The 288,358-nt window shown below is 38.9% G+C and overlaps 1 protein-coding gene across 6 annotated transcripts; it reads right to left on the bottom strand.

The window, feature by feature from the left end:
* Nucleotides 1-98,233: 98,233 nt before the first annotated feature.
* Nucleotides 98,234-284,934, bottom strand: TBC1D4 (TBC1 domain family member 4). Of its 6 annotated transcripts, none has more exons than XM_032864248.1 (21): nt 283,737-284,934; nt 166,179-166,766; nt 164,666-164,755; nt 160,264-160,368; nt 153,958-154,090; nt 150,255-150,346; nt 149,862-149,972; nt 144,617-144,736; nt 139,113-139,187; nt 137,311-137,537; nt 135,207-135,371; nt 130,395-130,418; nt 123,341-123,498; nt 121,192-121,401; nt 118,321-118,479; nt 114,143-114,301; nt 111,339-111,583; nt 107,238-107,397; nt 104,701-104,870; nt 101,470-101,646; nt 98,234-99,448 (listed from the first exon to the last, which is right to left on the bottom strand). In XM_032864248.1, the coding sequence occupies exons 1-21, from the start codon at nt 284,232-284,234 to the stop codon at nt 99,215-99,217; spliced, it is 3,900 nt and encodes a 1,299-aa protein (XP_032720139.1). In that variant the 5' UTR covers nt 284,235-284,934; the 3' UTR covers nt 98,234-99,214. The 6 variants fall into 6 exon arrangements, with proteins under 6 accessions (XP_032720139.1, XP_032720142.1, XP_032720140.1 ...); XM_032864251.1 differs by lacking the exon at nt 283,737-284,934 and adding an exon at nt 172,756-172,774; XM_032864249.1 differs by lacking the exon at nt 130,395-130,418.
* Nucleotides 284,935-288,358: the final 3,424 nt, after the last annotated feature.

Raw genomic sequence — 288,358 nt, 5'->3', positions numbered from 1 at the left:
ATAGCCAAAGAACAGAATGAAGGAGTCAATGGGTGGAAAATTACATAGGAGACATCAAGGGTAGTGGGACGTTTTACTATATCAACTTAATAGGATTCTTACTGATTTCAGGCCAGAGTGATCAGAATGATTAGGGGTGGAGACTAAGAAGTTTCATTAGATATGAGGGTGATTAGAATCAAGGATGAGAGGATTTTCTCTAAAATGATTCTGCAGGATTCCTCCTAAGACTAGACTTGGTAAAAACAGACACAGAAGCCCAAGGTCAAGACCCAGTCAAAAGAAGGCTTAGGGGAGCCTAAGAAAAGTTTGATCAAGGAAAGAGTCTGAGTCACCGAGAATGTAACCGATATAGGGAAGCAACATGGAAAACCCTTCTCTCCATATGCTATACTAGGTCCTAGTATCAGCTCTCACTGACTGGGTGACCCTATCTTTATTAATATCTTTCTGTCTTTAAATTTGTTCTTTTAAAGGCCACATGCCTTGTACATATTTATAGGCAGCTATTTCTGGTATGATTTCAGAATGAGTACAAATCCTTTTTAAGGAAAAGAAGAATGGGCTATGCTGGAGTGCTAATGGATTTCAGCAGGAAGCCTATCACCCAGCATTCTGCCTGAACAGTCCTCAGCTGGACAGCACTCACAAGCCCAGATGCCAAGCTGTGGACAACTGTCTCCAGGCAGCACCATCTGCTTCCATGGGAATCTCCCCAGGCATTTGGTTGGCAGCTCCAGGTTGGCCTTGAGGTCGGCCATGTGGGAAGGAGGCTGCTGGGAGGCTGTCTGGCTTTTCTTAACACTTGGGAACTCATTTCCTACCATTTAGTCAGAGTTAGCATTTGATTCAATTTCCTTTCTTTGAGGACAATAGTAGACAGTTGAGTTCTCCTTAGTAGGAATTTAGCAGAAAGTAAAACTGAGTTCAATTATCTCTCCTTGCTGTTGAGTAAATCGTGTTTTTTCCTGAGAACAGCCAAGCACAGTGCATCTCCCAGAGTGTGTTGCAAACCTCAATTTTGCACAAATTGCTCCAAGAACAAAGGGTCTCAGAGTCAAATAAGTTTGAAAATACTTCACATCACACATCTTTAGAGATGTACCATGCACATTAAGTAGTGATACCCTGAGAAGTACAGTGAAAAGCAATCACTTTAACATGGCTTAACTCAGTATTTCCCAAACTTAGGAGAACACAGAATTTCAACTCAGTTCAGCTACTTTTCAATCTGTAAATTGTGTAATTTGCACCCAGAAGAGGGATCATCAGAACACAGCAAGTCACTATCAATCATCAAAAGGGCTTGGTGGCCTTGTGGCAGCCAGCCTGGGCTGCACAAGAAGGAACAAACGTCTTCCATTTCTTTTATATTCTGTGGTTGTTAGAATACAGCATGCATTTTATGAGATGGGCAGAATTCATTTATTCTTTTCCTCCATTCAACAAACATTAACCATGTCCCCACTCGCCCCAGCATAGTGCCCGGTACTAGGGATATAGAAGCAATCCAAGTAACATGGCCACAGCTTATACTTAAATCATTAAGAGGCACATTTGAAAAGTAATTATAATGAAATGCTGTGAGCTCTTACCTAAAATCAGGATTTGCCTCTGGATGTTTTCTTTAGGTTCATTGATTAGCGAGAGTTTTTCTAATCTGGAGAATAGGTAAGGCCTCCCAGGAAGCCTCTTCCAGCCCACTCAGGCAGCTAACGAGTCCATCTGATGATAGCACAAGACATGCAAGGAGCCCTGAGAACAAAGATTAAAAAGACAAGGAACAGATCATTAGTGGTCTTTTAGAGTCAAAACAGAAAACTCCTGACAGCCTACCACTGCATTTAACAACTCAACAAAATTCTGCACAACACTAGAGTAGATTTATCTTAAGGAAAGAGACCATTTCAAATAACTTTTATACCCTCTTAATTACACAATAGTTTCAGGCACATAGTAGACACATTATGAATTTTAAACAGAATAATACTGCATAATGTATACCTTCATATAAGTACTAGTAATAATGTCATATTCACACAACAGGTATTCAACAACTATTTAGTGGATGAATAAAAGAAACATTTGACACATTAAGGATCATTCAGAATTTCACCATTTTCAAAACTTTTTTCTTTTAAAAAGACAGCCCAGAGTATAAAAACTAGGAGGATAAAGGAAAATAGTATTTGTTGAGTCCCTGATATGCAAAGTAATCTGCTAGGATCTAGATTTTCTTTTAATCTGTATACTCCTTGAGGGTACTGGCAAAGTTTACACCAATCACTACCCATAACCGTGGTACATGGTACCATGCTGGTACTATTAAAGGCAGGGTAAAAAAAATTGTTGAATGGAGAAAAAAGAGAACAAATGAATTCTGCCCATCACATAATTTAATCCTCAGGATAGATCCATGAGGAAGATACCATACTCTCAAATATTTTCAGGAAAATATTGCTCTGAACTCTTCTCAAGATTGTCCAGTCTTTGAGAGATAGGTACTCAGCAATCGATTAAATGTTTGTAACTTCTTCTAAACAACTCTTAGGTAATGGTTTATTTCACATTTCTGTTCTACATGAAGGGAGCACTAATAAGCACATCTGCCTCATCTTGTCAGCTGTAGTTTCAAATTTCTAGGTATCCATTTGATTTCTTGGCAGGTAGAATCTAAGTTAAATGCATGCACCATGCTATACTCCATAGTTAATCATGAAAATTTATCTCCTCTTTCCCCAGACCTTGGCTAATATCTCTCATCTTCTTACCTTGAACTGAACTTGCTCAAGGAACTGTTTTTGGACAGGCTCTATGCCTAGGTTAATGGCTCCTCCTCCTAGGCTGGCCATGTCCACTCTTTGCCCCTTCCCTGCCCTGACTCTCTTTATATGCACAAACACATACCAGCACACACAAATATGCTTCCTAAATCTTAAAATTGACTATGGGGAATCGTAAAGCACAAAAACAAAAGCAATCCAGCAAATGAGTAAGGTAGATAGCGTGCCATACTGCTAGTTAATTCCATCTGGTTTTTCTTTAAAGATCACTTCATTTATACTTTACAGGTTATCTCCTTCATACTACATCCATAATGAGGCTATTTATCCTGAATATCCAATGGGATTGTCTCTTAAGTAACACATCCTCTATTCTAAGAGATGCCTGAGAGGGCAACCACTTCACCCATTAGAAGATGCATACTTTCAGCTAAGAAAGTGGGACTTTTGTTCCTCAAAACCAAAGATGGCTCCTCAAGCTTTAAAGTTTTCTGACTGTCACAATTACAGATGTATTATTTAGCAGGTACACTAGAATTCATGCAAATAATGTACACCAATTAATTATGCTAAGTGCTTAATCAAAGAAACTTGGTATGACTTTCTTGAAAATCTCCATGCAAACAATGATGTGTGAGAGATAGAGATTAAATGGACATCTCATATCTGTATATACATCACCTATCTCCAATCAGAGTCAAATCACCTATTTAAGTAACATCTCCTATTTTCTCTGCTCTGTATAAAAGAACAGCGTTAATGAGTACTGGAATGTCTCAAAGTCTAGCAGCAAAAAGAAGGAGAAAAAAAAAATGAAAGCATCAGCATAATTCTTTTTTTTTCTTCTTTTTTCAGGATAATTTTTATCAAGATTTTTTTGCTCCCTGAAAAATCAAGGGTTGATGTTCAGTATGAAAGGCAGGCTTTGAAAAGAAAAGATTTTTTTTTTTTTTCTCACACATCTTTATATGACTGCTCAAGATTATCAAGAGCAGGTCTTTCCTCGCTCTCCTTTATATGGAGAGACAAAGGCACAGGACTAGGAGTCTCCCCAACTCCCCTTTCAGGTTAAGCAGTGATTCCCCTCTTTGAAAGAGATTTAGTTCTGTGAAATCTCTATTTCAAGGAGGACATGGCAAAAATCCAGGTTATTTCCCACAAATTCAAAGTGTTCTGTGTCTTTTGTTAAAAGATACTACTGGGTAGAGGTTGCAGTCATCAGCAGTTGCCTCCCGTTGGGTGATTGATGTCACGGTGGTGTGTGAGGCCTGGTGGGCTGGAAGACAGGCATGCTGCTGGGGAGAAGCCCAAAGCTCCACCCCACAGAGCCTCAGAGCAGGATGGATTCACGGGTAGAAGAAATCGACAGCTATAGAAAACAGACTGATGGTTGAGACAAATCAATAATGATTTTAAGAAAATTAAATGCTGGCTGAAAAGGAGTGAAAAGCACCTTTGAAAGCTCGAAGGCTTTAAGTAGCAATGGAAGATCTAAATTTAGGACCTCTTGGGTGATTTCCCAGACCTGAGCGTTTTGATTCTGTGTGACCATTCTCTAACTCCTTATCAGCTCATTATCTCAGATGACAGGGCTCCGGGCCTTCACTGTATAAACAATTGCTTAGAGAAGAGAAGCAAACCCAGTGGACCCAGCTATCTTTTATTTGTATCTGTGGGCCCTGAAAGGATTACTAAATGGAAGTCCCGGGGTTCTGTCAGGGCCCTAACGCAGGCACACACAAAGCAGCCCAGAGACATTTTTACAAAAGAAGGAATAACACAAATACCACGTAATCACCATCAGGGACTTCCCCCCTCCACTCTGTTACTCTCCTGTTATCTCACATATCTCCATCAGTCCCCAAATGCTTATTTGCAAGACATACACATAAGTGAATAAAAAAAAATTCTGAGGAATATTCAACACTTAACTCCCTTCCCAAGTGGCATACAAAAGCCCCTTAATAACATTTAACTTGATTAACATGCTATTTAAACCCAGCCTCACAAATTAAAGTCTTTGTGTTTATTAGAGTATGGAAGATCCTAAAAAACATAACTATCTTTTGATCAGAAACTCTCTCCAGTGTTCCACCTAGCTCCACATAGTAAGAAATGATGTAATTCCCCAAAGCATGGGATAAAATAATACTCCCTTCACAGTCCTTCCCACTCATAGAGACCCTCAGAATGTCTAAGTTTGTCCTTATCTGTGTTCATAGCTATGCTGGCTCCATCTGTGGGGGGCTTGGAAACTCACTAGCAGTAAGGAGAGTATGGGGCCAGGTCAAGGAGGGCAAAGAGGCTGGCACTGTGAGAAGGTCTCTTTTAAAAAGACTATATTAGCCTTACTATGTCTGCTCTACTCCCAGTGTTCTATATTAACCTAAACCCCTCGAACAGCTACATTGATAACCAATAGGATTTTATATCTGTTTGGCTCCTTGCCTCTTACAAGGCATGGCTTTTCATATTATTCAACTGATGAACATAGCAATCCTGTAAGCTACACAGACAAGTATTTTTTTTCAACACATACTTTAAATATTTTTTCAAATGCTAAACAATTTTCCCAAGGCACCAGAGCTAGAAAGAGGAAGAGTTCTGTGCAAGAATTCAGCCTCTTTAAAATCATCCCCAAAAAAGAGAGGCAAATAGATTTAATTTCCACTCTGTAGTGTAGGAGAGTTCAGTGGTATAATAAAAGCTTTGATTCAAATAAAAACTTAGCACTCATCATGTAGTAGGTTGAATAATGGCTGCCCAAATATGTTGATATCCTAATCCTTGGAACCTGTGAATGATATTTTACCTGACAAAGGAGACTCTAGAGATGTGACTAAGAATCTTAAGATGAGGAGAGTGTCCTGAATTGTCCAGATGGACCCAATCTGATCACAACAATCTTTTTAAGAGGGAGGCACAAAGGTCAGAAAGGAGAGTCTGTGATATGACCATAGAGGCAGAGGCTGGGAAGATGTAAGAAAAACAAAGATTGGAAGATCCTACACTACTGACTTCAAAGATGGAGGATAGGGGCCATGAGCCAAGGAATTCGGGTGGCCTCAAGTAGCTGGAAAAGGCAAGAAAATGTATTCTCCCCTATAGCCTCTAGAACGAATATACCACTACCAACATCTTGACTTGAGTCCAGTAAGACTGTATCAAATTTCTCACCTGCAGAATTGTACTACACTAAATCAGTGATGCATTAAACCACTAAATTTGTGGTAATTCATCCAGCAACGATTGGAAACCAATATACATCACATGACAGCTTTCCTTATGTTAAAATGGATTCACAAAAAATCATAAAATGTGATTCCATAAAATGGAAACTGAACCTACAACTTGCCATCTAGACCCACTCAAATTTGAAAATAAGTACCAAAGGCAATTACTGTGGCTTACAGAGAAAATAACAGCTAATATTTATTGCTTCATATGTGCCATATAATGTATCTCATTTAATCTTTATCATAACCCAAATTATTTAATCTTTCTGTGCCTCACTTCCCCCAACTAAAAAAGGAGGAAGCACCTATTTCATATACTCTGTTGTGGTCATCATCAGTCCCCAAGATTACCCCCAATGCTCAACTGTGAATATTGTGATTTATAAATATATGAAATATATATTGGGGTTTTGTCCACTTTCCTGGCACATAGCTCCCAAAACACATGGACTTTCCTAAATGACTGGAAGAATAAGGGTTCTTTTTTAAATAATATTTGGGTTTTGTCAGTGATCAAGATGACTACGGTATGTTTAGTTATTTATAACAAGTCTGTTTCAACCATATCTGAGTTTATGTTAAACAAGTGATTTTTGGGACATTCTCAAGGATGGGAGCTGGTTCCCAAGGAAACCAAACTTGATTAGAGGGTTGGAAATTTCAGGTTTCCCACCCTCTGACCTCCAGGGAAGGGAGGGGATATGCTGGAGGTTGAACAGATCACCAATGGTCGATTATTTAATCAATCCTGCCTACATAATAAAGCCTCCATAAAAATCCAGAGGTCTTCCAGTTTAGGGAACATGTGGAAGTGTTGGGATTGTGGTGCCAGAGAAGGCCTGGATGCTCTGGACCCCTTGCTACATTTCTTGCCCTGTATCTCTTCCACCTGACCACTCCTGACTTATGTCCTTTCATAATAAATTGGTAATCTGATAAATAAATTGTTTTCCTAAGTTTTGTGAGTAACTTTAGCAAATTAGTGGAACTCGGGAAGGGGGTGGTGGGAACCTCCAATTTATAGCCAGTTGGTCAGAAGCACAGGAAATCACCTGAACTTTTCCAACAGTATGGTAAGAACTGAGGCATCCTGCCAACAATCAGCACTAACTTATCAAGCACGGGAATGAATGACCTTGGAAGCTGATCCTCTAGCCCTGGCTAGGTCTTCAGATAACTGTAGCCCCAACAAACATTTTGACTATAACCTCATGAGAGATCCTACAACCAGAACCACCCAGCGAAGCTGCTCCCAAATTCCTCATGTTCAGAAACTATGTTGGATAATATCTTTTGTTGCTTCAAGTTCCTAAGTTTTGGGATCATTTGTTATGCATCAATGGATAACTAACACAGTTTTATGAGAATAGAATTAAGTTCATATTTTATTAATACAGAAGGTGCTTAAAATAGCACGTGCCACAAGCTACATACTATTTAAGTGTTTATAAAATTAATTCCTTCATTAAAAGTATGTATACTATGAACTGCATCCTGGTGTGTGATGGGATTACACAGATAACAAATACATAATCCCTGTCCTAAAGTAGCCCACAATGAAGGAGAGGGAGGAGTAGGGGATGAACATAGACAAAACTGACATGTTTCATACAGCAGAGCTACAAGTGCATAGAGCAACAGTCACAGGTGCAGAAGTCCAGCCATGAAAATTAATATATTTCAGTAAATTTGTATCAACATAAAATGTTTCAACAATTATAATGAACGTTTCAGTGGTTTGATTTTTCTGCAATTGTTATTCTCCCTTCCACTTATTTGTTCCCTTAAGTTTTTAAAAAGGTTGGTGTCTTCATGTAATAATAACTTGGTATTTTCAAGGAATTCTGAATACTAAAATTGCCCACATTAATTTATGCTATTAATTTTCACATTATTTTTAAGCCATGTGCCTTTAAGAAAACATCTTAACTCAAAAATAACGAATATCTTTTAAATACTTAAAATAATTTTTTGAAATAAAGAACATTTAAAATAAGGTAAAATAAGGAATATTTTTAAAGGAACTTAAGTTTGTTCTTTATTTACTCCTTTCGAGTCATTCAAAAGCAAACCTGCCATACCAGTCTTTACCAAAATAATGTTAGAAAACAGGGACAGTATTTTTCTGTGAAAAATGAATCAAAATTATCTGAATGAGTCTAAACAAGATGTCTGTATATCTCTGCTCTTCTTGTGCCAAGATATCCAGCAATTTAGAACGCTGCTCAGTTCAGCAATGTTTCCGCAGGTTATTGTTTTTTACCTTGCCACTAAGGTTCTTACTCCTTTTTTGCAAATTCTGCACTTGATTGAGCCAAAACCAAGATATCCTTTTAGCGGCTAAAGAGTATGTATTGAACATCTATTTTAGCTTGTAGAAATGCTCAAAGAAAAAGAAGGAATAAAAAAATTAAAAAAAAACTGTGACTTTACAAGGACAATCTCTGGTTTCATGGAACACTGAGGATGTCAGAACTGTCAGCTCTTATAATACCTACCTGCAGTTAATTTGATTTCTCTATTCGAGTCAAAATGAATTGCATAACTGAGCAACCACATACTTTCCATCTTATTAAACCAATGAGTACTTTATACACTGTACCCTTCGAGTCGTCCTGAGCTCTTCACTCACAGCTGAAAGGTTTTAATTGCATAACCAGCTGTTATTGTCACTTGAGGCTCTATGTGTAGTAATTAGTGAGAAGACACTAAGTCAACCCAAGAGAACTCTGATAGAATTACGTTCTGCCCACAGATGTGCAAATCATCGGGAGTGTGTGTGTAGATAGTGACTGAGATACAGCATTAGTCCCCCAAATCCCCTAGATACCATCACAGCTGTATATTTAGGACCGGGAACAATTTCTGGGCAATAAAAGTTGATCCACCCAAATGGGAGCTCCAAAGGACAGAGCAATTCACATGGAAGAGTATAACGAGAACACAGAATTGTGAAAATTATATTTGAGAACATATTGGTTGGAGAGAGGCAGAGCTAAATCTACAGAGTAGTTCCAGCATGTGAAGGGCTTACATGTGAAGCTAAGGAGGCTAGGTCCTAACTGAGCAAGGCATAAATGTTCAAGCACGTGTGTGTGTTTGTGTGTGTGTGTGTGTTGGTGCGCAGATCAGATTTGATCCTTGGGAAGATAATATTGGCAGTGAATGTACTGGGAAGAAGAAAGATAGGAATGTACTATGAGAACTAATGAAATCTTGAGCCAAATAAGAAACTGGGAATGTTATTTAAGTAAACAGAAATGACTTAAACTCACTTTTGAATAATGAAAATAAAAATAGCTCTTATTAAAGCTAAATAAACTGGAACAATAAAGAAGGAAGGAAGGGAGAGACAAATATTAGTAGTGAAAAAGAAAAGAAAATGGAGAAATTTTAAAATTTTAAATTTTAAGATTTTAAATTTTAAATCAAATCTATTTGCTAGCCTTCTGTGTATGAGAATGAATGAAAAGCCAAGAGAATGATATCTTGATAATCTAGGACTCAGTCTAGAAGAATGGTGAAGTTGTCTTAAGGAGATACAGTTAGATATTTACAGTCTACAGTTGGAAATGTGTCTCTAGAGCTTAGAAGAGGTCATGGTTTCAGAGAAAAAACTCAATGGTCATTATAATATAGAAAACTACATTTATTAAGCACTCATCCCCTTTCTAGAGATTCTACTATATATTTTAGATATATGGTCTCATTTAATTTTTTTTTAAAACCCTATTAATAAAAAAAAATGCCTTCTACAAATGAAAGACCAAGATTCAGGAGGATAACTAATTTGCTCAAAATCATAAGGTTAGCAAGTGATTAAACTGGAATTCAAAATCAGTAGATACTCAGTTTAATTTCTGCTGAATCCAAGTATTTTAGAAGACTTCTTATTTTTTAAGATGAATACTTGTTGGTTAAAGCAGGGAATCATTAAAAAATGGTTGCCTATAAACTTTAAATACTTCATTTTAACTTGAAAAAATATATACATACCAATGGTTAGATGTTGAGCCAAGAGCTCTTCTTTCAGTATGGGCCGCTAATGGAGATCTGTGCCTTCATAAATCACACATATAAATCATACCCATCATCCATTGTCTGTGATTTCTACTTTGTATTTATTTTTTTTCAGTGTTCTAAAATTCATTGTTTATGCACCACACCCAGTGCTCTATGCAATAAGTGCCCTCCTAATACCCACCATTAAGCTTACCTACCTCCGTCCCCTCCAAAATCCTCAGTTTGTTTCTCAGAGTCCACAGTCTCTCATGGTTTGTCTCCCCCTCCGATTTCCCCCAACTCACCTCTACTCTCCATCTAGTTTGTATTTCTTAAAGAGGAAAGAGAGCCTAAATCCATTTGTAAGGCAATGTGAGTGCAGAGGGTTTTCCCAGTATATTTCTGTTGCATTGCCCACGCCTAACTTGACAGAAATTTTTAGGAAGTCAATTTTGTCAACTCCTTCCAAAGTATTCAACTTAATTTTCATAAGATATACTTTTTCTTTTTATACTCAAAGTGTAGCAGTTTATCCAATATTTAAATAAATATGTCACTACAGTACATAACAACTGGAATTACTGGTTTGTAAATAAACACAAGTTCCTTGCTAAGAAAACAACTCAACTGTTAGGAACAGAAATATGCTGACACACATGGAATAGTGGCCTGCAGTGTACAAGGAATGTTCACTGTCCTCTGGGCATCAGCACTTATGAGCCGTAAGTGAACGAGAGCATCAATCAACCTGTTGAGACAGTTCAGGGAAGATCTGTTAAGAAAGCTCCTACTCTAGCCTTATGTCATGGGAATTAATATTTGGGATGATAATCCTGAATTATAAATATTTTTGAGCACATGAATCATTGTGTATTTAAAAACTGTGCAAGACTGGTTCCTACCCTATGGGAGTTTAAAATCTAGTCACTGAAGTGAAAGATCTTTAATCATAATGGTATTTGTTGAGTACTTGTGAATACTCCCAGGCAGTGTTCCAAGTGTTGAACATAGATTATTTCATAATAACCTTTGAGTAGGTACCTTTAAGACCTGATACGTAAGGAAAATAAAACACAGAAAGGTTAAATGATTAGCAGAATGTGACCCATTTAGTAAGTGATAGGTTAATTTCAAGCCCAGACTCTCCCTGAACTATTAACAACAATCATATATGAATAAGTTATCATATGCCAGGAACTGGACTGTACCACTCATTTATTTTATCTAATTTTGATCTCCAGATAACACAAGATATATACTAATAGTTTCACTTTCAACATATTTCATGTCACAGAGCTGTGAAGTGGCAGAGCTAGAATTCAAATACAAATAATTTAACTTTAGTTTTCACATTCTTCACTCTATGCATCACTGTCTCACAATATTATTTATAAATAACTACATGCTCATCTGTATGAAAGAGCCCTGAAGATAGCAGAGAAGCAAATAAATCGCATTTATCTAACTAAAAAAAACAGTTGGGATGCTTCACACTGTTATATACCACTGTAACACTCAGATTAATTACCCCTGTTCTAACTAATAGAAAATTACTTTCACACACACACACACACACACAAATAGAATATATTTAGACTACTTTTTCTGATATGCTTATTGTAGAGAAAATTTAAAATTTAGCAAAGTGAAATGAAGAAAGTAAAAACTATTCACAATTCCATCATTAGATATAATGTCTGTTAACATTTTCTTATATTATCTTCCAAATTTTTGAGTGCTTGTATGTATACAGAAATTTCTTCTGCAGGTAATTTTTTAATATTAATTGGAATTTAACTGAATAATTAGGGAACTTCATTATATTATGTGGAGGAGTGTTTTGTGACTGTTCTTTGTTTATCATCATTATGAGTGATTAATGTGCTGGGAATTTGAAATAAAGTCTTATAGAGATGAGGAATATATCTTGGCTTTCTCCCTATCTCTTTCTGGCTGCTGCTTTTTATTTTCTTTGGCACATTTTTATCCTCCTCTAACAACTACATGCTGGCTTGCCTCATGACTCTGAACTCAGCACTTAACTCTTCTTGCTCTGTATTTTCCTTAAGTGATGTGATCCACTTCTACAACTTCCAAATCACCTATGATCTGATACCTCCCTCATTTGTATTTCTAGTCCATTCCACTTTTCTGATATTTATAGCTATCTCCTAGACATCTCCATTTAGCTATGTAAAATCCATCTCAAAGTCAACCCTAGCTACACCTCTCACACCTATTCCCTATCTTGTATTTCCTTACCCACACAGTTCACTAAGCCAAGACTTTGAGAAACTTTTGTGGCATGTCCCTTTCATTTATATTCCGTAGTCAATCCATTACAAAATCTACAGGTTGATACTTCCAAATTTATCTCTAATCTGTCTACTTCTCCCTAGCTCCATCTTTGCTCAAGTAATCTTCACGTGTCTTTGTTCAAGTAACTACGTATGACCAGGCAATAGTTGTATGTCCCACTTTTTCCACTCTTGAGCCCTAACATCTCTTTTCCACATAGAAACTGAAACAATCTTTCTAAAATTTAAAAAAAAAAACAGATTAAGCCATTCCACTGTTTAAACTCTTAACATGGTTTCCCACTGCACATAGAATAAAATCCAAACTCCTTAACATGATCTATAATGTTTTACATGATTAGCCCCTCCTACTTCCCTGACCTCACTTCATACTCCATTCATTCCACTTCAAATATCTTCTTCCAGTTCTTCAAATACACTAGATCCTCTCCAAGGGAAGGAGAAAAACAATTTGGTATTATCAGAAGTTTAATGGTGACTCCTGGTCTGGACAAAAAGGCACAGATCCATTTTCCCTCTTCCCACTAGACTCTATAAACCCTGGAAATAATGCAGTGGACAAGGAAAGAAGAACCCTGAAAGATGGCAAAAAGGCAAACTTGCACAGAACCCCAGGGCTGGAGGAACAATACAGTGCTGTGTGCCTCTCTCCTCCACAACAGAATTTGTAAGTCACTCAGACTCCACATTTTCAGGCCCCCAACCCAGCAACAAAAGCCTAGCCAGGCTTCTTCCTTGCCCTGAATCAATGGGAGCCCTTCTGACAACAACAGGCATACCTGAAAGAACTGGTAAGAGAGATCCTTCAGGAGCCCCACTAATAATTAGTGGCCTGTGGAACTGTGCTTCTTGCTTAGTGGCCCAAAGACTCCCTTTTCTCACAGAAAGATACTAGAGATGCCAGGGGGCTGGAAGAGGGACCTAGACCCGTAAGCAGCACAGTCCAGAAAGCCCCTCTAACCATGCAGACATAATACTTTTCTTCCTTACTGGGAAACACCTGGCAGCTGAGCCCAAGAAAACCCCTCATTCTCCTCAGCCAGTACCAGCAAGTACTCATGGGAGCCCCAGCAACAAAAGATAAATCAAGCAGTCTGAAACAATACAGCAAAGGCTCTAAAAATTAATCTGTCATTGTAACAATAACCCAGGAAAGGAGGCTAGGATCTGCATGCTAAATAGGATGACCTACTAAACAGCCTACTAAAATTAAAAGTTTAATTTTTTTTTTTTGAAAAATTTAATTAGAACCCAAAGACTCCCAACATAATAAACGAAACTCCTAAGACACAACCACATTCCTTGGCTTGTGGGCCCTTCTCCAAATTCAAAGCAAGAAGCATAGCATCTTTAAAGCTCTCTCTGATTCTCTTACTTCTGCTCCCCTCAGCATATCACTTTTTATGACTCTCTGCCTACCTCTGGTAATAACCCTTGTAATTATATTGGGCCCACCCAGACAACACACAATGATCTTCCCATCTCAAAATCCTTCATTTAATTATTATCTCTAAAGCCCCTTTTGTCATGTAAGGTAATATATTCATAAGTTTTGAAGTTTAAGACATGGACATCTTGGAGAGCAGTTGAAGGAGGGACCATTCTGTTTTCTATACTAATAGATTGTGATAAGTCATATTTGTATATTGTAATAACCAAAATAACCACTATGAAAACTATGCAGGGATACACTATCTAAAGAAAAGATGATATCTAAAAAAGAAAAAAAAATCAAGTAATTTACAAGAAGGCAAAAAGAGAAATAGAAGAACAAGAACAAGAGAGAGAGAAAACATTAGAATGGTGGACTTACGGGCTAAAGTATCAAGATTACCTTATATGTAAATGATATAAATGCACGAATCAAAAGATAGTGATTGACAGTGTGGCTTTAAAAGAAATATGACCCAACACATGCTTGTTTTAAGAAACTTATTTCAAATTCAATGGCATAAGCATACATAAAGTAAAAGGATGAAAAAGTTATACCATGCAAAGGTTAAATTTAAAAATCAGGAGGGTATTTGATAAAGTAGAATTCAGAGCAAAGGAAATAACCAGAGACAAAGAAAGATATTACATAATGATACAAGTATCAGTGTACCAGGAAGTCATAGCAAGTGTGTACTCACCAAATAACTCGTCAAAATGCATGAAGCAAAAGCTAATACAGCTGAATGGAGAAACAGACTATAATATAGTTGGGACCTTAAACATCCTCCTTCCAGAAACCAATACACTTACTAGGGAGAAAATCAGCAAAAATATAGGTGATCTGAACAATACAACCAATAAGAAAATTTAATGGACGTATGTAGAACATTCCACCTAACAATTCGCAGAATACATTTTTTTTTTTCAAGTACCTATGGATTAGTCACCAACTTAGACCATATCCTAGGTCACAAAACAAACTCAAGGTAAAGAAGTAGTAAAAGAAAGAACTGAAATTAAATAAAACACTTCTTTTTTGTATTTAAATTCAATTTAGTTAATATGTAGTCTATTATTAGTTTCAGGAGTAGAATTTAGTGATTCATCACTAAATGAGCCATAAATCAAAGAGGAGTCTCAAAAGAAATTTTTTAAAAATATGTAGAGAATCAAATGAAAACAAAAATATAACATATTGTTTCTAAAGCAATGATGAGAGGGACATCTATGGTATTGCTTACATTAGAAATGAAAAAAGTTTTCAAATTAATAATCTAAGTTCCTACCTAAAAAGGGAGAGGGTGGTTGGGTTATGGACATTGGGGAAGGTGTGTGCTATGGTGAGTGCTGTGAAGTGTGTAAACCTGGTGATTCACAGACCTGTACCCCTGGGGCTAATAATATATTATATGTTAATAAAAAATATAAAAATCTAAAAAAAAATTAAGCAAATATAAAGAAAATCTAAAACAACTAGAAGGAAGAAAATAATAAAGAGAACACAAAGAAAATAACAAAATTAAAAATAGAAAAACAATAAAGTACATCAATGAAACAAAAAGCCAGCTGCTCTTAAAATATGAAGACAATCAATAAGTCCTTCATAGGACTGAACAAAATAAGAAGAGAAATGACACAAATCGCCAATATAAAAATATCATTACAGATCCTGCAATCACTTAAAAGACAATCAGGGTGTATTATGAGTAACTTTATGCCATAAATTCAGTAATTCTGAAGAAGTAGACCAATATCTTAAAAACAAAAACTACAAAAACTCAACCAAGATGAAATAGATACCAAAAACAAAAGCAATAAGAAAGAAGAGAACTATAGACTAGAATATAGATGCAAAAATCTTTGACAAAATAATAGCAGCCTAAGTCCAACAATGGAAGACGGTATAGAGATTCCTCAAAAAATTAAATAGAGAACTACCCTAGGACCCAGTAATTGCACTACTGGGTATTTACCCAAAGAATATGGAAACACTAATTTGAAAAGATATATGCACCCCTATGTTTATTGAACATTATTTACAATAGCTAAACTACAGAAGCAGCCCAGGTGTCCATTGAGAGATGAATGGATAAAGATGGGACATATATGTGTACACACACACACACAAACACACACACACACACACACACACACACTAGAATATTATTCAGCCATAAAAAGGAACGAAATCTTGCCATCAACAACAACACGGATGAAGCTAGAGAGTATAAGGCTAAGCTAAATATGTCAAAGAAAGACAAATACCATATGGTTTCATTTATATGTGGAATTTAAGAAACAAATAAACAAAGGAGAAAAAAAGAGAGGGACAAACAACAAGAAAGTGCTCTTAACTATAGGGAACAAGCTGACGGTTACCAGATGGGAAGTGGATAGGGAGATGGGTGAAATCAGTGATAGAGATTAAGAGTACACTCATTGTGAGGAGTGCTGGGTGATATATGGAATTGTTGAATCACTATATTGTACACCTGAAACTAATATTTAAGCACTGTACATTAACTATACTGGAATAAAAGTAAAAATGTTTAAATTTTTAAAAAATGTATATAGCAAGTTAGTAATTCAGTGATATTACTTCAGTTTAATAAAACCATCTATAAAAATTAAAAAAAACCTAGAAGTTACATCATATTTAATGATTTTTAAAAAGTTGAATGATTTCTCAATAAGATTGGGAGCAAAGCAAGAATGTCCATTCTCACCACTCTTACACCATGTAGTATTGGAAGGTCTAATCACTGCAATAAGAGAAGAAAAGGAAATAAAAGGCATACAGATAAGAAGGAAAGAGATTAAACTGTCTCCATTTGAAGATAACATGACTATTTATGTAGAAAGTTTGAAAGAAGGGTGCCTGGGTGGTGCAGTCAGTTAAGCATTCGACTCCTGGTTTCAGCTCAGGTCATGATCTCATGGTTGTAAGATCAAGCCCCATGTGGGGCTCCATGCTCAGTGCAGGGTCTGCTTGGGGTTTCTCTCTTCCTCCCCACTCCCTCCCCCAACACTTAGTCTAATATAAATAATAAATAAATCTTTGAAAAATACAAAAAAATTCCAAAGAAACTATAAAAAGTCTCCTAGAACTAATAAATGATTACAAGTTTACAGCATACAAAGTCAATCCAATTTCTATGTACTATCAATGAACATAAAGAATACAATGTCTGTGAAAATCCCAGCAAGGATTTCTGCAGCCATAGACAAACTTATTCTAAAATTTATATAAAAAGGTATAAACCCAGGCCACCTGAGTGACTCAGTCAGGTAAGCCTCCAACTCTTGATTTTGGCTCAGGTCCTGATCTCAGGGTTGTGAGATCTCTGAGCCCTGCATCAAGCTCTGTGCTGAGTGTGGTGCCTGCTTGGGATTCTCTCTCTCTCCTGCCCCACTACTGATACACATGTGTTCTCTCGTTCTCTTTAAAAAAAAAAAAAAAAAAAAAGTGTAAGCCCAAAAAAGCTAAAACAATCTGCAATCTTGATTTAAAAAATAATAAATTGAGAGGAATTACACTACTGAATTATAGTGAGCTGAATATTAGCCCCCCAAAATATATGTCACATTCTGGAACCTACAAATATTATCTCTATGACAAAAGAGTGAATATTACCTTATATGGCAAAAGATGTGATTAAGGAAAAAATCTTGAGAAGAGGAACTTATCCTGGATTATCTGAATGGATGCTAATTATAATCACATATATCCTTACAAGACAGGGGAAAGGTATACAGACAGTCCATACACAGAGGGAAAGAAGAGGTAAAGACAGAGGCAGAGATTGAAGTAAAGCAGCCATAGTTCAAAGAAGCCAAGGATTGCCAATAGTTACCAGAAGCTGAAAGAGGCAAGGAAGAATTCTCCCCTAGAGCCTCCAGAGGAAGCACAACCCTGACTACACCATGATTTCAGACTTTTGGCCTCCAGAACTGTGAGAGAATACATTTCTCTTGTTTTCAATCAAGTTTGTGGTAATGTGTTACAGTGGTCCTATGAAATAAACATATAATATCAAAATGTATACATTTGGTATTTAATACAATGTGATACTGGCAGAAAGATATAAATTAATGGAACATAGAAAACCCAGAAACAGATCTATACAAATAGGCTTAACTGATTTTTGACAAAGGTGCAAAACCAATTCAATGGAGGAAAGATAGTCATTTAAAGAAATGGTGCTAGATCAATTAGACATCTATAGACAAAACAAAAACAAAAGCAAAAACCTTGACTTAAACTTTATAACATAGACAAAATGAATTCAAATTGGATCATGGGCTTAAATATAAAGGGCAAACTATAAAACTTTCAGAAAGATGAATAAGAGGAAATCTGGGATTTAGGGTTAGACAAGGAATTTTTAGACTTGACACCAAAAACACAATCCATAAAAGGATAAATTGATAAATCTCACCAAAATTTAAACATTTCATTGTGACAGCCTACATAAAGAGGATGAAAACATAAGCTACAGACTCAGACAATACATTTGCAAACCACATATCCAAAAAGAATTATATTTAGAATGTTTAAGGAAATCTGAAAGTTCAATAATTTTTAAAAATCCAATTAGAAAATAGGCAAAAGTCATAACAGACATTTAACTGAAGAGGATATACAGATGACAAAAAAGCACATGAGGATATTTCAACATCACTAGCAATCAGATAAATACAAATTCAAACAAATAAGATATCACTACACATGTATCAGAAGGACCAAAAGAAAAAACCCCAAACGCTGTGGAGGATGAGGAGAAACTAGATCACTCATACATTGCTGGAGGAAATGTAAAATGATACAGCCACTCTTGAAAATGGCAGTTTCTTATTCATCTAAACATAAAATTACCATATGACCAAGCAACTGAAGTCTTGGACTCTTATTTCTCAAAAAAATAAAAACCTATGTTACACAAACACCATGACATGCATGCTCATAGAAGCTTCATTCAAAATAGCCAAAAGCTGAAGTAGCCCAGGTGGCCACCAGCAGGCGAATGCTTAAACAAAATATAATACAGATTCCATGTAATACGTTCATCCAAAAAAAAAAAAAAAAAAAAAAGAGGAACAAACACTTGGTATACACAACAACTGTGGTGAATCTCTAAGGCATTATGCTGAGGTAAAAAGCCAATTCCCAAAAGTTATATACTATATGATTCCACTTACATAGCATTTTGCAATGATAAATTTAGAAATGAAGAACAGATGGTGATTTCCAAAGGTTAGGGAAGGGAGGGTGAGACCCAGGCGGCAAGAGGGAGATAAATATGGTACAAGGGCAAAATTTGGAAATTCTCAAGTGAAAAGATTTCAAAATAGAAGAAAATTTTGTTGTTGTTTTTATTGTTGTTGTTGTTTAAAAAAAGAATGCCGGGGGCACCTGGGTGGCTCAGTTGGTTAAATGTCTGGCTCTTGGTTTTCGCTCAGGTCATGATCTCATGGGTCCTGAGATAGGTCCCCACCTTGGGTTCCATGCCTGGCAGGGAGTTCACTTTAGATTCTCTCCCTCTGCCCCATCCGCACCCATCCTCATTCTCTCTCAAACTAACAAATAAAACTAAAAAAAAAAAAAAAAAAAAAAAAAAAAGCATGCCGAATAATTTAACTCTCTAATGAATATTTTGATTTGGCAATCTACATAGATAAATTTTACTAGATTGTGAGAGTAAGCCATTTTACAGCAGTTAATTTCCTTCTAATATATGTGAGAAAATCTAAAATAAACATTGTGAAGATATTCTTCTGAAACTCTCATAGCATTTACGATGTGAATATTAATACTGTATATTCATTCTATGTGATTTTTTTAAAAAATTTATTTAGAATCATATTCAATAAATTGTTCTTCATTTTTGTTCCTCCAGCCTATGCAATTGTTCTTGCAGATCTGAGAACACATACAGCTGTAAGGAATCTATTTCTCCTCACACTTGACCTGGGGAATACTTGTTCACATATCCCTTACATACTTCTGAAATTATTAAATGAACAATGATTACATCTGTGTCTTGAATTATTTCAGTCAGAAAAAGCATGTACTGTCTTTATTGACATGATTACTACAGATTTGTTAAACTACCATTACTGTCACAATTCTATATATAGATGAGTGCCAGTTTAGAAATTTAACCATGAATTCCTCTAAAATGGTAGCATTTTAAGTCTTTTATTAAATGAAGTTTTTTTTTTTTCTCTAATACAAAAGCAAGAAATTTTCATTACAGAAAACACAGATAAAAAATTAAACTGCTGGGGCGCCTGGGTGGCTCAGCCATTAAGTGTCTGCCTTCGGCTCAGGTCATGATCCCAGGGTGCTGGGATCGAGCCCCACATCGGGCTCCCTGCTCAGCAAGAAGCCTGTTTCTCCTTCTTCCATTCCCCCTGCTTGTGTTCCCTCTCTCGCTGTGTCTCTCTCTGTCAAATAAATAAATAAAATCTTTAAAAAAAAAAATAAACTGCTGATTTCTGGAGAAGATGGCAGAGTAGGAGGATACTAAGCTCACTTCATTTCATAGATACAACTACATAACATCCATATCAGCATAAATAACCCAGAAAACAACTCAAAGACTGGCAGAACAGACTCTCTACAGCTAAATGTACAGAAGAGGCCACATGAAAGAGGGTAGGAAAGGCAGAGACACAGGAGCCAAACAGAGACATGGAACTACATGCAGCAGAGAATGATACAGTGGGTGCAATCAAAGAAGAGGAACAGATCCCATGCCAGACATGGCACGTATGGGGGATCCCACTGGGAGAACAAATTTTTGTAACATTTGGCTTTGAAAACTATAGGGGCCTAATTTTGCAAGTTCTTACAATCAGCAAGGCTTAACAGGTAGAACTTTAAAAATCAGTGGGCTCAACTCTGGAAAAGCAAGGAGGGTGAGAGGAATCTGAAGCCCCACCTTAAAGAGACAACACAACAAACAACCTTGCTGAGATACAGTGTAGAAGCCGTAGTTTTAAAAATACCTGGGGTATATGGGAAGGAGATTTGTTTATGAATCTCAGACCTTGTGCTCTAGGGGCAGGGATCATTGGGAGACTTCTCCAAGAACAAAGCTGCTAGCAGGCATATTTTCCTCCCTCACCCCCAGCCTAGATACACAGACACCTGCAGGAACCAGTGCAGCTTAGACATGCTCCACCTACTTTGTCAAAAGCATGCCCCACCCCATGTTCTCCTTTGGACATGCCCCCCACCCCACCATTCCAGCCTAGGCAGGAGTTTCCTGGATGGCCAAAACTTCCCTCCCACAGCAGACCAGCAGACCTTGATGGCAGCATATGCCCCGCACCACAACCCTCAGTGGGAGTCTGTATAAAATGGTGTGACATGCCTGGCAGCATGAGAATAGTCCCAAAAAGGGACAGCACTTCCAAAGTGCCTCCTGCCCCAGGGAGAGGGGAAGATAACTACACAACCAACTGTGACACCAGCAGTGGCAGGAAGCAGACAGCTGGTCTGACTGCAGTCCCCAATAACCAACAAAAGCTTCTCAGGTGACAACACAGAGAAAATGCCCTGAAGTTTGGTGCTACCACGGCTGTGGCAAACACTTGGTCTGACTCAACTAAAGGCCAAGGTGGCCCCAAACTGGCCCAATAACAATATAAGAACCAAACCCTGCCCATAATAGGTAAAGAAAGCCACTACAGATGACTGGACTAAAAGCAAACATGTTTTAGCCACAACAGTAGGCACACACAACACACGTAAGAGACACCCCAAAAATGCCAGGTTCTGGTGAACAGAGGACATTGCACTACAGGGTGTTATAGAACCTCTTCTTCATAATGCCACTGCTCCCAAGAGCAGGAGACATAGTTGACTTTCCTCATATAGAGAAAGAGACCGAAAATTAGTCAAAAAGAGAAGTCAGAGGAATATGTGCCAAATGAAAGAAGAGGGGGAAAAAATCAAGCAAAAGAACAAAGTGAAATGGAGATAAGTAAAATGCCTGACAGAAAATTTAAAGTAATGGTCATAAAATACTCACGGGACTTGAGAAAAGAGTGGAGGACCTCAGTGAGACTTTCAACAAAGAGAGAGAAAACATAAAAAGGGACCAATCAGAGATGAAGAATCCAGTAATTGAAATTAAAAATGTACTGGAAGGAATAAATTGTAGACTAGAGGAAGCAGAAGAATGGGTCAGTGACCTGGAGGACAGACCAAAGGAAAGCAACTAAACTAAACAGGAGAGAGAAAAAAAGAATAATAATAATACTTGAAAATAGATTAAAGGATCTCAACAACACTACCAACCACAATAACATTTGCATTATAGGGATCCCAGAAGGAAAGGAGAAAGAAAAGGGGGCAGAAAATATATTTGAAGAAATAACAGCTGAAAACTTCCTGAATTTGGAAAAGGAAACAGAAATCTAGATCCAGGAGGCACAGAGAAGCCCCAACAAAATCAACACAAGAAAGTCCACACCAAGAAACACAGTAATTAAAGTGGCAAAAAGTAGTGATAGAGAATTTTAAAGGAAGCAATAGAAAGGAAAGCAGTTACATATAAGGGAACCCTTATATAAGGGAAACTTTCGGAGTTTCTCTGGAAAAATCTGCTGATAGCATTAGGCTATCAGCAGATTTTTCCAGAGAAACTCTGAAAGCCAGAAAAGAGTAGCACAATATATTCGAAGTGCCGAAAGGAAAAAAAAAAAAAAAATCCTCAATCAAGAATCATGAATACTCTACCTAGCAGGCTATTATTCAAAAAAGAAGGAAAAGAAATTCTTAGACAAATAAAAGTTAAAGGAACTCATTACCACTAAACTATCCCTACAAGAAATGTTAAAAGGGGACTCTGAGTGGAAAAGGACTGTAAGCAAGAGAAAAAAAAAAGTAGGAAGCACAAAAGCAGTAAAAATAAGTATATCTGTAAAAATCAGTCAAGGGACTCACAAAATAAAAGGATGTAAAGTGTGACACTATATACATAAAATGTGGCAGGGGAGAGGAGTAAAGAATGGGTTCATATTAAGTGACCATCAACTTAATATAGACTATTATATGCTAAGATGTTATGTACAAATCTAATACTAACTACAAATTGAAAACCAGCGATAAATTTTCAAAAAATAAAGACAAAGGAATCCAAATATATCACTAAAGAAAGCCAACTAACCATGATAGAAGAGAGCAAGCAAAGAAAAGAACAGAGAAGAAATACAAAAACAATCATAAAACAAAGTAACAAAATGAGAGTAAGTACATAGCTATCAATAATTACTGTGAATGTAAGTCGACTAAACACTCTGGTCAAAAGATATGGGGAGATGGAATGGATTAAAAAAGAAAGATCCATCTATATGCTACTTACAGGAGACTTATTTTAGACCTAAAGACACCTGCAGATTGAAAGTGAAGGAATGGAAAAGCATTTATTATGCAAATGGAAGTGAAAAGAAAGCCAGGGTAGGAATATTGATATTGGACAAAATAGGCTTCAAAACAAAGACTGTAACAAGAACGAAAGAAAGGAACAATTTAATGATAAAGGGAAGACTCCAACAAGAAGATATAGCAGTCATAAATATTTATGTACCCAACATGGGCGCATCCAAATACATAATGCAGGTATTAACAAACATAAGGGAAGTAATTAATACTAATATAATAATAGTAGGGGACTTTAACATCCCACATACTTCAATGGATAGATTATCCAAGCAGAAAATCAACAAGGAAAACAGTGCCTTGGAATGACACATTGGATCAGATGGATCTAAACAAATATATTCAGAAATTCTATCCTAAAACAGCAGATTAAACATTCTTTTCAAGTGTACATGAGACATTCTCCAGAACAGATTCCATGTTAAGCCACAAAACAATTTTCAACAAATTCAAAAAGATCAAAGTCATACATGCATCTTTTCTAACCACAACACTTAAATCATTCACAAGAAAGAAATCTGGAAAGAACACAAATACATGTTTGTTAAATTAAATAACATGCTACTCATGAAAGAAATTGAAGAAAACACAAAAAGATGGAAGACCATTCCATACTCATGGATCAGAAGAATAAACATTGTTAAAATGTTTATACTGCCTAGAGCAATCTATACTTTCAATGCCATTCTGATCAAAATTCCACCAGCATTTTTCAAAGAGCTGGAACAAACAATCCTAAAATTTGTATGGAACCAGAAGAGACCCTGAACTGCTAAGGAAATGTTGAAAAAGAAAAGCAAAACTGGGGGCATCATGTTGCCTGATTTTAAGCTTTACTATAAAGCTGTGATCACCAAGACAGCATGGTACTGGCACAAAAACAGACACATAGACCAGTGGAACAGAGTAGAGAGCCCAGATATGGACCCACAACTTTATGGTCAAATAATCTTTGACAAAGCAGGAAAAAATATACAGTGGAAAAAAGGCAGTCTCTTCAATGAACGGTGCTGGGAAAATTGGACAGATATGTGTAAAAGCATGAAACTCGACTATTCTCTTATACCATACACAAAGATAAACTCGAAATGGATAAAAGACCTCAAGATGAGGCAGGAATCCATCAGAATCCTAGAGGAGAACATAGGCAGTAACCTCTTCAATATCAGCCACAGCAACTTCTTTCAAGATATGTCTCCAAAGGCAAAAGAAACAAATGGAAAAAAGACAAAATGAACTTTTGGGACTTCATCAAGATCAAAAGCTTCTGCACAGCAAAGGAAACAGTCAACCAAACAAAGAGGCAACCCATGGAATAGGAGAAGATATTTGCAAATGGCACTACAGACAAATGGCTGATACCCAAGATCTATAAAGAACTCCTCAAACTCAACACACACAAAACAGATAATCACATCAAAAAATGGGCAGAAGACATGAACAGACACTTCTCCAAAGAAGACATACAAATGGTTAACAGACACATGAGAAAATGTTCATCATCATTAGCCATCAGGGAGATTCAAATCAAAACCACACTGAGATACCACCTTACACCTAGTTAGAATGGCCAAAATTAACAAGATGGTAAACAACATGTGCTGGAGAGGATGTGGAGAAAGGCAAACCCTCTTACACTGTTGGTGGGAATGCAAGTTGGTGCAGCCACTTTGGAAAACAGTGTGGAGATTCCTTAAGAAGTTAAAAATAGAGTTTCCCTATGACCCTGCAATTGCACTACTCAGTATTTACCCCAAAGATACAGATGGAGTGAAAAGAAGGGCCGTCTGTACCCCAATGTTCATAGCAGCAATGACCACAGTCGCCAAAATATGGAAAGAACCAAGATGTTTTTCAACAGATGAATGGATAAAGAAGATATGGTCCATATATACAATGGAGTATTATGTCTCCATCAGAAAGGATGAATACCCAACATTTGTATCAACATGGACAGGAATGGAAGAGATTACGCTGAGTGAAATAAGTCAATCAGAGAGAGTCAATTATCATATGGTTTCACTTACTAGTGGAGCATAAGGAATAACACAGAGGACATAGGGAGATGGAGAGAAGGGAGTTGGGGGAAATTGGAGGGCGAGATGAACCATAGGACAATGTGGATTTTGAGAAACAAACTGAGGGTTTTGGAGGTAAGGGGGTGGGGATGGGTGAGACTGGTGGTGGGTACTGTGGAGGGCATGTATTACATGGAGCACTGGGTGTGGTGCATAAACAATGAATTCTGGAACACTGAGAAGAAATTTTTTTTTAAAAATGCTACTAGGGGCGCCTGGGTGGCTCAGTGGGTTAAAGCCTCTGCCTTCGGCTCAGGTCATGATCCTAGAGTCCTGGGATCGAGCCCCACGTTGGGCTCTCTGCTCAGTGGAGAGCCTGTTTCCCCCTCTCTCTCTGCCTGCCTCTCTGCCTACTTGTGATTTCTGTCTGTCAAATAAATTTAAAAAAATCTTTAAAAAAAAAAAAAAGTTAAAAAAAATAAAAAATAAAAAATGCTACTAAACAATGAATGGGTCAAACAAGAAATCAAAGAGGAATAAAAAAATACATAGAGACAAGTGAAAATGAAACCACAACAGCCCAAAATTTGGGGGATGCAGCAAAAACTTTTCTAAGAGCAGATTTTATAGCAATACAGGTCTAAAAGGGGAGTTTATAGCAATACAGGTCTATTGCAAGAAGAAAAAAAAAATTAAATAAACAAGCTAACCTTACAACAAAAGGAGCTAGAAAAAGAAAAATAAACAAAACCCCAAACCAGTAGAGGGAAGGAAATAATAAAGATTAAAGCAGAAATAAACAAAATAGAAACTAAATAAAACAAGAGAACAGATCAGTGAAACCAGGAGCTGGTTCTTTGAAAAGATTAACAAAATTGATAAATCTTTAGCTAGCCTCATAAAAAAAAAGAAAAGACTTTAATGAGCAAAATCAGAAATGAAAGAGGAGATAATAACAACAAACGCCACAGAAATACAAAGAACTGTAAGAGAGTATTATGAAAAATTATATGCCATCAAATTGGACAAACTGGAAGAAATGGAGAAATTCCCAGAAACACATAACCTACCAAAACTGAAATTAGAAGAAATAGAAAACTTGAAAACACCAATTAACAGCAATAAAACTGAATCAGTAATTAAAAGAAAAAAAGGAAAGAAAAAGAAATCTTTCAACAAATGAAAGTACAGGAACAGATGGTTTCACAGGTGAATTCTACCAAACTTGTAAAGAAGAATTAATACTTATTCTTCTCATACTATTCCAAAAAATAGAAAAGGAAGGAAACTTAAATTCATTCTATGAGACCAGCATTACCCTGATACCAAAACCAGATAAAGATACCACATAAAAAAGAGAGCTACATAGGGCAGCTGAGTTACTCAGTTACTTGAGGATCCAACTCTTTTTTTCAGCTGTGGTCATGATCTTGAGGTACTGGGATTAAGCCTTTCATTGGGGTCTGCATTCAGTGGGGAGCCTTCTTGAGGATTCTCTCTCTCCCTCTGCCCCTCCCACCATTTGTGCATGTGTAGTCTCTCTCTCTCTCTCTCTCTCTCTCTCTCTCTAATAAATGCAAAAAATCTTTTTTTAAGAAAGAGTACTAAAGGTCAATATCTGTGATGAAAATAGAAGTAAAAATCCTCAGCAAAATATTAGCAAACCAAATCCAACAACACATTAAAAAAAATCATTCTCCGTGATCAAGTGGGATTTATTCCAGAGATGTAAGGGTGATTCAATATTCACAAATCAATCAATGTGATACATTATATCAATAAGAGAAAGGATGAGAACCATATGATCAATTCACTGGATGCAGAAAAAGCATTTGACAAAGCATAATATCCATTCATGACAAAACCCTCAAAAAAGTGGGTTTAGAGGGAACATACCTCAACATAATAAAGACCAAATACAAAAATCCACAGCTAACATCATACTCAATTTCTCCCTTAAGTTTAGGAACAAGACAATGCCCACACTCACTACTTTTATTTGTTACAGTACTGGAAGTCCTAGCCACAGCAATCAGACAAGAAAAATAAATTAAGGACATCCAAGTAGGTAAGGCAGAAATAAAATTTTCACTATTTCCAGATGACACGATACTATATGTAAAAAAAAATCTAACAAGTGCATGAAAAAACTACTAGAAGAGCACCTCAGTGGCTCGGTCAGTTGGGTGTCTGACTCTTGGTTTCAGCTCAGGTCATAATCTTGGGGTTGTAGGACTGAGCCCCATATTGGACTTTACACTCAGCAGGGAGTCTGCTTGAGACTCTCTCCTTCTGCCCCTTTCTGCCCCCCTAAATAAATAAATAAACAAATATTTAAAAAGAACTACTAGAACTGATTAGTGATTTCAGTAAGGTTGCAGGATACAAAATCAGTATACAGAAATCTATTGCATTTCAATACACCAATAATGAAGTAGTAGAAAGAGATGAAGTAGCAAAAAAGAAAATTAAGAAAGCAATCCCATTTACAATTGAACCAAAAATAATAAAATACCTCAGAATAAACCTAACCAAATAAGGGAAAGACCTGTATTCTGAAAACTATAAAACACTGATGAAAGAAACTCAAGACAATCAAACTGAAAAATATTCCATGCTAACGGATTGGGAAAACAAATATTGTTAAAATATCTATACATCCCAAAGCAATCTACAAACTTAATGCAATCCCTATCAAAATACCAACAGCACATTTTTCACTGAACTAGAACAAATAATCCTAAAATTTTGTATGGAACCACAAAAGACCTTGAATATCCAAAGCAAACTTGAAAAAGAACAAAACTAGAAGTATCACAATCCCAGATTTCAATATATATTATAAAGCTATAATCAAAACAGTATGGTACTGGCACAAAACAGTATGGTACTGGCACAAAAAATAGACTCATAGATCCATGAAACAGAATAGAGAGACCAGAAATAAACCCATGATTAAGCTTCAACAAAGAAGATAAAAATATGCAATGGGAAAAAGTCTCTTCAACAAATGGTATTGGGAAAATTGGACAGCGACATGCAAAAGAATGAAACTGGATCACCTTCTTACAGTATATACAGCAATAAATTCAAAATGGATTAAGGACATAAATGTGAAACCTGAAACCATAAAAATCCTGGAAGAGAGCATAGGCAGTAATTTCTCTTATATCAGCCATAGTAACATTTTTCTAGATGTCTCCTGAAGTGAAGGAAACAAAAGCAAAAAACAGGAACAAAAATAAAACAACAACAACAACAACAACAACAACAAAAAAAACCTATTGGGATTTCATCAAAATAAAAAGCTTCTGTACACTGAAGGAAACAATCAACAAAATTAAAGACAACCTAAAGAATGGGAAAAGTTACCTGGGTTTTTTTTTTTTTTTTCAATTTTATTTATTTGAGAGAGAGGGAGGAAGGACACAAGTATGACAGTGGGAGGGGGGTAGAGGGAGAGGGAGAAAAATACTCCCTACTGAGCAGGGAGCCTGATATGGGGCTCAGTTCTAGAACTCTACGATCATGACCTGAACTGAAGGCAGATAATTAGCCAACTAAGACACCCAGGCACCACTGGGAGAAGTTATTTGTAAATGACATATCTGATAAAGGGTTAATATCCAAAATCTATAAAGAACTTATACAACTCAACACCCAAAAAACAAATAATCCAATTAAAAAAAATAGGCAGAAGACATAAGCAGACAAAGAAGACATATAGATGGCCAACAAACACATGCAAAAATGCTCAGTATCACTCATCATCAGGGAAATGCAAATCAAAGCCACAAAGAGAAATCACCAGACACCTGTCAGAATGGCTAAATCAAAAACACAAGAAAGAAACAAGTGTTGGCAAGGATGTGGAGAAAAAGGAACCCTCATGTACTACTGGTAGGAATGCAAAATTGTACAGCCACTGTGGAAAACAGTATGGAAGTTCCTAAAAAATGAAAAATAGAATTATATGATCCAGTAATCACACTACTGGGTATTTACCCAAAGAATACAAGAACACTAATTCAAAAAGATATATGCATCCCTATGCTTATTGCAAAATTATTTATAATAACCAAATAATGGAAGCAACCCAGTGTCCACTGATAAGATGAATGGATAAAGAAGAGGATATATATAAATATATAGATATATATGGAATATTGTTCTGCCATAAAAAGGAATGAAATATTTCCATTTGCAACAACATGGATGGATCTGAAGCATATAATGCTAAATGAAATATGTCAGTCAGGGGTTCATGGGTGACTTAGTCAGGTAAGTGTACAACTCTTGATTTTGGCTCAGGTCATGTTCTCAGGGTTGTGAGATCAAGCCCTGTGTTAAGCTTTGTGCTCAGTGCAGAATCTGCTTGGGATTCTCTCTCTCTCTCTTTCTCTCTTCCTCTGCCCCTCCCCCTGCTTTCTCTCTCTCTCTTTCTTGCTAAAATAATAAATAAAATATTAAAAAAAAATAAAAGTCAGAGAAAGACAAATATCACATAATTTCACTTATATGTGGAATTTAAGAAAAGAACTGAACAAAGATAAAAGATTCAAACAAACAAACAAAAAAAAACCAGTCTCTTAACTATATAGAACAAACTGATAGTTACCAGTATTCCATTATGTTAATGCCTCTTAATTTACTTAACCAATCCCCAATGGTTGGACGTTTAGATTTTTTCAATAGTTTGTTATGATTAATAGAACTAGAGCTAAATATTTTACATACCAATATTTATTTCCTTAGGATAAATTCCTGAAAGTGGCATTGCTTTAGAACATTTACAAAATAATTAGCAGAAAGAATATAGCAATTTATAGTATCACCAATGATTTTTCAAAAGCCTAGGGTTGGGGGAATAACTCTGCCCTTACCTTCACTGTATCCTTACCATCACTAAATACATCTTTTTATGTGTACCGATCTGCAGGCTAAAAGTGGTATATTGTTGTTTTTATTTTCTTTAATTATTGAAGTTGAACATTCCTTTCACCAATGTACTAGATTTATTAATACTTCTATGATTTGTCCCCCCTGTGTCCTTAAACTACTTTTTCTTAATGACTTAAAGTGTTTTATGTAAGAGACCTTAATTTTTGTCACATGTTATGAATACTTAACTTTATTTAATCTTTATTATTTAATAATTATATTTAATATTTAATCATTATTTAAGTTTTATTTATTATTTAATATTTTATTAAGTTCAATTAGCCAATATATAGTACATCATTAGTTTTTGATGTAGTGCTGAATGATTCATTTGTTGTATATAGCAATATTTATTGGGTATAGAGATATTTTTCTATTTTGTGCTATCAAGTTTCTCAAACCTCTCTCTTGATTTCTAGATGAGGAAAGTTCTTCTTCATTTTTAGGTTATATAAATAGCCTCCTATATAAAATCAGAAATTGGAAACTGCACTGAGATATCATATAGTCCATCATTTTGCAGTTAAAAGTTAGATTCTTAGGAGATTTTATTAATTTCTTATGACCACACCATTATTATCTAGTATTGCCAGCACCTGAATCCAAGACTTTTATTCCCCCAGCTATTAGAAAATTAAACAGGTCTCTTTTCCTCCTGGAAGAATATTAATGAGATAACTGAAAGTCTCCATGCTCATTTCCCATATTCTCTACCCCAATTCAGGCTATGCTTTCCAATTCTCTGGATGGTACCTGATTCTAATAGACCTGAGCATGCCATTAAACATCACATGATAAAGAAAGATACACTCTTTTGGTGGCTATTGAGTTGTGAGGGTAGCTACAAATGTGTGGATGTGAAATTTTGTGAATGAGCAACATATCTTCCTCAAGATAGGAAAAAAAAAAAGGACAGCTTCACTGGCAGACGATCACCAATATTTACCTTAATGTCTAACGGATTAAGGCAATAAAGGTAGAAAAAGCAAAGGATTGTTCAATAGAGAGAAGGGGAATTATAATGGAAGAATCACAGTAGTTCTTAGCAATCGGCAAAATGCTGATGTGTTTGCGTGGCCAACACATGCTCATTGGTCTGACAGCTACTTCTCTCAGATGCCAAATCACTTCACTTCCTTAAATTTGGCCTACAGGGAAATGTTTCCAAGTCTTCATCCCTTCCATGAGGTTGACAATATTAAACATGCAGTTCTTTTCTTGGAATGCAGGGATTAACAGAAGCCAACCTTCCTCTGTTGCTCTTGCTAACAAGCTACATGATGAGTGCCAAGTAAAGACCACATGATATTTTAAAGGCAAGACAGACATTAAAACCAAGAACAGTTCCTGTTTTTCAAACTATACCTTTCCACCTAGTCAGGCAGCATTGGTGATTAAGATCTATTTGATCTATATTGGAGCAACACCTTCAGCAAATGCGAAGGAATGTGAAGAGAAAGGCAGCATGGCCAGTTACTGCTGAATCTTTTGCTCACTGAAAACATCTAATGAGGACCATATCGCTGTTTCGGTGCTCTGCTGAGAAGGCAGCGCAAAGGTCAGGGCAGAGCCACTTCCCGTTTATCAAAATTAGCGACCATTGTCCAAGAACTTGACTTGAAAGTGCTCGATTATCCAACCAGAGAGGGAAATTCTCCAAGAGATTATAGAGAGGGGAAGTGTATTTATGTGACCTGGTTAAAAACTAAGGCAGAATGAAAGGCAGACACAAGGAAGCAAAAGGGCTGATCTTGCAATGAGTTATGGGAAGGAAAGAAGGGGCCACATAACAAATAATATTTTTAAATGAAACAGAATAAATCAGAAACTTTCTTATTCATTCTCTTTATTTGCTATATATGGGGTATTTTTAAACAGCTTAATCTCTGAGCCAAACTAAAATTATTTCCCTCTACCCATCCCCCCACAAATACGTTGTGGGGGGGGACCTTCTCCGAACCATGGTTGCACATCTAATTATAGCATATACTACTTAGTGCTGTGATAGTAACCATTTTAAGGAGATGAAGATTCTCTTTGCTCAGTAGGGGAGGGATGAAAAGGTCTGGTTTTTCAGGAAAATATAGATTGCCAAATGAATGTGACTTGAAATAAAATCAGCTTTAACTCTGCTGGAAACCAGCCCTATGACCTCTTGCTTCCCAGCCCTCCACCACCACACCCACAGGCCTCCATTTCATGTTTCACCCTGGCGGGTCCCCAGGATACCAAGGCTACAGATCTCCCTCCCATTAGCTGCTGGAATCCAGAATATCCATGGCAACCGGTCTCTAACCCCAGGGAGAAGGCAGCAGAATTGAAAGGCTCCATTCTGTTTCTACATCTACAGCTCAGTGAATTGACAGCTTGGTGGTTCCCTTCGTTCCATTAGATTAGGATGCACTTTCTCCCTTCCTTTGTGTCATCTTTTTACCTGTGTAGGTCTCAGCCAAGGTTAAGGAATTTTTCAAATGAGTATTTCCCCTCTCTCCAGCTACTTGTGCACATACCCAGAAGCATATTCCTTAAACGTCCAGGCATTGCAGCATTTTTCTAAACAAAACATAACATAGTTCTGCTATTGGTCTTTTTACCTTCCTACAAAAACATCCCACATTTGTTGTGCATGTTGTGCAAATTACAATGGTATCTGATTTCAAACAAACCAAGTCCTTTGTGCGACAAGATCTTATAAAAACCGGCAGAGAGATAATAAATACATAGAATTTTATCATGAAATTAAGTTGTAGCATCAAATAACTATAATCATGTTTAAGTGATTGTTTGTGCCACAGATATTTAGACGGGGTAACAGATTGCACAGTATTCTCGCTGTTTGCTGATGGAGCCTGAATAACTAATTTGCACTCTATGCCCTGTGGAATGGCAGCTGAGTCCCCAGTGGATATGGGGAGAACTTAACAGAAGCAGACCATGTGGTCTGCAGAATCAGAATAGGCAGAAATGTTATGTACGGTACATAATTTAGAGTCATATGTTGCATCTATGGTTGCCTAATAACAGGATTGTAAAAGGAGGTCAATCTGCCAGTTAGTGCTGTTTAACCCTTTTGAGTAAAATGGACCCTTTAATAAAGCCAGTAAGAGCTAGAGATTTTCCTCCCAGGGGAATGTATATATATTTGTAAAATGGGAAGTTACACGTGGCATCCCCTCTTGCTCAGTTTTGGCAGAACACTCAAGGATGAGTATATAGTCGGCATCAAGGACCCCCTCACAGCCTAACTGGAGAGGACATTCCCTAAAACAGTACACCAAGACTTCTAAAGGGGTACAAGAAATTAATTTAAGAAATTAATTTCTGAGGTATGTAATACTTTTTCCCCCACAGAATCCCTCTTTCGTTTTTTCACAAAATGACAAATGTCTCATTCATCCCTATCTCAGCTCTGGTGTACTGTTTCGGTTGTGAGCAACTCTATGATCCCAAAGAGACAACATACATATCCATATCTATTAAGGTGCTGCTCATCAAATACCAGGTTTGAGTCTCATGGCATATTTTATAGGATTCAAGAATAAAATGATGACAATTCCAAGTTTACTGATAACAGATTAATATTATATTATATATATTATATTTATATTAATATTTCTATTTATATTATATTATTATATATTATATATTGATATTATAATTTATATATTTTTGAGTGCAAGGAATATACAGATTATTACATTTTCCTGAGCACTTATTCAGATTAAGAGAATTTTTTTTAACTTCTGTCCCAAAATTATTGTGTACTCTAATTACCTATTTGATTTTTGTGCTTACTGTCATTCATTAACTTCTTCTCTGTTAACTCCCTGCTACCATGTAATTCTTTTATTTGGATTTACTTAATGGGAAGGCATTATAGATTTCCCTGCAAATACTGCCATTAAAGGCTGTAATGAATCTTTTGTAACTACACACTTACTCATGGCCCACTACTTTCTTTTATGGCCATTGCTGATTTTCACCAAACCCTTATTCTTCCTCAAAACTGGAAGAAGGAAGAGGAGGAAGAGAAGAAAGGTCTCATCTCTCTTTAGACAGCACATTTCTGATAAAAGTTGACTTTCATGGTTAGGATATATTTATCAAAATGCATAATACTTTTTATGCTTTGATCAACTGAGCATTAATAATTATTATGATAATGTAATTCAGAAGAAAAACCTAAACATTACCTTATGATCACAGGAAATGAAAAACGTTGTATTTTTATTGAAGAAAAGTATGATGGGAATAAGACTGGAAAGTCCAAAACTTACTTATATGGAAAAATTCTTTGGGTGAAGTAAAATGAAAAAAAAAAAGAAAAGAGTTCAAAGGGGAAAAAGAACAATGCAATATTTCCTAATATTAAAAGAAGCTATTTATTTTCTTGTGCAGGTAGTGGTAGGACATATGATTTATTTAAAAGATGGTAGTAGGAATCAAGTTACTATGGCATTTAAGTTCCATTAGGTATGTTTAAAAAAATAATGTAACACTTTTATTTTAAAATATTGATATTTAAAATAAGCAAAAAAACCCCGGATCCTTTGGTACTATTTAAATTTATGATTAAAAATTTGAGATATGGGGTATCTGGGTGGCTCAGTGGGTTAAAGCCTCTGCCTTCAGCTCAGGTCATGATCCCAGGGTCCTAGGATCGAGCCCCGCATCGGGCTCCCTGCTCAGCATGGAGCCTGCTTCCTCCTCTCTCTGCCTGCCTCTCTAACTACTTGTGATCTCTGTCTGTCAAATAAATAAATAAAATCTCTAAAAAAATTTTTTTGAGATATCAACATAAAAATGTTTAAGGGGGACATAGTTCAACTTTCAAAATAAGTTTAAGTGGTCTGCAAATGAGAGAGTTGGAAGATCAGTGCCCTAAAAGATGGTGAACAGTTGCACCAGTTTTTTCCCCCAAGCAACTGCCAGACTACCTAAGAGAAAGTAGAGAGAGTGAGTTTGGGTTTCTTTGGAGAAATTTCAATATGAAGCATTTCCTTCCCCTAACTCCTCATGCGGGAAAGGAGATTTTCTTTTACTTGACCAATAAGACATCGTGGCTCCAACTGCAACAGAGAGAAGAGAAAAGGCAGTGTGGGTAAAACCGATCACACTTCCAGAATTTGGCAAGGCAAATGCTGGGCAAATTCTCTACCAGCCAGATGTGCACCTCATAGGAGAAGGTTGCACCGGATCATTCTGGGAGAAACTTTTTCCAAAAACCCTGAAAGAGCAACACAGGGCAGCAGATTGCAAGAACCAGGGGTTGTGGGGCATGGGGCTGAGGATGATGGTCAGATGTGGCCACCACAGCAGGTAAGCCTGAAGTAAAGGGAAATGCAACTTGACAATTCCCAGCCATGAGAAGGTCTCCAAAAACACACTAAAGATCCCTATGAGAAAGGATCAACTTTGGTATCTCTCATAGCCAGAGACCACCAATGCTAATAAAAAATGAACAAGAGTTAAAAAAAAAAAAAAAAAAGAACCAAAATAAAGTCTCTTTTCTTTTTGTCTTACCTGTTTCCTTCCCTGGAGGGCCTTCAAAACAGCCAGCCAATGAATGAAAAATAGAGAATAAACTATTCCATCCTTTCATTGGACGATTCTAACAGTAATTAAAAGATTCAATAGAGATACTCAATGAAATATTCCAATCTTTTATTCCCATACTTTTCTTCAATGAAAATACAGATTTAAATTTAAGTTTTTTATGTCTTGTGATCATAAGTTACTATGTCTTTAGAGGATTTCTTCTGAAGTGTGTTATCATAAAACTATTAAAACTGATGTGATCAAAGCAAAGCCAACAATTACAGGTGGAGAAAAATAAACTGGAGTTTATAAACTGTCCAATAAACTGGACTGAACTTTTCATCTAAATATGACCAAGAAACTCTTGAGTCCTACCCAAAGTTTCTTCTAATGAGTGGAGAATAATAAGAAGAGAGAGTAGAATCGAATGGGATAGTGGTGAGAAGCTTTTAGCTCCTACCTTACTGAGTCCAGTTTGTTCAATAAACTATCACAAACTTCCATCAGCAGAAAAAGACTACAGATATATGTAAATTCCCTCTTGAGAAGCTGGCAATGATAAGGAAGCTTCCTTGAGGGGGAAGAGATAGCACTAAAAGAAAGAATGAGCTGATATAATATTATCTGAAAAAGATGTTAGAGCTTGAAGAGAATGAGTTAATTTAATTGGCTAGTTTTTCCCCCACCAATACCAAGACCAGGGGAAAGAAAAGTGAGCACAAGCGCATCAATTAAAAATAAGGAAAGCTGGGGCACCTGGGTGGCTCAGTGGGTTAAGTCTCTGCCTTCAGCCCAGGTCATGATCTCAGGGTCCTCAGATCAAGCCCCGCATCGGGCTCTCTGCTCAGCAGGGAGCCTGCTTCTGCCTCTCTCTCTCTCTCTCTGCCTGCCTCTCTGCCTACTTGGGATCTCTCTCTCTCTGTCAAATAAATAAAATCTTTTAAAAAAAATAAATAAATAAGGAAAGCTAGAGACACCTGGGGGGCATCTGCCTTAGGCTCAGGTTGATCCCAGGGTTCTGGGATCCAGCCCTGCATTGGACTCCTTGCTCAGTGGGGAGTCCACTTCTCCCTCTGCCTGCCACTCCCCCTGCTTGTGTGCATGCTCTCTCTCTCTCTCCCCTCTCTCTGATAAATAAATAAATAAATCTTTAAAAAAATAAGGAATGCTATACTTTTGTATATGTGGGTTTTACTTCTAACTTACTGCAACATGTAGAGCATGACTGGGAAATTGGAAATAGGCAAGATCATTGAGAGATGTGTAAAGTGAGAAAGGGATGCAGAGGAGACAAATAGGACCAATGTCTAAGGGACTGCCCAAGGGAAAGAGCCCACAAGGGACAATGAGAATAAGCAATCAGAGGTAGAGGAGAAAAACAGGAGAGTAAAATCATGAGTGCCAAGGAAATAATTTCTATAAGGGAATGGTCTATGTTCTCAAATGCTGGCAAAAGTCAAGTACTGTATGAACTGAAACACCCTTTGGGTTAGCAACAAGAAAACAGTCAGTGGCCTTGGCAAGAGCAATTTGACTGGAGTGGCAGAGGCAGAAACTAGATTGAGGAGATTGTTTAAGGGGAAAAAAAAGTCTAGCAATAGAGATGCTTGAATGTAGGCAACTCTTTCAAAAAGCCTGGCAAAAAAAGAGCATGTGGTAGATTGCATTTTAAATTATTCACTTCCCTTATTAATCCCTGACACTGAGCCTAGTCATGTGGTTGGCTTTGGGTAGTGGAATAGTGAATAGAATGGGGAGACAATGGTTGGAATAGGAAATTTTGCACAGGAAGATTTTTGTTCTTAAGATGGGGAAAAGTAAGGCATATTTAAAAGCTTATAAGAAAGAGCCAGTATGAAGAGGATCATCAAAGAGAAGGAAGAAAGGTATTGACCTCTAAAACAAATGAAGACAACTTGCCTTTTGGATGAAGGCCACCTCTCCCATTAACTAGAATTAAGGAGGAGAGGATGGATATGAAAAAAGTTAAGTTTGAAGGTAGAGATGGCAGAGAGCCAAGAGGGCATTTAATTGCTCTTCAAAATGGGAAGTGAAGTCACTCAGGAAGGGCCAGGGGAAGGAAACACAGGGATGGAAGGGGAGAAGGAAGTGGTGTTGGGGAGCATGGAGGACATTTTTTTGTTTAAGATACTCTAGATAACCACAGAGAACGAGTCATTGAAAAGACAAGAAGCAGTATTGAGAACCAAATTGAAGTTGCCAACTATAAAATTTTATGGTAACAGTATTCACAATTGTGTGATTTTTTTTTTTTCTCCAGCTCCACTGAGGACATAGATCTGGATGTGAAGGCCAAGTTGGGGCTCCATTAGGCACGTGGGATAAAAGGTTAATGGTGGGGGGTGTTTGAGACTGAGGATATTGGCAAGAAGTACTAAATCCAGTTTAGCTTAAATGTCAGATCTTTGCACTCGCTCTGTAGTTTTTCTACTATACTGTCTGCCTCAGTGTGCATTATACATGTCATCTTTCCACCTCCCTTTCTGGTTTCCTCTTGCTTTATTTTTCCCTCTCTTCCCCTATGATCCCCTATTTTGTTTCTTAAATTCCATATATGCGTGAGACGATATGATAATTGTCTTTCTCTGACTAAATCCACTCATATATTATATGTAAATGGTGTTCTCTGGAAGTACGTAGCATGCAACAGCAATACCAATCTCCCTTAGCATGAACTTGTCACATTGTCAATGTTCAGTTGTCCACACTGTAGATGAGAGACTTCCCAGATTGCTCAATTTGAAAATATTTTAATGCTCAAACTCTGGAATGTATGTCTTTTTTCCTTCTTACTCCACAAATTTTCTTCTAATAACATTTAATTATGGCACAAAATCCCTTACCTCTATCCTGCTTTGCTAGCCATGGAATTTGGGACATATTTCCCTTAATTAGGTTATCCCAAATGGGGTAGAGACAGCTGGTTACTTTCAAATATTGTCTTTCTTCCTTAATAATAAGTTTTGGCTCTACCTTATAAATAATAGAATGCTTATATTTTTGCTGAGAACAAAGCTTTCCAGAAAACAACAAAAAAAAAAATAGATCTCCTAGTTTTCCTTGCAGATAAGTATATGGTCATTAACTAAGTCTGGTCAATGACACAAAAGTGTAAGTACTGCAGGCAACTCTTAAGAAGTATACTTAAAGGACATGGACTCAATGTATCCTAATTTTTCCTCCTGCCTGGAATGTGGAGGTGATGTCCAGATCTCCAGCAGCCAACTTGGACTCCAAGGTAAACTCAAGGGTTAAAGCCATCTTCTGTGTATGGCTGTACCAAAGAAGTCAGTCCCCAGGGCTTCCAAAACTACCTGCTTCAGAATTCTTTTATGCAAGAGAAAAAACCTTTGTATTTTGAACCCACTGTATTTCAAGTCTCTATTTCTTGCAGTTGAACACAATTCTTCAGTGGTTAAGGAAGACAGATGAATTCAACAGTAGATTTCCATTTCATTAATACTAAACAGATCTCATTTACAGCCAAGATATTTAATGAATGATTCAAATTTAAAAAATAAATACAGAGCGAAAACCAAGCAAGTCATATCCAGAGGAGAAAGTACTTTCTGTTCATTTTACCCAATTCTATGTTCTCCACACAAATACAAATACTGCTTTGGCTATTTGTCCTTCCTACCCCTCCTCTCAGCCTCCAAATGGCTAACATCAAAGTTTCTAAAGCTCTTAATGAAATTTGATCATCTCCTCATTTATTGTAATTTCAGATGTACAATTCAATACCCAAAATAAATTGGAATGGAAAATACTTCTCCACAAAGATTGATCATCCTTTGATTCTGAACTTTTGTTTCATTTTTTTAAAGACTTTTTTTTAATTTTTAAGTAATCTCTACACTCAACGTGGAGCTTGAATTCACAACCCCAAGGTCAAGAGTGGCATGCTCTACCGACTGAGCCAGCCAGGTGCCCCTTGTTTCATTTTTGAATAAGGCACTCAAACCCGTTGTTTGTCCTCAGCACAATGGACAAAGAAATTATATTTTCAGGTACAAATTTCCAGTTATAAGAGAAATAAATCCTGGGGATATATTGTACAGCATGGTGACTACAGTGCATGTTTTATTTGAAAGTTGTTAAGAGAGTAGATCTTAAAAGTTCTTACCATAAGGAAAAAAATGTAACCATCTATGGTAATGGACATTAACTAAACTCATTGTGGTGATTATTTCACATTATATACATATATCAAATCATTATGTTCTACACCTAAAACTAACACAATGTTATATGTCAATTATATTGCAATTAAAAAGAAGAAATATGTTTTCCAAGGTATAGCTCGTTCTGCCATGGATATCAGCATTTTTAAAAAATTCACTAAGTTCAAGAGATTTTTCTCTAGGCTACCTAGTTATTTACTGTTGGAATAATAAGTACAGGTGTTAAATGTTGGAGTTTCCACAGCATAACTGTGTCAGGGCTCTCCCAGACATAATGCCCAAGTAATGAAAAAGCATAGCATAACATTTCCATAATCTGATCCCAATACAAATCACACTAGCCTCTCACTTTCCCTGCACACCCAGGATGATACAGAGTGCCCTCTTAAGATCACTCTACTTTTTCCCCTCTAGCCAAGGATAGCCACACTAGAGGAGAGAAAAGCACTGTAGGTTGTGGCAGCCCATACAATGCTGAACGGTCCTCACCAAAGACATACACTTCCTCCCCTATGGAGTGTACCAGATTCTACACTCAAGAATAGCACAGCCAGTCACTGGTAGGTACCAGAGCTACTCTCCAACTCTAACCATCCTAAGAGACTCACATCAGCCACTTACCTCCCACCTCCCTTACTTATATCATCAACATTCCAGTCTTCAAAGCTGGATGTCTCCAGCCCCCTGCCTCTCCATCTAATTGCTAAAATACCAGGCTCATAAGCCATTCCTCTGGGTGTTGATATGAAAAAGGGCCCCATTGTCTAAGTCCAAACACCTTTATCTGCCATTAAAGTTTCTTTATGGTGTGATACCCATGTCTCCAAATTTACCTTCTCCCATTCTCCTAAATTTAGCTAGGTTTGGTCAAATTAATCACTTTCCTCCAAAACTATTTTTACCTCTGTGATTCAAGTCATGATATCCCCTCCCCGGAAATCCCCTGATTTTAATTTTTACTTACTATGTTGAAAACATTTGCTATACTGGGAAGTACTACATAAATGAAAGAAAGATTTTACTTTGTTTTGTTTGAGATGAAATACAGTCTAGTGGGAAAAGTATGAAGCTTCCCAAACTACCACAGTAGAGTATATCTGCTCTCTCTAATTGCTTATTTAATTGCCTGGTTGCTCAACTAGACTGCAATCTCCAGCCTAGTTAAGGGTAGGAATTGTGATTACCTATTTATTGTTGAATTCCTACTACTTGACAGACTGCTTCACATATTTGGTGACTGAATAAATGTTGAATGTCTATAACAGCTTAGTAAGTTGCAGAAGTAAAATTCAACCTGAATCTTTGACATAGTTGCCTTGGATCTGTTTCTTTATCTGTAAAATAGCAAATTGTTTTCATACAAGAAAAAGAACTTCTGCATCCAACCTGTACTTTTTCTCTCTGAGATTTCCTCATAATATAGCAAGGTATCTTTGTTCTCCAAATGAGTGGTGGCAATACAAAATAAAATACTGAGGCTATAAAACATTTAATACAGCCCATGGTGTACACTAGGCACTAAATAATATTAGAGGAGGGAATGAAGGAGAGGAAGGAACAAATGAAAATAGGAAGACAAGATAAATTAAGACAGAAAGGGAAGAAGATGTAGCAGAAACTACAGGTTGCTCCTGATACCTATTCTTCCATGATTATAAAATTTTTAGCAGGTACGTGGCTGGCCATGGTAAGACTAGTTTTCTAGCTTCCTTGGAGCTAGATATAACAATGCATTTAAGTTATGGCTGATACGTAAAACAAGTTTTGTGAGCCAGCTCTCTGTAACATTCCCCCAAGAAAGAACTGGGTTATACCATTTGCTAATCCTTCTTTATCCCTGCCTTCATCCTGCTGCATGGGAGCTGGTGTCACCATCTCAGACTACATCCTATGGATGACAGAGAGGGGAACTGGAAAGAGACCATGTCCCTGGAAACTTTGTGAAGCAAAGCCATCATCATATTAGAACTAGATTACTTACTATCAGCCTTTTTGCATGAGAGCCAATAAACTTTTACCTTATTTGAGAGTCATACTTAAACCTACATCCTAACACACAGAATCAAGAAAGGGCTAGGAGCAGACATGATTGAAAATAATAGGCAGGAAGGAAAACACAATTCCTGCCTTCATGATGCCTTCCCTCTAGACACGAAATCAATCTAAAGGGAGAAACCACAATTCCTATTTTAGGAGAACATTATGTCAAAAAAAAGAAAGTAACTACAGAGTGCTTGCTTCCTTACTTCCCTCCTCAAAATCAGCCATAGCAAAACTCTTCTAGAGGAAGGCAATTATTGAACTGTCATTATCAAAAACTACAAGAAGTAAGGGGGGAACTGAAAATTGACTTGAAATAGTAAAGGAGGTGTTTGCTCAAGGATACTCTTTGCCTGGTACTTTACTAATGCGGTCCCAAACCTAGCCTAATGGGTTAACATTAGATTAAGGCCACGTTTTATGTGCCTAGAATGTTAATAAAGTTAACGAGGGACTAACCAGCTGCTCTGGAGTCTTCATTCCTCAATCTTCCCCCATCTAGTGCACCAAACTGTTTTCTCCCAGTGTTACTCCTCCCTGATATTTACCAATGAAAACTGAGCCCAAGTGTTAAGTAAATGCCATCAATGGTAGCGAGATAGAATCTATAAGGGCCTAAGCTCAAAAGGCAAAATATTTAGACACCTAAGGAGCACAATTACTATAAAGACAACAAAAGGAACCATACTTGAAGTAGAATTGTTAGAATGACAAAAGATTTAAAATAAGCAAGGCTTTAAATATCTTTGAAGTTACTAATAACATGGAACATCAATAGAAAATCTCAAGAAAAGGAGCCCATTAAAATATTATAAATGGCAAATATAAGACTTGGAATTTTTAAATAGAGCAATGGGATAAACAGTAGGATGCAAACAGAGTAGAAATTTGTGAGCTGGAAGATTAAACTGAAACAGTCTCAGAAAGCAACAGGAAAAGATTGGAAAATATGTACCAAAAGAAAGCTGAATCAACACCTTAACATCTTAAGGGAATGTTTGTCTAATGTTATACAGAAAATGCCACCAAAAAAACCAGGACACAGATCAATCAGACCACCAAATCCAATCTCTGAACTTCTCTGTTACAAGCTCCTTTGCATAAAATTTCCAAAAGTAGGCAAAGATGAGAGAACAATAAATATAGCTCTTACAGGGGTGTCCCATTACTTCTATACAACCAGGCAAAATCTCAAGGTAGAGTTAGACATGAGGACACTTACGCAGAGGCAGGTTGCCAATATGAATTCCTAGTAATTTTTAGATCATGCAACCTAAAAGTCCACTTTGGCAAGGTCTCAGATTAGGCAATGGTCTCTTGACTTTCTGTCGAATGAGAATAAAAAAGGGTGAGAGAGTCCCTCTGTAGCGCTTGTGCATACAGATATCCCTGGGGAATGCGATACACTACAATTTATGCAAGATTGGACAGTGGGCTATCCAAGGACCAGGACAATGCCTGGCTCATAACAGTTGTCAATATTGTGAATTAGGTTCAACCACAGTACATACGAAGAGGTCGTTATATCACAAAGCATTGTTGGAATGTGAAATACGCCTCTCAATAGAAAAAGAAATTTAAGTATAAAAAAAGATCAATTGACTCTAATATTAAAAAACAAAAACTGTTGGGGCACCTGGGTGGTGCAGTCAGTTAAGCATCTGACTCAGGTTTCGGCTCAGGTCATGATCTTGGTGTCATGAGATTAAACCCCACGTCAGGCTCTCTCTCTTGCTCTCAAATAAATAAATAAATCTTTAAAAAAATAAAATGAGAACAATTTTTTTAAAGAGAACAAAAACTATAGCAGTAATATGATAAAGAAATGTATCTGACTTATCACTATGAACACAGAAGATACAATTTGATTAAAAGTATAATTGTAGACTACTACATGGTTTTCTCCACAATTCATCTGAGGCATTTTTTAAATTGAACCAAAAATTAAACTTAGCTGTAAAGAAATCAGCAAACATTGTTGGAACTTCAACTTTCAAATACACTATAATTTTTAGGCCTCAGAAACCTGACAAACTATTTTTGCTTACTTTCCAAACATTAGTCAAATAGTAGCTGAGGAAAATCTATTTTTAAAAGATCATTACTTAAAATATCTGATATCCACAAAAGTTTCAATGGCTGGACATCTGTTTTCAAAAATATCAAAGGTTGACTCAGATCTTCCAAATATACCTGCAACTTGGGCACAGTTAATAGAAACATTTGTATGACAAGTTTGGGGGTCTTTTCCTACATTGGCAATAATTTTCTGTATTTTCCCCTTCTGTCATCAAAGCAATTGTGTCTGAAAAAGAGCTTCTCCTGCATAGAACTCGGTTTCTCCTTCTGTCTGATCCTGCAGTGAAGTCACCATAGTCTTGTTTTTACAATGCCACAGTCTGTTGCTATGAAAATTATTGTAATGTCATAAATTCGGCATTTCAACTTTACAGCAGGATCAAGGAGGAAAAGATGACGAGGTTGTTCGAAAGGAATGGTACAAGTGCTTCTGGTAATTAGCTGAAAGAACATGGAAATAGTAAAATGCACAGGGAGATTAAAAAAAAAATGGTTATATGGGTCCAAGCCCTTTCATTTAAACCACAAAACTGCCTCATATGCTACCCATGAAGGTTTTAACATATGGCCCCTTTTACCATTAATTACTTTGTGTCCATGATAAAACCTGTGGACTGTCATGCCAAGCATCTGTTCTTTGAATTAACACCAACACTCTGGACAAGAGTTTGAATTTGTGAGACACAGTCACTAAACTTTTGAGAAGAGAAGCACTTGAAATATTACATTTACAGTCTTTCCCTACCTAATGAGAATATTTTTTAACCTCAGTTTTAGCGTGTGTTTTATATTACTTTCAGGAAGTAAATGGAAGATAATTTGTAATTCAATTTAAAAATGAAATTTTGAAGATCAAAAGAAAAACATTACTTCCAGATTCATGAATCCACAAAAGCAATCATTCCGCATTTAGCTCTCTCTGGTGTATGACACGAGGTCCTCCTTATTTGATACTATCATTTTGATTCTTATCTTCTCATATCTGTGCAAGAACAATAGAATGTTCTTCACAGGGATAATTGGAGTGACAAGAGTTAACCTTGGTACTTGGCACGTAATACATGTTCAAGAACTGTAAGTGCCTTACTGACACCTGATCTTCAGTCTAGTGCTTTTTCAATTGTATGACATGTTCTACTTTTGGAAGTGCTTTGTTAACAGCTTCATTCATTGTCTGTTCCGGTCTGGCCTTCAATCTTGATTAAGTAACATCTTGAACTTCTATGACTACACTTCTTAGTTTTCCTCCTTTGTCTCTGTCCATGTCTTCTCTTTTCAGGTTCATCCTTTCCTACTTGACCATTAAATACTGGGGTTCCTAAAAGTTCTTCGGTGTTTATCAAGGTCTTCGTCTCTTCTCTAGACAACCTCCCCACCCCAGTCTCATTCAGATCCACAGCTTCAGGTACCATCTCTCTATATATAATTGCTTATTCACACATGTATTTCCTCCCCCAGACCTCTCCTTTGAGCTCATGCCTCATCTTGTATGACATGCGCAACAGCATCCTTCCAATGTACCACAAACTCGATTTTTCAAAACTAAGTTTGGCTTCTTCCCCCCCTAAACTTGGCCCTATTCTAGAGGTCTGCATGTCAGCAAATGGCACTGTCGTACAAGCTGAAAACCTTGAGCCCTTTTGCACTGCATGGCGTATCTTACCTATCTTTAATACCTGTCAATTTTATCTCCCCAACAGCTCTCAAATCCATCTATTTGCAATATCTGGCACAACACCTAAGCTCATGCTGGCACCACTGAAGGAGCCTCCTATCTGGTCTTGCACATCCATTCTAAAGCCCCCTGTACTCTTCGTACTGCAGCCAGAGTGATCTTTTCAAAATCCCAATCAGAGCATATGACCTTCCTGCTTAAAACACTTTTGCATTCTCTTGAAATAAAGGTCCAGTCATGAATAAGACTGCCCTGGACCTGCATTATCTGATTCCTACCTCCTTCTACTCCAGCCACCTGGACTTTTTCAGATCCTCAAATGTACCTGTTTTCCTTTAACTCAGAGCCTTTGCACATGATGCTCCCTCTTTCTTTTTTATAAAGTTGTATGTATGTATGTATGTATGTATGTATGTATTTATTTATTTGAGAGACAGAGACAGAGACAGAGCTTGAGCAGGGGGCAGAAGGCAGAGGGAGAAGCAGATTCCCCACTGAGCAGGAAGCCCGGTGCTGGGCTCATTCCCAGAACCCTGAGTTCATGACCTGAGCTGAAAGCAGATGCTTAACCGACTAAGCCACTCAGGTGCCCTGATCCTCCCTCTTTCTGAAATGTTCTTCCACCTTCCATATCCTTCAGCTCTTTGCCTAGTTTGTCGACATTCATCCATAATTATCACTTCCCCCTAGAGTCATGTGATACCTGAAATTATCACTTCCAGGTATAGGAGTCAGTTTACTGTATTGTAGTGTTTCAGAGAATCACTTTCTGTCCTTCAAAGCGTATGTGTCATTGTACAATTACACAATTATTAGAATGGTTATTGAATTAACTATAGTTATTTAATGTAACTATAAGCCACATGAAAATAGGCAAGACGTCTATTTTTATTTCTGTTTTATCCTCAGCTCCTGGCATAGTACCCAGCATGATCACAATCCATTAAGATGTTATCACAAGTGACACTGCAAAATTTTTTTAAAAAAATGGTAAATATACACCCACCAGACTATCCAACTATTCTACTTACTGCTAGGTATATTTTCCATAGCATCTTCATTCACAATAGCCAAAAATAAAAGCAAAATATAAACTAGGAAAAAACCATCGCACAGCAACAGTGAATAGACAAACTATCCATATAATAAAATACTACTCGACAATAATATATGCTCAAAAATACCTTTTATGCTCAAAAGAGGTTTTCAAAAGGAAGGAACTATTATTATACCCCACAACATTGAGAATCTCAAAATCTTTATGCTGAATGAAGAAGCTAAACATAAAAAAGTATGCACTCCATGATTTCATTTTTATAAAGTTCTAGAAATGCAAACCAAACTATAGGGACAGAAAATAAGTTAGTGATTGCCTGGGGACAGGGGAGAGAAAGATATTGCAAAGGGATACAAGAAAACTTTGGGGGGAGGGGGGCTTATAGGAGATGCTTATTAATTGTGGTGACCAATTCATACATGTTCGCAAATATCAAAAACCATCAATTATACTCTTTAACCATATACAATTTGTCAATTATACATACCTTAATAAAGTTGCAAAAATGGTATAAATTTAACAGGAATCTTTAAGTGCTAACTACAACTGGTTCTGACTTAACATAATCATATTATGTACTAAGGACAACAGAGGAAAGGTATGAAAGATATAAATTTCAGCTGTTTGCTAACAAAGCTAACAAAATAACTTTGTTATTGAGTCATTAGACAAATATGTATTATTTCTAACAGAAACCAGCAAAATAAAACAACTAAGAAATCCCTGAATTTATAGTTAGAAAATAACTCTAAAAATAACATTCCCTCTCATGAGCTTTTGGGTAAATTAAAGATACCAAACAAAATATTTCTACTTACATATTTATTTGCTGGAGGTTACTAGAGACTCTCATGACTTGAGTCCCAGAATCTTTGAGAATATATTATAAATAATGGGCTTGGAAAATGGTATGACCAGAAATTGAAATAAATTAGGAGAAGCACAACTTTTAAAAGGCATTATTTCTAACACTAACAGTAGTAAACAAGTCTCCTACCCTTTAACTTTCTTTCCTGTTAGTTTTCATTGGAGTCTCACAATCTGTGTTTAAATAAAAGCTCTGAGCATTTTTGCTACAGGCAAAATTTTATATTCTCTTAGTTCTGTGATACAGAGGAGTCAGCCATTTCAAATTTTTGCAGACTAAATAGAATATTAATGGCCCTAATGATTTTTAAATACTATTTGCAAGGTTGTTTAAAATGACTGTGTCATAGTAATGATCAATAAGATAATAAATGTGAAAATACTCTGTACATGGCAAAGGGCTACGCATAAGCCCTTATGCATAAGCATAAATGAAAAAATTCCCCCAAATTATTTTTCGTTGGAAAGAATAGAAGGGATGGAAAACAATCATAACTTATTCAAATACAGCAAGTATTAAAAACAAAAACCAAACAAGCATAGGTCGCTTGAGAAAACAGAAGCCCACAGTCTATTTTAAAAGAGGGAGAAATGATTTCTTAAATAAGAAAATAAACCGTTCTGAAATTATATGACTTTCTTGTGGCCCAGAACAAAATGTTCCTTCATTATTTTCATTGTAAGAACAAAATCTAGAACAATATTTGCCAATTTTTTTTCCTAGAATGGTCCCACAGAAACAAAGAGTTTCAGAGTCAAGGAAGCCTAGGTCTTTCTGAGCTAAACAGGGTTTAAAGGGCTATTAGAGTAATTTTCACAGACCCTAAGATGATTATAATAATGTGAAAGAGAAGATAATATGAAGAGAGAAGTATATTATGCAGTCTTTTCCAAACTTCCTTAACAAGAGAACTATTTTTTTTTCTCTAAGACCGTAATGGGAGTGCGAAAGGATTTTAATCTAAATGGAACCAGAGGATATGGAATGAAGAATCTCACCCATGTGCCCTCAGAAAAGCAAAACTTAAAGACTGAGAGACTGATTTCCTGTAAATGTCTGATTTATGGAAAACAGAAACTTATCTTTAGACCAATGAGCATCTGCCAAGAATCTCTTCCCATCTTCTAGCCAACGAACTCACTGCATGGACCCTGACTGGACTCCCTCCCCTTCGGCACTCCTTGCCCATAAAAGCAACCTACCCCAAATCCTGTTGGAATAGCCTATAACTTGCTGCGACTTGTGGGTCCTAAACTGCAATTTCTCTGCTATTCCCAAATAAACTTGATTTCTGGAAACTCAAGCTTCCCCTAGTTCACATCCTTTATTTTCATGTGACAGATCTGACATGGTCAATCTTTAACCAGAAACACTCTGAGCTAATCAGTATAGATGATTTAGGAATTCAGGGAACCCCATGAAGATCAGAACATAGGAATTTTACAAGAACACAGTCATAGTATGACTTTGACTACATTGGTGTGAGTACATGAGATTACTGATTACTAAAGCACTGCATAAAAGTAACATTGCAGAAAGACTTTGGTTACAGAGAAGCTTGCATCCAAATGTGGGAATAAAAGTTGCTACCATGTTGGCCAAATAACTCCTATTTACTGAAACCCTTGTGTGAAAATTTATAGCACCAAAGCAAATTCTAAAACTCAAGGTACAATGAGAACCCAAGAAACTAGTGATAGCTATAGATAATTGTTTCCCAAAATGGTAATCTTGGAACCCTGGCCAGATGTGTAACTTCTCTATAAAATCTGTCCTTCCTAGTCTCTGGGTACCTTGTGCAAAGTGGCACATTCCAACACTCCTCACCCTCTTCAATTTGAGATTTTCCAGGAAATCTCAGTCACTTTCAAAACCCTACCTTGGAACATGGAAGCTGTGGAAAGTGATTTTCATGTACACAGCTTCTGTGTACAATTGAGTCACAAGTACACTGCACAAAGACCTCTAACCAGGAGAGCAAATGGGACCCAAAATCCAAACTGTGTTATAGTCACCAAGCCACGTATCCTAGCGTTGTGCTGCCTCCATCAGGAGAAAAAGGGTCTCTGACTTTTGCAACAAGGCACTGGTTAATTGGCCAGGTTTCTATCTACTATCTCCATCCATGCAAAGAGGGTGTCTTTTTCTAATTCTCATAAAGCCACCCTCTCAGCTTATAACACCCTGCTCACAACCATTGGCCCTGACCCCTTGATCAGATATCTCTACCTTCCTGCACAAGAAGTGCCCTGTGGCTCTGGCGACGTGAATGAAGGGCTCCTCTACAGGCAGAAAACATACACCCAAACCTGAATCTGTTAGCCAGGAAAATCTAGAAGCTTTTCCCTTCTCCCTGCCCTTTCCTGGGCAAAAATAGCAGAAGGATTTGAGAAAAAGAAGCAGAACCACTGGAAGGTAGAAACACAGGAGGGTGTACTTCACAAATAAAACCCCTGTTACAGAACCTATTGGCCTAACCCAGTGTCTGGATGGAACATTTTTGAGCCAAGTGTCCATTCCTTTGGTCACTAAGTATCGCCAAGAAGGAGAGGTGGGTAAGATTCTATGATGCAAAACAGGGCTGGGCTGTTGGTGGTGGGTAGAGGGGTATCTGTTCTTAGAAAAAGTGAATATGGCCTGGGCAGGTACACCACCAGAAATATGCTACTATCTCTCTCTAGACTTGAGAGTGATAAATTTTTATATAGATTAAATAATCCTGCTTCTTTAACTTTCCACATTGGATTTTACATCTAACTCCGTGAACTATAACTTCCTTTTTCAAGTTAAGGGCCTCATTTTAGGTGTAAAACTGAGAGTTTTGTAAGTACTTTGAGAACAATATATGTGGGAGAATGATAAGGTGATTCTGCATGGTTTAGGCCTGTTTCCAGTTCCTAATAGCCAGCATACTTTTTCAAACCTTTTCACACTGATACCTGCATGGCTCTCCAATAGGAGTCCAAAAAGGGAAAAAGAAGCAAACTTTTCAACAAGGAGGCTAGCTTTGTGGAGGAATGATTCCCTCTTGACCCCTTCCCAAATACCTCTATAAGTTCTTATTCCCTCCTACATCAAGGAATGATCTGGCCAAAACTGTGACTCCCAGAATAATATTCAGGGAAAGAAAAGCAAAAAAGAAAACAAAAGATTCAGTTAGACACTGACAAAGGAATGAACTTACTCTTTCCCAAGAAAATTCAGGGACTGAGGAGCTTTATGTCCCCATTTTATGACATATCCCTAATAGACCTACTCGAGGTAGTTCAGAAAGCTCGGGCTGAAGAAGTCAGAGATCTGAAGGGCTAAAAGGAAAGAAGGGAAAAACACATCTCCTGTGCTCACCAAGAACCCCACGCACCAGGGCCAGCAGTGAATTCCTCCAGCTTTGTAAAAATGCGATTTCGTAACAGACACAGAAGGAAAATGAGACATCACAAGGTGTGACAGTGAAGCTCTGACAGCACAAATGAAATGAGAAAGGCAGTCAGCCCAGGCTGGGTCCTTTGGAATTCTAAAGAATTCCCAGTGCTTATTTCGTTCATGTTCGAATTAGTTTAACACTGGCTTCCAATGACCTCTCTGTGTGCCAGGACGTTTTTCACTCATCTCCAGGGCGTCCCGCTATTCGGGGAAGGCTTCCCTGAAGGAAAGAAAGCACACCCAGTGACCCACGTAGGAGCCAGATACCGCTGTCCTCCTTCTGGCGGAAGCCTTCGTAGCTTTCTTCCCACCAGCTCTGTGCAAACCATTTGCAGCTGGGTATTTCCCTACTTGTGAAACCAGATTGTCTTCCCAGCAGAGCAGGACCTATTTGATGAATGGTGGCAGAGGGCTAAGGTGGAAGCAGATTTTGATTGCCTTGATTGCAAGAACCCAGGCGTTTAAAAGTGACCTAGATGGCTTAACCCCTTCTTATCTGTGCTACAGTAAATGACAGAACAACAATTGTGTGTATATGCTGACACAAAGCCAAAGATAAAATAGGTGTTTTGCTCAGTGTGTTTGAAAAGCACTGTGATCACATTTCTAATTAGTCTCTGAAAACTATATTACATAAATAATTCATTAATGTATTTCAGCAAAAAAGAGCCAGTATATATGCATACAGAGTAAAATGTAGAAGTCCATTTTTTTACCCCTCACCCACTCCCATTTTTCTCCCCGAAGGTATCCAAATTTACAGTTTTGTGTGTATGACTTTAGTCAGTTTTCTATATATTGAGGTAAATAACAGATTTTTCATGAACATATTTTCCTTTCTGTTGCTCTTTTCACTAACAGTACATCTTTTAGGTCCTTCCAGGTTAGTATATAAAAGTCTGCTTCATCCTCTTTAATGGCTGCATAGTTGTTGTGGTTTGATATAGTGGAAAATTATCATTGTGTTGTCATGGCTAAAAAGAACTTCTAAAAGGAAGTATACGATTTGCCTGGTTTTGTAGTGACATCTTGAAAAATTAAATGGTAGCTTCCAGAGGCATACTTAAACTCTAGTCACTGAAAAAAAAAAAAAAAAGCTCAGCAAAATGAGCCACAGAGCTCAATGCTCACAGAGGCAGCCTGGTATGGACTCTGCCTTGTAATCTGGCTTTGAGGGAGCTCTTTGGGTGGCGACTCTTTGCAGTAACTCCTTGAAACTGATCAAGTGCAAATATAATTTCCAATCCTGACAATCCTTTACATATAAATTGTATTAAACTTCGACCTAGTGGTTCCTTAATAGAAAGAGAAGGTTGTTTGGGGAACAAAATGACAACAAGAAATAGAAGAGCAACATTGATTTGTTAGGTTGATTTTCCTAACAGTGGTACCTTGCTTTCCATAAATTCTGGAATGCTTAAGCAATCTTTCTTTAAATTATATTGGGTTGATTGGGTTACTCACCTTATTACAACACTGGTCTCTATTTTCCATTGTGAATTACTACCTAGCTTACTCTAAGCAAGTTAAAGATTCCGTAACCTCTTTGATAACTAAATTTCAGGCACTGCAGCAGAAATGGGTCATGAGAGTTCCCTACTAGTTTCCTTTTAAGAAAGTAAAATGAGCCTAAAGTTTAAGGAAAAAACAACCAACTGCATTCTATATAACTGCATTCGATAACACCTAGGCATCCTACACTTTAAAGTTACAGTGTATTTTAGTTTCTCCCCAGGAGAAAAGAAGATAATCATTTCATGTCAGCTTGTAATGAATTAGCACAACTCTTTGATCAATGGAATCAAAGGCTATTGATAGCACCAACAATATAGATGTTAGAAAATTTTGCACTGGTTTAATGCCTGAAATCAATCAGCCTTTCACCATTCTGTTTCCCTTCCATTGCTCTTGCAGACTTGGATAACATTCAGATCCTGAATCATCAGAACCTCTTCTAAAGAGGGGAGTAGGCTCTACTGGAGAGTCTAGTACTCTATAGCTACTGGATTTGAAGCCATCGAAAGCAAGAATGGATAACTTAATCATCAAAAGAAAATCCTTCCTGCAAGGAAATGTCAAAAATCAAGGGGTCATTGCACCTTAAAATGGCTTTGTTTGTAGAACTTCCCAGTTTCACATCTCTTACAATCTACTGTGGTTATTCAAGGACAAGGGTCCATGGTGGCAGCAAGGCTTGCAGCCAGGATTTGAGTCTGAATGCAGCTCATGGTCTCCTCCACATTCCATTTGTTCAAGTAACTTTTCCAGGGCTATGCAGTCAGACCAATTATCTTAGAAACAAGCAATTATAACCACATTCACAGCTCCCTAAAAGGGTGAGTCCATTCCAGTAACAATTTATCATGAAAGAAAACAGTAATTGAAGGATTGGCAAGGCTATTGCAATAAACCAAGACCTCTGGAAAGACATTTAATAGCACAAGTGCATGTCTACGCGCGCGCATGCACACACACACACACATACATACATGTCCACTTGCTTTCCTACCAGAGAAACTTATCCTTTCCATCTAAATCAACTAGATACTGGGGGTGGGGGAGGGCGGACTATTGACAATAGGAAACAAAATAGATGAAGCTATGGTTGGCATTCTGAGTTCTGGTCCTGCACTGTTCTTTATTATCTGTTCTTTATTATCCGTTCACCTCATGCTGACACGTTGTTGAAGGGAAGTCACAACATAAAATTTATAAAGTCTTATTCCTGAGATAATACCTGTGCAAGTACTTTAGAAAAGGTAAATTATTCTAATCAACCTAAGGTAAATTTAGTCCTTTTTGGAGTCTAATTCACAATTTCAGCCATAGAGTACAGTACCAACTGAACCCAGGTGTGGCACTTTGAGACAACCAAACCACCTCACTTATCTAGAAATATTGCTCTAAACTGATAACAGCCCCAGATCTCAATCTGAACTGGATACACACAAACACTAACGTGCACATATAGCCTAGAGGCACATATCCAAATCCACCTACACAATGCTTTGGATCTAAGTGTCCAAAGGCTATTTTTCTAGGATTAGGTAATATATTATTTGAGGGTAAGAACTTATTTATCTGGGCCTTCTCCACAACACAGACTGTAAGAATTTGTACATCATCTCAGTCAGTAACTAGCTGTTGAATTGATTAACAATCAGACTTTCATGATAGGTTTTCAGATACTGGACCTTTGAGATGACATGTAAACATATGCTTTGAGTAGACTGGTGAAAATATTGTCCATAAACATTTTCTTTTGCCCAAAGGAAAGAAATATGTGTTTGTTATTATTTATTTATATGTATTTATATATTTCTTTCCTTCGGGCAAGAGTAAAATGTCTGTGGTACACACACACACACACACACACACACGTGTGCGCGCGCACACACAAACATACACATATATTTAGGCAGCAAAGCAGCTCATTCCATTTGGTTCAGAAAACAAGAAAGACAAACCCTTATGGGAGAGAAGTGGATGTCTGACCTTGCTGCTTTGTTTTTCATGCATTCAACCAGAGTATTAGGACCAAAGGGAGACAAAGGTAATTGAGCTGGGATTCTGGGGAAGCATTTTGTAAGTGAATGAAAGGCCACAGTGATGAGTTTGGTGGCAGAGAGGGTTTCCAAACACATCTCCAGAGAATCTGGAATAAACCTAAATAGAAAGGTTTTTTTGTCAAAATGCATAAAATGCTAGGTTTAATATTTGTCTCTTGCCTGTGCGCGGGTTAACACGGGTTTTTGGTTGGTGGTTTGAACAGAAGAAACCCAGCCCAGTTACCTTCCTGGGCTCCCTGGCCGGCTGAGCGTGGAAGGAGCGCCATCTACTGACCACACGTGCAAGGAGCGCCTCGTACGTCTTCCAGAGTCGAGTCTCGCAACAAAACATGCATCATTTTGTTAATAGAGCTTTTTGGAACCTCGCTGCTCCAAAGTCAGGATCCAAAAAAAACAAAAACAAAGTACATGAGCTTTCCGTTCTCTCTCTAATTCTCTCTCCCCAAATATCCCTGGAAAGTAAACACAGAGGAAGAAAAAGAAATAGAAACTTGCCTTAGGAAAGCAAGGAGTGATGGAATTTGGTTTGTCTGGGGGAGGGGAGAAAATGGAGCTGTTCTGACTCTGCAAACCAGCCTTTAAAACAGACTTAAACCCATGCTGCCCACCCCCATTTCCTTTACCCCTGGGGCTCAGCTAGCTAATGAAGATGCTGGTTAGCTGGGGGGCTAGGGGTGACATGGAACAAAAGAACAGTAGAACTGGGCTGCAGGCAGGTCGGCCTGGGGCTGCATTATGAGCCCTGTCAAATCCTGGACTAGTGGTGCTTTCAGTCCAAAACAGAGCAAAAGCTCCCACCTTCCTCTGTCCCAGATGCTGAAGGACAGCCCTAATCTTCCAGAACTACCCCATGAATGTCTCTCTATAGAGAGGCAACCCCAGAACAGTTTGATCTTCACCACCTGCATTTCGAACCCAGGGAAATTTTCCATCACAGGCAAACACAACTTTCCTGCTGCGAACTGCAGCTCACTTATTAAGTACCCACTTCCAACAAATCCAAAGGACCACCAAATTCTCTATTTCTAAGGATTGGCATTAAAAAGCCAAAATTAATTATAAGACCCAAATCAGGAACAGTTTCTTAGCTCTCATATTAAATGAACAGTACAACAGATCCCAACGGATCCCTCCTGTGAGGTTTCTGATGTGGGTCTATCAAAATGAGGAGCCATTGGTTCACACACACAAAACACAGTGGCATCAGATTAGCAAGTACGGAGTAAGACAGTTTATACCATGCAGTTTATACTGCAGTCTGCTCTTCTCCAACACTCCTGCCTCCTGGCGATCCAAAGCCAGCCCCCATCACCCACCCTGCTTTTCAGAGAGTAAATCTCAGATGTTGGTACTTCTTTAACTCCACAGACAGGATAAGTATCTCAAAAAGATGAGAATCTTTTAAAGAGAACCAAAACCACATGTTTTTGAAAGATGTGATGACTGTTTCTCTAAAAATGAGACAAAAGACTCTATATTAGGTTGTCTTCATTTTGCCAAATATTCTTAAAATAAAAATAATCCCAAGAAATAAAGTAAAGAAGCACACTGCTGATGCATTTTTGAACCTTAACAAAACTTAGGAGAGAGAGCCATACAATCTAATTGCTTGGGTTTGGGTTTTAAATTACTCACCACGCAGTAACAAACTCTATTTAAAGCAGGGATGATTCTTACAATGGTGGTTACAATAGACAGTTCTAGCACACTTTTGACATTAAGAAAATGAAAAACACCTATTCTTTTTTGGTTGCTGCTGCTTTGTTTGTTTGTTTAAAGAGAGTGTGCATGAGCAGGGAGGAGGGGCAGAGGGAGAGGGAGAAGGAATCTCAAACAGATTTCACACTGAGCACAGAGCCGGACCTGAGCCTGAGTTGGATGCCAGAGATGTTCATGACCTGAGTGGAAACCATGAGCAGGATTCTCAACCAACTGAGCAACCCAGGCACCCCGAAAAACACTTCTTTGTATGACACCATGTCCCCTCTTGCTTTCAAAAACTGCAATATTTAAGACGCTCTTTTTTTAGGAAACTGAATCATAGCTATCTCCAGCCAAGTCACTTAATGAAGCAACACCCAAATACTGATGTGTGTACAGTGATGTTGATAAAACGGGGAGGTGGGTCAGCAGGAAGGAGAGAGATGGGCCCTGATGTATACGTTCATATGTGTTGTTTTGTGTTGACCACACCTCTCCTATTGAAGCATCAGTTCCTCCTAGAGAGAAAGACTTGGTTTCTCTTCCAACTCCCTGGTTTAGGTTCCCCAAATTGTGCTGTATGGAGGACAGGTGCTCACCAATGCCTTATTTTAGCCAGCTCAACCTGCCCAATTTCTAAACAAATCCATACTCAAGGGAAAAGCATAAAAATGACCCTGTTGGTTCAGTGAGTCACTGAAATGGCCATCTCAGACTCAGAATAAGATAGCTCAAGGGGAAGAGCAGAACAACTGCTCCCATTTAGGACCTGGATTCCCAGGAAGTTCTTCCCTGTGGCCCCAGAATCCCCTTACCGACATCACTTCCCTATGTTGGCCTTGTCATAGATGGGATTCTGCTCCAGGCCTTGGACTCAAAATTCTGGCCAGTAACTCCCAGCTATATCCCCATCTCTCCTGCGCATCAGGTGTCCTCTTGTCCTCTTGGATCACAGTTTTGTCCTTGAATGATGACCAGCTCTCTGGTTGCTGGGACTGCCAAACGCCGTATTCTCTTGTCTGACTCAGACTGCTGGCCACCTTCATCTCACCTTGATCTCCAGTGTGTAAACGATTTGCTCATGTTCAGTGATAATGCTGTGTTCTTTGTACATCTTTGTATGCCCCCATGTCTAGCACATAAAAGAGATACCTGCATAATTAATGTGGGAAAACAAAGGAACAAATTAATAAGCAGATGATGTTAGTATTATCTAATTGACATCACCTCTTGGGTGGCTCTCCAGAAGCTATTCATCCCTAGTAAGTACACTGTATGCCTGGTCCCAGGCTCTCCTGTCCCTCTTCTTCTTGTAGATAAAATCTAGAAATGAGTTAGCACTCCATGTCTTCCTTCCCAGAGCCCATGTGCAGGTGTTGAACCAGCTTGTGGGTCCTTCAGAAGGGCCATCCAAGTCATGAGAAGACAGGCCTACATCTGATGAGTTCCCAAGGTATGGCAGGTGTGATGAGAGACAGGTTCAGACCTAGCATCCCCTAAAACCTACCATTTTATTTTGCCAACACTTACAGAGTACTTACTATTCTGTGCAAGACATCCATTTAATCCTTATAATAACCCTATGATTATCATCTCATTTGACATAAAACAGACACAACAATGTTAAGTCACCTGCCCAAGGTCACACTGTGGCAGAGCTGGGCAGGTTGAGTCCAGAGCCCACCTTCTTATGCTCTACACTACGCTGACTCTCCATTCTCTGATCACCCAGTGGCTATTATAGTCTCCCTATCAAGAAAGAAGTCAAAGATAATTTGACGCAAGCCAAATTATGAGGAAACTCAAATTTACACCAAACATGAAACTAGCCTGTCTCTTCCCTGCACCAATGAAATACTATTTAATTCAGAAACCAGAGTGGGCCATGACAATCTTTCGGCTGAGAGGTGAGATTAAGGCAGTAGGGATCCGGAATAAGTGCAGACTGGCTTTAAGAACTCGAATTGAAAGGTTGCACTGTTTTGGTGGGGGGAGGAGTTAAGAAAGCAAGCAGGGCCTAGGATGGCTCCAGTATTCTTTCTGCTGTTGACTGGGTGAGGATGGCACCTTTAATGGGGGTTAGGAATATAGAAATAAGAGAGAGTTTTGACAGGAAAGGAGTGGAGACAATGACTTACTTTTATATGGGCTAAAAAACACATAGATCTTAAGACATGATTCACCGGAAAAGTACAAACAGTTAAGACATGATTCTCCCAAAAAGTACAAACACTGTAAAGATAGCACCTTTACAAAACTGCAAAATAATTTGAAAGCATTTTAGATTCATAGAGATTTCCATTTACTTAAACTTTGATTTTGTTCTGCTCACAGCATCTCCCCAATATGTCAGGAAATGCACTGGACTCCACATACTTTCATGATTTCACAATTTCAAACTTACACCTGGATATGATTATCCCCCCAGTGTTGGCGCCATACTTCTGGCCAGAACAGTTCAGGAGGCAGAGGCCCATCTGCACTCCAGGCTCCTGCTTCTCTCCCCCGTAGGATCCAGAGACCAGGCTGTGGCAAGGGAATGCCTGCCAGACAGGCCCCAGGTGTGGGAGGCACACTCAGATGTGGTCTGTACTTCACCCAGGATGGTCTGGGCCAGCTGGGCCCTGCTCAGTGAGACTCACAACTGAGACCAAAAAATTGATTTAAAGCAGGAATAAGGAATCTAGAGTAAAGGAATCCCAGGGCCTAATATTAAATGCACAGGATATTCCCTTAAGACTTCAGTTGGCAGTCCGTGGAAGTGATAAATTGTTACAGAAACATTAGAGAAATTCTGGGGAGGAACAATTCAGATAATCCCTTTCTTAGAGGAGACATATCAGGCCAATGCAGTATAGCACAGACCCACTTCCATGTTCAGTATCATGCTTCACATGCAGCCCGTTGTCTGCGGACCAGCACCCAATTCTGTAGGCCTTCCCTCTCCTGCCTTCCCGACTCCCGCCTCGCGGGAAGTTCATGTGCAGGGATGACCTACACATGTCCTTATCACAGACAGCCTGTGACCACTACAATACGTTGTCAGTAGGACCTACACTGCATTTATTCTCGGTTTAGCATAGCTGACCAACAGTGACTCCCTCATAAGTATTTAGGAAGCTAGGACTAAATCTGAATTTCAAATACACTGTATTTTGTTTCTATAAAAGAACATCCCATGCAGTATGTGGACATATTTATAAACCAAAAATTATTTATTAATCTGAAATTCAAACTTAAGTGAGCATCCTGTATTTTATCTATTTTCATCTATTTATCTAGTTCATCTATTTATCTATCTACCCAGGAAGTCTCCAAACTTTGGATTTTGACAGCTTTAGGCCTGGGGCAGGGGGACTCAATTTGTGCAAGAGCACACAGAAGAGGCAAAAAAATAAACTGCTGAATATAATTTTATAAAGGACGGGAAATCACTTCTACTTAAACTCTGACAGAATCTTCTCTTCCTGGTTTCCTGATCTTAACAAATGGCATTACCAAATTGTCTGAGCTGACATTCTGAGAACTATCCTAGACTCGGCCTTTGCCCTTAGTCCCGACCTCCACTGGGCTACAAATCCACCTCCAAACTAGTTTTCAAATTCACCCCTGTGTTTTGGCTGCACTGTTAGAGCCTCTCAGCTCAAATACTGCCACAGTCTTCCAAGAGGATCCCCACCTCCCTCTGGCCCTATTCAAGTGAGCCTGGAGATGTAGAGCCATCTAAAACCCAAATCTAACGGAGTCACTTTGCTTACAGCTCTTTAACAACCTACTCGTTGCTCCACGCCCAGGCTTTCTGCTGTGTGCCTTGGTACTGGGGAGAAGGAAGCCCAGGAGAGCCACCTGCATGTGCCTCTTCTCAACACAGCATTTGGTGACAATGTTGGTAACTGGAAAACTGGTCAAGGTAGGAATATTTATACCCTAAGAAATCAACAAGCACTACAAATCAGGGCCTTTTGTTTTTTAATTGGAAAGCTGATTGTGAAACATTTACAAGCCCAGTACCACCTAGGTCTTCTAGGATACATTCATATTCGGCTACAAGAAACAGAAAATGCGGCCAGGAATAGATAAACCGCCAGTGAGGCTCAAAATGTGGTCCCAGACGATCAGCAGCAGCAGCATCTGGGAACTTGTTAAAAATACAAATTCTCAGGGCTTACCTTGGATGTTCTGAATCTGAAGCACAGGGTGGAGGCCAGGCAGTCTCGGTTTCAACAAGCGCTCAGGTGACTCTGATACCCACCTATATTTGTGAGCTGTGGATGTAACCAGAGCTTGCAAAGGTTACTGTTCATATACATCACCTGGAGAGCTTGTCAAAACGCAGCTCCTGGTTCCCTGGGTCTGGGGTGGGACCCCTGGGGATGCTGCTGCTGGTTCACCTAGCCGTTTTAACTAGCCAGGGCTTAAAGCACAAGATATTGGTAATTTATTTAACAGGAGGAATGGAAGTTTAGGACTGTTTCAGTGGCTCAGTGACATCATCGCACACTCTTTCTCTCCATCCACTCAAGCAGTATGCTCATGAATTTTAATAGCTGGCTGGGGCTGAGGCACCTGCTGATTTGTAACATCATGATTTGTAGCTTTTGCCAGTTTCCATGGTGTAAATACTTTCCTAAGAGTTATTTTTAATTTACCAATATGATGCTGACCAGTTTGCAAAATTCTTGAAAATATAACCCTCAGATCTCATAAGACAGTATGAGCTGACTCCAGTACGCCACCGGATGTAGAGCCATGATCCTATGGTAAAGAGAAAATGCCACTGACAAGGATGACAGTGCTCTGAGCATGGGAGTCTCCAGCTTTGCAGATCCACGGCAAGTCAGCAGTGTTTTATCAAAAGCCTCTGCATGAACGGCAAATCTTATTACTGGTTTAAATCAACCTAGGCAGATGAGGACTACCCCACATTTGGAAATTCTGAGTTACTATATGAAGAGGTAAGGTGCAAAAACCCTGTGGAAGATGAACATATGGTCCATAAATTAATCCACTGTACAAATGTGTATTGAGTACCTACTATTACCAGTTACAAGGCTACAGTGAAGAAGATCGCTGAAGGCCCTTTCTTTAAAGTGCTTATCATCGGGGCGCCTGGGTGGCTCAGTGGCTTAAGTGGGTTAAGCCTCTGCCTCAGGTCATGATCTCAGGGTCCTGGGATCGAGCTCCACATTGGGATCTCTGCTCGGCGGGGAGCCTGCTTCCCCCTTCTCTCTGCCTGCCTCTCTGCCTACTGTCAAATAAATAAATAAAATCTAAAAAAAAAAAAAAAAAGTGCTTATCATCTAGAATTAGAGTTGACACTCTACCTAAAAAAAAAAAGTATTCAATGTAAAAGTACAGCCATAATGTAAAGAAAAAGCATAAGAATGTGAGCCGTGTGAGGGCAGGAATTTTTGTCCATTTTGCTCACAGCTTTTTCTCTGCATCTCCCCTTGCTGGGAAAACAGTAATCTTAACAGTTATGCTTGCGGCCAAGAATAAGGGGAAGCCACTCTGCCCTGCAGCACCACAGTCCAGAGGTCAGACCTCAAGAGGCCTGTGAAAGCTGTGAAAATGCACCGGGGTTGAGTAGGTGAGGACATACTAAAGTCAGATTCCTCTATGAAGCCATAGAGGAATGAAGCCAAGAGCTGAGTGATCCTATCTGCTGCCCTGGGAGACTGCGATTAGTTCAGGAAGAAATCCTACCAAATTGATAATAAGACCTAAGTAGGACAGATGTTTAGAGGCAAGAAATACCCAGAGCCTGGCAGAGGGCTCTGAGTCACCATGTTTCCTGGCACTTAATCCATAAGAAATTAGCCAGCAGCAAAAGAAAACCATCTGACCTTGTGGGTATGGTTCTCCCAGGGTTATGACTGCTCTTCTTTTTTTTTTTTTTTTTTAAGATTTTATTATTTATTTATTTGACAGAGTCGGGGGGCAGGAAAGAACAAACAGTGGCAGAGGAAGAGGGAGAAGCAGACTCCCCACTGAGCAGGGAGCCCGATGTGGGACTCCATCTCAGGACCCTGGGATCATGAACTGAGCCAAAGGCAGACGCTTAACTGACTGAGCCACCCAGGTGCCCCTTGACTTCCTTTTTTTGAGTGGGTTTCTTTCCTTTTTTTATTTAACTTTTTACTCCTGTTTTCATGAGTTGGCCCCAAATTTTACGCTCGAATACACCTATCAGTCTGCCAGGGCTGCCATAAGGAAATACCATAAACTGGGGGGCTTAAAAAAACAGAATTCTGGAGACTGGGAAGTCTAAGACCAAGGTGACAGTGGGTGACAAGTGATGAGACCTCTCCCCTTGGGTTGCAGATGGCTACCTTCTTGCTGTGTGCTGTCATGGCCTTTCCCCTGTGTGTGCTTGTAGAGAGAGTTCTCTTGTGTCTCTTCTTATGGGGACAATTCTATTGGATCAAGGCCCACCTTTATGACCTCATTTATCCTTAATTACTTCCCTAGAGGTTCCATCTCCAAATACAACCATACTCATGAATATGAATTTGGGGATGGGGGAACACAATTCAATCTACAGTACACACCTTTATGCAATTTAAACAAGTTGGGGGGAGGGGAAGGAAAAAGGTTTCAAGTCTAAATCCTGAGACTGAGTGATGACCTCTGAAAAGCATAGATGAGGTAGACTTAAAGCATGAAAACACACATGGCCCAAGAAAAAACTCATTAGCTAAAAGAAGCCTCTGTCAGCAAGAAATTCCACCCCACTTGAGATTCTAGGGAAACTGAGAACATCTTACTTTAAATGAGTCATATTTACAAATCATTTTCCTAAATTTAAGAAACAGATTAGGCTAAGGTTCAAAAGAATTTGAGTTACATATGAGGAAAGTAACTTTAGGCTACTTGGAGGAAGTGGGCACTTCCCACATTGGCATTGGATATCCCTAGGACAGGCTGCAAAAGGCCAGGGAAGGAAGCCACCATTTCCCCTTCTCTACTAGCAACAAAGACTAATGGAAGAGTTAGGTGTACTCCATTCTTCTCCACATCACCCCAGCCTAGGAGAATTCAATGTGATCACAACAACAGTACAACTGCATTTTTTTTATCTTTTTTTTTTTTAATAAACATATAATGTATTTTTATCCCCAGGGGTACAGGTCTGTGAATCGCCAGGTTTACACATTTCACAACAATTGCATTTTTCTTATCCAGCTCCCATCCTCTATTAAAGGAATTTCAACCTCCTACAAAGGTCCCTATCTGCCCTCTGCAGAACTATTTCCAAGTGTTCCAGTGGATAACTTGAACTCAGACTTCTTCCTTTGGTAGAATGCCTCATGGTGGACTGCTAATGAGGTCTCTGACCCTGAAGAAGCCAGGGCACCTCAACTGCACACTGTATTTTGCAGGGCCCTTGCCACCCACCTTGTGGCTTTTGAATGGCCCACAGTGGCTCTGAGAGCTCTCAGATCTGGAGAGAAACATTCCCCACTTGGGTCCTAAGCTATAGAAATAAACCACATGGCTTTTTAGTGAATACTGACCTGCATGGGTCTTGATTCTTACTGCTCTAAGCATGAGTTCTTTCCACAAAGGCTCCTTGTTCTTTCTAACACACAGGAAACTAGGGATCACCTTTTTTGGTTCTTCATGAAAGGCCAACTATATACTCAGGTTAGGTGAACATAAGCTGAGTCAAGCTGACTTCCTTTCTACCAAAGGAATTCAGAAAGAAAGCCTTGGGGAATCTAACCTGAAATGACAGAAGACAATTTTTTTAGAAAACAAGGAGAGATCAGGGGCACTTCTAAAATGTCAAAGCAGGGACTTCCAAAAGTTCACCTCTTCATAAAAGCAACAAGAACACTAGCAAATTGGTCAAAATCAGCCTGGACTCTGGAAATTAACCAAAGACTTACAACAATCCAAGGAGCATTTATCTCTCTCTCTCTCTCTCTCTCTCTCACACACACACACACACACACACACACACACACATACATACACCCTGACTGACTCTCATTATGAACAGCAAGTTTTGTGGCATTTTTACTTGCTCTATTTCTACTCTTGCAAATGCGTAGTAACTTTGAAAATCAGCAACTCCACAACCATGAAAGGTACAAAGACCATCAGCCTAGCAGCTACTAGTGAAAAAATTAATTTAGACCTTCCCAGAGAACCATCGCTACTTGAGCTGTCTGGAAGTTCCCTGTAAAAGTACGATAAATAGAGTTTTTCTTTACTTGACCTGATTTAGGGCTCACTCAGCAAAAGTCCTATCCCTAAGGTGTTAAAGATGTAACAGGCAATTATTTAAAATTGCAGCTGCCTACGGCAGTGACACCAGTCGATATAAACAAGAGACTGGCTAAATAATTTAAAAGAAAAATCTAGAGAATAAGTTAGCCATAGTGGGCTTTACAACATTCAGATATATTCCTAGAGATCAAGAAAGCCATGTACACAGGTGGGGCGGTGTGCCCACCACAAAGACCTGAAAAGGCCCTAATCTCTTGTTCTAGCTGCCTTACCATTCTGCACAAGCAGGAAGTGAAGACTAAGGCAGAGTTGGAAACTGCTAAGCAATTAGTTTCCTATTGCTGCTATAACAAATTACCACAAACTTCATGGCTTAAAACAAGACAAATTCATTATCTAGTATTTCTAGATGTTAGAAGCTTTACATGGGTGTCACTGGGCTTAAAAGAATTGTTGGCATGGCTTTGTTCTTTCTGGAAGATCTAGGGGAGAATCCATTCCCTTTCCTTTTCTGTCTTCTAGAGGCTGCCCATCTTCCTTGGCTCATGATTCCCCAACACTCTGACTTCTGCTTCTGTGGTCACATCTTCTCTGACTCTCCTGTCACCTTTTTTCCCACTTTGAGAACCTTATGAGGTAACTCTATGAAAAGCTGCCTACCAACAAATTAATTTCAATGAAACAAACATATTCTTAGAAAAGCAAAATACCAAAACTGACTTAAGAAGAAATTAAGAATATGAATAAAGCCATAACAAGTTAAAGAGTATGAGTTAGTAATTTAAAACTTTACACAAAGTATAAATCCCAGAACTAGATTGATTCACTGGTGAATTCTACTAAATATTTAAAGAAGGATGCCAAGCCTTCACAAATCCTTCCCCCAAAAAAGAAAAAAGATAGAAAAGCAAGGATATTTACCCAACTTATTCTATTACACTAATACTAAAACCAGACAAAGATACTACAAGAAAACTCCAGACCAATATTCCTTATGAATACAGATGCAAAACCTTCAACTAAATACCTGTAAACCAAATCCAAAAACACATAAAAAAGCATTATACACTACAACCATGACCAGAGATTCATTCCAAGAATGTAAATTGGCTTGACATGTGAAAATCAATCAATAGAATATACTAATGAATAAAGGATAAAAATCACATTATCTCAATAGATGCAGAAAAAATATTTGACAAAATCCAACACCTATTTATGATAAAAACATTTGATGAACTAAAAATAGAAAAGATCTTCTTTAATTGGATAAAAGATTCTATTTAAAAAACAAAACAAAATCCAATTCTAAGGTAGTATTTGATGGTGGGAACCTGAATACTTTCCCCCTAAGATCTGGAAAAAACAAGGATGTCCACTTTCAGTCTCATTTAATTCTTCATTCAACATTTTTACAGAAGGTTCTGGTCAAGGCAACTATGCAAGGAAGGGAGAGGCTTCCAGATTGTAAACGAAGAAGTAAAACTATCTCTGTTCACAAATGATGTGATCTTAAAGATAGAAAATCCTAAGGAGTCCAAAAAATACTATTAGAGCTAGTAAATAATTCCAGAGAAGCTGTAGGATACAAGATCAATACTTAAAAATCAATGATCTTTTAATCACTAACCATGAATAAACCAAAAATAAAATTAAGTATTGCATGTGAGCATCCAAAGGAATAAAATGCTTAGGAATAAATTCAACAAAAGGAGTGTAAGATTCTCACACTGAAAACAACAAAAACAGTGGGAAAGTAATGACAGTTAATGGATAAGGAGTTTCTTTCTGGGTTTATGAAAATGTTCTGGGGGGCACCTGGCTGGCTCAGTTGGTAGAGCACGTGACTTTGATCTCAGGGTTGTGAGTTCAAGCCCCACAATGGGTACAGAGATGACTTAAAAAAATAAAACCTTTAGGAAAAAAATGTTCTGGAATCAGATAGTGGTAATGTTTGCACAACTTTGATAATTTAGAAAGCACTAAAGGATACTTTTTAAAGGGTGAACTTATGGTGTGTGAATTATATCTCAATAAACTTATTTTAAAAAATAAACCATTATTTTTAACCAGACTTCAAGTTAATGCTGGTCCCCAATCACAGGGTACTCTCGTATTGGGGTATTACTTTGCAATGGGTCGCTTCTGGTGGCTCCCCCACCTTTTTCTTTATCTTCCAATATCAGTCCAATATTCCCACTCTGCTTTACCTGTCCACTGGCATCTTCTGCCCCCGTAGAGATCCTGAAGTGTATAATTCTAATCTTAGGCTGATATCATGGGTGATCAGAGTTCTTTCATAGATAATCAGCTCACTTTAGGGGACCGGTTGAAACACTGCCTCCTACTTCTCTGCCATCTTGTCTCTAAACCATTATTTTTAAAAATAGGGGCAAAGAAGGCAATAAGAACTGTACTCTATATACATTAAGGAGCACATATTAGGTGACAAGGGACTCTGAGATAATAGCCTGTGTGTTCAGTAAAAAGTAGATTCCAAAGAAAAGAGGTACAGGGGAGAGACCAGAATCTACATTTCAATAGATCATCAAGCAATTTTTATGCATACTGCTATTGCAGAGCAATTTTTGTGTGGAGAATATAAATGCAAAAGACACAGTCTCTGCCCTCAGGAAAGTTATAAAATAATACTGGATAATGTGTCCCCAGTCCGGGGATGCCCTGCCATTAGTTTTGGCCTCTAGAGTCATCAGGGGTAATTTAAGCAAAGATCAAGCTGGGAGTTTATAGAGTTTAATTATCCTCAAGATGTTCCACAAGAGAAGGCAGCCTAGCTCATAGGGTGCATTACTGACCAAAACTTACTTAGGTCACAAGAAACCCTATCCCCCACGACAATATTTTATACTCCTTTCCCAATTCTCGGACCCTCTGCATTATTGTAATTGTTGGGGTGAAAGGCTATTATCAAAAGAGCAGGAGGATTCAAACACACCTAAACTTCAGAAATGACTGTCTTCTTCAGTCCTTCACTCCCTTTTCTCTGTGTTTGGAATCTCATGACCCTTAGCATGCACCCAAAACACTGTCCATCTCAGGTGCCTCCAAAGACATGACATAGGCTCCCTCTTTAATACAGAATCAGTCAGGTAAACATCAACCTGTAAAGGTTTGCAAGTCTCTAGCATCTATGTATCTGTCAGGGTAAGGAATGTCTATCTTTATCCTACATGTAACTGAGGAAAAGGCATATATTGTAATAAAGTGAGGAGTATGGGCGATCTCTGAATGGCACAATTTAACAGATAAACACAGAGAATTAAGACATTTCTTAATGCAACATGACAAGAGGCTCATCAAATGACTCTTTATAAAAACAAAGAAAGAGAACTTTTCCCCAGAGGTTAAGACCTCTTTAAATGTAGGGGCGCCTGGGTGGCTCAGTGGGTTGGGGCCTCTGCCTTCGGCTCAGGTCATGATCCCAGGTCCTGGGATCGAGCCCCGCATTGGGCTCTCTGCTCAGCCGGAAGCCTGCTTCCTCCTCTCTCTCTGCCTGCCTCTCTGCCTACTTGTGATCTCTGTCTGTCAAATGAATAAATAAAATCTTAAAAAAAAAAGACCTCTTTCAATGGTAAGCCCATCATACTGCTGCATTTACAAGGGACGTTTTCTTTTTTTCAGTCTTCCTGACAGATAAAACATAAGTATGAATATAATTACCAATTTGTGGTACCAAAGAAAAGTGCTCCAAAAGTGCAAGGTCCCTTCAGATCTGCAGATGCCAAGCCCAAGATGGAGAAGATAACCTTGGAGTTATAGGAGAGATGAACCACATACCACAGGATACAGGGAATGATACAGGGGAACGACCACCAGATTTGGATTCTGAAGTCCTGAATTCTAATTCTGAGTAGTTGCTGACTTTATTGGGTACTTAATCACTAAATAAAATTACAAAATTTCCCCTAATAGCTCTGGGCCTCCATTTCCTCCTCCATAAAAGGAGGATCCTCTATAACGTTTAATCCAAGGATAACAGGACATGGTAGGTGCTGTAGTGCACAGCCCAGATCCGCCCCTGCTTCTCCATAAGATAGAAGCACTCCTCAGTTCCCTCAGCTGGCTGAGAGAATGAGGGCTGACAGCTCACAGAGTTTCCACTCCAGAGACTGTCCTAAGCTGAAGAGAGTTGCCCTTGCCCAAAGACACAGCTCTTAAAGGGAGAGCGGGAGGGAGCAACTTGCAGCTGACAGGGTCCAAGTCCCTGCCCCAATCCCTGCAACCTTCGAGAGCCATCCCAGCTACAGAGCTCCTCTCTCTGCTCAGGCTTCCTTCCTTTACTCCCCAGTTAACTGCCTGCAAAGCAGAGCTGACCTCCAGGAAGCTGGCAAGAAAGGAGATAAAGGTTTCCCCCATTACCCAAAATCTGAAACCTTCCATAAACCGGAAAGGCTTGACGCAAAGAAGGAATTACCATTAATTTATATGAAAAAGGTTTTGAGCATTCCCAGACCCCAAAATTAACCTCTCTTAGGCATTTCTGATACCTTAGGACACATCTTGCTAGTGGATGCACAACATAAATTGAAATAAACGCAGCTGCTCACAGACACAGACACAGCTCAGGGCTCTGGCTGCTTGAGGTGAAGATGCTGGTTGTGGGTCCTGGGGAAGGAGCCTGGCGGGGCTGCTCTTACGGCTCAGGGTTCACGTTGCCTCTATAAGGTCTCCTGAAGAATAAATGCTCAATACTATTTTTGCTTTTTGCTTTTTTTCATAAAAATGAAAAAGCTCTTCAGATTTCTTCTGGTTAGCAAAAACAGGTAGTAATGTAGGTTTTTCATAAAACAGAAGTGGCATAAAGCAAACTTTCAAAAGCAGGGGTTACCTGTAATATAAGCCAGTTGCACTTTGCAGACCGTGAAGTACTACTCAAATGTTTTACATGGTGTGTGGGTGCACGGAGTAAATCAGTAACAAAACAGCTGCAGTCCACTCCCCGACGCTAAGGGAACCAACTGTCCCTTCACCACCTCATGCCAGCACCTCCTTGAACCCCTAAGCTGAGCACACAAACTTCTGGGATGCACGCATCAGCTGCTAAAAACTCCAAGAGCAGTCCAGGCTACTGTGAGCACCTCTTCCTCCATCACAACTTCTGTTGCTACCCAGCTCTGCTGTCCTTTCATTTACCAACACCTTATACTCCCTGCCCAGCCTCCGCAGCACTGTTCCTTCCACCATCTCAGCAAGAAAGACTCATAAGGCATCTACAGTGTATAGCCAGCCCCACTCCCCTTCCGTGGCCCACAGAGTTCTTTTAAGCAACTTTCCTTCTCCTGAGTCATGGGCAGAGGGCTCCCTAGAAAGCCAAGCTGCCTGGGTCTCGGGTGTAAACCTGGGCATTGCATGCATTGGGCTTTTCATTCTGTTTCACTTTCCCAGGTGAAGCAGCAGACTTTGTCTTGCTCCTCTCCCTCATCCTTGACCACAACAGGGCTTCCAAGGTATTGGCCATGCCAGCCTCTCCACATTCTAGGAATCTGCCTTCCCCATTCCCCTTTTGTCAGCCACATTCCTTGCAGGATTCCAAAGACAAGTTCCACTTTTTTTTTTTTTTCCATTCCCTTTGGGTCTATATGGTTCCCTTTAATGATGAGTAAGCTCTGAAGAAGTAGAAACAGAGTAGATGTTGTAGGAGAAAAAAACAGCACAGATAAAAATGAAGCAAGAAGGTATGTGACTGGTCCTACAGACCGAAGGAAACTCACGCAAAGAAGTATTAGAAGGAAAAGCTGGAAAAGGACACAGTGATCAGATCATTGAAAGACTTAAAGGCCAATCCAAGGCATTTAGAATACACACCATACACCAGCAGCTTGAAAAATGATATCCCCCAAAATTAATCCCAGGAGACCCACTGTGGGGTGGCAAGAGGAGTGTTTTTATGTGGGAAATGGGAACCCCCTAACCGACATCTCTTCAAATATATTAAAGGTGCACAGAAGTTCCCCAGTGAAAACTACCACCCTTTCAGTTAACTTTCTTTACTTACCCCAGCGCTTTCAAATCTATGACACCTTTATTTTGGCTAAAGGCAATTACCACATTCTACAAGAATATGGCTTTGGGAAATGCTGCTCTAAGTTCAGTGTTAGCACCTGAAGATGTTTGGGAAAGGAAACAGACACACAGCTGGACAATCAAGCTGAAGTTCACAATATATTGGAAAAGAGAAATCAATAGAGAGGTTTCTGCAAGAGCTGAGATAAAGGTGTACAGATTCAGACCATGGGAATCGTGGTAAGAATGGAGAAAAGAAGTGGGGCGCCCGGGTGGCTCAGTTGGTTGGGTGGCTGCCTTCAGCTCGGGTCATGGTTCCGGGGTCATGGTTCCGGGGTCCTGGGATCAAGCCCCGCATCGGGCTCCCTGCTCAGCAGAGAGCCTGCTTCTCTCTCTCCCCCTCTCCCTGCCGCTCTGCTTACTTGTGCTCTCTCTCTAGCTCTCTGTCAAATAAACAAATAAAATATATATAAAAAAAAAAAGAATGGAGAAGAGAAGTGAAAATTAACAGAAACCGTTGGCTGGAATGAGCGGAATTGTTTACCAACTAAATTTAGGAAGATGTCAAGGGAAAGAGAGGAAATAAGTTTTAGTGCCTGGTCTCTGGTCAAAAGAATAATTTCAAGGCAGAGAGAAATAGGCACATCAGAGGGAAAAAGTAATGGGTTCGATTTCAGAAATGGACATTTTATGTCCACAATATCTAGGACTTTGTCCTGTCCCGTTCTACTATGAATTCCCAAAACTTGACACATGGTAAGTTCTCAATTAATGTGATTGAATAAGTAAAAAGGACTCCAGTAAGAAATATTTGTAAAATATGTAAGAAAAAACATGAGACTTCTGTGTCCAGGATTAGTACTAACTCTACAAAAAGGATTGCAGATAAATCAAAATTGAATCTTTGGTCTTAGCACATCGTCTCATTCCAAATCCACACAAAGAAGAGGGAATTGGGGGTCCTGATCCCCAGAAAAAGAATGATGGAGAATGGAGTATCACTTTTCAAACACTGAGTTATATTTTAAAGAAGACACATGGGGAAACAGAACCATCACAGGAGACAAAAATAGTAATCAGTAGGGCGTAGAAAAAGCTAAGATAGTGATTGAAATGATGTCAAAGGAAAAAGAAAAGAAACGACTAAAGCAAAAATCCTACCTGTAGATGGGATTTTAAAATATATTTTACATGCTTGTATTCTTAAAGCTTATTATTTTTTAGGTGAAAAAAGGCACTCCACCTCAAGAAAGAAGAGGAGAAAAAGAGAGTTTAAAAATTGCATGCTTTAGGCTCGCAGAAATCTATTGTCTGCCAGCATCAGACATGGTATTTACTTCAAGCCATATTCAGCCATGTACAGTATTTCAAAACTGCCACCCAGTAATTTAAAATGACAAGAAAAATAATATAATGGATGCATGCCTGATTTCTCCTTCTCCCATCCCACAATAAGGGTGAGGGGTCTGAAGGCTCTTGATTATTCTCTCACCAAAAGTAGCAAAGACTTTGAAAACAGCAAAGCTGGATTTGATTTCTACTTGAATGCTTCCTTTGATGGCCTGAAGCTCATTGTTTCATTCCCTGGGAAAGCAAGGGAAGGAGCATACTATGAAACTAGCATGAAGCAGGTGGGTGGCCTTGTGGTGTTTCTGTTTTCCCCTCTGTGGAGTTCTTTCTCCTTCAGGGACTTGTGTGCAGGCACTAGCAAAGCACTATAATTAAATTCCAACTAGTCACTGACTTAAGAACTTTCAGAAGTGTCTTAGAACAGGACCTTTCTAGTATGCCCACAATGCACATTCTCCCCAAGATTATTCCCCATCTTTTCCTTCAGACTGTACTCCAAGTACATGGACATCCTCACATCCTAAAGGACTCACACTTGTTCATGTCCTTTTGTCTGTGCACTTTCTGAATTCCCTCTGCTTGGAATTCCTTACACCTCCTCCATAAAGGGGAAATCTTCTCTACTACTCCACCAACCACAGCCATGAAACATACCAAAGAAGAGGTGAAGAGGAAGTCTATTATAAAATGAGGCTGGTATCTATTTAAAATGCAGGGCTTATCCTTTATTTAAAAAACTAAAAATCAACCTAAAACAGTGATAATGTATGGCCGTTAACATCCTAAAACAAAGACAACCAGACACTTAAGACTCTTGATGGAAATATACACCACCACCTATGAAGTATTCTTGCCAAAAGAAAAAAAAGAGAGAGAGAGAGAGAGAGAGAGAGAAATCAAACCTGCATCTGATCAAGCCTCTAGATCTAACACCTATTTATAGGAGGCATGGGCAATGACAGCTAAATGATGTAATCAACAAAATCCAGGTTATGGGAAACCTTATACCATAAATGATCACATTTTGTCAACAATGCAAGTACAAGGAAAACCAAAAGAGATGTTGGGGAGGAGCTTTGGATTAAAAGAGACTTGAGGGGCACCTGAGTGGCTCAGTGGATTAGGCCTCTGCCTTCGGCTCAGGTCATGATCTCAGGGTCCTGGGATCGAGACCTGCATTGGGCTCTCCGCTCAGTGGAGAGCCTGCTTCCCTCTCTCTCTCTGCCTGCCTCTCTGCCTACTTGTGATCTCCCTCTCTGTGTCAAATAAGTAAATAAAATTTAATAAATAAATAAGACTTGAAAGATATCTCAACCAATTGCTATGTATATGCCTTATTTGGATCCTAACTCAAACTGTTTAAAAATACGTAAAATGTCAGGATTCTATGAATACTGCATTTATTTGTTGATATTAACCAAATGTTATTAATGTTTAAGGGGTGAATATTGGTGTTAGAGTCATGGCTGAAAAAAAAGGGCCTCACCTGACTAACCTAAACTCACCCGAAACCCAAAAGTGAGACCCCCACAATTTAGAGAGATCAGCGTAGAACCCAAGAGGAAAGGAACAAGTTCTTGACCCCTGAAAACAAATGTCACTGTCTCAGTTTAAGACAAATATTTGAAGGGAAATATAAATAGAGAGCCAAAGGATAGTTTTCTTTTCTTTTTCTTTTCTTTTTTTTTTCCTGTTTCAGGGACTCTTTATTTGTGCCCCAGGCCTTGAAGCCCAATGACAGGGCCCACTAAATAAAGATATCTCTATTTCACAATGCTCTAAGAGGATTCTTTAAATCATGATTTATGAATATGGCAAAAGGACTAGTTTAAAAAGATGAAATTCTTTCTTGTAACAAATTATTTATGAAGTATTTATTGATCCCAATAAACTGATGAATTGGGTTTGTGCTTAAACCCATTTCAATACTAGTTCTCAGATTTTAAAAAACTTACCTTTAGTTGTCAGAATAATGAAGACTCATCAGAAAAGACAACAAGTGTAAGGGCAGTTATATTTTTTTTAAACTATTTTATTTTGTGCTATTTGGGGTTTTTTGTTTTGTTTTGTTTTGTTTTAAGAGAGAGAGCATGCGCACGAGCTGGGTGGAGGGCCAGAGGGAGAGAGAGAGAATCCTTCACAGGTTCCACACCCAGAATGGGGCCTGATGTGGAGCTCAGTCTCACAATTCTGAAATCAAGACCTGAGCTGAAATCAAGAGTCAGATACTTAACCAACTGAGCCACCCAGGTGACCCTATTTTACTTTTTGTCAAGTGTACTCTTTAATCCCCAACCACTATTTCCTCCATCCTCTCCACCCATCTCCCCTCTGGTAACCATCGGTTTGTTCTCTACAGTTAAGAGTCATTTCTTGGTTTGTCTCTCTCTTTTTTTAATCCTTCACTCCTTTGTTTTGTTTCCTAAACTCCACGTGTGAATAAAATCACATGGTATTATTGGTCTTTCTCTGATTGAGTTATTTCACTGAGCATTATACTCTCTAGCTCTATGTTTTTGCAAATGGCAAGATATCATTCTTCTTTACGGTAGAAATATAGATAGATAGATAGATCTCCATTCCTTTATCAATGGACACATGAACTGCTACAATAGTTTGGCTACTGTAAATAATGCTAAACATAGGGGTGCATGTATCCTTTCGAATTCATGTTCTCGTATTCTTTTGGTAAGTACCCAGTAGGGCAATTCCTGTATTATAATTCTATTTTTAATTTTTTGAGGAATCTCCGTCTTGTTTTGCATTAAGGCTGCACCAACATGCATTCCACTCAACAGTGCAAGAGTGTTCCTTTTTGTCCATATCCTCACCAACACTTGCTATTTCAAAGGATAGTTTTCAGGGGGGTGCCTAGGTGGCTCAGCGGGTTAAGCCTCTACCTTTGGCTCAGGTCATGGTCTCAGGGTCCTGGGACCAAGCCCCACATGGGGCTCTCTGCTCAGCAAGAAGGCTACTTCCCTCCTCTTTCTGCCTGACTCTCTGCCTACTTGTGATCTCTCTCTCTCTGTCAAAAAAAGAAAAAAAGAAAAAAAAAAGACAAAGGATAATTTTCAAAATATTAAGAACATGACTTTCAAGCCCATATAAAGTTAGCATGTGTCAAAAATTGTATTCAACTCATTAATAAAGAAACTAGTAGGAAATGTGAAGGACAGATGTGTGTGTATGTCTATATTTATAGGCAATCAGGAATGCTCAAATAAATTTGCTTATAGATGCAAAACTGCTTATTATCTTATAGGACAATAAAATATAATATCTGGGTTCACTTTTTTTAAGTGAAAACTAACAGTATTCTCTAGTGATCAAAATTCATCTGCATTGCTATGGACAAGAATTATTTGCATTACTAATGTTTTAACAAGTTAACTTCTTCACCTACTGTGATGTAAAATAGTCTAGTCAACAGAAAGGCAATCAAAGAGGCACACACCTATAAATCATATAATCCTCCCAGGACCCACTAGACCACCATTTCTCAATCTTGGCACCATTGATAGTTGGGGCCAGATTATTATTTGCTGTGAGAGCCTGTTGTGTGCATTGTAGAATGTTTAACAGGATCCTGAGCCTCTACCGGCTAGGTGCCAGGAGCACATGCCTCATGCATTTCTGACAATCAAAAATATCTAAAATATCAGGTAGTTCCTGATGAGTTCTATTCACAAGGAAAAAAAATTCTTTCTTTTTTTTCCTATATGTATGTGAGATGATCTAAACTTATTGTGGTCATCATTTCACAATATATGAAAATCAAGTCATTATGTTGTACACCTTAAAATTATCCAGTGCCGATGTCAACTATATCTCAATAAAACTGGGGGGAAAATGTCTCCAGACATTGCCAAATGAGAACCACTCCTTCAGACAATGCCCCCTACACCACAGAAAGGACATCTTTGCTCACTTTCACATCTTAGGCAATGTTTACGGACAAGCCAGAACCAATATCCCCTCCACACACACACACACACACACACATCTTCTGCACCCATCCTGTACGATGGAAAAAACTCTCTGAACTGGGCAGAAGGAGAGTTTTTAGAAAAAGCCAGAAATATTCCGAACTACAGTGGGGAAGGACAGGAGAACCTCTTTTAAATAAAAGGAATCAAAAAGAGAGAGAACCTGAGTGATGGTTCTCGGTTATCATTTGAGAAAATAGCAAGCCACAGAGAGATTCCCCACCTATACAGTGAAGAGTAGAATAGCGGAGGACTTACCTAATCATGGAAGAGTTAGAGACAATGCTTTGAATTTTATAAGATCTACAAATTCAAAACCTAAGTGGGATCTAGTTTTTAATGAGAGAGATTGAGCCAAAAGGGCTAGACTGAAACTAAAACAAGAGGAGGGCCCTGCAGAAGGATGCAGCTAGAACAGTCCTATTGAGCACCAGCTAGCATAAGCTCATGCCAGAAGACTGCTGGCTGAAAGGAGCTGAGGAGAGCCCAGCCAAGATCTCTCTCATCTTAAAATGCATTCAAGGAAAAACCCCACATTGCCTGTGCTAAAGCCCAGAGGAACAGGTCATAAGCTGGCACAGGACAGAGTCGGCACAGAGAAGAGGCAACCCTTCTCCGTCCATCCCTGTGCTCTGTGTTGCCACCATAGAGTATAGCCATGAGTCCATGGGGAAAGGGGAATAAAACTAAAATGTTCTAACTGCGACTGGATTAAGTATGAGGTGGCTGAGAAATCACTGAATATGACAGACGTTCCCAGCAGGTTACTAGATTGAATTTTATGCTATGCTCAGATTGGGAGTTCAGAGCCCCAGAATAAAATTTTATAGATAATAAAGTTATATTTTTGCACACTCAAGTTGGTGACTATAAAATATGTACCACTGCTGGGATAGGAAAGTCCCGGGACTGTCTAGAAGCCTAAGATTTTCCTACAGATAGAGATGGAGCTTGTTGCAGAAAAAGTAAGAGTGAACTAAAGAGAAAGAACAATAACCAATGGAAAAAAATTCTCCAGGAACTAGGAAACTGTCCTAGTTCAATCATCCCCCAAAACTGTATTAGACAGGGGCCTATGCTCATTGCATGGTTGTGAAGTTACTACAAAATGTCTGCAGCATAAAATCTAAGTAACAGCTGATGATTTTCATAGCATAGTTTCTTTCCTATGCATTTTAGCCACCACATCACAAATAAATGAGTTACAGAAAACAGACAGTCCAAGATGTCAATATATCGATTAAGTTTCAATCAGAAGAGTAAATCATTCATAAGTTCAATAACTGTTCACTGAGTGTCTTATGTGCTCGATGCTGATCTAGGCATTGGGAAAGAGCAGTATCAAATGAATTAACACCCTGCTCTCCTGATGTTTATGCTTTAGAAAGAGAGACAGGCATAATCCTTTAAAAAACAAACAAATATGTGATAGGTCCTATAAGAAAAACAGAGCAAGGTAAAGGGACGCAGAGAGTAACATATATTAGGTGAGTATTCAGGAAAGAGTTCCCTGATTAAGTGACTTTTGAACAGAGTCATGAATAAAGTGAAGGAACAAATTATTGGCTATCAGGAAAAGAGTGTTCTAGACAGAGGGAATAATAGGTCTGCAAAGGTGTGGATGCGCTAGGTGTGGGTGTGCTAGGATGTTTGAAGAACAGCAAGGAAGCCACTGGGGAAGAGCCAATGATAGAAGGTTAAGGACAGAAAGGAAGGTGGGAGCAACGTTATATAGGTGAAGGACCTTTGGCCCTTATTTTGATGACGTGAAAATCCATTGGAGAGATGTTGAAGAGAAACATGGAATAATCTGAAGTACTGGGGCGCCTGGGTGGCTCAGTGGGCTAAGCCTCTGCCTTAGGGTCCTGGGATCGAGTCCTGCATCGGGCTCTGTGCAGCAGGGAGCCTGTTTCCCCTCTCTCTCTGACTGCCTTTCTGCCAACTTGTGATCTCTATCAAATAAAGAAAAATATTTATAAAAAATAATAGTAATAATCTGAAGTACTGCTATACTGAAAATTGACTGTAAAAGTTACAAAATGGAAACGAGGAGACTACCTAGGAGGTTATACAAGAGATCGGGTGGAATTAGTATGGTAACAATGAGTTCCTAAGAAACTGTCATATTTAGGACACATTAGAAAGGTAGAGTCAAGCAGAATTTGCCGATAGATTGAATATAAGATATGAAGGAAAGAGAGGAGTTAAAAATAACTCCTTATTTTTTTGGCCTAGAATTATCATTTATTAAAGACTAGGGAATAAACGGTTTGGCGGGAGAAACAGTAATTTGGAAATGTTCAGTAGACATTGGATATTCAAGTCTAGAATTCAGGAAAGAGATTAGGGCTAAACATAATGTGTTTGTGGAAGTCATTAGCATATGGATGATATTTAAAGCCATGCTTCTTTATGAGTTCCCCAAGAGTGTTTTTGTCTTGAGGACTCCCAAATCTATGAAAAAAAGAAAATGTTGTCAATTTGCTGCCTAAAATCCAAACTCATAGAATAAATTTTTTTTTTCCATCCTTTACATCTGTCAAAGAAGGATCTCACCAGATAGGAAAAAATTATTTCTATCATGATAGATGGTACACCATCTAGGTTAGGTCAAAAACCTACATTTATAAAAGTTTTAAAACAAGAGATTATATGAGGATTTTGAGAAACAAGACAGAGGATCATAGGGGAAGGGAAGGAAAAATGAAACAAGATGAAACCAGAGAGGGAGACAAACCATAAGAGATTCTTAATCTCAGGAAACAAACTGAGGGTTGCTGGAGGGGAGAGGAACAGGAAGGATGGGGTGGCTGGGTGATGGACATTGGGGAGGGCATGTGCTATGGTAAGAACAAAAAATTAAATTAAATTTAAAAAATAAAACAAGAGATTGACATTTCCCTTCTTATTGCTTTGTTCCATTGTACAATACATATTGAAAATATGTATGCTTAGTTTTCTTAAGTGGACTTTATAAAAAGTGTCACAGATACAATTGTTAAAATCATTCAGGAAATATGTGCAACTGATTAACCACTGTCAGTTAAAAGAATTATTACAATAACTAGTAGGCAACGGATTAAAAAATCATGGGTTCTTGGCTAAGGCTGTTTGTTCAAGTCATGGAAACATTTATAAAAATTTATTGTACTGTTAGCTCCTATTCAAGATTTTCTTGAAACAAAGGGAATATTTGCCAAATATTTAATAAACAAAGACAAAAAGGGGCAATGTGATTTATGATTTTAATAGATATCATATTGCATAGGAATGAGCTAAATTTGAAGCACCAAAGAAAAAGATTATTTGTGACTTACCTAGACAAATATAAAAATTTACATTAAAATTAAAATTTTTCATAATACATACAAGTAATAATTTCACATATTTGTCAAACAAGAATCAACATGTAGAACATGTTAATTATAATTAGGACTGTTATGTGATTGGCTGTGAGAAGTATAAGAAAAATGTGAAGAACACTTTGCTGGTATTGATAAACTTAGAATGGCTTTTCAATTTATGCCATACTCCTTTGAATTCAATGTTAACAAATACTGAATTGACACAAAAGTCAGTGAATTTACTTAAGTTGGACCGATGTAATTTCAAAACTCATTTTTGGCTTCAAAGTCAAATCGTTGCTTTTAAAAAAATGAACCCATGTTGTCAATATGAATGAGAATATAAGAGAACAATTCCTTTTCCAGTTTTAATGTAATTATTGGAAAACTTCTAAGTATTTTTGAAAAGCTTGGATAGGTGAGTCTACTTTTCAACTATAAATTTTACCAAATCTGAATGCAGATCAAGTATTCCCAATGAAAAGTCTGTAGTTAACATCCAAATTGAGATGAGCTCTAAATGCAAATGCATACCAGATGTCAAAGAGTTGGTAAGAAAGACAGAATGTAAAATATTTTATTAATACTTTTTACATGGATTACATGTTGAAACCATAATATTTTGGCTATGCTGGATTAAATAAAATATATTAGTGAAATGAATTTTACTTATTTTTTTAATAGGGTTACCAGAAAATTTAAATTAACATTATATGGCCTACATTTATTTCTATGGGTCAGTACCAGTCTGGGATAACGGAAGCAGTGAATGTGCTTTCATATTGGAGGGTACTGGTCAGAGAGAATGCTGCTATACATTGCATATTTGGATGCAAAATATCTAAATAAGAACACCTCCATTCTTTGGTATATTTTACAGGTGTTATATAAGAAGTCCATTTTTTTTTCTTTTAATACAGTAAGACATTCATTTCCTGTTGAAGACCTTAAGCAGAAAGTTCTTCCCACCCAAAAGATCAAACTCATCTGCTGACATTAAACTTGATAAACTTGGCAGAGAGGATGCAGAGGACAAAGAACACAGATGTTGAGTATTTGGATTAAAGAGTCAAAGAGCATATTCCCAATACTTTACAGTTAAGCACACAACCAGCCTTTACAAAGCATTTCATAAAGAAATCAATGTACTTGAAGTAGATTTAATATGTAGATAGTATACCTTGAACAAGTGCATGAATCAAGACCAACTTCTGTGAGTGCTGAAGGAGCCCAACCCGCATAGTGATGAATCTGCAGAAAGCATCTACTAAGCCAGAAAGCAAAAGAAGCTGGCCAGACCAGTTATTCTTTCTGTTAGGCACCATGAGTATTGCAAGCATTGACTTAATGAAAAAGAATTGGAAGCTAATATTAAAGTTCACTATAAACTGTCCATGGTACATATTTTATGCATTTATTATCGATAAGGTAAAAAGCAAAGAGAAAAAGTCTGAATCAGTAACTTTGAGTTCTTGAACTCACAACTTAATTTTTTATCATAATCACAAAAATCTACTTTAAACAACCCATCCAGAGACATTTATAGAAAGATACAGGGACTCAGTGGACTCTTCGCTGTCAAGACCAGATGCTGGTGCCATTAACAAGAAAACCCAAATGAATGATCCCTGCTCAGCAATTCGGCTTGCAGCCTGTTTCCATCTGAATATGCTACAGCTTGTCCTGATACCTTGACAAATCAGGAAGGTACCAACATCATCCCATCAACACCTGGGTTCTATCTCCCGATTCTGAAGAATACATAAAAGAGATTACCTGGAAGATGCAGTATGAGAAGAGACCATCGAGAGAACGTGACACTGGTCGGCTGGCGAGCGGGACCCAGGCTTTGAGGCTCCTGACTTCTCCCACGCTTGGAATGTACAGTCTGTCTCCACATTAGGAGCCACTAAACCGACGCAGCTCTGAGCGCACAGTAGGTCGCTGCGACCATTTCCGTATACAACCGAACCCGGTTAAGGCCTCTCTGTAAATTCGTAAGATTCTGGCAGAAAAGGATGGAATTCTCTGTCCTGACGGCACTCAAGCCAAGCCTCCTTTATCAGTTCTCTTGCTGTTAAACCCGCCGTCTCCCGTGTCTTTCTCCAGTCTCTCCTTTCCCTCTGCGTACAGGCGCCAGGTTCAAATTCCACCTGAGTAATTCCTGAGTCTGCTAAACCAATATACAGTCATAGAGCTCACCCCCACTCATCTGCAGTTTCACTCTCGCAGTTTCGTTAACCGCGTGAAACACCGTTCAGAAGGTGATGATCTTCTTGGCGAATCATCAGAAGGTCAACAGTAGACTAACGCGACGTCACGGCGCTGCGTCATTTACCTTAAAACGTCAGCTCAGCACATAAGCCTGTTATCATCTGGCATTGTTCCAAGAAGGGTGAGCGCGATATAATAAAATATTTTGAGAGAGACTACAGCACATTACGTAGCTTTCATTATAGTATATTGTTATAATGGTTCGGTGTTATTATTTGTTACTCTTGTTAATATCTCACTTCTGTGGGTGCAGGCCTCCGATGGGGGTCTTGGAATGAATCACCTGGGGATAAGGGAGGATTACTATGACTAATATCCTCAATAGATTTTTTTAACAGCTTTTTTTTAAAGATTTATATTTATTTATTTGACCGAGATCACAAGTAGGCAGAGAGGCAGGCAGAGAGAGAGAGGGAAGCAGGCTCCCTGCTGAGCAGAGAGCCCCATGCGGGGCTGGATCTTAGGACTCTGGGATCATGACCTGAGCCCAAGGCAGAGGCTTTAACCCACTGAGCCACCCAGATGCCCCTCCTCAATAGATTTTTAAAGAGAAATGGCCTGTGAATGAGGTATCGGCCTGTGAATTAAATACCAGCCTTGATGTTATTGCAGGTGGGTTACTTTACCTTTCTGCAATTTATTTCTTTTCTTTTCTCATTTTTTTTTCAAATGTGAATAGGAAATTTTGGTTCTCAGGCAGAGGATCCTATCAGAATCCTCTAAGAAGTTTTTCTAAATATACATTCCCATTTTGGGGGGATTCTTCCCTGGCATGACTGAGGAGAGATTAGGGGTGGTCAGGAAGAGAGGGTTTGTCATATGGCTTTTGGAAAAAAACAAACAAAAAAACCTCCAGGCTGAGTCCCATACACTTCTTGACTTGTGCACCCTATCCCCCACCACTGTCCCGAGCCAACTAAAACAATCCCTGATTCTATGACTCATTGAATCATGAAATAATCTAATAAGATATGGCATAATACAAGACATGTCTCACCCACTGAATTCTGTGACATTTGACTGCAAATAGCCTATGGAGGATAATGGAGTTCCTATGACTTAACACTCCCATGACCCTTCTTCCCCTCTCCTGCCCTCCCCCTCCCCCCAAAAAAAGAAAAACCAAGGGGGAAAAAAAAAAAAAAGAAACTTACCACCCTTCCTTTAATTTATTCAAATCAGTTTCACATGCAAACCAGAGCCAAATTAGAAAATTAAACCTAGCAGACAGAAGTGCACTAAACATTTGCAGAATAAGCACATGGAAAGTACAAAAATCAGTTTTTATTATGAAATTTGTAAAAGCAACTTGCTTCCAATTTGGAATCTTCTTACTAATGAAATCATTTTTCTCATCCTCCCAGCTGTGCAGTCCCCACTATTACAACTCAGTTCTGTGGAAGTCAGAGGGGCAGATGAGCTGCTCTCTCACCATATTGAACGGATGTAGAGGATTTTGAATTTTAGTCAGCCATTCTGCATATGTTATTGGTCTCAAATGTTTCGACATCAGTTAGCTTATATGACAGGGTAACTGATGAATGACAAATCAACCAATAAATGATTTGAAGCGTTCCTTTATTCTACTTTGCATTTAAAGGGTTAAGTGTTACTCTAGGATTATTTTGTTCTGAGGATGTATTTTGAGATGAAATCAACTGCTAGAAATTGCATTTCTAAATAATAATATGTGAAAGAGATTGCCTGAAAGATTTTGCTAGCCTTCCTGAAAAGATGTCAGTGCTTGAGCTATCTTCTTAGAAAATTTTAGATTGACAGTGAAATGATATGTAAACACAAGTGGAAGTAACACTTTTGTTCTCTTTCTGCAATGTATGTTTTAAAAATATTTTCCATTTATATGCTTTATGAAAAAATAATAAATTCCAATTGGAGTGTGAAATACAGTTAAAACTTATATTCAGAGTACCATTAAAAAACAAACAAATAAACAAAAAACAGAACAAATGTCACTAAGTTGTATGCATGGCTTGTCACCAGCACCTGCATTTCAGAAAGTAAGCAAGTAGTGCAGGTGACTACATATTTTTATAAACTCACCTAAAATTGAGTGTGAATGAAAGATAAAATCTGTGGACAGTGTAATGTTTTGTTTTCAAAGATATTGCAGCATATGTAGTTGGCATATGTAGTTGATATCTTTTTCTCTAAAGTTATGGAATTTTTTGCTTGTATTTCTTTATTATACTAACTTCTAATATTGTTCAAAAATATGTATTTTTTGAGACAAAAAATAAAAAATAAAAAATGGAGTTCAGTTTTGCAATCTTATTATCCAAAGATTGTTATTTTTAACACTCTCTGTGGACCTTAAGAGTATCTATGTATATTTATTTACATGTATGCGTGTGCATATACATATGTGTGAGAAGATATTTTAGAATAGCATTTATTCAAAAAACTCCTGCATCTTTAGATGAAAGTAACAAGGCATCTTGGATCAAATTTTCCTTTTTCAGAGAAGAGTCACTTGACTGACCCCACTTATATAAAAGTAAAGGTAGCAGGCACCTAGGTCCTGGAGGAAAGATACAGCAGAATTTTCTGAAGCCTGACAAAGTCCTGCCTTCTCTGCATCTCTCGATATGCAGAGGCAGCATTTGTGGAAAAGGTGGACAAATTTTCATAAAGGTCTTCAAGCCTCCTGGGAGGAAAGAAAATTGAGAGTCATAGCTTCCCTTTTGAAGTTCAGTGTTAGTAGAATATTTGGGATGGTCCTGACAATGGCCTGATGGCAGGAAATGACCACAGGGACTCCAGGAGGGTAAGGGAATTATGGGGTAATCCATTCTCTGAAAGAGAGGGCCTGAGGTTTAGGGAAAGGATGTGTCTCAGCAGTGGGTGGCTGAGCCCAGGTTGGAGCCTTGAGCCCCAACCTCTTAGTGAATACAGGTAAATGCAAAAGAGGTAACCTTGGGATTCTGAGCATGGCACCCCACGTGGCATATGTGGATATCTGAAGCAGCCAACAGATTGCTGCCTCAAAGCACCAGAGGACAAAGACACATGAGATAGTACTCCCAGAACAGGGTGACCCAGAGAGAGAACTCAGTAAAGGATCAGGGGAGCAAGGCAAGCAAGAAAGCATAGGACCCAATCAATGATAGCAATGACTATTGAAGACACAGTCCACCACTGAACCAGTCAGATTGTGCACATACCCTTCTAGACTGAATAAGCCCCTGAGGTTCTTGAACAATTTGGGGTAGAATAGTCCTCAAGTAAGCCATGGAACTTTCTCCCAAAATAAAATCATGGAATCCCCAAAAAACTTTGAAAAAGGGATGTGACTGTATTTCTAACCCACTTTAGCAAAGTGATTATACCAGTACCATGTAAAAATATATATGTACTTTAAAACAGAGCAACTTATGACATAAAAATTCTTATAAGTTGCTCACTTTCTCTTAGATTTATTATATGTTGATTCAGATAGTCATTCATTCATTCAATAAGCATTTATCAAACACCTAATATGTGCCAGGCACTGTGCGCACTTGTTGGGAAATGCATTGCCTAGCTTTCAAGGGTTTCATAGTTGAATAGGCAAGAACCATGCATTACAACACAATTTGATAAGTACTATCATTGAGAAATAAACAAAGAATCATGGAAAGCCAGATTAATATTATATAGAAATGGCTTTATTTCCTGTCTTTATTTCCTGACCACTGTCTAATCTCCCTTCTTTTCTGCTTTGCCTGTGGGCAGGAAAGCCACAGAAGGAAAGAAAGCCAAGTAGGACAGTCAGCATGTCAAGTCAGGTGAAAGTGATCACATCGTTAGAAGGTCAGTGGCGAATTATTCAAAAAACATTTTTAAAAAATACTTCAATCTTTGCATTTCAGTGAGTTAGGACTCAAAATGAAGGTGACTTTTGATAGAATTTGATAAATAAATGTTACTAATCTTTTAGAGTATTATACAAATGGTAGCTGTTGGTATTCCACATTTGGATCTCTGTCACCTTCCCATTAGATTCAGAGCAAAGAGAATAACCTACTCCCTGCTTTTGGAAACATCGTCTGTTTGTCAGGACAAAGGTAGGAATGGCCATGCTTCACTCAGAGGATCCCACTTGCCCCCTGCTGTGCAGCCTTGACCCCCTTCTCCCTGGTTAATGTATGTCACATCCATGAAAAAGGCTCTATCCATGGAGGTAAGGATTAAGAGAGGTCATCCTTGAAAAAGACGAAGGGAATTTTTTTTTTCTTTACTTCATGTTATAACCACCCACTTTTCTCTCTGTCAGCTGCCACTCTAGGTTGTCCTCTCTGGCTTCTCTGATTCAATATGGTACTTACGTACTGAGGATGAGGAAGAGAAAGTCCTCTGCAATTCTCTTGATTCTATCCTTACAAGAGATACTTCTACTCCTCTTCATTATTCTCAACTTCTTTTCCAAGGAGGCATTACAGAAACTTACAAATGGGAAGTTGGGCTTTAGGAACTTTAAGCTTTACAAGCAGATGATATATTTTTTGAATGTCACTTGATGGATACATTTACTTACCTAAATCTACCTGGTTGTAATTTTTTTGTAGCTGCCCACTCAATTTCCCTTTAAAAACTCACAAATGCGTGTGGCAATAATTGTAGGTCCACTGGCAGCTGGATCTGTTTTTACAAAGTGAAGGAGTCGCCTTCTAAAACCTATAAACTGTCACGGTCTGTCATCACTGCCAGGATGCGGCCATTATTTAAATTAGACTGTGAATGATTTTTTTCCCTCTGTGCTGGCTTTTCAGATGGTGATAAGTCATAGGCAAGCCACAATAAAGTGGCCTTAAGCATTCTCAGCCCATTAGTCCTGCCTATAATTTGGTGCTTTCAGGAAAGCATACAAATGATATAAAAAAAGATCTTGTCAGTGCTTATGCCTGCCAGAAAAAAAAAATCCAAGGAAATGTTTTTGACATAACACCTGAATAAGAGTTGGGCATTATGACTGCTGCAGGTAGAAAAAAATAAACGAGACTCATTTATTACTGGCTATGATATATCCTTGGTGAGAAGTCTCTCTTCAAATCAGGGGAAAAGTAATCATTCACATTTGTTTAGTGTTCAAGAATTCATAAAACTTTAAAGAGACACAATTTATTTAATTTTCCTACAATAATGCTGTGCATTGGAAGAGCATGTGGTCTCATCAGTATTCTCCTTTTATATTTGAGGAAACCAAGACTTAGGAAATTTTTGATGACTCACCCAGGGTTACAGCAGAGTTAGTCAATGACAGAAAAATCTAAAGCCAGGGCTTCTACCTTCAGAGTCCCTCCCCCTAAAGCCTGCTGTTGAGTGTTTTCTTGCTTTAACTTTTCTTTTGCATAATGAATTCATTTTCAAGTGTTTCAAAAACATGAACAGTGAGGTTCAAGAGGCAGAATCTTAGTGCAGTGGTTCTCACACTTCTCAAGCTGCTCATTAGAATTACTGGGGATATTTTTAAAATTACGACTCCTGCCATCAAAAGAAATGAAATCTTGCCATTTGCGACGACGTGGATGGAACTAGAGGGTATCACGCTTAGCAAAATAAGTCAATTGGAGAAAGACAACTATCATATGATCTCCCTGATATGAGGGAGAGGAGATGCAACATGGGGGGTTAAGGGGGTAGGAGAAGAGTAAATGAAACAAGATGGGAGTGGGAGGGAGACAAACCATAAGTGACTCTTAATCTCACAAAACAAACTGAGGGTTGATGGTGGGAGGGGGGATGGGAGAGCTGGGGTGGGGTTATGGACATTGGGGAGGCTATGTGCTGTGGTGAGTGCTGTGAAGTGTGTAAACCTGGCGATTCACAGACCCGTACCCCTGGGGATAAAAATATATGTTTATAAAAAAATAAAATTAAAAAAAAATTACGACTCCTAAACTACACCTCAGTCCAAATAAATTAGAATGTCTGGATGTGGGACCGAATGTCAGTTTTATTTTTTGGTTGGTGGTTTTTTGTTTGTTTTTGTTTTTTTTTAACTCTCAAGAGATTAGAATGTGCAGCCAAATGCACTGTTTCCAAAAATCTCTGGGCTTAGAATCTCTTGAGAAGTTTGTCAAACAACAGGTAGCCCATGCTACATGGAAGATGTGGTTCATTAAACAAAGGGAGAACTCAAGTGCCCATAGTCCCTGACTTATGATGGTTCAACTTAGGAGTTTTTGATTTTACAGTAGTGTGAAAGCAATACACATCTGCTAGAAACAACACTATGAATTTTGAATTTAGATCTTTCCCTGGACTAGTAATATGTGATATGATCCTCTCGAGACACAGGGCAGGGCCAGCGGCCTCAGCTCCCAGTCAGCCACGTGATCACGAGGGCCAGCAACCAATATGCTCTGTCCCTGTATAGCCGCTCTATGTTTCACTTTCAGTACAGGATGCAATACATTACATGAGATACCCAACACTCTTTTTAAAAATAGGCTTTGTATTAGATGATGTTGCTCAACTATAGGCTAATGTGAATGATCTGAACATGTTTAAGTTAGGCTAGGCTAAGCTATGAGATTTGGTAGGTTAGGTGTATTAAATGTATTTTCGACTCAAGAGTATTTTCAACTTATGATGATTTATAGGGACATAATCCCATCATGAGTCAAGGAAAATCTGTACCTGATGTTCTTTTAAAGCTTCTCCAGCAATTCTGGTGCATGCAGAATTTGAGAACCATCATTTTAAGGGTAAGGGAGGGCAACTTTTGAATTAGAAGGACCTGCAGACAGTTGTGCCATTTACCAGGTATGTGACTCTAGACAAGTTAGTGAATGTCTCAAAGCTTTCGTGTCCTCGTGTATAAAGAGGAGATAATAGTAGTACTTATCTTTTAATGTTGTCTTGATGATCAAATGATATAATGCAGAGGCTTTCAAAGCATGGTCCCTGGACCAGCAGTATCAGCATCACCCAGGATATTGTCAGAAGCACAAAAATTATCAGCCCCATTCATACCCATGAAATCAGAACTCTGAGAGCAGGGCCTAGCCGTATATAACAAGAAGAGCTCTGGGTGATAGTTCCTGCTAAAGTTTGATCACTGATACAATGCTTACAAAGTGGCTAACCCGATGCCCAGTGCACAGGAAGGGCTCAAAAGTGTTAGGCATTATGTTGTTATTGTTGACATCATTGTTGTTATCCACATTTGTGTCAAAAGCTTCAAAATCTCAGTGAAGTCACCCTAAAATAACCGCTGTGAATGAAGTCACAATGAGCCAGAAAGAGCAGGCCCAAGGCCAAGATTACTACTACAATTATCACCACCCATGTCTTGGTCCTCATGAACCATTCAGCATTCCTGGTGAGTGATCACCATTTGACCATATCATTTTCCTCTTTAAAAACCCACCAATAGCTGCAATTAGCTATAGTACAGAGTCTAAAATCTCCCTTTTCCTTCCTCACTAAATGTGTATGTGTAACTCTCTTGCTCTGCATCTATGCCCCTCACTTTTTTTCAGATTCTTGAATAAGCCACGCTCTTGTCTACCTTCTGATTCCTGATAATTGCCTTACCAAGAATCATCATCTCTCTGGGAAAGAAAAGGATGCAAAATAAGTCGGAAAGTAGTCCGTTAGTCACAACAGCCTACTGAGTTCGTACCATGTGCCCGCTGTATCTTCAGTAGCATGCCAGCCCTGTGTGTCAAAAACCAAACAAACCAACCAAACTTACCCACCCCTAACTTCATAGAGTCTAATGGGGGAAAAGAACAGACATGAAAAAGATGTTTACAAATAATTAAAGGGCAAAATTCTACAAAAGAGAAGTGCAAGGGGTGAAGGGAAAATATGCTGGGATACATGGCAAGGTCAGCAGGGACGCAAGATCCTGCCAAATTCGGGGAATGACTCCGAGGAAAGGATGTGTAACCTGAGACAGAAAGTATATATAAGCCAGGCAAGAGAAAGGAGCATAGGGTGGGTGGGATGTTGCAGTCATCCCAGGCTCGGGGAATATTTGAGTCCAGAAGTGAAAAAGAGCATGGCACATTCAAAAATGTTTTGGTCAGAACAAGTCAGAGTTGATGAACACGTGGCCACTCTAGTATCTGTTACCAACATTAGAATGAAGTGTGGTGACTTAAACCAATATCATTATTCTGTGTTTGTCTGAGAACCCAGGAAATAATTGTTAGGTCATATTGCTGAAACTTTGGGACAGTAACAAGTGAGTCAGCTGTGAACAGAAACCCAAACCCCTTGGAGTATTTTGAATTCAGTTTGGATTCCAGATCTCATCAAAAATTAGGCAGAATGAAGGGTGAAAAAATGTGATGAAAACTTAAAAGAAATTATATTATTTTTGCCTTAAGGAAAAAAGATGAAAAGCAATTTTATATCGGCCTTCAATATTTGAAAGGCTCTTATATATAAGAAGATGATCTGTTTTTCCTCATCTCCATTGAGAACAGAAGAAGAGGAAATGTGTTTAAACAGCAGTATTAAAAATATAGGTTTGATATAAAACAATTTCTTGACAATAAAGAGTATTAAGTTTTAGGGATCTTACAAAGGGAGACTTAAGTAGTCCCTGAAGGCATTTCTAAATAAGCTAGATTTTCCTATATTGGAAATATTTTACCTGGAAGCAGAGTGGTGAACTATGTAATTTCTTCAAGTAGCTTGCTATACTATGAAGTCTTTTCCAAAGAAATCAAAGATCAATGCAAACAAATTGAAACAACAGTGTCATCTAGTGGAAAGCTCTGTAATTACATTTAATATACCTACCTATGATTGAATAAATCCCTGTATACTTTTAAGTATTGAAACTAATTAATTTTCCTTTAAACCTAGATGCAAACCTGTTTCAAGATTATATTTTTCCATTCATGCCTTAGCCACATACGCTTAAGGGAAAAACAAGCCTAAAATCATCAGGCCAACTGATGACTAAGCCCTCCAGAGGAAACTGGCAGATTATAAGTACTTGGATAGTCACAGTTTAAAGACTAAACCCAACAGAATTGGAACGCTTTAATTAAATCCTTAACAGCCACACTCCCGAAGCATGTCTTGGATTTCCAGATTTGAAGTACAAATTTCTGTTTCTGAGATAAAGGGTATTACTGATACATAATCATCAGAAAGCTAAAATGACTTAGAGGCCCTGTGGCTATCCTCCTATTGGTCTCTTCTCGGTGATTTCTCTCAAACAAGGCCATTCCATTGTTTTAGGTGGTCTTCCTTACCATAGATCCAAAACTCCTGCTTTATTTATTTTTTCTTTTTTAAATGATTTCATCCATTTATTTGACAGACAGAGATCACAAGTAGGCAGAGAGGTGGGGTGGGGGGGGGGTGGAAGCAGGCTCTCCGCTGAGCAGAGAGCCCAATGTGGGGCTCGATCCCAGGACCCTGGGATCATGACCAAGCCCATGGCAGAGGCCTCAACCCACTGAGCCATCCAGGTGCCCCCAAAATTCCTCCTTTATTGTTAGTCAGAAAAACAGGTTCAGAAGGCTGGGTTACATGGTCCCCCTGTTTGCTTAAAAAATGCTATCTTATTAAATCTAGCATGATAAGTATCCCTCTGTATTATACTGGTTCTTCTTGTCTATATTCTCCATTCGACTGTGTTCTCAGCACTTAGCATGCTGGCTGGAATATAGTGGTTTTTTAAATAAGTGTCTTTTGAGTGAATAAAAAAAAAGGAATCTTGCAACTTACCCCTCAGTTAGATGTGCATGCTATTATGATTGTATAAAATAAAAACATGGATTGTATAAATAAAAACATGTATAAATAAAAACATGTTATACGCAAACAACAAATCTTGGAACACTACACCAAAACTAATGATGTACTGTATGGTGAACTAATATAACATAATTTTTTAAAAATTTTAAATTAAAAAAAAAAAAACATGCTTTTTCCCACTGACAAGAAGACAGAATCAGCCAACACCCATAATGAAGAGGGTGGAAAGGACTTACTCATCTATTTTTTTTTTAACAAGGCTAACCACACAGTTTCAACTTGACTTGTACTACATAGCAAAATGGGGAAAAAAGTGGGGGGGGGGAAGCTAGTAAAAAATATCTACTTGGTTCATTAGTTGTGTGGTATATTAAAAAAAAAAACTATGAGATGAAGATGAGTTATGGTAGTTAAATTGAAAAACAGAACTAGAATTCTCTTTCCATGTACCTTACTTAATTTATCTGGAGCTTTGGAAAATCAATTACCCTAGAAATCTTATAGCTAAACGGAGCCTTAGAGGTCTTGTGTAAGCCCATCATTTGAAAGATAAGAAAATTAAGCTTTAATGAGTTTCGTCACTGGCCTCAGGTCAACAAGCAATTAAGTAGGGGAGCCAGGACTTAGGCGGGCCCACATGTTGACAAACTTGTGCTCCTCACACTGGGGAATACGTCTCCTTGCCCACTCAGTGCGCCCCCTGAGAAGCCATGCTAGGTTAAATGTTATGTGTAATGTTACTTAATTTATTGTCTCTCAAACTCATTTGCCCATAGAATCTTTTGGAAGCTTTGACATTCTCCAGTAATAAGTTTTAGAGAATTCTGAAGTAGTCTACGTATCCCTGCTACAGAGCCCTAACGACTGGGTCTCACAGATGCTACCAACAATTCATATGGTTATCAATCAAAAAAATGCAGTGGTGAACCCAGTTCTTCCATGTAACCTACCATGTACACAAATAAGCGTGGGCTGATGACAACCCAGCTCAATAAAATGCCTACAAAAGCGTGAGAGTTTGCTCATGCTGAGTGTGCCTGTCACAGGAAAAGTTAGCCTGCACGGTAAAAAAGTGCGCAGCTGTCATCCCTTCCAACAGTCCTTCAAACAGAAGATTGGTATAATCTGTCAGGAAGTGGTGTTTTGTTTGCGATGGGGAGTCTATCTTGAAAGCAAGGGACTGTGCTCTTAATAACACTTCTGCCTACTTCCTCCAAGCTCAGGAAGAGCAGAGGAATAGAAAAATACAGTTACAAGCAAGCATATTTTCCAAGTGTGCACTAAAATTATGTCTTGCAATCCTGTCTTAGAAACAGCATGTAAAATGTATTCTTTTGATACTTCAAATATGAGACAGTATATCCAAGGGCATACATGATTGATAATAAGCTTAGCTTCAGGAGAATGGGGAAGAAAATCAAGCATATTGATTCACTTGGGTCACTGGTACATCCCTTCCTGCCTTGCCCTGTGACTTTAAATATAAGTACTACTTAATTTACTGATGAATGATCTCATTACCTAAGCTTTAAAGACTTATTAAACAACCAATGGTGATCTCTCACTATAAGTACCAGATTTACCCCAGAATGGCTAAATTAAGGAACAGAGAGAACTCAGAGTAATTATTGACTAGATAAAATAGGACATAAATATATAAAGAAAATTGAATATGCCAAAGTCAGTGAAAGTCAACAAAGGAAATGCTCTCATTTCATTTTGTAAAGCCCCATGGGACACCCCTGAACATAGAGCATTAGCTATATATTTAACTGAAGTGATTATTTCTGAACAATATCATTATATTAAAAATAGCATTGGTGAATTTGCAAATTGACTCAGTTTGAGAAGGGAAACAATATCAGACCACATGAGACCTTTACTTTACAAAAGAAAACTCAAATATTAGCAGTATTTTAGTATCTCTTAGAAAAAATATTCTCCTGGGGCACCTGGGTGGCTCAGTGGGTTAAAGCCTCTGCCTTTAGCTCAGGTCATGATCCCAGGGTCCTGGATCGAGCCCCGCATCGGGCTCTCTGCTCAGCAGGGAGCCTGCTTCTCTGCCTACTTGTGATCTCTGTCTGTCAAATAAATCAATAAAATATTTAAAAAAAAAAAAAGAAAGAAAAAATATTCTCCTATGTTTGCAGAAGCAGTATTACTATTAAGAAAACCAATTTACCCAACATCATATCTGTACATTCTAGGGTTTTTTCCATATAATCCAAAAAAATCACCCAAAAGATATCATTTACTCCAGTGAGTTTGCTCTAGCTCGAGCCTCAAAAACAAGATATGATTTCTTCAGTACACAAACCACAGATTCATTTCTCATGGGTGGACTCACAAAAACCAGGCTCTGAGATTGATGTTTAAAATCAGAATCCCAAAGAGATATTTGTACACATATCCCATTATTTGTCTAAGTCAAAAGGTCAAAGTAACCCAAGTAGACACTGACAGATGAATGGATAAACAAAATCTGGTTTACACATACAATACAATATTATTCAGCTTTAAGAAGGAAGCAAATTCTGATACATGCTACAACATGGATGATCCTCAATGACGTTACGCTGAGCAAAATAAGCCGTATGATTCTACCTATGTGAGGTACCAAAGTAGTCAAATTCATTCAACTCATCCAAATACCCTTTAAAAGCAGAATGGTAGCTATCAGTGGCTGGGAGGAGGGGGGATTGGGAAGTTATTAATAGGTACAGAGGTTCAGTTTTGCAAGATAAAAAGAGTTCATGGATGGATACACAAGGTGAATATACTTAATGCCACTGAACTGTACACTTAAAATGACTAAGATAGCACATTTTTTGTTATGGGTATTTTACCAGTTTTTGAAAATTCAGAATTTTTGTTTCTAATTTCTAGAACAACAGTACCGTCACAGGGACTTAAATATTTGCTCTTTTATAACTAGCCTAGCCCCTATGACAGAGAAAAAAAAAAAAAAAACTAAATCGTAAATGGAAGCCTGCTTTGAAGGCATACATTAAAAAATAACAACAACAAGGGTAGTATAATGAATTGGACGTTTGAGATGTCTGCTCAACACAGGTGACACAACAGTATTGCAAGGACAGATTTGTCAGAGGGACCAGAGCACTTGGATCTGGAGGCCAGGAACTCACTGCATTGATTTTAACAATGAGGACAGACCTTGGCTAGGGTTCCCTCCACGGGATCTACCAAAGCTGCCTGGTTTTCTTTCTCCTGTCTTTCCAAGACTAATTAATTCTCTTCTGATTACTCTAGCTGTTCTTCAGCGACGCAAATATATTTAATTAGATCACAGCTGAAGCTCTCAGATCCTGGTGCTATTCTATCTAAAGTGACCTTATAGATGAGAGTAAAGACGGTTGATTTTAAAGAATCTCATGACTCTTTAAAGAATCCTTTTTTTGGGTGGGGGAGGGAGGTAACTGATGCTGTGACACTACTCCCTGGGCGGTAGTGAAGGTGGTCAGTTTGTCTTATTACACAGACCAAGCGGTGTTCTGGAGGAGTAAGCTCGTTGGAAGGCAGGAAGAAAGGAACGCTCTCGAGTTCTCTGGGAAAGGAACGGCCTGTCCAAAGCGAAAATGAAGTAGACTTGAATCATTTGACTAGAGGAGGAGACAAGAGGGAGCCAGAGGCAGGAGACAAAGCTAGATGGGTTATCAAGGGCAGGCCCATAGAAGGCCAAATGTGTCATCTTAAAGACTGGATAATCCTGGGAAGAAAGAAGAGCCTGTGAACGGTTCTAAGCTGAAGATAAACTCAGGTGAAATTTATGTTTTTGGATGGTCCCTCTGCCTGAGGTGGGGGGCAGGCCAGGTAGGAGAGGATAACCCACACCTTGAGTAGGTGCACTTTGGCATGCCCTTTGGTGCTGCTCACCCTGAAGTGGGGTTTGAGGTAAAACAAATCTAGTCCCATAATGGGGAACACCAAGAAAATGACACTGTACTACTTGGGTAGACGGGAGAATAGGCTTGCCGAGCAAACGGCGTGTCACTCCAAAAAGCCCCACTGACCATTGCTTCTGTTGCTTTTTCCCCATGTCCCCAGCTGATTCCTTATCTATCCTAGATCCTTTCCCTCTTTGACCCCACTTTCTGCTTCCATTTCTAAGTCAACAAAACAAAACAAAAACCAAGTAGTTCAATATCTGTGACATAGGACTCTCTGTCCTTGAAATGGGAAATGATCTCAGTTTAACCCACCAGAGCAAGGAGGTGAATGGAAGTAGCTGCAAGGGGCAGAAGTCGGAAAATGGGCAAATATTTTGCAGATAAAACTAGCAGGTTTCAGTGACTAACTCTGTCAGAGAGACAGAAGTCTGCACTGACTTGCTTCCCCAAAGGCCACTGCTCTGGATTAGGCATCCATCCGTCCATCCATCCATCCACCCACCCATCCATCCATCCATCTACCCACCCATCCATCCACCCACCCATCCATCCATCCATCATCCATCCATCCATTTTGGCCTAGACTTTTATGGAAATCACCAAACTGCAGTCTCCCATTTCCTAGTTTCTGTCCTATGTAGAAACCGGGTTTAGATTAGAGCAAATCCGATCGTGTCTCTCTCCAGGTTACTGGACTTTACTGGACTTTAACAGCTCCCCTTTCTCTCTAGGTAGGGGGCAAACTCTGTCATAAGGTCTACTAAGATCTTCAGGATAGAGTCCGTGTTTGTCAGGAGACTCGTCCCTTCCTCTCCCCCATGGGAACACTAACTGTACTTGAAGATTAATGAGTTGTGATTTCAGAAATACACCGTCCTCTCTCATCCATCTCCTAATACAACTTACTCACCTTCTACTGGCTCTTCTAGACTTAGGTCAAGCATCACTTCCTCCACTTCTGACACCCATTTCTAGTGCTGTCCCTTCAGTCCAGGCTGAGTGAAGTAATTCTCATCTGGATTACTTTGCGTACCTGTAACAGTATAAATTCCCTTGCTTCCTAATTATCCCCTTGCCACTAGTCTGCAAGCACATCAAGGACAAGGACCGTATCTTCTCCACTTCTCAATACTCAGCATCTAGCTTGGCTTACAAAAACTATTTGTTGAACGAATAAATAAAAATGGTAGAACCAAGACTCAGATCTAAAACTTCCCACCTTAGATCCAGTGCTTTTCTCAATATATCACAGCCAGTAAGAATGACCCATTATGGTAGAGGACCCAATACTTTAGCTGACAGATTTCCTATTCTAATCTAACACAGTGAAAAACTGGTGAGACGGTCATAAAATGGGTAAGTGAACATGTATATGCAGAGACCATACTATGTAAGCCTACACCGACACTCAAAGTGTTTACTACCTGTAATGCAAATATCTCATAAAAGCTTTAGTCCTAGAGTTAGCAAGAAGATCCAGTATCATTGTATTGGATTATAAACAAACTTGAGAATATTCTAAAGATATATATTATATGTAAACACATTCACATCATATCCATCAATAAATATTTTTAATTATTTGGAAGTTAACCCAATTTTTTAAAAATTCCATTTTTTTATCCTCTTTCTCTTCCTTGCTATCTATGAGAGGGTATAGAAAACAAGAGGAATAGAACGCAAATCTGTCAGTGTGGTTGGTCTTTTCCTTTTTATATTCAGCAGCAAAAGGCTCCACTGGGAAAGAAGTTAAAAATTGGTAACTAACAATGGACTTTCATAAATATTTCTATAAACTATCTTTGTTCTCTGATTCTTTAAAAAGAATTATCACTGAAGCAATTTTAAATAGCAGTAATCCAGTCCATGCAGATTTTGTAAAGAACCCTACCCAAGAGCATCTTCTTTCCTATTACGAACAAAAACCAAAATGCCAAGGAAACCGTAGCAGTATATTTATTTGAAATGAACTAGACATTACATTAATTGGATGAAGATGTAACAATGTGTAAGCATAACTGGTGCAACATTTAAAAAATCACAAAAGAAAAAGAAAATTCATTTTCAGAAGAAATACTGTATCCGAGACACTTTAATCTCTGAACACCATGACCTAACTCATAATGCTGACTTTGAATATCCAGAATCAAACTTACTTGAAACCAAACTGAAAGGTAAAGTATCTTTTCCCAACTTAAAGATTCTTTGGCTACCACCTGTATAGCACACGCATAAGGTAATCTTCATACCAGACAATAACCAGATGATATCTGTCATATTCCTCATAGGAAAAAACCTCTCCCACAAGTAGAGAAATTTGAGGGAACCCAAGCAGCAAATCAGGTGGTGACCCCAACTTAATAGGGACCTAGAATCTGCATTTCCTAAAACTAGAAATTACATTAACTTTACTAATATGATTTTATTTTCTTTTTTAAAAAATTGCCTGGGTTAGAGGGCATGCTGATTTGTAACAAGGATCATTACATTTATACCATTTATGCTGAGTAATAGGGTAAAGGCAGGGGTTCAGATGCTTATCATCTGCCCCTCAAGATTTTCCCAAACCTTAAGAGCTTCGCCCTTCTATCCTACAATACACTGTAGCTAGTGTATAAAAAACTACCTCTGAAGAAAATTATCCAAGGTAATCCATCTGTGATAAGTACTGCAAAAAGCAGTGATGATAAATATTGTTTGAAAGGCAAAAATGCTGCATCAACCTTCAGAGGCACCATCACAGAATCATCTCTGAAATGGAGAACTGCATGGGTACTCTGAAAATCACTCTTCTTCCATACACCAGCATGCATGAATATCCGCTGATAAGCTGTGGGCTGAGCAAGCTGGGAATTCAAACACAGACGGAGGTCTTAGAAGGGCTTGGTGCCACTTTCCACTTCTCTCCAATGGATTTCAACAGTTTATTCTTAAACATTTCACAGTTCTCACAAACTTTCACATACAAGGGAAAGATGATTAAGAGCTTATTAGAGTCAGTCAGTTGGCCAAAAAAAAAAGTGTCTCAACACAACATATTATCTTTAGAAAACCAATCATAATTTCCCTTTCATTTAAGGTAGAGAGAACTGAATTAGGAACTCCTATAAGTGGGAAAATGACAAATCCTTGTTGTAAAGGGAGTCCATTCATGACTATAAGGAGTAATTTAAATAGGAAGTAGAAAGTTGATCTAGACAATTTATGTCCTAAATTAAATTGTGGAGGCCTTATATTTTTAGTCTGAGTAACAGTGCTGGTCTAATTTGCTAGGAAATGAGCAACATTCTCTTTCACCCTGAGCTGGGTGGGTGGCCTCCACTACAATGTCTTGCTTTCTCCTTACACATGTCCAAAGTTAATGCCTAACCTGACTCAAAATGCATGTAGACACAACATGCTAGTTGGCACAAAGCAGGCAGGGAGGAAGGCCCCCCACTTCCTGAAAAACCCATAGGAGCATGATTGGCAATCAGTCATTTTCATCAGATATACATAATGTCAGTAGATTTTAAGACAGATACACATAAAGAAACACAAATGTTTCTACCTCTCTGCTGTTGAGTGAAACATGCTGTTCTTTGGAGAAAAAAATACATTCATTTTTTTCAAGTATATTTCAATATAGAAAGATGCTCTAGTTTGTTTTACTACACACAAAATGATTTCATCTATGTCCAAGGGGAATTTCATTTTAACTCCCCTTTGGTGTGGATTTCATGAAGTTTTGATTTAAAAAATTACTTTAAATATACATCTACTCCTTTGATCTGAAAGCATGAACTCTTTATGTCCATTGTATGTCTATACGTACATAGTCAATATAACAAAAAACCAGTCTACATATGTACAATGGTTTAGGATTGGCATACTTTGACGAGAGCAAGGTCCTCCCTCCAGGACTAGGGCTCAGCACCAGACTCCAGTGGTTCCGCCAGCTCCAGTGTCCAGCGTTGTGCCGGCCGCACGCAGACGCTCCCCTTCTTCACCATTCTAAGAGCACGTTCTGCTGACGTGGCGCTTCTTCAATTATGGCTTGTTTCCTGTCTTGGCTTTGTTGTTAGGGTTGCCGTTGAGGTCTCTTAGCAGTGGTTCACAATTGGCGAGCGCATCGGCTGGCAGCAGCTTCTGGATTTGATCCACTGTCTTTTGATAAACCATTTTTTCTTGCTCCAGAGTCCGGATTAAAGACTTCATTTTGGTCTCTCTGGTTAGAAGGTTTTCCAGATTGGATTCCAAGGTCTGGATTTTAGCATGAGCTATCTGTTTGGGGGAAAGAAAAAAAAAAAGGCAAATATTTCCAAATCAAACATCTGAAGACACGGATTCCTCATCAGAACAGCCACCAGACCTTACCTCTATTAACTGATCATATTGTATTTCGTAGTAAAGTAGTATGTGATGCAAATACTTGGAGCCCTCTGTGACATGGAGATTTCCCAGTTTCGCAAAAATGTAACTGTAGTACTGACAAAATACGTCTCATTTCACTGACTGCAACAAAAACAATTTTAAATCAGCATCCCACAGTGGTGGGGGCATCACTGTAATCCCCTGGAGTGAGTGGGATCTGGCTGAAGGAGAAACAGGAGATTTCCGATGCTGCCCAGAGGTGCTCAAAGAGGCTTTCCACCCACTGACTAGAAATACAGGGATTTCTAAACATATAACTTGGGATCCTGTCAGTTTCAATGGGTGTCAGAGGTTCCCACATAACTTGGGAACCAAGACGTGATGATGACATTTAACTGTCAATGAAAAAGTTTGTAACTATTAATAAAAGTCATTATGACATAAAGCAGGTGCAAACCCACGTTCCCTAATAAGGAAGGGCTCAATTAATCACCACTGAAGAAAGCATCAAATAATAAGGGGCCGTGCCCAACTGTTTTTCTTTTTGAAAAGAGTTGACTCTTTGTTTGAATAAATGTACAGTCTTCTGTGGGCAGGAGCTAATGTAAAGATGAAGTGTTCCTATCCTTGGGGAGCAATTACTCTAGAGACCCCTCATTTCGAAGCCTTTCTCTCCTAGCCATTCTGGTCAGGGGACTCACCACATAGAAGCAGGGTTTTAGTATTCTCTAGTTTGGGAACAGGTGTCAAGCTGGGAGCTCCAACTCAGAACTCATCTCCCCCACCTTCCAGAAGGTTCCCTTTCTAACCTCCCCTCCACTGATTACTCTTAAGCCCAGTCCCTCGAAGCTTCACTACACAGCTCACATCATACAAGCTGCAGGTGCAGAATATTAGATTGCACTAACTTGCTTATTGCATTTATAAATGTGCATTTATAAATAAATACACAGTACTTTTTTTTTAAGATTTTCATTTGTTTATTTGACAGACAGAGATCACAAGTAGGCAGAGAGGCAGGCAGAGAGAGAGGAAGGGAAGCAGGCTCCCCTCTGAGCAGAGAGTCCGATGCGGGGCTCGATCCCAGGACCCTGAGATCATGATCTGAGCTGAAGGCAGAGGCTTTAACCCACTGAGCCACCCAGGCGCCCCATAAATACATAGTATTTTATATTCCCAAGTAACTGTAAACTCTTTGATGACAGGGACTATATGTTACATGTTTTCATTCGATCTCTCAAAATGCCTCCCTTTCTTTCCATTTCAGTTAAGTTTTACTCTAGACAATTCACACGATCCCCAGATTTCTGCAAGTGATTTCTAGCTAGTCTCCATATCTTCTCTCCCCATGCGAATCTGTGCTCATCAAGGTTTCCAGATTGATCTTTCTAACATACAGCTCAAAAGCTCTGAGAGATTTCTCTCTCAACAGGACTAAAGCCATGCTCTTCTGCTTGACACCGAAAGTTATCGACAGTTCTGCCTCCATCACACTTAACCCACTTTCCCCAACATAAATCTTAAACTGACCCCAAGTTTCCCTGCTGCTCTGCCCCAACCCCCACTCATTTCTCCCCCCAGTCCTTCAGAGTCCAACTCAAGCCCCAGGTCCTCCAGCACTTTCCCAGTTTTGCCTATTCAACCCCTCCGCCCCTGAACTTAGCTAAATACATGTAACACCCATAGGTATTTAGCCAGATTCTGCTTAGAATTGCCGTTTAAAATTTTGTGAGTGTACATTTTCTCTCCCAAGTGAGATGTAGGTTGATAATGTGCATTTGTAGCCCCAGAACACGTGCACACAGTCTGACACACAGACCCTCTGTCGGCAATGGTTCACGCCACGTCACGTCTCTGTCATTCCTGGTAGAGTTCTGTGCCTTCACGGGAGGCAGTCAAGAGTTTTTCTGAGCAAATCTTTATCTCTTTACCTGTAACTTTTCCAGGAGGTCCATGTTTTGTCTTTTCAGTTGGCTATTGGCCCTCTCCAGCTTCTCCACAGGTTCACTCTCCTCACAGGCATATGAGGACTCCTGAAGCTCATCCTGTAGCACGTGATACTCCACCTCATAGGCATGTAACTGTTTAGAAATATCCATCTCAAACACCTGCCATGAAAACGCCGTGGGTTAGTCCGGCCTTTAGTATGTATGCCAAAATACAGACTATGTGTTGCTGTGTTTCCTACAGATTTCCATATAATAATGAAGAAGGGTATGGCATACCAAAAGGAAGAAAAACAGGTTTGACTATATATGGACAAACAGGGCATTTCTACACAACTGAAACATTCTCATAATGAGGCCTAGACCACTAGAGTAAGTTAATGCTCAAGGCTATTTTGCAACCAAAACATGCATCATCTGGCAACTCTCTAAAAATGTAGCCTATCAGGTAAATACCATTACTTACGGAGTAGTTCTTATCTATGTTAGAAATACCTGTGTTAGAAATAATCTTCGCTGATTAGCAAGCGAAATTGCATAGGGTATCTCTAGGATAAAGAGACCAAAAACACTTCTAATAATTTGTCAGTAGGGCAGACAGGACTTCTACTAAATATTCTTGTCCTGTTGCTAATCCATGTGAGCCTCTTAGGAATAACAGAGAATCTTCTGAGTACTGTGCAGAGCTGTAGGGTTTAATCAGGGCTACCCCCTCTCTCCCAAATTGCCACCAAACAGAAAGCCAGTTTGCTTAGAAGTTAGTGGACAGGTAATACCGCCTTAGTCTAAACTTGCAAGGGAAGGAGAGGCAGCAGCCGCCATTTAAGCAATCATGTGTACACTAACACTATGGGGAGAAAAGAAACCACAACAAGCCTGTCTTACTTATTAATCCTACTACTATCAGAGGTGGTCAAAACTGAGAATTTAATTGAATTGTCTAGAGAAGCTAATCATCCCTCTCAAACAAACATTACTTTTTACCTACCTAGTTGGAAACCATGGGCATAATGGACTGTGACCAACCACTAAAACTTATAGCATGGATCTATATTTATTGGCATGGAAAAATGTCCTTTACTCCATATATATTTTAATAAAACATCAGGTTAATAATAGCATGTATACTATGATTTCACTTAATATTTTTATATAAGCAAAGAGAGATGTGTTTAGTAGGCTTTCTTTCCTTTCTTTCTTTTTTTTTTTTTGCTTTTATCTTTTTCTTTATGCTTTTCTGCATTATTGGCATTTTTCAGTGACCATATTTTAAATAAAGCTCATCGAGGTCTCCTTTAATATCAACAGTTCATTCCATATTAAATCTGCTATAATTGTTAGAAAAATCTCTCTTATATCAAGTCCAAATCTAACGGCCTATAAATTCTATCCATTCATCCCAGCAATAATCTCTAAAGCCAGGTGATTCCCTCCTTAATTTTAGAAGAGACGTGATCTGCCTTCCAGTTTACCACTTCTCTAAAAGCACAATCTCTGACTGCTTGCCAGCCCAAAAAGATATTTCTGAAGAATAAACAAGTAGATAGGTAAATAAAAGCTCCAGTTTTCAGCTTACAGAGCATTTTAACAAATAAAAACTATTCATAAGTAGTTACAGAATAATCTGCTTGTGACTTAGATTCTATAAAAAGAAACTTCTATATGTCACAGAATAAGAGTTCATGTTATGGTGTGAATTATAGTGTATACAATTCTTCAACCTGATTGGTTAAATTTGCTCCTAAAAACAATATGGAAAAGGTAAGAGGATTATCCTTGTTATTCTCAGTTTGTCAGGGAGGAAGCTGAGCCTTAAAGAGCTTGAAACTTGCCCAAAGTCACACAGCTAATAGGTAGCACGGCACCAAAATACAATGTCAAATTCCCTTTCTCTTGCTCTAAACTCTTTTATCTGCTATCCCCAGTGCCTCTAGGAAAGTGGTAAATTTTGTCAATGCTCCTAAAGTAGTCATCTACGAATCTTAAACTTGTTCATGTCATCTGAGTAACATCAGTACACAACTACCACTTAACCTAGTCCCTATGAAGAGCCAGGGACTAGATACATCGTGTACTGATTATTCTCCATTTGTTTCCCGGATCCATTCTCTGCCCTCATCTAGTCTGCTGGATCTGGGAGACAGACCCTTGTGACCCACATCCCCCTTTCACACCTTCTTTCTTGCTGGCTCGGGTTGGATATGACCCAGAAGAGCAGCCAGAAGGAGATCAGAAAGAGAAGGAGAAAGGGGTTGATCTTTCTTCCTTGTTCCTTCCTTTCCTAGCTCACCAAAAGCACAAAACCCTCCAAAATCCCTTCCTGCATAGTTCTGGCACTCCCTGGGCCTTGTAATAGTGTTAGATCCTTCCCTCTGTTACTAGTTCCTGGGCATTTAGGTATCCACGTTTGGTTCTCTTAACCCTGCCCAACCTCTAAAAAATGGCACCTTTGTTTGAATCACTGAAGACAGACTCTTTCCTGTGCTTCAGCCTCACAAAACCTCTGGATGAGCAGTGTCCTATTTGGAAGGTAAGAACACTAGAGTTCAGAAGATTAGGGAGATGTGTACAAGCCCATCAACTAATAAAAGAGTTAGAACATGATACAAACCTAATACTGTCTAATTCCAAAGCCTGAGCTCTTGCCACGTGTTCTCCTTATATATTTTAAGACAGAATTAGTATTACAAAGGTAAGTGGGTCTCATTTTTATTTATTAGGTCTTCCTAATTCTGTTGGCTCTACCTTCAGTCTTACCATTGGTATAAACTGAAAGACTCACCAAGCATTCCTTATGTAGCACTGAACCACTTTTCCTGTGTATAGCCACACAGACAATGTCACAATGTAGAAATTCCACCGTAATCTCATTTTCGAATAAAATATATCTGATCAAGGGGCGCCTGGGTGGCTCAGTGGGTTAAAGCCTCTGCCTTCAGCTCGGGTCATGATTCCAGGGTCCTGGGATCCAGCCCCATATCGGGCTCTCTGCTCAGGGGGGAACCTGCTTCCCCTTCTCTCTCTCTGCCTGCCTCTCTGCCTACTTGTGATCTCTGTCGAATAAATAAATAAAATCTTTAAAAATATATATATATAGCTGATCAAATAAAAAATCTATCAAACAAAACTAAGTCTTCATACTACTGCATTTAATATATAATTAGTGGAAAAACTGCTGCATGATTTTATATCTTATTATTGTCATTTTAATCATACCTGGGTAATAATTTTTTCCATTTCAGATGTATTCATATCAGGGAGTGTGGTTTTGAGAAATTCGACAATACTTTCAAAGTTTTCACATTCCATTATAAGTGTCTCCTGGCTGCTCAGCAGGCTGAGTGCAACCTTAAATATAACTTCAGTTCCCTGAAGAAAAATAATATCTAAAAAAAGAGATACAATTTCATTATCAAAATTATGCATCCACTATTGTTAAAAGCGTACTCTGTGTGCTATTGGCTTTTTGAATTTCTTGTGGTTGTTGTTGTTTTTAATTACTGCAGTGGAACCATGGAATATTCTGCAAAAAAATAATGGGTTGAGATGACCTAGATTTAAAAAAAAATAATACGACTGAAACAAATAAACAGATGTTTAAGTATTTTTCTTACTTATTTGGTAATCTCAGATAAGGCCAAGGTTAAGAGAAAAAAGGTTAATTATATAGCTATTTGTCTATGTATTTATAATTTTAGTGGCAAATTTAATGGAGACTAAGTAAACCTAAAGATGCTTATTCAACTGATACTTTGATTTTTCTTCATGAGGGGAATACAAAAACAAATCAACATAACCAATTAGTACTATTTAAACTCTCATTACTATAATAAAAAATAAATGAACCAGTTAATATGCAGTTAAACCCATATCAGAGCAGGAAATTAAAAAAAAAACTTTAAAAGAAAAATCAAAAGCAATATATAACCTAAATCAAAAGTTAAAGAGAAAAAAAGAAAAGCTACCCTGACTCTGAACTCCATTTCCTAACAAGTACAAATAGGCAATAGTTTTGAAAGTACTAAATATTTCTATATGAAAGTTTCAATCTTTGTCACTCTAGAATCAGTAATAAGTAAAAGTGAGTCTTTAAAAACCAGGAAACTGTGAGCTTCTGCTCATGCAGCTTTCCCTTTACTAAATTCAAAGAAAAGGACTGAGCAGCTACTGCAGAGCTGATGGCATCAGTTATAATCTCACTGCAAAAAACAGAATTGTGCAGGTTTGTTTCTTGAATTCTAATATCATGCTCCAAACTGTAAGTCAAAGAGAAATGCTTTCAAACATTGTTTTATCATTTTGATTTGATAAATTATTCTAAGAAAAAATATATATGCTGAGAATAAATATATTTTATGTATATATTATAAATGAAAGGATTTTAAAAGAACCAAGAATAGGAACCCAAACTCCACCCAAAAAGTTAACTGAAGAGAAGCAATTGAGTATTTCAATAAAGAAGAAAAATTTGATGAACATTTGATTCTGCGCAGCTTGATTTTGCTCTTTTGTTGCACTTTGTCTACAGAATATATTACACTAATACAGTGTTTAACTTTTTAAACCATAACCCCCAATAAGAAAGGCACCATTCATTGCATTCTGGTATATATAAACATATTACACACATATCTTCAAAATTGAAGCTTCTCCAAACATTTTTCCTTACTATTTGTTATGTATACTATATATTTGTTTTATACACACACACACACACACACACACAGATATTTTCATTGTATTCCATTCTAACTCTTTTTTTTTTTTAAGGCTGGTGATGACCTACAGTCAGGCCAATACTCACAATTTGACAAAAAGCTCCAATTTAGCAAAAGCACAGTTACAAATATTGACTGCTTTCACCATGGATACCAGATAAGCAGGATGTAAAAACTGTGGGAGCCCTTTCTGAGGTCACAGAGGTCCTAAACATCTTTAAGAACAAACCTCTAATAAAGAGTTGTTTTTTTTTTAATTATTTTTGTTTTAAAATAATGGACTTAGATAAACCTAACCAAAGACTTGTGAATAGTTTTAAGGACCCCCAAAGGGTTCATAAACCACATCATAGTCTCTTTTTTATTCCTGGTGCCTAACACCATAATGAAGCAAAATGGGAACTCAGTAACTTGCCCCAGGCCTAACTGCCTGTGCTTAGTGGTTTTTCCATGAGCTACCCAGTCTTAGAGATTGGTGCTGCCACTGCACTTGAAGGAAGGAGAGTCACTTAAGCAGTAAAACAGGAATTTCAGTTATCCTACTAACAAAAGCCAGATTTTTAAAAAAGTCATTAGAAATCACACTGATACAGGTGCTTCCACTGACCCAACCAGAGAACATGTTTTTCTCTCTTTTGAGTTAGTGTTGAAGGAGACAATAGGAAAAGAATAACAAAAACAAAAACTGAGCTAAGAAGGATGTGTATAAAAATCTGGAAAATTATAAATAGTAAGTCCTTAGTTTAGATTTTTGAAAAAGTGTCTTCTGATTTTGGGGTATAAATGAAAATAAGAGCTCCATCACAGCTCCCCAAATACAGGGCCCAATTCTTCTTTCCCTTTTAATGTCAATTTCACTTAAGACCAATATGGTTTTAAATTACTCTCAGAATAGAGCCAGGCACATTTATTAAATTCCATTAGCAATTTGCTGTTCTGTGTAACACGCGATAAAATAATTGGGCCACCACATGGCAAGAAGAATATTGCTTGGGATAAATAACACTGTTCCATTTGATCACAGGCATCTCTTACCAAAAACTCTGGCTACAAATCCTAGTGGAAACTGAGAGGCAAACAATGTGAGGAACCAGGGGGCAGCATAAAGACTGGGGCTGATTTCATTTTCTTCAAGATGATTGTAGAGATCTCTGTGATAATCATGAAGGAGCCTGGACAGCTGGTACATTTGAATCTAAAGTTAATTTGGAGAAGAAAAATAAAATATTATGCATTTATCTGTGCAAAAAATAAACTAAATTTTATTACCTTAATATTTAATAACAAATTCACATATATTCAATGCATGAAAGTAGTATTATTTTATTTTTATTATGTAAAAGTTGATATTAAAGTCCAAGTTCACTTAACTGAGGTCAGAAAGCGAGTCAGTAAGAGTCCATCTAAGATGACTGAGCAAGTTTGAAATGGTCATCTTCCCTCGTGTAGGAAGGCATTGCTTTTGGAATTTAATCAGAACTGTCCTGGCCTAGGACTCTCATGGGAGGTCCATTCTAATTTCAGACCAATTCCAGAAAAGCTTCCATTCAAAAGGATCTACCACATTTAGTTCAGACGCAGAGGCTGTCTATCTGTTCTGGGCCCAGCATCTGATTTATGATGGAGCTCTGGCTTAAACCCCACCAGGCACCTGTGGTGCTAGGACACTGCCTGGCTTAGAATGTAATGGAGCCAGAAGCTTGAGATAGGATTTCCAATATCCAAGGTATTCCAGCAGCATATTTCTTTATGACAAAGGGGATTAAAGCAAAAAGTACAGTCTGGCTGTCTCTAGTATTAAAAGAAGAAATTATTTCACTTGACTATGGCTTATTGGTATTTCCAAAAAAAAAGAAAAAAACATTATGAAGGCAGCATATGGTAATAAATAATAAACATATTTGTGAATTGTGCTTTAATTTACATTTTTATCCACATAGTAACATACTGAGTAGTGGTTCCTTGATCAGTTCTATCAGTTTGACATTTTGGTTTGAAATGTACATGGTACTTTATTAAAACTAACACAACTTCTTTCACTAGACGATATCATCAAAATACCACCTTTAAATAGTTAGCTTTACAAAATGCATTAAAATAACCAATTATATTGTGAGTTCAGCTGTTGTTTCCAGAGCACAAAACTAAAAAAGTACTGTGCATAAATACAGCAAATTATTTGTTTGATCTTTATCTGTAACACATACCTGTGGAAACTAAGTTCCACACACACTGTAAAAGGAAAGAAAGGCCACAGGAAGTCACAATTACAAAACAAGAAGCTTAGCTTCAGTTAGACATAAAGGTTTAAAAAAATGTGATTATTATCTCAATCAAGTTGGAAAAATATATTTCCCTTAGGCCATTTACAATTTAGAAAGTAGACACACTGGGCTCTATCAACAGAAGAATTAGTACTTTGGTAGCATTAAAATCAAAGAAGTCTAATTAGCAGAATAAAGAGAACATATTATAAATCACATTCTGTTCTTGTTCACGGAGGACTGTGACACAGAAGGTATACTTCAATGTTTTATTTTTTTTAAAAGAACTTTTTCCTTTTCTACATTCTAAACTGGGGGTTTAGTACATTTCCTCCATCAAGGTAGATTTACATTAAATCTCTTCCGAAAAAGGCAAACAAAACCACAATTCAGTCTTCCTTCAAAGGAAACTTTAATGATAAAATGCCTCTGCTAAAAATAAATAATTCTTAAGTTTTACAGTGTACATAACACGGCAAATCTTCTGATGGAGGAGGCAGAACCAGAGGAGGGAGATGTGGAGAGAGATGAGAAGGGCAGAGAAGACGGGGAAAGGGGAGAGCAAAGACTTGAGATAAAAGACACAATGTTTTTACACTCAACACGAAAAAAAGCAACTACAAAACATGAGGAGACAAAGTTAAAAGAGACCTCAACCTCCTCATGTCATACATAAGGGAACCGAGGCCAAGACCCAGCAGTACCTAAGCTCAGACCACGCAGGTGGTCAGAAATCCCATCAAGTGATCCAAGCCCACTGCTGCTTCCACTTCTGGAAGTCAAAAACACTTTCTGCTCCTGAAAGTAGAAAAGTGTTGTACCTCACTCTATGGAGCAAAAAGCTCTGTCCTCCTGGAATAAGGCCCCCAGTCTTGCAGCCTCTACAAATGTTGTCAAAGATGAAAACAACTTCACTGTCATTATTACAGACATAAAATATTCCTTTGGTAGATGCAAACCATATAATTAGATTAATCCAATTTAAATTTATTTTTTGATAGCAAACTGATGAGTTTTTAAATTAAAAAATCACTGCATTTTGGGGCGCCTGATTGGCTCAGTCAGTTAAGCATCTGCCTTCAGCTTAGGTCATGATCTCAGGGCCCTGAGATGAGCTCAGCAGGGAGTCTGCTTCTCCCTCTCATTCTCCTCTGTGCTCTCTCTCTCACAAACAAATAAAATCTTAAGAAAAAAAAGGAAAATCACTGCATTTTTAAAGTGATAATTACATCTATCTTTCTATTTATGGACCTTAATCAAACACGACTCACAGGTACTTTCCATCCTTTAAAATTTCTGATATGAGATATCAAACTTATTTCTGGAAATCAGAGCTACTTAATTCTTTACAAGGGCATCCATGCTTCCTATCCAACATGAGATATAGATGAACACTAGAAATAAAATAAAAAATAAAGCCTTCCATTGCCATTATTTGACTTGTGAAATGTTAACAGACCTATGAAGAGTCATCAGCTAGGAATCAAATCACTATATTTACATATCCTGATGAAAACCCTTCATATGAACTCACGTCTGAAAACCCAAAGCTGAGAGGAAAGCCCTGCCTATCTCCCTAGCAAACATTTCATCTTAAAGAAGAAAAAGGGACCATTTCCTCTCCACTGATCTTCTCAAGAAAATACCATTTACTGTAATATTCACAAGGTGAAAACCCAGTCCTTTTCTGTCTATAGACTGGTACCTAAAATATTAAATGTAAAAACTGATCCTTGATATCTGAAAAGCTTTTTTTAAATATTTTACTTCTTATCTACATAATAATATTATAATGAACCGAGCATCTTGCCTATCCCCTTTGAAGGGAGGAGAACTCTGACATTCCTCTCTTTAAAGTCTTCTTTTATATTTTCACTACTAAAAGCTTTCATTTGGAAGGTAGTGACTGTTTGTGATAACATATCTATAGATAAAATCTAAACAGCTTGTTAGAAACCAATACATTAAGATAAGTGGACTTTAAACTAGAAGGGAGGGACGCCTGGGTGGCTCAGTGGGTTAAGCCTCTGTCCTCGGCTGAGGTCATGATCCCAGGGTCCTGGGATCGAGCCCCACATCGGGCTCTCTGCTCGGCAGGGAGCCTGCTTCCCCCTCTCTCTCTGCCTGCCTCTCTGACTACTTGTGATCTCTGTCAAATAAAAACTTTTTAAAAAATCTTTAAAAAAAATAAATAAATGAATAAACAAAAGGGAGAGCTGTGTATACAGGGAGCCTGAAATCGGATGAAGATCACAGCAGCAGCAGCAGCGAATGCCCCACTTATAACGACTAAAATGTGGTAACGGTGCTTCCTCAGTGCATACGAAGGAAAGCAGACTGAAGAAAGCCACCGACTCTAGACACCTTTTCCTCTAGAAGAGCCTATATGACATTAAGATAAAGGAGGGGAGACAAAGTAAGTTCAAGAAAAACCATGACACAGCTGTCTGCAACGGATGCATTCACAGTAAAAGAAAAAACATTGTATTTTTACATTGACCAAAAGATGTACGATCTTTCAGTTGACAGGTTGAGGAAAAGTGCAGTAAGAGGACTTAATTCTTTCTCCATCTCCACTTGCTGACTGAGGGGAGAGAGACCTGAGTACCCACCTACTTACTACCTTTCTAGAAATTGCTTATTTAATCACTTCAGGAGCTTCGTGGAAGAGTTTTTTCTGCAGAGACATTATCATACACTTACAGGTTTAGCCAAAGAACAAATCGCACACTAAAGCCGTTAATCTAAAACACGTCTCTCCATTTATAAGAATTCCAAGACAGTGGGTGCAAATCTCTTTCAGTCTTAACCGTGAGGTAGGAGAGGGCTACTGCCGCCACGATTGCTCGTAACAGCTCCCCGTGTGCCTTACCTGCAGCGACATCATGTCAGGCCTGTACTGCTTGCGGAAGCCCTGGTCATACATGAGGAATTTCAGCATTTCAAAGGCCTGATCTTCGCTCATGTGCAGAAGCAGCACTCCAGCCACAAAGCTGATCCCCTGACAGTAACCCACTTCTTGGTCCAGCAGTGAGTAGGCTTTCAAGAGGTTAAAGAGTGAAAGCTGCCCTGCCCCAAGCTGTGCTGAAAAATAGGGGTGAGTAGGGAACGTCCTTCCTACAGAGAAAGAGAAAAGAAATAGTTTTGAGATATCTGGATGCTTGGGAGACAAGAGTGAAATTGCAATGCAGTGATTTCCAGGAAGAAACAAACATTCTTTTCTGGACCAGTGAGAGCTGCTTGGAGTACCCATCCACATATGAAAGGGAAGCAAACATTTGATGCTAACGAGCACGTCTTTCTAGAAAACAACAAATTCACAAATGAATCAAGGGCATGTCCAGGAGCGATCCCGGGAAAACAGAAAATACAATCTATTCGGTCTATAAATCAAGGCAAATTCTAAGTTCACATAAAGTCACCCTCGGGGAGCCTGGGTGGCTCAGTCAGTTAAGCGTCTGTCCTGCTCTTGATTTCGGCTCAGGTCATAATCTCACGGTTGGGAGATGGAGCCCTGTGTCTCTCTCCCTCTCCCTCTGCACCGCACCCACCTCTGGCCCTGCTTGCACTCTCTCTCTCTCTAAAAAAGAAAGGAAAAGAAAGAAAAGACCACTCTGACTGAAATCAGAATCTTATTAAAGGTTTCGTATTATTTAAAAGGAAATCCTAGCAGTTCATAAGCAGATTTAGTCCTGCTTTCCTGTCCTATGACACTGGAGGAACTTTTTGAAATTGTTTTGTTTCATATTCAGTCTGTCTTTCATGAAATACTCCTTTTCTCAAATATCCTTTGTTCTCTTAAACCACCTCCATGAGCCATATAGACCTCTTTCCTTTTTTCAATGTATTAAAAAAGAGCAAGTAAAGCAGAAGGTCAAGCTGATTTCAAATAAATTCCCCTCTAAAATTCACCTCTGAGCATAAAATTACCATAGAGACAGCCCAGCAAGCAAACAAAATCAGTCCTGGATCACTGACAAGCTGGTACTAAACACTGAAACAAAGCCATCTTCGTCACCAAAGCTGTGTACACTGGCACGGGGCTTTCCTTCTGCTGCAGAAATGAAGGGGCTATCAGCTTGCTTGTGAAATGACTACTCTTGTAGTGAGTACTTGTAAGAATGCCAGAGCTTTAAATGTTTTCCACCACATATGCTAAAAAGTGATCATGTTTTATTTTTTTCCCCAAGAGGTGATAAGATTAATTCTGCAGAGCAAGAGGAAGATAGGAGAAAATAAGAACAGCCTAAGGAGACACAGATGGCTACAAGGAGAGTTAAATCAACGATTTTTTTTAAGTTACCATTTTATTTCATTACTTAAAATTGTTGTTAAAGACAACTACAAATGTACTCTCTATCCAAGACCTTAATTCTGGTTCCATTTTTTTCCCCCGACCAGCCTTCCCTTATAATCTGATCTTCTTATCTCCTTCTCTCTATTAGGAGTCTTGCCTGGCCCTAAATGAACCATCCCAATTCCTAGTCTGGTCATCAACTTCTAGTCACAGAACCAGAGATCTGCGGGCATCCATAGGGATTGCCCATTTAAATGAGAGGATTGAGACTCAGAAGCAGAATAATTTGCCTAAAACCACAGCTCAGTCCTAAAATCAGACAAGACTGAAGTCTTCAGTTTCTCTGTAAAATTCCCCTTTTCAAAAATTATTGACTCAAAAAATATTAACTGAGTTGGGTCCTTTCCCAACAAAGTTGTTTATCATCCAAAGGGAACAGAGATCCAATTTTAGTATATGTGCTGCTAAAGCGAGCACGGGAGCAGAGATCCAAACTAGGTTTTGGCTAGTGATTTTTTAATGTGCCCTAATAAAAGGTGACCCCCAAATATAAGGTAATGCCTTATTTTCCCAAATGGACTCAGGTAACATATTTGGCTACTTCAGATACATTAACTTCTGAGGCTACAGATGAAATAGTCAAATGCCAACATATAATATTTAATCCAATCAATTAGGCATTTTTAAATAATAAAATATATAACATGCTAGAAAAAAACTAAAGACAATGTAATTTTTAAAAGCATACCATTTTTACTTCCCATTAGTTATTTGAAATTCAGCATTTAAAAAGATAGCTTTACGATGCTGTCAATTCTCACAAGTACCTATTCACATAATATTAGGACAGTTCATTTTTTTTTTCTCATCCTGTAGAGGTGTATTCATGGTTCCACAACATAGCTACTTATTGTATTGCTTTCTAAAGTGATATCCAAAGGCTTGTGTGATTTTTTGGTGCCCCTTTTAATCTAGTCTAGCCTATTTTAAAACCAGTGTTGATTGAGGAAAATAAATGTCTATCTCAAACAAAAGTCAGTTGTTCAAAATAGAGGAACTGATAGTGTCGGATAACATGACCTTTATAATGATTCAAATATAACACCCTTTTGGGGAGGCAGGTTTGGGGATGAAAACTTCATTCTGTATTCGACACATATGGTATCTTCAACCAGATATAAAGCCAGTTTGCCCTCAAGAAAGGACAACGTCAGCAGCTCTGCATAATTCAACACACCTTCTTGAGCAACATCAGAACAAAACACTACACAACAACAACAACAACAACAACACAAGAAACCCAAGCAAAATCCCCCACAAAAACTCAACAAAGGGACCTACTGTCTACTCTGGTACAATAATCAATGGAGCAGACATACCCAAGTCCACAAGAATAGCGTGCTGCTGAGCAGTGAGCTGCTTGAGAAGTTCTTTATAGGATATGTCAGGAGGTTGTTGTCTATTGGGCAATCTGTGCCTTAGACGATACTGTAAAGCTAGGAACTGCCAAATTTCTCCTCGTCGACTTTTGGGAACACCTGCAAAGATAAAAAAAAAGCAAGGTCTTGAACTCTGGGGTGGGGTTGTTCAACGGCAGCCAAGGAACCATGCAGGGCCTGAAAACAGGCTGCTGCGATGGCCTGCAGGCCACCCTCTCGCCCACAGTATCATGTCCTGACAGAAGCGCATTTTGACAAGGTTCATCCCGTAACAGCCGATGTCTTGTGAGAGAAAACCCTCAGATAATAGTAACGGCAATGTTAACCTCAGCCAACCCTGCTTGGGCACCTAATACAACACTCATCGAGGGCGCCTTGCTACTCAGCGTCGTTCCCATGCTCAGAAAACCACCCAGTGAGACAGGCACTTACTAATCTCCCTACTTTCCAGATGGCCAGACAGAGGCAGAAAGAAGCTAAGCAATTTGCCCAAGTTTGCGCAGCCGGTAAGTGGAAGTTTAGAACTGAACTCCCCAAGTCTGGCTTCAGAGACCAAATTCTGCAATCATGAGACGTATCACTGCCTAGTCCCATCTTTCATTTGGTTTGAAGCTAATAACAAATGTTAGTACTTACAATTTCTAAATGTTTGACATCAACAAGTAACCATGTAAAAGAGAATAAAATAGCATTTTTACATGGTCATACAAGAATAATAAGAATGGTCCGTACACATGAAAGCAAGACCGGATTGCTCCAAAACACCCTCTGACAAGACAACATCCGGCCTGTATCATGAAACATGAACTCCATTATGCTTGAGAACCAAAGGGTATCACAAGCATCTCAGAGTATAACAAAACTTTGTTGTGTTTTTGTTTGTTTTGTTTTTTCTTTTATATATTTGAGAGAAAGAGAGAGCATGGGAGCAGGAGGGGCAGAGGGAGAGGGAGAAAGAATCCCGAGTAGACTCCGTGCTGAGCAGGGAGCCTAGTGCGGGGGGCTTGATCTCACCACTCGGAGATGATGACCTGCATTGAAACCAAGAGTTGGATCCTCAACCAACTGACTCACCCAGGTGCCCCCCCCCCCTGCAAAAAAAACCCTTTTGTTTATGCCAAAGAAAATGAAGTAGGCCCTGGGAGGGACAGAATTCAATTCTGTATAATACAGATACCCTACTTCACAAAGTATTTTGAGTTCAGGTACACTGGATGGGGAATAGGTTTCTGAGCTCCCAGCTGATTAAGGAAGGTTTAATGGCACTGATATTTTTGAACTTCAGTACCATTATTTGCATAAACCAAAAGTATTATTGTCCAAAAAGGTGTAACTCAGGCTCACTGACATAATTTATAAGGCCCTCCACAATACACTTCCAAACTTGTTCCTACGGCTGCCTTATGGACTTCCAAGTTTCCCCACTTGGTTGCACAGTGTTTTTCTATTCATCTGTTGTGGCTGAACCTGAATGCCATTCATCTACTGAAGATCTTTCTCATATCTCTAGGAGTAATCACTCCCTTCTCACACATTCTTTGACACATACTCTAACATCACCATATTGGATTAGATCTACACTGCATGTTTGCCTATTTTCCCTACTACCAATGGTGAGCTCCTTGAGAATAGCAAGCAAATGTTCATCTCTGTATGATGAAAACCAAAAACATACCTTGCTATTTAAACATGTGTTAGATGAATGAATGAATGACCACATGTCATTTTTTGGATAACTTTCATTAGCCCATTAATTGAATCTCTAATATGTGAGTGGGCTGTTTTATTATCCATCCAATAACGATTTGGCAAGAAGGCAATTCACTTCAGTTAAATAAGTATTTGTTGAACATCTAACATGCAGCAAAGTATAGAGAATGGTACTAAGGATACTTTATCCCTAGGAGATGAATAAATCCATTCTCAGGAATGGATTCTCATTCATTCATTCATCCATGTACTCATTCAGTAAATAACTTGCACAAGATGCTTCTTAGGTGCTAGGTAGGCAGTAGTGGGGTGAGAAAAACATTAAACAAACATATACATAAACACAAAATTACAAATTATGATAAGCACAATTAAAGGGAAAGAAACATGAGAAAAAATAATAAAGTGAAACCAATTTGTTTTGGTGGAAGAGAAAAGGGGGCACATTATTTCTGAAGAAATGGTATTTGAACTGAGAACGAAAAGATAACAGGCTCCAGGCTGGGAATGTGGGCCGCAATCCCTTTGAGAAGAGGAATGTTAGGGTGCCTGGGTGGCTCAGTCAGTTAAGTGTCTGCCTTCAGCTCAAGTCATGATTCTGGGATCCTGGGATTGAGCCCCGAGGGGGGCTCCCTGCCCAGGGGATAGCCTGCTTCTCTCTCTCCCTCTGCCCTTCCCCGCTGCTTGAGATTCTCTCTCTCCCTCTCCTCTGCTGCTCCCCCTGCTTATGCTCTCTCTCTGTCAAATTAATAAATAAAATTGTTTTTCATAAAGAAATTAGTTATTTTTAAAAAGGAGAGGAATGTTTGAACACCATCAGATGAGCAAGGAATGGGGAGAGAAAGGAAGAGTGAGAAGGATGAGCCTGCCTGAGCGTCGAGCCTGCCTGAGATCCTTTCCCTCTCCCTCTGTCCCTCCCACTGCTCACGCACACGTTCTCTCTCTCTCTTTCTCTCTTAAATAAATATCTTTTTTTAATAAAGATTTTATTTATTTATTTGACAGAGAGAGAGACCACAAGTAGGCAGAGGCAGGCAGAGAGAGAGAGGGAAGCAGGATCCCTGCTGAGCAGAGAGCCCGATTCAGGGCTCGATCCCAGGACCCGGAGATCATGACCTGAGCCGAAGGCAGAGGCTTAACCCACTGAGCCACCCAGGTGCCCCTCTTTTTTAAAAGTTTAAAATGTATTCTATATGAAATTGAAAGATGAGCACCCCAAAACATCTGTGAAAGTCATTCCAAAGAATGCTGTGATCAACATCTCACACACATTCTATTAACCACTGTTTTGTCCCAAATAATACAGTCAATGAAAATCTTTACAACTTCCATATCTTCAAGGGAAAAAAACACCCATATATGAGGCTTGTAAATGTAGCATCTTGCAAAATTATTCCCAACTTCAATTTAAACTTGATTGTGCAACAGTTTCACACACTAATCATAAGCTTTTAAAACGAGACTCATTATCAGATTTCTTTGGCTATTTTTGGATTTTTATTTTACACTCATCAGTTCATTCAAGCCATGGAGATTCTCATTTTAATACCTGAGTCACAGAAATGCTAGTTTTAATTTTAAATTTGAGATGTTTAAATATCAGTCAGTTTATATGGTAGAGAAGCAATGCAGTATAATGGCTGATTAAAAGCAAGCTTTCCAAAATAAACGAACATATACATGGAAGAAAAACTGACTGACTAATAAAAATGTAAATCTGCTTATGTATATATATACACATAGGTGAAAACATACATATATAATACATTTACACATAAATATAAACATGTCTGACCAAATGATGGAAGTGGGTCAAGTTTATAAGCCTAAATTATTTTTATGGATGTAATCCAAGGTCTGTACCAATGCATTCACTCCTTCTTGGTAAACAACAACACAGGGCTAAGAAGAGCTGGTTGAAGAAGTCAGCACAATCTCTAGGAAAGGTGTCTCCTACCTCCTCAGGGACAATCTCTCCATTAAGCATAGTTTTCTTCCCAGTTGAGCCACTGACTACAGTCAAAAGCAAATTGCTTCCCATTTTTTATAGGCAAAGCATATATGCCTGAGCTACACAATCAAAAAAATCTCTAAATTTTTTCTTTATAAAAGATTATCACATGGGCCCCTGAGTGGCTCAGTCAGTTAAGTATTGGCCTTCAGCTCAGATCATGATCCCAGAGTCCTGGGATCGAGTCCCACATCTGGCTCCCTGCTCAGTGGGGAGTCTGCTTTTCCCTCTGCCCCTCACCCACTGCTTGTGCTTGCTCGCTCTCATTCTCTCTCTCAAATATATAAAATCTTAAAAAAAAAAAATTATTACAATGATCCACCTGAAACTAATGTAACATTGTGCATCAACTGTAGTCAAAAAAAAAAAAAAAAAAAAAAAAAAGGATCCAGAATACCTTCTTTAAGAGAAACATGAATATCTTCCATATCACATCTGATTTTAGCTCTGCAGTTCAACAGCTTCTTATCCCAGGTTATTAAGACCTCCTTCTGACATACACCAACTTCTTCATAGTCCAGTTTAACTTTTCTGGACTGGAGTTCATCTCTGCTTGCTAAGAAAAACAGAACAATTTATGTAAAACCCGTGCATTCTTAAAACACAGGATTTTTAACATTTTTGTTTTATTTGTAAAATCATACCAAACGACTTTCATGAATCATCCACTAACATCTGATCAAAGAGTAAACTTAAAAAAAAAAAACTGAGGATACCCGAAAGGTTCCCAAATTTTGAGTCATTTCATGCAAAAAAGTATCAGAAATAACTTCCTAAGGAGGTTTCACTCTGTATCTTATAGATGGGAACTCTGCTAAGCATGAAAAAACAAACCACGTTTGCTAGGCTATAAATTGCAATTTTCTTGACAAACGTGATAGCCTCAGAAGTAACAACTTGCATCATTTTCAACACCATTAATATTTTATATATGACATAGAGGAGAAAACAATGCTTCATGCTAACATTAATTAGACATATATTTGACCATAAAACCCAACAAATTTTTATAACTATTTCCAGAGTTACCATTACTGCCTCTAAAAACACTAAACCATGTGTCTCTGTTCATAATTAATAACCTTAAAGAGGAAACTTCATTTCACTGAAATCAACCCTACTTCCATTCTTTAATATAGTACAGAATTCTCTCTCATTTGATAACCTAAAAGATAAGCCCAGAGCTCATCTTTAAACAGGTCTCTAATAGCAACTACTATCTTAATGTGCTCTTTATCTTTAATAACTGATTCCAAAAGGGAAAACGAAGAAAAAACATTTAGCTATTCTTTTTCTTCTCTTTCCTTAGGATCACTTTGAACAGGAGTCTCTCGGATCAACATGTACTCATTCAAGCTCCCCGTGCTCAACCCCTTACCTTCTGCAACACAAATCTTTGTCAAGCATCCAAAGTCCTCGACAGCACAAAAACAATAGCAGAATGAGTATTACCCTTTACTTAGTGTGTTTGAAAGCATTTCAAAGAATTTAAATATCTTATAATACCGCTATTCAACTAAGGCACAAAAGTTTCTACTTAGAAGTCCAGACATAATCAAACTTAAGTTTCATTACACTGGATACCACTAGATGGCTTTCTAGCAGAGTTTAGCTTTGTTTCTCAATATTTGCTTTATACTTCTCTATGATAGTCAAATAATTTGTTTTTCAAGAAGTGGGTTCATTAAAGCACATGATTAATATAACCCTATATGTAACTTTACTAATGTTTTTTTTTACAGTGGACACATTTCCTTTTTTCCCCTGCAACCTTCTCTAGATCATTATTCATTTAAAATCATAATCAAGACCTGTGCCAGCTGCAGGCCCTGAGGATAAAATGCTGAGGAAGAGCAGTCAATGTCTGTCCTCACCTGGTTAACTAGGCAAACAACAAAGAACCATCGATAAATGATTACCCACTGAATAGAATTTTAATCAGCTCAACTATTTTTTGTCTTTGGTACTTAAGAAATCCAGAACTAATAAGGGCTTCTTACCATATCTGCTAAATGTCATCTCTTGTCTTATCCTGCATAGGAACGCAATCCCTCTCAAAATCTATAATAAAAGTTTGAGTGGGCATACCATTTATCACAACAACCTTTTAAAAGCTATCTCAGTAACGATTAATTGGGGTTTTAATTTTAAAGAAAAGAAGATTCATTTGCTAGGGTTATTTAAAACCTCATATACTTTCCATCCTGCCAAGAAAACAACAATGAAGAAAATAGTGTTTCCTGACAAACTAAATATTATTCAATTTAAAAACCAAATTGAACAGTAAGTGTAATAAGAGGAATCTTAAGATAGGTGACGAACACAGAAATGTGAATGCCTGCACAAAAAAAGCTTTTTGGAAGATAACACAATAAAACCAAGCCAGAGAAAAACCTAGATTATACATTTTCCAATAATCTTATAAGTCAAAGGGCACACTTAAGCTAAATCATTCATTTTACAAATGTGAAAAACAAGGTCCTTTTTAGGTTAAGTGAATTGCCAAATATAATAACATGAATACATTTTTTGAGTCTGGGTACTATCTGCACATCTCTTCATGTGTGGTTTGGTTAGGCATAAATAACATTCTTTCAAAGTCTGGAGAACACATTCTAAAGCACTTGCTCGTCATAAACTGAGCCGTAAAGCATGAGAAATGGCACAGTAAGTATTGTAAATTATCCAATTATACATTTAATAAAGATTTGAATATGATTTGTTAAATAGAAAATGTATAAAGCCAACAACCAAAAAAAGGAACTTTGACTTGATAACAGGTAATTAGATAGTTGAACTGGGTACAAAACAGAATTTATTTGAAATAGGAACACTTCTTCTATTATAAATATAATTAGCCTAAAATTTGAATCAATTTCAAAAAGAAGAGAATGTTTTTTTTCACGTTTAAGGGTTTTTCTCCTAAGTTAAGTACAACAGCATGAAACTTGCAGTCATATCAAATACACTGACTCCACAGTACCTACATTCTCTACTACCCAATTACTATTTACCCATTTATCTATTTCCCATTACTCTAAAGGTGTCTGACGTTTTATCTAGTAAACAAAAATATAAATATTTTAAGCTGAACATTCCCACGTCATAGCAACCTCACAAAATCATACTAAATAATTACAGCCAGTAAAATCCTAGTAAAAGGGTATTTACATTCTGAAAACGAGTGGAGGAGGCTGGGGTTGGTTTTAACCTAAACCCTTCCGCTATCTATAGTATCATATCATTTAGTCCTGTTTGAATGGCTAACCTTCAAGTTTCTGGTTTTCCTTCTCCATTCGAAGCAACAAGATTTGTTGATGTATGGCTTTTTTCCACAAACTCCTCAGTTCTTCTGATTTCTTTCTTTCTTCAGCCTTTTCTGGGTCATCTTCCCCAGACATGAATATAACCAGTGGTTCCTCCTCCATGGTTGGAGCAAGAGGGGACAGTGGCAGCAGCTCGTTCCTGTCCAGTCCATCTGCAGAGAAGAAAACAGTGAGAGGCATTCCTGACTCGTAACCCAGACTACGGAAGCTTTGTCTAGAACTGGTGTTCTCTCATCCTATCTTCCACCTTTAAAGCTTTTGACAAAACCACTTTCCCAGTAACTGCATTTCTGGAACTAACGATTTAAGTAAATTCACTAGACTAAATTCCCCTGCCAGATTTCCCTCTCGCAGTGAAACGAAAGCACATGTAATTTCGCCACTTCTTCTTTCCACGCCAAATGACCTATAAGATAGGTGTTCTGAAGTGAACTGGCATTCCCCAGAGCCCAACACTTCTGCAATTTATCTCTGTACATTCTCTGATTGTGCAAAGCAAAAGGATTACATGAGCAGGTAACAGCAATCTCCTAAAGGTCTCCATCTACCATCAGAGACCGGCAGGAAAGAGCCGCTGAACAACACTGGGCATGTCTTGGCTCGGCACCTCTGCTTGCTCCTGCAACATTCTCTTACCCAATCATGGACCTCACTCTCTCCCTCTGTTCCAGGCCATCTTTTGCACTCCTGCCAATTATTTTCCTATTAACAAAAATGACTGTGTCTCTTAAAACATTTCAATGGTTGCTTGTATTCGAAAGCACAAAATCTAAATTACTGCAAATAGCATGTAGACAGCTTCAGACTCTGGCCTCATGGAAACTTTCTGGCCTCTGTTTCTATCTCCCATCCTCTGCTCCCATCATGCTGAATTTCTCACGATTCTCTGAACTGCAAAGTTCTCTCCAATAACATCAGACCTTTGCTAGTCCCTTTTTCTGAAACATGCGTCTCCCAGCAATGAGTTTAAATTTAAATATCCAACATTTCTATGTAGATTCCTCTGGTCACCCTAGGCAGAGTTCATTTTTTCTCTAGGAATGTGAGTCATTTTGTTTCTTTTTCTTTACTGACTTCTGTGCCTACCCTTATTTCCTTAATAAATAATTTTTAAAAATTTTACTCCTTTTCTAGCTTCTTGAATTGAATACTTAGTATATTTGAGTTTTGTCTTTCCTGATTTTAGAAATACCCTCTAAATACCACGCAATGTTGATGTATATGGCTCTGAGCATATTTTATTTCTTCCAGATACAGGTAGTTTTCAGTCTCCAAGCCCATGAGATATTTTAGTTGTCTTCTAATTCTTGATTTTTTTTTTTGCACTGTAATCAGAGAATATAGTATGAATATTTATGATTGTGTCACTAAATTGCCTTTGTAGCCAAGTACATAATTAATTTTTAGGAATGTTCTATGTGTGTTAAGAATGAGTGAACTTACCCTATAGGGGGCTCTGTATAAATATTAGATCAAGCTTGTTTAATTGTATTTCTCAAATATTATCTATATTTACCTTCTCTATATTTAATTTGCAGAGAGGAATATGTTAAAATCTCCCATGAGAGCTACTGATTCATTACACCCAAACATTCTGTAAAGTTCTATTTTCTGGCTTTTAGGGCTGTATAATTATGCATATTCTCATTATTGTTGTATCTTTGATTATTGTTATATTCACTTTGCCCTTTTGGATGTCTTTGCTTTAATTACTAATAAGTCTAGTCTTTCAGTTGACATTTGCCTAGTGTATCTGTATCCATTCTCAATCATTCAACATTTCTATATCACTTTGTTTTATATGTGACTCTCACAAAAGTGCAGATTACTTTTCTAATAATAAAAAAATCTATGCTTTCGTAGCATATCATAGTGCTTAGTCTGGGAAACATACTCACTCACTCAACAAGCATTTACTGAATGTCTAACCTGTTCTAATGACAACTGAGAAGTTTACCACTGTATCAGATACAGAAACAAATTCTTTCTCTACTGTAATCATTTAAATCTCTTTGTACCCAAAGCACTGCATTCCATCCCCTAGTTTATGAAACCGGGAAGGCATAATTATTTCGTGTGTACCACACAGACCCTGCTGCATTGCTGAGGGAGATTTGTTCATGGGAGAAGCAACCCTGAGGAAAATGCGCTGCCGCCAGGAGATTCGACGAGGGGTGACCGGGGTTCCTCCAGCATTTAGGGACTCATTGCTGCAAGTAGACGAGGTCCTTTTTCTCCCTTCTCCATCACTGTGGAAAGCAAATAAATATGTCACTTGTAAGGAGAACTGCACAAGATGGACTTCACCACGATATGGGAGCATAAGCCATTCATAAGTTCTGCCATGGGCAAGCACAAGCCTCGGGCAACGTGGCGCAATGCGCCACCAGGCACACTGGTCACCCAGGCCACCATATCCTAAGAAAAATGCAATCCAAGCCACAGCGCAGTCATGAACAGCTCACTGGTTTCTACTCATTCCATAGAAGCCAACCATTTCAAGTCCTAACCTGAGCAATAGAAGTATGTATACAGAGGAGCAAAGGTTGTTTAAGTAATTAACTCATGCTTTGCTAAAAAATTTGAAAGTGTTTTCTAAGCAATGTAAACATTCCATAGAAGGCTCATAAAGGGCTTTCCTTATACTCTTATGGAAAAGGCTGATAAAGATAGCTTCTCACAGCCTGTGGCTCTGTGGTTAGCCACCAATATCTGGACCATGGCAGAAAGGAACCTGAATAAACGTGGAATAGTCAACCTTGAGATTATTATCAGGTGATATATCAATAAAAAACTGTCGTCAATAAGATTGGCTAGATTAAGATAAAAAATATGCAACATTTCTTCATAGCAGGACTTCACAGAGACTGTATTATGCTGGTATGCATTGGGACACTCCAAGAGAGAAGTAATATACAGACACACCCTCACTTGTTTAAATTACTTGACCCCATAATCACCTTCTCCAATTTTGGGGGAGTTTGAGGGTGTGGCATCTTTCTACATTAGTGCTTTATGAAACAAACATGTGGAAATGCTGATCTGCTCTAAAAATGTCATTTCCTAAGAAAGAACATTCTAAGTTATGCTAGGCCTATCTGCAATAAAAGGTCATTATGACTCAAACTCACTTCTGAGACCATTTCTGTTAGCAGCTGGAATACCGTGTAATAACTGTGACTGTCAATGGTAGTAATATTAAGTTTCAAAGCCTCTGAGCTTTCCTGAGAAAATGATGAAGATAATAATATTGACAGGTGGTGATACCACCAAGTAAAGATACGGGACTTTTTTTTTTTAAAGATTTTATTTATTTATTTGAGAGAGAGCATGAGAGGCGAGAAGGTCAGAGAGAGAAGCAGACTCCCCATAGAGCTGGGAGCCCAATGCGGGACTGGATCCTGGGACTCCAGGATTGTGACCTGAGCTGAAGGCAGTTGCTTAACCAACTGAGCCACCCAGGCGCCCCAGATATGGGACTTTGATGGAGTCAAGAAGAGTCAGTACTTAGGAAATGGAGCTGGAAAAACCACAACCCTGACTCAGTAGTGCTGAGGCCATCAACAGCCAGGAGAGCAATTCTGCACCTGCCTGTCATCGTTGTTTTTATTTTATGTCCTCACGGACATCAGGTAATTCAGTCCTCTCTAATCTTGATCTATCTCCCTGAAAATATTCCTTCTGGATTCGCTAAACTAAGGTGAAGTAAGAGACATATGCCCGAGCTGCTGCACAGTTAGCAAGTGTCATGATATGTCATGATATGTTTTGATACTTCACGAAGAAGCTGATGCGTATATCTGAATACAGTCAAAACCCTTTGTCATGTATCCTAAATAAATCTATGACCCCACTACGTGTCTATGGTTCAAAACTCCCTGTAATACCAAATAAGTATGTTCACCTTTCTTCCACTTTGGAAAGTTGTTCTTTATTTCATATATACGACTTGAATAAGAGAATGCTTATAAAAGATAGACGTTTCTTTGTAAATTTGCACATGACATCTGTTGTTTTCTTCATGGCCTTTATGGACTTATTTTCTCTCCTCAAAATTCATATACTAAAGTCCTAATTCCCAGTATACCTTACAAAGTGACTATATTTGGAGATTGGTCCTTTAAGGAGATAATTAATTAATTTATTTATTTTTATTATTTTATACATTATTTATATAATGTATTATTTGTTTCAGGGGTACAGCTCTGTGAATCATCAGTCTTACACAATTCACAGCACTCACCATAGCACATACCCTCCCCAATGTCTATCACCCAGCTGTTCCCTCCCTCCCACCTCCATCCCCTCCAGCAGCTTTCAGTTAGTTTCCTGAGAGTAAAAGTCTCTTATGGTTTGTCTCGCTCCCCGGTCCCATCTTGTTTCATTTTTTCCCCTCCCTTCCCCCCACGGCCCCCCACTCTGCCTCTCAAATTCCTCATATCAGAGAGATCATATGATAATTGTCTTTCTCTGATTGACTCCTTTTGCTTAGCATAATACCCTCTAGTTCCATCCACGTTGTTGCAAACGGCAAGATTTCAGGTTTTTGGTTGGCCGCATAGTACTCCATTTTATATATATACCACATCTTCTTTATCCATTCATCTGTCGATGATAACATCTAGGCTCTTCACTTTGGAAAGTATTAATTGAAGTATTTCCCTTTTGGAAACTGTGAATCAAATGTTCTGTAAATAACAGTTATATTCTGATAAATACCCTGACGTACTCTGTATCTTCATTTTGGTAACACTATCTTACTAGCAGTTAGTTGTTAAATGTCCAGTATTCAGAATGTATTTCTAGCTCCTGGTACAGTTACTAGAAAACAATAGTAAGCACTTAACAAATTTCCATTACATAAATTAATATTGTAAAACCATACAAAACATTAACTCAGAAGTTTAAGTAAAATGGACAAAAAAGTCCTATTGGCTAGGCTAACATGTCAGGAATACCATTTTAAAACCCTGTGTTGGTAGCATGAATTTTAAGTCCTTCTGGCAAAAAGTTCTAACAGCTCTCTTTCCCAAATGTACTCACTGAGCCCTGGATGGCACTGATAAGTATTAACAATGACAGCGGTGTTAGGAAACAACTTAAGGCATCTTTCTTCCAAGTATATGTGATTCCTGTCCTACAGAAGAGTATCTATAAGCTAAATGAAAGATTTCTGAAGAAGTACCTATTTGAATATGCCTCATGGGGTAAATGTTCAGTAATTCCTCTTTCCTCCTTAGCAGCTCTAACGAAGTGAACTAGAGTAAACTAAACCAAAGGATTGTTAAATTTTTATATTTTAATGCTGGAATTAAAACATCTTTTAAAAATTGCCTTCCCAAAAAAAAAAAAAAAAAAAAAATCACGGGACGCCTGGGTGGCTCAGTGGGTTAAAGCCTCTGTCTTTGGCTCAGGTCATGATCCCAGGGTCCTGGGATCGAGCCCCGCATCGGACTCTCTGCTCAGAGGGGAGCCTGTTTCTCCCCCTCTCTCTCTCTGCCTGCCTTTCTGCTTAATTGTGATTTCTTCTGTCAAATAAACAAATAAAAATCTTTAAAAAATTAAAAAAAAAATTACCTTCCAATTCACTGTTGATGACCCATCAAATGTCTGATAGTACTAAACATAAAACCGAAAAGTACTCCTATCAACTTCATTATTGTCTCTAAAATATGTGCTTTTGGGGGACTAGGTCAGAAAACAGGTCCATAAATACCCCTCCCATTAGCCCATTTCAAAGTTGAAAATTTCATAACATCTAAAATTTTATATCCTAGAATCTAAATAGATTGCCAAATGACACATTTTTCTTAGGTCCAGAATTTAATGGTCAGAATTTATTGGCCAAAAATTAGCAGTCAAAATATAAGATAATGATTTACTGAAAAGAACTTGCATAACAGACCCTTGATGCTTTATCTTGTACTAAAAAAGGGCATCCTGAGAAAGCAGGCTGGTGGCTGAGAGAAGGCAAAAGCCACCCTGCTTCACTTCATTAGAGAAACCCTGTCTCCAGAAGTCAGAGTCCAGATAAGGCTTTCAAAGTACGCAGCTCACCGCAGCTCGCCTTTTGATTTACATGTGCTCAGCAATCTGACTTTGCTAAGGTGGCAACTGCATTGTCTTACGCATTTTACAAGTACAAACTCATTTTATCATCACAATGGGGTATGTGTTACTTCTGTTCCCATTTTTAATGAGGAAACTAAGGTCTGAGGTAACTTGCCCCCAGCTGCGTGGGCAGTAAGTGGAGAAGCCAGGATTCAAACCCGGGCACTCCAGAAGCCAGACACTAAGGCACTGCAGCTTATCATGCCAGTGTAAATACTCTGCATTAGTTCACACAAAGCACTATCAGACCATAAAAGTAAAGCTGTCGGGACCCCAAGGACCCTGTGTGCTCTAGTGAAAAAGAAGTCAGTCTCTAGCATGAAGTCTTTTGATCAGTATGTCTTTTTCCATCTTTTCAGGGAATAAAGTCATAACTTCAAAGAATTAGGTGTTCATTTATGCAAATGTCTCGTTTCTTCTTTGCTTTTGAAATACCTCCATTCCAAAATGCAAATACTTTTTTAAATAATGGGATCAAATAAAAAACACATTAATATGGTAGACTATACCTATATTAGTGTATGAATTATCTTTAACATTTTTTTAATGATAAATTACAACTATTTCCTATTTTTTTCATATAGCCTTCTCCCTCCTGCTTTTGCATTTTGGAACACCAACATGCACATTATGAAACTGCTTCCCAAGAGACATATTCAGAAAAAGTATTTTGTGCCAGAATTACCTCTACTGAAAATGTCTGACATTAAAAATGAATAACTAGAAAGGGAAGACAATGTGGAGAATTCCCACATATTTTTGTATTGGTATATTCTATATATACGTCCTATTACCAGTCAGCAATTAATTAATTAATTAATTAATCCAAAAGGCACCAATGAGAGCTTTACAAGGAGAGGAAACATCCTATCTTACATGTTATCACCCTGTAGGCTGGGAGGCATTTCCAAGTCCTTCTGGACACAGCATGAATCCAAAGCTCTCAATATAATATGAACCCTCCCACAAAGCTTCAAGATAACTTTTTAATACATCTTTGGCCAAGCAATTAGAAGCTTCACCACATCAACTATTAAATTAACATTATACTTCTGTGTTCACACAGAATTTTTAATGCATACTTTTCTGCTTTAATAACAATTAATTCTATGTATTCTATATAAAATGAAGATGTTTTCGTGACCACTCACAGGGACTCTACTTTAAGGTTACAGTCACATTTTACTCCTCCTCCCCTCCCCCCCCCACTCCCGCCCTGCCCCAGGGCAACACAGATACATTTTTCACAAAGGTCCTGGGCAAGGACCAATATACAAAGGGATTATTCTGCTGAGCAGCAAAATGCCCCCCATCCTCCTGCCCTCTAACCCCCACTGAAAACTATCAGCATCATCAAGTCCAAAAAATTACTAGTACTGATTAAAGCTACATGGAAATCACAATGTTTTACAACTCAAGATAGAATCAAGACTTGATTACTGTGATAGCAACTATGTGACAGAAATCTGAAAAAGCCTTCTCTTTGTAAATACCTCAAGAAAGGCTCATGGAATAGCACAGTGATGAAAGCTTCAGCTTTTCCCACAGGATCCATAGTATAATTTAACTCAGTCCCATCAGGTACACTAATAGGTTATCTAAGTCCTGGCTTTCAACTGGGGACAATCCTATCATTCTATGGAAAATCTTTACTAATTAAATTGATATTGAACTATTCTAGTGGAAAACAATATGTAGCATCTAAGCTATGAATCAGAGATAGATTAATCAGCGGAACAATGTGTAAAACAAACCAAAAGAATGAGAAAAACACAGAGTTTTATTTCCTAAACTCTACATTGAATGCGAATTTTTAAAAGATCAAGTTCTTTGCATTGGAATTTAAAGTATCTCTGGGTAGCAAGCTCATTTGCTTACTCACATCCCTAAAACCTAAAATTAAGAAAATAATATCAAGCAAGATACAAAATATCCCTGGGGCTCAATTTAACCATATGTAAAGTAAGGAAATTACAGACCAAATGATTTCTAAGGTAATAAACAGACCTACTTCTATGCCTATAGTAGAACCTACAAAGACACACAGTAAAACTAACATTTTCATTAGGGTTTTAAAAGTAGATAAAAAGTATTATTTAAAGGTCTTACACCCAACCACTAAAAAGTGCCTGTCAGTGAAAAGTCTGTCTTATCAGTGGGGCCAAAATAATTTTCTTTTTTCTCCTTTCTCTTTTCTCCTTCTTTTTCATTCTAGTTCAGCCTTTAATATGTGTTTTCACTCCAGCTAGAAAGAAATCTAAATGTTAGTGGCTCCAAACAGGAAGATGGGTATGTCTTTTTCACTGGATTCCTGACATAAGCTAAGTATAGAAACTAGAACAAAGCAAAAAAATAATCATCTTCAATTAAGTTTTTCAGCGATGATTTTGGAGGATTACCAGAAAAAACATGCAGGTCAAGAGGAAGAAATGTCACTACAGATGTGGTCAGACTTCCTTAATAAGGAAGTAGGTATTTTCCTTTGTCCGGACCTGTGGGAGGTCTGGCCTCCAGCAGTATCTCAAGGTAACCAATGCTGTGCTGGCCTCAGGAGTATCTCAAGGTAATCAATGTGTGAAGAATTAAGGTGAACAGAAATAGATTAACAATCCTCTTTGGGGGAAAACCAGATTGAATTTTATGAGTATGTTTCTTTTAGGATGCTCATTTCTGCATCTTCTCAGGATTTGAAATAAATTCCTTATATATACATATGTACCTCCAAATGAGCAAATTCATGTTTATTAATTCAAAATTAAAATTGGGCTTTGATTGAAGGCCACAGCACCGTACTAAGGAATTGCCAACATGGAATAGAGTAGAAACAGGATTTCTGTTTACAATCAACATTTTATATGATCATTTATGATCTTTGATTACACCAGGCATCACATTTTCCCTACTACATAACCATCAGAGTACTGGAATGTTGACATGCACTCAGGAGACAGCCAAAACTGCTTTTTAAAAGGAGTGATATTCAGTTGGAAGAAATTATGAATTTTTATAAGAACATATTTAGACCTCAAATCACCTTGATTCTGAAGCGGTGTCCTGTCTAATACAACAGGAAAAGAAGGAACGACATTAGCACACATAGAGAGATATATGTCCAAAATCAGGATTTAGAATAAAAAGGCATTCCTATTAGTCATCAATAAGGCATAGATAAGGCAATAATGAACCATGAGTTATGATAATACTATTTTTATCAGTGAACACAAGAGAACTACATGGAAACAAATCTGTACCACAAAGTACATCAGCAAAAACCTTATTTTCTCACTGAAAAGTCTTATAAGTGAATAGCAATAATGACGATCATTTTACTTTTGACCAATGAACTTCAATATAAATGTTTTTTCAGTTACAGGCTTAAAAGCTAAAAAGCAATTATAAGGAGTGACAAAGATGATTGCTGATAGAAAGGATATTTCTGATAAAAAAATATTATATAAATATACTATATCATTACAATTATAGTTTAGTCACTAAACAATGAAATAACATTGAATTTTTTTAAATTAATTCAAAGATAAATCAAAACATGCTTATTGCTCTTCCTTAATTATTTCAGTGCTGTGTAGAAAAACCTACTTATCAATAAACCATGATATTAAAAATATCTTGGCTCCTTCTTCTCAGCCCGCTTAAAAACAGTAACCTGACATGTTTTTAATAATTCAGGATAGAGGTCCTAGAGAAAGATGCCTAATCTGAGTTTCAAATTTCAAATTAATAGGCTTTTTAAAAAGTAGTATGGGTAAGCCTATATGCTAACCTGCTCTATGCTTTATTTGACTATGCATATTTAGAAATACAACTAATAAAATATGAGATACTCAAGTGAAAAGAAAATTATAATTTATGGTATTCTGAACATCCTCCCTTTAATATTCTGAATATTTCCAGATACTACAGTATTTTTGTATGCATAATGTTCTCTCTGAAAGTAGTGATGAGAAATGTAGATTCAGAAATCACTGGGTTAAAACCATGCTCTTAACTATCCTTATTCTTAGGAAATATAAGTATTCAGAGGGAAGGGACATGATATATGCAACCTATTCACAAGTGGCTTAGAATGAAGATATATGTATGCATCTACATACATACATACATACATACATATATGTATTTCCATATACACATTACATTTATATATTTATATATGTAAATGAACAGAAGAAATAATAAAGAAAATGTGGCAATTTTTAAAAGTTGATGAATCTAGATAAAACATTTGTAGGAGTTCTCCATAATATTTTTCAGATTTCCTGTAAATCTAAAATTATTTCCAAGTACAAATTGAAAAACACCCTCTCCAAGACTGTAACTAGTAAATTTATATCCAAGAGACTTACTAGTTGAAATAAACCTATTAGAATTTTGTCCAACAATTTTACTACTGTGGACATAGTCCTCGATAATGGATAGATATGCACAACTAATAATATATAGGACTACTATTTTTTAAAGATTTTATTTTGTTAAGTAATCTCTATACCCAACATGAAGCTCAAATTTACAACCCCAAGATCAAGAATAACACACTCTAAAAACTGAGCCAGCCAGATGCCCCAGCAGTACTCTTTGAATAACCAAAAACTAAGGCGCCTGGGTGTCTCAGTCAGCTAAGTGTCTGACTCTTGATTTCGGTTCAGGTCATGATCTCGGGGTTGTGATATCAAGCCCCATGTCGGGCTCCATGGTGGCATGGAGCTTGCTTTAGGATTCTCTCCGCCCCTCTCCTTCTGCCCTTCCCGCTGCTCAAGCTCTCTCTAAATAAAAAAAATAATAAAATAAAATAAACCAAAAACTAGAAACAATCCATATGTCCACTGGCAAAAAACAAACAAATAAATAAATTGTAACTTATTAGATGGAATATTATGCAGCAATAAAAAATTAATGAAGTGCACATAAAAATGGGAATGAATCTCAGAAACTAGTGTGCAACGAAAGAAACCAGAATCATTCCGGTTTTTTGTTTGTTTTTTAAGATTTATTTATTTATTTATTTGACAGACAGAGGTTACAAGTAGGCAGAGAGGCAGGCAGAGAGAGAGAGGAGGAAGCAGGCTTCCTGCCCAGAAGAGAGCCCGATGTGGGGCTCGATCCCAGCACCCTGGAATCATGACCTGAGCCGAAGGCAGAGGCTTTAACCCACTGAGCCACCCAGGCGCCCCAGAAGAATTCCGTTTATATAAAGTTCAAAACCAGGCAAATATGAACTCTGGTATTAGCGGTCAAGAGGAGGGGAAGGAATTGGGTGGAAAAAGGGGAGGAACTGTGGGAGTGCTGATAGCATTCCAGTTATTGAAGGAGGGGGGCACGGCAGGATTCACTCTGTGATAATCCAATGAGCTGTATTCTCATGACTGGTATACTTTTCTATGAAAATAAAAATTTTAAGTCTCTTTTTGGCCTGATTCTAGGCTTGTCAAATTATAAAAATAAATAAAAAGTGTACAGAAGTGAAAGAAAAATGTACAAAAATGTGCCCTCTGATTTTTAGACTTTCTCAGAGCCAAGAAAATATAACAAAGTACAGAAAATAGGATTATTTCTGATGATCCTACAAATTTAAAATTTTCCCATGGGGGGTGACTGGGTGGCTCAGTGGGTTAAGCCTCTGCCTTCGGTTCAGGTCATGGTCTTGGGGTCCTGGGATCGAGCCTTGCATCAGGCTCTCTGCTTGGCGGGGAGCCTGTTTCCCCCTCTCTCTCCTGCCTCTCTGCCAACTTGGGATCTCTGCCTGTCAAATAAATAAATAAAATCCTTAAAAAATTTAATTTAAAAAAATAAATAAGATGAAATTTTCCTACAGGTTTTAATATCACTTCAAGTAAGATAGCTACAAAAAGTGGAAATTTTCGATTTAAAACTAATATATACTTGCCTCTGACTTCAATATCCCTCATTAGAATGAGGTACAGAGGACAAAGAAGTGATAAACAAGAAAAATGCCTATACTTATGCAAAACCACTGAAGATGAATATGTAATACTCTACACTATAAATAATCTAAACACTATAAATAATCTAAGAAAAAGTCACTGTTTTGGTATTCTGCATCCTGTTCACAGCTAACCTTTGACCTTCTCAATGGCTTTTCCTAATTTTCACTTTCAGGCAGGCTTCTGTTTCCAGAAGAAAACTGGGACTGTCCAGATGCTCAACTGAACTAACAACAATAAGAAAGTGCCCATGGGTTTCACTGAGAGTGTTGTATTCCTATTCATCGGTAGTACTATAGATAAGGCAAACTGATATTTTTATATATGCATATTGTTGGTTCTCTCAATTCATGACATATTCCACATATATTATACTGCTTTTGTAGCCAATTTTGTTTAACTCTTCTCCCATAAGGTTGTTCCTGAAAAACCTCTTATCTATGTTTTTAATATTTATTTTTTAAAGTAATTGCTATACCCAACGTGGGGCTCAAACTCATGACCCCAAGATTTAAGAGTCACACACTCTAATGACTAAGCCAGCCAGGCACCCCCGTGAAAAAAACCTTAAAATCAGTTCTTCAGGTTAACTTTCTTCGCTAGAAATTCAATGTATGAATGTGACTTTGTGCCAATTCAGAACAAATTCAGATTCAAATTGTTTTAAATCCAATATTAACTATCTTTCTTGGAGTGAAAACAGTTGGCACACATAGACAGAAGATACTACCCAGAGATAATTTAAGGATTAGTCTAATGAAACCAGTTACTGAAGGTTACCCAGTTAAATGCTAACTTTTGGGATATCTTAAATCTGAAAAAAATGAGGCCAAAAGAATATCCAAGAAAATCTCAGTGGCACACAGGCTGATTGGTAACAGGCATTCCTCTCCTTGACTGCAAGAAGTGCCAAATATCAAATGACTACAACACCTAAATGTCTATCAGCAAGAGAGCGGAAAAACTGTGGTGTGTGAAATGGAACACCGGAGATTAAAAAAAAAAAAAAAAAAAAAAAAAAGAATGAGTCAATCTACACGTAAAAACCGGAATGAATATCACAAACTTCTAAGCCAGCAACAGTCAATCCCTTTAAAAGAATTCCCACCTTAATGGACCATGTTCCAGAGGCTGTCAATATCCCACTAATAATTTGGATAATCAGTAAGGTTTCATAAATTAAAATTTTTAAAAAAGACAATTTCCCAAAAATCACTCAATCTAGTTTTGTGTAGTTAAAGGCACAAAGAAGAAGATGTAAAAGGCTATTATATTTTCAATATTGGAAATGAACCAAAATCAAATATCTATAAGATTCAAGAAATCCTTCCTGCTCTCTGAAAGTTGACATGAACAGGGTAGTACAGGCATTATGTAATTACACCCAGTTTCAGAGAAGTAAGTCTGTGTCACTGAAAACTCAAAAGAAATGCCTAGGATACATTCTATGTATTTAAAAATAAAGATATATTGTATCCATCACTTAAGTACACTTGTTTAAATCAGTGGCTTTCGGATTCCACATCATATGCCCAGAGAGGCTAAGAAAAAAAGCACAACTGGGGGAGATTTGCTTAGTCTGTGTTAGCACCAAGGCTTGTTGTAAACAACACAAAGCTGAGACTCTGGAGCATACGGGGTAGAATCACACAGACGGTAGGAAAAGAGATAATTCAAAAAGTAAGATGATCATGTTGTTAAAAGCTTCAAAACACAGGTTTTAAAAGTTTGATCAGAATTAAAACCGACATATTAGAGATGGATTAGAACAAGCACAGCATACAGATGCATCAACATCACTGCAAATTCATCAGCCACTTTTTAGTAACGTATCAGTTTATCACTGCAGAAAACTTTGCTTTGCAAACAGAGGACACTGATCTCACCTGATTTCATTTTCATACTGTGGGGACAGTCTACCTGAATTCTGGTAAAAGCTTTTCAGGAAAGAGGGGGCAGTGAAGGAAGGGGCAGAGAAGGAGGTGTGTAGACTTGGAAGGCTGGAGGAAGAGATACTCTCCTTGGGCATGCGCCGCACTGATGGAAGAATGCTGAGAAAACACAGCAAATTTGTCTCAATTTAGATTTCGACAAAATCTTCATTCACTATGAAAAAGCATATAAACTGGTTCTTACTATCGATTGAAGCTTTCCTTTTAAAGGTCAGGGCTGGAAAGAGGGGAGCATGCAGTCGTCTCTTTCGATGACCACGACCTAGCTTACTCTTCACAAACTGACCTCCTCACCCAGCATGACCAACCAGACGTGTTGGTCTCTGAAAAATTCTTCAAGATTTTAGGACAAACGGTGTTTGTTTTTACATGCAAAAGATACTTCAAGGGAAAAAAGTAGGAAAGCAGAAATAATTACAGGAAACACGTTCCTGTGAAAGATTATCAGTAGTTCAAAGATTTAGCTATTTTAAAGATATAAACCCTTCAAAAAATTTAGGAACAACATGTTTGGTTGTTGAAAGCCATCATAATACCTCTGGCTTAAGAAACATGAATGTCCATGTACTCCCTGCAGCCTGTGGGACTGTGTCCACAGTTTGCCCTGAATCCTTGAACCTCCTCTACTGACTGCTATTTTCAAAAGATTCCTTTCCTAGCAAGTTTTCACAATAGCACAAATAGCATCTTTTCATATTGACAAGAATTATTTGAGCATCTACATTATAAGATGTAAGGAGAAATAGAGAAATCATTTATAATAAGTTTAAAATAATGTTTTAAGTTCTTGATAACATTTCCTGCAAAAAACAGACTTACTGCTTTGTGTAAATATAAATGAATTTATAATAAGTTTAAAATAATGTTTTAAGTTCTTGATAACATTTCCTGCAAAAAATAGACTTACTGCTTTGTGTAAATATAAATGAGGTGGTCATTTAAAAAAAAAACCCTTGATAGACACATGAATAGTTAATCTATTTTTAGAAAAGAAACTCTGAGAAAAATTAATTCTGTTAATCTCTTTTATTTTCATATATCTGAAATATCTATCTTATTTCTAAGTATCTAATCAGTCAAAAAACAACACTGAAGATAAAATAGTATCCTTAAAAGAAATGTGGGTAATTTGATAACAACTAATTAATTAATTAATATAATTATTATATGTAATTATAACTAATATAATTAATTAAGTAAGTAGTAATAAGTAATCAATAATTCATCTTCCCTTTTACTTAGAGTTCTGGATTTTCCTTCAACTGGGATGACTATCAGATTGTTTCCTGGATCAAACTCTCAGGCAAAGAAGGAAAACAAAATTAATTCTAGGATACCGATTGTGATATGTGCAACACAGGAAGAAGCAAAACCATGCTGCAATTCTGGATTTACGCCCTTTATTATATCTTACCAAATGCCAAACAACTCTGTTTAATTATTTCTTAAATACCATATCAGATCATTTCTAATGGACACTTCCTGTCAGTTATGAAATGTGTATTCTTCTTTACAGACATCCTTTTGTTTTAGATAAAATGTTTAATAATTTTCATTTTTGGCTTTAATTCATTATGAAATATAGCTAAATTTCATCACAGGTACGAAGGTAACTTAGGTGATTTTTTTAACCCTTGCATTTTATTATAGGCTAACAGGACGTTCTACCGCTACGCAGGGATTTTCAAATTTGCTGACTCTGTTTCATTAGAGCCACCATCAAAAAGACACTAAGTAACATGTGTTGTCACCAAGTTTTTCTGAGAAAACAATTGCATAATATCTTGTTTTCCCCATTTTTCTGGGGGGGAAAAAGTGTCTTCATCCGAAATGCTTTAATTCTTCTCTTGGGGTGTACCTTAAATCTTGCCCTGTTTCCTTCAGTAATGAAGGTTTTTTTAATTCAATTCATTTTTCTGGTGTTTCTAAAACCAAAATGTCGACAGCATGAAGTCACAATAAATCTTGACTCCATACTGATCAGAGCAAGTGACAGAAGAATTGTATTTCCTCTTCCAGAAAGGAGGTTTGGACTCACCTGCACTGTTCACTGGAGCTCTGCCTCAGAAGAGGGGAGCGGACACCGTGAGCTCTCCCATCCTGCAAATTCAGCTTTCTCTTTGTGCTTGAAGGTGGGTGGCTGAACGTGTGTGCCCGTCTTCGAAACTGTGGGGAGTCAGAATCCTCTTCGGGGAACGTTTGCCACACCGAGGACAGTGGGGAGGCTGGTGGTGTTCCCGGTGGAGAGTCTCCCGGTGAATAGTCCTGAAAAGCAAGTTGAAGTGAAGTCTTTTTTTCCTACATGGGTCAGACAGACCTGCTTCAACACAGAGTTCAAAAGTGACAGGGTGCCTCTTCTTCCTCCTAAGTCATGACAAAACTTTTTTTTTTTTTTCACTCAATCCATGCTGAAGGCTAATCAGTATCACCACAACCCATTTCTTCTGATAAGCAGCTGTAACCCAGCATCCGTAAAGATAGGCAGAAAGTGAAAGGAATGATAAGACAAGGTATTCTTTCCCCCTAACACTTTGTGGTAAAATGCTATGGCTACTGTACTTTTCTCACTGTTGCCAGAAAGATGAAAAGGCATCATGGCCAAAAGAGGGTGGAGTCTGTGTTTACGAATCTACTGATTGCCGTGACATATCGGCTACATGTTTCCTGTACTATCAAAACAATATCACAATGCTTAAGCGTCCAAGTTCCATGGCAAAGCCTTCAGGAAAGTAAAATAAAGCCTGTTAAGTATCTTCCCTCACTGTGGATGTTTCTCTCCAATGACATGTTCCCTGAGGTAAAATTTTTTAAAAGACATGAAAAACAGGAAATGAATGAAAACTGAGCTATGCCGGAATGCCTCTGATATTGCATGGGGAGACATCATAAATCTCTCAATTTAGACAGGTATGCTGTTTATGCTTTCCAAAACAGGCACCACTGTAGAAATGTTGAGCTTGATAAACATGGCTTGCGGTTAACAGACTCAGAGCGAGACTGAGTCCTCAATTCTGCCGAAACAAAGTTCAGCAAAAATATTTTAGTGTTTTCCATAAGAAAACCGGTTGCATAGACCTCAGGTTACATATTGCGTGATCCAGGAAGCAGAAAATCAAACCTACTGAGAACTGTCTATGAGATAAAGAGGAGCCTAATGTGAACGTTAATATGGCGGGGCTGGGGGGGTGTTAGAAATGGAGGAAAGTAATGTGGAGACAGAACAAACCATAAAAAGATCGCTATACCAGTGTTGTAATTACAGGGCTTATTTTTCTGTGGCTTTGAATCAACAGTTGCCCAAATACTGACCTCCCAAGCCTACTATCTCCAAACAGTAAAAAGCCTGATAGAGCTCCAGGAGCCTGGAAGAGGGTGTGTTCTGTCCTAACACGAGAAAGGGGCAGCTGAGCAGAAAGCAACATGATACCTTCCAGAGCCTTTTTATTTAAAACAATAGTATTTTTAATTTAGTTTAGCATCAATTCAATACCTTAAATTTAATTTTAAAGATTTTATTTATTTATTTGACACAGAGAAAGAGATGATTACAAGTAGGCAGAGAGGCAGGCAGAGAGAGAGGGGGAAGCAGTCTCCCTGCTGAGCAGAGAGCTCAATGTGGGACTCCATCCCAGAACCCTGAGACCATGACCTGAGCTGAAGGGAGAGGCTTAATCCTCTGAGCCACCCAGGTGCCCACCTTAAATTTAATTTTAATAATAATGAATATTTGTTAAAAGTCGTAAAGGACTCAACACAAAACGGAGGAGTGATATTACCCTATCAGTGTTGGTTTTTGTCAAGCGGCAATTAATAAGTAAAATGAGAACTGAGATGGGATACCTTCTCCGAAGCAAGGCTGTTGGACCGTTCGAAGCTATCCATGCTTCCAAGCCGACCTCTCATTCTGTTAGCTCCCTGAATGAAGAGAATAAAATTCAGTTGTTCATAAGGTTTAAATTTTTACTTTTTAAACTATAAAAGGCAGTCGCCTCCCTAGGTTAGCATTAAATGGATGCTTCTGCGGTTTGCTCAAATTTGTCCGCAGTATTCACAGCCATGCCTGCAAGGTAAACAGAATCACACGTTAGCTACTTACACTGCTTCTAAATCAGTCATTAGATAACTAGATACTCAGACCAAGCTTTTTGATGTTACTCTGGTTCTAAGGTTAAACATCCTTCATCCATAAGATCAGGAGAACTGCGTAAGATCAGAGAGTACCCCATTCACTTCATGTCTCATACAGATAAACACAACCATGGAAGGCAGAACACACAAACCACAACCGTTATAAAGAAAATGATTTATTACAGGCAACACAAGCTAGATGGCAAACATCATTGTTCACATTGTAGGATTATAACAAACAGGTTTTTCAAAACCGTGTCATGAAATGCATAGATTTAGTTTCCTTCATTCTTCCATAATGCAAACTACATCAAGAAAGTATTTCTCTCTAGAAGACTACACATCAGTCTGCTTCAATACTGGTTCTTGATTTCCTTTTTATGGTTGTTTGGTTTGAATTTCATGGATGATCTGAGAAAGAGGAACCGAAGCAATCATCTCATCTACTATATACTTTACTGTTATTACAACTCCTACCTTGTACAATCTATTTTTCACGTAGTCAACAAGTATCTCAGCAATCACAAATTTATTACAAAAGTCACCCACAGAACTCAGTGTGGTCAAACATCACAGAATCCTTCAACTGCAATTTTTTTTCCTTCTTCATTGAGTTTCCCATTCTAGAAACTGGTCTTTCTGCCCTACTCTAGATAGGTTGCAATTTAGACTTGCCCAGTATTTTTCTTTACTATCAATCTAGACATCTCCTTTAATACTACTCTATGTCAAAATTTGTGTCTTTGATCCATGTCTTCCTTTTTTTAAAAAAAAAAACAAAAACTCCACCTTTTTTTTTTTTTTAAAACTCTACCTTTTTCATTTTGGTGGAGTACGTACTCCAGGTGCCTTCTCAGAAAGGGAGATTGGGTCATTTTCTCTTTCTGCAATTCCTACCACTCAGCTTTTGGATCTTTAGACTGATTCTTCAAGTTTTTCCTTTGTCCTATTTTCCATTTCTTTGTCATTTTGCTTTACTTTCTGGAAGAGTTTTTCAACTCTTGCATCCCAGACTTCGGTTGAATTTTTCTTTTAACATCTACTACCAGAAAATTCTACCAGTTCTTTCTTCTTCACCCAATTGACAATTGATTCAACTGTTCACTCCAGTGACTCTTGTTGTCTCTCAATTGACTAATATTTTATATTGATGGTATCCCACACCAAGCTTTATAGAAGCAATCTTTATTTTTAGCTATGTATATTAATTATAGTTTTCTATTTCTGGTGGCACCATAAATAACAACTATACCAACAGTAAAATTAATAGCTGCATCAGCTATTAGTGAGTTCCTACAGTCTGCTATATACCGTGTTAAGCATTTTATAATGCATTATCTCATTTAATCCTCACAAAAATTCTATGAGGTAGGTATAGTTACATAGCTCAACTTTACCATTAAGGAGATTGAAATTCTGATAGATCATGCTGCCAACATTTACACAGCTAGGTAAGGACAGGTCAGCAATTTGAACCCAGGATGTTCAGCTTAACAGTGAAGCTCTTGAATTGGTACCCACATCTCCTAGAACCCGAGCTTTGTGAAAAGTGGAATTACTGATAAAACTAAGTAGCCGATGCTGGTAATTTTGCAAATGTCCTAGAACCTGGCCAAGGTTCTTTCCGTTCTTCAGTTTTATGCCGAACAGGAGACAGTTCCAGAATAAACTACATTTGTGGCTGCCTGCTAATCTTAAAACAGGTTATTTGGTCATAATCAAGTAACGAGTTGGACAGGTATCAAATCCTTGCCATTATTAGAAAAGCACTTAAATCACACATTTTACTCATGGGAGTGTTTTATCCATATGTGTGTGTGTGTGTGTGTATGTGCACAAAGAAAAACAAACTTTAAAATTATCCTCTACCACGGTCGTTAATTCACACATTTCAACAGGGAAGGACAATGGATAGTAAGTACCTGAGAGAAGCACAAAATGAGGGCTATTTTCCTATGACGCATGCTTTATAATGTAAATACCCCCCATTTGGAAGTACATATCAATAAACATATTAGTAAAAATTTCCTTCTGGAGAACTCTGACTTCAGAAAAAGCAAGACAAACAAACAGAATACAAGACTGTCTTTTCACCTTTGAGCAGATAGCTTTTTCAATTTAACTATATGATGATTTGGTAATACCTGTGTCAAGCCTTTTCCCTTGGACCCACTTTTTAATGTTAATGAGCCGAGCTTCTAAGCATTTTAAAAAACATACCCTATTTCATAAACGACCATAGTTAGTTCAATAAACTGTCTAGATATTTAAAAATGGCCGCAATTAGGAGCCACACTCTAGGATTGGAGTGTCAATTTTCTACTATGTGACTCAGAAAGAAAGAGATAAACTAACCAGTTTTAGAAGTACACAAACCTCTTTTCTATGTAACCTTTAACACAACATGGGTAGCTGCCAACCTTCCCTTAAGTCCATTCTGTTGCGCATGGCGCAAGCAAGATCTTGTTAGGTCACATAATTTATGGCACTTGGCAGCACAGTGCGGCACCAGCCGCAGTCTCCACCTTGACCAAAATAGACCGGCTGTGCCCTTGCTGAGATCACAGGCGCTCAAGGCCAGGAGAGCGGCACTTCAAAGTCAGCCCCGCAGCGTTGTGCAGAACGCCAAGGTACTAAATGGGGATAAGGAGAGTAATACTCTAAGTCCCCTTCGGTCATTGTGTAAAGGACAGAGTTTCCAGAGCTCACCACTGTTCATACCATCTCATATCTACAGTGGGATATTTTCTTAACAGACTGACATGTCATCCTCATAGTAACATGACATAAGCACGTTATCAATATACACATCTCACAAATGGGAAAACTGGCAGGAAAGGTAAATAATTTGTCCGAGATCATAAATAGAAAGCTTACATCAATATAAAATCGAGATGATAAATATAAAGCCAGGTCTTGAATTCAGGTCCCCTGACCACCTACTTAAATGGCCTTTCCACTAAAATTCTCACTAAATACTATGGAAGAGAGGGGAGGGAGGGAAGGGAGAAGGGAAGGAGGGAGTGAGAAAGGAAGGAAAGGGAGAGAAAGAAGGAACCCATGTAATTTATAAATACTGAAGAAAAAAGGGATAGGAAAGTTTTATGAAATGTTGAGTTCACACACTTCTGATTCATCTCCTAGAATTCTCTTTTCCTCCATTCTGTCTTCTGCTGACAACAGTATTGATAACTGATCATGCTCGCTACAAGGCTTTTGCTAGAATCAGAAGAATTTCAATCATTAAGAGGAATACCCATAAAAGTAATTTGAGTTCTGGCAAAGAAATAAAAATAAGTACACCCTTTATCAGAAGGTACCGTCCTAATTTTCTACTGCACGTAACTTTCTTGATCCTGACCCTTTGGAAGACAACAGGCTGGTTATTTTGCAGACTGTACCTCAATGCGGGTTTGCTGATGTCACCTCATGATTTGATTCACGTCCCTGCCCCTTTGGCAAGAATAGCAGAGAAGTCCTGTATTCTCTGTATCAAGTGGCACAAGATTTCAATGTGTCCCATTGCTGAGGACGTTCCATTGGATCGCTTGACTAAGGTGGTGTCTGCCAGCCTTCTCCACTGTAAAGTTACTACTTTCGTCTTTGCAATTAATAAATATTAATTAAATCAAGTAAATATCCTGATCATGATCAAATTTCCAAGGTATGCTTTCATTTTTCATATCAGAGTAAGTCCATCATTTCCTATTTTCCATAACAGGTTACAATCTTTTGCTATCATTTATTTTGATGTTTACCGGTCAACGGTGAGAGCCCTTCAAGGTCTTTATGACATACCGCCATCTTTCTCTGAGCATTCCCTTCCTAGCTACAACACCAGTGTGTTCCGGGCTTATCCTGCACTTTCCCCTGCAGTCCTGGAATCAGACATTTCTCCCAGGATTCTAGTTCCTTCTTGTAGAATGATATACAGAAACCAAAATCTGGGTGTTTGACTTAATTTAATCTCTAGTATTTGCATAAAAGCTGTTCCCAGTTCCTATCAGTGAACAGAGCCAGGGACCCTATCTCTCTCTCTCTCTCTCTCTCTCTCACACACACACATACACACACGTGTTAATATATATTTTAAAATAAATTAAAATATATTAATATTAAAAATAAATTCAAAAGTACATAGACAGATAACCAGAATCACACACTGTTACCTCTGAGTTGAATCCAACAATATAGCATTTATTCTAATTTCTTCCCTCTTCATATTTGCAATTCCCTTTTCACAGATCCTTAATACAGTTCCATATTTGACCAGTCCCTTGTGTGTAAAATTCTCCACAACTGTCACCTCACAGATGCTCTTCATCCTACTCGGGTTCCAACCCCTGACCTCGAGGCTGCCACCCACACACACACAATGCCATCCTCACCCTCCTCAAGGACTCTAACTCCTTGTAACAGGAAACTTGAAAGCCTTCTCCCCTCCACTTACGCTGGCTGTGACACCCTGCACTGGGCCATCCTTCGGTAGGATGGATTTCCTTATTGGCTCTAGCTCTGACTTCCTGAACCAGGTTGCACTCCTATATGGATATCCTCCTCACCACACTCTGGTTTCCACATGATGCACTAGGCCACCCCCCACACAGCACCTCATTAGCCTCTGTATCCCCACTCTGAGCCACTGTGGGTCCCCCACCTTCCAGCTCTAAGACATCTACCTTGCCTGGGCTCATCTAAGAGCTTTAGGACTGAATTATTCAAGAAGAGAAAAATGAAGGGAATAGAAATCACTTTTGATAGTAAAATAAAACACATAATAAAATAAATGGAATACATAAATTCCTATTAATTAATATTATTTTAGTATTTCCTGTCAGCTCTTAATAATAGCAAAATGAAGCTTACTTTATAACTTTATGTGACAAATGATAATAAGTTCATATAATATTGGACGTCAATATTCTATTTCCCCTTTTTTATACATATGTCTCTACTACTAAATCTCTTCTCAAACTTAGATATTAGAGGTATCAGAATAAATCACGAGATTACTTAAAGTCAATTAACTAAAAAAAAAAACAAACACAAAAAAATTTTTTTAAAAAGTCAGTTAACTACATTAAAGTTATCTTAGTAGTTTGTTGTTGTGTTTTTTTTTTAAAGGAAATTTTCCATGAGTCAGTTGAGAGTGAAGTAAAACAGCTAGCAAACACAGACATTAATATCTAATTCAAAGTGTCTCAGTTTAATCTTACCCTTGAGAAGATATTTTCCAGGGAGCTAGTTAAAGATCTCTTCGCTTTATTTTTCAGAATGTCAAGTTTAAACCTTCCACTGCTTGTTGCATTTTCCGGGATTGTACTATTTGAAATAGTCTATAGAAAGAAAAACAGATAAATTTTAGTTTAGAAACACTCAAGGTTAAATGAGGCTTTAAATATGGGCTTGACTAAGCCATTAAGAAGCACAAGAATTCTTCTGTAGCTCTATTAAGGAGTAATAATTTAGGTTTGACACTGTGAGCATACAGATTATAAGGGCAGGGGTTCACTTTTGAATATTATAAGTAATAAACCACAGAAGATCTTTCCTTTATGCCTTTCTTTCTGCTAATGTATTCCTGTTGCATTTAACAAAAATTAAACTTGAGATGTCAATTTTTACTGCTATTCTGATTAACAAGTATAATCATCCTTCTCCAAGCTGCATATTTTATATCCAAATTACCAAGGAAAACACAGAAAATCACTCTCAAAGAACACAGCATCTTCTAGTAAAACTGAATCTTGCTAATGCCTCTGTGACAATCCCATTTTCATTTGTGAGTCATTTATCTTTCAAATCAACAAGTACTCATTGATAGTACAAAGCTGAACGAGAATCTACAATATGTCCACTATACTAGGTTCTCTCTCTGCTTTTTCTGTTGCATTAACAAGCTACTACATTGGCAGTGCTAGAAAATTTCCAAGAGAGACACTTTATTATTTGTTTGAGAACAGAATATATTCACATTAAACAGTAACACAAAGCAACGTGTATCAAATCTGGAAGCATAAAATTGGTTGCGGGTCTCAGTGGTCAGGAATAAAAAAATAGACAAGATTCTACAGGCAGAAAAAAAAAAATGGGGATAGAGAAGTTCCCAGCATGGGAGATGATGTTAGCAAAATCATGAAGACCAATGCTCATGGGACAGGGAGTCAGTGCAGGTATTTGGCTAAAACTAAGCAAAGTAGGTCAAGGTTAACTTGGAAAGGTGAGGCTGGAGATGAAGATGAAATTTTAAACAGGAAGAAATCGCTGATCAGAATTTATAAGCAGAGGGGACATCACTGTAAAAGTAATATTTGGGGGGAGATTTATATGAAAGGACTATTCAAAAATCACCTAAAGGAAAGAAAATCAGAAACTGAAAGACAGATGAGAGAATTCAGCACAGTCCATACAGAAGGCAATTAAAGGTCCACATTAGAATTGGCTAACAGATCTAAGCTACTAATAAAAAGAAATACAACCCCCATTAAGAAAGGAAAGAAAACAATGAATACGGATGTAGAATGGACTGGGCTCAGGTGTGGATAAAGGACTGAGAGGACATTCTTCTCAGGCTTTCAGGCAAAGAACATGACTAAAATAGGGAAATTGTATTGGGTACTTAGCACAGTGCCTGACATAGTAGCTGCTCAGTTAATACGAATAAATGAAAGGAAGAAAGGAAGGAGGGAGGGACATAGGGAGGGAAAGAGTTAGACTGAACTTAACTACTACCAAGAAAACAATTTGTTAAAGTCTCCTGTTCTGGCAAATAATCCAATCAAGAAATGGGCAGAAGACATGAACAGGCATTTCTGTAAAGAAGATATCCAGATGGCCAACAGACACATGAAAAAGTTCTCTACGTCACTCGTTATCAGGGAAATACAAATCAAAACCACAATGAAATACCACCTCACACCAGTCAGAATGGCTAAAATTAACAAATCAGGAAACGACAGATGTTGGCAAGGATACAAAGAAAGGGGAGCCCTCCTACACTGTTGGTGGAAAAGTAAGTTGGGGCAACCACTCTGGAAAATAGCATGGAGGTTCCTCAAAAAGTTGAAAATAGAGCTACCCTACGACCCAGCATTTGCACTACTGGGTATTTACCCTAAAGATACAAATGTAGTGATCCAAAGGGGCACGTGAACCCAAAATGTTTATAGCAGCAATGACCACAATAGCCAAACTATGGAAAGAATCTAGATGTCCATCAACAGATGAATGGACAAAGAAGATATGGTGTGTGTGTGTGTGTGTGTGTGTATATATATATATATACACACACACACATACATACATACATACATACACACACAATGAAATACTATGCAGCCATCAAAAGAAAGGAAATATTGCCATTTGCAACAATGTGGATGGAACTAGAGAGTATTATGCTAAGCGAAATAAGTCAATTAGAGAAAGACAACTATCATATGATCTGTCTGATATGAGGAATTTGAGAGGCAGAGTGGGGGCTTATGAGGGGCAGGGAAGGGAAAAATGAAACAAGATGGGATCAGGAGGGAGACAAACCATAAGAGAGTCTAAATCTCACAGACAAACTGAGAGTTGCTGGGGGGTGAGGGAGTAGGGAGAAGGTGGCTGGATTATAGACATTGGGGAGGGTATGTGCTATGGTGAGTGCTGTGAAATGTGTAAGCCTGATGATTCACAAACCTGTACCCCTGGGGCAAATAATACATTATATGTTAATAAAAATAATTTAAAAAAAAAGACCACATCCCCACATTTTCAATAAATCAGCCAACTTGTACTATACATTAAAAAAAAAAAAAAAGTCTCCTATTCTGGGATCTTTAGTGCCCTCCATCACCAAGAAGATGCATATTCCTGCTCACACGCTGCTTTGGGCATCTAGTCAACATCACTATCACCACCAGGGACTAAAATCAGCAAATCCATTAACAGATTTCAGTCTTTACGTTTCTTGACCTTCCTGTGTCACCGGACATGTCTTGATGTTCTAACTTGAACTTTTCCCCTACCTTGGTCACCCACCATAGCAAATCTTTTCCAGTCTCTTTCTACCCTATCATCCTCTTTTAGTCTTTTTTGCTGGTACCATTTTAATTCACTTGTTGTGTGAAATGCAAGGGTTCCTCAGTACCTCCACTTTGACTTCAAATCTATGCCAAATATCCATATTTACATCAACTCAAATACCTCTGTGAGCACCAAGTCCGTTTTTCTAATTAAATCTCAAACACATTTCCTTTTTCCTTTTTTGGTGGGGGGCGGTGGAGAGAGAGAGAGCACACACGGATGGGGGTAGGGCAGAAGGAGAGGGAGAGAGAAAATCTTAAGCAGGATCTATGTCCAGCACAGAGCTTGATGCGGGGCTCAATCTCACCACCCTGAGATCATGACCTGAGCTGAAATCAAGAGTCAGACACTTAACTGCCTGAGCCACCCAGGCGCCCCTCAAACACACTTCTAACCCTTAACTCCTATTTCTTATTTCTACCCCTTGTCCCACACTTGTTTTCTTACTGTATTTCCAGCTCAATTTCATCCACTTCCCCCACATCTGACACTCTTAAGTGTCTCCCTGCAATCCCCTTTCCCTTCCTTGACACATGTTCCCGGGTCACACACAAAGTCCGGATGATCATGCCTCCAAATAGCTCACCTCATTCCCTTCCCCACATCTCCTGTAGTGCTCTAGCTCAGCTTCTCTCCAAGACAAAATAAATTTTTAAAGACAGAATCACTCAGTCTATTTATGTACCAGTGTTCTGTCTGTCTGGGGCATACTTGTATCATTATACCAATCCCACCATATCTCCATATTTTACTTTATTTGATTACATGTTGATTTCTCCTCCTCAACAATTCGATGGCTGAAAAGAGCAGTCATTATTCAACATCATTGCCTAGTACAGAGTATGCAACTTGATAAAAGTTTGTGCAATAATTACATGAATCACTTCTTACATATTCTATTACAAAATTCTCCTGATTTGGAAATGTGACTTCAGCCCTATCACTGTCAACCCCCTCACCCATCAACCTGTCCCACAAATCAGCCATCACTATGACAACAGTATTATCTTTATTTTTTTTAAGATTTTATTTATTTATTTGTCAGAGAGAGAGAAGGAGGGAGATTACAAGCAAGGGGAGCACCAGAGGGAGAAGCAGCCTCCCCACTAAGCATGGAGCCCGATGTGGGACTCAATCCCAGGACTCTGGGATCATGACCTGAGCTGAAGGCAGATGCTCAACAGACTGAGCCACTCAGGCACCCCAGAATTATCTCCTTAAATTACAAATCTGATCTCATGCTCTTACCTTCAATGACAAAGTCAGCCTTAGCACTTAAAGTTCTTCATCATCTCGCCACTGCCTATCCTCCCAGCCAGTATTTCCCCATCAATCCCAAGGGCATCCTAAAACCCCAGTAAGTATTCTGAAGGCCTGCATGGAGTATGTTCTGGTCAGTTACTGCATAACTTTGTGCTCAATGTCCCTTTCTTAAAAAACACTTCTTGGACTTTTTCCATTAACAAACTATCTTCCCTAAAACTTTGGTCCCCTGCATCCCCACCAAAAAATTTCTTCCTCTTGAATTCTTGAATTCTTCCCTCCATCCTTACTCTGTATTCTGACCCTAAAGCAAACACATAGCTGCTTTTGAACTCACTGCACATTCTTTTAAGAAGCCCAACTGTTGCCTCTGTTCTACGTGTCCATTTATTGATTTGCATTATTCCCCTTCCCAATATTTGAGCTCTTCCCTGGAGGACTCATTCATCTCTTTTTGGTTCACCATTATCACACAGCTTGGCTCAAAGAAGGTTCTCTCAAGGAGCTGGTTCGATTAATACAATTCAGGAATCACTAAAGAAAGTGATATGTGACTTCTTCTGAATAGACTGAAATACAGACTAACCTGACTGCGTGTTACTGAGAAGTAACTATGTCATCATCGCCTCACAAGGCTGTTGTTGGTGTCTTGCGTTATCTAGATGCAGCTGGAAACACATTCTCAACCACGTGCATAAAAATTCCAGACCTTCGTTTGTCTCTAAAATGGCTATTTCCAATACTACTGCTTCTTTGGGTGTTTGCTATTTACCCTTCAAGGTTGTATAAACTTGTAATGAAATAAAATGTTTGTATGAATTTGAAATAAAATGGATCAATATAACCAAAAAAGCATATTCATTCTAAATCATGAACATTTGTTATTACCGTTTTTATACCAAGAACCCATTTTTTTTCACATTTGAAAACCCATCATTATTTTATCTCAATGTTAAAACTGCCTATAAAACTCCGAAGATGCTGAAAAATAAATCTGGCTGATAGAAGTTTGGCCCTAAAGGTGAGAACACAAAGAAAAGAAACTCCTTTCACCTCTTCTGTGATACTTGGACCAAATATATCAACACGACAAAAGTCGGTCAAGGGGAAAAAAAAGCATCTCCTCACCGATGGGCCTTCTCCAATGTGAATGTGTGTCTTCTGCTTGGCTTCACATAGCTGCCTCAGATGTAAAATCACAAGTTCATTCTCCTCCTGGTCGCTGACTGGCTTCATTTTCTGTCCAACAGACAAACCAAGAGCACACGATGCAACACAGCTTGTCTCATTTTATTGTGTTCCCACTTGGTTTTATGTGTCTGGCAGACAGACATAAACAAAGCTAAGTGTTTCACTGCTCTCAGAAGCAAGAGTAGCAGTGGTATTCTAGTTACTATCACATATAGCGCAATAGGATATTTATCTTTAGCTTCAGAGAGAGGAGTGAAAAAAAAACCCTATAAAAACAGAATCCAATTCTCGTTTCTTATATCTTATTTGGGAGAATATAAATCACGTTACCTGAACTCGCTCAAAGATGTCCGCTTGCTCGTTATCTGTCAGTGATGAAAGATGCCTCTGTATGACCAGCTTGGCTCTCGGAGGGTAGAGACCTACGGAAAATGATGGGGATAAGTATTAAACAGAGCGTAACTGCAGAAATCAAAATGCATATATCATGCATGACAGCTTGTCCCTTTGCCAGCAGGCTCTTCTCAAGGAGAGGTGTTCCAGGAGGAGACCTTGTAGACCTTGGAACACACCTTGAAACACTACCACGAAATGATGAAGGCTAGATGAAACTCTTACATGTCAGTTATCATGAAGTCAGAATTATTAACGAGAAGTTTCTAAAGGATACCAAATCACCACCATAACCAGGGGCCATTTAGTATACGAACAAACACAGACACCGTAGAAACTCATCAGTGAATACTAACATTGCCCAAAATGTCTAAGCTTAAATACCAATTTAATATTAATAATATTAAAAGGCAGAGCCACAGCATAAACAGGAATCTCTCCTCCTCGTGCAGGTCTTATTCCATGGTAACAAAATTTCAGGAATAGCGATAGTACCTAGAGACATAATTAGTGCTATTATTGCACCATGAAATCGTTACCTCTTTCGATCATGTTATTTTTGTATCTTTCACACTCTTACACACAATTTATATCAAGTCCTTGGGCAAAAACATTTCCCATGAAAACAGTTTTGGTTTTATAATTTATTTTTTCATTTTTTTTTTTTTTTATTCATTTGAAAGAGAGACAAAGAGAGCACAAGCAGGGGGAGAGGTAGAGGGAGAGGGAGAAGCAGACTCCCCCCCGAGCTGGGAGGCTGACATGGGGTTCTATCCCAGGACCAGGAGATCCCAAGACCCGGAGGTCATGACCCAAGCCGAAGGTAGACAGACAGTCAACCAACTGAGGCACTGAAGCACCCCACAAATTTTTTTTTTAAAACAAAAGAGCTATTTTCCTCTGAGTAAGATAATACTGTGTTTATTTGCTTTATATTTTATTACCCAAGTAAGAGAAATTCTACATTTCTAAAATATTTAATTATTATAGATAGAGCTAAATTTGCCTTTGATAGGTAGTAGAATCATTGAGCAAAAGAATAAGAGACAAGAAATTTGTGTAGATTCAAGATATCATCCCTAAAATGTTTGTTGGCTTCAGAGAAAGAGTAGTAATTTTATAGCAGAAATTTGCTGAGAGCACCTGGACCAGGTGATAAAGGCCAACATGACCAGTAATAAACTCAACATCACAAGCCTCTGACAGGAGGCACTAGAAAGAGGCCGTGCCATTTCTATAGTGCGCTTGCTAGGAGGAGCGCCCTTAGTCTCAGTAAGAAGACATCAAACAGGCTGAACTGAGGGACATCCAGCAAAGTAATCATGTAACCAGTCAAAGTTACCAAAGTAACCAGTCAAGGTCACGGAGGACAAAGAAAGACTGAGCAGGAGCCGCAAACTGCAGGAGACCAGGGTAAGGCAACAACCACACACAAGCTAGAATCCTGACTGGGATCTCAGAACGGAAAAGGACACGAATAAAACAACTGGTGAAGAGCAAATGAAATGTTTAGTTGGGATAATAACACTGTACCAATGTTAATTTCCTGTTCTGCACATTGCACTGGGCTATGTAAGATGTTAACAACTGGGTAGGATGGGGGACATACATTTGGAAACTCTGTGACTTTCCCGTAAATCTAAAAATAGACCATATTAAGTTTCTTTTAAAAAGAAATGCAGGGTATTATTTTATGTATTTTTCTAGGTATAAAAAAGTGTATGTGTCATTCAGCAAGTTATCATTTCATTCCATTATGTAATTTTGAGATGTATCCAAGTTGATAAACAATGGGAATTCATTCCTATTAACTGTTCCATTGTATGAACATACTTTAGTTATGCTATTGATACACATTTGAGTTGTTTCCAATTTTCCCTTATTTAGAAACAATAAAACTTTGAAAATGTCACCTTCTAAACCTATATGAGTTTCTCTTATCAAGACAGGGAACTGGTGGATAATTTTACGTTAATAAATTTCTATCAACTGTACCCCAAAATGGCTATCCAGGTCACACTATATTCAGCCTCACATAAATTTATCAATATCTCCACAATTTCACCAACAGTTAATCTGGTGACTATATTATTGTTGTTTCCATTTTCATGTCTCTAACATCTAAGGAGGTTGAAAAATCTTCTCATTTTTATTATTAGACCTTTTCATTTCCTTTTCATATGAGGGTTTTAAATAGAAATTGTGTCATTTCCCGCTGGTAGTTTCATCTTTCTCTTTTAAACAGTAAGAGTTCTAATACATTCTGGTTAGCAATCTGCTATCCCCTCATTTAACTTCCAAGGAAACAGTTGTTACGTAAAAAACGTAAATTTTGATGAGGTCGAATCTGTCAATGTCTTCTTTTAACAGCTTTTGCATTTTTGTATCTTCATAAAGGTTTCCTTGTTTAAGGACACCAGAATATTCTTATTTTCTTTTAATGATTTTAATATTTTGTTTACAGTGAGGGGTTTGATCCACCTAGAGAGTATCTTGAGCAGGAAAAGTGGAAGGACTCTTTCTCTCTTTGGATAACAAATTGATCCAACGCTCTTTCCTGAGCAATTCAGCCTTCTGCCGCAGATTTATAATGCTCTCTTCACTGTACATCAAAGAATTTTCCATTTTTGTAAAGGTACAAATGCAAAAATAATATGCATTAGATAAATTATAAATTTTAAAATCTGAATATTACATTTAAATAGTCCTTGATCACATAGCTGAACAGATAGATACTCCACAAACACTGCTATTCATCATCAGTTCTGCCCTGTGCCTGTGATCCTGCTGTCTACTGAACAGAAATCACAATTTGCATTGACACTGACGGGACTGTCCTCTGCCATGTTCTGGCACTTGCACTCTCCCCATCTATTGTAACAGCTGTCATCCTGAATTGCATTAACTGGCTTCCACTCTGGGCAGCAGTCTTCTGAAGGCATAGCCCACAGCTCAACCATTTCTGTATCACCTAGTACCACAATGCTTGGCACACAGCAGATGCTTTAACAAGCGTTTATCGAACTATGTTTCTTCTCCTGTGAAGTAGTTTCCAAACTTTTTTGTTTATAAGAGATAATGAGGAGAAAGGGAATGTGAGTCCCAGCATCAACTCGTCCTCATTTCCCCTCCTTAGAACACTTTTTTTAAAAAACCTGCTTTATGGTATCACATCCATGATCTCTCTTTTTCAAATGTCCCTCAAAAGCCACACAAGGTTCATTCCAGTTCTACATTTTTAGGGAAAAGGAACACATCATCAAGTGAGAGGGGAATAAAAAGAGACTTCAATAAACAGTTGACATTCTGGGACGCTTTTGCCTCTCTTCACCCATTCAACAAATATTTGGTCAGTTCCCACTGAGTACACAGTAGTCTTAAGAGCTGTGGGAAACACGACTCCCTTCCTTGAGTCTGCCTTCAGAGAAAAAGAATTAAAAATGAAAAAGAGAAAGAAAGAGGAGGGGAAAAGGCAAGCACCTCAGAGAGACTGCGAAAACAAATTTGACCAGACGTGAGAAATGATTCTTTGGGCTCTGGTTTCACCTGGAAACAAAGGCCCATCCACCCACAGTAACGACTTTCTCATTTCCCAGATGCCAAAGCGAACTCCTTTCGCCCCGGCCCAGTTCTACGGTACCTTCAATCCTTTCACAGAGCTTATGCAGCGAGTGCATAGGGCAGGCCTCGCACAGCTTAATCTGGGTCTTGGCGCTCTGCAGGGCAGCCGCGGTGCTGAAGGCCTGTCTCAGAGTCAGCATTACCTCATCCACCTACGAGAAGGAACATAACACAGGTCTCTAAAAAGCGTGCCTTCACAGGAACACATTAAAAGCCCAGCAGCAATAATGAGACTTTGTGGATGCAAACTAAATAATCAATAATGGAATTTGGTGACTACAGAGCAAGTAGAGAGAAAATATCAACTATAAAGTTTGACCTTCAATTATACTATCCCTGAAAGCTGGACAGAGGAAGACCATTTTCGGGTGTATAACACTGAGTACTTGGAGGCTAGTTTTAGATCCCACTAAGTGTGACACCTTCACTGACAGTTTGACTGACAGTGAGTTGGACCTTTGTTCCATTAAGTAGTATATCCGATTTCTTCGGAAGCTCTGTCTGCTGTAAGGACCTATTTAGCCAGAGCCCTTCCATCCGGTTAAACAATAACTTTGTTGTTTAAAACTTAAACTGTCCCTGCTCCCCTTCCCCCAGGGGACTTACTTAAAAACAAGTCCTGGAAACCAGTCCCAGGTAACAAAGCCCAAATACAAGGGTGGGTCAGGCCAGGTGGAGACATCCAATCAGTAGGGGGATGCATACTGTCTCCCTAGTTACCAAGGAGTATGGGCCCTGCCCTTTGGGCGCCTTTTGGGTGCCAATTCTGACCAAGGTGATAGGCTAGTTCAAATATCTACTAGGGTAAATTGTAATTCAATTGGTCACTTATGTGTGACCTAACATGACTGTGCAGCTTTCTCTGTGTGTTACAATTTCATTGGCCACCTGTGCGTGGCCAGGCCCAACCGCATGGCCTTCACCCTTAAAAGCTAGTCTGTGAAGCAGAGAGAGGTCGCCCTCTCTGTAAGAGGCGCAGCCCCGAATGTTCTGCTAGATTCTTGATGCTTGGCGTGAAATAAAGCTTTGCTTGACCATTGCTTTGTATCAGTCTCGCTCCTTTAATCACAGACCCATTATTGGGGGACCTAACATCTGCAATATATAAGGAGCAACAAAATAGGTTTAATGTCCACTTTTGGTAATAGGTATCCTATTTATTTTATCCTTCTGGATCACTTTTAGTGTAAAAACAAAACACGGGTTTAAGCAAAGTTCTGTGGTGGAGGGGAATGAGTTCAATGTAACAAATGTTGAGGAAGTCAGTGAAGGTTGTCGGTCTTACCTCTCTGTTTGCTAATTTGTTGTCATTTTCCTTCTGACCTGCGAAACTAAGAAGTTCTGACATTATGCTGTCCCACAGCTGGGTCTCACCACTATGTCAGCAGTTTGAAAACTACCAGCTGGTTTCTCCCTAGCCCTTCCAGTGACTCAATCAAAAAGTGTGAATCTAGCATTCTAGTTTCCTGCTTGCCTTTCTGGGGTCAACTATCAGCTCACCCTCCTGCACTGCTAACCCAACTTCAGGCCATGTCTCTGTGATGCCATCATCAATGTAAGCTGTGGTTTTCCCATGCTGCAGAACCGAGATCAAAGTCTCAAACCTCAATGAGGAGCTGTGGGGTACCAAGGGCCTCACCCCAGCTAGCTTTGATATTGAAAACCACCTTTTAAAAGTCTTTCTTTCCCCTCCCCCTTCAACCTGGTTTAAGAATAAACTATTATTTAAAGGATTTAATCTACTTCTGCAAGTGAGTGTATGAAGAACCTAGAATGAAAAGCAACTTTATTCTTCTAATATTATTACTAAAAGGAGAGATCAAGCAGTAAGCAGCCAGTCATTATTTAGTTACGTTTTACTATGTTTCCAAGTTTTTAAAAGGCTTATGAATAATTTCACACTGTTCCATAAATAAAAATGGGTTAATCATAAAGTCTGTTCTTTTACGCTATAATTAAAAAATAAAGATTTCAGGGCGCCTGGGTGGCTCAGTGGGTTAAAGCCTCCGCCTTCGGCTCAGGTCATGATCCCAGGGTCCTGGGATCGAGCCCCACATCGGGCTTTCTGCTCAGCAGGGAACCTGCTTCCTCCTCTCTCTGACTGCCTCTCTGCCTACTTGTAATCTCTGTCTGTCAAATAAATAAATAAAATCTTTTAAAAAATAAAGATTTCTTGTTCTTGAAAATAAAAGCACTACATGCTTAATGCCTTTACAGTTTTATTCCATTTGCCTTGTTATATATGTATTCAAAACCAATTTCAATTGCTTATGCATATGTTTGTTTCTAACTTCTTGTTTCTCATTTGTTAAAGGCACTAAGGGGATGAGTTATCTGCTTAGCTTTCATATGGATTTGTTATTTAATAATACTACCTTGTAAAAGACCTCCAATGAAAATACTGTACTTTCACGTCTTCTTCTCTATTTCTAGATGAAATAAGAGGCCATTTCAATGGTGTCTAATACATGGCTACCAATTTCTTTCAGACACAAATAGTACTAAATTCTTTATTTGACTTTTAAAATATTAAATGCTTTGCTTTTTAGATACATCACTTTTTTTTAGATGGCCTATAAATTCTATCACGGGATCAGACCAATTAAAAGTTCAAATGCAGTAGGAGTAACTTGTTTCATTCTAGATACAACAACAACAAAAAATCACAGGATATGTTAAAAAGCTAAAAGTAAAGGAATGCACAAAGATAAATCAGTCATGTGCAAACAGAAGGCGCATATTCTTAGCATTACCATCAGGCAAAATTAAATTTCCAGTGAAATCTCATACTTGAGATGGGACAAAGAAAGCCAATTTATGATATTAAGGTAAAAATCCATAATGAAGATAATGTTCATAGCATTTATGCACCAAACTTAGGTATTTTATGGCATTTAGGAATAAGCCTAAGAATCACAGAATGTGTAAGGACTTCACAGGATTACCTAGTTTAATTCTCTGGAAAAAATGTACACTATTAAACCCTATAGAAATAGTGTGTCTCAGAAGCCTGAGTCATCTCTTTTCATATTTTTCTTGGATACAATGTCTGCATCTGTGGGGTTTTACTTTTTCTTTGTCTATCAGCAGCAACTTCCATTTTTTCCCCACATCTTTTAAACCAATTTTGGAGAATGCAAAAATGGTGTTTTCCACAAATCTCAAGGCTTATTTAAACCAGATGAAGTCAACTGCCAACAGCTATTTTACAAAGGAAGGAAGGAAGTCATACCAAGCATCTAAACTTAGAGTGTAACTCTTCAGGACCCATGAAAACACTACACTGCTCATCAATTCACAGCAACTGTCACAAAGATGGAAAAGAAAATGCTAGTGTATTTTCTTTTTGCACAGAGAAGATAAGTCAGCATGTGTGGTTTTCCAATACTTTGTCTTATACAACTGCCAAGCCACATCAGTCATATACCCCTTAGACCTATAATATTTAATTAACTGTTTTGCTCTGTTCCATATGTCAGCTGCTTGGACCATCCCCTTTTATACAGGAACTCTCATTTAATTTTTCTTCTAGCTTGCGCTTCTGATGCCCCGCTCTTCAGTTAAGATGCTTACTGATAAAACAAGAATCTACAAGTTTTAAAAGATTCTAGGGAAGGCCTGCTGTCCTTCAATAACAGTGCCAAAAGGGAGAGTCTGATGGAGCCTCTGTGTGAGAGGAAGACATTCTCAGCCAGGCTGGTCTGTTGCCTTAGTCGGTGGAAAATACAGCATGTTCCCAGACCTTTCTACTCTGACTCCCTGTTTCAAAAACTCATTCTACATGTATGAGGAAGAAAAAAAACCCTAAAACTACAAACAAAAGCTATAAATGCTATAAATGAGGTTGCGAATAAGAAGGTTTTATGTAGTTTTCCTCTTAATGCAGGCTACACAGTAATGAGATTCACAGGTACCTAGACAGCACTTGCCTGAAGTTAAGAGTAAAGCACTCCCTCACTCAAAATACACTTACCAAGCACCTGCTACTCTAGAAACACTCCTGACCTTGTGGGATTCACAGTCTAGTGAACTAGAAAGCTATGTAAACAAGTAAGAGTAGGGATTAATAGGAACTGTTAGAGACCTAGGTACAATATGTGGCCAGAGCAGTGATAACAGAGCAACTAAAAAAAGTCAATTCCTACCCCCCCACCAGAGAAAAAGAAAAAAAAAAAAAAAAAAAAAGACTTCACTAGGATGTGTACAAATCCAAGGTAGAAAAGAAGGGGATTCAAGTCACAGGAAGGAAGAATGTGAAAAATAGGTGATGAAAACACAGCATTATCTCCTTGTTTCACAGCAGGGCAGACCCTGAGACCCATACGGCCACTTTCTCTGCCTGATGATCTAAACGTGGAAGCCCCAGCTCTGGTCTCTCTGACATAGTGGACTCCTTGCTCTTTGCAACCAAGAGCGATCTCAGAGTTTTGACGCCAGCCCCCTCCCTTCAATCCCTGATCCCTTGCGAACCTCGCATGAACCACCTGAGGCTCTGGTAGCGAACGAGAGGAAAGCTACGCCACAGCGATCGTCACACCAGCCTCACTGTCCGGCCTAGGGACCAGCTGAGGGGATGGTATAGCCTGTGTGAGGACGCGGTCGTGAAAGGGAGAGGCATCCCCGGGGGATGCCACACAATCTAGATTTGTCTATTAACAAGAAGGCATAAAATGGTTCCTGTAAATTTTGTGAGAAATAAAGCTAGAGCAGGACGTGGAAAGTGGACAGATGACAGATTAAGCTAGTGGCAGGGAGACTAGTGAGGACACTAGCGTGGGAGTCTAAGTAGGAAAGATGAATGCCCAGAATCAGGTAGAGAGGGAAAGGAGGAGAAATGGATAAGGAAACTTTGTCTTTGTGTTAACAGGCTCTGGTGAACACGTGGATATGGAAGGTGAAGGAGAATGTGTTACAATATCTACAATGGGAAGCTGGGTAAATGGAGATGCCGAGATAAAACACGGAATACAGGATAAGTTTCAGAAAGGGATACAGAACGTGGAAGAATCAGCCTTATCGCGGACGGTGGATGAAGGAAGGAGGGAGTGAGGCATGAGCGGGCAGTGGGACAGCAGATTCTCCTGACCTTACTTTCTAACTACGTCTCACTTGGTTGGCACTTTCTAGTGCTGGGTCACTGGTTCTCTTGGGCTCTCTCCCCCTGCCTGTGCTCACTGCTCTATGACTTCAGCTGTCATTTACATAACAGCAACTCTCAAATTTCTATCTCGAATCCTGAATTGAAACTATGATACCAAGAACACCTGGACCTCAACATGTGGACTTTTCCTAGGTACGGCTAATTATCTAGTGTGAGAATGAAAGACAAATGGAATTCTCTGGAAGAAACTGTTAGTGATGTGAGGGCTATCTATATTCCCCAGAGAAAACAGGCTGAGACCCAGAGGGCCATAGTCAGAAAGTACCTTCAAATCAATTCACTCCCATTTCGTCATTATTCCTATACTTCAGTATTCCTTCCATGTGGTGAATATGGAAGGCCAAAATTGAGCAGAAATGATGGCACCAAAGAAATGAGAAGAATGCTGTCTGGCTTGTTGTCTATGTGTGTGTTTCCCCAGGAGAAATGTTTGTAGGAGGATTATATGCCCAAGGAAATATTTTTCTTCAAAGTATGCCCACGGAGCTAAGGGTTGGTATTAAAATGGTTAGGAGAGATAATACAAGTGGAAGAAGAAGTAAAAAATTTAAGGGAAAAATATTAAAATATGTTTAGTCACTCACAGGCACTTCTAAGTTTGCCTTAAATATTTCTTCAATTTCAACTGCTGTCATAAAGGGGCAGGTGGAAGAAGTGAGGGGAGGGTGCTGGATAGAAGAACGGACTTTCAAACTCCAAAGAAAGAAAATGACGGCTAAAATAAGACCATTAAAAAGTAATTTTAAAAAAAATGAGAACAATGGCTAATGAAATAAGGAAAGAAAACAAAATCCCTCTCCGGTCTGCTGATGAAAGAATTTCCTCCTCTAAGATGTTATAATAATTCAGAGAATAAGAGATCAGTGGGTCCTCCCTATCATCTTACATGAGCAATGGAAAAAATAACAGCTCTTCTCCTGTTATTAGTCTTTTCCTACCTTTTAAAAATAGCCCTGATGACATGACTGAATTCCTTAAAGTCAAGAAAGTATCTAGGCTTAAAAATTACCAGGACAATTTGTTTTTCTTTTCCTACTGCTGCTTTAAAGAGCAGGAACCTGTTTCTGGATGCCCTCTTCTTTTTCCACGGGTAGTAGTTCTGCGAGGCTCGGTGTCAGCTGGAGGCATGGGCAGGCGCGCGCAGATGACAATCACGCCACTTACCAGAGACTCGCTGGCACACTGGAACACGTAACAGATATACTGGCCCAGCCCAGGCTCTGCTGACTCCCGACAGATGAAGCCAAAATGATCAACATGCTTTATACCCTGCAACGGGGAAGGAAGTACAGTGTTTACTGCAATAGGTCTTTCTAATCAGACTATGGAAATCGGCATCAGTCCTACTACACTTTCACGCTTCCATGAATTTCTCCTTCTCAGCCTGGTGACAGGAGGACATAATGTCATAGCAAACTTAGGCGGTGGTCTTTTGACACATAAAATAAAGGGAAACAGCAACTCAGATTGTTTGTTTCCTGCACACTGTGACTCTGGGCCTCAGGAAGAAAAATGTGATGGCATAATTCATTGTCTCTTGTAATAAAATGGCTACTGAGTGTTTGTAAGTAATGGGGCTCTCAATTTATCCATCTTGTTGGCCTGAGCAGTCTGATGGGTTATCATAAAGCCTGCTGTTGTCTACATGAAGCTCAGAATCAGAATCAGAAATACTACCACTAACGATGCTCTAATTAAATGGGATGCAACCAACTCCTTAAAATGCGCATTCAACATAGTAGAGTATCTGTCTTTAGGTAGACATTTAAGGAGCCACAAACGTTAGAAAACTAATATATTAAAGAAACGACAGCAGGGCACCTGGGCGGCTCAGTTGGTTGAGCGACTGCCTTCCACTCAGGTCATGATCCCGGACTCCCAGGATTGAGTCCTCCATCGGGCTCCCAGCTCTTTGGGGAGTCTGCTTCTCCCTCTGACCTTCTCCTCTCTCATGCTCTCTCTCACTCATTCTCTCTCAAATAAATAAATAAAATCTTTAAAAAAATTTTTTTTAATTTTCTAAAAAAAAAGAAACATGGGGAGCCTGGGTGGCTCAGTGGGTTAAAGCCTCTGCCTTCGGCTCAGGTCATGATCCCAGGGTCCTGGGATCGAGCCCCATATCGGGCTCTCTGCTCGGCGGGGAGCCTGCTTCCTCCTCTCTCTCTCTCTGCCTGCCTTTCTGCCTACTTGTGATCTCTATCTGTCAAATAAATAAATAAAATCTTTAAAAAAAAAAAAAAAAAAGGAAACAACAGACGTCAATTATACGAATTTACAAATCACCGTACTTCCTGAACGCCAGGACCCTCAGCTACACTTACTAAAAAATTCTGACTCATCTGTGAACTTCAGCCAGGCTGAATACATACCTACCAATTAGTAGACGGCACCTTGTTGTTTTAATAGCAAGCACAGTGCTTTAAAAAGCCAGGTAGACAAAAAAAAATTAAAGTTGTCTTGGAATTACCTAAATCCCGGTGAAAAGACAATAGGCTTTGGAGTCAGACAGATTTGTGCTTCATTCTTAGTTCAACCCATCTACAAGGTATGAGCCATCGTGCTGGGTAACGATTTCTGAGGCTTCATTCTCATTAGAAAATAGTGGTAATGGCAACTATCTCGGCAATTTTTCAAATTTACAACTAAGAATGATCTATTATCGTTACTGGCACGTAACTTCGATAAGCAGTAACCACTATTCCTGTAATGTGCTCAGTCGATCCAATGGATATGAATAAAGGAAATCAGATCTGACCAAAAGTAAAAAGTCAGTAAGGAGGAGCGAGGTTGCCATTCATGAGCTGAAAGTAAGCTCCATCTGGTACAACTCCTTAGTGACGATAAAATCTCTTTTACTAGCTGAGTACTAAATGGGAAAAATTTGTAGGACCTCATTAGGTCTGGGAGTCCTCAAACAGTGGGAAAGTTTCCAGGAAAGAATAACCACTCCCTGATTCCTCATGCTGCCGGGGACACAGTCCTGTAGATTTTGCATAAAGAAATGTTTATTGGCGTGCATGTGTTAAAAAGCAGGCCTGTTGCTGGATGTGGTCATATGGTATCAGTTCAAATCTGTGGAAGAAGTAGTAAGAGCAGGCCAGTGAGCAGCAGAGGTTAACTTGACAATTAGTCTGATCAAAGGCCTCAACACAAATGTTTAATTCTTTTTCTGAACCAGAAGGTTAGGATACAAAGCTTGTTTGTTTGTTTTTTTAATTTCAAGTTTTTATTTGAAGTTTATTTAGTTAACATATATGGTAAAATTGGTTTCAGGAGTAGAATTCAGTGATTCATCACTTACATATAACACCCAGTGCTCATCACAAGTGCCCTCCTGAATCCCCATCCCCCATTTAGCCCATCCCCCCACCCATCCACCTTCCAGCAACCCTCAGTTTGTTCTCTATCATTAAGAGTCTCTTATGGTTTTCTTCCCTGTCTCTTTTTTTTTCACCCTTCCGCAATGTTCATCAGTTTTTTCTTAAATTCCACATATGAGTGAAATCAAACGGTATTTGTCTTTCTTGGATTAACTTATTTCACTTAGCTTAATACACTCTAGCTCTATCCATGTTATTGGAAATGGCAAGATTTCATTCTTTTTCATGGCTAATATTCCTGTGTGTGTGTCTGTGTGTGTGTGTGTACATGTGTGAATACCACACCTTCTTTATTCATTCATCAGTTGATGGCATTTGGGTGCTTTCCATAGTTTGGCTATTATAGATAAACATTGGGATATAAACATTGGGATGCATGTGCCCCTCCAAATTAGTATCTTGTATCCATTGGGTAAATACCTAGTAGTGCAATTGCTGGGTCATAGGGTAGTTCTATTTTTAACTTTTTGAGGAACCTCCACAGTGTTTTCCACAGTGGCTGCACCAGTTTACATTCCTACCAGCAAGGAAAGAGGTTTCTCCTTTCTCCACATCCTCACTTTAAAAAAAGAGGGAAAAAGGCAAAAATCACGTTTGAATTGCCAGTTTTATATATTTGGTTTGGTTGGTTCTTTCCTTCTTTTTCCCCCACTACTTTGTTTTTTCCCCTTTGGATATTCAATGAGCATGGCTGTTTCCTCACTGGGAGGTTTGAGGAATGTGTGGGTGAGGGGCACAGCTTCTTAGGATGACTCTTTGCGGCCTGAGGGGCAGGAACTACACTGGTTTGCACATCACTTTCTCCTCTGTACCTGGCACAAGGTCCCACACATAGAAATGTTCATTCAACATTTATTGAACACCTAAGTACTAAGCTCTATCTTAACATTTTATTCTCATGCCCTACAGGATGAATGCCCTACAGAAACACCACAAAATAAGATGCCTGCCCTCACAAAACTTATGACCTTGTGGGGACTCCCCAGCAAACGGGTAATTACAAGAAGACTCAATAACTACTTTTTCAGTTCAAGTGAATATAATTTTTCTACCCAACTTTTGGTCCCTTATATAGGAATTTAGAAAATTGTCATTTATCATTCCTATAATCAGATGCTGTGCCTCTCTTAGTTATTACAGTAGAAAGTTTTTATCTTCATGACATAATTTTATGATACCATTAATAGAATACTAAAATTTCAGAAGGGAAAAGGCATTAGCTGAGGCTGAAGTGAACAATTACAAGAGGTAAAAAAGTTCATCATTTCTGAAAGGCAGAACATCTGAATATTATACCTAGGGCAACGCTAACTCTGAAATTTAAAAATAAATAGGCAGACTTCATTTTTCAACATCAAAATAAAGAAGAGGACTTTAGCAAGATTTAGGTCCCTAAAGGTGCCTTTAAGTCACTCGCTAGGAAAGAAGTTAATCCTTCTCTATTCCAGAGACTTTCACAGAGGCATCCTTGCATTCTTAACCTTCCCATATTTAGATTTATATACTCTCTCTACTCCCAACAACTTCAAAAATCCTTCTATGCTTACAATACATTTAGGCGGCTCTAACTTTGGGATAGATATTCTAAATTCCTACTGTGGTACTTAGAGGACACTGGTTTATGCCTACTATGACCTTGTAGACGTTGAGCTGTATCAATAATTTCAAAGCATTCAAATACACAGTTTGTGAATTAAAAATAAACCAAAGAACAAAAATATACCGACACTTTCTTTTCAAATTTTAGCATTTACATTAAAAGAAGTGGAAGGTGCTAGTTCTCCTTTTACTACCAATTATGGCAAAAAGAGCAAACATGACTCAGTGATACCCACAAGTCCCACTGCCCAAGACTGAGGAACACTAACTGTGAGGTATTTTCAAAAGAACTCACCACCACAAAAATTCCACCAGAGGAGAGAATGTGTTGAAGTGACGTTATGAGGAGAAAGAGTGATAAAAAGAAGGACCAGCTATTACAATACTGAGGGACCTGGACAGGATTTTGTTACCAGCAGAGACACAAACAAAGCAGCACTCTTCTTCAAGACAAATCCACTCAAAAAATGAAAATGAAAAAAAAAAATTGTAAAATTTGAAGGAGTTTAAGTCTAGTTGTTTTGTGGCTAATTTAAAAACAAGATTAAGTCAGTTTCATCAAACATATGATGTACTTTAATACGTACCTGAGAACAAGAAGAGATATCTTTAAAATTCTTTTCAAGCACAACTGATTTAGTGTCTGGACTGATAAGGTTAATCTCAAACCGCCCAACCTTAAAATAAAAACATTCCAGTTAATTTCAACTCGCAAAGACCTAAGGTCTTACTTTACGATTATATATCCAACTAGTAATATAGATTCAATTGCTATACATGTTCTTCAACATCCAATGGGCTTCCACATCCAAACCAACCAGTATTTGAACTCCAACTATCAGCAGCCTCAACACATTTCCTCCTTTTGTCTAAAAATCATGAAAATAAAGTTGATCTTAATTTATAAGATATAAGAAACCATTCTGTTCATTCAACACGATCATCTTTTTAAAAACATGCTCCCTTTCTTCAAGATCTCTAAAAACACCAATTATTTAACCATAACTTATAATCACACTTCCTCACAAATGGTCAACAAAAACATAATATTTGCAGTTGAGCACATTAGACTTTTTAAAAATCCACAGCCAGGGAAATTAACATCAATCACTGTGGCAAGCTAAGAAAATAAATACATCTGAGAGCCTCAAAATGAGAGGCAGCTCCGTCAGGGGATCACCCAAGAAAAGCCTATGGATACTTTCACTACATGCCTAGAGTTATCAAAAGCAAAACAGGACAAAACAAAAGAACCTACAGACTTCTGATAAGCAAGTATTACACACCGGGACTGTTTATCAAGGTACGCTGTGGAATTTCCTACTCAAGTCTCTTTACCACAGGATAAAAGGACGGTCCCTTATTTTTTTTCCCCCAAGAAAACTCAGACCTTACAAGCTGAGGACTTAAAGAAACTCTCGAGGGCATTGTTTTGACTTAAGTTCTTTAAGGTGGAACCTGACATTTTCTGTATCTTGTACAAACTCAAAAACTACTTTTTTAATTAAGATGCCTCTTTTAAACCTACAATATAGCTTGTACGCCATTATTTTAGCAACGGATCCTGTAAGTTGTCAAGCTCAGGGTGTTTCTTTAACTTTCTTCTTTTTGTGGAACAGCATCTGAAAATACACCTAGGAGTCTCTAGACTTTTCCTTCTCTAAAGAAAACTTTGTCTTTCTCCTCCATGCCTATCACACTTTCCCAGATTATTCACGTGTTTAAATCCTCTGCAAGGCACAACATCTATGTAGACATCTAGACACAACACACATCTATTTAAGAACCAACCTAAGGCGAATGCTGGTGATAGGGTAATCTATTTAATTGCTTCTTTCTCCGTCTCTCCGTGCCCTGTTCCCCCACTTGCTAAAAATCCACATTCTGTGTCTGCCTCTGGGACCTTCCCTGCTTTCCTTTGCTATTCTCTCCATCTGCCCTCCCTGCTAGCCTTGGCCCGGGTTGGGGGCGGGGGCGGAGAGGGTGCTGGACCCACGCAGAGCGCGGGAAGGGATGGGGAGGGGCCGGCACGGGCTGCATCTAATTAGCAAACCCTGTGCGAGCGGAAACCAGCCCCGCCAGCGCCCCGCCTGGCAGCACCTGGAACAGCATCGTCCTGTTCTTCTCGGAATCCGAGGGTTGTACGTGACTCGGCGCGCTGGCATGTCTCCTTCGGGGCAGTGGTTTTTGGCTGTTCTCGTGAACTTTCCTTTGCAAGACTCCGGTGACGCTGCTGCACCGAGACCGGAACTCCTGCTGTTCATCAAAGCCAGAATCTTCCAAAATCCGCTCTGGGAAGCCAGCTCGAGAGCTGGGCAGCCCCGGCTGGCTGGCTGTGGCCGGTAAGGTTGGCAGGATGTCAGGGACGCCATCCCCTTCCTCGGACAGGATGTCAGAGGCTGAGCAGGGGGCCGTGGCCTCGAAGACCCCCGGGTCATCACCCGCGTCCGCGCCGCACTGCTCGCCCTGGATCTTCAGGCGCTGCTGCTCGTGCAGGCTGAACTTCTCCATGCAGTCGTCGATGAGGCTCGAAGGAGCCTTCTTGTGGGTCACCGTCACCTTCCCGCAGTACAGGACTTCGAACTTCTGAGAGTTGTAAAAGGCATCCTCGTTGTCTTTGCTGGCTTTGGCATCCTCTTTCATGGCAGCTTTCGATAACTGCCTTATGCTGCTGATCACATCGGGAACCTGGAAAAGAATTGAAATTCCGCATTTCAGTTGAATGTTTAGAGATAATTTAGAGATAAATATTTAGAGATAAACTTGCTGCTATCACACAGGATGCATTCTCATCCTAAATGATAACATACAGAAAGTAAGAGTCAACCCCGTATAGGATAAAGGATAAACTTAAGTTACACTGTCAGACATAAATGACTTAAAGGTAAGATAGAAATTTAATATAAGTATTATACTTCCCCATTTTAAATGCATTGGTTTCCCGAAAACAAAACTGTGAGGCTAAATAGGCCACTGCCAACCTTTAATAAATCATAATACATCCTTTGAGTACTTTGAAGAGTTGTTATAAGGGGTCAGAGGTCTTTTAAAAAAATTAAGATTAAAAAAAGTATATGCTAACACATATCAACCAGGACTGAAAAAAATAAATAAATGCAAAAAATAAGTAAAAGTTATAAGTGTCAGCTGAAAGGAACCGAAGTTTCAACAACAAGGATACAATAAATTTTCTGGATAAAGAGAATAAGATCCAGACACTCCTCATCTGCATTAGCCTTCAGAAAAAATGCAAATGAAAACCACAGTAAGATACCATTATACACCTATTAGAATGGCTAACATCAAGAAGACAAAGGCCTGCTGGGATATGGAGCAACTGGAACTTCCGTACATGATATATGCAGAGATATGAAATGGCAAAACCACTTTAGAAAATCTTTTGGGAGTTTCTCAGGAGGTGAGCGTAGACCTATCTCATGACCCAGCAATTCCACCCCTAGAGATTTGCTAACAGCCCTGAAAACATATGTCCACACAAAAGCTAGTCCACAAATATTCCCAGAAGCCTAAGTCACAATACTCAAAACAACCAACCCAAATGTTCATCAACATGTGAATACTTACTAACCATCAGGGAAATGCAGATCAAAACCACAATGAGATATATCATCTTACCAAATGGTTATCATCAAAAAAGACCAGAAGTAAGTACTGGCAAAGATGTGGAGAAAAGGGAATCCCCATGTTGTGTTAGTGGGAACGCACACTGGTGCACTTAGTATGGGAAACAGTATGGCGTTAACTCAAAATATTAAAAATAGAACTATAATATGATCCATCAATTCCATTTCTGGGTACATATCCAAAGGAAACAAAATTACTATCTCAAAAAAGGTATCTATTCCGGCCTATTCACTGCAATATTGTTAACAATAGCCAAGACATGGAAACAACCTCAGTGTCCCTCCACAATGAACAGATAAAAAATATACAGAGATACATAAGTGTACAATGCAATATTATTTAGTCATAAAAAAGCAAACCTGCTTTTTGCAACAACATGAATAGACCTCAAGAGCATCATGCTAATTGAAATAAGTCAGAGAAAGGCCAATACTGCGTGGCCTCAGTTATATGTGGAATTTTTAAAAACTGAACTCATAGATCGAGAAAACAGATCGGTGGTTGCCAGGGGCAAAGGAGGTGAGGGGGCTTCTGGAAATGGTCAAAAGGTACAAACTTCTAGTTATAAGTTAAGTTCTGGAGACTTCATATACAGCATGGTGGCTTTAATTAATAATACTACATTGTTATTAGTTGCTAAGCAAGTAGAATTAAATTAATTGAAAGTTGCTAAGCAAGTAGATCTTAAAAGCTCTCATCACAAGAAAAATACCTGTAACTATGTGAGGTGAGTGATGTTAAACTGATTTTGTCAATCATTTCCCAATATGCACATGTATCAAATCATTATATTGTACACCTTGACCTAATACAACCTTGAATGTCAATTCTATCTCAATAAAACTGAAGGAAAGAGCAGACAGACAAAATGTGGTACATTCATACAATAGAATACAAATAATCATTTCTTACTTGGTTTACTACATGAACCTTTTAACTGGTGTCCCTTGCCTCCTTCAATCTACTCTCAAAAGCCAGAAGGAGGCTTTTTAAACTGAATTAGAATCCTTCTTAAATGTCATGTTACTTACCTGTAAATCCTCCAAGCTGCCCATTTCGTTAAGAATAAAAGATCCTTACAATATCCTAAGGACCCATGCCATCTGCATTTGACATGTATGTATTAAATACGCACCACGGCCCCATGTCTTCTATACGACCTCTAGTCAACCTCGATTTTCATCTTGTCATCCTAACTCCACTTCCTATGACTTTACTCCTAAACTCGCTCTCACTCTATTGCAGCCACACTGGCCTCCAAGCTCTTCCTGGAACATGCCCCACTCTCCTCCCTCAAGGGCTCTGAGCTCCACACTCCTCTCCCAGTTCACTGCATGGCTCACTCCCTCATCTCATTCAATCCATGTTCTAAGGCCACCTTGTAAGGCAGCAAGCACTCCCCATCCCAAAACACACACATTGCCAACATGCCCTGGGTTTTTTTCCCTACTTCATAACTCTCTAACAGCACTTACCTCTTTTAACATCTTGTATAATTTATTTGCCAGAAAGTAGACCCTAGGAGGGCAGGGATTTCTGTCTTTTGTGTTTTGTTTTCATTTTTTTCCTTGTATCCCAGGACCTAGAATGATTCCTGGTACAAAGTACATGCTTACGTTGGCCAAAGGAGAAAAAAAAAAATTGGGGGTGGGGGTAATTCTTATCTTTGGAAAAAAGATTATATTCAGGATTATTTTACATTTAGGCATATATGGTATATCTTCAAATCTTCTAGCATCAATTCTGAAGTGGGAACTTCTCTTTCTCATAATTATTTGAGCTATACTGCCAGAACACTCACAGTTCAAATTCATAAGAATTTCAGCTTGCTGGTCAAGTACTTCGTATGAAAGAATAAAGTCCAAATGCTGTAGTTTCAGTGACTACCCTGAACACCTGACCTGTCTCGGGAAAGAAGTCAGATGTTTTTAGTAACCCGTGACCAGCAAACTTAGCCCTCTGTCACTTATTTATTTAGCCTTAATATCTGACAAGGGCCAAAGCTAAGGAGGGTGAGCTACATATGCAACCCTAAAAAGCAAAATGATTCTGGGGCTCTTCGGTAGCTCAGCTGGTTAAGCGTCTGCCTTCAGCTCTGGTTCTGATCCCAGGGTCCTGAGATCAAGCCCTGTGTTTGGCTCCCTGTTCAGCAGGGAGTCCACTTCTCCCTCTCCCTCTGCCCGCCGCAACACCTCCTTGTTCTTCTTTCTCTCTCTCTCTCTCTCTCAAATAAATAAACAAAATCTTAAAAAAAAAAAAAAAGGCAAATGATTCTAGTGGCTGTTGGGCAAAACCCTAAGAGAGATGAATGCCTTCCCCTCACTAACCATATTTCATGAAATACTTTTCCATCTAATTTTGCAACCCAAATGTTCCTAAATTTCCAAAGTGTCTCTGTAGACTGAAGAAGCATTATCTGTAGGATGTTTTTTTGAACCTGCAGAATGTTGCTCTTGTTATAAATATGCAAACTATTATTAGGGTTATATTCTATCATCAAGACTACAAAGTTAATTCAACCTTCCGTGTGTCAGTTCCTCTCTATTCCACGTTTGTCTGCTTTCCCTACCATTACATTGAGAGCTCTCCTACATGAGGAACTGATGAGGCATTGGATTTCTAGAGTCTTACTGACACCTCCCGTGACCAGAGGCAAAGGCTTAGTACCTCAGTGTAATTCAGTTACTGACCCAGTTTACATAAGCAAAGCTTATCATCTTGCCTTAGCTGGGTTGGTCATTTCATCTTCCAATAATCTGAGCTGTTAACTGCATCATGACACCCTCCCTCAGGTCACAACTGTCAACAGCTTTCAGCGACCTGGGATGCAGAGGGGTTCCACCTACAGAACCACAAACTCCAGCTCTGTTTCTGAGTCTCATTGAAAGCACACATAAACCATTATACAGCTCCTGCCCCCACACCCGGAGCCCACACCAGGAAAGAGACACTGATAAAGTAAGGTCAGTAAAATATCCATAGTGGGGAAATGAGTTTTTAGAGAAACATGAGAACCTATGAGGCATTTCATTTGAGGGGCCAATCAGAAGCAGCACAAGAAAAACAAAACTTGGTCCGGTACTTGCACATACATGTGATATTTTGGGAAAACGGCACTGTCCCCTAGGACAGTGTTAACTGACACATTTATATATACATTTCTATGTTTTTGAATCAATTTGAGTCTTTATATGTACTGCATCTTTCAACATCTCTTTTCTCTCCCTCTACTATTAGACTATAAACTCTTTTTTTAAAAAAAGATTTTATCGGGGCGCCTGGGTGGCTCAGTGGGTTGAGCCTCTGCCTTCGGCTCGGGATGTGATCTCGGGGTCCTGGGACCGAGCCCTGCATCGTGCTCTCTGCTCTGCGGGGAGCTTCCTTCCCCACCTCTCCTCTCAGCCTACCTCTCTGCCTATTTGTGACCTCTGTCTGTCAAATAAATAAATAAAATCCTTAAAAAAAAAAAGATTTTATCTATTTATTTATTTGACAGAGAAAAAGAGAGAGAGAGCACAAGAGAGCAAGCAGGGGGAGTGACAGGCAGAGGGAGAGGCAGATGCTCTGCTGTGAGCAAGGAGCCCGATGAGATGCAGGGCTTGATCCCAGGAACCCTGGAATCTTGACGTGAGCCAAAGGCAGATCCTTACCGGACTGAACCCCCCAGATGCCCCCATACCACGAACTCTTAAGTGGAGGACTGACTGGTGGTGATTTTGTCCTCACTAGAGCTCTTCAATGTGACCACTGGGAAAGTGTTCTGTTCTCAGAAGAAATTGAGTGACTACTGTCAGGAAACAGAAGTATAAATGGCACGTTTGATACAGGTTTAGAAAATTCCTGTTACTAACTTGAGATCTGGCATCCCCCCAAAGACGGAAAGCCACAAGTTTTCCCTCTGCTCAGTGCTCACCCAGCCAGGAGGTGAGTGTTCGTGTCAGGAATGTCTCTCCAGATGCCATGGAGCACCTCAAACTACACCCTCTAGGTGCAGAATCTAGTTATTCATACTCCAGCTAGGGATAATGTCATGGCTCAGAATCTGACTATGTTGCATGGTAATGCCAACTAAAGGCAAAGTTTTTGTTGTTGTTTTTAACGATTTTATTTATTTACTTACTTATCAGAGAGAGAGCACAAGCAGGGGGAGCAGCAGGCAGAGGGAGAGGGAGAAGCTGACTCCCTGCTGAGCAGAGAGCCCCATATGGGACTCCATCCCAGGGCACTGGGATCATGACCTGAGCCGGAGGCAGACGCCTAACCCACTGAGCCACCCAGGCGTCTCTAAAGGCAAGGTTTTTATTCTGTAGCGCAGCACATAATCTTGAACACAAAACAACAGTGATGAAATCTACCAAATAGAAACTGAGAGGTTTGTATTCTGTCCCCAGCTCTGCCAGGAATCTGTGCTATTCTGCATCCTAGAGCTTCCTCACCAGTCGAAGGGGGGGCTGGGGGGCTAGGGAGATGGTCAATAAGACCTCATCTAGACCCAAATTTCTGTGAGTTTATTTTTGCACCAACGTCAATACAGGAGCAAGGAGATGGAAAACTCATGCTGCTGTTAAACCAGAAATAATGTAAGTCATTGAAATGATCTATTTTCATTAAGGCACAATAGTCAATTCAACAAACAATAAATGAAAGGGCTTTTTTCAAATGTCTCATGATATTAAGAGAAAGCACAGTGCCACCTTAAGCCAGTATGCTGTTGTTACACCTTCAGTGACCTCACTAAAGAATTCAGACTCAAATATCAAAAAGCAGACAACAGCAATTCCTCATTCTAGAGGAGGAAAAAAATTGCCACTAGATCCCTGGATGTCATACTGTGGTCTCTCATTAATTATTATAACTAGTTATAATTAATCATAACTATCAAATATAATTCAAGAAATCCAAGTGTATAAAAATTACACTCCACCTGACTTCAAAGGTAAACAAATTCTACAAGGACCACAAGTGATGTTTAAAGGTCTAAGTAAATTCCGAAGAAAAATCTGGATAGTAAAAAAACACTAGGGAAAGATACCTTTAGTCAGGAAGCCAGCTGAACGACGTTCTCCAAGAGCAGGGAGTATGCCAAACTGATGAAGTCCTGAGTAATTAGCTTTTTAACACACTTAAGAGGTTCTCTCTCTTTTTAAATAAGCCAGCAGTAATTCTGTTGTATTTGTTAAAGTCCGCGCTATCTCTATGCAGCCAATTATGAAAGTTGCCAGGAATAACCGTTATTGCTTCAAAAGTAAAGTATTTCCTGCCTCTGCAATCAGGAAACACACTGATTGTTCAGGACTAAAGAGCAGAAGTTTTAGCTTTCTTTAAAAAGAAACATTTTAAGTTTGATAACCACTGTCTTATGCTGCTTAACTAATCACAAGGGTCTCAGGCTTGTTAATGATGAAAACTAGAGAAGATTAGAGTATGATATCCTTTTTCCACAAAACATTGGCGAACCTCAGTAAACATTTAAAAATGATGAAAATATGAATATGAAAATGAGCTTAAGAAATAAAGCAAAAAAATAACTGGGTAAATTCTTTTACAATCGATAGGAGCTTAATTCCTTGACTCATTATTGATCATTTTATAATAGCTATAGTAGGCACAGAAAAATTTAGATAAGTATGAAAAAAAGGGGGAAAGAATTTTTTAAAAGTAAAGAAAAAAACACTAGCAAACATTTGAAGTAAACCGAAAAGGCTACCTAATGAAAAGAACTAACGATTTAAACTAGTCTCAGTCCAAGAGGGACAGTATAGAAAAGAAATACATTTGCTTTGAAAGTAAGATGTGCCTTTAGGAAGAAAGCAGATTTCCCTTCCAAGTATGTTATATTTACAGTATTAAGGGGCACCCGGTCGGCTCAGTAGGAAGAACATGCAATGCTTGATCTCAGGGTTGTGAGTTCAAGTCCCATGCTGGATACAGAGGTTACTTAGATAAATAAGACTAAAAATAAAAGAAGGTCAGCTCTGCATTTTGAGAAAAAAACTAATTTGGTCATTTAATGTTATAATTTCCATTTGGCTTTCAAAATCTCCTCTTCAACAAATGGAAAGTGATCAGAAGGTATGTCCATGCCATGAAATCACTTATGTTAAAGAAACACTTCCCATTACCTGAAGGCACAGGAGGTTTTTCCAGGACCCGTTACTTTCGAAGCATGGTCTGTGTTGTCGTTTCTTTAAGGTGAGATTATCCGACAATCTCAATAAGAAATAAAACTGATTTTTAAAAACCATCTTAATTTTATCTGAAAGTGCTTCAGCAATTCTTTGTATTCAGTTAAAAATATAAATTATTTTTTTTAAGATTTTATTTATTTATTTGACAGAGATCACAAGTAGGCAGAGAGGCAGGCAGAGAGAGAGAAGGGGAAGCAGGCTCCCCGCTGAGCAGAGAGACGGATGTGGGGCTCGATCCCAGGACCCTGCGATCATGACCTGAGCTGAAGGCAGAGGCTTTAACCCACTGAGCCACCCAGGCGCCCCTAAATTATTATTTTAAGGGAAATTTTGCACAGTAAAAAGAGGTCTGATTATCACTAGGTCTAGATTCAAAATCACTAGAGTAATGCAGGATTTTAAAATCACATAATTTTAAAACTAAAGGTGCCCTAACAGAATCACTGATCCCCACTATCTTGTTTTATAGATGTGGAAGCTACTTACAACAAAAGTTACACCAATAAAGAACGACAGGATGAGATTACAGAATGGAGACTATTTAAAGCCAAAGAAAGCAGAATATCTCTGTGACTTAACATGACAGTCATCCAAGTTGTTTGGTTTTTGAGCCACATGGGCTCGAGTCAAGACAGTTTCCTCTCAGACCAGACTTTACTCCTTAGATATTCTTAGCCACTTTGCTCCAAACTCCTTTCTGGCTCAGCTTTTCTCTAAGTGCAATTTCTTGGTGGTCTCTGAGTTAGCTCAAGCATCAAAGAGGGAAATTCTTAAAACCCTTTTGCTAAATTCTCCCCTCCCATTCTGTCTCCCTGCTCCCGTCACTGAATACCATTGCTAGAAGACAGGGCTTGTGCTTTTATGACTGTTCCAAATTTACAAATGTCCTCAATAGCGGCTGCGTTTGTGCTGGAGGGAAACAGCACGACAAGACAGAAGATGGTGTAGGGGGTAAGAACTGAGATGATGGAAGATTGGCAAGGGCAGTCCTTTCAAATTCCCTTTCAAAAAGTTAAATCATGGGACACGTGGGTGGCTCAGTTGGTTGGGCATCTGCCTTCCGCCCAGGTCATGATCCCAGAGTCCTGGGACTGAGCCCCACACTGGTCTCCTTGCTCAGTGGGGAGCCTGCTTCTCACTCTGCCTTCTGTTCCCCCTGCTTGTGCTCTCTGTCTCTCTGGCAAATAAATACATGAAATTAAAAAAAAAAAAAGTTAAGTCATTACTGAAATGTGGATTTGTCCCTAGTGTGGTATATTAGAAAGTATATAACATGAAGTTAGAGGCCTTGAGTTTAAAGCCCCATTCCAATATCTATTATTATCTGTAGTAAAGACACTATACATCTTTCTCAGACTTTGGTTTTCCACTCATCTGTAAAATAGGAATCGCAATGTTGATTTCAGAGATAAAGTGGGAAAATTCAATGTGAAAATGTGCCTGACCCAGCCCTTGGACCATGAAAGCATTCTATGATGTTTAATGAAATCTACAATGCAAGCAGGATTTATACTGTAAAGAGATGGAAGAAATGGGGAGCTGCTGATAAATTTTATGTATACATACACACACACACACACACACACACACACACACACATGCACTGCCTTCACGAAATTTAAATTGCAGTGGAGGAATATAATAAATAAGTAAAATATAAAGGTTTCTGATAGTGAAAATGGCCAAGGAGAAAAACAGTGCAGGGAAAGGGGACAAAAAAACTTGGAGGGGGAGGCAGAATAGTTGTACTTTCAGAGAAAGGACTCTCTATAAAATATTTGAGTAAAAACCTGAAGTCAGCAAGGAGGTGAGCCATACCGCTATCTAGGAGAGGAATATTCCAGGCAGACAGAATACCAAGTACAAAGGCCCTAAAGGAGAAATGTGCCTGGCGTGTTCAGGGAACGGAGAGGAGCCAGTGTGGCTGGATGGGAGGGAGATTATCAAAGAGGCCACTGTGGGAAACAGGAGGCATGTCAATCATGCAGGGACCTGAAAGGACTTTGGCTTCCACACTTGGTGAGACAGAAAGCCACTGTGGGGTGCTGAGTTAGAGGTTTAAAGGCTCCCATTGCTCTTGTATGGAGAAGAGATGGCCAGGGTGGTGAGCAGGAGCCACTGTCTCCATCCAGGCTGAGCTAACAGTGGTTCACAGTGGAGGGAAGCAAGGGAAGTGGTGAGAAAATGGAAGGCACAGTCAAGATGATTTGTTGATGGATCTAATGTGGCATGTAAGAGAAGGAAAGGAGGCACGAATGAATTTTATGGGTTTTGGCCACAGGAACCAGAAAAAGAGAGCTGCAATGAAACAGGCTGTGGGTGGGGGATGCTTTGGAGAGCAAGAGCTTAGTTTTGGACATGTGAGTTTTGAGCAGCTTATAGGCATCTAAGGGGAGATATATACATGAATGTACATGTCCAAAGCTCAGGGAAGAGGACAAAGCAGATAAAGAAAAACTGGAAGACAATGAGTCTAGATGTCAGAGCCAGGCATAGAGAGCTAGGCAAAGAGAGTATCTCTAGGGACCAAGCCCAGAGGCACACAATGTTTATAGTCTGGGAAATGCAAAGATGTGAGCAAAGGAAAATACAAGACCCAGGTCAAAACCAGGTGGCAATGGTATCCTGAACCAAGTCAGAAAAATTTCCAAGAAGAAAAGAGTAAGCAACATTAAGAGGATAGGTGACTTTGACAATAAGTTTCTAGGGAGGACTTAGGGCAAAGTTCTTACTGGAGTAGTTTCCAAAGAAAACTCCAGGAACAGAATCCAAAACACTAGGTGTAGGAAACCTATCAGGGCAGCAGCTGGAGGTACAAAAAGTGAGTCAAAAGAGGGTTTTCTCATAGATCTAAGAAATGACAACTCCGAGAGAGAACATCCTATGGTGAAAGGGAAACAGATGATCTGGAGGAACAAGACAGAATTGCTGGCCATGTCCTTGAGTAGGCAAGAGGAGGCAGCATCAAGGGCACAATGGAAGAGTCTGAACTGACCCAGGGACATGGACAGTCCACCTCAAAGGGAAAGGCCAACTGTAAAGGTACAGGTGCAGGAAGATGGGGTGGGGGGGCATGGAGAATTTCTCCTCTGACTGCCGCAAGTTCCTAAGCAAAATAGAAGGAATGACCACCAACTGAAGCCATGATGGGGACGAAGATCAGCCGTGTATGGAACCACGATACAATCCGAGGCTGACTATAGGCAAAATTGTGAAGTGAAATTATCTTCAGACCTCTCAGGCCACCCTTTCTATGCTCTGATGATGTTGCATGTGACCCCTACGACCCCTTCATGGGAAAAAACGTGTATTTTAATCTAAGGTTGAACTTGAGAACTCACGTATCAGGCGAAATTCAGGAACCTAATAAAGGATTTCTACAAAAAACCTAAACTTAACATCATAGTTACTGGAAGGTAACACAAAACATTCCCACTAAGATCAAGCACAAGGCAAGGATGTCCCCTCCCACCACTCCTCTTTTTAATATCAGTCCTTGCTAATGCAATAGGGAAGAAAAGGAAACAAAAGGTATAAATTTTGGGTAGGAAGAAATAAGACTGTCTTTGTCCTTAGATGACGTAATTGTCAATGTAGAAAATCTGAAAGAATAAAAAACAAAAACAAAAACAAACAAGCAGAAAACCTCACTCTCCCAGAATAAGTGATTATATCAAGGTTGTAGGATAAAAGGTTCATATACACAAGTCATTTGCTCTCCTATATGCCAGCAATGAACAAGGGGAATTTGAAATTAAAAGAAAATACTATCGACATTAGCAGCCCCCAAAATTAAACACTTAGGAATAAATCTAACAAGATATGTGCAAAGTTTATACGGGAAAAACTACAAAACTCTGATGAATCTAATGAAAGAAAAACTAAATAAATGGAGAGATCATCCATATTTAAGATTAGAAAGACTCGGTATTGTCCAGAGGTCAGTTCTTCCCAACTTGATCTATAGATTCTATTCAATCCCAATCAAAATCCCAGAAACTTATTTTATCGACATTGATAAACTGATTCTAAAATTTATATGGAGAAGCAAACAACTCAGAATAGCCAAGACAATACTGAAGAAGAGCAAAATTGGAAGACTGACACTATCCAACTTCAAGACTTACCGTATAGCTACGGTAATGAAGATAATGTAGTGTTAGTGAAAGAACAGACGAATAGATCAATGGGACGAATAGACAGCCTAGAAATAAACCTACATAAATATAGTCAGATGACCTCTGACAAAGTAGTAAAGACAATACAATGGGGCAAAGATGGATTCTTTAACATATGGTACTGGAACTGGACATGCAAAAAAAAAAAAAAAATTCCTCTAGCCACAGAATACACCCTTCACAAACTCAATGAACTCAAAAGGGATTATATACCTATATGCAAAATGCAAACATATAAAACTCCAAGAGGATAGCATAGGAGATTTAGATGACATTGGGTATAGTGATATCTTTTTAGATACAACATGAAAGAAATAGATACAACATGAAAGAAGAAAGAAAGTAAGTTTAGATACAACCTTTTCGGATACAATATGAAAGAAATAATAAGCTAGACTTCATTAAAATTAAAAACTTCTATTCTACAAAAGACATTATTAGGAAAGCTATAGACTGGGAGAAAATAATTTGCCAAAGACATTCTGCTACAGGACTAGCATCCAAAATATACAAAGAACTCTTAAAACTTAAGTATAAGAAACAAACAACCTGATTTAAAAATGGCCAGAGACCTTAATAAACACCTCACTAAAAAAAGATAAATAGATGGCTAATGTGCATACAGAAAGATTTCACTAGGGAAATGCAAATTACAACAACAGAGCTACCACTACCTAGCTATTAGAATGGCCAAAATCTGGAACACCACCAACACCAAATGCTGGTCAGGACGTGGAGCAAAAGAAATGCTCGTATACTGATGGTAAGAATGCAAAATGGTACAGCGGCTTTGGAAGAGTTTGGTGATTTTTTTACAAGGTAAAAATGCTAGTTTTGAACAAAACTAAACATACTCTTAACTTACTAATAGAGCAATCACTCCTTAGCATTTACTCAAAGGAGTTGAAAACATCTATGCACACAAAAACCGGGGCACAGATATTTATAGAAGCTTTATTCATTATTGAACTTGGAAGCAACCAAGATGTCCTTCAGTACATGAAAGGATAAATTGTGGTACACCCAGACAATGGAACATTATTCATTGCCAAAAAGAAATGAGCTATTAAGCCATGAAAAGACATGGAGGAACCTTAAAGGCATATTAATAAGTGAAAGAAACCAATCTGAAAAGGCTACATGCTTTATGATTGCAACTCTATGACATCCTGAAAAAGGCAAAACTATGGAGACAATAAAAAAGGGTGGGAGGTGACAAGGACGGTAACTGGGCAGAGTACAGAGAATTTTAGGGCAGTGAAAATACTCTGTATGGTATTGTAATGATGGATATACGTCAATATAAACTTGTTCAAACCCAAAGAATGTACCACACCAAGAATGAACCCTAAAGCAAACTATTTACTTTGAGTCATCACGGTGTGTCAATGCAGGTTCATCCTATAGGTAACAAACACACAATTCTCACAAGTCATGCTGATAATGAGGGTAGCTGTATACGTGAGGAGCAAGGGTGTGGAAAATCTCTGTACCTTCCTTTCAATTTTATTCTGATCCCCAAATTAAAAAATTAAGTCTTAAAAAAAAAAAAAAAAAAAAAAAGTCCAATACCATTTGTATTTGCTCTGCGAAACACTAGAGGGAGCTTTCCTACATAAACTAGTTTACCTAAGGTGGGGGATAAAAGGGAAAAAAAATATTAAGTCTTTTTTAATACTAAAAAAAATGCCACTGATTGTAAGACTACTGCTCCCATTCTGACCTACAAAATTAAACACTGGAAAATAAATTAATGGACACTTCAACTGACTGGAAAGTTTGGCAATAAAATTAGTAAGTCTTCAAATAAAAGAATGAAAAAAGGAGAGTATATCAAAATCAGCACTTGATAACCTTGACTCTGTTAGATATTTTCAAACAGGACACAATAAACATAGGAAGAAAGATAGGTCTTGCTCCATTATCATGATACATGAAAGTACAAATGTAGCCATCTAAACAAAATGCTAAAACTGGACACTTAGTAAGTGATCTTAACTTATGAAATGCCCGAAGTAATGAGGGTAGGACTTTTTGAGCAAGGCTTAGTTGAGAAATGGAATGGGCCTGGGGAAAAGAGGGAAGGGAGCAAAGGCCAAACCCAGAGGGACCCGGACATGACGAGCTCTGGCTGAGATCGGTAGATAAAGCTGTAATATTATCAGGAAGAAGAAGAAAAAAAAAAAAAAAAACCAGCATGCCTTTCTCAGAAACCTATTTTTGTCCTGGCCTTCTGTATGACTTCAGATATTTATACCACCGCATCAGAATTTTTTGCCTTGCAAATGAAAATATTATATCCTTGAACTTTTTTTCAGAGTCATCAGTTATCTGTACTAAATGTGCATAGGTCTCCCTTCTTCAAACAAGAAAAGTCCTGATTGCTGGCTACTCTAGGATAAAAAGGAAAACATACATTCACTTCTTTCTGATATTAGGTTCGAAAGAAAGGCAACAGGAAGCAACCAGAAGCCTAAGCCCTGACCTCAAGCAGCATTTCTGAGGGTGAGAGAAATGAACTTGCATACAGTGACTATTCATGCTTGAGTTCCAGAGGGCACTACCCCAACCCCGGAGTAGAATTCAATTCCTGCAAACAACGTAAATGTAATGGAGGGACCCGACACAGTTGCTCCTGGTACCATGAAAAATCAGTACATACAATAAAATCTTACAACAACACTTGCATTTCTAGCCCTCATTCTCTCTTCTTATTTGTGACTATAGCGAACATCACGTCGAAACGTTTCTGATCGGAGAATACTTTTTTCCAGAGCTGATACTAGCTTTTTAAAGATATTCTTCTTTGTTCATTAAATATCAAAGACTCTCTTCCGACCCCCACCTCACGTGCCTTGTGTGGACTGGCTAAATGAAACCAGAGGAACAGCATATAATCATTTAGGTGACTCAAACCCATTTTTGATTGACTGTGGGAAACAACAGGAAGTTTGAACCTTTGAGAATCTTGAAGAAAATACCCACTCTGTGCATCTCATGGACATTGGTAGAAACCAGATTAATAAATACAGTACTTCCAAAGCAATAAGCCTTTACCTTTGAAGTCTCCAAAATGTTACCATGTTGCCTAAAAGCCACCTGGAAGAGTGGCCTGTCATAACTAGTCTTTGCCCTAAAATGTGCCCTCTAGACAGAGATCGCCTATCCCCTTCAACACAACTCAATCACATGACACCATTACCTTTCAATTAACTGATCTTCCATGATTTTGTTAAGAATTCAACTTTGGAAACTCAATATATCAAAGCTCCCGCACCTCCCACTAAAACAAGTATTTTTACTTATCAAATTTATTTATTCTTATATCTTTATTTATATTTATATTTATTTATATATATTTATATATAAAAATATATATCTATATTTATTTTTATTTATTTATTTTTATTTATATTTAATCTTATATCTTATTCTTTACTTATTCAAATTTTTACTTATTCAAATTTAAACATCTGCCAAATTTTAATTCCTTGAAGAAAACTCTCACTTTAGAATTTTAAATAGAATATGTGACACTGAAACATTTTTCATGATAGAATAGTCTTCATTTTCTAATACTCAAAAGGCTTCCTCTTCTCTATTAAATGAATTTATGATTACAGCCAATGCTTCAGTGCTGACATTACAATTAACATAATTGAGGATAAAAGAAATTTAGGAAATTTGTTCAATGGCTACTATTAATTTGCCTGTATAGTATGATAATGTGGCCAGAATTCATTTTCATAAATACTCAAAAAAGGAAATCTGAGCTGTGTCTTGGCAAAATTTGTACCTTCAAAGTCAGAAAGCAAATTTAAAGCAAACTAGTGATCCTTGTTTTTTTCATACATGGACTGCTTTCAAGAAAGGATAAGATGAGGGGTACTTTGGTGGCTCAGTCGGTTAAGGGTCTGCCTTGGGCTCAGGTCATGATCCCAGGGTCCTGGATTGAGCCCCGCATCAGGCTCCCTGCTCAGTGGGGAGCCTGCTTCTCCCTCTCCCTCTGCCTTCTGCTCTCCCTGCTTATGCTCCCTCTCTCTCTCTCTCTCTGTCAAACAAATAAAGAAAATCTTAAAAAAAAAGATAACATTATTCTTACCATAAGTCATTTATGAATGATCTATCAGTTGAATTAGGCATTGTTTTATCTAAATAGCACCAGCTTTAATTTAGGACAAATGGTTCTAGAGGATGCCGTCAATCCTTGCACCCTCCTGTTGGTCCAATCTCTCCAGCCCCCACAAAGTAGACCACAATGCAGGGCCTCTCACATTAAAGTCCAGTGTACAGTATAGGTTTGTTTTAAAACATCATCACATCACTAAGTATCAAAGACAAAGGTTCCTTCTATCTTCTTGTTCTGAATTTGAGAGGCCTTGACCCCATGGTCCAAAATAGTGGCAAATGAATCCCAGGCAGCAGAACATGAAGAAAGAATGAATAAGGAGGAGAAAAAAAAAAAAAAAAAGGCAAGGGGCATGGCCCCCACCACACACACACACACACACACACACACACACACGCACACACAAATAATCAACACTTTCACTAAAAAGCTGCCACAAAAAAACCCTACTTACATCCCACTGGTCAAAACTAGAGGAATTCCTAGCAGCAAGAAAGGCTAAGAAATGTAGTCCTGACTCTGAATGGCCATGTACCTAGAGCAGAATTCTATTACTAAGGGAGAACAGAAATCAGGAACAAAAGGCATTCCTGCCATAACTGTCAACGATCCATCAGAGAAATAGCATCAGGCAGAGCTCTTCAACAAAAAAACACTAGGGATACATATGTCAGAGTATTTAAATCATGTAATCATTCTGAAAAGAAAGGGCTCACATCAAAGCTTCAGAAATAGGCCCTTAATAAAGATAAGACTGATCTAAGGTGCCTGGGGGGCTCAATCAGTTAAGTGTCGGCCTTTGGCTCAGGTCATGATCCTGGGGTCCTGGGATCGAGCCCTGCTTTGGGCTCCCTGCTCAGTGGGGAACCTGCTTCACCCTCTGCCCCTCTCCCTGCTGGTGCAAGCACTCTCTCTCTCACGTAAATAAATAAAAAATCTTTAAAAAAAAAAAAAAAAAAAAAAAAGATAAGACTGGTTCAGTTGTTCTAAAATTTTCCCAAGCTGAAGAAACCAAAACCCTTCTGATCAACCCTCAAAGACAGTCATAGGACTATAACTTCTACTCAAATATAATAAAGCACTTGTGATCATTGTATCAGTAAGCTGCACCTACGTTCCTCACTGAAATTTTTAAGTATTTTTTTCCAAATACAGTCATGTTAGTCTGGTGGCCTTTATGTAAACTTTTATATGTCTATAGAGATAGCAATGGGACAGCAATCCACAAATAACCACCAAAAACCTATTTCAAACTGTGATAGGCTCCCACCTGTATTAATCTGGTGCAAACACAAAGCAATCAAGACCAATTAATAAATAAAATTAATATAAAACAAATTCTTAATTATGTTTCATCTTGGAAAATATAGTCAATTGATTCCAGTATAACAAACACAGGGAACAGTTACCTTTTAAATCAGCATTTATCCCATTACAAGAATTTACTGAGCAGCTGGGAGTTAGCTGTGTTGTCTGTAACTTTGTATTTTAATCTTTTGGATTATGTATTATATAGATGCCTGACTTCATAAGCAGTATACAGTAGGTATAATATAAACATTTGTGGCTGATTTAAAGTGTGAACGTTATACCTTCATCGTAACACAGGCGGGTCCTCCTGTTCCTCCCCAGCTGCTAAACATCAAAAACTAATCCCAAGGTGGAGTGGAGCACCTTGAACTTCAAACAGAGTGAGGCAGCTCAATGTCAAACATGCCCCACATCGCCTCTGGGAAATACAGCCCTTATGAGAGCTGAGGTCCTACAAGAATACCTGCTATAGCCATTTGCTTTCGTACTTTTTTCTACACCCCCTCAAAAAGGAGAGGTCTCTGCATGTGCTCTCTACCTACAAAAGCATTCTTTTCAATCATGTAGAACTGTCTAGTCTCCATTGGTTATCTCCTCGTCACAAGTGGCTACTAGGCACCTGAGACGAGCCTAGGATGACCAAGGAAAAAATTTTTAAATTTTAAGTAGTTTTAATTAATTTACATGCAAATTTTAAAACATTCCCTATTCAGGTACTAGAAAAATTTAACATATGATTGGAACAAATCGTGCATGCCAATCTTTTTTCTCAACTGTTAAGTTGAGAAATGAACTCTAATGAACTCTAAATATAGATCCAGTATTTCCAGTGCAGATTTAGCTTCTGAACTGAGATGTGCTGGAAATGTATACCTAGTGAATTTCAAGGACTTCCTACCAAAATGTAATATATATCTCTAATAATTTTTTATTCTGATTACATGTCTAAATTAAAACATGGATATAATGGGTTAAAGAAAATATATCAGAATTAATTTCACCTGTTTGTTTTGCCTTTTTTTTAAATTTTATTTATTTATTTGAGAGAGAGAGAGATTACAAGTAGGCAGAGAGGCAGGCGGGGTGGGGGGGGGAGCAGGCTCCCTGCTGAGCAGAGAGCCTGATGCGGAGTTCGATCCCAGGACCCTGAGATCATGACCTGAGCCAAAGGCAGAGGTTTAACCCACTGAGCCACCCAGGCGCCCCCTCTTTTTGCTTCTTTTAATACAGTTATTAGAACGCTTTAAATACATATATGGCTCACATTATATTTCAATTGAACAGCACTGCTTTTGAATCTAGAATTCTAATTCTGTTCTTCACATATTCTTCAAAGTCAAATTAAATGAAATGAACTCTATGCAAATCCTATCCTAAATTCTTTAAGTAGAAATGATCTCACTCCCACTCAATACCATACAGTAAACACTAAATAAATATTTATTAGATGAACTGCTAAAACATTGTTTTTATCCTCATGATACTTATTACATTCTGACTGTATATAATCCATCTTCTTGCTTTGTGTCTCCTGTAAGATTCTAAATTCCTTGCCTAGTACTCTCTCTCATCTCATTATGTATTTCCTGGGCACACAGTCTGTCAACTTCCCTGAACTACTCTTTCTCATCTACTGCTCCCCATCATTTAAACCATTTCTAAACTTATCACCAGTGAACTAACATACTCCTTTCTGGACAGCCCTGAAGCATTGCATCAAATCAACCTGACAGGATCTTTCCAGTGTCTCAAATATTCGACTCCAATTTGACAAAATGAAAAGATGAAGGAAAAAAAAACAGTAATAACAGTAATAAACAGAAATAAAAACCCACTGCAAATCATGCAAATATGGGCCCAAAGACTTGAAAATTGAATTACAATAAAAGACTCTCTTACACAGATACCCATTAAATGGTTTTCTTATGATTCATCTACAAGTCTGTGGGTTGGCTCAGAAAAAAGAATTAAGGAAGAATATTCCTTCAGGAATGCCTGGGTTGCTCAGCTGGTTAAGCGTCTGCCTTTGGCTCAGGTTATGATCCCAGGGTCCTGGGATTGAGTCCCACATCGGGCTTCCTGCTCAGCAGGGAGCCTGCTTCTCCCTTTGCCTGCTGCTTCTCCTGCTTGTGCTCTCTCTCTCTCTGTCTGGCAAATAGATGAAATCTTAAAAAAAAAAAAAGAATATTCCTTCAACATATCTGAAGTAAACAAACAAAAATAATGTTTAAATTTAAAAACAAATCCCAGGGGCGCTTGGGTGGCTCAGTGGGTTAAGCCTCTGCCTTTGGCTCGGGTCATGGTCTTGGGGTCCTGGGGTCAAGCCCCGCAGCATCGGGCTCTCTGCTCAGCAGGGAGCCTGCTTCCCCCTCTGTCTCCGCCTGCCTCTCTGCCTACTTGTGATCTCTCTCTCTCTGACAAATAAATAAAATAAAATAAATAAAAAATAAAACAAATTCCAGTATGGTTTACAGAACCGATGAAAAAATCTTTTGAAACCTCTTTGCCTTTATTGAATATTTCTATAAATTTCGATGACCTGTCAATACTGGATAAATACGTATGCTCTCTTTTAGACTAGTGAATAGAATGTGACGAACAAAAAATAAAATCACTAATAAATCCTCTCTGCAAACTGTCTCAAGGGCATATCAGCAGCTGGCAAGGGGTCCTAAGAGAACACGGAACAAGGTGGAAGAATTAAGCCACTCTATTCTTCAGCCTAGGAGCCCTTTGGCCACAGTTTCCCCTAACTAACACAACTCCCCTCAGTGAAACTTCCCTCCCCCGCCCTTTCTGAGGAGTCCTTGACCCTTACAGCCCAGTAACAGCAACACACCCCTCCACATCTCCCCCAGCACTCAGGGCTTCCCCGGGAAGAGCACTCAACACTGCTATATTTAGCCATCCCGAGGCATCTCTCTCCCACAGCTGTGTCTCACACCTACCCAATACCCAGCACGAGGCTTACCACATATGGCTCACACTTAATACACGTTTGCAAAATGAATGAATGAATGAATGAACGAGCAAACAAATCATCAAAGAGAAAACAGTGACTCTGCTCACTTACCTAAATCAGAATACTAAACAGGTTCTTGCCTGAACTCAAGAGTGTTTTCACTTGGGAAATCGGTATGAATCAAATTACGGAGGCCATCTGAGAAGCGAGTGCCCACTCCAAAAAGAAAAGCTGATAAGAGCCTTTTCATGACCGTTGCGAATTTAACGACATGAACTTTGTAACTGAGTATCCAGAAAAGTTAGCTCTTTCTAACTAATATTTGCTATGGAGTTGCTTTCTGCACTTTCTAGTTAAGAATAGCTAACATTTATCAAGTACATGTTATACGCCAAGCACTGTTCTAAATGCTTTATATATTTTATCTCCTTTAATACTCAGAACCATCCTTTGAGATAATTCTATTATTATCTTCATTTTACTGATAAGAAACTGCCCTAGATTCTGCAAATGTACTTAACCCACTCACTAAATCATCTTCACTGAATCAAGAAAGTGAAGATGACAATTTTCAATATTGCCAGAAGGATGAGATCAAAGACTGTGAGATTATCCTAAAAACTAGACATCAGAACGCTCACATCCATGAGTGTGCTGGCTTGTGATGAACAGCGTGCACCATAAAGCCACCATGTCCTGTAATGGTCTTCAACAATCTACAGTATTTTTATAAACATCACTGTAATTCCATCTTCCAAGGCTTATTCATAAATACCAGAAAGAAAACAAAAGGATTAGGAAAGCTGTCCCCATAGGACTGAATTATCAAACATCTGATATCAACATCTACTCAGTCAAGTTACCAGTAGCACCTTCTTCAGCAAGTAGGATTGAATGACCACATTAAAGCATCTGGCACTAAATTTTTTTTTTTTTTATATTTTACTTACTTATTGACAGACAGAGATCACAAGCAGGCAGAGAGGCAGGCAGAGAGACAGGAAGGGAAGAAGGCTCCCTGGTGAGCAGAGAGCCCAATGCAGGGCTCGATCCCAGGACCCCGGGATCACAACCCCAGCCGAAGGCAGAGGCTTAACCCACTGAGCCACCCAGGCGCTGGCACTAAATTTAAATCACAAATCATAACTATCATTTAGCATCTCTAAAAAAGAATGCACTGTAAGAAGTTTTTAAGAACACATTATATATATAAGAACACATTATATAAAGAACACATTTTAAGAACACATTATATACACATTGGAGAAGGTATGTGCTATGGTGAGTGTTGAGAAGTGTAAACCTGGCAATTCACAGACCTGTATCCCTGGGGCTAATAACACATTATATGTTAAAAAAGAATATATTATATACTTCTTATGTAGTTTCACATGTTTTTATAAAAATGACACATGCTGTAAAATAATATGGTTTTTATGTTGCTTTTTTGTTATTAATGATACAGCCTCCCTTTCAAAGAATAAAAGTCATAATGACAAGTACATATAAGGAAATACCCAGGCAGAGATTACCACTTCTGAAATGTTAGTGAACACTCCTCTAGATAGCTCATGTGCACATGTATTAGTACAGGAATAATTTTTTTTTTTAATTTTGCTTTTAACTGAGAACTCTTAGTGATGAAGAATACAGTGACCACCAGTAATGTTTGGTACCAGTAGGAGGTCTAGGTGGCTCAGTCAGATAAGCATCTGCCTTAGGCTCAGGTCATGATCTCAGGATCCCGGGATAGAGTCCCACATCAGGCCCTCTGCTCAGCAGGCAGTCGTGTTCTCCCTCTGCCCCTCCCACCCAACTCTTGCTCTCGTTCTCCCTCTCTCTCTCTCTTTCTCGTAAAAATAAATTTTAAAAATCTTTAATAAAAAAAAAAAAGAGTTTGGTGCCAATACATTGATTCACAGTAAAGCACAAGCAGTTTTATCTACCATTGCTTTTGTACCAGCTGTGCAAATGTCAACATAGTGAGAAGAACATATAGTCTTCACATTATGAAGAAATTAGTTGGGAGCCCCACTGAGAGTATCTCAGGGAGCCCCACAGTTCTGCAAACACATATGAGACCCGTGGTAATAGAATATTCCACCATGCCCACAGTAATAAAGTACTTAACATTGACCTCATCTCCACTGCATTTAATTATCTACTAAACTTATGGATATATAAGCCATAATCAAGATACAATGCCTTCCAAAATTGTTCAAACAGGTTCCAATGTCTGGCCTCAATTTACTAGCTGAATAGCCTTATTCAAATTTATATTTAACTTCTCTACAAATGTAGGTTTCTTTCTTGTAAAAAACGGTTTAATGACACCTATTCAAATGATTGCTGTAAGGATTAGAGAGTATATATACTTGGTGCCTAATAAGTGCTCACCAAAGGTAGTCATTGTTGCTTACCATCTATTCTGGGTCCAACTACTTTGGATTTTTTTTTTCTTTTTTAATTGATAGACTGCAATATGGCAGACTCTTCTTCTCATCCTTCAAACAGGGCAGTGATATGCTTATTTGAATCCTATCTTTATGACAACTTGAACCATAGGATAGATTGCCATGAATATCCCCCCCACACACAACAGCCTGGACCTGCTTCTGTCAGTTATCTACCCTGCAGCCGAAATGAATTGTAAACAACCTTGAAAGGAGATTTAGAAAAAAAGACAGAAGCATTAATCATAGTTTTTATGTTTCATATGAAAGTCACAACCACATCTCTTTCCTATGTACTTTTATTAATCTCAGAGGCTACTATTAGGATTTTCTTTCTTCTTTTGCTTCTTCAGAAAAAGCAGTCTATAACATACTAGTTCATAGAAAAGCTTAGTTTTATCTTACTATTGTATTTCCAGAGTTGGTTTTCATTTTTTTCTTTATTTAGCATAGCTCTTTTATTTATTTGTGATTTTTTTAATTTAAATTCTAGTTAGTTGATGGTTTTCATTTTTTTTTAATGTTGTAGATTATGAGACACACTTAAGCAAACTAAATACTGTAGAATTAAAAACAGACTAATTAATCATTCCATAATTTTAAGAAATCATTCAATTCAGGAATAACAAGTATTATAATTTATAAACCCAATTTTTAAAAAATACTTTATTTATTTTTTCGACAGACAGAGATCACAAGTAGGCAGAGAGGCAGGCAGAGAGAGAGGAGGAAGCAGGCTCCCTGCCAAGGAGAGAGCCCGATGTGGGGCTCGATCCCAGGACCCTGGGATCACGACCTGAGCCGAAGGCAGAGGCTTTAACCTTCTGAGCCACCCAGGGGCCCCTATAAACGCAATTTTAAAAACGCAATCAATTACGTTATAGTCTGATTAGACCAAATATAGGCCGAATACCAATTTTAGGCATCAAGACAATTGTGACAGATGGAGATATGGGACAGCAGAAAATGTAGGCAGAAAAGTTCTGAAAGTTAACAAATTATAACAGAAAGACTGTGGAAAAGTATTAGCAAATCAGAAATCTGGGTTCCTAGAAGTCACAAAAGGAATAAATCCAGAACATGATTGATTAAGCCAAAAACTTAAAATGAAAAGGTCCAAACAGAGGTGAAATGGAAAGTCAAGTCTAATGGTCAGAAGGTTCTCTATCCAGGAGATGAGAAACAAGTCTATGTCCAGAGAGATCAGAATGTGAAATCAACTGAGACATGGCTTTCTCTCACTAACCCAGCATCAAGTTTCAAGAATGTTTGTAAGATGCTACCCATTCTGACACAGGGGACTCTTTTCCTGCCATCTTTTTTTTTTTTTTTAAGATTTTTATCTATTTATTTATTTGACAGACAGAGATCACAAGTAGGCAGAGAGACAGGCAGAGACAGAGGGGGAAGCAGGCTCCCTGCTGAGCAGAGAGCCCGATGCGGGGCTCGATCCCAGGACCCTGAGATCATGACCTGAGCTGAAGGCAGAGGCTTAACCCACTGAGCCACCCAGGCACACCTTCTCCTGCCATCTTCAGCAATCTCATTCACCTATGGGATTTTCATCTCATTTACCAATGTCCCAGAATTAAAATGTAATCAGTCAACATGAACTAGAATTTAACTCTAAATTATGCCTTACCAACAGTAATCCCTCAAGGTTTGGAGTGAATGCTTAAGGATGTAGCATGTGAACTTCAGAGAGATTTGGCTAAGGCCACCCTCCCCCAACACATACACGCGCACGCACACGTACACACACACACCTTGAACTTCAAGATACCACTGCCTTACTTAAGGACAGTGCTGTAACAATTCTCCCTCCCTTCTCCTGCATCAGTTTTTCCTCCTCCACTTTATCTTCCCTATTGGTTTATAAACATGCTATTTTTTTTTTCTCTCATCCCAAAAGAATTCTCTTGATCCCAGTTCTCTGGCTATCACCGCAAATTCTCTCCTCCAGTCATAGTTAAACTCCTTGGAAGAGTTGCCAGCACTCACCCTCTATTATCTCTTCTCCCTTTCCTTCTTGAACTCACATCAGTTTGACAACCGCTTCCCTCATCCCATCAGAACAGACGCTGTGGCTGCCACATTGCTAAACCCAATAGTTAATTCTCAGTACTTCTCTTTCGAGACCCTGGTCACGTCTCCCCTTTTGGAATGCTTTCTCCCCTCGGTTTCCAGACACCACACTGTCCTTGTTTCCCTCTACTTCTCTGGCTCTCCTTTCCCAGTCTCCTTTGCTGATTCCTTCTCATCTCCCACAGCTCTGAACCTTGGATCTACTGAGGGCTACTGGTCCTCTTTTCTTTTCTGCTTATACCCACTCCACTTAGTAATTTCACCTGGTCTTGAAGCCTGCAAAACTCTACACTACGTGATTCCTGCTCCCCTCTGAGCTCATCTCTTACCACTCCCCCATATTCAGTTGGCTTCAGCCAAATGACCTCCTTAAGGCATCTTCAACAGACAGATAGGCTTCCTCCTCAGGTCCATGAAACACCTGCCCCTCTCCCCCACCTTCTTTAGATCATCCCTCAGCGGTCATCTTCTCAGTGAAAACTTAGTTGGCCACACTCCCTGAAACTAATTCTCCTTCATCTTTTCTCCATTCCTTCCTCCCCACCCCCATTCTACATAATTTTTCTCCTTAATTATTATTGTTATTTAACATACTATGTATTTTGTTTCTTACTTGTATTTTACTATTGTATTTTTATCGGTCTTTCCACATTCAAATATAAGTCTCATGAAACCAAAGATTTTCCTTTTTTCCCCCCAAGGATTTTCAACAAACAAGAATTTGTTGAATAAATAAAAGACCATATTTTAATTGGCACACCTAATGACCACAAAAATGGCCATATTTAAAAATGGAAACCGTGGGTTCTAAATAGGACCATAAATATCACCACATCCTTCTTCACATTTTATTTCCATTTCATCGCCAAAATTCATTCTCCATCACAACCCTCAGTGGATCATTTCCTATAGTTTCATTAATTCTCTGGTAATCTTAATCCAAAGACAGAGGAGAGGGTTCCCTGCAGCAGACGATGCATTTTTAGCTTAATGGTACTTATGAGACCTCCTGCCGTAAATTCTTAAATGTGCTTCTATTCCACTTCAATATCTCACTGTCCCTATATTCATCTTCTCATACTCTGCTCTAGCTACCAAAGACATTTCTCTCCCTTTTTCTAGAGTTAATCCTTCATTTTTACTGAGCCCCTAATCCATTTCTACTTCACTGGGACTCCAAATTTTACAATATATCCTCTTCTTTAAGACTTCCAGTCATTTCTTCCCTGTGGCCTTCATCTCTTTTGTAATCATATAATATACAGAATTTAAATTTAAAAAATAAACACACACCCAGCACATTTGTTTGATGTTAAGACTCAGTTTCGGGGCTGGGGGAAGACTCAGTGTTGGTTTTACTTCCCTTTGCTGCCAATCTCTGAACACTCAGTGGATAGCCACGTCTCAGACACCACTCTAACACCTGCCTCCTGCTTTTGACCTCCAGTCTCTGTAATGTTCCACTTAACCACCTTTTTACTATAACAATATTTTCTTGGCTTTTAAAATTTAAGTAATAAATATTATGTAGGGTTTATTGTGTGCCAGGCTCTATTCCAAACATTTTGCAAGTATAAATTGACGGATATCTTTCGCTCCACTAGAACTACAAGATAATGACTACCCACTATCGGCCACTTGGCTTGTGCTACACAGGCCACCTTCCAGTGCAACAACAGAGCAGACTGGGATGACCCTGACCTGTCCCAGTCCTTACTCCCAAAGTTATCCAGAAAAGGTTGTCAGGTTGTGTTGTCAGCAGTGGTTTGATGACTTGCGGTGTGCTGGGGAGCGGTTGCTCATATTTAAGTCTGAAAACTGTCTTGGAAACATGGGTCAAATCTTAGAACGAACTTTATGATACAAAGAGGGAACAGACTAAAAGAGAAATTTGTAGGTTTCTACATTCTTGGGTAAAGTCCTTAAAAGATATAAATAATAGTCTTTCTACTTGCCTAGAAGATGAGTTAGTTTACTGAAATAAAGGGAAACAACAATAGGAAGAGGACAATACCCAATTAATTTCATTCAACAAACATTTATTGAGCAATTATACATGCAAAGCCCTTGCTAGATTTGGCAGTAGAGGGAAGGAAACCACTGCCTTCAAAAAGATCACATCCAGTAGAAAACTTACCAAATACACACTGGTAAGAGTGTAGGCACTAAATACAGAGAGTTTGCCCATAGAATTGCATGAATTAAAAGATAATTTCATCAAATTTTAATATGCTTTTCAAAAAGAATACTGCCATTCCTTTAAGTGTAAAGTAGTCTTGTGAGATAAGTTTATGGACAAAAAGTAGAAGTTCCCTAAAATTCCAAGAAATTGCAACGCTGCAGGTACATTGCTGGTCTATATCTACTCAGTGGTGAATTAGACCTCAAAAGAATACATCTATTGTTACTTCTCCCCAGGGACTCCTCACTACAGAGGCCGTGGCTCTTAACTCTTGGAGTAGCTCAATGGGAATCGTGTAAAAAGCTAACTTTGACTAATAAACGCTTTTTGCATATTTTTTAAGTAAGTAACAAAGTTTCCAAGTCACCATAAGAAATGCATTCTTGCAACGTTGCAGTAAAATATCTGTATACTAGCAAAGACCATTTATAAAGATTTTTTTGTATCACTTATTAAGTTACTAGATATAGCAAACCCATAAACAGTTTATGAAGTTCACAACCCACTAGAGGGGAAAAAATGACACATTGGTATGTACTGCAGCTCCGGAATCAGTTAATGTTTGTGTTCTTTCTGATTTATTTATTTATTTTTTTAAGATTTTATTTATTTACTTGACAGAAAGAGACAGTGAGAGGGGGAGCACAAGCAGGGGGAGTGGGAGAGGGAGAATCAGGTTCCCGCTGAGCAAGGAGCCCGACTCGGGGCTCAATCCCAGGACCCGGGGACCACAACCCAAGCTGAAGGCAGACGGCTAATGACTGAGCCACCCAGGTGCCCCTGTTCTTTCCATTTTAATTGGTTGGTTTATATAAGCTTCCTCATTTATATACAGGATCAGGTTATTTTTGCAAACCACTGACTGGACTTCCTGACAGAGCGCCTCACTGGTCTCATGACCTGCTCTTAATGCAGTTCCTGCTCCCAAGCAATGTTTTCCACAGGGTTATTTCACAGGCTTATAATTTATGTAAATGGTGAATGCTTAATCCAGTTTCCTTCATTACAATCCAACAGTGCCAAATCTCATAACTTCAGAGGTGTACAAAAAACTCAGTAAAGCCTCACAGACAATGTCATTCATTATACTAAAATAATAAAGCACATTTTTTCTTTCAGGCGTGACTACTATTAATGGAGTTTATAGCTCAACCTTTTATTATCTCAACAGCTGTTTCAAAGCAGGGGTGATAGAACTGACCTACAACCACCACGGCTCTTACTGACTGTGTTTGAAAAAGATAAATCTCAAGTTCATCTGCACAGAAAACCTTCCTGAAACAAGAGTTTTAGCAATCTGACCATGTCTCACGAAAACTGCAAAGAAGACTCTTAAACAGAAACTAAATGAGGACACTCCAAACATTTTCATGGTTTTTCTTTTTCCTATAAAAGGACTACCTGTTGGTTTCACAATAACGATTTCCATCTAGGGAAAATTTCACAATTTTGTCATTTAATGTAATTAATTATCAATAGATAAACCCAATAACTAATATCTGATTACAATTTCTACAACTCAAAATTATGAATACCAAAAAGAAAAAATTAAAACAAAAAACATAGATGGGGGGGAGTTAACAAAAAAGAAGTAATCACATCCCTTACATGCATTTATGGCATAATTAGGAGACAATGCTCTGAGAACTTAGGTATTTCTTTTCCCACATTGTTTAAAAAAAAAAATTGTGGTCACAGAATAGACACATTTTCAGGTAAGAAAAGATTCAGAAGATTTACCTATATAAGGATTTTGGAGAAGTTATTTAAAGACATACTTGAGCAAAACAAGAGTAAAATAAGAAACAGGAAGTCATGAGATGGAAGAAATAGTGAATCCACCCGGAGGGCTGTGCCCCAGACAACAGCGATATGGGGCCCAGCTGAAACAGGTTACCAGAGGGGTTTCCAGGAAACCAAAGGGCTTCAAGATTAGTTAGTATGGCTGAGATACAAGATGAATTTAAGGATAGGATTAAAACAGAGAAGGCAAAAAAAAAAAAAAAATTGGTAGGGACTTAAAATTTTGAAATGGTCACATTTTAAAACCAACCTGTGACAGTGAAATGAACTAGAGGCATGTCACAATGTAATGATCAATTTTAACAACATTAAGTAAAAAAGTAGAGTTAGTGGAAATGGAAGAAAAGAGATAAAGCCAAAGATAGTAGAGCAGATATACACATGTGAAGAGATGCTGTCTATAGCTGACAGGAGAGAAAACTGAGGCAACAGGTAGAAGACGTGAATATAGTCACAGAACCATATGGAGTGGAGGGGCACGGTCAGGGAGAGTAAGGCAGAACCAGTTTCCTGTCCTTTTACTTTCTTTCCTTCATTTTTGTTTTGTCCTGTTTTAGACTGGGTCTCTTGAAATTTGGACTTGCTTTCTTTGAAACACACCCTTTAGTAAATGCTGACCTTTCCCAGAAAACTTGGTCCAAGTGAATAGTATCAGAATCTACCAGTTACCTAAACCAGAAACACTTAGGAATTAACCAGAAACACTTAGGAATGACCCTGGCGCAGTGGATTTGAGACTGCCTCAAATTCTCAGTCGTTCTCTCATTGGGAGGTGAGGGTTATCTGCCTCCCTTTCAATCAGGGCTTGCCCTTCGACAGACAGAATGCAAAAGAAGTGGGAGAGCCGTGGGACACCATGCTGTGAGGGAGCCCAAACCAGCCAGACACCATGGGGAGGGGAGATAAGCTGTTCTCACCAAGGAGAACCCACACTTCAGGGCAGTGAGTGGGTATGTGTTATCTGAAGCCACTAAGTTTGAGGGTGGTTCGTTACGCAATGACTAATACAAAATCAGTATCTAGAAATGGGTGATGCCAAAATGATATGGCTTTGGCTTTGGGTGTGGGCATTGGAGGGTGGTATCAAGCCAAGTGCTCATAGGAGCTGGAAGGACAGTGAGAAAATTGTTGTCAAAGAGTGACAAAAAGGAGACAGGAGTTGTGGTGAAATGTATTTGTGGTCACGTGCACAGGAGAATGAGTACCTAATGAACCTGTGGGTCAGGATGAAGAGATTCCAGGAAGAACGTTAGAAGTACAGCTGGCCTCTTTCAGGTTCCTGTGATAAAATATGGGAGAAACAAGATAAGCTAAGAAGACCCTGTTTGGTTCTCAAGCAGAAATTAAAGGAAATTTAAAGAATCTAGGACTTTTTGGGTCCAACAGTAAAACTGCTTCTCATCTGCTGTTTTCCTCAACAAAAGATTCAAAGTGAAAAACAGCCTCATAATCTCTGGGCAGAGACCAGAATTGGGGTCTGTCAGTATAAATGGCTTCAAGAAAGTAAGAACTCTTTTCTTTTTTAAAACCCCAAAGATCTGAGGGCCTGCTTCCTAGACTCCCTCAGCTAGGTAAAGGGCCTTCTGAGATCTTAAAGTGTTGTCCCAGGCCAACCTGACAGCTAGCATGAAGTAGAGAAGGGCCAGCCCATCGCAAAGATATTTCTGGGTGTGACTTTTGTCCAACAAGGTGTTCTGTAATTTGATATGCGGGGAGCCCTTAAAAATTTTGTAAGCTATACCAGCTCGGACTAAAATGAAATGAGACATTCCAAAATGAAAAGAAGCCCGCTGGGCCCCCCAACTTCTCTGGACAGGAAGCAGGTTGAAAAAGCTATTCTCATCACACTGGAAAGGATGACCCAGAAGGTGGAGCCTGAGAACAACAGAAAATCATTCCTAGTGAGAATAGGGCCCTACTCAGGGAACACTCCCTGCCCCCCAAGACAGGTGGAACGGATTGGATTTCAGAATTGCTAGAGACCGGGTTCTGAAATGTAGTCGTATATATCCTGCTACAAATTAACCATGTGAGCTTGGGCCAGTCACTTTAAACCGGCTTCAGTTTCCTTTCCATACAATATTAGTGTTAGACAGGAACGAGATAATGTCTCGATCTCTCATTCACTTTACATTGGCTGTAATTCTCAAAATGCTTGTTAAAAATTAGGCAGTAAAAGTAGAGAATGAATATATGTCTCAAAGGAGAAGTTACCCACACCCCCCTTCTCCCTGGTCCCAGCCCTATCTTCATGGCTGCTTGGCAATGACAGCTTGTCTCCAGATCACCTGGCCTCTTCTGTGTACAATCTGTCCCCTTTCTTCCTCACAGGTGACCTTACCTTCACAAACCCCAAGAGTCCTTTTCATGATGGCTCCCAAGATGGGGGAGGCAAGCAGCATGGCAGAGGACGCCTGCTGCTGTGTGTACCCATGAGCTATGTATGAGTTGGGGTCTTCACAGGCCAGGACGACCTCTCTAATATCTACAGTCAGTGAATAATCCTAAATGGCCTCTACAGTAGGCAGCTTTTTTCAGTAGCTAAAAGCATGATTAGAAAGAACCCAGTACTTTATCTTCAGAGACACAATCAAATCTTTTCCATCAGGAGTTACGTAGAAAATTTAAAAATATAACACTCTGGCAATGAGAAATTCTCTTATCAATAATTAACAAGAATTTACAGATTATTATACATTTTCTCACCCATGGAATGCATCAGGGTTATTTCTCAGATGATGAAGATTTTTTTTTTTTGACTTTAAGGTTTTTTTACCTGCCGACAAATAAAACCAGTTCAAACTAGCTTTAGAATGTGTCTATGAAACTGGAAGCCATAAGAAAGACTACATTGTAATCTCTGTGAAAACAGACACTTTTTCAGTCCTGGTGGCTAGATTATCTGTCAAATTAATAGATGAATTAATAAGAAGTGAACGTTAAAGCTCTGAGGTATTACTCAGAGCCTGAAAACCTGTCGACTTTGGTGGAAATGAACACTTCAAAGAAAAATCCTGACTCGTATCTCCTAAAACATGGAGATCTTGAGCTGTTCCTTCTCCATCTATTGCAAAGCTATTTAAATGACACCAGGATGTGGAATAGTCAGCCAACGGCGTCCCAAAGTCAAGGTTATACACAGCATGCTTTCTAGCAGATTCATTCTTATTTACAGATTGGAGAGAGGGAGTTAAGTAATTTTGATAGTGAACCATTTAGAACATTTTTATTCTTTTTTTTAAATCATTTTTTAAGGTTTTATTTGTTTGACAGAGAGTGAGAGAAAGCCCAAGCTGGGGGAGTAGCAGGGGGGAGGGAGAAGCAGGCTCCCCACTGAGCAAGGAGCCCAATATGGGGCTCGATCCCAGGACCCTGAGATCATGACCTGAGCCGGAGGCAGAGGCTTTAACCCACTGAGCCACCCAGGCGCCCCAAATCTGCAATCATTCTTAATACACATCGAAGCTTCAAAGTAGTTTAGAGTGTGTGACAGCTGCAAGGATGCCACTCTCATTCTCCCCAGGTGTATACCTTTACTTTTCTCTCCCTTAAGCTTTGTTGAAAAATTCAAAAGAAATGAATAGAACATTTCACAGAACATTTCATCACTCTTTCCCTATAAGAACCAGCCATTTACAAAATGACTGCAGCATAATAATTGCTTCCATTCTCAGGCAAGAGATTCAAAGAAAAAATACATACTATTTAAAGTATGTACTTTAACTTCCTAATTCCATTTCCCATTTAAAAGGCCATTTGCCTACCTGACTCCATATATTTTATTTGGTATCTAGAACTTCTACTTTAAAAACTATTTTCCATGTGCTCTTCCACCCTTAATGTAGACACAGACACAGGTAACATGATCTGTGATGCAAAGATTTCTAATAAATTATTCAGTATAGGCATTTTAATTCAGGTAAGCACAGAATAAGGGTAAAATGTACAAAGAATGTAAAAGAGAGAGACAGGGAAGACTTTTTACAGAAATAGGGCTGACACATATTGTTACCTTACTTTCAGGTGTACAACACAGTGATGGCACAATTCTGCACACTACACTATGCTCCCCAGCCTTTACCTGTTTTTACTATCATCACCCCCCAAAGCCGTGTTATTGGGTAGATTCCCCCACCCTGTGCCTCTTATCCTCATCCCCATGACTTATTTATTTTCTACTTGGAAGTCTCTACCTTTTAATCCCCATACACTGCCGGAGCACTCAAGAGGAAAATAGAACTCACAGAGTTTTACACACACACACACACACACACACACTCACACACACATTCACACACACACTCACACACACACCATGTGAACTTCTGTCACTGGCCAAAGTGAGAGGAAGCTATGAAGCACACCAGCCATCAGGCTCTTGGGGAACGAGGTCCACAGTCTAGTTTCACAGTATGTGTGGCATCTGTAGTCAAGGGGAAAGGACACACAACCCCCCTACCCCAGGGCCTTTCTCTTCAGGTCTGTTCCAAGCGGCAGGTCCCAAAATAAACCAAACCAGGAGACTGAGCTGCCTTTCACCCATGGGTCATGACCGACTCCTGGCCCACAGCCAGCTATCACAGATCCAAGGTCAATGTACTTCCAATTCCACATCTTCGACCGCATGTTCAGCTTTACATCCTTACTCATTTTATTTTCCAGAGAAATGTTTGTGGGTTTGGGAAGAGAGCATTACAATAATTATTGGTTTTAATTTCATAAAAGTAACAAAAATCACTTGCCAGCAAATAGCTTTTCATCATTAACTAAACAAAATATGACTACAGGCTCTATAATATTGTTCAAAGTACACTGTAAATGCTTTTGTGGGTTTTTTCGCATATTGTCACAGGGTGACAAAACTTACTACTTTTGGTCTGGTGACTAGCCTAATGAATACTGGCAAGAAGTATAAATAATTTTTTTAAAGATTTTATTTATTTAACAGAGAGAGACACAGCAAGAGAGAGAACACAAGCAGGGGGAGTGGGAGAGGGAGAAGCAGGTTTCCTGTGGAGCAGGGAGCCTGATGTGGGGCTCGATCCCAGGACCCTGGGATCATGACCTGGGCCAAAGGCAGACACTTAACGACTGAGTCACCCAGGCACCCCAAGAAGTGTAAATAACTTTGTTAAACACTCCAACATTTCCACAATTCACATGCTGTTCCAAAATAATTAACACATATACAAAGAAAATGATTTATTACTTGCTAGTATGTGTTTGTTTTCCTGTTTTATTGAGGCATATTTGACATACATTATTGTATTACTTCTAGGCTTACAACATGATACTCTGATTACTTACATTATTTCTGTATCTCTTATGATACAAATTTTACATTAGACACTGGTGGTATAACTATAAATGAGAATAGGCTTTTGGGAAAACAACTGGGCAAAATACTTAGTATTGTCATACAACTCAACCCGGTAAGTCTAGTTTTAGGAATCAATTCCCCCCTACATCTCAACAAAATAAATACAGAAATATATTTACAAAAATTATTAAATTATTCTTAAAAATAAATTTTTAAAAATCATTTTTAGGTTACTTTTTTTAAATCCCCCCCCTTTTCTAAGAGAGAGAGAGAGAGAGAGAGGAGGGCAGAAGGAGAGGGGGAGGGAGAAAGAATCCCAAGCAGGCTCCACACGTAGTGCAGATCCCAACTTGGGGATTGATCCTACAACCCCAAGATCATGACCTGAGCTGAAAGTTGGACACGTAACCAATAGAGCCACCCAGCTGCCCCTAAAAATCCCTTTAAAACAGGGAAACAGGGGTGCCTGGGTGGCTCAGTGGGTTAAAGCCTCTGCCCTCAGCTCAGGTCATGATCCCAGGGTCCTGGGATCAAGCCCTGCATCGGGCTCTCTGCTCAGTGGGGAGCCTGCTTCCCCCTCTCTCTCTACCTGCCTCTCTGCCTACTTGTGATCTCTGTCTGTCAAATAAATAAATAAAATCTTTAAAAAAGAATAAATAAAGTAAAATAGAACAGGGATACAAGTAAAGGATATAGCTGTTCATCAAAGCACTACTAATTATTAGAAACAATTTCTGTGATATATGTGTGTGTGTATATATATACAGTATCTGCAGTATATATACATATATACAGTATATATATATACAGAGTATATATACATATATATACACAGTATATACAGCATATATATACACACATATATATCCCACATGAAAGAAATAGTTTCATGAATTATATAGCATATTTATTCTGAGTAGTAAATAATCACTAATTGTTTTAAAAGATGACACAATAAGAAACAATACAGAACTATATACATAGTATTATTACAACATTTTAACATTTTTTAGAGTAGTTTTAGATTTACCGAAATGATGTGAAGATAGTATAAAGAGTTTCTATATAATCCAAACCCAGCTTCTCCTATGGTTAACATTTTACTTTGGCATGGTACATCGGCCACAATTAGTGAACCCATACTGATACATTATTATGAACTAAAGTTCATGCTTTCTTCAGATGTCCTGAGCTTTTCAAAAACGCCCTGTCCTGTTCCAGGACCTCGTCCAGGATACAACACAACGCTTAGCCATCTTGTTTCCTTAAGCTCCCCTGGGCTATGACAGTTTCTCAGACTTCTCTTGTTATTGGTGGCCTTGACAGTTTCAAGGCATCCTCATCAAGGCATTTTGTAGAATGTTCCACCATCAGGATTTTTCTGATGTTTATCTCAAAATTACCCTGGGATGATAGGTTTGGGGGAGGAAGATCACAGAAGTAAAGTGCTATTTCTTTTTTTTTTTTTTTTTAAGATTTTATTTATTTATTTGACAGAGAGATCACAAGTAGATGGAGAGGCAGGCAGAGAGAGAGAGAGAGAGAGAGAGAGAGGGAAGCAGGCTCCCTGACGAGCAGAGAGCCCGATGCGGGACTCGATCCCAAGACCCCGAGTTCATGACCTGAGCCGAAGGCAGCAGCTTAACCCACTGAGCCACCCAGGCGCCCTAAAGTGCTATTTCTAACAGTTCATGTAATAGAAGGCAGGAAAAAAAAAGAAAGAAAATGTTGATAATTAACTGGGGTTATGAGAGCCTGTGAATAATTTTTTTCTCCTCTACAATTTCTCCTCTACAATTATTTAAATCACCCTTTAAAATATTTCATTAAAACCACTGTTTATGACTGTATAAGGAAAACACCTCAAGAGAAACCATGTAGATAAAAATGGAACAACAGCAGAAATATGTTCATTTAGTGACCCGCCTCCCCAGCTCAGGATCGGGATGGCTGTCCTTGTCTACCAGCTGCTGTCTCTCCTCCAGGTCACCAGCAGCCGTGAAATTAGGTTGACAGCTGCTGAAGGACTTCTAGGTACTGGTGCATGTATTTAGGCTAGAGCTAGAGAGGGGGAAACTTGTCAGGGAGGCTCGTCATTCTCCCTGACATCTTCCTTGCATATAGGCCAACGTCTAACACTCTTATGGACACAAAAGGGAGAATTTGGCCCAGTAAATTCTCAGCTAGATGAAGGGAAGATGATGAACTATTAGGTGGCACAATAAAGCTGAAGACAGGCATAAATAGTATGATGTGATTTTTACAAAAAGACACAACATATACATCTCCAGTAAAACATATATATGTATTTTTTTTAAGTCTAGAAAGTATGCATTGGTCTATAATTTCCTGAGAGGAAGGAGAATTAAAAGGGAAGTTGTTTTTTGGTTGTTTTGTTTTTACTTTTTATACTAGCACAGTATAGAAACTTTACCATAAGCATCTTTTATTATAAAAAAGAGTTTTAAAGTATAAATAAGAGTTTTAGATTATAGAAAAGCTTTAAGTCAAAACTTCATCCATTTAAGAGTGAAATCAAGCACTATATACAAAAGAAGGCACGGTTCCAAAGAGTGAACCAAAACATGGAAGTTTCAATAAATTTCAAGCATGATGTACCAAGACTACAATTCTTCATTTACCTTTTAAGAACTTAAATGCCATATTTGTGTTGTTCCTTTTTTAAGCTGAAATTAAATGTAACTGTCTATATTCCTTGCACATCTCTCTCTCCCTATCATCTTAAGCAGGGTATTCGTGACAAGCCTAACCTCAGGGTTAGTGTTCAGATTTCTCAGGCTTAACTGAATTAGTTCACTCAGGCCTTTCAAACAGCTGCGTGTCTAAAAGCATCCAAGCATGAGGGCAACATGTTCCTTCGCTTTATAACAAGCTGACTGGACACACAATTTTCAGGACAATCTGTTAAGAAACCCATCTAAGAGTCCAACCCAGAAACGTAACACTAATCATTTCCACAGAGGCTCAGAGAGTGAATATTGTGTTCCTTATAATTTTATTCACAAACCTTACTTATTTCCAAGATGATTGGGCATACCCTGGATTTAAAAACTGGCAAGAGAATTCAAATTTCTACGCAGCTTAACTTCTTGGACTCCAAGCACCGCAGGCCTTTGTTCAAACGCAAATAAATATGCTGATGGCGTATTTTATGCCTTTGTCCTTCCTTTCTGTCTCAGCACAATTTTATGAAACTGAATGTAGCAAAACAGAGTACCAAGGAAATTAAACACTAGAGGGTAAGTGTTGATGAGGATAAGCAGCTCAGGAAGGATTGAGTCCATGGCAGTGGCTAGCCCAAGGCAACTCAAGCAATTTCAGAATACAGGGCCTTGAGAGAATTCATTTTTGTAAGATATATAGTTCTATTTACTAACTTTTGATGGTTCCTACAAGAGTGGAATAAATAAAAGTGATTTATTAGAGAAACAAAAAAGCTCAGGAAAGAGCAGGCAGTTTTCTCCTTATCAGACTGGAAGGTCCTGCACGACAAGATATTATCTCATACACAGGATATGCCTGTTCATAAAGAGGGTCTAGGGTAGTTTAGGGTTGGAAAAAAGAATCAGAGGCCATGCACTTGTGGGACATACGCCCAGCGTCTATGGGTCAATAACAGGTCTAACACATGCTCAGGTACGTGCAGAATCCGAGACACCGAGATCATCAATGTCCTAAGGGAACCTGACATGATAGTTATGAATCATTTCACATTTCACAAGTTCTTGATAAACTAAGGCAGACAAGACAACTGAATAGGTGACCAAAGCTTCTGAAGTACTTCTGATTTACACATGCAAGGAGGGGAAACTACCCATCCACATCGCCTAGACTTCAACGCTCATAGGTGGGTCCCAGCTCTAAATTCCAGTTCATTCTCCTTCATCTCTCTGCATTTCTGTTTATTTAACCAAAGTTCATCTGGGTGTTATCTGACGCCAGCGCCTGTGCTGGGTGTGGGATTTAGTGAGATTAATAAGCCGTGGGCTCTTCCTTCAAAGATATTAACATCTCCAAGAGGATAGCCTCTGTTTGGCCAGACTAACACTTTCTAAATCTCTTTCTCAAATTGTCTGAAAGACTACGCTTCTGGATTCTACAAAAATGGCAGCAGCAATGGAAGCAGTTTTTGAAATCTTCCTAAATCTTTCCGTGAAAACAGAACAACAGATTACAAAACCAAAACTCGTGACCCACATCCACAACAAAATAAGATGAGAAAGTATCCTCTTGAATCCCAAAATGCAACTGGTTAGGTAAAGGTATATGTAGCTCACATAGAGTTACAAGACTTGCATGGTCTCTGGGTGCCTGGGTGGCTCAGTCATTTAAGTGCCTGTCTTCGGCTCAGGTCATGATCCCAGAGTCCTCGGATCGAGTCCCGCGTTGGGCTCCCTGCTCAGCGGGAGACCTGCTTCTCCCTCTTCCTCTGCAGTTCCCCCTGCTTGTTCTCTCTCTCACTCTCTCTCAAATAAATAAACAAATCTTTAAAAAGGGGGAAAAAAAGAAAAAGAAAAAAAGATTTGCACGGTCTCTGTATCACTGTATCACTCTGTATCACTTACTCAATGGGGTGAGTAAGGAGCGTGAAGATCAGAGTGGCCAACAGGTACTCACTGAAGCCTGGCTGCCACGCTGAGAAAAGCAGTGACACAGGCAGTTTTCCATCTACTCCAAAAGCAGGTAAGTGAGAGGGGCCCACTGCAAAGTCTAAGGGAAACTGCTCCCCCCAGGGCTCACATTCAAGATAGGAAACCACCCTGATAAGAAACTGCTGTACATAGAATCAAACTTGAGCCATAGGTGGGAGAAGAAAAGAGAAGGTCACATAAAAGAGAAATAGGGAACCCAGCAGAAAATCTTGGAAAATAAACTAGTACATTTTTTAACAGCTTTATGATGATATATAACTTACATAAACTCACCTTTTTTAAAGGTGTACAGTTCACTAGTTCTTAGTATATTTCTGAAGTTGTGCAGCCATCACCATTACCCAATTTGGGAACAATTCCAACATCCCCCCAAAAAACCCGGTACCTATTTCCAGTCACACCTCCATGCCTCAACCTTCCCCCCATCTCCTCCAGCCCTACGAACCACTAATCTACTTTCTCTTGATGTACTTTCAACTATTTTGAACATGTTTATACAAGTGGTGTTCTACACCATGTGGTCTTTTGTGACCAACTTCTTTCATGTTGCACCTTTTTTTTTTTAAAGATTTTATTTATTTATTTGACAGAGAGAGATCACAAGTAGGCTGAGAGGCAGGCAGAGAGAAAGGGGGAAGCAGGATCCCCGCTGAGCAGAGAGCCCCATGAGGGGCTCGATCCCAGGACCCTGGGATCATGACCTGAGCTGAAGGCAGAGGCTTTAACCCACTGAGCCACCCCAGCGCCCCCATGTTGCACTTTTTGAGGTTTATCTATGTTGTAGTACATACTAGTAATTCATGAACTCCATTTTTTTTTTTTTTTTTTTTTTTTTTTTTTTGCCAAATAAGATTCCATTGCATGGATATACCACTTTTTTAACTGTTCATCACTTGATGGACATTTGGGTTGTTTCTACCTTTTTTGGCTATGATGAATAATGCTGCTATGATATTCGTGTGCAAGTTTCGTGTGCAGTATGCTTTCATTTCTCTCGGGTAGATACCTAGGAGTGGAACTATTGAGCCATATAATAACTCTATGTTTAACCTTTTGAGGAATTCCCAACTGTTTTCCATAGTGGCTGCACCATTTTATACTCCCACTAACAGTGTATGAGGGTTCCAATTAGTTCACTTCTTTATCAACACTGGTCATTGTCTTATTAAAATATTTTTTTTATTTTTTATTAACATATAATGTATTATTAGCCCCAGGGATACAGGTCTGTGAATCGTCAAGTTTACACACTTCACAGCCCTCACCATAGCACATAACCTCTCCAATGTTATCAATGCCTTTTTTATTATAGCTCTTCTCTGGTAGGTGTCAGATAATATCTCGTGGTTCTGATTTGCATTTCTGTAATGGCAAATGATGTTGAGCATTTCTAAAGTGCTTATTCGCCATCTGCATATCTTTTTTGGGAAAAATGTCTCTCAAATATTTTGTGCATTTTTTAATTGGATGATCTCTCTTTATTAATGAGTTGTAAGAATTCTTTATATACTCTTTAAATATATGATTTACATGGGTGCCTGGCTGGCTCGGTCACTGGAGTATGAGACTCTTGATTTCAGGCTTGTGAGTTCGAGCCCCACAATGGTTGTAGAGATTACTTAAAAATAAAGTAAAATCTTTATATATATTATTTATAAACATTTTCTCTACATTTGTGAGTTGTTCTTTCACTTTCTTGACGGTAAAAGTACACCGGGTTTTCTAATTTTTATGAAGTCCAACTTAATCAACCTTCCCATTTGACCTTTGTATTTTGGGGGTCATACCTAAAACCCTTTGGCAAAGCCATGAAGATTTGTTGCAACGTCTTCTTCTAAGGATTTTATAGTTTTAATTCTTACATTTAGATCTATGATTCACTTCTTTAAAAAAGATTTTATTTATTTATTTGAGAGAGAGAAAAAAAGAGAGAGAAAGCAAGAGGAGAGCAAGAAAGCCTGTTTATTGCCAGATGGAAATTTTAGGTCTTAATCATTTCACCAAGGGCAAAATCAACACACACACTCACACAAATATATATATAGTGTCGGTTTTTAAGAAAGAGCTATAGAACAGTTTCAGTCTTACCTCAAGAAAACTTCCTGCGAAAGTACTTTGAGTATATAAATGTGTGTGCATATAATCATACACATAGGTGTATTTTTGTAAGGCTAGGAATGTACATGCAGAATCTTACCGTTGTTCATATTACAGTGATGACTAGTTATAGACATTTTTTTCCTCTTTGCTTAATTTGTTTTTAATTTTCTCTGTGATGACCATGTGCAATTTTTTTTCTAATTTTAAATTTTTTTTAAGATTTTATTTATTTATTTGACAGAGATCACAAGTAGTCAGAGAGGCAAGCAGAGAGAGAGGGGAAGCAGGCTCCCCGCTGAGCAGAGAGCCCGGTGCGGGGCTCGATCCCAGGACCCCGAGATCACGACATGAGCCGAAGGCAGAGACTTAACCCACTGAGCCACCCAGGTGCCCCTAATTTTAAATTTTTTATTCATTTTTAAACAGTGTGTCTTCACTTCTGTCTGGGAAGTTCATCAACTGCCTCAATTTAAGACTAGAACATAAAGGCTGAGTTCACAATTACAATTTATCCAATTTAGCAGTTTTAGCAGATTTTATTTCTTTTCCAGTGTGGATTTATTAAAAAATACTCATTAAGGTTCCCCCCTGCTTCAAATATTGTGGTTGGTAGATAATTTAAAGTATTGGGGCCCCTCCTGAATTTTCACAAGTTGGTTTAGTTCACTCCAGTTTGAAGTATACAATTTGACTCAAAGTTATCTTTGGTGAAGTTCTATAGTAAAATGAAGAGAATCCTACATATGATTTGAAAACATTCAGCTGCCTGCAAAGACCTTCAAAGAGATCATGAACCTTCTCTGCCATCTTGGCTTCTCTTTAGATATTGATGTAACCTCAATTAATAAATTTTGCAAACCCCTTTCTAGATAGCTATAAAAGTTCCTTCTAATCTTAGGATGTTAAATACTAGTGTCGATTTTTACTTGTCTTGCTGTATCGCCTTGGAGGAAATGAATCCAATGGAAAACTTTTAAACATTCTGATCCGCTTCACAGAAGCTAGAAAGAATTTACTCAGCCCCAGGATTTTAAATTTGTTCACCAAATCCATGCTCGTTTATTCTATCCTGATTTGCCACAGACCTAAAACCCAGTTGCCTACTTTGTACAAAGGAAATGCCAACCCTCTCAGAGTACTGTTGGGAGGTTTAAATAAGCTAATACATATAATGCTTTTTTTTTTTTTAGATTTTATTTATTTATCTGACAGACAGAGATCACAAGTAGGCAGAGAGGCAGGCAGAGACAGAGGGGGAAGCAGGCTCCCTGCTGAGCAGAGAGCCCAATGTGGGGCTCCATCCCAGTACCCCGGGATCATGACCTGAGCCGAAAGCAGAGGCTCTAACCCATTGAGCCACCCAGGTGCCCCTAATATATATAATGCTCTTAACACAGTGCACACTCATGACAATCACTCAGTAAATGGTAGTTCCAATGAGTAATATTTAACACATGTTAAAGCTTTTCCAAATTATGCCTCTCTCCCCCTTTCAGACTAAAAGTTCCTAAGCTTTCGGTCTGTCTTCCACCATGGTCTACCTAAACCACATACACCATGATGCGTAAGTAGCTCAGGTGTGGATACATCTCAGTATTATACACATCAAAGAACAATGTGTCTTTTGTCTCCTTCTCCTCAGCTGACCCTTAAATACTGCAACCCATAACCCTAGTGAACTATGCCCCAAATAAACTAAGTGCCAATGAAGATTAGAGGTCAAAACTATAAATAAACTCCACACTCATGCTATTTGCCTAAGAAGATGGGTGATGGCCCACGGCATAGGCCAACACCACCACGTGGTATGCAGAGCTATATTTAGTTACCAAAAACTTAAAACATGCTATTTTGTTTGTTTTTCAGAGACATCACACAGAAACCGAAAGGGAAAATAACTAACTTAGAAATACTGAAGGAGGGGTACCTAAGCGGCTCAGTGGGTTAAGCCTCTGCCTTCACTTCAGGGTCCTGGGATCCAGCCCACATTGGGCTCCCGGCTCAGCAGGGAGCCTGCTTTTGCCTCCCCCTCTGCCTGCCTCTCTGCCTACTTGTGATCTCTCTCTTTCTCTGTCAAATAAATAAATAAAATCTTAAAAAAGAAAGAAACAAAGAAAGAAATACTGAAGGAGAAAAAAAAAAAGGAAGAATGAAAGAGGAAATGCACAACCTACATTCCCTACATTCTAAGCATCAATATAAAATATTTTAACCAATTTCAAATGCCAAACACTTCACACCAGACCATGAATCCAAGTGGGAAACGCTATATCAAGCTATGGAGATAAAGAAGCCAGAAGTACCCTAACACCATGCCACATATTTTACAACAAATGATATAAATTCTGTACTCCACAACTGTTCCTTTGCTTTACTGAGCCCAAAAGGCAAGCATATGGCAAATATGACAACTTGAATTCTAATTCAGATCATCAGAATGAAGTGAAATACACAACACCATTCTTTCCACTCTTACAGTATAATTTAACGAAATGGAACTAGTTACTACTCAGTATGAAATAGGCGTTCTTATGTAAAACCTAATTAATAGTACCAATATTATAGTTGATACAATTATATATCGATATGTGATAATATACTATCAAGGCTTCTGCCCCATGGAGAGGCCTCACAAACCCACGAACATATGGAGGAAAGGATGTTTTCCAAAATGCTTCAGAGCTGGAACCATTTGGCTAGTGGTTCAAAGGAACAATAGTGAAATTGTATAAAGCCACAGTAACCACCCTACTTATTGAGCCAAATGACTACAGGATGCTTATGGTATCATTAAGACCCCTGGGGTTCAAAATGCACTGCCTCTAATAGCAATGATAAGTTTATTTAATCCTATAAATTTTCAGAAGTCTAAGGACTAATCGGTCAGCTTGCCAGGGGATATACTTGGTATTTTATGTGAGAGAGGAAGGTTTCTAGGCCTAGGCCAATGGACAATCCCAACTGAGTTCTGGGTAATACCATAAAAATATCTGACTTTATGAAACAAAGACTAGCAGAAAGACTCCATAGAAAATCTCAGTAAAGGGCACATAAATCTCTTCCTACATACAGAAATCCAGAGGCACCACAGAAGAGTTCTCCATACAGTGAACTAAAAAGTGAACTGCTTACAAAGTCACACTGAGAAGTTCAGACCACAATCTATAAGCACAAGAAACTACCCACTGAAAGTATTTTAGTATGCTGAATTGATGGAAGTACCTTAGGATCATTAATCTGACCATGAGCTAGATCAACTAAACTGTGTGTGTGTGTGTGTGTGTGTGTGTGTGTGTGTGTGTGCGTTTACACACACAGGCAGGATATGAAGAGGGCATTGGTATGTGAGTGTGGTGTGAGTGTGGTATGGTCTGTGTGAGTGTAGAATTGTCCTGTGTGTGTGTGTGTGTATTGGGGAAGAGAAAATAGAAGAAGATAGATCAGTTAGGATGCTATGTCAATAACCAGATATGAGGTGATCCAGCTTCGAGGTAACAACTCGGAGGTGGAAGGGAAGACATGCATACAAAGGCCATTCAAAGTCAACAATGCCAAGACTGTATGACTACAGGGGTCGAAAGAAAGAAAAATCAAAGGTAAAGTATGAAACTTGAGATAGGTCACTGAATTATTACCATAATTTGAAAGGGGATGTCAGGAGAAATAATCATGATTTTAAAAGATAAACTGGTTTGGGTGCCTGGATGGCTCAGTCAGTTAAGCATCTGCCTTTGACTCAGGTCATGACCCCAGGGTCCTGGGATGGAGTCCTGCATTAGACTCCTTGCTCAGCGGGGAGTATGCTTCTCCTTCTCCCTCTGCCTGCTGCTCCCCCTCCTTGTACTCACTCTCTCTCTCTCTCTCAAATAAATAAATAAAATCTTTTTTAAAAAGATGAATGGTTTTAAAGATTTTATTTGTTGATGTATTTTGGAAGGTAGGGGGAGGAGCAGAGGAAGAAGGACAAGTAGACTCCATGGTGAGTGTGGAGCCCAATGCAGAGTTTGATCTCAAGACCCTGAGATCACGACCTGATCCACAATCAAGAGTCATCAGGTGCTTAACCACCCAGATGCCCCTAAAAGATGAGCTGGTTGCAGACATACCTAGGTTGGAGTGACATAACACATCCAGTCACCAGCACAGGAGGCAAGTGTGATGTAGAGTCCCAGTAACTACAGAACTGCTGAGAATCTCTGACACTTAAAAAAAAGTATTCAATAGATGACATTTCCATCACAGGTGATTAAACTGTCCGCAAAAACAAGCTCATCAAGCCATTTTGCATAGGCATACCACCTGAGAGTACAACTGACCCTTGAACAACACAGCTCTGAACTGTGTGAGTTTGCTTATACATAGATTTTTTTTACAGGACAGTATTGCAAACACGTTTTCTCTTCCTCGGGTTTTCTTAATAGCATTTTCTTTTCTCTAGCTTACTTTACTGTTGGAATACGGTATATGATAGATATACAAAATATGTGTTAATCGACTTTTTATGTTATTGGTAAGGTTTCTGGTCAACAGTAGGCTGTTAGTAGCTAATATTTGGGGGAATCAAGAATTACATGTGTGGGGTGCCTGGGTGGCTCAGTTGGTTAAGCCTCTGCCTTCAGCTCAGGTCATGATCCCAGAGTCCCGGGATCGAGTCCCGTATCGGTCTCCCAGGTCCACAGGGAGTCTGCTTCTCCCTCTGACCTTCTCCCCTCTTACACTCTCTCTCACTCTCTCTCTCTCAAACAAATAAATAAAGTCTTTTTAAAAAAAGAAAAAGGAAGTAGACTTTGTACAGATTAAAAAGTAACCACCAGTCCATTAGCAGTGACAAATACACCATGCCCAAGTAAAAGTTTAACAACAGAGGAAGCTGGGCATGAAGTATGTAGGAAGTCTCTGTATTATCTCTGTCACTTTTCTATGAATCCAAAGCTAAAATTATAAGTTTCTTTTAAAAAAAAGTAATCACTGTCCTTTTATTTTTTTGCCCTTTTTTTTTTTAAAGATTTTATTTATTTATTTGACAGAGAGAGACACAGAGAGAGAGAGGGAACAGAAGCAGGGGGAGTGGGAAAGGGAGAAGCAGGTTTCCCGCCAAGCAGGGAGCCCGATGCGGGGCTCGATCCCAGCAGGCTGGGATCATGACCTGAGCCGAAGACAGACGCTTAACGACTGAGCCACCCAAGCGCCCTCTTTATTTATTTATTTATTTATTTTTGCTTTTTAATTAAAGATCACATTTTGCTTAATCTCACAAGGAACTATTTATTCAATACCTAGATGTCAAAGAAATGGATATTTGGCTCGTATAATTCCCAGAGATGACTAAGGAATCAGTTCTCTCAACTTGCCAAGCTCCTACACACAAGGAGCTCAAAAGAAGAGGGAGAGAAAACATAAGAACCGGGACACTGAAAAAGCAATATGCAAAACCATAAAGCAACTTTTTTCCTCTTCTCAAGCACCCCTATAAATCCTTTCTGCCTGGCTAAATGTTCCTTGGGCCCTGGATTAAATCTAAGGTGGACCCCCAGTTGGGTGCCACGTGTTGGATAATAAAAAGTCCCTAAAGCAGTCTCAGTTCTGTCATTAAATACCCAGTCTGTGTAAAAACCAAACTCTGGACTTCATGTAAAACTAGAGCATCGTGGCCAGCAGATCTCCCCAGTCCCCTACTGGCTGATGAGCAGTTGCTTCTAACCCCAGTGGGAAGGTAAAGGGAGAGCAAGTTCTAATGCCCAGCAAGAATCTGCTCTGGTTTGCTGTGCACACGCTCAAAGCTGCCTGTTCCACCCACAGGTGGGTGCCCTGCCCCATCTCTGACCAGCATGAATGCACCTTCTCTCACTGGTCACCTAGATTCCTCTGGCCCACTGTCAGCAGGGGAAAGAGTTACTTCCCATCTACTGTCTGACACTGGCTGCATCATACAGCTTCTTCCCCTTTAGATTTCTCTGGCATAACTGATGCACAGTCCCCTCTGCTCCTCCCAAGCTCCAGGACACACCCATCAGGCTCTCCTTGCCACCCAGCTGCTGAGATGGGGCTCACAACACACTTAGCCACATCACCTCCCTCTAATTTCCAAATCTCCTACCACCCAGCCAGCCTCATCTACAGGCTGAAGGTGGGTGCTGAGCTGGGATTCCCAAACCTGTGTTCCTCACCCCACCCTTAGCAAGCCCTGCTTAGGTGCAGCTTTGGACCATGAGAGTAATGGCCACATAGGACCTCAGTCAAACTGAATGCCATTTTATCACCTTGTTAGAATGAGGACACTAGATAGAAGTCAAGAGCTATAAAAACAAAAACCCTGTATGGTTTCAGAACAGATGCTGCTTCTAGCTTAGGGAACTGAGAAAGACTTGACCAAAGGCCTAGCTTTGAGGACAAGACTTTAAACTCATCGAGACCAGTAAGTGTAGAGGAGTAACAGTTAAGCACAGAGGAGTCAGAAGACAGGGAGCATCCAATGAAAGCTAAGGCTTCCTTTGGGGCACAACTGTGGCTTTTTTTTTTTTTTTTCACAGAAAGGTAAGAATTAATATATGGAAACATATTTTAACTGGTGGTATTTATTTTTATTCCAATGATTCATGTGTTACTAGGCCTTATAAATAAATACCACAGAAGGGTACCTGGTTTGTTCACCTTTTAGTTCCAACTCAGATTGACAGATAAACTCAGAAATCAGATCTAGGTTCAAATCTTGCCAATTACTAGTTATGTGACCTTGATTAAGTTACATAATCTCTTCTACAACAGTCAATATGATAATGACACTGACACCGCAGGGCAGATACCAAAATTAAATGGGCATGTGTATTAATCACCATCCCATGTATATGGGATGTATATGGGATATAATAAATTGCCTTGATATACTGACTACTGTATTTTTATTATTGTTATTATCATCATTATTATTGTTAAAGATACTAAAAATTACATATCCCTTCTGGAATCATAAAATGTTAGACCTGGTGAGGACTAACCTAAAAATAATCGAGTAGGATTCATTTGAACTTAAGTTAATCTAATTTCTAAATTTTAAAGATCCAATCAAAAAAAAAAAATAAAAATTCAATGTCTGAGTGCTCGATTTTTGTCACTGTCAATACTGAGCCCAAGACATAATGTTGAAGATACCACAATATTTATCTTCACAGTCTTTTGGGAAGTCAAAATCGGAAAAACAAATTGTCATGAAACCGTGGAAAGACTAAATGAAAATCTAGATGGAGGGACAATCACTTCTCATGCAGGAAAGACGATAGGCCTGGGAGCAAGTGGCATCTGAGCTGGGGAGCTGGGCCCTAAAGCATAAGTAAAATTCTCCCAATGAGCAAAGGGGAGGACTGAATCCCTAGAAAAGAAAAACTCAGAAGCAATGAGACATATGTTTACCTATTAGGCCAAAATCTTGTAAGTTAACCCAAGAAATGACCCCTTTCTGTTTCAAAGAAATCTGTATTTTTAAAATAGAATACATGCATGGTTGCCAGCGATGGGGGTAGAGAGGTGAGCAAAATGGATGAAGGTGATCAAAAGGTACAAACTTCCAGTTATGAAATAAATAAGTTATGAGATGTACAGCAAGGTGACCATAGCTAGTAATACTGTATTGTCTATTTGAAAGCTGCCAAGAGAGCAAATCTTGAAAGCACCAATTACAAGGAAAAAACTTGTAACTCTATACAGTGCTGGATATTCAACTAGACTTATTGTGGTGATCATTTCATGATACATACAAATACCTAACATGTTGTAAGCCTGAAACTACTATAATGTTGTATGTCAATTATACCTCAATAAAAATAGGGAGAATATTTGCTATCTAAATAGGTTTTTACTGGGGCGTCTGGGTGGCTCAGTGGGTTGAGCCTCTGCCTTTGGCTCAGATAATGATCTCAGGGTCCTGGGATCGAGCCCCGAATCCGGCTCTCTGCTCAGCGGAGAGCCTGCTTCTCCCTCTCTCTCTCTGCCTGCCTCTCTGCCTACTTGTGATCTCTCTCTGTCAAATAAAGAAAATCTTTTTTGAAAAAAACAGGTATTTATTATTTCAAACAATGTGAAAGTGAAAAATAAAAGTAACACAAATACACAGCCTTATAACAAAATTGCTAAAAATTTGTCTCAGATGGGTCAGCTCTAACACTTCCTTTCAAAAGCTCGTCGTTCCTCCATTTTTGAACTCACAGAGGTTCTAAAATCTCCAGTGCTATATCCAAATTATTTTATGTACTCCCTACCCCTTCTACACCCCCACTCTAACATACACATTGACCCTGTTTCCAGTACAGCAGCAGTGCTGGTTAGAGCCATAGTTGGCTAGAAGGCTGGGGCGGGCTGAGCAGCCGCTCACATGTGGGGTCATTGGGTGGCAGAACTCCAAAAGGGCTCAGGCTCCCTGACCTACAAGTTTGTTTCTGAGAGCTTCTCGTTCTCTCTGCCTGTGTTTCCCTCTGCCTCTCTCTCCCACGCATGAACAGATAGTATAATTGTTAATAACTCAAGGCACTTTTATAGTAATAAAGTTAAAATAGAACCTTTACTTCAGGAGCCCTTTCCTATGCAATTAATTTTACAATTCCCTCAGATAATTGCTAAAGAAAGTTTTGCTAGAGCTTATTTTGCTAGTCAATTTCTGGCGTAACCTAAGAAGTGATTTTAAGCAATCATCTGACCTCTTTACAGTTCTGCCCTCTTCCTATTCCAGCGCTGCCAGGAATACCAAAAAAAAAAAAAAAAAGTTGAAGTTTTGTACAACACCTTACACCCTATTCCTTGGATACTTCCTGAAAATGTCTTTACCTACTTCAAATCACAGCTTTTACCACCTTTTCAGTGTTAGCCACCTATCACTAGCAACAGACCAAAAGAAGGCAAGTACCTTAGCTCAGATTAAGCATACCTCCAAGTTATATGGGAAAAGCTACTAAAAAGAACACTGAGGAAAAATACACTTCCAAATAATCTAATAGGTGTTTTCTTATATTACAATAGGAAATGAATGAGAATAAAAGGGTTTATGAAGATTGACAGTCTTCCAGAGGATGAGGCTGACACAGATCGTACACTAACCTGGTCTCCTGGCCAAGGCCCCCTTCTGTATGTTGGTATATTTGGGACATCACAAATTTCATTAAATCCAAAAACCTTTACTGAATGCTTACCATGTACGTGATACTGCTACATGCTATGGGGAATATAAAAAATAAATGAAATGAATATACTGTCTCTCCTCAACGATAATAAAATCCATACAAATAATCACAGAATACCAAATGTGATAAGCACTAAAACAACATTATGCCATTGGCAGAGATTTCTGGAAGGATGAGAAGACCTCACGCAGAGAGCTAGATTTTAAAGAAAGAGCAGGATTTCACTGGGCAGAAATGGGAAGAAATCTGTATTAATAATAGAAAGAAAGAGGAGAGGAAAGAATGCATTTGAGGAATGGCAAGTTACACATTTTGGCAGAAACAGGATAGGCCAGGGAAGGTCAAAGGGCCTGGATCTGGAAAATTCCTCAGGAAGGGGTGGGCAGAGCAGTGGAAACCAGAATGGAGAAAAGACTTCTCTTATGTGAGAGACACTTGACCGCAGACAAATTCCAATGAATGAGGTGACCACTGCTTACCAGCTGTAGCTAGCCTTCTCATTATGTGGCCTCTGCAAGATGCGAGAGTATAAGTGGCCAAATATATGGGTTGATTTATAGTATGTAAATCATAAATATGGGGTCAGTCTCCCCGACCCTATTTCTAATCTGTTTAATCTTATTTCCCAACTGGGTCCACAAAAATCCTCAATTTCTTTTTTTTTTAATTGGTTTAAGATTTTATTTATTTGTTTATTTATTTATTTGAAGAGAGAGAGCGAGAGCCCAAGCAGGGTGAGGGTCAGAGTGAGAAGCAAACTCTCCACTGAGCAGGAAGCCCGATGTGGGACTCAATCTCAGGACTCTGGATCATGACCTGAGCTGAAGACAGACGCTTACCGACTACGTCACCCAGGCGCCCCAGGCCTGAATTTCTTTTAGAGTACTGCTTTAGTGAGTCCTGGACAAGACCTACCTGCCCATCCTTCCTTCTGTAGTTTGAAACTACCTGGGTCTCAGGTGGGGATCTGGTGAGGCAAATAAGCAAGAAATGTGCCAGGGCCAAAAGCAACCTGAAACACAGACACCTCTATTTTCAAGAAGTTAAGCAGGAATCCTAATCAGATTGCTATTAAAGCTTCTTTTTTTTTAAGATTTTATTTATTGATTAGACACAGAGAGAGAGATTACAAGTAGGCAGAGAGGCAGGCAGAGAGAGAGGGGGAAGCAGGCCCCCTGCTGAGAAGAGAGCCTGATGCGGGGCTCGATCCCAGGACCCTGAGATCATGACTTGACCTGAATGCAGAGGCTTAACCCACTGAGCCACCCAGGCGCCCCGCTATTAAAGCTTCTTGAAACATAATCAGAAATAACAAAGATTTTCAAATAATCCCACACAACTATGCCTTGTGAGATTGATATGAATCCTACCCAACAATAATTTAATAAATTACATCTAATAGAGTGGAGGGTGCAAGGTGCCATGGAGACAGGAAGACAAAGGCCCAAGAAAACATAAAAGCATGAAATCTTTCAGAAGAAAACACATTCTACAGAAGACAGGTAGCATATGTAAGAATTGAAGGAAACCTCTAGAAAATGGACCTTGAGTACATACAACATGCAAAGCAGTTGTGAAAATTAATAATGATTTAAGCAAATTTACACCTGGTAATCAAAAGCCCAATCTTATCCATTCCCACACTCAACAGATGAAAACATCTCTCTTCATTCAAAATCCAGATGTTTAATTAAGAGAAATCATACCCACATATGCAAAACAAAGCACTAATAAAATCCTGGCAGTCTCTGCTTTTGGATCCCCAAGCTTCTTTCAGAGAAACGACAAAGAACAGCCAGATGGCACCCCCACACTGAGGCATTGAGCTGTTTCTGCAAATCCCATGGTGGCACAAATGGTGTCTCAGAACGGTGACAATAAGATGAACCACTTTTTTCACAAAGCCTTTTCGGATGCTTCTGGCCAGCCACGTACCTCTCCATCGTCAGGAATGTTGCTGTACTTGGTGGGGTCTCCCCGACCCTATTTCTAATCTGTTTAATCTTATTTCCCAACTGGGTCCACAAAAATCCTCAAGGACAGAAGCTGGGTCACACTCACCTCTACAAGCTGTAAGGGCCTGGCACAGACTTCTCAGAAATTTCTCAGTGAATTGGAAGCCCTATTACTAAATCTCTCTTTGGAGTATATTTATACATGCTTTCCTGTTACAAAATGTCCTGTAACAAGGACTCCAAAATAATTATTTTTGCTAAGAACAATGACACTTCAAAGGAACACTAGCAATAAGTCTATTGGTAGGGTATATGGTCTTGCAAGAAAAACATGATATGAATCAGCATATCACAGAGCAGTCAAAGAAAACTTCTCTAATAAATTGTGTTTTCAGTAAAACAATTTTGGGCTTAAACACGTACCTCATTTCCTTCAGTATTAAAAACAAGTAAGGAAGTACTTTGAAGGTGACAACTTTCAGGGCACCTGGGTGGCTCAGTGAGTTAAGTCTCTGCTTTAGGCTCAGGTCATGATCTCAGGGTCCTGGGATTGAGTCCCGAATCGGGCTCTCTGCTCAGCAGGGAGCCTGCTTCCCTCTCTCTCTCTGCCTGCCTCTCTGCCTACTTGTGATCTCTCTGTCAAATAAATAAATAAAATCTTTAAAGAAAAAAAAAAGTGACAACTTTCTCAGCAAAAGACAACCATATTCTAAGTCTATAAAAGATACTCGTGTGTTCTGAAGTTTCATTTTTGTGGCTTAGTGTCATCACTGATACTGGGATAAATCAACCACATACATTCTTTGTTCTTCTATTTTATTCAGTGTTCTACAAAAGTATTCTCTGCCCCTGTGGATACATGGCATACAAAGAATGTGCCCTAAAGTACATACATAGTGAAGTAAACACTGTCTTTAATGTACCCACTGTAATATACAGGAACCTGATATCTAGACATTAGTGTTCCTGCTCCACATTGTGAAATCCTGGGCAAAGATGAGTGCATGCGTCCCATGACCTTATGGAGCTCCCTGGGATACAGTCTGAAAAATAGTCTTAAGAGAAAAAAAAGAAAAAACAACAGTCAAAATAATTCTGGCCTGGGGGCACCTGGGTGGCTCAGTGGGTTAAAGCCTCTGCCTTCGGCTCAGGTCATGATCTCAGGATCCTTGGATCGAGCCCCGCATCAGGCTCTCTGCTCAGCGGGGAGCCTACTTCCGCCTCTCTCTTCTCTGCCTGCCTCTCTGCCTACTTGTGATCTCCGTCAAATAAATAAATAAAATCTTAAAAATAAATTAAAAAAATAATAATTCCAGCCTGAACTTGGAAGGCCCCTGCTTTTGTGGCAGCCAAGGATCACATCAGAGAGTATCCAGAACACTTTCCTTCTCATAACCAAGATGAGACACGGAAACAAACAGCCCTAGATATGATTTCATTTATCTCCGTTTTACAATACCTTTTTTAAATTTATTTATTTATTCATTCATTCATTCATTCATTCATTCATTTATTTATTTGAAAGACAGAGTGTGAGAGTGGAGAGCTCAGAGGGAGAGCAGACTCACTGCCAAGCAGGGAGCCCAATGTGGGACTCGATCCTGGGACTCCTGGATCATGACCTGAGCCGAAGGCAGTTGCTTAACCAACTGAGGCACCCAGGCGCCCCTACAATATCTTTTGATAAGTGCATTCCCTTTCTGTCAAGCAAGGATTCATTTAATCACTTGAAATGGAAAATTCATTATTTTGCTATCAGAAAAAGTCTTGAGAATATTGAGAATTCCTACCATTAAGCTTTTCACTATCAAAGAAAATTCTTTAAAAAAATTCAATCTTTTACAATATTTAAATCCATCTTTTCTTAAACCTGCTGTCCTTCTGTCACACATTTATTGAATCAACTTTCACAGCTGTGCCAGAAAGACTGTGTAAAGAATCTTCTCTGAACATTTATGTTAAAGGTAACATCAAGGCAGTGTGTCTCCTAATAAAAATAGTCACAGGGAAAAATTGCATTTTTCTAATAAAAATGGGGATGGGGGACTTCCCAATGTATTTTTAAATGTCACAGAATACTAAGCAGATCTTTACTTTGATCATTTGTTGATACAAGCAAATAGCGAACTCTATCAAGTATTCAGGTACTTTTGGATTTTAAAATGCATTTTTGCCATAGTTTTTCATTAGTTTGTATGTCTAGCCACCATCTATTTACCAATTCTCTGTTAATTTACCTTACAGTTTTTATTCAAATTAAACTTAAAAAAATCAGTCCAATTTTAGAGCTGCATTTAATTTTTTTCTTTTTTTATAAACATATAATGTATTACATACCCTCCCCAATGTCCATAACCCCACCCCTCTCTCCCGACCTCCCTCCCCACAGCAACTTTCAGTTTGTTTTGTGAGTTTAATGGTTTGTCTCCCTCCTGATCCCATCTTGTTTCACTTATTCTTTTCCTACCCCCCCAAACTCCCCATGTTGCATCTCCACTTCCTCATATCAGGGAGATCATATGATAGTTGTCTTTCTCCAAATGACTTTTTTCACTAAGCATGATACCCTCTAGTTCCATCCATGTCGTCGCAAATGGCAAGATTTCATTTCTTTTGATGGCTGCATAGTATTCCATTGTGCATATATACCACCTCTTCTTTATCCATTCATCTGTTGATGGACATCTAGGTTCTTTCCATAATTTGGCTATTGTAGACATTGCTGCTATAAACATTCGGGTGCACGTGCCCCTTCGGGTCACTACGTTTGTATCTTTAGGGTTTTAAATACCCAGTAGTGCAATTGCTAGGTCATAGGGTAGTTCTACTTTCAACTTTTTGAGGAACCTCCATGCTGTTTTCCAGAGTGGTTGCACCAGCTTGCATTCCCACCAACAGTGTAGGAGGGTTCCCCTTTCTCCGCATCCTCGCCAGCATCTCTTATTTCCTCACTTGTTAATTTTAGCCATTCTGACTGGTGTGAGGTGGTATCTCATTGTGGTTTTGATTTGTATTTCCCTGACGCCGAGTGATGTGGAGCACTTTTTCATGTGTCTGTTGGCCATCTGGATGTCTTCTTTGCAGAAATGCCTGTTCATGTCCTCTGCCCATTTCTTAATTGGATTATTTGTTCTTTGGATGTTGAGTTTTAGAGCTGCATTCTTGATTAGTTAGGCTAAATGACCCAGTTGACAAAAAAACATACTATAATGGTATTATACCAGAGCCAATCTTGGCCGGGGGGGTTGGGGGGGACATTTCAAAAAGCAACAAAACTCTTAATTGGAAATTAAAAACATCAGCCCAAAGTAATAACAAACTAGGTCTAAATAGAGAGCTGGTATTTGCCCTCTGTCAGTTGCTACAGTTTTATTGTCATATACCCATATTAATGTTTAATGTATAAAAATATCTATATATTTGGGGCACGTGGGTGGCTCAGTTGGTGAAGCGACTGCCTTTGACTCAGGTCATGATCCCAGGGTCCTGGGATAGAGGCCCACGTTGGGCTCCCTGCTCAGCGGGGAGCCTGTTTCTCCCTCTCCCTCTGCCTACTACTCTGCCTGCTTATGCTCGCTCTCTTTATCAAATAAATAAATAAAATTTAAATATATATATATATGTATATATATTTAAGTGTTTATTGTTTGAAGCTAATTGGTAAGTTTTAGGAAAATATCTCAGTAAATTTATATATAATTTATTTCTAAAAGAAATAACATGAGCTTCCAACAGTAGAACATTCCTATAAAAGCTTTCCTACATTGAAATGGTGTAAAGAAAAGAAGCAATTACCACTCATGTATATGGAAAAGTATATGAGTGTTCCCAGGCAAAACAATTAATCTCTCTCAGGTTTTCCTGATACCTTGGGACACATCTTGCCAGTAGATGCACACAGTTAGTCAAGAAAAAGCACAGAAGCTCAGAGACACTGCTCAAAGTTGCAGCATCATGATGCTGAGATGCAGAGTGTGGTTTCCCAGGAAGGAACCTGGGGGAATCATTGCTGCTCAGGGTACAGGCTACCTCTGGGAGGGTTTCCTGCAGGACAGCACTCAACGCCATTTTCCGGTTTTGCCTTTTGCCATGAAAACAAAAATCCTCTTCAGATTTCTTTCAGTTGGCAGAAACAGATGCTCATGTAGGTCTTTCATAAAAGCAAAGTGGCATGATGGGATCTTTGGAAAAGTGGTCAATGCCTCGTATTTGCCCCCATTATAACATCAGTAAAAATACAAGAAGCGCTGTCTTTTTTAACAAGAGGTGGTTTGTTAGGACTAACACCTTGCTGCTGAAGTTATAATTTAAGAGAGAGTTTTCTCTTAGCATTGAAGGAGAGAAAACGAAGTAAAGCTATAAAAAGCAAGGAAGAGATTGAGTAACCAAGTTGGAGGGGGAACAAACCCAAGCAGGTGAACCCATCAATCAATTCCAGACGTTAACTGCTCTACTAACTCCAGGTACTAAAGGCTGAGAAAGGAAGTTTTCTCTATGAGACTCTACAGTAACTACATAGCTTCTATTTCTGTTTAATCTCCATCTGAAGGCCATTCTAGTATAATCCCTTTTGGAGGGGACATCTTCTCTGCTCTATTCCTATACCACAAGTGTTATGGTTGAAGCCATGCTGCAGAAAACAGTCACTTAATAAACTTTAAAACTTTTAATTATATTGTTTTTAAGTGCTTTTTAAAAATTTTTTAAAAAGATTTCATTTCTTTATTTGTCAGAAAGCAAGCATGATGGGGGTGGGGGGAGCAGCAGAGGCAGAGGGAGAAGCAGACTCCCTGCTGAACAAGGAGCCTGGATGCGGGACTCATCCCAGGACCCTTGGATCATGACCTGAGTGTCAAAGGCAGACACTTAACAGACTGAAACACCCAGGCATCCCCTTTTAAGTGCTTTTTAAAAAATCATTTTAGGTAATGCTGAAGTCAAATTATGTTTTCAAAATTAACATTGTGAGTGATTCCTATTAACAATTCACAGGAAGCATGACTACAGCCAATAACTGGGAAGGCAGGTCAACTTTTTGTTCTGACTGGCCAGTATAACCCTGTGACTCTAGACCTATTAGGATAAATGCCTATAAATCAGAGCGTTCTCTTCTTTTTCACCTCCGATTTAAGCTCATTTATTGGCAACACCAGTATAAGAGTCTCAGCACCACCCGGGCACTGGCTCAGCTTCTAACCTGGCGGGGCAGACCCCTACACAGGCTTAGAAGTGGTCTGGACCAACCCAATGTCTGGGAATAAACAAAAAAGGTTTTTGATGTCCCAAAACTAGAAAGTAGAAAGAACAAATATCCACAGAACACTGACTTTTAGGTACCATGTATATCAACATTATCAAAACAGACCTTCAGAGCAGCTCCTGGCCCTTACACTACTGTCGTGCCCCACCCCCACTCCCACCCCCAGAGCTGGAGGCCCCACCCCCATCCCAGAGCTGGAGGCCAGCTACTCCTGCATGGAGACCTCAGTCCCACTAGCTCCCCCCAGTCCTTCACACATTTGGTTTTCCCGCACGGCCCTTATTAGATTTGTCAGGGTTGGCACCATGGGTCTCCCTTGTCTTTGTGTCTGCCCCAGCATTTACACCAATGCTTTATTTACTCGTTAAGTGAAAAATAGGCACTTCTGTTCTCTTTTGTTCTGAGTTGCTTAGGGAGCAAAAATAAAATGTCAAACTATTTCTCTCATAATAATTAATTTTGTGAACTATTATTAATCAACTTGTATGCACCGTAGGAAATATTCCTCTAATGCTTTATCAACGGGAAAAGGGCTGAAGGAAAAAATAGACTGTAAGAGTACAAACCATAAAAATAAAGTCAGGAGGGGTGCCTGGGTGGCTCAGTCTGTTAAGTGTCCAACTCTTGATTTCCAGTCAGGTGATGATCTCAGGGTCGGGAGACCTAGGCTCACATGGGGCTCTGCTCTGGGTGTAGAGACTGCTTAAAGTTTTCTTTCTCCCTCTCCCTCTGCCCCCCTCCCTCCCTCTCTAAAATAAAATAAAATAAAATAAAGTCAGGAAATAAGTATTGTTTTTAATTTTTATTTATTTATTTATTTGACAGAGAGAGAGAGATCACAAGTAGACAAAGAGGCAGGCAGAGAGAAGGGAGAAGCAGGCTCCCTGCCGAGCAGAGAGCCCGATGTGAGGCTCGATCCCAGGACCCTGAGATCATGACCTGAGCTGAAGGCAGACGCTTAACCCACTGAGCCAACCAGGTGCCCCCAGGAAATAAGTATTTAATATTTGGTATTAAACAAGAGAAAACTTAAGTGTTTATACCTTATATTCTCTACAGGTACAAAACCTTGGAGGAGATCTAAAAATGCAGCCTTAGTAACAGAGAGCTTAGGTACTGTGGGGTTTGTTTTTTATGGCTTGGGAGAGGTCTGGGGGGAGGAGGGCAACGGATAAAGTAAGCATGTATACATATAGAGTATACATGCTTCATCTCAAGAGACAGATCTCAAACATATCTGCTTTATACCATTCTACACTAAGGCCCAATGTTAACTACCAAATCAGACTTGCAAGGAAAAAAAATAAAAAATTTACCTAGAAAACTCTCATATGTTTTGCGTACCCTTCCAACACATTTCTATCCCACATTACTATTTAAAATCTTATATATAATCACTAAGAACTGGAAAACTGGTATAATAGTGTTTGTTGATCTGAATCTGCACTAGACTTTTCCAGAAAAACAAGGAATTAATGTATAATGTATATAATGTATAATGTATAATTCAGCTCTTGTGAATAAAAACAATATCCCTGTGAGCTAAATCACCCCACGTGTAGAACCAGGGGACGAAACACAACAGAAAGGAAAAATATAATGGGCACACGAAAAACAATTTTCCTCCAAAGTGGATTCTGGTGACATAATTCCCTGGACTAGCTGATTTGTCCATTTAGAAATGAAGCCACACTGCGCTGAGGCAGCATTACAAAACTCTTTGCCTTCTTGGACAAGGCTTGCCACAAACATCTTCAGGGAGATTGAGAGAGGGATCAATCGGTGAAGGCAAGTTGTCACTAAGACCCCCCCCCCATCCCACATTCCCTATGGTTCCCACACTTCCAACCACTGTAGCTTTGGTCTTTAATGGCGAACTTTCGGAGGAGTAATGATGAGGGGAGCCCCACTGCCTACAAACCCACACATCCTGGAGATAAGACTAAGCTAACTGTGAAAACTGCCACCTGCTGAGCACCCCAACTATCACAACACCACATGTCAAGATTACCATTACACAGAACCACAAGTGGTGACCATCCTAGCTATGAGTGAGAACTTTTTGTTCTTTATTTTTAAGCATCAGTGAGAAATTAAAACCATCATATTATGGTTTTTCTATCATAAAATTACCTGCCAGAAAAAAGAATGAAGCCTATAACAGACACCCGGCCCCTATTCATAGTTGATAAGTATCAAGAAATCTCACAATAGCAATTTGCTCAAACTTAGCATTTATGCCTGTGCATGTGTGAATGCATACTTAGATATGGGCATGTTTGTATGAATGCATTCATAAACATAGGAGGAAACAATGCAAACAGGCATATGACATTTGCTCATATTAGAAGTCATGTCCATGGGGTGCCTGGGTGGCTCAGTGGGCTAAAGCCTCTGCCTTTAGCTCAGGTCATGATCCCTGCTACTGGGATCAAGCCCCACATTGGGCTCTCTGCTCAGCAGGGAGCCTGCTTCCTCCTCTCTCTCTGCCTGCCTCTCTGCCTACTTGTGATCTCTGCCTGTCAAATAAATAAATAAAATCTTAAAAAAAAATAAAGAAGTCATGTCCATTACCAATGACCATGAATTTAAAAAAAAAAAAAAAAAAAGGAAACATGCATGCAACTTTATATTCTTTCTTTATCATTCACCATCACACAGAAGGAAAGACAAGTAATACCTTTGACTACCCAATTCTATCCAGTTTCTGGATCTGGATAAAGTTTATTTAGATAACTAGGGATACCTGCATTTCAGACTTCTGAAAAAAGACCCATCATCTTCAAAAGCCAGCCTCACCATTGGAAGGCTCCCTCCTGTTACCAGCTATAAATTCTCTGCTTTGTGTTTTCCACCTTATGTCCAATGAAGAATAGGTTCTACTTCACTGCGCCCGAGACTTCAGGCTGTCTTCTATAAAAACTGCACATAAAACAAAAAATCTGATATTTATTATTCTGTTTAATGGCCAATGCTCATCTTCCAATCCCATTTTTCATTTTAGTAAAAAGCATAGCATGCAGAATATATCAAAAGCTATAATAATGCAAAAACAAAGCAAACTGAAAAGTTTGGGATAATTAAATTTTGATTCAGTATTACCTTCTTAAATTATTTGTCTGGTCATAAAAAACCTCAACTTTCAAAACTGAGGTATTCTAGGACTCTTCCGGGAGGGTTCACTAAGCATAAGTTTGGTGTTCACAGTTGTAAATTCTAACTACTGTAATAGCAATCCATGGGTTTTTTGAGCAACCTGAAATATTATTTTATTGTATATCTTAAAGGGGAACTATGAGATAACTGGAATGAATGATCTCAAGGGAAGATAATCACATCAAAATAAAAAACTAAGCTGAAGGAGAATATTAAATAAATTGGAGGAATTATCAGATAAAAAAGTAAGTGCTTTGGGGAGCCTCGGGGGCTCAGTCAGTTAAGCATCTGCCTTCAGCTCAAGTCATGATCACAGGGTCCTGGGATCAAGCCCAGCATCCAGCCCCCTGGTCACTGGGGAGCCTGCTTCTCCCTCTCCCGCTCCCCCTGCTTGTGATCTCTCTCTCTGTCAAATAAATAGATAAAATCCTTTTTTGTCAGATAAAATCTTTTTATAAAAAATTAAGTGCTTTTTAAAGGGGATCAATAAATGAATGAGAGAATCTTGGAGAACTCATTTAAAGTGAAGAAATGCAGTTCTAAAGTTACAGGACAGTGCCGGATGCCACACCAGAACTCTGCCATCCTGCACCAACAGCTTTTGACCATTCTCTCCCGGCCCCTGCTGTCATTAAGCAACAATTTAAAAACCCAGATCAGGGCGCCTGGGTGGCTCAGTGGGTTAAGCCGCTGCCTTCGGCTCAGGTCATGATCTCAGGGTCCTGGGATCGAGTCCCGCATCGGGCTCTCTGCTCAGCAGGGAGCCTGCTTCCCTCTCTCTCTCTCTGCCTGCCTCTCCATCTACTTGTGATCTCTGTCTGTCAAATTAAAAAAAAAAAAAAAATCTTTAAAAACCCAGATCAAGTGTGGAGATCTACAAAACAAAAGGGACACATTTTCACTACGAACCCCAAGACCACCCCAAGACCACCCCAAGACCGACAGCGCCATCAACATGGCCTTCTAAAGCTCCAATGTAAAATTGGTTATACTAACTTTTTACTTTTTTTAAGATGTATTTATTTACTTGAGAGAAAGAGAGAGAGAGCACAAGCACAAGTGGGGGGAGGGGCAGAGGGACAGGAAGAGAGAAAGGAAGAGAGAGTCCAGCCGACTCCCCACTGAGTGCAGAGCCTAACTCGGGACTTGATCCCATCACCCCAGATCATGACCTGTCCCAAACCCAAGAGTTGGACACTCAACTGACTGAGCCACTCAGGCACCCCTCTATTGCCCTCTTAATCAAATGTCAATAAATCAAGTTGTCAATGTTTATGGAAATTGGTTCTTTGCAGAAGTCCTCTGTTGCAACTTATTATAAAATTTAATGTCTTCTATAAAATTAATAGTCTCCACTGCACAGAGAACATCACTGACTAAAAAACAAACCAAGAAATCTGTGTTACAATCCTAATTCTGTCACTAAAGCTACTATAGGATCTTCAACACGATATTTAACTCTCTGACAAAAGCTTATTTTCATATCTGTAAAACTGAGATAAAGACATTTATCATGACTAATTACTAGGCAGTTGTGATATTCAAATGACATGATTTTTGTGAAAGTGCTTTAAAAATCATATCCAGATATATTAGCTACTACTTTCTTTTCCTTCTGGAGTTAAAGGAGATTAAGACAAAAAAGAACAGATTAAGACAGACTGTCTAATAGAAATACTCTAATTTTAATGATGACTGGGTAAAATACTAAATTATTATCCCATGCCCATCTCTAAAAAAAAATTAGAGCAAACAGATTCAGGAATCCACATTCCTGAAGGATCCATAAAGGCAATAAGTAGCATGATGAAAAATAATATATTTTAACATTTTACATCATATGTTTTAAGTTCTTTATCATTAATATGTCATATCCATGATATCCTTATGCTTGATGATTTTTTTTTTCAGGGAATATCACAAAGGAAATGTGCATAGATGTCTGATCCAACTTTCTAAAGTAAGTCCATGTGACAATCAACATGGAGAAGATGAAGCAAACCTTCTCTCTATATATAATCTCCATCACAGAAAGTAAATCTTACTTTTATCTAATCACAAGAAAGGGTCCAGTTCCACAGCCCAGTCAATAAACTGAAGTCCTAATATGAAACAGAACTTCTGGGGTATGTTCATAAAACAGAGTGATCCAGGCCTGACACAACCCCTTCAGGATCTTCTGGCTTGACCTTGAACATCTAAGGCTTCAGGGCTTGACAAATGTGGTATTATTTTGCAGGACGTCCATGCCCAGGCATTCATCTATCAGAGAGTTACAGAATTTTCTTCCAAAAAAATCCTTGGTAAAATAAAATAAAAGGTATCCATTTAAATGATTCCAAAAGGGGTGCCTGGGTGGCTCAGTCAGTTGAGGGTCTGATGCTTGGTTTCAGCTCAGGTCATGATCTCAGGATCTTGAGATCAAGATCTGCCGCATCAGGCTTCAAGGTCAGCAAGGGGTCTACGTAAGATTCTCTCTCTCCTTCTCCCTCTGCCCCTCCTCCTACCCCCTCTCTCTCAAATAAATAAATCTTTAAAAATAAATAAATAAATAATCCCAAAATGCTTTTTTTTTTAATTTTTTATTTATTTTCAGCGTAACAGTATTCATTGTTTTTGCACCACACCCAGTGCTCCATGCAATACGTGCCCTCCCTAATACCCACCCCCTTGTTCCCCCAAACTCCCACCCCCCGCACCTTCAAGACCCTTAGGTTGTTTTTCAGAGTCCATAGTCTCTCATGGTTCACCTCCCCTTCCAATTTCCCTCAACTCCCTTCTCCTATCCATCTCCCCATGTCCTCCATGTTATTTGTTATGCTCCACAAATAAGTGAAACCATATGATAATTGACTCTCTCTGCTTGACTTATTTCATTCAGCATAATCTCTTCCTGTCCCATCCATATTGCTACAAAAGTTGGGTATGCATCCTTTCTGATGGAGGCATAATACTCCATAGTGTATATGGACCACATCTTCCTTATCCATTCATCTGTTGAAGGGCATTTTGGTTCTTTCCACAGTTTGGCAACCACAGCCATTGCTGCTATAAACATTGGGGTACAGATGGCCCTTCTTTTCACTACATCTGTATCCCAAAATGCTTTTTAGGCTTATTTATGTAGAAAATGATTCTAACATGATCCCAGGGTCCCGGGAGCAAGTCCTGCATCAGGCTCCTTGCTCAGCAGGAAGCCTACTTCTCCCTCTACCTGCTACTCCCCCTACTTGTGCTCTCTCCCTGCCAAATAATAAATAAAATCTTAAAAAAAAAGGAAGAAAGAAAGAAAAAAAGAAAAGAAAGTGACACTAAAACGAATAAGGAGGAGTACCTGGGTGGCTTAGTCAATTAAGCATCTGACTTAGGCACAGGTCATGATCTCAGGGTCCTGGGATGGAGCCTCATTTGGGACCCTTCACTCAGAGGGGGGTCGATATCCTTCTCCTCTCCCTCGACTTATGCTCTCTCTCTCTCAAAATAAATAAAAATCTTTAAAAAAAGAAAAGAAAAAAGAAAACACCTGAGGCAAATCAGAAAATTAAAAAAAAAAAAAAAAACCAAAACCAAAAAACCCAACAGCAACAACAACTTAAGATATTTGCTATAGACTGGTATTTGTGGCCTCCACCCCAAAAATTCATATGTTGAAACCTATTCCCTCAGTGCGCTGGCATCAGAGGGTGGGGCCTTTGGGAGACAATCAGGTCATGCAGGTGAAACCTCGAGAATGGGATTAGTGCCCTTAGAGACTGCTGAGACCTCTTTCCCCTCACACCAAGTGAGGCTATCTGTGAACCAGAAAGCTGGTCCTCTTCAGACACAGAATCTAACAGCACCTTGACCATGGACTTCCCAGCCTCCAGACTGAGGAAAAACAATTTCTGTTGTTTATAAGCCACTCAATCTACCGTATTTTTGTTATAGCAACACGAACAAATTCAGACAACACTGAAATGCAAAGAGGAATTCAGAAAAACCTTAATCTGAGAACTCACGGGACTTCCGAGCAGAAAGCAGTCCTGAAGAACTCGAACTAAATGAACAGATTTTTAGATTAATGTTGTAATCTATGTAACAAAGTATTCTAAAACATACCCATGTAGAGAAGGAGGAAAACTGGAGTTAGTCCAGTAGGAGCAAGAGTGGATAAAAGTGTTTCACTCTTTTTTTGTTGTTAGATTTTCTTTTTTTTAAATTTGAGAAAGAGAGGAAGGAAGGGAGGAAGGGAGGGATGGGAATGGGCAGAGGGAGAGAGAGAATCTGGAGCAGGGAATCTGCAAGGCCCTGAGATCCCAACCTGAGCGGAAATCAAGAGTCAGATGTTCAACCAACTGAGCCTCCCAAGTGCCCCTGAAAGTATTTCACTCTTAATCTCCAACCAAAGATTGGGCAGAACAATGTATTCATTTACGATAGCAAGCACCCAGTGAACATGATAAAGGAAAATGACAATAAATACTTAAGACAGCAGAGAATCCAAGTTTTTATAGGGAATATAGTGCCTGTAGCTCTATCTCACCATTAAGTTGGCCTGTAACTGGAAATCACAAAATTTACTCTAATCTGGATAAAGAGATGACAAAAATTACATTTTAAGTTCAAAGACATTCCTGCCTCACTGAAAAACACACACGGTTTTAAAGCATGACAACGTCCTACTCTGCAAAAAGGAGTGCAGTTCAGCATTGTTTCACTGCTTCAAAATTGAGTACATGGGATTTTATGAATTCTAAATTAAATAGGCTGCTTTTCAAAACAGTCTACATGGCTCCCTCACCATACCCCAAGCCCTCACTCTAAAATCTCTTTTCTTTCATATAGCCCCATCATCTTTCCAGACATAGCCAAAGGGTAGCCACCAAGATTTAGGACACTGAAAGAGAAACTGGCATAAATTGGAAAGAGGTCATTCCAAGGGCTTCTCTTGCGAAGAGTTGTTGCTTTACACCACTCCCACTCCTCAGGAGACTGATGGAGGAATCACAACTTACCAAATGTTTATGATAAGTGCAGATGGCTGTTTCTGTTTTGATTTTTCCATTCTTTTAGTTCCCATTTGATCAGTTTGGATATGAACACTTGCTCCCCCCCAAGGCTTTTTCCTGTGCAATGAGGGCTCGTCTGGCAGAGCAACTCACTCCCTTTCCACCCTCCTTTTAAAATGGCCACCATGGCCCCATCCTGGCTCTCTGTTTGCTCACGCTTGCCTTTCCACACAACTCCCCACAGTCCTGACACCACAACTGAGAAAATCTTTGCCAATTCTCATTCAAAGACAAGGTGAACCAAAGGTTTGTGGCTTAAAAAGAGCTGAACTCAAACTTTGGTCCTGAGGGAACCCCAGCAAATAAACACCCACAGCAAACTTAAAGGAAGCTATTTTGGGGGGTGTCCCACAGAGACTAAAAAGGAAATGAGGCTGCAATGGGCTTTATAACAGCTTTTCTAAATATTCTAAATAATCAATTATAGAAGAAGATCTAGAAATTACAACTGATTTTCTCATTGATTTGTAGAAACTAGTAGTAATAGATATGAGTTATTATGAGCAACTAAGTGTTGGCTTTGCTTCTATTCAATTCTTAGTCTTAAACACACCGAGGTTGGGACGCCTGGGTGGCTTGGCCAGTTAAATATCTGCCTTCAGCTCAGTTCATGATGCCAGGGTCCTGGAATTGAGCCCCACATAGGGCTCCTTACTCAGCAGGGAGCCTTGCTTTTCCCTCTGCCTACCACTCTCTTTCTCTCTCACTCTCACTCTAGCTCTCTCTCCCTCTCTCTGACAAATAAACAAAATCTTAAAAAAAAAAAAAAGAGCACTGAGGAAACAGATGTCATAAGTCTATCAAGCATATGGAGATAGGATTATAGCAAAGTTTTTTGTACATTTTCTCAATTTTCAAGATGATTTTCATTACTCTAAAGACCAGAGTTAGGCAGTAAGTAAAATGATAAAAATAAATAAAAGGAATTTTATACTGCATTCTTGTTACCAAAAATCTTTATTAAGGGATGATTTGCATACAGTTAGAAGTAGCCAAATCCTTGCCTTGTCATTCAGAAATTAAACACACAATTATTGAGTATCTACAATGTGTCTGAATTTGTATTCATTCTAAGGGATTGGACTATTTCTATTCCAGAAGGCTTGTGTACATAGAAATTTCAAAAAGATTGTGTTAAAATGTCAAGAAAGCAGTATTAGAAGAACTAGGAAAAGAAAAGGGTAACTCAGTTGAGTCTAACAGTTAAGAACAGACCTTTTAGAAGAACTAAATTTGCTTGAACTGAGCCTACCAGATGAATAAAATTTAGTCAACTGAAGTGTGAGAAGGATTCCAGGCAAACAACACATCTCTGGTGAAAAGTAGCAGAAACCCAACTCAAACTAGCTCAAGCAGATAAAGACAATTCCTTTTTCGTGTGTAACCAGAAAGAACCAGGGCAAAACTGGTTTTACAAAAAAAAAAAAAAAAAAAAAAGGGGGCTCTCCAGCTCTTTGCTCCCCCTGAGTTGGCTTCTTTCCCTCTTAGCTACGAGAGCATCTTCCAGGTTTGTCACAGAAAAGGATGGGCTCAAGTGTGAAATGCCCAGAGAAGGGCTCTGCCTGGTCTGGCACATTCTGGGAGCAAGCACAGTAAATATACCAACAGCCCAGAGAGGTCTACGGCCCCCAGGACTATGATTGCAAGCTTCACTGAAACCACAAGGTCTGAGGCATTGGTTTCCTATAGCTGACTGTGACCCCAAACAGACAAAACAGTAATACCACGACACCAGAGGGATGTCAACAATCATCCAGAGAAACAAAACTTCATGGGCCAAGCGGACAAGAGTAGGAAGAATGACAACAAGGCCTCTGCTGGCACAATGTGGGAAGCTAAAGCGTGACTGGGAAGTGTGGACATTTATAGTCCCTTTTAGACAAAAATTAAAATGGCACAGGGCAAGCAATTCAGAATGTGCACCTGATACTTACACAGAATAACTGTTTACAGGTCAAAAAAGCAGAAAAGGGTAACTAATCCTTAAGTCTGGTATTCTTCCTATAGCCATGACCATACCATGTGGTAGATACAATCACCTTCATTCTACAGGTGAGTAAACACACTGAACACTTAACCAGCCTGGGGAGGACACACACAGCCGGAAGTGGAGTCGGAAAGAAAAACCACACCCGCCTCACCACAGCGCAGATAGTCTTCACGTGCTGCCTCGTGTAGCATTAGCACAAATAATGGGAAAAAACAACACACTTGCACTTAATGCCTCACATCTCACCTGCCACTCCATGCCATGCAATAAATACTGACTGCCTTCTATGTGGGAACTGCTTTCCCTGTCATGCACGGTGACCTCCATTTTGCCTGCTGTTCACTGCTCCTGTCTCAGGTCCCAGTGGCACCGCTCAGCCTCACCCCCCATACGCTCTGGGGAACACAGGAAGCTACTCCTGCCCACTTATCCAAAACAGTCTCTGAACTATACTGCCCTCATGTGTAGTACTTTTAGGTATGGGTGGAAGTGGGATTTTTGAAAGAACTTACAGACTCTTGGCACAATCTATTCCCACATCTGCCTAATATTTTATCCAAAGCATGAAAACGCAGACAGGATAAGTCATAAAATAAAAACAACTGGGGCACCTGGGCGGCTCAATTGGTTAAGCATTCTGACTCTCGGTTCTGGCTCAGGTCATGATCTCTGGGTCGTGAGATTAAGCCCTGTGTTGGGCTCCATGCTCAGTGGGAAGTCTGCTTGAGATTATCTTCCTCTCTCCTCTCCCTCTGTCTTTCCCCGCTCCCCCCTTCCTGCTCTCATGCAAGCACACACATGTGTGTTTTCTCTAAAATAAGTAAATCTTAAAAAAAAAAAACAAAAAAAAACCTACTTTCCCTTGTTAGGAAATGAAAATGCAAAATCCTTTTCCCTTGTACAAACATGGAAGCATATAAGGTAGATGCGACTGATGTTCTTTAATCTAGTATATAAATTACCTGTAGAAGAGCTAGATCTTTCCTAATATAGTTGATTCAAATATTATACCACATATGATACTCATATACTACTATATTACATTATCTCACACAAGGTAACAGAGACTCTGTGGCAAATTGGAAAGCTTCAAACAGATAATGTTTTAAAATTCCTATATATGATTTTAAAATATCTTAATAACGCAGACTCAACCTAACAAGGAGTAAGAGAAGTTGTATAATTTTAAAACTATAAAATGAGGGGCACCTGGGTGGCTCAGTGGGTTAAGCCTCTGCCTTTCGCTCAGGTCATGATCTCTCTGCTTGGCGGGGAGCCCGCTTCCCTTCCTCTCTCTCTGCCTGCCTCTCTGCCTACTTGTGATCTCTCTCTGTGTCAAATAAATAAATAAAATCTTTTTTTAAAAAACTATAAAATGAAAAAGTTCAGATAATTTCACAAAGCTAAAAATGACTATTTCCATTACTTCTATATATTTATCCCACAAAGAGGAGGGGAGAAAAGGTTTCAACTAAAACATACATGATTATGACAACTAAAAGAAAAAAAAACTCCGATATCACTGATATAATCAAAACATCTTCAAATAGAGACATAATGTGATTACTCTGTGACAACTTCCCAAGAATACCTCATCAATAACAACTCTCTAATAGGAGTTTTTAATTTAATCTTTACAACTTTAAATATGAGTTAGTAAAATGCTAAGGCAAGCAGTAATCTCTATTGTAAGAACATTATATTGTTTCTACCACTTATCTTTAAAATGTGAGACTAAATAAAGTATCCCAACCCAAGTACTTTGAAGAGCCACAGAAAACAGTGATCATATCTCCCAACACAGACATTTGCAAATCTATGTGAAGTTGCCAGGAGGACACTCTATTTCGCCAGCATAACTGGCATGTTTGTTGGGGCTGGGGCTAAACCTCTGGCCACTCTGGTTGTAACCAAGGAGGCACCAAGTTTGATCAATGCACTACCTGGTCAGCACTAATAAAATGATGAAATTTTTAGAAGTAAGGAGATTGAGCAATTATGTAAATATTTATGAACATAAGTAGTTCAGGATAAGGGGAGGCAGGCTTCTCACTGATGCAATACAAAGTGACAAATTAATTGGGAGTCTAGAATCATCTGGGGTGTTGGGCTGGAATTGGAAGTATTAATGTGAAGGTATGATTTTAATGTCAATGGATAATTTTTTAAATAATGTTAAAACTCATGGTTTTTTAACATACAAGTAAGAGACTTACATAGGCACAGATAAATGTGTGTGCATACTATGGATTGAACTCTGTCCCTCTCAAAATTCATGTGTTGAAGCCCTAATCCCCAGTGTGATGGTATTTGGAGATGGTGGGGTTTGGGAGGTGACGAGGTTTAGTTGTAAGGGTAGAGTCCTCATGATGGGATTAACACCTTTAAAGAGAAGCAAAGATGAGGCACCTGTGTGGCTCAGTCAGTTAAGCCTCTACCTTCGGCTTGGGTCATGATCCCAGTGTCCTGGATCAAGCCCCACATCGGGCTCATTGCTTAGCAGGGAGTTTGCTTCTCCCTCTTCCTTTGTGTGTGCTCTCTCTCTCTCTCCCTCTCAAATCAATCAATCAATCTTTAAACAAAAAACTAAAAAATAAAGAGGAGAAAAGAGAGCACATGCTCTTTCTCAAGGATACAGCAAACCGGGAAGAGAGCTCTCACCAGAAATCAAATCTGCAAGCATCTGAACCTTGGACTCCCTAGCCTCCAGAACTGTGACAAATAAATGTTTGTTGTTTAAGTCACCCTATCTATGATATTTTATTACAGCAGGCAAACACAAACATACATACATTTCATAAGTCTGTCCACTGAGAGATCCTAGGAGGTTTGACACCCAGGAGTGATGAGCACACCAAGCATCCAAATCTTGGTCTCTAAATACCATTCTTTACTACAAGAATCTGGGGCTCCTTAAAGAAATGACTGATTTCCTAAGTGGAGTAAAGGTACGTAAAACAATGAGTCTGAAATATGTTTTTGTGCCAGAAAAAAAGGCAGAGAATGATGGGAGCATGTAAAAAGACAGAGAAGTCAGTGTAAAGGAGTTTCTAATAGCCAAATCTGAAACAATCTAACCACCAAAATAATAATGACAGTAGCAGATTATAGCCCATTGAACGAAAGGGGAATCCATGAATCCACGCTCATAAAAAGATGGAAAGATAGATAAATAGATGATTGATAAATAAGGAATGGCCCTACATTATACAGAAAGCTGGGTAATTCATAAAGGTGGAATGGTGGAATAAATTTTTTAAAGAATCACCATTTCACAACCATCAATATTAATAGACTAGGGTAAGAAATCATCAATGAACGCTAATGGGTGAAAGTACGAAAAGCTACCACCTCACAAATTACTTATTAATTGACAAGTACAAAATTTTACACAGGAGAAGCCTGGCAGATACCATCTTAACCAAGTGGTGAAAATTAGCATCATTACATGGGACAAATCAACATCTTGTGCCTCCTGATATGAAGCACTGGGAAGGACACATGTCTGAGGTATTCCTTCCAAAAAAGCATAAACTGAATCTCATCATGAGGAAATATCAGTCAAACAATTGAGAGATATCCTCCAGAGTAACTGGCCTCTTTGAAAACTAATGGGTGCTCTTTAAAAATGTCAGGGGAATAAAAGAGAATAAAGATTATTAACTATTCCAGATTGAAGGAGACTAGAAACACTAGATATGGATCCTGGACCTATGAAGGTCAATATGGAGATCATTGACAAAATCTATGAGATCTGTAGATTAAATGGTAATAACAGATCAATGTTACTTTCCTGTTTTGATGGTAGCATTGTCATTATATAACACTATCTTTGCTTTTAGGAAAAAAACACTTAAGTATTAATGGGGTAGTGGGGCCATCACACATGCAGCATACCCTGAAATAGTTCAAAAAAAAAAAAAAAACTCATAAAAATATGTTAAAAATATATGAAGAGGGAATTACAAGACAAATTTGGCAAAAAAAAAAAACAGTTAATGGAAAATCTGTTAAAAGAGAATCTGAGAGTTCTTTGTAATGTTCTTTCAGTGTTTTTAGGAGTCTGAAATTATTTCATAATAGATAAAATAAAAACTGAAAATCTACTTCAGTTGACTGCAATATACACATTCCTTGAGTTCAATAGGAACATTATTCCCTTGGCGTAAATTCCTTGAAGTGATATTGTCATTACAGAAAGTCATAATGCAGAGCTGTCCCCAGGTCCTACACAAAATACCACCACACAACTTTTCAGATTGGATACACTAAAAAAGTAGCTGATGTCTTAAAAAGTTTGGCAGTTCTCCAGTGGATAACAGACTCTTTGAGAATAGCTAACTCACAAGCAGCAGCTAATTCCTCTATAAAACTGAGCAGGCTGTTAAGTGTCCTGACCTTCTCAGTGAGAAGTCACTGCTATTTACTGTGAAGTATTTGAAGATGACTTAACTCTTTCTGGTTGCTGGTAGAGGACTGCCTAAAGAGTAGGGTTGTGCTTGAAATTAGTAATAAACCTGTTTTTAGATGTTTTAGAGAAACTTTTAGAGAAAATGCACCTGCAATTATTGTAATTTGGGAGAAATGTTGTAAGCCTAGAAGATACTCAAAAAGCTAAGCTAATGAATGTGGTAAAAAGAAAATTTACAGATTCTACCATCACAACCCAGTATTCTACAGTCATAAACTTCTTTTTGTCCATCTGCTCTATCCTAAAATTAAAACCATGGTAAATTGTACCTTCAAAAGACAAATTCATCCTTTGAATTTTCAAACAAGCTTTCCTACTGAGGTTGTCCCATTAACTAGATTTTTCTAGGACCTACTAGGAACTTTTTAACTGATAAAGAATAAAGTGAATGAGCATCTCTTTTGATCTGCCCATGCTAAGTAAATAAATAAATAAATAAATAAATAAAATCCAAACAATTCATTTGAGTAATGTTTATGTTCAGTTTTGTCTTCTTTTTTAATTTTTTTTTAAGATTTTATTTATTTATTTGACAGAGATCACAAGCAGGCAGAGAAGCAGGCAGAAAGAAAGGGGAAGCAGGCTCCCCGCTGAGCAGAGAGCCTGATGCGGGGCTCGATTCCCAGACCCTGAGATCATGACCTGAGCTGAAGGCAGAGGCTTTAACCCACTGAGCCACCCAGGAGCCCCTCTTTTTTTTTTTTTTAAAATAAGGTATACATTCTCTTACTGTTTTCTTTTTTAATATACTTTATTTTTTTAAGATTTTATTTATTCATTTGTGAGAGAGAGAGAGTGTGCACACAGCAGGGGGAGCAGCAGGTGGAAGGAGAAGCAGTCTCCTCACTGAGCAGGGAGCCTGATGCGGGGCTCAATCCCAGGACCTGGGATCATGACCTGAGCCAAAAGCAGACGCTTAACAGACTGAGCCACCCAGAAGTCCCGATGCTCAGTTTTCTCTACAAACATTTCATTGACTGTGCTTTTGCATACTAGCTCTTCCTAAAATACCCACCTTAACAAAAGACTAGTCAATTATAAATGCCTACAGAAGGAAAAATGAAAGCACTCCATCCTAGATGTACAAAAAGGAGCAAATCCCATTAATGCCCTCCAGAGTAGCTGCCCTTTTAGGAAGCACAGCCAACAAACTTGTAGCTGAATTCTGTAACAATGTGTATCTAAAGGCAAGTACACTCAAGGCCATATAATACAGAAAATTTAAGTTATAAACAGTAAAACATTATAGAACACTTTCACAATACTAAGACTTTCATCCAGAAACATGCCACGACTCTTCACTTATTCTTTGTAACAATGTAATGTCAACCTCACCCACTGCAGATAAACGTGGCTAATCCAGTTGCCTTACACTCATATTTTAGAAAATGCATTAACAGTTTCCTACAACTACACACCTGTACAGTAAAAAAAGGCATATGAGAGGAGATGAAAGTATTTACAGTTTAAGGTAATTTAAGTGGAGAGTTACTCTTTTTATCTACCATGTAGTATTATGTGTACCACATATTTCGAGAGCGAAAAGGTTTAGTGCTGTAGCTGAAGATAAGTGCAAGCAACAAGACTAATGACGCTTTTCTCTGGAAGTTCTATAAGTGTGTTTGTCATAAAGAAAATCCCCAGAAAAACTGCTTTGTTCCTCATCCAAGAGGTAGTCCAGTTTTTCTGATGGAGACTTGAAGTGAAATTTGCCACATATAAACATCTTTATGCTAAACTTCATATGTAAACTTTAGCTCTTACAGTGCTTATGCGGATTTTTATTCATTGAAGGCCAAGTATTGTGATAAAGTTTATAATTTTTACTCTCAACGGTCCGTATTTAATACTTTGCCATCAGCCTGAATATGTTATTTTTAACTCTAGAAGCCTAATACTGCTTGACCTTTCAACCTTATGTTCTTTCTCTAATTCAAATCATACTGCTCGCTCAAAAATATTCTATTAGTTATTCAAAATAGTAAGATCTGGTATGGAAAGTATGTAATAGAAATTATAAATCACGGACTATGTCTAAATCGTGGTATAAAAAAGATAGTCATTTGTGGTAGCTTAGAACACATCCCCTAATCTATGCTTTTTCCAGCCAATTACTATATTTGTTTTGCTCACTGTTGAGGAAAACAAGTTAAGTTTTTTAAGAGAGTTTCATCAGTGTGGTAGGCAGAATAATGCCCCGTCTCAAAGGTGTCCATATCCTAATCCCTTACCTCTTACAGGGCAAAAGTGATCTTTACCTGTGTGATTAAGTTAAAGATCTTGAGATGCAGAGATTATCCTGAATTATCCCAGTGGGATTCCAATGTAATCGCAATGGTCCTTATAAGGGAAAGAGAAAGACAAAGGCGTCAGGAGATATAGGGCCAAAACAGATGTCAGAGTGATGCAATTGCTGGAAAGGAGCCATAGCCGATGAATGTGTACAGCCTCCAGAAGCTGGAAGAGCCAAGGAAGGCCTTGCCAGGCTCCCCTAGAACCTCCAGAAGGAAAACAGCCCTCCCAATAGGCTGACTTTATGCCCATAATACCTATTGCAGACGTCTGACTTCCAGAGCTGTGCGGTAATAAATCTGACTTGTTTTAAGCCACTAAATTTGTGGTGATTTATTACAGCAGCAGTCAGAAACTAATATAGTGCATTTATATTCATTATTAGCATAAGTTTTGTCAGTATGAAAATAAACTGGTATATGTATACCATTCAAAACCCCTTCAAAAATTGTACACTAAATGTGAACATTCACGTGACTTTAAACCGTATCTTTTACTAAAGGAGTCTTGTATAATGAGCATCATAATTACCAGGATGGTGTACAATCATGAGACAAGCATTTTTTTGATATACTATGTGTCAGAAGCTGGTATTTAAAGGATGAATATAAATATATCAAGACAGAACCTCCATCTTCTAGTAGTTCTGAAGAGTCGTATAAGTGAATGATATTTGCAATAAGGCGGTAAGGGCTTTAACTGAGAACAAAGAGAAGGTCATCTCAATTGGGAATGGAAGAAAGACCAATAAAATGGCTAAATCTTCAAGGGGAAACATATCCCTTGAGAAGTGTGAGGCGAAGTGGAGCCAGGTCGCATCATGAAGTAGGCAGTAAGCCACACACAAAATTGGACTTCATCTCTCAAATAATGAGAAACCAGATGGAGATTTTAAGTAGTAGAGTGACTGACACAATTAAATCTTAGAAGAAAAAAAAAAAGCACTGTGTGATGTGAAGGACGTGAAGAGCGGCCTGGAAGCAAGAAACACGTATTGAAGACAGAATCGAAGTTTAGGGGCACCTGGGTGGCTCAGTCTCAGTTAAGTATCTGCCTTCAGCTCAGGTCATGATCCCAGGGTCCTGGGATTGAGTCCCACATCAGGCTCCCTGCTCAGCCTGGAGCCTGCTTCTCCTTCTGCCTGCTGCTTCCCCTGCTTGTGCTCTCTCATGCTCTCTCTGTGTCAAATAAATAAAAATCTTAAAAAAAAAAAAAAGATTGAAGTTTATATGCCACCATACTTTAATTTTACTTCACAAACATTCAGTGATCATTTACCTTCCATCAGACAGGTGCTGTGCTAAATGCTAGGTGATAAAAAGGGGAGTAAGACATGATTAGTACCTTTTTGAGATAAACTAGAGCTTTGAATATGTAAACGCTACACAAAAGGTGTACAATGAAAGCAGTTCTCTGCTTTAGGGTACCCATCTAGAAACCACATTTCCAAGAGTAGGCATCAAATTCATATCATAAGAAACCACAGGTTAACATGAAAAAATAATAGTTACGTGGGTAATTTTCTTTTCTTTTTTTTTTAAGATTTTATTTATTTGAAAGAGAGGAAGAGATATAGGGAAAGAGAGAACATAAGCAGGGGGAGTGGGAGAGGGAGAAGCATGCTTCCCACCAAACAGGGAGCCTGATGTGGGGCTCGATCCCAGGACTCTGGGATCATGACCTGAGCCGAAGGCAGCGACTTAATGACTGAGCCACTCAGGCACCCCTATGTGGATAATTTTCAAAAATGCAATGTAATCAATTTCAAAAATAAAACTTGAGGAAATTGCATTCTTACTAAAGGAAAAAAAACTGAACAGCTTCCACCACCCGCAAGTACCTTAAGATCATTATATTTTTAATACCTGTAAGATTAAAAATGTAGTTTCTTTGCTATAGCACAGGAAAGACTATGTACCACATACACAGAAGGCACACAGCACCTACTTTTTTGGAAAAGTATGTAGGCGTGACAATTTGAATTAATTTAAAATTGCAAGTTCTAAAAAAATAAAAATAAATAAAATTGTAAGTTTTAACAAGATCAGTTAAATCCAGAAACAGAATGAAACTCTGTAGCCTGCTCAATCCAGCCAGTAAAAACCAATCATGAATTCCTTCCCAGTGTACTTTCCCCACTGAACTATCACAGCCCTTACTATCTGAGCTGTATTAGCTGTACATGTGTCCATTTCACCCATAAGAAAACTAGACTCTCTCGGGACGCTTGGGTGGCTCAGTGAGTTAAGCAGCTGCCTTCAGCTCAGGTCATGATCCCAGGGTCCTGGGATCGAGTTCCAATCCTTTCTCTGTGGGGAACCTGCTTCTCTCTCTGCCTCTGCCTGCCACTCTGGGTACTTGTGATCTCTCTCTCTCTCTCTCTCTCTCTCTGACAAATAAATAAATAAATCTTTAAAAAAAAAAAAAAGTAAAGAAAACTAGACTCTCCTATGCTTCTTTGTACCTAAAGGTATAGTGTAGCTATAGTCAATATTTAAGCTCAATCAGTGTGTTGAAGAGAACTGAGGTAAATGGACTTAATAATGATTAGTCATAAGTTCTGTTTTAGGTCTATTCAAATAATTTCAGAAAATACTGAGATAACTTATAAACATCATAATCTATTTGTGTACTTTTTTTTCCTACTTCCTCAATTATATAATGACTCAAAATAAAAAATATCAGGTCTCAAAAAGGAGTAAATAGAGGGCGCCTGGGTGGCTCAGTGTGTTAAAGCCTCTGCCTTCGGCTCAGGTCATGATCCCAGGGTCCTGGGATCAAGCCCCACATCGGGTTCTCTGCTCGTCAGGGAGCCTGCTCCCTACCCCCCAACCTGTCTCTCTTCCTACTTGTGATCTCTGTCAAATAAATAAATAAAATCTTAAAAAAAAAAAGGAGTAAATGGTATTTAAGTTTTTGGCAAATTCCATTTTATATTTAACCTCTTAAAAACCTCAGTTTCATCATCTGTGAAAGAGGGCTAATAATAAAACTTTCCTACAGAATCATCTTAGACCTGAATAAAATAAAACGTCCAGTGGAGAATCTAACACATAATCAGTGTTCAGTAAAGGACAGTCATTGTAGTTGCTCTAACTAATCTTACTATTAAGAACCTAATGATCAACAGTAGAATACAGCAAAGCTAAAATATCCCAAAATAGAACACAAGAGTAAAATCACTTACATTTGATTCTGGAATGTAATCTAAAACTAATTATTTCAATTTGAATGTGAATGAATTAGGAGGGAAAATGGTGAAAAGTCACAGAAAACAAACAAGCAAACAAAAGAAACAGAAACAGAAGACAATACGGCTTCTCTATTCCTGCCTGGGCTGAGAACTCTTCTCTGGGCCCTGGTCTATGTTAAAAACAGCATCACCATTCAACCTGATAAAAAGGACCATTGCCAATAGACTGCTACATGTATCATTGCCCTGTTTATTTTATGAAGTTTATCATAGCTCCTCTGGGCTTGTGTAGGTAATTAGTTACCTGAGTTTAGAGGCCCCTAGTTGAATGTGGGCAGATGGAAAAGTGAATGCAAACAGTAACCAGGGCTTGTCACTGACAAATAACGGTGTAACTGCTTTGTTCCCTATTGAATTTAACCATAAAGAAATTAAAAGGCAAGATTGGTCCTAGGGTTTCTAAAGTTCACTAAAAGAACACAAAAATTAAAATTACATACACAAAGGAGCTAGCTCTACCAGATATCTGGTTTCTATCCAATGTTTAAACTTTCCATATGAATATACGAATCTATTAAGTGTTTCCATATTTTGGTTTTATAATCATAGGGAAGTTTTAAATATAGCATTACATAAAACAAAAACAAAATTACGTGTGAATCAAAGCACTGGCAGGAAGATTCATGCCAACTTCCCTTTCTCTACACCCGTGATTCTCAATAAAGGGGAAGGAAGAATGCTCATCTCCAAGGAGGCTTTTTCCACGATCCTTCCTGCAAAACCAAGACATTCCATCCTCTCTTTCACACCTGAAAGCACCATTTTGTATTTGCCAGGAAGCCCTGTACCTACTTGGAATCACAGCCATCAGCAAGTACAAACCAGGAAAAATGAGGCTGAAAGAATGACATGTCTTCACCTGCCTCGCCAAGCACTTCAGACTACCAACAACTCCGAAACCCAGCTAATGGAAGCTAGAATGCAGAGTCATGACAGCAGGCTAATGTTCATAGTTTGCTTGAAGCATTTTATAAGCAGATAAGCTGGCAAAAAACAAAGATCTGAGAAAGGCAGTAGCTGCTGAAGTAACTAGGAACAAAGGCAAAGTAATCACTGATAGAAGACATTCCCAAATGCTCAAGAAAATGTATTTAGTTGGTGTGGGAAAGGTGAAAGAATATATTTGTATAAATCAAATGATGCTCTTCAGTATAAAAAAAAAAATACTGTGACCACCAATTTAGATAAGAGAATAATAACACTGAAGCAAGTAGAAAAAAGTGGGTCAACAGTTACTTATTTCACACTGTAAATAAGAAATCGATTTTTGCTCATGCCTTATGTCTTCATTTTACTGAACACCTTGATGAAACTTGTAATGTAGGTTTAAATCAGATATGGTATATTCCTGAACTTTTCTATCAGCCACCTTAAGACCTATAAAACAACTCAACAGAAGAAGAATAAATAAAAATAAAATAAAATATCTCTGGCTCTAGGATTGATCATTTATCCCTACAATCTGGATATTTGTTTATAAACCTAATTTCAGGGGCCTGGGTGGCTCCATTGGTTGAGCATCTGTCTTCAGCTCAGGTCATGATCCTGAAGTCCTAGGGATCAAGTCCTGCATCAGGTTCCCTGCTCAGCGGGGAGTCTGCTTCTTCCTCTGACACCCCCCCTCATGCTCTCTCACTCTCTCTCCCTCAAATAAATAAATAAAAATCTTTAAAAAAAAAACAAACCCTAATTTCAACTTTTATGTTTGGTGTTGTATTGATATATTAATTTGTAATGTGAGTTAATTATGATCTACAGATTTTTACTTCTCTTTATTTCAATACTGGAAGGATGCAATATCACTGACTATAATTTAATGATTGCTTACTATGAGGCAGGCAATTTTCTAGGCCCTTTATATTAAGTGATCTCATTTTACCTTCAAAAAATCTCTCTGAATAGATATAATCATCTCTATTTTCCAAACAACACTTGAAAAGAAGTCACAAGGTGCACCTGGGTGGCTCAGTCAGTTGGGTGGTCAACTCCTGATTTTGGTTCAGGTCATGTCCTCAGCATCCTGGGACTGAGCTCCACCTCAGGCTCCGTGCTCAGTGGGGAGTCTGCTTGAGGATTCTGTCTTTCTCTCTCTCCCCTCATCCTCTCATCATTCTTTAAAATAAATAAATAAATCTTAAAAAAAAGAAAAAAGAAGTCACTTGCCCAAGGTCACAGACACTTAGTCAGTGGAAGAGCTAAGTGGACTTAGGACTATGTGAACCTCAAAGTCCATGCTTTTTCCTGATGCTATACTGAAACTAGTATTTTCTAATAATGTTAAGCAGACATCAAGGAATATAACCACATGAATAATTGTCATTTCTCAATTTCACATCTTCTCAGAATCTAGAAGAATATACAGGTAGATATCGTACATCTCCGTATTTCATAGAGCATATAGAACAATGCATGGCGCTGTTCTTGAAAATGCTCAACTTGCTCTTGAATAATTATTATCTGCAAATGTGCAGAACAGAACACTTCTTTGTCTACATGACCTACTGGACTTCTTGTGGAGATGCGAATATGAACTAGCCATGGACCTTGCACACATTATTTCCTCATTTACCAAAAGGGATAATAATGTCTATTGTTCTATTTTCTCAGAAACCATTGTAAGGATCCAATGAGAACACATATTCAAAATGCTTTCTCAACCAAAGTATTAGAAACTGTTTTCCCTGCAACTCTTGATTGCAGAGTTGTAAATTTGAGCCCCACAATGGGCGTGAAGATTACTTTAAATATTTTTTTATTTTAACAAAATTTAAACACAGAAACTGCTTCCTAATTTTTGTGAAATCTTCTATAAACATAAACACTGAAATCAGCTGATCACATGGTCCGGCACCTAGAATAGTGGTGATATACATTTCATCTAATTTGTGATCCATGACTGGTACAAAAGCACAGAAAAAAAAAAATGCGAGTTGATAAACTTACAATTTACCAACATGCAACATACAATAGTACACAACATACAATAGTACAACATACAATAGTACAATAGTACATCAAATTTCATCATCTGGAGGATACAAAATTTTTCAAGCCTCAATGAAATTTGCCACTATTTCCCAGAAAGTATGAAGAATAAAAAGCTGTAAAAGACTACTGCCATTTTATCACCATATTTATAATCTAGGTCCATAAGCCTCATTCAAAGTCTAAAGACTTGTTTTTTAAAAAATTATTTCAAATAATTCTGCATCAGTTGCTTTGAGAACCATTTCTCCAGCGTCTCCTTTATATCATCATTGTTCTTAATCACATCCAAGATGCTATAGATTGTAAGACACACCCAGATTGCAGAGATATTAAAAAGTGAGGAGAAAATATGTATTTTAGAATTAATGAACTGTAGTTAAATTGAAAACCTGTACTTTATTTTAAGTTGACCCAAACACTAGAATTTAGCAGCATGATGTCTATACCTATGCAATCTACATATCCTTGAACAGTCTGTAGTTTAAAAAAAAAAAAAAAAAAACTGGGGCATCTGGGTGGCTCAATGGGTTAAAGCCTCTGCCTTCAGCTCAGGTCATGATCCCAGGGTCCTGGAATCGAGCCCTGCATCGGGTTCTCTGCTTGGTGGGGAGCCTGCTTCCCCATCTCTCTCTGCCTATCTCTCTGCCTACTTGTGATCTCTGTCTGTCAAATAAATAAATAAAATCTTAAAAAAAAAAAAACAAATAAACTTTGTATTTTTTATAATCAGATTAGGTTGCTGTAACTAGTTTTGTAAAAACAAACTACATTACATTGATTGCACTGACAATCATCGTTACCAAAATAAATAATCCTTTAAAAAATCAAAACCAGTTGGTCAGGCTTTGGAAGATTTTTCTATATTCAAATTGGTTTTGGCCCAGGCCTCATTATGTAACCTTGAGAAAATCATCACACTTAAGTGATTGTTGTTTCATCTGTGAAGAGAAAGGACTGGGGTAGGTTATTCTGAAAATTTCTTCTAGATTTAAAATTCTGTTTCTATGTCATTGTTCTTAAAATTGTTTCTCACACGTAATCTTTAGGCCTCCAAACAAACAATCAATTTCTTAATGATGACAACCTTAAATAACTTTCTCTATGGTATACACACACACACACACACAAAGTGCCTAGCACTGGCAAGCACTCACCTTTTCTTTTCGTACTACCTGCTCCGCCACCTGGGATCTTGTCCTGCTGGGACAGGGAAGTGCATATGCACCTTCCAGGCCCAACCAGAATTTTCTAGAACTCTCAATCACAGCCACAGTGGTGAAACAATATATGCAAATATCTAGTACTAACCCCTGATTCCTACTCTTCTAGGTCTTTTGACAATAACTGATGTTGGGAAAACTGGATATCCACATGCAAAAGAATTGGACCCCTACCTTACACCACTCACAAAAGTTAACTCAACATGGATCAAAGACTTAAATGTGAGACTTGAAACTATAAAACTCCTAGAATAAACCATAGGGGGAAAGCTCCTTGACATTAGTCCTAACACCAGTTTTTTGGATATAACACAAAAAGCAAAAGTAATAAAAGCAAAAATAAACAAGTGGGACTATCACAAACAAAGCTACTGCACAGCAAAGGAACCATCAATAAAATGAAAAGACAACCTATAGAATGGGAGAAAAATTTTGCAAACCATATATTTGATAAGGTTTAATATCTAAAGTATATAAGGAACTCAGACAACTCAACAGAAAAAACAAGAAATGACCTTATTTTAAAAAGGGCAAAGAATGTGAGTAGACATTTTTCCAAAGAAACATACAAATGGCCAAATGTTAGGTGTTAAATATCAGCAATTATCAGGGAAATGCAAATAAAAACCACAATGAGAGATCACCTCATACCTGTTAGAATGGCTATTCTCAAAAAGACAAGCGGTAACAAATGTTGACAAAGATGTGGAGAAAAGGGAGACCTTTTACACTGTTACTAGGAATGTAACTTGGTACAGCTATTATGGAGGTTCCTCACAAATTAAAAATAGAACTTCCAAATGATCCAGCAATCCCCTTCTTGGTATACATTCAAAGGAAATGAAATCAGTATCTCAAGGAGATGGCTGCACTTCCATGTTCATGACAGCATAATTCTCAATAGCTAAGATATGGGAGCAACTTAAGAGTCCATCAACAGACGAATAGATAAAGAGAATGTGATCTATGCATACACAAAGAAATGCTATTCAGACACAAAACAGAAAGAAATCTTGTCATTTGCAACAACATGAATGAATCTGGAGGGCATTATGTTAAGTGAAATAAGCCAGACAAAGACAAATACTTTATGGTATCACTATACATAGAAAAAAAAGTTGAACTCATAGAAAAAGAGCACAGAATGGTGGCTCTTTTACCATTTCCAGGGTAGGGGAAATGGGGAAATGTTGATTAATAAGTTTTGAGGATCTAATGTATAGCATGGTAACTACAGTTAATATTATATTGTATACTTGAATTTTGTGAAAGAGAAGATCTGAAGCATTCTCACCAAACACACACAAAAAGTAACTATGTACAGTGACTAATGTATTAATTAACTTGATTGAAGTATTCATTCCATAATGCATGCACATATTTATTAAATCATCACATTGTATACTTCAAATATATACAATTTTATTTGTCAACTATACCTCAATAAAGCTGGAAAAAATAAAAGGAAATAAATTTTCACATAAAGTAAATCTAACATTGAATCTGACTTGAGAAAGAAACTTGTGCCCCAGGTCATTCATTCACTTATTCAATAAACTTTTCTTATGCATTTATTCCATGCCAGGCCCTGTACCAGGTGGTGTGAATACAACAATGATTAAAATAGTCCCTGGGTGCCTGGGTAGCTCAGTCGTCAGGTGCCTGCCTTTGGCTCAGGTCGTGATCCCAGGGTCCTGGGATCAAGCCTCACATTGGGCTCCCTGCTCAGCGGGAAGCCTGCTTCTCCCACTCCCACCTCCCTTGCTTGTGTTCCCTCTCTGGTTGTCTCTCTATGTCAAATAAATAAAATCTTGAAAAACATAAAAATAAAATAGTCCTGAAAGCCATGATTCTGTGGGCAGATATGGGAAGATAAACAGAAGGGGGAGGGAACCTCCATAAGTGCTGGCCCCGGGAAAGTGAAGTAACACAGGAGCGCAAAAGCATCCCCTACTGGGGACAAGGCACAGACTCTCAGACCAGTAGTGGTGGGAAAAGGACTTTAGGACAGCCCCCCACCCGCCCCGCCCAGACTGAAACCTGGAGCTGCAGGGTGCATGTGTGAACTGGGGACAGATGGTGGTTTTAGATGTGCCTGGACCTGGAAGTGAGGGCTAGGAGTGCTGAGTGGTATTTAGCAGTACAGACAAAAATGGAGTCAGTGTGACCTGGTGGGCTTTCTGGAGAACAGACTGTGATCTCTCTACTCTGAGACAAAGGATTGGATACGGTCACCTCTGCTCTGATTCTTGGAAGAGACGCAGAAAGCTGCCAGGGAAAAGTACCAAAGATAAAAGCCCCCCAAAATCGGTTTTCACTGAGCCTATTCCCCCCCCACAAAAAGGGCAGGGCAATTCTGCTCAAACAAGGTTGCCTGAGTAACAGTGCCAGAGGCCCCTCCCCCAGAAGACAGGCTGAGAGAACAAGAGGCCAACAACCCTAAGGTCCCTATAAAACAGGTGCATCTTGCTTGGGTTGTGGCCGATAGTGTGGATTCTGTACTTTCCCTCAACCACCTCTCAACAGAATGACCAAAAGCAGGAACCTTCAACACAGGAAAAATTCAGAGACTGTGACCTCTGCCACAGAACTAATGGATATGGACATAAGCAAGATGTCCAAGACTTCAGGGTAACAGTTATGCAGACAACAGCTAGGTTGGAGAAAACATTAACGGCAAGATAGATTCTCTAAGGGCAGAAGTGAGAGCTGATCTGGCAGAACTTAAAAATGCTATCAATGAGATCCAATCTAATCTAGATACTCCAACAGCTAGAGTAAATGAGGCAGAAGAACAAATCAGTTATCTAGAAGACAAACTGATAGAAAAGGAGGATCAGGAGGAGGCCTGGAACAAACAGTTTAGAATCCATGAAAACAGAATTAGATAAATAAATGATGCCATGAAACATTCCAATGTCAGAATTATTGGGATCCCTGAGTGGGTGGAGAGAGAGAGAGAACTAGAAAATATAGTTGAGCAAATCCTAGCTGAGAATTTCTCTAATCTGAGGAATGAAACAAGCATTCATGTCCAAGAGGCAGAGAGAACACCCTGACATGATAGTGAAACTCGTCAATCTTAAAACCAGGGAAAACATCTTATGGGCAGCTAGGGGAAAGAAATCCCTTACATACAGAGGGAGGAACATCAGAATAATGTCAGACCTGTCCACAGAAACCTGGCAAGCCAGAAAGAGCTGACAAAACATATTCAGGGTATTAAATGAGAAGAACATGCATCCAAGAATACTTTATCCAGCAAGGCTGTCATTTAGAATGGATGGAGAGATAAAGAGCTTCCAAGACGAGCAAAAACTGAAAGAATACGTGAACATTAAGTCAGCCCTGCAAGAAATATTACGGGGGATTCTCTAAAAGAAGAAAGACCCCAAGAGTATACAGAACAGAAATTTACAGAGGCAAGCTATAGAAATGAGGACCTCACAGGCAACACGATGACAATAAAAATATCTTTCAATAATCCCTCTCAACGTGAACGGTCAAATGCTCCCATAAAATGGCACAAGTTGCAGACTGAATAAAAAGACAGGACCCATCCATATGCTGTCTACAAGAGACTCATTTTGAACCTAAAGATACATCCAGCCTGAAAGTGAAGGGATGGAGAATCATTTTTCATGCCAACAGACCTCAAAACAAAACTGAGGTAGCAATTCTCACATCAGCCAATTAGATTTTAAAGGAGGACACTATATCATTCTTAAAGGGGCTATCCAACAAAAATATCTAACAATTGTAAATATCTATGCCCTCAACATGGGAGCAGCCAACTGCATAAGCCAACTGTTAATCAAAATAAAGGGACGTATTGATAATAACACGTTAATTGCAGGGCATCTTAACACTCCACTCTCAGCAATACACAGATCATCTAAGCAGAAAATCAACCAAGAAACAAGAGCTTTGAATGATACACTGGACCAGATGGATCTCATAGATATATACAGAACATTCCACCTTAAAACAACAGAATACTCATTCTTCTCGAGCACACATGGAACATTCTCCAGAATAGACTACATTCTGTGTCACAAATCTCTCAACCAATACTGAAAGATTGAGATTATTCCCTGCATATTCTCAGACCACAATGCTTTGAAACTGGAGCTCAATCACAAGAAAAAGTTTGGAAGAAATTCAAACACTTGGAAGCTAGAGACCATTCTGCTCAAGAATGTTTGGGGCAAAAAAAAAAAAAAAAAAAAGAGAGAGAGAAAAAAAGAAAAAGAATGTTTGGGGCAACCAGAAATCAAAGAACTTAAACAATTCATGGAAACCAATGAGAATGAAAACACATCAGTCCAAAACCTATGGGATACTGCAAAGGTGGTCCTAAGGGTGAAACACATAGCCATCCAAGACTCACTCAAAAAAACAGAAAATCACGAATACACAGACTCTGTTTATACCTTAAAGAACTGGAGAATTGGGGCGCCTGGGTGGCTCAGTGGGTTAAGCCGCTGCCTTCGGCTCAGGTCATGATCTCAGGGTCCTGGGATCGAGTCCCGCATTGGGCTCCCTGCTCAGCAGGGAGTCTGCTTCCCTCTCTCTCTCTGCCTGCTTCTCTGTCTACTTGTGATCTCTCTCTGTCAAATAAATAAATAAAATCTTTAAAAAAAAAAAAAAAAAAAAGAACTGGAGAATCAACAATAAATTAAGTCTAACCCATGCACGAGAAGGGAAATAACTAAAATTAGAGCAGAGATCAATGAATTAGAAACCAGAGAAACAGTAGATCACATCAACAAAACTAGAAGCTTGTTCTTTGAAAGATTAATAAGATCGATAAAGCACTGGCCAAACTAATCCAAAAGAAAAGAGAAAGGACCCAAATTGATAAAATTATGAATGAAAAGGGGAGATCAAGACTAACACCAAGGAAATAGAAACGATCATCAGAAATTATTATCAACAGCTATATGCCAATAAGTTAAGCAACCTAGAAGAAATGGATGCCTTCCTGGAAACCTATAAACTACCAAGACTGAAACAGGAATTAACTGACAACCTGAATAGACCAATAACCAGTAACGGGATTGAAGCAGTGATCAATAACCTCCCAAAAAACGAGTCCAGGACCTGATGGATTCCCGTAGGAATTCTACCAAACATTCAAAGAAATAATACCTATTCTCCTGAAGCTGTTTCAAAAAATAGAAACAGAAGGAAAACTTCCAGATTCTTTCTATGAGATCTTCCTTGATCTCAAAACAGGCAAAGACCCCATCACAAAGGAGAATTTGAGACCAATATCCCTGATGAATATGGATACCAAGATTCTCAACAAGATCCTAGCTAATAGGATCCAACAGCACATTAAAAAGATTATCCACCACGACCAGGTGGGAATTATCCCTGGGATGCAAGGGTGGTTCAACACTCACAAATCAATCAATGTGATAGAACAAATTAATGCGAGAAGAGAGAAAAACCATATGGTCCTCTCAATTGATGCAGATAAGGCATTTGACAAAATACAGCAACCTTTCCTAATTAAAACTCTTCAGAGTATAAGGATAGAGAGAACATTCCTCAATTTCATAAAATCTGGCTATGAAAAACCCACAGTAAATATCATTCTCAATGTGGAAAAGCTGAGAGCCTCTCCCTTAAGATCAAGAATACGACAAGGATTCCCATTCTCACCACTATTGTTCAACATAGCACCAGAAGTCCTAGCAACAGCAGTCAGACAACAAAAAGAAATAAAAGGTATTCAAACTGGGAAAGAAGTCAAACTCTCTCTCTTTGCAGATGACATGATAGTTTATGTGGAAAACCCAAAAGACTCCACCCCCAAATTACTAGAACTCATACAGCAGTTCAGTAATGTGGCAAAATAAAAAATCAATGCACAGAAATCAGTTGCTTTCTTATACACTAACAATGAAACTGTAAAAAGAGAACTTAGAGAATCAATTCCATTTACAATAGCACCAAAAACCATAAGATACCTTAGAATAAACTCAACCAAAGAGGTAAAGGATCTATACTCTAGGAATTACAGAACACTCATGAAAGAAACTGAAGAAGACACAAAAAGATGAAAAAACATTCCATGTTCATGGATCAGAAAAATAAGCATTGTTAAAACGTCTATACTGCCCAGAGTAATCTATACTTTCAACATCATCCCAATCAAAATACCATCAACATTTTCAAAGTGCTGGAATAAAAAATCCTAAACTTTGTATGGAATCATCAAGGAAATATTGAAAAAGAAAAACAAAGCTGGGGGCATCATGCTGCCTGATTTCAAGCTATATTACAAAGCTGTGATCACCAAGACAGCATGGTACTGGCACAAAAACAGACACATAGACCAGTGGAACAGAGTAGCGCGCCCAGAAATGGACCCTCAACTCTGTGGTCAGATAATCTTCCACAAAGCAGGAAAAAATATCCAATGGAAAAAAGACAGTCTCTTCAATAAACAGTGCTGGGAAAATTGAACAGTTATATACAGAAGAATGAAACTCGACCATTCTCTTTCACCATACACAAAGATAAACTCAAAATGGATGAAAGACCTCAATGTGAGACAGGAATCCATCAGAATCCCTAGAGAGAACATAGGCAGTAACCTCTTTGACATTGGCCAGAGCAACTTCTTTCAAGACACGCTTCCAAAGGCAAAGGAAACAAACGCAAAAATGAACTTTGGGGACTTCATCAAAATAAAAAGCTTCTGCATAGCAAAGGAAACAGTCAACAAAACAAAGAGGCGACCCACAGAATGGGAGAAGATATTTGCAAACGACACTACAAAGGGCTGATATTCAAGATCTGTAAAGAAATTCCCAAACTCAACACCCAAAAAACAAATAATCAAGTCAAAAAGTGGGCAGAAGACATGAACAGGCCCTTTTCCAATGAAGACATACAAATGGCTAACAGACACATGAAAAAATGTTCATCATCATTAGCCATCAGGGAAATTCAAATCAAAACCACATGGAGATACCATCTGACATCAGTTAGAAAGGCAAGAATTAACAAGGCAAGAAACAACAAATGTTGGAGAAGAGATGGAGAAAGGAGAACCCTCTTATACTGTTGGTGGGAATGCAAGTTGGTGCAGCCACTTTGGAAAACAGTGTGAAGGTTTCTCAAAAGATTAAAAATAGATCTACCCTATGACCCGGCAATTGCACTACTGGGTATTTACCCCAAATATACAGATGTAGTGTAAAGAAGGGCCACATGCACCCCAGTGTTCACAGCAGCCATGTCCACAATAGCCGAACTGTGGAAAGAGCAGAGATGGCCTTCAACAGATGAATGGAATATTACTCAGCCATCAGAAAGGATGAATACCCAACTTTTGCATCAACATGGATGGGACTGGAGGAAGTTATGCTGAGTGAAATAAGTCAAGCAGAGAAAGTCAATTATCATATGGTTTCACTTACTTGTGGAACATAAAGAATAGCATGGAAGACAGCAGGGGAAGGGAAAAATGAAGGGGGGAAATCGGAATGGGAGACTATGGATTCCAGTAAACAAACTGAGGGCTTTGGAGGGGAGAAGGGTGGGGGGATGTATTGGCCAGGTGATGGGTATTAAGGAGGGCATGTATTGCATGGAGCACTGGTGTTACACATAAACAATGAATCTTGGAACACTACATTAAAAACTAATGACACACTATATGGTGACTAACCTAACATAATAAAAAATAATAATAAAAGAAAAAGAAAGAAAGAAAGAAAATAGCTCCTGAAAAGAATATGCACATACTCTCAAAGTATCTTTCCATAGTTCTCTATTAATTACAAAGGAGAAAAGTTACCTTGAGATGGAAAGATATGGCAATACCACCTTAACCTCCTTATCAAAAGCAGCATCACCAAAAATAGAACCAATGACATTTACGCTTCTTGATATGATGAAATGGGAAGAACACAATCTCCCCTAGATGATATTCTTGCCATGATATTTAACTTGAATCTAACAGGAAATACAATCAAACAAAACCAGACTGTGGGGCACTGTATAAGAAAAGGACCTGTACTCTTCAGAACTACCAGTATTATAAAAGATATAATGCATGTCAACCAAATGTACCTTGACTGATAAAAGGCTTGTTCCTTGACTGAATCCTAGACTGGGGAGGAAAAAAAGAAAAGAAAAGAAAAACAGTTACAAAGGATATCCCTGGGACAACTGGGAAAATCTGAATGTAGATTTTATCAGATTACTATATAAATGTTAACTGTCTTGGCTGTAATAATGATAGGCTAGCTGTGAAATGAAAAGAAATATTCTTGTTTTTATTTTTTTGAAGATTTATGTATTAAAAAAAGATTTATATATTAATTTGAGAAAAAAGAGAGAGAGCATGTACATGTGCATGAGAACTCGTTGAGGAGCAGAGGGAGAGAGAGAAAGAGAATCCTCCAGCGGACTCCCGCTGAGCCCCGACCCAACGTGGGGATCAATCTCACAGCCCTGAGATCATGCCCTGAGCTGAAATCAAGAGTCAGATGCTTAAGAAACTGAGCTACCCAGGTGCCCCCAAAATGTCCTTATTTTTTAAAGATACATTCTGAAATATCATGTCTACAACTCATTTTCAAATAGGGGCACCTGAGTGCGTCAGCCAGTTGGGCATCAGCCTCTTGATTTCAGCTCAGGTCATTATCTCAGGGTTGTGAGCTCAAGCCCTGCATCAGGCTCTGCACTGAGCATCGAGGTGCTTGAGATTCTCTCTCTCTCTTCCCTCTGCCCCTCCACAATGCTCCCCCAATAAATAAATAAGTAAATCTTTAAAACAACAACAACAAATAGTTCAGCATTTAGCAAAGGAGATAATACAAATGTCTCCAAATGTCAACAACCAGTTAACCTACATGACAGGAATATCATGTCCATAGTATTGTTCTCCACATTTTATAGTTTTAAAATTATTTGAAAAAAGAAATTACCTGAAATAAAGTTTGGGATTAAAAATATATGGACCATGCCCACCAGCTTATAGTCTGATGTCACTATGTCTTGAGGACCTTTGGTTTCCACTTCCATGAAAATAAAGTAACAATAAGAATCCCTTTTTTGTACTATACTGGGGGGAAAGTGTGTGAATGATTATACCCAGAGCTTACAAATATGCAATGAAACTGGAACTCTCTTAAACTGTTAGTTTCACCACAAATTAGCAAAAGCTTTAGGAAAATCCACTTGAAAGCAGGTGTACAGAACCAATAAAATCTACTTTAATCCGGGGCACCTAGGTGGCTCAGTGGGTTGAGCCTCTGCCTTCAGCTCGAGTCATTATCTCAGGGTCCTGGGATTGAGCCCCGCATTGGGCTCTCTGCTCAGCAGGGAGCCTGCTTCCCCCTCCGTCTCTGCCTGCTGCTGTGCCTACTTGTGGTCTCTCTGTCAAATAAATAAATAAAAACTTTTTTAAAAAATCTACTTTAATCCTTCCATACTTCCACCATTGATGATAAATTAACCAAGTTTAAATAACAAAATATTTGCCTATAAATATCCTCTGATTATTTCTAGGTTTGCCACACACCAAGTCCACTGACTAAAACAAGCAACTTCTGTAACCATGTACAATAATTATGTATTTTTGTGTAGAGTGAGGCTTATATTTTGTATCACCTTCAACTCATTTCTTAAACACATAAAATAGATCTTATCCTTCAAATTCTATTTCACTATTAACTGCAAAACATACCCCTGGCCCACACAATCAGGCTCCCATTTCCTGGGGACCTGCTGACAAAGGTCTTCTTAAGGACTTCTGCCTCACATTCTGCCTCTTTCTCATTAAAAAAAATTATCTGAACTAATTTGAGATCAAGCAAGTAGGACTCAAGTATTTGTGGTTTTGCTATATCTAAAATCCCTATCATTGCCTCACAGAATAAAATTGTGCCTTTAGCTTTTATTGAAGGTTATTACAGAAAGAGCCATATTACAATTGTTCCAGTACCAAGTGTAAAACTGTAGTCACTCAGTGGGACAAGTCTCAAATGAGAAATTTCATTCAGAACCGAGTCGTAAGAAAAAATATTTCTTCTGAGGAGCTGGTATTCTTCTAGGTTTTTAGATTACTTATCAGATGTACTTTCATGCTCCCTTACTAGGAAGCCTAGGAGTGAACCCTGACATTAAATAAAAATGACATTAACACTTGTAGATTACATATTAGTTCCCTTCTCCTTTCCCGGGTTCTGATCTTCCATTTCTATTTCATTAATCGTTATTAGAAGCCACTTCCAGGCTCTTTTTAGAAAGAAATCAATATAAATACATTTAGTAGATAATGTTTTAAAGTACAACACAGCAATGAAAATTTTAAACCAGACAGAGGTGATAGCTGCACAGCATTATGAATGTACTAAGTGCTACTGAATTCTACATTTTATCTAAAATAGTTCATTTCAGGGGCCCCTGGGTGGCTCGATTGGTTGAGTATCTGACTCTTGATTTCAGCTCAGGTCATGATCTCAGGGTCCTGAGATAGAGCCCCCACCCCCCCTCAGGCCCAGACTCAACGGGGACCCTGCTAAAGTTTCTCTTTTTCCCTCTACTCCTCCCCGCTCTCTCTCTCTCTCTCTCTCTCTCAAGTAAGTCTTTTTAAAAAATAGTTAACTTCATATTCTACAATTTTTTTCCTCAACAATAAAGAAAATACAGCATACTCCCAGAAAGTAGCATATGTTTAGCAGCCAAATAATCCTATTACATTCTTCCCATTTTCACTGTGGTGTGTGGATAGACAACTAATCTGTTCTCTGCCGTCTGTATTGTTTTCCCCTTGCTTCTCTATGTTCTGGTATAATTTCCAACCACTCACTTTATGTTAAAAATCCTAAATATTCTCTTAGCAGCAGTTTCAAAACCAGCCTGGTTTTGGAGTCAAGAGAGGTTTTTTTTTTTCTTCAAAAGACATCTTTCATAGACTCCCACTATACAACTCGAGTAAAACCAGTGGCTCTGCTTGCAGACTTGGGGTGAGAGGTTTCAGACTGCCAGACACTATGGCCCTGCGGTTTACCCTCAGATCTCCCCAGCACACCAACAGGCCACACAGAAAGCAGGAAACAGACTTTTTTTTACAAAGAGAAAAAAAGACTTTCATATGCCATTTCTAGATAACCACAATTAAAATGGGATCTTATCTCCTGTGATCCTGATAATTACTTCCCTTCTCCACTTCACTCACATAGGAGGGATTAAAGTGTTCTAAGATAGAGTTCAACCTCCACCACTTCTCTGGTGAAAATTACTTGTGGTTATTTGTAACAACTTTCATGGAATAGTTATGCAATAAAGTGTGGGTTAATATTTCATCATAAGAATTGACAAGTTCTTAGAAAACTATGAAATAAAAATGATTTTTCTATAAACCACATACTCATTTTTATTGCTTTTATTATGACCGTCAATAAATATTTCAAATTCTGTTTCCCCCCTTTTTGATTGGTGCTTCATTTTAGCTTCATCAACCAGTATTACAAATTTATCATCTTTCCACTTGTAATTGTCTGGGGGTTGAGGGCACCTTGTAATGTATGTGTTTGATAAAAATTAAATATCAAAGGTACTATTAAAAGGCTTAACACAAAAGAGATACATACTCCTTTCTGAAATTATGACGTAAATAAATAGGCAATACTAAAATTTGATACACACATATTTTCAGGAATGCTACTATTACATTAAATGAAGTATACCTCTGGAAAGATGGAAATTCTGACAGTACATAATAATGAAGAAAAGCAAGGAAAACAATGTATAAGAAATGAACAGCAACTCTGGCCGGAATGATGTAAGGTAGGTGGCAATAAACACAAGTGTACTAAGCCCATACAATGACAATTATGAAAGAACTGGCATGGTAAATTTCAGAAAATAAGCAAAATTTCAAGAACTTCATTTTCAAATGTATTAAAAGTCTTATCAACTTGCACAAGTTTTATTCTTTTTTTTTAAAGATTTTATTTATTTATTTGACAGAGATCACAAGTAGGAAGAGAGGCAGGTAGAGAGAGGGCGGGGGGAAGCAGGCTCACCACCGAGCAGAGAGCCCGATGTGGGGCTCGATCCCAGGACCCTGGGATCATGACCTGAGCCAAAGGCAGAGGCTTTAACCCACTGAGCCACCCAGGTGCCCCACAAGTTTTAGTCTTAGGTCCAATGTAGCTACAAATCAGCCACAGTAAACAACATCTAAATTAATTAAATCTAACATTATACTGCTTTATAAATAATGTAAATAAGATCTCTAGGTAGAATGTTTTTGCTTCCAAGTATCCCCAAGCATTTGGAAGCACACTCAGAGGAGTTAAGCTGGTTACAAGGCTTTCTTAGCTATTCAACTAAAAATTTCCTAAGGATTTCTAACGAGTAATACATTTCATATAATCACCTTTAGTTTCAATATAATAATTAAATTATACAATTAAAACTTAAATTTGGATTTTTCACCAATTCATATTTTCTTCCACAAATATTGTGAAATAACTGGGTTCCATTCAGACATATTTAAACCAAGTTATCCAATTTTCTTAAAACAATATTAATTCTAAGAATAGCAAAGCATATGCTCCCACTCAGGAGAAAAAATATTTTCTACTTCAAAATATGCTTATTTTTAATAATGTTGAGTAAGAAAAATCACATGTGGATCCTGGTACCTAAAACTGTCAACAACAAATAAAGCAAAAATAAAAATAAAGGACTACTTGGTGAAATACCATTATTTCTAATAATGCATCATAAATAAATCTCAATTGCGATTTTTAAAAAAGTATATACTCTACCATTCTAAAACGTACCTTAAACCATCTACTCATATTTACTCATAATTGTTTAATAATAGTCTTTCCAGGCTTTAAAAAAAAAAAAAGATTGAGACAAACGTTAGTGTGGATGTTCTCTTTTAAATTCTTACAAGACTTCTCCTAAAGTATATAAAACTGTTGTTCACGGGGCATTAAAAGCTGCATGCAAAAATTGCTTCCAACTAATTTTCAACTCAAAGATTTTAAGTAAAAGATAGTATCACTTCCAAAATTAAACACATTCTATCTTCAGCTTCTACAGAAAACATATAGGAGCTGCTAGACTTCAGTAAGCACCAGGCAACTTCAAGTTGGCAGACCACTTTAGAAAAGAATGTATGGGCTGGAATTTGGCGTGTTAGGACAAGGCCAACTCCAGATACAGACAAGCAAGACCAAACAAGAGCCTGTAAGGCCCCAGAACCTCTTCTCAGGATTTATATTGATCTAAAATAAAGGGATATACACATTGGAAAGGTCTTCAAATATCACCTTCTCTGGTTGTCAGTTCCCTCTGATTCCCAACTATTATTTTTGAATATGAAAGTTACGTACTCTAAGAAAAATGCAAACAGGAACATATGAATGTTTTCCCTGATTAAATATATAGTTACTCTTTTATCCCCTTCTGATTCTTTTCAGAAAATATGAATTGGTGAAAAACCCAAATTCAAGTTTTAAATTGTGAGATTTAGAGAAAATAATGAAAATAGAGACCATTTCTATATAACTCATTAAAAAGATCAAAAAATCTAGCTTTCCCTTCTTCCTTTCCTGTCTTTCAAATTACGTGGCTCAGTAAGACCTGGAGAGGATTTCTTCATCCAACTTTCCTTAAATGAATTGATAAATTAACCCTTGATCTGAACTGCCTCCATAAAACATGCACACCCCACATGCTTGCAGCCCACTGGCTACTAGCAGTTAGGGGCCCAGCCCTCCAAAAGGAAAGCTTATCTGTACCCCCCATTGGAAACCTCTGTTTGTTAGTCTACTGTGTTTTGCCCCAGTCCTCTTGGTACTCACTACATAGCTAATGTAATTACATTCATATAACTAAATATAATGTAAACCGATAACGAGTTTCCAAATAAAAAAGAAAATGTAAGTCACAAGACTAAGGTGAGGCACTAAAACAAAAAAACTTGTCAAATCAAGAACAGACAAAACAACCATACAGGAAAATGAGGAAAAAATTGTAAAAATGCAGGATGACTTTGTACTCAGACCAATTCACAAGTTTCTTTTCATTCTGACTCTACATTAAAGAAACTTTTAAAAAAGTGTGATTTTAGTGGAAAGACTCCACTCTCTCTAACATACCGTCTACAAACAAAGGTCCTTGACCTGGACCTACATCAAAAGAGTAGTGAATGGTTGGCTGAAAATATTTCAGAAATGGGTCCTCTCTGATACTCTACTTTAAGCAAAATATTAGCCCCCAACTGCCCAACCCAACTTGTCAGGTAAAATTAATATATATATGGATTAATATTATATAATAATCAGTATTATTATAATACTGTCATTATTATACTTATTCATATTACTAATATTAATATAATACATATTATCAGCCTCCTATTCATATAGGCTTTTTATAGAGTATCCAACTTAAACCAATTGCATTTTATATATATACACATAAATATATACATATATATATATATACACATACACATATATATATATATACACATACACATATATATATCTTAACCTCCTACAAATCAATAGTAAAAAGGGAGGGAAAAAATTATTAATGGGCAAAAGACTTAAACATGCACTTTGAAAGAGAATATCCAAAAACCCAGTTAAGTTATGCAGAAAGGAGCTTAGCACATCATTAGTCATGTTGCAAATCCAAACCTCCATAAGATAACACTACACTCCCACAGAAATGGCAAAAATGTAAAAACTGACAATATCAGACACTCAGAAGGAAGCAGAGCTACTAGGAAGGTCACCCATGGCTGGCAGGGTATGACACTCTGGAAACCTGCTTGGTAGTTATCTGCTAAACCCAAACAAACTCTGTCTTAAGATCCAACAATTCCATTCCTAGGAACATACACAAGAGAATGAATGCCTATGTTCTTCAAAAGACTTCTACAAAGATATCCAGAGAAGCTGTTATCGTAACAGCCCCAAACTAGACACAATACACGGCTGCCAGCGGTAAAACGGATTAACTAAATTGTGGTAGACATACTGCAACGATAAAAGAAGACAAACTTCTGCCCTATGCAACAAGAACATATCTCCCAGACACAACGCAGAACAAAAGAAGCCACATATGAGGGCACACTGTATGACTCTATTCATATAAATATAGACACAATCAAAACTTATCTATGGAGAAAGAAGTCAGAACAATGATGTCTGGAGGGGAAATGGGTATCTGCTGGAAGAAGGGATAAGACACCATTCTGAGTGATAGAAATATTCTCCATCTTGGGGCACTTGGCTGGCTTAGGTTGAAGAGCATGTGACTCTTGATCTCGGGGTTGTGAGTTCAAGTCCCGCACTTGGTATAGAGATCACTAAAAAAGAAAAGCTTAAAAAAAATGTTCTACATCTTAAAATAGATGGTGGTCATGTGGGGTAGATATTATACCTCAATTTAAGATGTAGTTAATAAACTATTTATTAATTAATACAGAGAGAACTACCTTAGGGGCTAACCAGAGTTTCTAAACCTTGACACTATTGATAATTGGGGCTAGATAATTCTTTGTTTGTGGGAAGTGTCCTGTGCTCTACAGAATATTTAGCATTATTGAGGCACTTAGATGGCTCAGTTGGTTAAGTGCCCTACTCTTGATTTCGGCTCAGGTTATGACATTGGGGTCCTGGGATGGAGCCTCCTTTTCGCATCTTGGGCTCTGTGCTCAGCAGGGAGTCTGCTTAAAGACCCTTTGTCTCTTCTCCCACTTGCATTAGCGCACTCTCTCTCTAAAATAAATAAATCTTAAAAAAAAAAAAAGAATATTTAGCATTATCTCTGGTCTCTCTACCTGTTAGGTGCTTATAATACCCACAGCATCAGTATGGCAGCCAAAAAAGTCTGTAAATAATGCCAAATTTCCCCTAGAGATAAAATCCATGCCCTCCCCCACCATTTGAGAACCATAGGTTAAATTCCTGGTCTAACCAGGAAAATACAGTAAACATTCCTTATGACTTCTCAAAGTCAGAATCAGAATACAATCAGACCATGACTTACAAATTAAATACTAGAATCCTTGACCCACAGGGGTAGAAGGATTCGGAAGTCTTTCATTTGACACAAGCAATATTTATCCAACTTACCTGATCATAAGCAATAACCTAGGATGTTTACAAACATGAATTCCCAGATGCTTTCCATAGAAATTCAGTAGGTCTGGGGTGAGGTCCAGAAATCTGTACGGTCTCACAAGCACCTGAGGGGATTTTTATAAACACGTAAGTCTGAGAATGGCACTCTCAGACAGCTATATTTAACATATACACCTTAGGTAGAAAATCCTTTGGCTATAAGAATGACAAAAACCCTCAATTTTTCTATAAGCACAACAAACGAGGCTTTCTTTTTTTATGTCATGCTTACAAAAAAATACAATAAGATCAAGTCTATAGAAGTGGAGACCCTGGACATAGGATCTGCCTAATATTTCAAGAAAGAAGGGTCAAGCCAGTGAGTAGCTGTGGACTCCCCTAAGGTCCTATGAGACTGACACCATCTTCCAACTGATCGCATGACTTTGCCTTTCAAACCTTGAAGTAGAAAGAGAAAGCACTACGTCAATTTTAACTGGGATCTTGTTTGCCATAAACCTTTCAGAAAAGCTCTCTACTGACCTCCACCACTACCCTATCTCTTGTCACAATCTGCCCCTGCTGCAATTCCCCACTTTCCACAAGTCCCCCCTAATTACCAGCTCACCCATTCAGCACACCAGCCCTTGCCAGCAGGCCCCGGGTTGGTCAGGCTCCAGGATTGCTCCAGGCCCAGCAGGAAGCAGATCAGATTTTTACCAGCCTAGGGTAAGCATTGCCTTCGCTTCAAGGTCATCTTCATTTCCTTAGTTTTCTGTGTTCAGTCCTCAGCTGGAAACTTCTCTGCGTTTCTTTCCTCTCCTCCAACACTGATGTGGTACCAGTTCATTCCCAATTTCCTTTTGGCTAATCTGATACCTGATTCCTTATCTTCATCTTCTCCAAATACATTTCTTATTTTTTTTTCCCCCAAATACATTTCTGATTGATTGTTTGGCTTCGCTTTCTATGGTTCCCTCATGAAAGTGTGTGTTTATGACTGGCCACCACAATGCAATGATAACAACTTAATAATTATAATGATAATAATAAATCATTACCCTGTGTTTCCTATGTTTGCATTATCTCACTTCTTTTTCATAATCCTGTCAGATAGGTACTAATATTATTCCTACTTTATAGGAGAGAACAAGAAATTTAAATTAAATAATTTGCTAATTCTCCCAATTCCATAGTCCATAGTCTGGCACTGTTTTTTTCCCCTGCTTTTCCTCCTCCCGAATATGTGCATACACTCTATCCCACATCCCTTCTGTATAAATATAGCATTTTTTACCCAGTTTCCTACTGAAGACCTATCTCCTTTCTCTGGGTTCTTTTTCTTCAAACAGTGGTAGAACCATTCCCTGTACTTAATTATTTAACATTTTCCCCTGTGTGTCTTTTCTCTTCCAACTGCAGTATAAACCTCTTTAAGGTCCAGGTCAAATGTCACACTTCTTATACCCCTGGATACAAGGTTCAGACCTACTCATGAAGAAAACCCTCGGAAGAAACAACAACAAACACAACAAATATATATATTTTTTATATTTATATTATTTATATTTATATGAAATTATTTCAACAAAGCACCTAATGAATGCCCCATATTGGTCATTGTGCTAGATGCTCAAGATACCAAAAAGACTGTCTCCACTTTCAATGAGCTTACTAACCAGTAGAGAGAGCCTTGCAAATAAACAACAAGAATACCAGAGAACTGCTGGAATAATGCTATGTATAAGTACGGAGTGCAGAAGAAGAAGCAACTTTCAAACAGGGGATGGAGACTGATAGAGAAGATTTTATAGAAAAGGAAGTGACTTTTGAGGGAGTTTGTAAAGATTAGGACACCACACCACCAGGACGCTAGATAAAAGGACATTCCCAACAAAAAGACCAGTATGTGAACATAAAGATGTGAAAGGCCCACTGGGCATGAGAAATGGTAAGAAGTTCAAAGAAGGCTGGAAGACAGAGCTGGGGTGGAGGAAGGAAGAAGGGGCAGAACCGCAGCCATGTTAAAAAGTTTGGGGGGGGTGGTGCCTGGGTGGCTCAGTGGGTTAAAGCTTGTGCCTTCAGCTCAGGTTATGATCTCAGGGTCCTGGGATCGAGCCCCACATCGGGCTCTCTGCTCGGCAGGGAGCCTGCTTCTCCCCCACCCACCCCTACCGGCCTCTCTGCCTACTCATGATCTCTGTCAAATAAATAAATAAAATCTTTAAAAAAAAATGTTTGGGTGGAGCCAAATTCACCCCCTCCGTGACTACAGAGTCTTACAGACTGGCCAATAGCATTACATAATGTTTAGTAAGCTGCACGGATTCATAATGTTTCCATGAATAGTCAACATGGCTTTTCATTATCATCTTCAATACTCACCACGGTGACTTAAACCACCTAGCTTACACGTACACATCTAACACTGGGCTGTGTATTTGGGGGGCAAGTGTGTGTCTGTACCACAGGAAGTAAACAACAGAGCAATCAGGAGCTCCTGCTCAGTTTACCACTTTTTAAAACTTTTTTTTCCACACTTCTTAGAATCTACAATACACAATGGCATAAAGAAATTTGAGTTGCAGCTTAGAATAATAAGGGTTTAAAGACTGTTTGTACCATATTTCAGAAAAGACTCCAAGTGGACTTCAGAAGGACTATCTGTGGATGTCAATTACCATAAATTCTCAAACTCCCATTTCCATATATAATGGAGCTATAAATTTCTTTAATACTAAGTTTCCAAAATTACTAGGTGCTATAAACTTGCCAACTCTACCAAGATGTTCTTTCAAAGTGACATGACATTTCTGAGCAACTCAGAAATCACTATGAGGCTTTTTTTTTTTTTTTAATTAACTCGGCTAAACCCACAAACGCCACGTCCTTTATAGGAATTTAAGAATGACACAAAAACCATTAAAATTTCCTAATCACTACATTCTTTACCTCCTACATACAAGTGGACATATTGACTTTAAAAAGTCAACAGATTGAGAGTGACACTGCATTAAAGAACAAAAACCTACAAAAACCTTACGTGTTAATTATCGGTCCTTGTTGTCTAAACTCCAGAACCAGGCCCTGAAGCTTCCACATTCCTGGAGACTCAGTGCAGATGCCATGTTGGGGAATATGGAATGCCTTACCAAATACGCATTCTCTCAATAACTTCCCCGAGTAATTAACGCCAGCATATGCTACGCTCACTGTTTACCTGTTTCTGTAGAAATCACTTAAACCTCTTTCTCCCCAGCTGCTAACTGGCTAATCTTACACTTGACTGCCCTCCACCAATATTTGTGAATGGCCATAGCTGAGCTGATAACCACAGCAGTAATAAGGAACTTCAAACACTCTGACAACTACAAGATAGTCATGGCTTCCGCCATTAACACGCAACCAAAATTCATCCTCTAACAATCCTACACTGACACCATTATTTTTTCTCAGATGACTAATTTTTAAATATAAAATCCACTTCAATTATGGAGAGCAAATTGAATCAAAGGAACAAACGCAAACGTGTCCTGTGTTCTAAAGCTTGGTATGATGATACCTAAGACAACTGCCAAAGTATGTATTACCTCAAAAATAAGTAAGCAAAGAGAAGAATGCTGCCTTTAACCTGCTCTCTTTCTGGGGAAGTCAAATAAGAAACCTCTTACTAGGTAGAAGAGTTAATATGCTGCCTCCTTCCAGGACTGAATGTTCTCCTTCCCTCATTTATAAACCTACAAAGGTGGAGGTGGGGGAGAGCAGGAGACAGAGCAGAGCTAAGTTTCCCTCAAAATGCCTGAAGCATCATTTTCCAAAGCTGAGAGCATTGTTACCACCTAGGGCCAACTGCCTGGCTGCCAATGCAGTCCCAAACGACCATAAATAAAGCCTTAATTATATTAATTAGAGCAATTGCTTCCTGCTGACCATCTCATTATTTGGGGGCCCCCGACTCAGCCCTGGAGCCAGTACCCTCCTTGGCTCACCCCATCCCAGACATCTCACTTCCCCACTGCTTATAGCCCTGCTCCTAATTATGCTTCAGCGTGTCCTTGACCCATTTCCTCTCCAAGACCCCTCTCGCTATGACAACAGAGGTCTACTACCATTATCTAGCGTTGACAGAGCATGGGTAGATGATGTCCATGCCAGGACTCTAGAAAATGACCTATGATTAGAGACTGGTCGACCACCTGATTTCTCATGGAATTTCCCCAGCTACTGATATGCAAAGTGTTATTTTAACAGCTGTTTAGATATTCTAATTACCCAAACATGTAAACACTGTGTAAACTGTTAAGACACTCTCTATATTGCCCATATGCCTGCCATCGCAGACAGTGGGTGACTCTCACTGTCAAAAGAAAACATGTAACAATTTGACCAGAAGTGTTATCAAGAAACAGTATCGTCAAGATGGCAGCTGAGGTATTTTTAACAACGCCAAAGTGCTGTGGTTACTCCTACGGGTCCTGTTATGTCCTGAACTTACAGTTAACGGATACTGGTTCCTGGAGTTGTCGTCAAAAGCCTGGCAGGGGAAGGGACGCTGCATCTCCATTAGCAGTGGTTTCTCAAAATCACTGCACACAGGGCCACGCTAACCGCCAACCCCGTTACCAGCTCTTCAACAGATCCCCACAGCTCACCCCAGAGATTCTGATTCGACAGATGTGGGGAAGGGCCCAAGAATCTCGTAGACATGCCTACTTCTCTTAAACTCTGCAGGACGTTCTTATGTGCCATCAGGTTGAAAAACACCAGCGTAGCACCCTCCCCACCCCTGCTGAGACACTATTTTCAGTGGCCCCCTTGTTGGTGAAAATGGTTGGCAATGCCTGAGAAACCATAATTACTGATGGAAGGATGTCATTTCTCTCAGCTATCTTTAGTCAGAAAAAAAATGTGCAAATCACTAAGATCCAGCCCTCTCATTTTACAAATGAGAACTCTTGATTTTGCCCTTGAAACCTAGTTCTCCCCCACTCCTCCTACCAGCCTTCCTGACATCTATAAATGGATCAAACACACTCATTAGTTTAAAAAAAACGGTGGGGGGGTGGAAATCAGCAAACTTGGGAATCATCCTTAATCATCACGTCCACAAGAGGCCTTCCCTGACTCATCTCTTGGTTTTGGTTATATGTAGCCGAAAGCTCAACTCAACTCACGTAACAAGAAGTTATGAACAAGTCTGCAGGCAGGTGCTAAGCAGGCTTATTGCTATCAATGTTCAGATGCAATTTTCCAGGCCTCTCCGGATAGCCCAGCTCGTTTTCGTCATCACTGTGGTAGTGAAATAACTATAACTACATTTCAGGTTTTAAATCTACATGTGACAGCCAGGAGAAAACTTTCTTAGGACCCCCAAGAAAATTTCTCTCCTCTTGCGTTGGCACAAACTGTCACATTCCCTGGGACCACAGACGCCCCAGGCACAAACTCATCACGTGGCTTGGGCCTGTACCCTGGACAATGGATGGCATTTCTCACCTTGGGGCTGGGGCTGGGGCCAGCTTTCCCGTAGATTCTAGACTGACTGGCAGAGGAAGCGTTAACTAGAAAAATATAAGATTTTTTAAAACAGTAAAGAGACCTAGAGAATCTACCTACTGCACAACCCAACCTAGAGTAAGTTTTCTCTTACTCTCTCATAGCACCACATTCTTTTCCTTCACAGCCCTTTTTACAATTTGAAATTGGATACCTGTGGATATGCAGGTAACATTTCCGTAGTAGTTACCACATGGCACTGTTCTGCATGCTTTGAATGAATTCACTTAATCCTCACAACAATGCTCTCATCCCCATATTGCATATGAGGGGTTCAAGGTAAAGAGAGGTGCGAGAACTTGCCCAGGACCATGGAGCCCAGCCACAGTGGAGCTTTGGGTCCCTGAGATCTGACTACAGAGCCCAAGCACTTGGCAATTACATTATGTAGTTTTTACTTAGTTTTGCCTCGCTTCTCCACAAAACTCTAAGATCAATGAAGCAGAGAATGCACCTGTTTTACAAACCACTCCAGCGTGGTGTCTAGTACAATACCAGGCATACAGGAAACATTCCATTCCTAGTAACTAAACAAATGAATAGACGGTTGAAGGAATAACTGAATGAATGAGTGAATGAATGAATGAGGTAATGAACAAGGGAACAACTAGAAAAACCAAGACCCAGATTAACACTGCACATATTATATGACTACTTATGGAAGACTGGGATCCAGAGCTTCAACTTCCTGTGTCGGGTCTGGCTTCTCCAGCTGAAGGCCTGTTATCTCTGTGTCACCTGATCACACCTGCATCATCAATAATAAATGGGACTTTTCTCCTTTGCAAATGAAAAATTGAGCAGGAGTTAGTCACTTCTTTTGAGATACATTATACATGAACATGTTCAAAAGAGAGAACAATATAAGGATGGGATTTTCCTGCATTTTCGCTAACTGAAATAGAAAAACGTTTCCTTCATTGAGAAGAATCAAAATGGAAAATATGTGCAAAGCCCTTTGCAGTAGCAGGTACTGAGGAAATTTCATGAACATTTTTTTAAATCAACAATTTTTAGTAAACTCATCGGTTTAAAGTCTCCCCTTGATTTATGGAGATCTAAGTATACATAAAGTGTTGCTGTAATTCTCTTCCACGGTGGCAGCACAACATTTAAAAGTAAATCATCTGGAAAATGTAAGCAGCTAAGAAAAAAATCACCGGGCATACATATGTCAGTTCCCACCATCAACGTCCAGAATTAATTCTGCTCTCCCAAGAGAAATCAGAGCAATATCATAGCAAACAAGGTTTCCGGAGAAACTATTAACTGGTATAATCACATGCACACAAAAGCTGTCAACCTGACTGGTTCCTAGGTAAATGGGTTAATGTATTATGACTCAAATCCAGTACTAACAAATATCAACTCCCATTCCCAGTATGTACAGTACAGCTTTTCTCCCCCGACAGAAGTGACGGGACAGATTGTTCTCCAGGCCAGGAGAAAAGAAAACCACCTCTGTAAATGGGCAAACATGTTGGGAAACGATATTTACCTTTTGCCTTAATAAGCAGCTACATTTACTGTTTCAAATAATGTGCAATTAGCAATGTCCATGTCTTACAATGAACATACTAATGGAAAGCAGGTTTTTAAAGGTCATTCCAATCCAATTTTAAAGGTCATTCAATTATTCCAATTGAATAAAGGACAACGACCAACTCCAAAAGCTCACTTAGAAAACACACAGCTTCACCAATGGAGCAAAAGTTGAAGAAAATCTGGAGAGAAGTAATGCTCAAAGAAAGGCATGATGGAAGATAAGGAAGGAGTGAGGAGGAAATGCCCCTTCTGAGGAAGAGGCCGAGTGCCTATATTTATAAAAGCTCATGACTGCGGCACTTTTTAATTTTTCCTGGAAAAATAAAGCCATCTTTCCTTGTGTTGTTCCCTTTAAAGTAGAACCCCGGTGCAGAACAGGAATATCGTCCTACTGGTAGCTTCGTTCGTGCCCCAGGGGCCACTGAAAACTACAATCAACCTAAGTGTCCTTATTATAAACATTACACAAAATGAATACCAGGTAATTACTTCCTCACAAGGGCACGCTGTTTAAGCAAATAAAGAAATCCAGAATACCATCCTACATCTTATTATCTATCGGTCTATAGTTCACTATGGATGTTGGCCCTGGTGTTTTCCTTTTTCATCCCTGGCCACACCCTGGTGATCTCCTCTCCAGCCCCTCATTTCCCTTTTTGATTAAAATAAAAAGTTCTGAATACCTTTTAGGCCTTCCCCGCCCTTTCTAGAATCAGGCTTAAAAATCAGGGCCTTGGAAATTGGTTAGATTTGGGAGTAAAAACTTACAGAAGCCATCCAAAGCATTGTGTAACTAAATAGTTTACTGGATGAGATCATACTTGCACCGAGAAGCCTAAATAACTGAACTGGACTGAAAATGAAGGATAATCCAATTACTGCAAGGATACTTTCACAATACCACTCCCTGATCACCTTCCAGATGCCCAAAGGCTCGACTCATGTCATTCAGAGAAAAGGCCATGAAGACGCCTGTTCTCCTGTTGGCAGCTTCAGTAAATTTCCCATGTTTTGGTAGAGAAAAAAAGCAGACCAACTTAAATTAGTCTAGAAATCTTTTCTTTTATTTTCTTTTCCAGAAATTACACAATATATATATATATTTTTTTTAAATGCCCTCTTGGGGTGCCTGGGTGGCTCAGTGGGTTAAAGCCTCTGCCTTCAGCTCAGGTCATGATCTCAGGGTCCTGGGATCGAGCCCCACATCAGGTTCTCTGCTTCCCCCCTCTCTCTGCATGCCTCTCTGCCTACTTGTGATTTCTGTCAAATAAATAAATAAAATATTTTTAAAATATGCCTTCTTTATAACCCCACTTAATATTATAAGCAGGATGATGTCTCTAAAATTATAAATATTCATAACAAAAAATAAAACTGAGCAAACAATACAATTAACTCTTGCTAAAGTTAACAACTAAAGGTGACAAATCTGGGAACACGCGCACATCCCGGCAAACAGATTTCAGTCTCTTGCCAGCAGATTTAAATTCCTTGAGGGCAGGTACTGATTCTTAATTTCAATCTGTTGCAATGAATCTCTATTACAGAACTAGGTCCCAGGTGTACAACCATGAGCAGACAAGAGCTCTCTCCCTATGAAGTTTATCTAATATTCTAGAAATAGTGGGTGACATTCCCCTAGAATTTTTTAAAAATTAATTTTAGGGGTGCCTGGCTGGCTCGGTTGGTAAATCATGTAACTCTTGATCTCAGAGTCATGAGCTCATGCCCCACGTTGGGTGTGGAGCCTACTTAAAAAATAATAATAATAATTTTAAATGTACTCGTGTCAGAAGGAAAACAGGGAAGGCTGAGATAGGAGTGAAAAACTGGGCTACCTGTCTACTTTAGATAGAGAGTCACCAGAGGCCAATCTGTGTAAGCAACATTTGTGATTTAGGCAAAGAACTGAGACCTGAGAAGAAGCCAATCTAGCAAGCATGGGGCCCACACATGCAAAGGTTCTGAAGTGACCCCGGAGCTGGGCTTAAGGACAGCTGAAGTGTACAGCAAGGACTGGAGAGCAGCAGCAGTCCAAGCTGGACAGACCAACCCAACTGTAAGGGGAAATTTACATATTATTCAGAGTGCAAAGGGAACCTGGTCTGGTTTGTGTTTTATAAGCACACTCCTGGGGTTCCACGGAAGAAGGGTCTGACAGGAGGGCAAGAGCAGAGCAGGGAGAACAGCTGAGAGGAGAAAAGTGTCCCAGCAAGAGATCACAGGGGTTTTACCAGCATGGTGGCAGGTGTGGCGGAGAGTTGTGACATGTTAAAACTAAGTTTTGGAGGCTGAAGCAACAGGCCATCCCTCCAGGACTGTAACTGGGGAGTGAAAAGTAGCACTCCAATATAATTTCTTGGTTTACCAGCATTAGTAACTACATCTATAACTGCAGGTATCAAGGAAGCATTTAGAAACTAAAAAAAAAGCTTGAGTTCAGAGAAAAGAGCTAGGCTACCTTGATAAATGTGGGGGCCATCAGTAAAAATTTACAAAGTGGGTTTTAGAAAATGCATGGGGTTTGGAATCCCAGATCCGCTCCTTGATAGCTTGTGTCCTTAGGAAAATGATGGGCTTCATTTTCTCACCTGTAAAACGGGGATTTAAAAAAGCCATTTTTAAAAATATTATCTAGAGCAGAAGTCAGCAAACTTAGTGAAGGGACAAATAATAAAGACTTTAATCTTGGTGGCCATAGAGTGTCTGCCCAAAATACTCAAGACTGCCATGGAGCAGGAAACCGGCCACAGACAGTATGTAAACAGGGGAGTAGAGCTGGTTAAAATGAAACTGTATTTTAAAAATAAAGGTCAGAGTTTGCCAGCTGCTGGTTTAGAGCAGTAGTTGTCCAAGGTAATCCTGGACCAGGAGTATCAACATCACCTGGGAACCTGTCACAGACACAAATTCTGGACATCACCCGAGACTTTCACAACCAGCAGCTCTGGGGGTGGAGTCCAGGGATCGGTCATTATTACAAACTTTCCAGGTGATGCATGTTAAAGTTTGAGAATCACATAGGCAAGAAAATAAATGAATACATAGTGATTAGAACTAGTATCATTATTATTATTACTATTATAACTGGCTCCTAGAAGTTTAGAGTATAATTCCCAAAGACAGAAGCAAATGCTGGATTTTTATGGTATATCAAGCAAAAGAGAGACAAACTGTTAGAATCTAAGGTAGGCTTAGGTAAGACTACTTGAGAAATTAAAGATTGTTTTTTATACTCTTTATTCTAAAGAACTATATTTTCTCATATACTAATTAAGACATATTTTATTTAGTCTTGTTCACAATCCACTAGTCAAAACATATAATACAATCTCAAATATATATATCTCCAATCTAACTTCTAAGAGAAATAGTTTTAGGGGCACCTGGGTGGATCAGTCATTAAGTGTCTGCCTCCAGCTCTGGTCGTGACCTCCAGGTCCTGGGATCAAGCCCTATGTTGGGCTCCCTGCCAGCAGGGAGTCTGCTTCTCCCTCTGCCACCCACACTCCCGCTCATGCTTGTGTGCTCTCTCTCTTCTCTCCCTCTCAAATAAATAAAGTCTTTTTTAAGAAATTAAAGAAAAAAAAAAGAGAAACAGGTTTAGTGCCAATTAACTAACTCCCAGATCCCTAACAGCATATTATTCTCTGTTGCTATGACTAGTCTCTATTGCTATTACTAACACACTGTACTTATACAAGCACAGAATTAGCAAAGTTGTCAAATGTCATTTATTATTTTAACAGAATAATCTGACCTCTGGAAAAGGTTTAGAATTAATGGGGAAGTTAAAATATAAAGGGTGGTGCCAAGAAACAGAATGTAATACCATCCATTTTTACATTGTTTTTAATATTGGGATTAGAAACCAGAGATCTGCCTATTGAACATGCCTCAAATTAGATGAAAGAATTACAGATGAGCAGTGCCTGGCTGGCTCGGTTGGTAGAGCATGTGACTCTTGATCTTGGGGTTGTAAGTTTGAGCCCCATGTTGGGTCTAGGTTACTTAAAAAATAAACTTAAAAAAAAAAAAGGAATTATGGATGAACATAGAGGAGTCATGCCCACCATTACTATTAGGCTATGTTCATGTCAACAGACCTTTGCAAAATTCCATATGAAAACTAAAATAAAATCAGTACACAAGCTTCATAGCTTTGGAGGAAGCCAACAGGAAAGGGAAAGGACCAGACAACAGATCATCTCTCGGAAAAGGGAAAACAAGCTTCCACAACTGGAAAACAATTCAATCAAGCAGACAGCACGCAATATTTGAAGAGCTAGGCAACAGGCACTGGCTGGTCTTCACAGTGAGCAGTCAGCACAGAGTGAAAAGATATCCCGACAGGCACAGAGCATGCTCTCGGGGACCTAATGGGAAGAGAGATTTAGAAAACCAGCCAGGAAGGCCATCAGCTTAATTTTAGGTAAACTCACAAAAATCTCTCAGGCTGCCCAGCTAATGAGAATGAAGTGCCTGAAACCAGGGCAAGAGGTTAACTGAAAAAGCCAGGAGCCATCAAGGGCCTGAAAACAAATTTGCCTGTTGGCTTGTAAAAGGCCTAGATCATAAATGTATTTGTCCACATTATATAACCTGCTCCTGGAAATGTTTATGAAGGTACAATGGTAAGATGCAAAAGAATGCCTGATTTGCCCAGAAGTACAGTTTGACTTAGAAACTAAAACTGAGGCTGCCTGGGTGGCTCAGTGGGTTAAAGCCTCTGCCTTCAGCTCAGGTCATGATCCCAGGGTCCTGGGATCGAGTCCCACATCGGGATCCCTGCTCTGCGGGGAGCCTGCTTCCTCCTCTCTCTCTCTGCCTGCCTCTCTGCCTACTTATGATCTCTCTCTCTGTCAAATAAATAAATAAAGTCTAAAAAAAAAAAAAAGAAAGAAAAAAGAAACTAAAACTGATAATGAACTCCTCCAAAGTGACATTGATAGTACAAAGTTCCATGGTTCTAACATTGAGAATTTTAGAAATTCATGTAAAAATTCACAGCAGTGTCAAAGTGGAAACTATTGAACTAGTTAAGGGCAGCCACAGCGTAAAAGAACTAGAGCAGCAAATTTAGGCTTCTATATTTAGCCGGGAAAATCCCATTACTTGGAGATCCTCTTTCCAACCCAACCTCTTACAAGAAATAAAACTTGGAAGAGATCAGAAATTTAAAAAATAGTAACTCCCATATCTTCTTGGTGGGCCACAGATACCAGTGTTAAGATGATCTGAAATTAAACCAAACAAAATTTTAATCCCACATTTTTTCCCTTTCTATCGTGTGATTATAGATGATCAGGGATCCATTAAATAACATCTAAAAGTTTAAACCCAGAGTTTTCCAAACTTACGGATTGTTCAGTATCTTTTCAAAGGTAACTGAAGAAGCAGATATTGTTATTTCACTTAGTCTACTTAAATACGTTCACAAAAATCTAAATATAAACTTCATATGCTTATAGCATTAGTTTTTAAACAACTCTTAAGACAAAATCAATTTACAAAATAGCCACAAACACAAGTATAAAACCAGTACTATTTATACTAACAACCTAAATTCAATGTAATAAAAGATGTTATTTTCCCAAACAACAGGACTATGACACATAATGGGAACAGCATGCCAGTGTCACTATGGTCCTTCTGATTTTTTTTTCTAAACCACTTTTTTCTACTTGAACTCCTACAAAAGCATACATAAGCCCATCAAGTCATTGGGCTTTATTTTGACATCAAATTTTACATTTTCTTGGGGCATCTGGGTGACTCAGTCGTTTAAGCATCTGCCTTTGGCTCAGGTCGTGATCCCAGTATCTTGGGATGGACACATCGAAATCCCTGCTCAGCAGAAAGCTGGCCTCTCCCTTTGCCTGACGCTCTCCCTGCTTGCGCTCACTCTCTCTCTCTCTGACAAATAAATAAATAAAACCTTTAATTAAAAAAAAAAAAAGCATCTGTCTTTGGCTCAGGTCAGGATCTCAGGGTCCCAGGATGGAGCCCCGAGTCCAGCTCTCTGCTCAGCACAGACTCTGCTTCTCCCTCTACCCCTCCCCCGCACTGGTGTTTTTCCTCTCCACCCAAATAAATAAATAAAATCTTTTTTAAAAATTTACATATTCTTTTGTCTTTAACTTAAGGTAATTATGATAGGACAACTTGGTTCCAGTACTTCTTACTTGATCGTATATATTTTATAATGATGGTAAGTGTACTATTTTTATATCTTATAATTTTATACTTTATACAATATAATTGTATAGTTTCATCTTATAATAAATAGTTTAATAGTTTATACTTCATACTTTCTAGTACTTTATAGTGTTTATATACTTTATATATACTTGATATAATGCATAGTTGTACCTGTTCTTAAATACACTTCCTAAAGCCTTATATTCTTTTCCAAACTTATTCTAAATTTTTATTCTAAACTGTACTTACAGAGGGTACAGAGAGACTGTCAGAGTTTACTTCCCTGCCTTCCTAAGGGCACTACATAAGATACACCAGAGTTCAACTTCCCCAGCCTAAGATATCATGTAGACCTTTTACTTCTCATTGAAACAAATATACAAAAATATATTTGTTATAATAAATATACATATATAGGTATAACTATATCCAAGCATGCATGAAACACTATTATTTTACAAATTTAATGAGCATATTTAACTATGGATATTTTTAATACAAACATGGGGAAAAGTAGACAAATACTGCATAATCTCATTCACATATGGGACCTAAAAAGTCAAACTCATAAATGCACAGAGTAGAATTGCGGTTTCCAGGAGCTGGGAGATGGCAGAAATGGAAAGATGTTGGTCGAACGGTACCAACCGTCAGTTATGCAGGATGACTAAGTTCTGAAGATCTAATGAGCAGACAGCCCGGTGACTGTCATTAATAAAATACTACATTGTATACTTGAAATTTGCTAAGAGTAGATTTTAAGTTTTCTCCACACACACACAAAAGATAGCCATGGGAGCAATAATTATTCAGAACGGTCATCATCTTATTCACCAAAATGTCAACTCTATTTCTTTTTGTCTGATTTTTTGTTTTTAAGATTTATTTATTTTAGAGGATACAGAGTGCAAGTGGTAGGGAGGGGCAGAGGAGAGGGAGAAAGAGAATCCCAAGCAGACCCATAGCCGAACACAGAGTTCAAAGCAGTGCTGAAGCCCAGGACCCTGAGATCGTGACCTGAGCTGAAATCAAGAGTCAGACGTCCAACCAACTAAACCGCCCAGGCACCCCTGCTTGATTTTCTTAATAGCCAGTGTACCAAACATGCAGTATGCTGTTATTTCTCTGGATGCAAATAAATAAATCTTTATTTTTTGCAAAATCTTATCATAACCTCACATTGCGACATACTCTTAAGAAACTGTTTATTCCATCTGCAAAACTTAAAACTTTAGCTTGAAAGGTAAAGTTTTCTTTCAACATATGGATAGTCCTAGGATGACCATCAGAATAACGTCTATCTAGGGAAGATGTGCAAAGCCATTTAGCTAGAAATTGAAGATTTTCTTTAAAAATCTTCTGTAGTCAGATATGACTCCTCCTCACACTCACCTCTAAGTCTGAGAACTGCAAAAATAACTAAGGGGATAGAAGTGGTCATATAACCCAACAAATGAATAAATCATTGAGGGCAATGGATCTCGATTTGTGGTCCTCAGACCAGTAGACTGAGCATCATCATTGGGGGAGCTTGTTAACATTAGAAATGGGGGGGGTAGTCATGTGTTTTAACAAGCAGGTAATTCTGATACATACTCAAGTTTCAGAACCAGAACTCTGGCTTTATGATAAACAAGCCCAGATAACTGAACAGTCTCAGTCTTCACTATAACTAACACTGCCTCACAATTGGGAGGCTCTGGGCACACATTTTTTTACCTTTCCCCCAGATATCAAGGTCAAGATTCTACCATGGTGTAGAGTCAAGGCAAATCAACCTCCAACTCAAATCGGGACAGGGGGGTTTGAGGGACGACAAAAAAGCAACTATAGCAAACATGAAGGGAGAGATCTGTCTAGAATGGCACAGACTATTCCGGAAGCAGAAAGAGAAACATGAAAACTTTCAGATTTCCATTTCTTTAGTTTCCTGACTAGTATAGCCCCATTAGCAATGAGTAAGAACTTCTGAGAAACGATCCCTTTTGAAAGCTATCAACAGAACTAAATTGAAAATTGGTTACCTGAATAAAGCTCAGAAAATACTAAATATTTTAAGAGGAACAAAAAACATTACAAATTTAGAGAATTTTGAGCTCAAATAAACTGGTGTCAAGTTCATCTTTAAGAATTTTAAGAACACAATTTATAAAATCTCTTTGAAATTACATTCTTGCAAGCATCAATACATAAACAAAATCAGCAAAAATCATAGTAATCATGTTTTTGTTTTTTAAATGATTGCTCATTCTGTAATTTTGAAATATAATTTTTATGCAGTCTCATGCAAATAATAATTAACACCTTTAATCTCTAACAATATTTGTAAACACTAACAACTCTTGCTTTTTTTTCATATGGTAAAATAGACATAACTTGGAATAATTTCTGCTTTTCATTTGGGAAATTGAGATAATGCTATACAGTCTCTTTCTGAAAGTAGATAAAGATAAAAATTTGAAAAATATAAGTGACCTACCCTAGATCTTAGATAGAGAATCAGATATTCTTGGTTCCTCAACCAGTTTGAAGTCTATAATTCAATTTATGCCAGTGGTTTTTTTTTTTTTAATTATGTACAGTTAAGTACTTTTACTAATTCAAATATCCAAGTTTAGCTGAAATGTACTAAGCCTGACATTCCTCCTGTGCAGGACCACACGGGCTTGAATAAATGGGAACCACTCCACACAGGCATATATTTGATCTGGAAATGGTTCGTTTGCTCCTGACCCCCATCTCTCTTTGCACCTGGGACAAACAGCTCCTCATTAGGCCATTCTGGCTGAGAGCTCCTTTAGGCCCACATGCTTAAGTTGACTCTGACCCACCCAGAGGAGACGGGAATCCAGAGGGCACATCACCATGGCAACTCCCCACAACAGACCCAAGCCACTAGCACAGTGCTCTTAGAGGCTACCTGCAGATCCACCCACCAAAAGAGATGAGCAGGTACTCTGCAAAACCTTATCATTTCTTATGTGGAAACTAGCCATCTCAGTGGCTAGGTATGAACACAAACTTTTCCATTTAGCTGTGGTCACCGCATTTCCTGGTTTGCCCTACACGGTCTGGATTTATCCTTGTTATGTCTGTGTAATTAGCGGTGCCCCTGTTCTCAATAAAAATTGCCCTAGATTAGAGGCGCCTGGGTGGCTGGCTCAGTCAGTTAAGCCTCTGACTCTTGATTCTGGTCGTGATCTCAGGGTCCCGAAATCAAGCACCAGGTTGGGCTCCACTCTCAGTGGAGAGCCTGCTTAAATTTTCTCTCTCTCCTCCCTCACACGTACTCTTTCTCTCTCTCTCAAATAAATAAATCTTTAAAAAAGATCATCCTAGATGATTCATTGAACAATTCATTAAACATCCTAGATTCATTAAACAATGAATTATATGGCCGTCCTACACAAAGGCCCATTTCAGCAAAGGGACAGACATGAGAGACAAACCAGAGGCAAAGTTATTCATGGATGTTTGCCGGCCTACTCCTCTAGGCTACTTTCCATACTTTATTCAGTGACTGGAGACGCTTTTAACAATGATCTTAAAGTCCAACTAAATAATTCTCAGGGACAAAGCAGACAGTAGGTCTTTTTCCTTCTGATTTCAAAGGTGCCTAGAACCATCCAGAGCCTGCTCTGGGGGTATGAAGCATACCCCTAGATGGTAACAATGTGAGGAATCCATCCCTTTAACCAGTTCAGCTGTAGAAACATCACTTTTGAGAATATTACTTATAAATTCTTCCCCCAAAATGGCCCTATGCCTACTATGAGAGCCATACTAAGTGAATCCAGATGCCCAAACGGAAAAGTGGCAAAAAGCAACAGAGCCTGATGATTGCACTCGTCCTTTCAACAAATATTTATGAAAAACAACATGGCAGCCTTTACATCTCTGAAGCCAAACCTCAGATGTGTTTTGTTTGGTCCAGATAGGAATCTCAAATGTTTAAAATATTTGCTAATACTTTAAAATATGGAGTCATACAAAAAATCCAGACTTCCACTCTTAGGAAACCAGAAGCTCTGACAACACCAGACTTCTATCTTGTTAACGCAATTTGCAACTGCTGCTGAGTAACTCCCTAAGAAATGAGCATCACCTCTGATGATGAGCATCACCTCACTCAACCAGATCCCATGCATTTGAGTTTGTAACCCTGCTATATGGCTGGAGATAATCCTTCATGGAACAACATCTGGCCTTTCAATTTAAGGATCCTCTACCAGGGATTCTCTAGGTTCAGAGTAAACTGGAATCCATATCTTTAGACCAAAGACTCAACAGGGAAATGACAATAAACAGGAAAAGTTAGGGTTTTTTTTCTCTTTTATCAAACGGGCATATGGTTGCCAGTGTTCCTACAGGATCAAAAGGAAGAAATGAGCCTAAGCCTGTTGTTATTTGTAAAATAATAGCACATTCAGCCTCAAACACCTAAATACATAATTAAGGTAAAGAAAAGGGGGAGGGCATGTTTTTAATTGATCCTCTAACAACAAATCTGGGAAGGACTCAACAGCCACTGTCAAGAATTCTAAGTGCTTCCACCCTAAAGAAACTTTGACCATCAATGACATTAGCCATGATGTATCAGATCTGAAGAAAATAACTTTAACATAAGCTACCCAAAATCATAAAACATTCCTTACAGTCCTGGGAAAATGCAATTTCTTCCTCCTTACAGAGAGAACAAAACAAAACAAAAAAAAATCTTAATACAACAAAATTAGTGATAATTTTCAGATATAAAGAACATACTGCACTCCCATTTCAACAGAGGTAAAAGCTAAAAATAAGCTTTGAACAAATAAGCACAAAGTGAAATGCATTTTAATCATGGATTTAAATGTTGAGATCATTTGTAAAAAGATATTTTACCGGCGGTCATATAAGTTAAAACTGTTCTCTTCATACTGGGAGTTCTGAATGTTAAGGTATTAGTCTAGCTTACAAAATAATTGATGAAATCTAAGACAATGAGCTTTTATTTTCTTCAATTCAGCTACAGGCCTTTTGTGAAAAACTCTTTCAAGGACAGATACTAAAATAATGAATTAAGAAAAAAAGCCTAGGGGCGCCTGGGTGGCTCAGTGGGTTAAAGCCTCTGCCTTCGGCTCAGGTCATGATCCCAGTGTCCTGGGATCGAGCCCTGCCCCGCATCGGGCTCTCCGCTCCGCGGGGAGCCTGCTTCCTCCTCTCTCCCTCTGCCTGCCTCTCTCTGCCTACTTGTTATCTCTGTCAAATGAATAAATAAAATCTTTAAAAAAGAAAAAAAGAAAAAAGAAAAAAAGCCTATTTGCAGGATGTTTTTCTGCCTTTACTATTAATTTCCCAGCTACCCAAGGAACAGCCACATGTTGCAACTGAGACTTGGTTTACGTATAGAGAACATTACTTTTCTGAAGAATCTAAAGCACTTTGCAAACATTAAAGAGCTGTTTTTAGAATAGCACTTCAGGGGCTTAGCACATGATAAAAACTCCTTACACTTTTATTTTAAAACGAGTTTTCAAAGACTTAATCACTGTTACAAAGTTTTGTTTAGATTCCTCCAACCATTGGTAAAGGGGCTTGCCTGTTTTTAAGGAAGTAAAAATGCACTGTTTGGTAACAGACACCTCAATTTAGTAGACTTTGGAGAAATATTAGAAAATAGATCTTAGCCTCTTTTACGACGAAATGGCTTTTTAAATCACCCAAGCTGGTATCTGTCTCCAATTAGTCCGTTTAAAAAAAAAAAAAAACTGTTAAAAAAAAAAGGCAAAACGAAACAAAAAGTTTTCTTTCCACTCAAAATCTAAACGCAGATTCCTACTTGGTGACATCGTTGTCGACTAACTTTTCCCTAAACTCCACTCCCAAATAGCCTCACAGCTCCCAGACACACAGGTGCTGCCGTTACTAGGACTCGACGTTCCACGTGGGTTAAGGTGCAACACTCCACCAAGGCCGAGAGGGAGTGCAGGGCCTCGAGGACCCCAACTCTCCAGTGCCTGGTCTCACGCACACGTACAGACGCAAACCAAGGCCAAGGCCAGGCTTCCCTCCTCCAGGCACACCCCAAACACCGCAGCCCTCCCGAGACGCGCGCTGCTCGCCGCGTCCTCCTGGGGCGCACCAGCTCCTCCACCACCCCGGGACTACTCTTCGCCTCCCTCCCTCTCTCGGGCTCCCGCTGGGCGTCCTGCCACCCCGCCCACCCCCGAACGCTAGCTCCAACACTCCTGGTCCCCCGGACGCCAGGAGTGGACGCTGGAGCGCGCCACGTGGAGGGCGCGCGCTAGCAGCGCGACCACAGTCGGTCAGCCCTTCCTCAGGGGTCCCAGTGCCTCCAGCCCCGCGACTCCTCCCCAGGGCGCCAGACCCTCCCCCGCGCCTCGAGCCGCAGTCTTGCCTGATTGGGGTCTGTGGCTCGGAAAACGTGGCAGGCCATCTGGGATTCGGGGTCGTCGGGCTGCGCCTTGATCAGGTAGGCAAAGTAGGTGAGATCGTGGCTGTTGTGAATGAAGCGCGAGATGTGCTGTGCCTTGTGCTCGAAGATGAACACCGCCGGGTTGGGCTGCGCCGCCGCGGGGCCGACGCCCCCCGCGGCCCCGACGCCGGGTGCCGGGACACAGCGCAGGAAGGGCGCGCTGAGCACCAGGAGCACCTCGCGGGCGGCCGGCGCCCCGCAGCCGCCCGCCTCCGGCTTCTGGCTGCGCCGGCGGATCTCAGCCATGAGCCAGGGCAGCATGGGCAGCGTGGTCCTGCGGTCCAGGCACGACCCCCCCACGTACCAGAGCCGAAACCGTTTGTCGCCCGGCTTCCCGGGGCCCGGCTGCGCAGGGGCGCCCGACTCGGGCTCCAGAGGGTGCGGGAACGGCTCATCCTGAATGCAGCTGGGGGGCTCCATAACTCGCGCCTCACGAAGTCACCGAGGCGGCCGGGTTAGGCGCGCCGCGCCCCCGACTGCCGCGCTGAAGGCGCCGCGGAAACCGTGCCAACTGGCCGCACCCGGCCCCCGCGCCCTCTCTGGCACGGCAAGACCACGAACTCCGCGCTTCAGCGGCCCTGCCCCATGCGGCACTCCCCCCGGCGCGGCTCGCAGGCTCGGGCGGCGGGCACCCCGGGGGCGCCCCGCAGCCGGACTGGCAGGAGAGGGCTTAAATCGTCATCCTCCTTCCTCGCGCTAGCGCCTAGGGGCCGCACTTCTCCCTTCCTGCGCCGCGGACCCCGCGCCGCTGCCCGTCGCCGCCTGCTCCAGCGCTGCAGAGCCGCTGCGGCCGCCGCGCTCGCCCCGGGCTGGCAGACGGAGGCTGGGCGGGGAATGGGCTGTGGGCGGGCGGGGTGACTTGGGGCGGAGCTGACTCCTACCAGGGTGACCGGCTGTCACCTGGAAGGTCGGGGCCGCCGGGCTTCGGCGCGATCAGCCCTACGGAAAGGGCCTGCGAGAACTGTTCCGCTGGAAAACAACAATACCAAAACGTGGCCACGCTGGGCCGCTCCCCCTAGCTGTCGCCGCGGCCCAGCTCGCTGCTCCTCCTCCCAACTGTTCCCGTCCCTCCCTCGCGCCTTCCTTCCTTCCAGGCTGCTACTTTAATCGGGCTGCTACCCCTCCTCCCGCCGCGCGGGCGGAGAGCGTCGCCTCTAAAAGCTTTTCTGTGAAGTCGCCTCTCCGCCTCTTCCTCCGGCCCCTGTCCCAGCCCGCCCCTCCAAGTAGCCCCTGGGGCAGCAGTCCTGCTGCTGGCGCGGGCACTGCCTGGATCTACACCGCCTCTCCCGGGTCGCCGACGTCTCTGTCCCCTCGCGCGTCTCTGCTGCCCCCTGGAGAGGGGACCCCTCTCCGCTGGGCGTGGGGACTTCTTTTTTATGAACAGCATTTGCATGGTTTCAGTTCTTTTCTGAAGACTGCCTAACAATTTCTGAATCTTATTTCCAAATACTACCCAAAAGAATCCTGTTTTATCCATTTTTTGTACCCAGTTCAGAGGCAGGGTAGAGATTTCTCACCTTTTATATATTTCTGAGGTACACAGAAGACATTTTAGGGATAATTTGATCATTCTAACTTAAAGTAGAGAAAGAAGTATTTTTTCTCATTTTAGCAAATTAGATTCTCGTTCTTTTTGCTCTTAGTGAATTATAATGAAGAATTCGATAAGTAAACAAAATAAATGGGAAACACACTGCAAGTTCCCAATTTTCCCCAAAGTACCTACAGGGAGAATGAAAACCCAAACCCCAAAGGTTTCTCACTGTTTTTAGTTTAATGGTATGCTCACTTTCTGTAAAGTCCTGGAGTTATTTTTTTTTATCCTATTTATGTAAGATGATTATGATCAGTTGCCCTTAATTATTCCTATACTGAATTTCTGGGTACACCCTGATGGTTCTCTTGTAAAAAAGCATCTAGGTTCCAAAAGACCTTATTAATTGTTTAGGTTTAGTCACTTGGTTTATAACTACTCCACCTCACCTTTGTGCAAAATGTCTTCAAGAAGCGGTGACAAGTTCTCAGAATGTAGACTGAAACCTTCTAGAACCTTACCAGTAGTTTTCTTCTACAAATTCCCTAGGCCATTTATGGCCATTTCTCTAGGCCACATATGCTGGAACCAAAAAGAGGGGGAGAAAAGAACAAAGAACTGGGGAGAGCTTGAAAATCTTGTGGGTTCTACCAAGTCAACAAGCTTGGGAGCTAGGACTGAATTTGGAGCCCAGCAGACTATTTCCTACTGGTTAAAGAAAATGAAGCAATAAACTTTCACTAATTGACAGAAAAACAGAATTGTCTTTTATCATGTGACATCCTGCCATTGCCTCCTGTTCTAAAAGCCTTAGCCTTTTCTTTGTAACATTTTTGCCATGTTTATCTTACTATGCAGTGAGTATTATTGTCGTCTACCAGTATCTGATCTCTGCATCCTGACACCTGGGAAGATAGCTTAATTTTTGACCTTAAATTTAGGCATGGGTCATAAGACTTGTTTTGGCAGTGAAGTAACTTGGGTCACATCTTAAGTAGAAGCATTAAATTGCCAGTAGTTGTCACTCCAGCCCACTGTTCCTCTCCAGTGGTCATCACGGAAACGTGTCCATAAAGAGGTTGCTTATAATCAAAGCTCAGAAACCTGAGCCAATGCAAGGAGGACAGCTGTCCTGAAGAATCTCCTGGGCCCACAGCACACTGCTTATGAGTGAAAAATAAACTTTCTGGTTCTGTTAAGCCACTGAGATTATGGAGTTGTTTGCTACCCTATTGTTAATCTTATCCTGTCCAATAAAATTATTATACTATAGTATATTTATATAACTTATTTTATTATCATTTATATATTTGGATTTATTACATGCAGGAACTAGATGGTAAGTTATTCTTACCACTATTGCAACACCTGTAGGACCTTACAGATTTGCACGCACATGAAAAGTACTCCATTATATATTTGATCACTGAATTTTTAAAATTTTTTTAAGATTTTATTTATTTATTTATTTGACAGAGATTACAAGTAGGCAGAGAGGCAGGCAGAGAGAGAGGAGGAAGCAGGCTCCCTGCTGAGCAGAGAGCCCGATGTGGGGCTCGATCCCAGGACTCTGAGATCATGACCTGAGCCGAAGGCAGAGGCTTTAACCCACTGAGCCACCCAGGCACCCCTGATCGCTCAATTTTTAAAACGATAAGAGGACAAGACATGATTTTAAAATGTTCGGTAGGAATTACAAAGAATATGCAAGTTTATGATGTTTACTAAATGGTGGAGGGACAAATCAACCTCTGACCCCAACCCTTCCATTCTCAATCCCACCCCACCCCCAATAAAGGGTGAAAGAATATGTTCAGAAAAATATTTCCAATAATCTGCAAGAAATCTCTCTTGAATAGTCTTATAGACACCACCGCCTGTGATACCCAAAAGTGACCTCTTATATTAAACCAAAAAAATAGTGCTCTTCTAACATCCCAATCTAAATCAGTGGTGTCACAGTTAATTAGAAGTGGTAAGACCTGGTCAAACCCTAGTTTAAAAATGTATACCACATGAGAATTGTAAGGGCCTGAGCTGGTGTGGTGGTGTAAGCCTGGAAAGGTTTGTTGCAATCTCTTAGCTTGTTTCCTTGATGCTAAGCCCTTGTCTCTGTTTCTCTGACTCTTTCTCGCTCTTCCATTCAGCGTCCCCGTCCAACATCTACTTTTCTTCTCTGCTTAAAAATCTCTAAATAAAGATACATTTTTTTGAAGCTCAAAACACAAATCTTTCTAGTTTTTTATCTGTGGCTCCTGGCTTCCGTATATCCAGACAGCCTCTCCATCCACAACCACATGGCTGCTCACTCTCTGGGCCTTTGTAGACACTTCTCTCTCCCAATTGCTCTTCTTCCTATCACCCTCCACAACTCTGAAATTCCCCCTCCCCCACCCGTCCGTCCTTACTTGAATACCCATTCATTGTTCAAGACCCAACTCAAAACTCACTCTTCTGTGAAGCTGTTTCTCATCTCCCCAGTTAGTGACCCTCTCTTCTTTGCTCTTTTTAAATGCATTCCACCATTATAGCGCTTAAGGCATTATTTGTAATTACCTGGTGATTTGTCTGTGTGCCCCCCACTACAAAGAGGGCATTTTGAGAGAAGGATTATTTTTGTTGTTGTTGTTGTTATTGTTGCATACTTTCCTCCAGCGAGGTAGCTGACATGTAATAGGTTCTTAATAAATCTTGACTTAATGAATGAATTGAATAATAGCAAATTCAAATTGAAGAGACCAAAGATTATAAAGAGAGTTTTAATATCACAGAAGGGCTATACCAAATGATATAATTAGCTTATTTCATAAACATACTAAATATATCTACCAGCTAACTATGAAGTACTAGAAAATAACAGGATGCCTCCCAACAATTGTAATGGAGCTCTGAATGGAGGTGGCAAGTAAAGCACAAGTTTTTGTGACTGAATAAGATTTTGAGATAATAATCCGGCTTTTCCTCCATTGTTCCTTTGTTCCCTGTGACCTTCCCTCAGCCCAGACAGCCA

The sequence above is a fragment of the Lontra canadensis genome, unplaced genomic scaffold (genome assembly GCF_010015895.1).
Source record: "Lontra canadensis isolate GAN:19392208 unplaced genomic scaffold, GSC_riverotter_1.0 scaffold26, whole genome shotgun sequence".
Classification (NCBI taxonomy): domain Eukaryota; kingdom Metazoa; phylum Chordata; class Mammalia; order Carnivora; family Mustelidae; genus Lontra; species Lontra canadensis.
Note: the sequence above shows the minus strand (reverse complement) of the source record. Positions and strands in the feature narration are given on the sequence as shown.

Coding starts and splice junctions, on each gene's coding strand:
- TBC1D4 (XM_032864248.1), bottom strand. CDS start 284,234: ATGGAGCCCCCCAGCTGCATTCAGGATGAGCCGTTCCCGCACCCTCTG. Junction 114,302..118,320: donor TCATGTTTCTCTTAAAGAAG/GTATTCTGGATC, acceptor TTATCTTTGCAG/GTGTTCCCAAAAGTCGACGA. Junction 101,647..104,700: donor TGGAAAAAATTATTACCCAG/GTATGATTAAAA, acceptor TTTTCATGGCAG/GTGTTTGAGATGGATATTTC.